Below are 275422 nucleotides of genomic sequence, written 5' to 3'. Positions count from 1 at the left end.
TCACCTCCACGAGAAAAACGCACCCAGCACCAGCCCCCGGGCAGGGATTTCCTTGGGCCAGCACTAACACGGCTCGCTTTGCTACCGAGGCACCAGCTGTGCGGTGACGTGTCCGTGCCAGTCCCTGGGTGGATAACGAGTCGGCCAGCTGCAGGGAATGTCTCCTCGTTATACCAGGGGTACCGGGCAGGGGAAACCGACAGCAGGAAGCTAAAAGTCACAAAGATCAGGCTGGAGGAGGCCATGGGAACATGCCAACACCTCTCCCCCGCGGGGGAGTCCGTGTAGACACGTTCGGTGGGGGCCAGCTACATGTCACAGCAGAGGGGGCACTGGGGTTGGGGGTCACCGTGACCATGGACGGCCGCCACAGAGCACGTGGGGTTACCTGCTCGATGTTCGGCTTCTCAAAGGGCGGGCTGCCGAGGGACCCCTCTACCACGGGACGGCTCATCTGCAGGATGCATTTCCTCAGCAGCTGGGGAGGCAAGGGGACTGTCACGCACCAGAGGCTGCAGGGTGGTGAAATTGACGGCAGCCACAGAAAGGGGCAATGCAGGCCAGGAGCAGCCGGCCAGACCCCCCGCTGGCATACGTGGTGCCATGCTGGTACCTTTAACCGGCTGCATGAGTTACACCACCTAGCGAATGACCTACTCCTTCCCTTGACACGTATTCCCCGGGGGGGGGTCAGTTTGGGACAGTGCGGAAGGAACATCTGGTTTCCAGCAGGATGTGAGTGTGCAGCCGTTTAAATGACTCATGCCGATCGGTTACCCAAACAGTTACATGTGCCTCCCGGTCCGGTTCCCTGGGAGGGGGACAGCAAGAGGGAGCCTCCTGCCGCCCCATGCTGCTGCCTCTGTATCAGAGGCAGCAGCACAGGGCAGCAGCTGGCTCCCTGGGAGCAGGGTGGCAGGCAGGAGCTGGTACGTTCCAGCTCTCAGAGAGCTGGCTGCTGCCCCATATGTAACCGTTGAAATTTTCAGCAGTTCACAGTTATCCAATTACAAGCATTTTAACATCCCTCATTTCTAGCAAAACTCTTCTTCTAAGCCAGTCTTGCAGCTGGGCTGCCCGAGGCGGGTTGCCAGACGTTCAACAGCTCTGAACCTTTCCTGACTACTGTCCCTCTTTCAGGTGGCTGATGTGTCTTGCCTACCCCCAGTGGCTTACAAAATCAGACACCAAAATACAAGTGTCCCAGTACCTAGTACAGAACCAGCGCTTATACCGTCTCGTTTTACCATATAAACCAATTGGGATGTAAACCCTGTACTTAGATGTCTGTGTAGATTACGTGGAGTAGGGATGTTAGATAGCATGTAATTGAATAGTTGTGTATCCGCATCAAATCTTACTGGTTACACAACTATTGGATAGTCCAGTTAGCTCCACATGCGTATCAGTTCCAGCCTGCCCCCTTCACCCTCCACACTGCTACCTCTCTCTCAGAGGCAGCATTGTGTGGGGGGGGGGGGGGGGGGAAGAGGGGAAGCAGGCAGGTCTTGTGCTCATGGCGAGCCACCTTTTAAGCTAGCTCACAGGCACCGGATCCCACTCAAGACTAACCAATAAGCCCAGGCTTATCGATGAATCGTGTAGTGTCTACACACTGATGTTCCTAACAGAGCAGTACAAGCAGATCGCGGTGTGTGAAATTCTAGTTTGTATTGACTTTGCTAGTGCTTTGTTCGTAGCCGGTTATACAATTAGGCTTCGGGTTGGCAGACCCTGAAGATGTGTGTGTACCTCCGGGGTACATAGCCCTGGTTCAGAACCAATGTAAAAAATCAGCAACTCCACTGGGCTGAGATTCCTACACAGACTGGTTACTCCCAGGCCTAAGAGAGACCCCCCCACACACAGACTCTCCCCGCACTGGTCATGTAATCTGTCAGCTGCTCTTCCTAGCTCCATCACAGGCCCGGTGAACAGGGATTGGATTGGTCCTGCCTTGGGCAGGGGGCTGGACTGGACCACCTCCTGGGCTCTCTTCCAGCTCTATGGTTCTATAATCATTTACAGCACAAATAAAGCAGAAGGGGTCAGTTATTACTTCAACAATTGAAGGCCAGATGCGGGCTAGGAGAGGTATTTTGTTCCCTGCTTGTAGGACGACAAACGACCATCAAGATGGACACCGGGAGCTTGAGCTCACCAGGATACAGAATCAAAAAGGCGTCAGGAATTCAGAGTTCCAGCCTTTGCCAGGCGGGATACACACAAATGGGATAATTTACGCCAGGTCCTACACAAATTAGACACAGTCAGAGGGTAACACGTGCTGCTACACACGTGCAGACTGTTCCCCTCACGGGGAAACAAATTCTCCAGCTATGCCGCTCTCTTTTATCGAAGCTGGAATAACGAAGGTCCCCTCCAGAAAGGGGCAGCCCGGAGGTGGAGAGGAAGGCCGCCTTGAACACGGCCTGGCAATGCTGTCGCTGAGATGGACTGCGAAGGCGTCTGGGCAAGGGAGAGTAAGGAAGGGGGCGCCCATGGAGTGTGCCCACTGGGCAAACAGGAAGCCCTGCCGCAGAGCTGACTTCAACTGAGCCTGCCCTGGAACGCGCCCGCATGGCCAGAGGCAGGAAGAGAAACGCCAGATTTGAGGCTGGAAACTAGAAGCCTTTGCTGTTTGTCGACTACACGGGGGTCAAACCACTGTCATGTGGGCAGGAACAGCCTGCTCCCCCTGCTCAGCAAGGAACGGTCAGAACTGCTGTCCTAGGCCCCCCCAATGCCACTGGCCAGGACGTTAAGGCATCGGCTCAGCTTGCACCAGTGTCCCCTCTCAGCTGAGCACTCAGGTGGTGGCTCAGATGATTAGCGGAGGGCCCAAAGACAGCAGCATGTTTCTACTGGTGGTGCACATCCACACATGCCTTGGTGCATGGAACAAAATTTATCCTGCACGTGGATAGGACACATTAGAGAGACGGGACACTGGCTGACACCTTGTCCTAGATGCCCGGCTAGCAGCTCCAAGGCAAAGCTAAGCCGCTGCTTCCCCACCTCACCTTGAACAGGTAGAAGTACACTTGCTTGGTGTCCGTGTCTTCCTCTTTGTGGACCGACATAAAGAGATTTTCCACATCCACCACCATCCCCAGCAGCCGGTTGATCTCTTCTTCCGAGACGTTCTCCAGGTGGGACACGTGGTCAGCTGGACGGGGAGCAGCAAAGGCGATGGAGAGGCTTAGGGGGAGAGGGCACCATGCCGCTGGGACATCCCCAGCGAGCCTCAAAGCATGCACAGCACCGAACGCAGCCCCGCCAGGGTCTGACAGGCCCCCGGGCAGCCCCGCCAGTGCAGCGCCCTCCGCTCTCCAGCCCTGCACCCCCGCGTGGGTCCCCGCGCAAGGTGGTACCTAGGGCGTGTCCGCAGCTCCGGCACAGCTCGCTCAGGTTGGTCACAGGCTGCTGCAGGTCCATGCGGGGGGCAGTGGGCGGGTTGGGATTCTTCCAGCCGTTGCACTTGCAGGCATCGTTGGCCTAGGGTAGGGACAGCGCGGGGATCAGTGCAGAGTCCTGGGCCTCACCCCAACGGCTGGCGCTGCCCCTCCCGATTCAGCGTGACCGCGGGGGGTGGGAACAGCCAGGAAAGGCGCCACCCAGGGCGTGGGGGCCACATGGACCTGGGCAGGCTGCTGGCCCAAGGGGATGAGCTGGGATTGCTCAGCTCTGAAGGCCCAGAGACGGCTGCTGCCCAAAGGCCCCAGCTAGGACGAGACGGACGATGTGGCTGCCCAAGGCGGAAAAAGCAGCATCCAGCTCCCCCCCACCCCCTGCCCCAACCCGCTTCCCCAGCTCTGCCCCAGCACCAGGCCAGTGGAGAGCTCCCCCGCTCCGCTCCCCAGCGCTCCTAAACACAGCTGGCCCCGCAAACAGCTCCCCCATGCCCAGGCATCCCTCTCTCCTCCCCCCCCCCGGCACCTTGCAGGCGGAGAACGCTGCTCCCCCCACCCCACCGGCACCTTGCACGCGCAGAAGGCTCCACCCCCCCCCCCAAAACTTGCAGGCGGAGAACACTACCCCCCTCACACACTGCAGGCGGAGAACGCACCCTCCCTGGCTCCTTGCAGATGGAGAACTCTGATCCCTGCCCCTGGCACCTTCCAGGCAGAGAACGCTGCTCTCCCCCCCCCCCCCCACCTTGCAGGCGGAGAAAACCCCCACCCGGCACCTTGCAGGCGAAGAACACTCCCCCCCGCACCTTGCACGTGGAGAACACTCCCCCCCCCCGCACCTGGCACACGGAGACCACTCCCCCCCCGCTCCCCCGGCACCTTTCAGGCAGAGAACGCTGCTCCCCCTCCCCCGGCACCTTGCAGGTGGAGAACACTCCCCTCACCCCGGAACCTGGCATGCGGCGAACTCTGCTCCCCACCGCACCTTGCAGGCGGAGAACACTGCTCCCCCCACCGGCATCTTGCAGGTGGCGAGCTTCCCCCCCCCCCCCCCAGCACCTCGCAGGAGGAGAACGCCCCTCGCCTCCCAGCACCTTGCAGACGGAGAACACTCCCCCCCCCGACACCTTGCAGGCGGAGAACGCTCCCCCCCCGACACCTTGCAGGCGGAGAACACTGCTCCCCCCCCCGGCACCAGGCAGGCGGAGAATGCTGTTCCCCCCCGCACCTTGCAGGCGGAGAACACTCCCCCCCGACCTTGAAGGTGGCGAACGCTGCTCCCCCATCCCCGGCACATTGCAGGCGGAGAACGCTGCTCCCCCCTCCCCCGGCACCCTGCAGGCGGAGAACACTCCCCTCACCCCGGAACCTGGCATGCGGCGAACTCTGCTCCCCACCGCACCTTGCAGGCGGAGAAAACTCCCCCCCCCGGCACCTCGCAGGAAGAGAACGCTCCTCGCCTCCCAGCACCATGCAGACGGAGAACACTCCCCCCCGCACCTTGCAGGCGGAGAACGCTGCTCCCTCCCCCCCCGGCACCAGGCAGGCGGAGAACACCCCCCCCCCCCGCACCTTACAGGTGGAGAAGGCTCTCCCCACGGCACCTTGCAGGTGGAGAACACTGCTCCCCCCCTCCCCGGCACATTGCAGGCAGGGAACGCTGCTCCCCCCCCAGGACCTTCCAGGCGAAGAACACTACCCCCCACCGGCACCTTGCAGGCGGAGAACGCTACTCGCTCTCCCAGGCACCTTGCAGGCGGAGAACGCTGCCCCCCCCCCCAGCACCTTGCAGGCGGAGAACAGCCTCCCCCCTCCGGCCCCTCGCAGGAGGAGAACGCTCCCCACCTCCCAGCACCTTGCAGGCGGAGAACACTTCCCCGCACACCACTTTGCAGGCAGCGAACACTCCTCCCCCCCCCCCGACACCTAGCAGGCGTAGAATGCTCCTCCCCCCCCCGGCACCAGGCAGGCGGAGAACGCTCCTCCCCCCCCGGCACCAGGCAGGTGGAGAACGCTGCTCCCCCCCCGCACCTTGCAGGCGGAGAACACTGCTCCCCCCTCCCCGGCACATTGCAGGCAGAGAACGCTGCTCCCCCCGAGCACCTTCCAGGCAGAGAACGCTGCTCCCCCCGAGCACCTTCCAGGCAGAGAACACTACCCCCACCGGCACTTTGCAGGCAGAGAACACTACCCCCCACCGGCACCTTGCAGGCAGAGAACACTACCCCCCCCCGCACCATGGAGGCGGCGAACTCTCCCCCCCTCACAAATTGCAGGCGGAGAACACTCCCCCCCCCGCACCTTGCACGTGGAGAACGCTTCCCCCCCCCCGCACCTGGCACACGGAGACCACTCCCCCCCCCCGAACCTTGCAGGTGGAGAACGCTGCTCCCCGTCCCCCGGCACCTTGCAGGCAGAGAACGCTGCTAACCCCCCCCCCCGGAACCATGTAGGCGGAGAACGCTGCTGCCCCCCCACGACACCTTGCAGGAGGAGAACGCTACTCCCTCTCCCCGGCACCTTGCAGGTGGAGCACGCTGCTCTCCCCCCCCTTCCAGCACCTTGCAGGCAGAGACCGCTGCTCCCCCTCCCTCAGTACCTTGCAGGCGGAGAACACTACCCCCCCCCCCGCACCATGGAGGCGGCGAACTCTCCCCCCCTCACAAATTGCAGGCGGAGAACGCTGCTCCCCCCCCCAGGCACTTTGAAGGCGGAGAAAGCTCCCCCCCCGGAACCTTGCAGGAAGAGAGCACTACTCTCCCCCCCCGGGACCTTGCAGGCGGAGAACGCTGCTCCCCCCCACATCTTGCAGGCGGAGAAACCCGCCCCCCCGGCACCCTGCAGACGGAGAACGCTGATCCCCGCCCCTGGCACCTTCTAGGCGGAGAACGCTGCTACCCCCCCCAGCACTTTGCAGGCGGAGAACCCTGCTCCAGCTCCCCCGGAACCTTGCAGGCAGAGCGCGCTTCTACCCACACCCGGAACCATGTAGGCGGAGAAACCCCCCACCCCGGCACCTTGCAGACGGAGAACCCTGTTCCCCCTCCCCGGCACCTTGCAGGTGGAGAACGCTCCCCCCCCCCCGCACCTTGCACGTGGAGAACACTTCCCCCCCCGCACCAGGCACACGGAGACCACTCCCCCCCCTTCCCGAACCTTGCAGGTGGAGAACGCTGCTCCCTCTCCCCCAGAACCATGTAGGCGGAGAACGCTGCTGCCCCCCCCACGACACCTTGCAGGAGGAGAACGCTGCTCTCCCCCCCTCCCAGCACCTTGCAGGCAGAGACCGCTGCTCCCCCTCCCCCGGCACCCTGCAGGCGGAGAACACTCCCCTCACCCCGGAACCTGGCATGCGGCGAACTCTGCTCCTCCCCGGCATCTTGCAGGCGGCGAACACTCCCCCCCCCGCACCTTCCAGGCGGAGAACACCCCCCCCCCCCGCACCTTGCAGGTGGAGAACACTCCCCCCCCCCCCGCACCTTGCAGGCGGAGAACACTCCCCCCCCCGGCACCTTGCAGGCGGAGAACACTGCCCACCCCCGCACATTGCAGGCGGAGAACACTCCCCACCCCCGCACCTTGCAGGCAGAGAACAATCCCCCCCCCCCGCACCTTGCAGGCGGAGAACACTCCCCCCCCCGCACCTTGCAGGCGGAGAACGCTGCTCCCCCCCCGGCACCTTGCAGGCGGAGAACGCTTCCCCCGCCCCCGGAACCTTGCAGGCAGAGAGCACTACTCTCCCCCACCGGCACCTTGCAGGCAGAGAACGCTGCTCCCCCCCACATCTTGCAGGCGGAGAAACACCCCCCCCCCCCCGGCACCCTGCAGACGGAGAACGCTGATCCCCGCCCCTGGCACCTTCTAGGCGGAGAACGCTGCTACCCCCCCCAGCACTTTGCAGGCGGAGAACCCTGCTCCAGCTCCCCCGGAGCCTTGCAGGCAGACAGCGCTTCTGCCCCCCCGCCGGAACCATGTAGGCGGAGAAACCCCCCCCCCCCCCGGCACCTTGCAGACGGAGAACTCTCCCTCCTCCCCGGCACCTTGCAGGCGAAGAACCCTGGTTCCCCCCCCCCGCCACCTTGCAGGCGGAGAACACTCCCCCCCCCCCGCACCTTGCAGGCGGAGAACACTCCCCCCCCCCCCGCACCTTGCAGGCGGAGAACACTCCCCCCCCCTGCACCTTGCAGGCGGAGAACACTCCCCCCCCCGCACCTTGCAGGCGGAGAACACTCCCCCCCCTGCACCTTGCAGGCGGAGAACACTCCCCCCCCTGCACCTTGCAGGCGGAGAACACTCCCCCCCCCCCCCCGCACCTTGCAGGCGGAGAACACTCCCCCCCCCCCCCCGCACCTTGCAGGCGGAGAACACTCTGTCCCACCCCCGCACCTTGCAGGCCGAGAATACTCCCTCCCTCGCACCTTCCAGGCGGAGAACACTACCCCCCACCGGCACCTTGCAGGCAGAGAGCATAACTCTCCCCCCCCCCCCCGGCACCATGCAGGCGGACAACACTCCCCCACCCCCAACCTTGCAGGCGGAGAACGCTGCTCCCTCTCCCCGGAACCTTGCAGGCGGAGAACCCTGCTCCCCCCCCTCGGCACTTTGCAGGCGGAGAACGCTGCTGCCCCCCCCCCCCCCCGGACACCTTGCAAGAGGAGAACGCTACTCCCTCGCTCCGGAACCTTGCAGGGGGAGAACGCTGCTCCCCCTCTCCCCGGCACCCTGCATGCGGAGAATGCTGCGTCCCTCCCCCCCGGGCACCTTGCAGTCGGAGAACACTCCCCTCCCCCGGAACCTGGCAGGCGGAGAACACTCCCCCCCCACCTTTCAGGCAGCGAACACTCCCCCCCCGGAACCTTGCAGGCGTTGAACACTCCCCCCTCCCGCACCTTGCAGGCGGAGAACGCTGCTCCCCCCCCCCCGGCACCTTGCAGGCGGAGAACGCTGCTCCCCCCCCGGCACCTTGCAGGCGGAGAACACTCCCCCCCCCGCAACTTGCAGGCGGAGAACACTCCCCCCTCCCGCACCTTGCAGGCGGAGAACGCTGCTCCCCCCCCCGGCACCTTGCAGGCGGAGAACGCTGCTCCCCCCCCGGCACCTTGCAGGAGGAGAACACTCCCCCCCCCCGCACCTTGCAGGCGGAGAACACTCCCCCCTCCCGCACCTTGCAGGCGGAGAACGCTGCTCCCCCCCCGGCACCTTGCAGGCGGAGAACACTCCCCCCCCCCGGCACGTTGCAGGCGGAGAACACTCCCCACCCCCGCACCTTGCAGGCGGAGAACGCTGCTCCCCCCCCCGGCACCCTGCAGGCGGAGAACGCTGCTCCCCCCCCCGGCACCTTGCAGGAGGAGAACACTCCCCCCCCCGCACCTTGCAGTCGGAGAACACTCCCCCCTCCCGCACCTTGCAGGCGGAGAACGCTGCTCCCCCCCCGGCACCTTGCAGGCGGAGAACGCTGCTCCCCCCCCGGCACCTTGCAGGCGGAGAACACTCCCCCCCCCCGCACCTTGCAGGCGGAGAACACTCCCCCCCCCCGGCACGTTGCAGGCGGAGAACACTCCCCCACCCCCGCACCTTGCAGGCAGAGAACACTCCCCACCCCCCGCACCTTGCAGGCGGAGAACACTACCCCCCCCCCGCACCTTGCAGGCGGAGAACGCTGCTCCCCCCCCGGCACCTTGCAGGCGGAGAACGCTCCCCCCCCCCCGGAACCTTGCAGGCAGAGAGCACTACTCTCCCCCACCGGCACCTTGCAGGCGGAGAACGCTGCTCCTCCCCATATCTTGCAGGCGGAGAAACACCCCCCCCCCCCGGCACACTGCAGACGGAGAACGCTGATCCCCGCCCCGGCACCTTCTAGGCGGAGAACGCTGCTACCCCCCCAGCACTTTGCAGGCGGAGAACCCTGCTCCAGCTCCCCCGGAGCCTTGCAGGCAGACAGCGCTTCTGCCCCCCCCGCCGGAACCATGTAGGCGGAGAAACCCCCCCCCCCCGGCACCTTGCAGACGGAGAACTCTCCCTCCTCCCCGGCACCTTGCAGGCGAAGAACCATGGTTCCCCCCCCCCCGCCACCTTGCAGGCGGAGAACACTCCCCCTCCCCGCACCTTGCAGGCGGAGAACACTCCCCCACCCCGCACCTTGCAGGCGGAGAACACTCCCCCCCCCCCCGCACGTTGCAGGCGGAGAACACTCCCCCCCCCCCCCGCACCTTGCAGGCGGAGAACACTCTGTCCCACCCCCGCACCTTGCAGGCCGAGAATACTCCCTCCCTCGCACCTTCCAGGCGGAGAACACTACCCCCCACCGGCACCTTGCAGGCAGAGAGCATTACTCTCCCCCCCCCCCCCCGGCACCATGCAGGCGGACAACACTCCCCGCACCCCCAACCTTGCAGGCGGAGAACGCTGCTCCCTCTCCCCGGAACCTTGCAGGCGGAGAACCCTGCTCCCCCCCTCGGCACTTTGCAGGCGGAGAACGCTGCTGCCCCCCCCCCCCCCGGACACCTTGCAAGAGGAGAACGCTACTCCCTCGCTCCGGAACCTTGCAGGGGGAGAACGCTGCTCCCCCTCTCCCGGCACCCTGCATGCGGAAAATGCTGCGTCCCTCCCCCCCGGGCACCTTGCAGACGGAGAACACTCCCCTCCCCCGGAACCTGGCAGGCGGAGAACACTCCCCCCCCACCTTTCAGGCAGCGAACACTCCCCCCCGGAACCTTGCAGGCGTTGAACACTCCCCCCTCCCGCACCTTGCAGGCGGAGAACGCTGCTCCCCCCCCCGGCACCTTGCAGGCGGAGAAACACCCCCCCCCCGGCACCCTGCAGACGGAGAACGCTGATCCCCGCCCCGGCACCTTCTAGGCGGAGAATGCTGCTACCCCCCCCAGCACTTTGCAGGCGGAGAACCCTGCTCCAGCTCCCCCGGAGCCTTGCAGGCAGACAGCGCTTCTGCCCCCCCGCCGGAACCATGTAGGCGGAGAAACCCCACCCCCCGGCACCTTGCAGACGGAGAACTCTCCCCCTCCCCGGCACCTTGCAGGCGAAGAACCCTGGTTCCCCCCCCCACGGCACCTTGCAGGTGGAGAACACTCCCCCCCCCCGCACCTTGCAGGCGGAGAACACTCCCCCCGCCCCGCACCTTGCAGGCGGAGAACACTCCCCCCCCCCCCGCACCTTGCAGGCGGAGAACACTCCCCCCCCCCGCACCTTGCAGGCGGAGAATACTCCCTCCCTCGCACCTTCCAGGCGGAGAACACTCCCCGCCCCGCACCTTGCAGTTGGAAAAGGCTCTCCCCCTGGCACCTTGCAGGCGGAGAACACTCCCCCCCCAGCACCTTGCAGGCGGAGAACGCTGGTTCCCCCCCCGGCACCTTGCAGGCGGAGAAACACCCCCCCCCGGCACCCTGCAGACGGAGAACACGCCCCCCCCCCGGCACCTTGCAGGCGGAGAACCCTGGTTCCCCCCCCCCCCCGGCACCTTGCAGGCGGAGAACACGCCCCCCCCCGGCACCTTGCAGGCGGAGAACACTCCCCCCCCCCGCACCTTGCAGGCGGAGAACACTCCCCCCCCCCCGCACCTTGCAGGCGGAGAACACTCCCCCCCCCCCGCACCTTGCAGGCGGACAACACTCCCCCCCCCCGCACCTTGCAGGCGGAGAACACTCTGTCCCACCCCCGCACCTTGCAGACGGAGAACTCTCCCCCTCCCCGGCACCTTGCAGGCGAAGAACCCTGGTTCCCCCCCCCCCCCGGCACCTTGCAGGCGGAGAACACGCCCCCCCCCGGCACCTTGCAGGCGGAGAACGCTGCTTCCCCCCGCACCTTGCAGGCGGAGAACGCTGCTTCCCCCCAGCACCTTGCAGGCGGAGAACGCTGGTTCCCCCCCCGGAACCTTGCAGGCGGAGAAAGCTGCTCCCCCCCCCCCGCACCTTGCAGGCGGAGAACACTCCCCCCCCCCCCGCACCTTGCAGTTGGAAAAGGCTCTCCCCCTGCCACCTTGCAGGTGGAGAACGATGCTCCCCCGCCAAGGCACCTTGCAGGCGGAGAACACTCCCCCGCCTCCCGCACCTTGCAGGTGGAAAAGGCTCTCCCCCTGGTACCTTGCAGGCAGAGAACGATGCTCCCCCCCCCAAGGCACCTTGCAGGCGGAGAACGCTGCTCCCCCCCCCCGGCACCTTGCAGGCGGAGAACGCTGCTTCCCCCGCACCTTGCAGTAGGAGAACACTCCCCCCCCCGCACCTTGCAGGTGGAAAAGGCTCTCCCCCTGGCACCTTGCAGGCAGAGAACGATACTCCCCCCCCAAGGCACCTTGCAGGCGGAGAACGCTGCTCCCCCCCCCGCACCTTGCAGGCGGAGAACACTCCCCCCCCCCGCACCTTGCAGGCAGAGAACACTCCCCCCCCCGCACCTTGCAGGCAGAGAACACTCCCCCCCCGCACCTTGCAGGCAGAGAACACTCCACCCCCCCCCCAGCACCTTCCAGGCGGAGAACGCTGCTACCCCCCCCCCCCCCCCCGGCACCTTGCAGGTGGAGAACGCTGCTCCCCCACCCCGGCACCTTGCAGGCGGAAAACACTCCCCCGCCCCCCCGCACCTTACAGGTGGAAAAGGCTCTCCCCCCAGCACCTTCCAGGCGGAGAACGCTGCTACCCCCCCCCCCCCGGCACCTTGCAGGTGGAGAACGCTGCTCCCCCCCCCGGCACCTTGCAGGCGGAGAACGCTGCTCCCCCCCCCGGCACCTTGCAGGCGGAGAACGCTGCTTCCCCCCGCACCTTGCAGTAGGAGAACACTCCCCCGCCTCCCGCACCTTGCAGGTGGAAAAGGCTCTCCCCCTGGTACCTTGCAGGCAGAGAACGATGCTCCCCCCCCAAGGCACCTTGCAGGCGGAGAACGCTGCTCCCCCCCCCGGCACCTTGCAGGCGGAGAACGCTGCTTCCCCCCGCACCTTGCAGTAGGAGAACACTCCCCCCCCGCACCTTGCAGGTGGAAAAGGCTCTCCCCCTGGCACCTTGCAGGCAGAGAACGATACTCCCCCCCCAAGGCACCTTGCAGGCGGAGAACGCTGCTCCCCCCCCGCACCTTGCAGGCGGAGAACACTCCCCCCCCCGCACCTTGCAGGCAGAGAACACTCCCCCCCCCGCACCTTGCAGGCAGAGAACACTCCCCCCCCCGCACCTTGCAGGCAGAGAACACTCCACCCCCCCCCAGCACCTTCCAGGCGGAGAACGCTGCTACCCCCCCCCCCCCCCGGCACCTTGCAGGTGGAGAACGCTGCTCCCCCACCCCGGCACCTTGCAGGCGGAAAACACTCCCCCGCCCCCCCGCACCTTACAGGTGGAAAAGGCTCTCCCCCCAGCACCTTGCAGGCGGAGAACGCTGCTCCCCCCCCCGGCACCTTGCAGGCGGAGAACGCTGCTTCCCCCCGCACCTTGCAGTAGGAGAACACTCCCCCCCCGCACCTTGCAGGCGGAAAACACTCCCCCGCCCCCCCGCACCTTACAGGTGGAAAAGGCTCTCCCCCCAGCACCTTCCAGGCGGAGAACGCTGCTACCCCCCCCCCCCGGCACCTTGCAAGCGGAGAACGCTGCTCCCCCCCCCGGCACCTTGCAAGCGGAGAACACTCTGCCCCCCCCTCCCCCGCACTTTGCAGGCGGAGAACACTCTGTCCCACCCCCGCACCTTGCAGGCCGAGACCCCCCTCGCACCTTGCAGTCGGAGAACGCTGCTCCCCCCGAGCACCTTCCAGGCAGAGAACATTGCCCCCCCCCCCCGCACCTTGCAGGTGGAGAACACCCTCCCCCACGCACCTTGCAGGCGGAGAACACTCCCCACCGACCTTGAAGGCGGCGAACGCTGCTCCCCCCTCCCCGGCACATTGCAGGCAGAGAACGCTGCTCCCCCCCAGGACCTTCCAGGCAGAGAACACTACCCCCCACCGGCACCTTGCAAGCGGAGAACGCTGCTCGCCCCCAGCACTTTGCAGGCGGAGAACGCTGCTCCCCCCCACACCTTGTAGGCGGAGAACGCTGCTACCCCCCCCCCCGCACCTTGCAGGCGGAGAACGCTGCTACCCCCCACCCGGAACCATGTAGACGGAGAACGCTACTCCCCCCCCCCCGGCACCTTGCAGGCGGAGAACGCTGCTACCTCCCCCCGGCACCTTCCAGGCGGAGAACGCTGCTGCCCCCCCCCCCCGACACCTTGCAGGCGGAGAACGCTGCTCCCCCTTCCCGCGGCACCCTGCAGGCGGAGAACGCTCCCCTCCCCCGGAACCTGGAAGGCGGAGAACACTCCCCCCGCGACCTTGCAGGCAGCGAACACTCCCCCCCCGGAACCTTGCAGGCGGAGAACCCAGGTCCCCCCCCCCGCACCTTGCACGCCGAGAACGCTCCCCCCCCCTGCACCTTGCACGCCGAGAACGCTCCCCCCCCTGCACCTTGCACGCGGAGAACACTCCCCCCCTGCACCTTGCACGCGGAGAACACTCCCCCCCCGCACCTTGCAGGCGGAGAACACTCCCCCCCCCGCACCTTGCAGGCAGAGAACACTCCCCCCCCGCACCTTGCAGGCAGAGAACACTCCCCCCCCTGCACCTTGCAGGCGGAGAACGCTGCTCCCCCCCCCCGGCACCTTGCAGTTGGAGAACGCTGCTCCCCCCCCCGGCACCTTGCAGGCGGAGAACACTCCCCCCCCGCACCTTGCAGGCAGAGAACACTCCACCCCCCCCCCCCCGCACCTTGCAGGCAGAGAACACTCCCCCCCCCGCACCATGCAGGCGGAGAACGCTGCTCCCCCCCGGGCACCTTGCAGTTGGAGAACGCTGCTCCCCCCCCCCCGGCACCTTGCACGCGGAGAACACTCCCCCCCTGCACCTTGCACGCGGAGAACACTCCCCCCCCCGCACCTTGCAGGCGGAGAACACTCCCCCCCCGCACCTTGCAGGCAGAGAACACTCCCCCCCCCGCACCTTGCAGGCAGAGAACACTCCCCCCCCCGCACCTTGCAGGCGGAGAACGCTGCTCCCCCCCCGGCACCTTGCAGGCAGAGAACACTCCCCCCCCCCGCACCTTGCAGGCAGAGAACACTCCCCCCCCCGCACCTTGCAGGCGGAGAACGCCGCACCTTGCAGGCGGAGAACGCTGCTCCCCCCACCCCGGCACCTTGCAGGCGGAGAACACTCCCCCCCCCCGCACCTTGCAGGCAGAGAACACTCCACCCCCCCCCCCGCACCTTACAGGTGGAAAAGGCTCTCCCCCCAGCACCTTGCAGGTGGAGAACGCTGCTCCCCCCCCGGCACCTTGCAAGCGGAGAACACTCTGCCCCACCCCCGCACTTTGCAGGCGGAGAACACTCTGTCCCACCCACGAGCACCTTCCCGGCCGAGAACACTCCCCCCCTCCCCGCAACTTGCAGGTGGAGAACACCCTCCCCCACACACCTTGCAGGCGGAGAACACTCCCCCCCCCCCCGGCACCTTGCAGGCGGAGAACACTCCCCCCCGACCTTGAAGGCGGCGAACGCTGCTCCCCGCTCCCCGGCACATTGCAGGCAGAGAACGCTGCTCCCCCCCAGGACCTTCCAGGCAGAGAACACTACCCCCCACCGGCACCTTGCAGGCGGAGAACGCTGCTCGCCCCCCAGCACCTTGCAGGCGGAGAACGCTGCTCCCCCCCGCACCTTGCAGGCGGAGAACGCTGCTACCCCCCACCCGGAACCATGTAGGCGGAGAACGCTGCTCCCCCCAACGGCACCTTGCAGGTGGAGAACGCTGCTACCTGCTCCCCGGCACCTTCCAGGCGGAGAACGCTGCTGCCCCCCCACCGACACCTTGCAGGCGGAGAACGCTGCTCCCCCTTCCCGCGGCACCCCTGCAGGCGGAGAACACTCCCCTCCCCCGGAACCTGGAAGGCGGAGAACACTCCCCCCCCCGACCTTGCAGGCAGCGAACACTCCCCCCCCGACCTTGCAGGCAGCGAACACTCCCCCCCCGGAACCTTGCAGGCGGAGAACCCAGGTCCCCCCCCCCGCACCCTGCACGCGGAGAACGCTCCCCCCCCCGCACCCGGAGAACGCTCCCCCCCCGGCACCTTGCACGCCGAGAACGCTTCCCCCCCCGCACCTTGCACGCCGAGAACGCTTCCCCCCCCCCGCACCTTGCACGCCGAGAACGCTCCCCCCCCGCACCTTGCACGCCGAGAACGCTCCCCCCCCCGCACCTTGCACGCCGAGAACGCTCCCCCCCCCGCACCTTGCACGCCGGGAACGCTCCCCCCCCCCGCACCTTGCACGCCGGGAACGCTCCCCCCCCCGCACCTTGCACGCCGGGAACACTCCCCCCCCCCCGCACCTTGCACGCCGGGAACACTCCCCCCCCCCCGCACCTTGCACGCCGGGAACACTCCCCCCCCCCGCACCTTGCACGCCGAGAACACTCCCCCCCCCCGCACCTTGCACGCGGAGAACACTCCCCCCCCCGGCACCTTGCACGCCGAGAACACTCCCCCCCCGCACCTTGCACGCCGAGAACACTCCCCCCCCCGCACCTTGCACGCCGAGAACACTCCCCCCCCCCGCACCTTGCACGCCGAGAACACTCCCCCCCCCGCACCTTGCACGCCGAGAACACTCCCCCCCCCGCACCTTGCACGCCGAGAACACTCCCCCCCCCGCACCTTGCACGCCGAGAACACTCCCCCCCCCCGCACCTTGCACGCCGAGAACGCTCCCCCCCCCCGCACCTTGCACGCCGAGAACGCTCCCCCCCCCCGCACCTTGCACGCCGAGAACGCTCCCCCCCCCCGCACCTTGCACGCCGAGAACGCTCCCCCCCCCCGCACCTTGCACGCCGAGAACGCTCCCCCCCCCGCACCTTGCACGCCGAGAACGCTCCCCCCCCCCCGCACCTTGCACGCCGAGAACGCTCCCCCCCCCGCACCTTGCACGCCGAGAACGCTCCCCCCCCCCGCACCTTGCACGCCGAGAACGCTCCCCCCCCGCACCTTGCACGCCGAGAACGCTCCCCCCCCGCACCTTGCACGCCGAGAACGCTCCCCCCCCGCACCTTGCACGCCGAGAACGCTCCCCCCCCCGCACCTTGCACGCCGAGAACGCTCCCCCCCCGCACCTTGCACGCCGAGAACGCTCCCCCCCCCCGCACCTTGCACGCCGAGAACGCTCCCCCCCCGCACCTTGCACGCCGAGAACGCTCCCCCCCCCGCACCTTGCACGCCGAGAACGCTCCCCCCCCCCGCACCTTGCACGCCGAGAACGCTCCCCCCCCCGCACCTTGCACGCCGAGAACGCTCCCCCCCCGCACCTTGCACGCCGAGAACGCTCCCCCCCCGCACCTTGCACGCCGAGAACGCTCCCCCCCCGCACCTTGCACGCCGAGAACGCTCCCCCCCCCGCACCTTGCACGCCGAGAACGCTCCCCCCCCCGCCTTGCACGCCGAGAACGCTCCCCCCCCCGCACCTTGCACGCCGAGAACTCTCCCCCCCCCGCACCTTGCACGCCGAGAACGCTCCCCCCCCGCACCTTGCACGCCGAGAACGCTCCCCCCCCCGCACCTTGCACGCCGAGAACGCTCCCCCCCCCGCACCTTGCACGCCGAGAACGCTCCCCCCCCCGCACCTTGCACGCCGAGAACGCTCCCCCCCCCCGCACCTTGCACGCCGAGAACGCTCCCCCCCCCGCACCTTGCACGCCGAGAACGCTCCCCCCCCGCACCTTGCACGCCGAGAACGCTCCCCCCCCGCACCTTGCACGCCGAGAACGCTCCCCCCCCGCACCTTGCACGCCGAGAACGCTCCCCCCCCGCACCTTGCACGCCGAGAACGCTCCCCCCCCGCACCTTGCACGCCGAGAACGCTCCCCCCCCCGCACCTTGCACGCCGAGAACGCTCCCCCCCCCGCACCTTGCACGCCGAGAACGCTCCGCCCCCCGCACCTTGCACGCCGAGAACGCTCCCCCCCCGCACCTTGCACGCCGAGAACGCTCCCCCCCCCGCACCTTGCACGCCGAGAACGCTCCCCCCCCCGCACCTTGCACGCCGAGAACGCTCCCCCCCCGCACCTTGCACGCCGAGAACGCTCCCCCCCCGCACCTTGCACGCCGAGAACGCTCCCCCCCCGCACCTTGCACGCCGAGAACGCTCCCCCCCCGCACCTTGCACGCCGAGAACGCTCCCCCCCCGCACCTTGCACGCCGAGAACGCTCCCCCCCCGCACCTTGCACGCCGAGAACGCTCCCCCCCCGCACCTTGCACGCCGAGAACGCTCCCCCCCCCGCACCTTGCACGCCGAGAACGCTCCCCCCCCGCACCTTGCACGCCGAGAACTCTCCCCCCCCGCACCTTGCACGCCGAGAACTCTCCCCCCCCGCACCTTGCACGCCGAGAACGCTCCCCCCCCGCACCTTGCACGCCGAGAACACTCCCCCCCCCCGCACCTTGCACGCCGAGAACACTCCCCCCCCGCACCTTGCACGCCGAGAACACCCCCCCCGCACCTTGCACGCCGAGAACACTCCCCCCCCGCACCTTGCACGCCGAGAACACTCCCCCCCCCCGCACCTTGCACGCCGAGAACACTCCCCCCCCCCCGCACCTTGCACGCCGAGAACGCTCCCCCCCCCGCACCTTGCACGCCGAGAACGCTCCCCCCCCCGCACCTTGCACGCCGAGAACGCTCCCCCCCCGCACCTTGCACGCCGAGAACGCTCCCCCCCCCGCACCTTGCACGCCGAGAACGCTCCCCCCCCCGCACCTTGCACGCCGAGAACGCTCCCCCCCCCGCACCTTGCACGCCGAGAACGCTCCCCCCCCGCACCTTGCACGCCGAGAACACTCCCCCCCCGCACCTTGCACGCCGAGAACACTCCCCCCCCGCACCTTGCACGCCGAGAACACTCCCCCCCCCGCACCTTGCACGCCGAGAACGCTCCCCCCCCCCGCACCTTGCACGCCGAGAACGCTCCCCCCCCGCACCTTGCACGCCGAGAACGCTCCCCCCCCGCACCTTGCACGCCGAGAACGCTCCCCCCCCGCACCTTGCACGCCGAGAACGCTCCCCCCCCGCACCTTGCACGCCGAGAACGCTCCCCCCCCCGCACCTTGCACGCCGAGAACGCTCCCCCCCCCGCACCTTGCACGCCGAGAACGCTCCCCCCCCCCGCACCTTGCACGCCGAGAACGCTCCCCCCCCCGCACCTTGCACGCCGAGAACGCTCCCCCCCCCCGCACCTTGCACGCCGAGAACACTCCCCCCCCGCACCTTGCACGCCGAGAACACTCCCCCCCCCGCACCTTGCACGCCGAGAACACTCCCCCCCCCCGCACCTTGCACGCCGAGAACACTCCCCCCCCCGCACCTTGCACGCCGAGAACGCTCCCCCCCCGCACCTTGCACGCCGAGAACGCTCCCCCCCCCGCACCTTGCACGCCGAGAACGCTCCCCCCCCGCACCTTGCACGCCGAGAACGCTCCCCCCCCCGCACCTTGCACGCCGAGAACGCTCCCCCCCCGCACCTTGCACGCCGAGAACGCTCCCCCCCCCGCACCTTGCACGCCGAGAACGCTCCCCCCCCCGCACCTTGCACGCCGAGAACGCTCCCCCCCCGCACCTTGCACGCCGAGAACGCTCCCCCCCCCGCACCTTGCACGCCGAGAACGCTCCCCCCCCCGCACCTTGCACGCCGAGAACGCTCCCCCCCCGCACCTTGCACGCCGAGAACGCTCCCCCCCCGCACCTTGCACGCCGAGAACGCTCCCCCCCCGCACCTTGCACGCCGAGAACGCTCCCCCCCCGCACCTTGCACGCCGAGAACGCTCCCCCCCCCGCACCTTGCACGCCGAGAACGCTCCCCCCCCCGCACCTTGCACGCCGAGAACGCTCCCCCCCCCGCACCTTGCACGCCGAGAACGCTCCCCCCCCCCGCACCTTGCACGCCGAGAACGCTCCCCCCCCCGCACCTTGCACGCCGAGAACGCTCCCCCCCCGCACCTTGCACGCCGAGAACTCTCCCCCCCCGCACCTTGCACGCCGAGAACACTCCCCCCCCCGCACCTTGCACGCCGAGAACACTCCCCCCCCCCGCACCTTGCACGCCGAGAACGCTCCCCCCCCCGCACCTTGCACGCCGAGAACGCTCCCCCCCCGCACCTTGCACGCCGAGAACACTCCCCCCCCCGCACCTTGCACGCCGAGAACACTCCCCCCCCCGCACCTTGCACGCCGAGAACACTCCCCCCCCCGCACCTTGCACGCCGAGAACACTCCCCCCCCGCACCTTGCACGCCGAGAACACTCCCCCCCCCGCACCTTGCACGCCGAGAACGCTCCCCCCCCCCGCACCTTGCACGCCGAGAACGCTCCCCCCCCCGCACCTTGCACGCCGAGAACGCTCCCCCCCCCGCACCTTGCACGCCGAGAACGCTCCCCCCCCCGCACCTTGCACGCCGAGAACACTCCCCCCCCCCCGCACCTTGCACGCCGAGAACACTCCCCCCCCGCACCTTGCACGCCGAGAACACTCCCCCCCCCGCACCTTGCACGCCGAGAACACTCCCCCCCCCGCACCTTGCACGCCGAGAACACTCCCCCCCCCGCACCTTGCACGCCGAGAACACTCCCCCCCCCGCACCTTGCACGCCGAGAACACTCCCCCCCCCGCACCTTGCACGCCGAGAACACTCCCCCCCCCGCACCTTGCACGCCGAGAACACTCCCCCCCCCGCACCTTGCACGCCGAGAACACTCCCAGCTTCTCCAGCTTCTTGGCGCGGGGAAGCCCCGCACTTGGGCCTTGCGCTGGCTCGCGCGCTGCTGCTGGCTCAGGCCGGGCCGCGCCGGGTCGCTGGAGCCCGCGGGGCCCCCTGTGGGGCCCGGCCCGGCCCCGGAGGCGGCCGGGGGGGGGCGGCGGCGGCGTCCGGCCGGGCTGCGAGGCCTCCGGCTCCGCCATGCCGGGACCGCGGCGTGCGCCAGGCCGCCACTGCGCCTGCGCGGCGCGGGGTCTGCTGGGAGACGTAGTCCCTTGGCCGGAGCTTCCCCTGCTCCGGGCGAGGCCGTAGCCCAGGCCGCCAGTGCGCCTGCGCCGCGCGGGGCTGCTGGGAGATGTAGTCCCCGACTAGTTTAGCCTGCCAGGTGTTAGTGAGGGCTAGCCCTCTTGGGGGACCCCAACAGAGCACCCCCTTGTGGGGTAAATCACCTCTTCCACAGAGTATACCCCCCACACTGCAGGGGCTTATACAGAGTAAACTCATTTTACCAACCCCCCCAACTGTGCGAACCCCCCAATAACGTGGGAAGAGGGAGGACTGGAGGTTCCCACCATGTGGGGTGCAGACCTCCCAGGAGGGTGCGGGGGGGAGCCCTAGCTTCCTGCTCTGACCCCATCAGGAAGTGTGTCACCATATGTCCTATGTGGTTTCCGGAATAACCCCATTCCGACCTCCACCCCCCCTAAAAAAAAAGTTGGAGTATTAGGATATAGCTATTCAGGCTGGTCTGTTACTAGGATTTAGGGTTGCCAAGTGTCTGGTTTTTTATTTTCTAAATGATGTAATGTAGATTGTGGTGTAGTATTTTTGTTTAAACCATCTGACAACCCAACTAGGGATGCCAGCTACTGTCAGAAAAATACTGAACATGGCAGGGGAAAAAAATGTGGTTGAGCAAAAACAAAAACAAAACAAAAAAAACCAGGAGACCAAAGTTGTTGAGCAATAAAACCCCCAAAAACAAAAAACGCACCAAAAAAAGAGGTGCTAGGGTTTTAAATTCCCTCGCTCGCCGCTCCCTCCGCCCCCGCCAGACGCAGCAGGGGAGGAATGTCCTAAGCAGCCTGCCATCTGAGAAAAACAGAAAATACCGGACATTTTACGTGTCTGATATTTTCTCCTTTTTTTACCAGACAGCGGCCGCAAATATGAGACTGTCCAGGCCTTGTTCTTAAGCTAAGGCTTTTGGCTAAGCAGCAGGAGAATCCATAAACTAGGAAATGTGCAGTCACATCTTGATCCACCCAAACAAATCACATTGAAATAAGGCAATTCTGTGCTGTTAGAAAGGCCGTCCAACGATCATCTCCAGATAAAGGAAAGTGCAAAGAAGATTTAAAGGAAACTTAGGTTGATAGCTTTCTGACCAGCAAGGATCCACTTATCAATAGTTGGGGTTGTGAAATCCCCCTCTCTCTATCATTTATCCGGATGGTCTCTGTCTGGTTGTTTGATTGCTTTTGTCTGCTGTATAATTAACTTTGCTGGGTATAAAACAATTACGGCGGTGAGATAATTGGTGAGAAAATCATGTTACAATAAGTTAAGATTGATTTGTTATCTATCAGTAGAATGATTGGGTAAAGTATACCTGAAAATATTATTATGTGCAGTGGGGACAAACAGGAAGTAAGAGGGAAAAAACAAAGGAAGAAGGGGGGAAAAGGAAAGGAAACTGGATTCGTGCTTGCTGGAAGCGAACCCCAATAAACATGAAATTGTTTGCATCTCCGGGCTTTGAGTATTGCTGTTCTCTGTTCACATGAGAAGGTTCAGGGAAGTGGAAGGGTGAAGGAATAACCCCTCTAATAGACAGTATGGCTGGAGCGCCCCCCATATGGGTGGCAGGTAGTGTAGGCAAGGAAAGGCATTGCCTTCCCAAAACTGTTTACAATGCCCAGCCACCTGGGAGGGACCAGGGCCGTGTAGTGCAGCAGCCCAGCTCGCCCGTGGCTGGGGAGAGCTGAGGCCATGCCACACAGTAGCTCTGGCTCTCAACTGGGGCGGAGTTTGGCTGGGTGGGAAGGTTGTTGACGGGGCATGGACTGGGAGCAAAAGGTGTGGCTTCGGGATGAAGGGGCGGGGCTTCGGCTGCCTTCCCCAGCTGGGCCTTCACCCATGCCCCCAGCCCCACATCCCAGAGTGAAGCCAAGTGCCGCAGCCCCCACCCAAAGGTGCACACACCAGTGGAGTCACTGGAAGCAGGGCAGGGCTTCACATGAGTCTCCATCCAGGACCGCTTTGGGGTGCAGCAGGGGTCCAGCTGGCCTTGGGAACACTAGGGGCTAGAGATACAATACTGCACTGAGCTTGCTGGCGTCACGCAGGCACTGGGCCTTTCAGGAAAACTCTGGGGTTGGGGCCTGTGACGTAGTGGGGGTACCTGGCTGGTTTCTACGCTGCTGGCTCTGGGGGAACCCCCATTGGCTGCAGTTGGTACCACGGCCCAGCAAAACAGGATGAGTCATTATGCAAAGGGTGTGTCAACCTGTCTGACCAGCCACCCCCCATGGAGAGGAACTAAGGAAGGTGGATGCTGCCCTGGCTGGGGGGCAAGGCTGGAGGAGAGTGAGTTAGTTTCTGGCTGGGAGCATGGAGGAGGCAGCCTCAGCAACAGGCTGGGGGGTTTAGAAGCCGAGACCCCCTCCCATATCAAGGGGGGGCTGAGGCATCCTAGGCCTGCCCTGTAACCTGATGACATCTGTGCTGTGCTGTATCCTGGAGAAGCAATAAACCACCTCTGTTCTACCGGCTGGTGGAGCCTGTTCGTGCCATTTCGGGGTGCAGGAGACGGGAGCCCCAACGCGTCGTCACAGGGCCACAGCTGGTAAGGTGAGGAGAGCTGACAACCCTGTGACTAACAGGCTGGCACCAAGGCTGTGGGAAAGGGTCTGTCTGCCAAGGACTCATTGTTAGGCTGGGGGCTGTACGAACCCTCTCTCTGCTCAGCCCTCCCAGCTACCTTACAAATCCACTGACCTGCAGAGCAGCTTTCTAGCCGTGTAGCCACGCCCACCCCCCCGACAGACTCCGAAAAGGTAGGCTGGCAAGGGTCTCATTGGTGACATCTGGCCCAGCCCCCCACGCCGAGGCAGGACCAAATAAATCCAGACCATCCCTGAGAAGTGTGGGGAGGTTTTCAAAAACAGATCAGACAGGTCTTAGAGCGGGAACCATCTTAGTCTGCCACTTTTAAAACAACTAGCCGTCCTGTGGCACCTTAGGGACTAACAACATGTCGTACCACGAGCTTTCGCGGGTAAAACCCACTTCCTCAGACGAGCCGGAGTGGAAATAACAGAACCAAGAGATTTATAACAAGGGCTAGGAGAAAGTACCTGTCAATTGTAGCGCCGGTGCTAATGAGGCTAATGAAGAGGGCTGGACGTGTCCCATTCTTAGTTTTTGATGTAAAAATGTTAGCGGCAGAGGAGACTGGCTTCCTACTGCAACATCCAGCTGGGAATTCTACCACCACCTCTGCTCAAAGATTAGGCATCAGGAAAATCTTTCTGACGCCTCTTTTTAATCCCTTCCTCCCTAGTTCCCCTTTGTTACACTGTTCCCACCACCTGCTCAACATTTCCCAGCCTGAAACTGCACAGGGCCCTGATGCTATTTCACTCCCATCCTCACCCAACCAAACACCCAGGACTGTTTTCCAGGGCCTCGCGATCCCTGCAGGTCTCCTGTTTTCTCTGAACTACACCAGCGTTTCTCAACCAGAGGTACGAGTACCCTTAGGGGTACTTGAGAGAAGCTGGGGGGTATGTCCACACAACTGAAATTTGGAGAAAACTGATTTGTTGTTGTAAGTTTTACAGCGCTTTCTTATTTTTGTACTTTTTACACCCAAAAATTTCATCACCCGCCTGGCTACGATTAAGTTGTTTAAACAAATGTGTTGCAATGATAGAAAAAAATAGTGTGTCTGAAAACCGTAGGTCCTGCGGGTACTTATAATACTTTTTTAAAAAGGGGTACTTTATAAAAAAAAGTTTGAGAAACACTGAACTAGAGCCTGCACTGAAGCAGAGTCACATCACCCACTGTAGAGTCTGTTAGAGCCCAAAAAAGGTTTCTAGAAAGTGCACTGCCAATGGACCTGGGGGAGAACAGGTTTATTCCAGGAGCAACACAAACCAGAGAGACGTAGAGAGAATCGTCACCCAGCAGCACAGCCCGGAGCCAACAGGGAGAGGGGGACACTTGTGTTGTCTGCTTAACGAAGCACACGAGATCTTTTATCGGGGACAAGGCAGTACGCCGCGTTTATTGAGAATACAACAGCTGCATATGCTTTTCAATCACTCACATACAAACATACACACAGTCTTGCCAGACGGTGTTATAGTTACCAGTCCCGATTCTGTATCAGTCTAGTGGCCAGCTAGATTGAACACAGAGGGAGAGCAGGGCCTTTGTTGGTCGATGGAGCCGATGCTCCTCTGGAGTTGGTGGCAAGACGAACCCAAAGTTCCATAGCAAAGCACCCGCCTTTTATCATCCTTTTCTCTGTTGAAATCCATGGATTCCGCTGTGTCAGCCCATGACCCGAGTGTTATCTTGTTGATGTCAATCATTCCCAAACATTTCTTGAAGGCTGATCCTGTAATCAGGGGCGGCTCGAGGAGACCTGCCGGCAACTGGCACCCTAGGAGGAATGCGCAATCGGCACCCCCGCCTCCATAGCCCTCAATGACGTGACGTCATCATTGGGCGCCACCTTAAACACAGCGCCCTAGGCAACTGCTGAGGTTGCCTACATCCACAAGCCACCCGTGCCGGTAATCAGTCGTCTTTTGGGGATAACAACGTCGCTTCAAGGTTCGTCAATCTGCCATTCTGCCAATAGTTCAATCGCTCCTTATTATGACGGTTTCTCTTCGCAGTCTGTCGTTTACAGTTTGTCTTCACCCCGCATTCTCCTCCTTTTCTCTTGACCATCTGGCTCTAACAATGATCTTCACACCGTATCTCATTCACACAAACAGTCTTTCACAAAATCCTCCAAAAGTAAACAATGCTATTTTATATTAAGCAAAAGCAAAATCAAAACAATTCACATTGAAGGCCCAGGCCTTCAATATTTCTAATCTCATTTACATAGACACAATAGGAGATCCTGTCTCATACTTCCTAAACTTTAGAACAAGGCAATATAGGAGATATACACTTAACTAAGGGATTTCACTTACTACAATTTAAATATGATTCTATATTACCTTACATTACTAAACCTAACATACAAATATAAAAAAGAATAAAACTTTCAATCCTAACACTTGCACATTCGATACAGGGACCACAATCCCACCGGGCCCCTCGGGCGGCTCCAACCCGCCCCAGAGACAGGGCAGTTCCCCGGGAAGAGGCGTCGGGCGCACGGCACCGTGCGAGAGCAGGGCCGGAGCGGGAGGCGCTGGCGGCCCGGCCGTGGCTGTGGCCTCCGGGTGCCGGCATCTCTGGCGGGGTCAGGATCCCCTCGGTCCCTCGCTCTCTCCCGCAGGGGCCTTGCCCTGCTCCTCGCTGCTTGGCGGCTCCGGCCCCGCGCCGCCGTCCTCCCACTGCTGGATGCTGATGGGAACGTCTCTGCCCCGCAGGGCCGGCGGGGCCCGGCGCGGCGCCTGGATGCAGAGCTGTCCGTCCCGGGACAGGGAGCAGGTCACGGCCTGGAGATCCACGTCCTCGGGCAGCAGGGCCTCTGTGCGCAGCTCCCTGTATTCCCGGCTGCCGCCTCCCTCTTCCCACGCACGTTGCTTTTCACGCTGCCCGGTCACCGTCAGTCTCCTCCCCGCTACCCGCACCCTCAGCTCCTCCGGGGAGAAGCTGGCCACGTCCACAGCGAGCTGGAACTTCTCCTCCTGCTGCCCCCGGGAGCCCGGCTCCTCCTCGGCATCCCCGGCCGGGGCCTGGCCGCTCTCCTCCAGCTCCCTCCGGCCCGCAGGCTCCCAGCAGAGGGCCGGCTGGGCCTGCAAGACAGCGCGGCTCATCCTGTCCATCTCCTCCAGGTGTCGGCGCGCGTCGCCCAGCACCTGCGCAAAGAGGCTCTGGGGGGCCGGCCCCAGGAGGCTGCTGCCCGGCTCGCTGCTGCAGACCCACATGGGGCCGAAGCTCCGCGACGGCCACTGTCTGAGCGGCAGCAGCCGCACCAGGTACCGGGAGCAGCTCGTCATGTTCCCGCCGCCTTCGCCTGCCTGCCTGGCTCGGCACTGGCTCTGGCAGCCGCAGGGCTGCCTTATATAGCTCCTCCCCCCCCCCCCCGCCGCCCTTCCAGGCCCTTCCTGAACCTTCCTCCTCCGCCCACGTAAGGGCTGAGCCGGCCTCCGCTGCCCACAGATGGTGCCGGGGGTGGGACGAGTCCGGCCTTCGGAATGACGTCACAGGGCAGCGGAGCCAGCAGCTTCTGGCAGGGCCTGGGCAGGGCCAGGCTGGGCAGGGCTCTGCAGTGGGAGCCAGGCTCCTGTGTCTGCAGGGAGGGGCGCAGGGGAACACCCCCCTCCCGAAGGTTCGCCTCCGGAGCAGAGGGCAGCAGGTCCCAGGCCCACCCTGCACCTGCTGAACTGCAATATCGCGAACATCGTGTCATGCAGCTGGGCAAGGACACGCCGAAGCTGCCGCAACCTGTGTGTGGGCCTGGGGATGGGGAAGGGGGTGTGGGTGATGCCCCACCCTAGCGCCCCCTCTGCCAGTCCTTACCCCACTGGCCCTGGGAACCACGGCAGAGCTCAGGGCACCCTGCAGACCCAGACACTGACGCCAGTGGGGGACCAGTGAGACTGGCCGGGGCAGGTCGGGGGGGACAACGATCCAGTAGAGGCGTGAGGCAGAGACACAGGAAAGCTGCTCCCAAGGGGGGGGTCCCTCAGACACACTACGCACACCCCCACACTGGGCTGGACCCCGTCCCAGCGACTCCCAGGCTCAGCTCCCCACAGAGAACGCCCAGGAGCCTTCCGAGGTTTCCAGCTACCAGCGGACCGGGGCCGAGAGCTGCCGTCAGGCACCCGTCAGGCAATGGGCATGACCCCGAGCCAGGCCCCTCCCGCCTCCCTCGGACACAAACAGGGACCAACTTCAGGGAGACCCCAGAAGACTCTGAGCTGGGCGTGGGCTGGCAGCCAGGGCTCAGCCACAGCACGGGGGCTGGAGCGAGTGAAGGCTTTTATCTGCGTAGGGCCCACATGGGCTCCGTGGGTCTGTGTGTGCCTGTGTGTGTGTGCCTGTGTGTCTGCCTGTCTGTGTGTGCCTGTGTGTGTGTGCCTGTGTGTCTGCCTGTCTGTGTGTGCCTGCCTGTCTGTGTGCCTGTCTGTGTGTGCCTGTGTGTGTGTCTGCCTGTCTGTGTGCCTGTCTGTGTGTGCCTGCCTGTCTGTGTGCCTGTCTGTGTGTGCCTGTGTGTCTCTGTCTATGTGTGTCTTTGTGTGTGTTTGTGTCTGTGTTTGTGTGTACCTGTGTGTTCAAAAGCAGCTGCCCTGGGCAGGCTAGGTCATGCACTAACATCAGCTGATGGTGGAGGGAAGTGGGCGGGGGGGGGGGTGGAGAGGAGAAGGGGGGACATCCCCTCCCTGCAGACACAGCGGGCGGGGTTCCCCCTTCAGAGCCTGCCTCTGAGCCCTGCCCAGCCTGGCCCTGCCCAGGCCCTGCCAGAAGCTGCTGGCTCCGCTGCCCTGTGACGTCATTCCAAAGGCCGGACTCGTCCCGCCCCCGGCACCATCTGTGGGCAGCGGAGGCCGGCTCAGCCCTTACGTGGGCGGAGGAGGAAGGTTCAGGAAGGGCCTGGAAGGGCGGCGGGGGGGGGGGGGGGAGGAGCTATATAAGGCAGCCCTGCGGCTGCCAGAGCCAGTGCCGAGCCAGGCAGGCAGGCGAAGGCGGCGGGAACATGACGAGCTGCTCCCGGTACCTGGTGCGGCTGCTGCCGCTCAGACAGTGGCCGTCGCGGAGCTTCGGCCCCATGTGGGTCTGCAGCAGCGAGCCGGGCAGCAGCCTCCTGGGGCCGGCCCCCCAGAGCCTCTTTGCGCAGGTGCTGGGCGACGCGCGCCGACACCTGGAGGAGATGGACAGGATGAGCCGCGCTGTCTTGCAGGCCCAGCCGGCCCTCTGCTGGGAGCCTGCGGGCCGGAGGGAGCTGGGGAAGAGCGACCAGGCCGAGGAGGAGCCGGGCTCCCGGGGGCAGCAGGAGGAGAAGTTCCAGCTCGCTGTGGACGTGGCCGGCTTCTCCCCGGAGGAGCTGAGGGTGCGGGTAGCGGGGAGGAGACTGACGGTGACCGGGCAGCGTGAAAAGCAACGTGCGTGGGAAGAGGGAGGCGGCAGCCGGGAATACAGGGAGCTGCGCACGGAGGCCCTGCTGCCCGAGGACGTGGATCTCCAGGCCGTGACCTGCTCCCTGTCCCGGGACGGACAGCTCTGCATCCAGGCGCCGCGCCGGGCCCCGCCGGCCCTGCGGGGCAGAGACGTTCCCATCAGCATCCAGCAGGGGGAGGACGGCGGCGCGGGGCCGGAGCCGCCAAGCAGCGAGGAGCAGGGCAAGGCCCCTGCGGGAGAGAGCGAGGGACCGAGGGGATCCTGACCCCGCCAGAGATGCCGGCACCGGAGGCCACAGCCACGGCCGGGCCGCCAGCGCCTCCCGCTCCGGCCCTGCTCTCGCACAGTGCCGTGCGCCCGACGCCTCTTCCCGGGGAACTGCCCTGTCTCTGGGGCGGGTTGGAGCCGCCCGAGGGGCCCGGCGGGATTGTGGCCCCCTCTCCCTGGGGCTGCCCTGCTGGGGGACGATTCTCCCTGCGTCTCTCTGGAATAAACCTGTTCTCCTCCACGCCTGTTGTCAGTGCACTTTGTAGACGTGGTTTTTACTCCCATTTCCCTCTCACCAGGGCAGGCTTAAGGGCCGGGGCTGAACTTGGGGTTCATCCCCCCGGGGGGCTGCCCCAGGTGCTGACTGGGCCGTGGGGGCCCTGCTTTCTGCTAGGGGGTTGTACATGGTCCTAGTTTAGGGCAGGCCTGGCTCGCAGCAGGGAGCCCCCTGGTTGCAGGGGGGCTGGGGAACTGGGCCCTAAGGAGTTAATGAAGGAGAGTTATTCCTGGGCACGCACCCTGGCGACACACAGCTGCCGGCGGGCACCAGAGGCGTGGCGAGGGCGTTATGCGCCATGGGGCAAAGGCCAAATTTGCCCCCTCCTCCCCCGCTGCTGCACCCCAAACCTGGTGCACGGCTGAGCCTGATCCTGGAGGTGGGGGAGCTTGTACCGTGACTTCCCCTGCCCCCTCCTGTTTGGGGCCAGGGCCCCGCATGCACTAACCTGCCGGCGGAGATGGAGGAGGGCTGGGCTGGGGCAGAGAAGCGGGCAGGAGGCTCCTGCCGGCAGCAGCGGGAGGAGGAGGAGCAGATGAGCTAAGGGATGACGGGGAAGCAAAGGGGGACTAAATTGATGCCCCCCTAACTTGGCGCCCGGGGACAACTGCCCTCCCCCGCCCCCTCTCGCTACACCACTGGCTGGCACCTCCCCTCCCTCCCCCGGGCACAGGCCTGGTTGTCACAGCAGTGATCTGGAGCTGAGACGAGCCACCCTGCAAATTTTCCACCCTTGCAGGAGCGTCTGGCTCCCTGGGCAGAGCCTGGCGCGCCTAGGAGGGCCTGCCTGAGTGCGGCTGGAGCCGAGGGGGGTAGCGCCACCGTTGCTCGCTGCCACGTGTCCCAGAGGCGGGGGGGGCAGCGCAGCCGGATTGTGCCCACGGAGTCCTGCCCTGGCACACGCGGCACGAGGCCTTTGTGCGCGTCGCCAAGGAGAGCACGGCCTCTGGTGGCACCGTCGCTACTGGCACGGCCGACTCGGTGCTGGACCAGCTCCCCTGGCAGGCAGCAGGCTGACGAGGCCGTGGCCGAGGGGGCTGGTGCCGACAGCAAACCCCCTGGGCTCCATGCAGGGGAGAGGTGGCCTCGTGGACGAGCAGGGCGCCCTCGGGAGCAGCGTCGGATGCACTGTGCTGTGGCAGTGGCAGGCCTCTGTGCCAGGGTCCCCACCACCCACTTCCCCTTTGTCGCTTGGGATGGCCCGGCAGGAAGCCTGCCTCAGTTTCCCTCCGAGGTTCCTGGAAATAATCCACCCACAGTCTTTAAAATAATGCCCCGCTCCGCCCAGGGTCTCATTCAGGAAACCCAGGGCAGCCCTGGCAGTGAGCCTCTTTCACCCAGAGCTAGGCTCTGGGGTTGCTCAGACCTCCTCTGCGGGGTTTGGTGCCGGGGGAGCTAACTCTCTGTTTGTGCCTTGCTCCCAGCCTGTGGGAGTGAGTGTCCACCCCATTTCAGAGTGTCCACCGGGGGCAGCCATACCACGAAGGGAGTGGCCAGCAGAGTTGCGGCTCCACCTTCTTGCCTACCAGAACACTGGTAAGTAGCCCCACTGGCCTAAACCCGCCCCCCGGTCTCACCACTGGAGTGGGGGGGATGCCCCTGGTGGCTGGAGGGTGCCTCGGAGAGAGAGAGGCTAGGAGACCCTGGGTTGGGAGAGGACAGGTCCCTGGCAGGCAGGGGGGAATTCCCCCACCCTGAGCCCCTCCTTGCCCCCCCCATCCTCACTCTCTTGCCCCCAGCCTCCTACACCCACGCCCACCTCCCCGAGGACCTGCCCTGAAGGATACAGTCGGTCTGTTCAAGAACTCCTAAATGCTAAGAGCTAGGAGCACTGAATTCAGTGTAGAGCATCCGCTTGTGATCATTAAAGCAAGGGCCGGGTTGGGCTGTGCCAGGGAAAGGGGATGGGCCTGGAATGGGATTCATCCTCATCAGCAACCTCCCTCACTATATCCTTCCATCTTTCCCTGTCCAGTGCAGAGTGGCTTAGTTTCTGTAGACTAGCTCCACACCCATCTACTTTATCATCTACCCATTGTCTGTGGGGTCTGCCTCTCCTATTCGGATCATCCATTACGCCAAATACCAGGGTCTTAACTTTTCTCTTCTTGTTCATTCTGCAGATATGCCCAAATAGCTGTAACTTCCGCTGTATAACCGTCTGCGGTAGGTTCTCTTTCGGCTGTATCGTCCTATACAATTCCTCGTTGGTGACTTTCTGCATCCATCCTAGTCTCAGGATCTTTCTATCACAACTCCTCTCGAACGCCAATATCCTTCTCTTCGAATCTTTCGTTATTACCCATGTCCAGGGCTCGACAATTAAGGTAACCTACTCGCCAAGGGCGAGTAGATTATAGCCTGGCACAGCGCCGCAGCGTGGTCTGCGCATGCGCAGCGTGCTGAACTGGGTGGCTGGCGAGCGGGGCTCACCGCGGCTCGGCGGGTCCTGCCTGTGTCTCATATCCGTACAACATGCTGCTAAATACACGCTTTCAAGACGCTCAGCTTCGTTCCTAAGCTAACTGGGACTGGCATGAAACCCCTAGAGCAGGGGTGTCCAAACTTTTTTCAAAGAGGGCCAGATTTGATGAAGTGAACATGCGTGAGGGCCGACCATTTTGCCTGACATTCTTTGAACCATTAAAATTAAATGCAAATTAACTATTTTATGCAAAGTTTATTGCAAACGGCATACTTTTCATTTCGTCACATGGATCACAAATCTAAACAGGTGTTAAATCACTCTGCCTTTCATATCTGAAGGCCAGATGAAAAAAAAAATCCAGGAAGCTGAAATATATGTCAGGAACATTGTAAAGTACATTACATATTATTGGTAATAAAGGTTGTCTGTCAACTTTTAAGTTAAAAAAATATGAACAGGAACATAACACCAAGTATACATGTTGTGTCCAAATATATTTATAACTGATTTAGACCAACTGACATTAACTGAGATTTTACAATGTATTCATCTCAACACATATGGATTCGTTGGGGGCCATAAAAGATAGATATTGCCAAATTACCTGTGGGGCCGTATTAAACCGGAACACGGGCCGCAATTGGCCCACGGGCCGGACTTTGGACATGCCTGCCCTAGAGGCTTCATGACGGAGTTTGGAATGGGCTCGCTTCTCAGAAAACCATAGAGAAAAAAGACAGAATCACCCTGCAGTTCAAAGGAGCTGGCTGGGAAGGAGGGAGGGAGGGAGGGGGGGTGACCCCCTCCAGGGCTGCCCCCACCCTCAGCCTCCCACCACAAGGTGACTTTTAAGGAGGGGGGGTGAAGCTCCCCCCGCTGATTCGTACAGGGACATTGCTGGCGGGATTGGTGTTCCCTTTCCCGAGGGAGTTGCAGCGTTTGCTGCATGCCTCACTCTGGCTGGGGAGGGCAGGGGGCAGATGAACCTGGACTTGCCCCAGCCGGGGGACATGCACCCCTCCCCCGGCTGTGCCCGCTGGAGCTGCAGTGACCATGGAGAGGCGCTTCTCGCCTGGCCCCAAGCTGCTGCGGTGAAAAAGGGGATGGAGGTGTCCTCTCTCCCCGGGTCAGCCGCACCCTGAGCCCCACGTCCCCTGCCCCACCTCAGAGCCCTGATTCAAATGAAGTCTGGGCGTTTTCATTTTATTTTCCAAAAAATACAAATTAATTGAGTGCAGGCCCCGAGGAACACCAGGCCCATGGGTTAGTTTCCTATACAAATAGGTTACATGCCATGAATGTGGCCTGCAGCCAGCCACAGCCAGGCCCCCATCTCAGTCCCTGAAGGCCCAGGCCACTGCCTCTGTCAAGTCTCTGCCCTGGTCTCTGGATTCTGCCCTCCCTTCTCTGCCAGGGTTGCTGCCATCAACTCAGCCGGTTACCCCCGGGCTCGGTTATTGGCCCTGTCCTCTGAGCCCGGCTCAGCCGAGGCCGCCGAGCTCCCCGCAGGGTTGACCCGGACGGGCACGTTCCTCTCGGGGGCGGCTGCTGGGGGCAGGCCCGGGGCTTCGATGCGCAGCTGCCCCTCCCCGGAGATGGAGCAGGCCAGGCGGTCGGTGTCCACGCCCTCGGGCACGTCCCACTCCCTCCTGAGCACCTCGTACTTGTAGGAGAAGGCGCCTTGGCCGTCCTCGCGCTGCGTCTCCTTCCTGCCCGTCAGCAGCAGCTTCCTGCCCACCAGCTTCAGCCTCAGCTCCTCGGGCGCAAAGCCCCGGACGTCCTGCCGCACGGCGAAGGGCTGGGGCGGCGCCTGGCCGGAGCTCTGGCTTGGCTCCCCAGCGAGGCTGCTGCTCCCTCCGCCGGCCACGAGCCGCCCCCTGCTGCTGGCAAACTCCCTGGGCATTTCCAACTCCCGCAGCAGCTCCTCCTCCAGCGCCGCCAAGAGGGTGCCCGGGGCTGGCCACAGGGTGCGCACGGGGCCCAGCCGGGCAGCCAGGGAGCCGTGAGGGCGTGGCAGGAGGGGCAGGCGCCACAGCATGGTCGCTTCTGGGGCTGCTTCTGGCTCCTTTCAGCGGGGACCAGGGGCTGATCTGCTTGGTGCCGGGGGCCGGCAGCTTTTATCCTGCCCCGCAGGGGGCCTGGCCCCTTCCCGAACCCTCTGGCCCTGCCGGACGCCATTGTCTATTTTTATGAGGCTGATGGCTCGGAATGACTCACGGCCCAAAATGCAGCAACTGCGTCCCCAGCCTGGATTCCTTCGCTGCAAATAGCGTAGCTGAGCTCTCAGACAGAAGCTCAGGTTACAGGCAAGTCCCCCCCTTCCCGGCAAGTTCCCCCCTTCCCAGCTGGGACCTGGCACAGGAGAAACAGTCCCTGCCTACCAGCATCATCTTGCTGTGGGGGAAAGCAGCAGTTCCCAAGCACCTGCCCCAAGGCTGGTCAGCTGTTCAGCACCATCCCTGCCACAGCAGACTGACAGGCTGGCCCCCCCGCTTTCTAGCTGTGGGGTACTGCTAAGAGGATCAAATCAGGGTGTGTTGCTCAGAGTCAGGACTAATGGAGAAACCCCCTTATCCTTCCTGAATTCCAGGGGTGCCAGCTCCTTCCCTTGGGAGGTAGCTACCCCCAGGGCAGGCAAGGCTTGGACCCTCAATCTTGGGCTCTAGAGGCAGATGCCTTAGCCAATGCACCACTAGAGGAGCCTCCCAACCTGCTTACAGTCTGGAGCCCCCTTATCCTTCCTACTTTCCAGTGGTGCCAGCTCCAGCCCTTGAGACGCTGGTGGCCCCAAGCCGGAGGGCCCTTCACTAGAAAGCACCACACCAGTCACACACAGAACTTCTGGTTGCCACTCTGGCCAGCAAGAAGTCTCACAAGCCATCCCCTGTGAAAACACTCCAGTTTTCCTGTGCCCCAACCAGCGCCCCTCCTTACACTGACGAGAGGTTATAAAAACCAATCCCACCAACTCCGAACAGGTTCTCCCGGTCCCAAGGGACCAGCCACACTCCCAGGTCAGAGATCCAGCCCCACAGAGCATGGTTGGACCAATCCTTTAGAATCGGAAAGTTTATTAATGAAAGAAAAGGTTGAGGGGAGAATCGTTAAAGGAATTAAAGTGCAGACAACAATGACAAAGCTCCTGCTGCAGGCTCTTAGCAGAGATGGAATAAACGGCTTGCCTCCTGTGTTAGGATGGGCCGTCAGTCCTCCGGGACCCTTTATCCATAGCCAAGATGCTTCTGAAGTGATGAGCTGGAGTGAAGACAATTGGAGGAATCCCCAGGGCCCTGTTTTATAATCTTGCCCGTGTGGAGGGAATCCGACTGTTCTCGCTGGGGGAAGGTGCCTCCTAAAATGGAGTTTGTCACATGAGCAAGTCACCTGTTCACAGCCTTTTTAGGGGAGCTGCCTTCTACCTGCTTGACCGCAGGTTGACAGCAGAATTCCTCGGGGCTATGTCTACACTCGCGGCTTCTTGCACAAATACAGCCGTTCTTGCGCAAGAATCTGCAGAGCGTCCACACTGCCTGCCTGCTCTTGCAGAAGGAAATTTACAGCGCGGCGTGGTAACAGAGGGCTTCTTGCGCCAGAGCTACGCTCTTTAACGGGGTAAGCCCTCTTGTGCAGGAGCTCTTGCGCAAGAGGGCAGTGCGACGCTCGGCTGGGATTTCTTGCGCAAGAGAGCCCTATGGCTAACATAGCGGTCGGAGCTTTCTTGTGCAAGAGAGCATCCACACGGCCATGGGAGCTCTTGTGCAAAAGCACAGCTCGCACATGGCAGTGTGGACGTTTCCTTGCACAAGACTTCTTGCACAAGAACCCTTGCGCAAGATGTTCTTGTGCAAGGAGCCGCCAGTGTAGACACAGCCCAGCTGTGTATGGTCAGCGCTTAAGGTTCCTGGTCGGTGAAGCGCTGCTGTGCACTGGAGTAGCCAGACGCCCTCCCTCAATCACTGGGGGACGCCTGTTGAGATCTCCCAGAAACAAACATTTGAAGGACAAGTACCGAGCCAACACTCGTAACTTTACAAACAAAAGGCATCCAGGCCCGGGGGCAGGACGAACAGAACCCACAACGCATCGGCTTTCACCAGACACCTCACTTGCCCCCTTTGCACAACTCTGGGGCACACGCAACAAGGTGCTGCCTGTTCACATCGAAAATCCAATCATGTCCCGCTAGCCCCCTGTAACATACCCCCAGCGGCAGGGAGCGTCCACACGACGGCTCTTCCAGGCCAGGCGGCGGGGTGGCACGCTCAGTGCACCGGTAGGGAAATCAGCATCCTTAGCCCATCCAGGGATGAGTTATCGCGCCCATTTCAGGAGCACCCTGAGTGGGGAGACTTCACGTGCTAGGCCTGGCACTCTCAGCGAGGAATCCCTCAGCTCCAGAGAAGCAAGGCGCAGGGAAGAGAAACTGAGGCATGGAGATGGGGAAGTGATGTGACAAAGGACACCAGCAGAGCCGGGAACAGATGCTGGGGCTCCCATTCCCAGCCTGCGGGCCTGCCCACTCCACCCCACTGTGTCTGACGACGGGCCTTCAGCCAAGCACAGTCACTCCCTGCTGCTCAACCTGGAGGGGATGAGCTAGAGCCAACGGGGAGAGACCAGGGCTGGACAGCTGGGGCTGGCAGGGCCTGTGCCAAGGAAGGAAGGTCACAGACCTCGGCAAGGGGGACTCCGAGCCGCCAGGAGTTTCTATTTAGAGGCAGAGACGCTGCTGCTAATTATAAGCACTGAGCCAGGAGTGCGACATGGGAGCTGCCTGTTCCGGGGCTGAGTAATGGGAAGGAATAGTCCCATTCAGTCAGAGGGACCTGGCGGGGGCGGCAGGCCCAGAGGGTTCGGGAAGGGGCCAGGCCCCCTTGCGGGACAGGATAAAAGCTGTCGGCCCCCAGCACGAAGCAGATCAGCCCCTGCTCCCTGCTGAAAGGGCTCGACCCTAAGCCAGGAGCAGCGATGCTCTGCCACCTGCCCCTCCCGCCATGCCCTCACGGCTCCCTGGCTGCTGAGCTGGGCTTCATGCGCATGCTGTGGCCAGCCCCGGGCACCCTCTTGGCGGAGCTGGAGCAGGAGCTGCTGCGGGAGTTGGAGACGACCAGGGAGTTTGCCAGCAGCAGAGGGCGGCTCGTGGCCGGCGGAGGGAGCAGCAGCCTCGCTGGGGAGCCAAGCCAGAGCTCCGGCCAGGCGCCGCCCCAGCCCTTCGCCGTGCGGCAGGACGTCCGGGGCTTTGCGCCCGAGGAGCTGAGGCTGAAGCTGGTGGGCAGGAAGCTGCTGCTGACGGGCAGGAAGGAGACGCAGCGCGAGGACGGCCAAGGCGCCTTCTCCTACAAGTACGAGGTGCTCAGGAGGGCGTGGGACATGCCCGAGGGCGTGGACACTGACCGCTTGGCCTGCTCCATCTCCGGGGAGGGGCAGCTGCGCATCGAAGCCCCGGGCCTGCCCCCAGCAGCTGCCCCCGAGAGGAACGTGCCCGTCCAGGTCAGCCCTGCAGGGAGCTCGGCGGCCTCGGCTGAGCCGGTGCCAATGGCAGAGCCCAGGGGTAACTGGCTGAGCTGATTTTTGAAGCAGACAAGAGGCTGCAGAGCCAGCACTGGGCTTGTGTCTACGGGCAGAGGGAAAGCAGCTTGTTAGTTTTTGTACTAAATAAATTCCTCGGGCTAGAAATCAGTCCCGGCTGGCTGAGCATCAGCGACCACAGTTCCTGGGCCACCTCCACTGCTAACGCAGGAAGCTTGGGCCCTGTGGTGGAAGGGGCGAGCAGCAGGAGAAGCTGCCCCCGGGTCCATCTGCCCTGCACCCTAACCTGGCTCTGCAGATGCAAGCCCCTCCAACCCCTCTGAATACAGCACAACTTGCAGAAGGCCGCCTGGGCCCCCCTTGCTGCCAGGGCAGCCCTGCCCTAGGGGAATGGGGGTGGGGTGCACACTGCTCTCAAGAGCTGGGATTTCTCCCAGAGCAGGGACCCTGACATGGTTGCAGGGACCTGGTGACTTTACAGGAGACCCAGCTCGTGTTCCTATTGCGGGGAGGGTGCTACGTACTGGGCCAAGAGGGCAGCTGGCAGCCAAGGATACCTGAGTTCAGAGCCCAGGCTCTTCCCCTCTTCAGTTGGGGACAATCAGAGCCTTGGCAAGGCCAGGCCGCTGGATACCACAGTGCCCGGCCCCACAGCCGGGGGCAAGTCCCCTCTCTCATGAGAAGGGTGGGAAGAGGCTGGCTCCTGAAGCTGTTGGGATCAGTGGGTAGACGCTGACCGGGGAGCGGTCCAGGCAATGCAGAGTGAGGTGCTTTGAGCTGCAGCAGAACGGCCCGAGAGCCCAGCACGAGCTGCCCTGTTCAGCACCCTGGCTTCAAACAGGCTCTGCCTGCAGCCGCAGCTGCCCCCTATCCCAGCAATGAGCTATTTAAGCTAGTGAGGGTCACGGTGGTGTCCCTCCATGTCAACGGGCCGTCAGATGGCTGCAACCAAGACCACCTCCCAGGGTGGGGCAGTTCTAACTGAGCTTGCGTGCCTAGAATTGGCCAGGGGGAGAAGGGGGGCACTGAACAGGGGCAGTGCTTTGATTGGAGGCAGGGGAGCACACAGCTTTCAGTCGGTCCCATTAGCACGTACCTCCCGTGCCCTCACTGTACACGTTGCCTTAGTCGTCCCTAGTACAAAAACTCCCAACATGGACAGAAACCTGCAGGATCTGGCAACCCTGGGTACGAGCAACCGTCAACAAAACGTCTTGTGGACCACAGAACCTGGATGGGCCTTAGGGGGCTCAATGCTGCCCTAGCCCCTTCTGGCACTAGGGAGCTCTGAGCAGGAGACTACGCAAGGAGGCGGGAACAGCTGCAATCCAGCAACTCTGTGGCACAGGCACTAGGGGGCAACATTTTATCACTTTACTGAAGTGACAACCTCAGCTGGGCTCTGCCCAAGCACCAGGAAGTTCACCAGGAGGGATCTAGCACAAGCAAGGGGAGCGCTTCGAAGCCTTTCCAGCAAGCAGCTTGCTGCAGCCGGGAAGAGGCTGGAGTTTGTGTAGGAGATGCAGGATGCCCCCACCCCCAACCTCTCTAGAGCCGCAGCCAGCTGGAAGAGGCGAGGCCGGGTTTGCCGGACAAAGCAACAAGCCAAGGGGCGGGGAGGACGGGGCCAGATGAATGCAATACGGAGCCCACGCACTGAGTCTGAGCAGGGAGAGGGGGTTGCACAGTAGGAATTATAGTAGCCTCCCCCGGAAAGGTGGGGGCAAAGGAACTACGAAGCAGACTGATCCTCTCACACGCCTCTCCAATGCTTTTACGGTCACAGTGCAGCTCGTCCGGCCTCACTGCTCGGTTCTACCACAGCACCAGGAGTGGGGGCTGCCCTCAGCGTTTGTGCTCCGCTCCCGCGCCCCAAGGAAGAGGCGGGTGGAAGGAAGTTCGGGACAGGCAGACGTTTCCCACCTGGCGAGCTCTGAAGCGGAGGCGTCTGCTCCGTGTTGCTAGCGCTCCATGTTGTGGGAGCCTGTTTGAGGCAGCCTGGGGCGGGGATGGGCACTTTGAGACCTTTCCCTCCAGGTTTGCATCTGAAGTCAGATGCCTCCTATGAAATGAGAATGGCCTTGTTCCCTGGGCACCCTGCCACGCTCCAGGCCTGGGTCAAGCTGGCACCGGTTCTGTGCCTTGCCGAGTGGCCCTGTGCTCAGGACAAGCCATTCAGCTTTTACACCCTGGGTACACTGGCATTGCCACGAGGGGCAGACTGCCACACCTAGCCCAGCCAGGGATCCAGACATGGCTACAGTTGTCTACAAGGAGTAGCAGGTAGAACAGCACGTGGGATTTAACACACCTGGGTTCCACTGATGATCTGACATTGGCCTGATGGAGGGCCTTGGCAAGTGCCTCAGTTTCCCCCATGCGGACTGGTGATAACACTGCCTTCAGCAGGGCTTTAAGATCTTTCCTGCTGTGGCACTAGCAGAACCAGTTCACAGTGAAGTGACACTGGTCAGTTTTGCTTTCAGCGAAGTACCTGACGCCCAGGGACACCACAACCTAACGTTTTCTTTAGCTGGATTTAATAAAACGTGAACATTCCAGGTCACATGAGGTTTATAAAAATTTTTTAATCACAACATAAGTTTGTGATGAAGACTAAGTTGACAGTTCCTCTTTAAATACCGATCTGTGAGCCGCGGCATGAGGCGCTAGGCAGCAGCCAACAAGTTAAGACTCCAGCAATCATCTCCCTCCCTCACCGCAGGTTCGTGGGGAACAGATGGTTTCCACAGGCAAGTTACTCAAAAGTCTCCCCCAGCCCCAACTCCGCACATCAGCAAAACCAGAGCCGTCTCCCCGCCAGGTTAACAACATTAGTGGCATCGCATACTGTCAAAAAGGACAATTGGTTTTTTTTATACAAGATTTTTTTGCAAAAAAACTGCAAGAGAATTATTAGTGCATTACACCAGAACTGAAGAGATAGAAAAGAGTTGGCATGCTCAAGTCCGACACCCAGATGAGGACAACAGAAGGCTACCTGGTATGTACTATACTGACAGGATACTGATTGGTTACATGAAGAAATGTACAATACAAAATACAGGAAAAAAGACCAGTTTGGCTCCCGGCTGCCCCCCCATCCCAAATACTCATCATTGTGATTTGGTCGAGACACCTGGCTCCGAAACCGGAGCTCAAGGTCACTATAATGCTATTGTTTAGTGGACTCCCCTTAGCTGGTTCACGTGGCGAACGCAAACGAGATACCACGGAATGGGCAAGTTACCCTTGTTTCCAAAAGTGAAGGAGAAGCTTGTGGTGCCCGGCCGGCTCTAGCCCTCGCCTAGCACGTATCCACCACCGGGAAGAGCAGAAGTTCATCTATTAAAAAAGGTGACGTTAAGACTTAAAATGGAATTAGTATTTGTACAGAAAGGTGCAAGTGGAACAGCTCCCTCCAGCCCCGGATCAGCAGGAACTGGAGAAATCACGGCAGCTGCAGGGGCCCAGCTGTTCTACCGTAAGTGCGATTGGTGCGCGTGGATTCCAGTCAGGTCATTGGAAGGGCTGCGGGCAGGTGGGGATGAAGGCTCAGTTGCTGCAGCACTGGCTTCTGCTGTGCTGGCTGTTGTCCTGCAGGTCCACGCCCCGATTCCTGCCCGGCACACCAGCAGCATTCTGGGTGTCGCTCTTCGGCAGCTTCTTGGCTGGAGGAAGAGGATGGGGGTCAGCTGCGGGGGCTGACAGCAGGGGGCTCAGCTTCCCCACAGAACTGAGCCGTGGTGCTGCTTAAGCTGGGTCTCTCTCTCCAGCTGGGTTTGGGATTGTCAAGTGGGTGCCAATTCCAGATGTGCCTAGGGCACCGGCAGCACTGAACAGTCATGGCCAGGCGGGCTCAGGTAAGAACGGCCAGACTGGGTCAGACCAAAGGTCCACCTAATTCGGTACCGTTTTCCAACAGTGGCCAATGCCAGATGCCCCAGAAGCAGCAAGCTGAACAGGGAATCAAGCGATCCTTCTCTGGTCATCCACTTCCAGCCTGACAAACAGGCCAGAGACACCATCCCTACCCATCTGGCTATGAGCCATCAATGGACTTAACCGCCATGAATTTCTCGTTCTTTTTTGAACCCTGGTCTTCACAACATCCTCTGGCAATAAGCTGACACTGTGCTACATGAAGAAATACCTCCCTGTTTGTTTTAACCTTGCTACCTATTCGTTTCATTTGGTGACTCTAGTTCTTATATTATGGTAAGAAGTCAATAACGTTTCCTTGTCCACATCGGTCATGATTGTCTAGACCTCGATCATTCCCCCCTTCATCTCCTCTTTTCTAAGCTGAAAAGTCAATCTCCCCTATACTGACCTGTTCCAAACCCCTAATCAGTTTTGTTGCCCTCTTCTGAACTTCCCAATGCCAAGGTCTCTTGTTTGAGATGCGGCGACCACATCTGCATGCAGTATTCCAGATGTGGGTGTACCAAGGATTTATACAGAGGCAATGAGATAGTCGGTCTTAGTCTCCAATTTTAATAATGCCCCAAGGTTGTTTGCTTTGATTGCCGCTGCAGATTGAGAACTACCCACAATAATTCCAAGGTCAAGTGGTTATAGTTAAAATAGTCCCAATCATTTTGGATGTATAGTTGGGATTCTCTTTGCATTTATCAGCATTAGTTTGCCATTTTGTTGGCCGATTTGGTTCTCTGGCTGCCCTGCGGCAAGTGGCAGCGTCGAGGGAGGCAAGAGCTGCTTCCAGGGCAGTGACCTGGCTTTGCTACTCGGAGGATTGCCGCTGTGCCAATGAGCAGCTGTGTAGGGGGCGCGTCTTGGCACAAGGCCAGTTTGTGATGGAGCACACAGACATCGCCAACTCCCCCCCTTCCGCCACTTACCTATCGCCATGAAGATTTCATTCACATTCATCGCTGTCTTCGCTGAGGTCTCCATGAACAGCAAGCTGTTGTCGTCTGCATACGTTTGGGCTTCCTGGAGGCAATCACATGGAGTGAGGCTGGCCCTATGCTCAAGCAAGTCCCAAAACTGCACCGCCCCACCACTGAGGGGTGCGCTGCAGGGCAGGTGAAGGACAGAGTTTCAGCTGCGGCCTCTATCACACTAGATTCTGCTGCTTCCCTTCCCATCCCCACTCTAGCACCGGAAGGGTTGAGCAGCCACAAGATACAGCCCGGCCTGGCCGGCGACCCACCTCCTCACCCAAGCCTCCCACCAGACAGACCTGCGCACGGTGCTGCTCACAAGGGTCGTGCGTGACACCTGCCAGGGCAGCTGCTGGCCAGGAGACACGCTCTAGAAGCCTGGCCCACAGCCAGCCAACCTGTGTCTCCGCACTGCAGCGTAGCAGAAAGCCTGCTGCTGACAGGAGGGAAAGCAGGGCAAATCCCGCATAACCCAGCGCACTCAGCCAGGTGGGAGCAGCAGCTGGCCGAAAGGCAGCACCACAGAGCATGGGCAACACACACCAGCCCTTACTCCCAGCCTAGAGGAGTAACTGTCTCCACCAGGCGCAGGCCCATCTCCAGGAGCGGGTATTGGAACAAGGGCTCCAACAGGAATGGATGGATGGATGCAGATAGGCTCCACTTCCCCTCAAGCAGGGTTGGGGGGTTATTGGGTTGTGGCTGCACAGAACCCAGCTTTCGAGGGCTTTAATGCACCTCTGGGTTAAGTTTCAGCCTGAAGTTAGCAATCAAGGGACCCCCCCCCCCCCCCGTTTTCCCAGCTCTAACTAGGGCAGTGTCCACATCGACTTCTGCTCACCTGGAAGTCCACAGCTCTCTTGCTGGCAAGGTCTGCCTTGTTGCCTGATAACGCAATCACAATATTGGGGCTGGCCTGCCTCTGCAGCTCCTTCACCCAGTTCTTGGCGCGCACAAATGTGTCCTAGAAAGAGGCAGGAGGCTGTAGTCAGGAAGGGAACCGTCTCCCCCTGCCCACCAGCCGCCTCTGATCTTCCCCTTCCATGTGCTAATTTTTTACCACCCATGTGCAGAATACATTGTGCAACAAGGCATGTGCAGATGTGCCCCACCTGTAGTAACATGCTGCCAGCTGTGAGCACTCTTAATGAGCTGGGCAGCATTTGAATTTCTCCTGAGTGGCCGCACAAGCGCCCAGCTTACAGGGAACACGAGGCAGGAGAGGCTGACGCTAAGCAGCCAGGATGGTCTCCAAGCTCTGTGGTCAAGGCTCAGTGGCTGGACTAGAGAGCTCAGTCCAGAACCAAGGGGCAGACGGGGAGAGTCAAAGCAGGGGTTAGACCCAAGATCTGCTAGTCCTGGTCCCGAGCGGACCCCCTCTCTGCAGCAGCCCAAGGAACACGGTCCCCAGCCACTTCCCTCTGGAGAAGCCTCAACCCTTCCGCAAGCCGGCCCGGGGCGCCGCACTCACCGTGTTGGTGATGTCATAGACGACAATGGCTGCCTGCGCGCCCCTGTAATACATGGGGGCCAAGCTGTGGTATCGCTCTTGTCCTGCCGTGTCCCAGATTTCAAACTTCACCGTCGTGTCGTCCAGACAGACCGTCTGCGTTAGGAAGGCAGCTGGGAGAGAAGCAACGGGTCAGTGCCAAGGGAGCTGGAGTGCCCTGGGTAGGCCAGGTGGCCTTTGAGAAGCTGGCTCTCTGCACGAGCTATGCCCAGTTAGACCATCCCTCCAAGGCACGCCAGAGACCCATCTGACAACTCCCTCTGCCACGTAGCACCCCACTGAATCGTGGGACACGGCGGCACGTCCCGGGAGGATTTTGCCATCTCACTGTTACAGGAACATGCCGTAGTTGAGGCAGTGCTCACCAACCTGCTTCTCGGACACAGGCAAAGGGCTACCGAGCCATGACCTGCCCCACGCCAGCAGGGGGCGCTGTCATTTACAATTCCTCTGAAGGCCAGTTTGGTGCCCACGTATGCAGCACAGCTGTCTATGCTCATGGCCCCACAAGGACTGTCTAATGAAGGGGATAGAATGGGGGGGCCTTAACCTCTTGACAGAGCGGGGACCAGAGGGCACAGGCCCATCACTTTGTACATGCCTTAAGGGCAAGGGAGGGGGGGCAGAGGCGTGAGCAGAGGAAGGGTCTCAGAGGGAGAACAGGGGTGGAGCCCTGGTTTGATGCCTGTGGGGTACCCCCTTCCCAGGCACTTCCAGCGCTCCTGCCTCTCCCCTACACTAAGGTCCCTTGGGTCTTTCAAGCACTGGGCTGAGGGTGTGGACTGGCTGGGACACCTGCCAGCCCCCGAGTGCCAAAAGCTATTGGCAAGAAATTTAGATCTCTCATCTTGTTAAAGTTGAGGCATTAGCTTGGGGTGCTCCCCTTTTGTAACCAATTCTGCCTTATGCTGGACCACTCCCAATCCCTGGGAACTGCTCTAGTTCAGCAACTAAACCCAATGTTTGGGAAGTGCCTGGCTTGGGATCGTCCCTGCTGCTGGAGTGACTCTACAAGCTCATCCGACGCAGGAGGGAGCCAGGGTGCTCATAGCTAGCCGAGACAGCATTTGTCCTCAGCTGGGTGCGATTTTGCATGCTGAAGACAGCAAGCCGGCTTGGGGTGGCTGCTCTGTACAAGGCACATGGGGCTAGAGAGCGGTTGGGTTGCAGCCTGGGGAATGGCACAGCTCTGACCTGGGGGAAGGCCCAGTTAGAGCTACATTACTCCAGGAGTCAGGGACACTGCAAGAGGCTGCACAGGGTAGAGCGAGCGTCTTTAGGAACCACAGCTCCCTGAGCTAGACAGAGGAACCAAACCACAGTCACAGCATCTGGAGAGCCGCTCCTCGCTGCATGGGTCTGCCCCACTGTGCAGCCGAGCACAGCATGGGAGGACCCCATCTGCAGACAGCTGGGCAGCCATGCCATCTTAGTGACTTTTCAGAGGGCGGCGAAAGAGCCAGGGTAATCTCAGCATGAACCCTCCAGTGCTCGTGTAGGCAAAGCGGGGGTGTTAGAGCGTTGCATTTGGGGAACACTGTGCCCTGAGATCTGAGCGCTTCCTTGCAAACAAGCCTCAAATCCCATCCAAGACAAGTGACGTGTGGCACGTGTACCAGGCCCACCGAGGCTAGCGCAGCAGCGCCGGGCGTGGAACCCAGCAGATCTGGCTCCGTAGTGCCGGACCATGAGGCAGGAGACCATGCCTCATTTTTGTACCCTTGCTTTGAATCCTGTTTCCAACCATGGTGCTGCCACAAGGGAGGCAGCTACAGCCTCAGACAGTAACCAGGACAACCGGCAAGTGCTACAAGCAGCGCTGGGGCCATTAGTCACAAGCGACACTGTCCAAGGTCCCAGCTGGGGGATACTCATTCCCACACAGCTGCCAGGAAGGCAAGTCGCTCCAGTCCACGTAGCTCCTGGCCCAGTGTCTCTAGGCCACGTGCGCCCCCATAGGACATGACTGTGGAATCTGCTCGGTGTAACGAGTTGTCAGAGGACAGAACCACCCGTCACCAATCCAACCATCGGCCCACCAGGGTGACCGGCCAAGGTGCTTGTGGTCATCCCTGAAGTGGCACTGAGAAGCACGTGGCAATTGCGTAGCCACCTCCTCATTTGGGGCCCCCCTATTGACTCATTGTGGCTGCAGCTTCTGACTTTCAGATCCTTGAGAAGCGCCTGCTTATGGCTGCCTAGCAGCTCTTCTCCTGGCTGGGCACGATGCTAGGAAACGGCTGGGCGCACTGCACATGAGAGGTCTGTCAGGGGGTCAAATCCAGACCGAGTCATTAGACAGCAGGGATTGTCCGACAGCTGATTGTCCGACTGTCCACACTGACCAGTTCCTTCCTCATTCCCAGAGGCCACATGTGCACATCCCAGCAATGCCTGTGGCCCGGTGCCAAGGGGTCGTGGGCTGGGGGAGGTGGGGACACCCCCCCCCGCGCAGGTGGGGGTCAGTTGCAGGCTAGTTGAGGCCTGCCGGCAGGGTGATGACAAGGAGCTAAGTCCTATGCAGGCCAGCGCAGGGTGTTGGGCAGCTAGGGAGGCTCCCATCCCCAGGCTGCCAACCCAGCCGAATTCACTAGAGCCATGCTGTAATCCCAAGGCACGTGGGCTGGGGATGCAGGTGTGGGCACCTGGAAGTGGATTTCTGGGCAGAGCAGCCCAGTCAAACTCCGTGTGGCTTCACCGCAGCAGTCAAGACCCTGAGATTTCACGAGCAAGCCCACCTCCCCTGGTCTGCATGACTAGCCCCCGCATGGCCCATCCAGATCTGACTGCAGCAAGGCACAGGCTGTCGCTCTTCCTGTTTTCTGTGAGAACTTGGGGGGAAAGCCCCCCCGCCCCCAAACTGAAAGTGAAAGGCGGCTCTGCACTTCCCATGGCAGGGCCCATCTCTCCATAGCTGCGTCATTCCCCTCACTGCAGATCTCCAGGCAAGGCCCAGAGCTGCTGTGCACCCTACTGCATTGTGGGGGTGGGGGACCTGGTATTTCTATGGCCCCTGCACACTGGGGCTGTAAAGGAGCCAGGCCCTAACACCAGTTAATGGTTTAGGCCCTGTAGCCAGAAGAGTCTTAGACCAACACTAAAACACTGTAAAGGAGATTATAGAAGCACAGAACTTACTATTTCACCCTGCCTCATGATCAGACAAGGTTTGTAACGCTAACAAGCAGCAAGACCTTCTGGCAAGTTAAGTTGGGCCTCTTGTCTCCATTACAAGCTTGGGAGAGATTGTGTCAATGCTTCAGTAACTGTATAATCAGTCCCTTCTAAAATGTAATCCTGTCTGAAACCACGTTGCTGAACAAGAAAGTCTGTCCACGGATGTGGGGCAAGTGGGGGATTGTGTGCATGGCTAAGGGCAAGTGTGAAAGCCATTACAATGCACAGATGGGCCAGACGAAGCGAGAACCTCGAAGACAGGCAGGAAGCAGCCACTGTGCTCAGTGCTAGAATTAATAGAATGACAAGCCTTGGAGATAGGCAGAGAGACTCGCCCGCCCCCCACGAAACAAGAGGTAATGGGAAGCTTGACAACAGCCAAAGGACACAAAGGCTGTAGGGATAACACATTAATGTATTGAAAATGATTCCCCCAAATGGAAGTGACTCCCCATAATTTGTTCCCCACAACTTATAGTGTGTAGATTTATTATTATTAGTGCCTCTTTAGAATATAACGTATTAGGTCATGTAACTTAGAACTGTTAAGAATATAATCCTATGTAGCCAGAAACAGCCCCCCCCTCTGTGCTCCAGGGCATGCTCAAGCTTGTGCAGGGGGGGGGGGGGGGGGCTGCTTGAAATTGACATTGCAGAGACACATTGTAACAATGCATTGTCAAGCCACTAACTCTGCTACAGGAGCCAAGCCCTGTAATTGACTAAGGGCATTGTTACATAATTGATACCTGTTCTTTTTAAAACATTGTAACTTTACTCAGCACTCAGAGAATGTTTTAAGCAATACCACCCAGAAACTTTTGTAACTACAACTTTTTTTATTATACAAAATACTGTATGGGAAACATTAATTAGGGAATGTACGTAAGAGAGAGTGCTTGGACGATGAATGAATGGTTCTGAGAGGTGCCAGCCTGAGAATACAGCAACAAAGGGCTGAAGAAGGCATCGGGTGCCAGTGCAACCAAAAGGTATCAAGTGGAGAAAACCAAGTTCTGGAGGTCCACCCGATGAGATCACTGATGAGCACCTGACAGCCACCCTGGAGACATCAGCATGATGCAGCAATTCCCATAGACTGGCATAGGAAGAAATTCCTATAAGAACTGGACTAAAAGACTATGGAGTCAGAGTCCAAGGTTCTGCTGCCAGCCTACCAGGAGCTTCAGATGCGCATCTGATCAGGACTTCGCTCCCCACTACCATCACTTGTGTACAGAATACCTGGCCAGTATTCTGTCACAAGCAACTTCCAGGCTGGTAACTATAACAAATACACAGAACCTGAATGAATGGATGAATGAATGTTTATATGTATATGGGTTAAGTAGTTAAACAACATTGTTTGCTTCTATCTTTTAATGTAAAAATAATAAAAAAAATAAAGAAATGTGGCTTTTTGCCTTATCCCCCTCATAAGATCCTGCTTGCTTTATTTGGTACAACAAGGCAACACAGAAACCTGTGGGAGCGACTTTAACCTGCCTGGGGAACTCATTAATGGATCTTCAAGTCAGTGGCGTTTCAGGCCAATTCCACAGGGAAGCATTGGAACTGAACTTCATTCACAAGTTTCATTCTCATGCAGATGGTTTAAATCAAGATATTGGATGGCCTGGACATTACCTACCAACCAACCAAGGTACCAATGGTTCTTGAGATCTGTATAGAATCGGTTTGCACTTGGAGAGGAAGAGAACTAACTTATGGTTCTTATCTACATGTTGTTAGTCTATAAAGTGCTACCAGACCATTTGGGGTTTACGTTTTTCCTGTTACAGACTCAGCTACCCCTCTAAAGCTAGATGGAAGTGTCCCCCACAGCGGGAGGGGCATTACTCCAATGCCAGCAGCCTATGAGGGGAGCTGAGGAGCAGGATTTTATGAACTGCATTCACCTGCTTCAGAAGGCAGCAGGCCAAGCAGACCTACCCCCCACCTCTCAGACAGGGAGCCAAGCCATCCTTGGCACAGAGAGCTCCTTTTACCCAAGGATTTCAGTGCTTTAATGCTCACTTAAGGCAGATCCTGAGCAAACAAGCCTGGTCTGCAATAGTGGCACAACTAGGGAGTTCCGGGTTCTAGCTGTAGCCTCCTGCATTCCCACCAGCCTGCTCCTGTGAAACCAACTCTCCAGCCAAGCCTCCGCTGCTTCCCCAGCACTGGCTCAAGCACTCACCTCCAATGGTGCTTTCCTGGTACTCATGGAACTGGCCCTTCACGAAGCGCAGGACAAGACTGGATTTCCCCACAGCCGACTCCCCCAAGAGGACAAGTTTAAACTGGCAAATTTTGTTTCCAGCAGCCGGTCCGTTCGGTCGAGCAGCTCCTCCCCGACCCGCCATGGTCCGTTCCAGTGCGGCGGCAGCGCCCAGAGCACAGGCTTCAGGGGCAAGGGGATTGCACCGCACTTGGGTTACCAACTGGAGGAGGAAAACAGATTGCGTTATTGGACCATGATACTGCTGCTAGTCAGGTATTCCAGAAGTGAGCTCATTTCCTGCCCCAGCAGGAAGGAATCCCCTCCCACCCAATCAGAAGCCTCCAAACCAAACAGCATGGATTAGAGGTACCCAATCCTTCCTCCAAGGAGGGCCTTGTTAGCCTTCAAGACTTGCCCTTGCCAGTGCTCTCATTGGACTATGTCTGAAAGGAACCTCAGTCTCCCAGCCTGCCACAAGGGACACTAGCCATGCTCCCTTTCCCCACGGTGCAGCCAGCCAGCGCTAGTGAAGAGCTGAAAAGGCCACACAATGCTTTGCCTCTTGCTAACACAGGTAGGGGAGAACCCCAGAGTAGGTCCTACCAAGTGTTCTTTGGATCCCCGTCTGCTGAAAGCTGGATAACCAACCAACTAGTTTTACAGGCCACAGAACAGCCCAATGGCATGTACCCGCTTGCCCTTGTGAAACCATTCTGTGACACTAGGGGATTTCGACAAGTCATGATCGTTACACAAGCAGTGAGCTTAACCCACCTGCGGGGCCTTAGCTTGCATAGGGCAACAATGAGCCAACTCTGTATCGAGCCACTTCTGTAAAGCGAGAACACAGGCCAAGCACCTGAATGCTTAGAACAAACGAGCTTAGCCGAAGGCCGACTGTTCAGCCACCAGGGGCTCCTGAGACACTTGCTGCTCCACAGAGCAAGAGGCAGGGAGTTCTAAGATGGGGTGTCAAAGGGCAGAGCAGCTTATAAAATGGTCTGTACGATGACTGAGTCAGTGCACGAGAACCACACCACTAAGGAAGTCGGCCGTGTATTCTGTCTGCATGGGAAGAGACAGTCGCACTGAAGAACAGGGCACCCCAGTGGTCTATAGCCCAGTACCTTCCGTCTTCCAACACTGGCCAGAGGGGGAAGCTTGCGGAAATGAGAAGACTGGACAGTCTATCATGTGATTGATCCCATCTTCCCTCCCCAGCTCCTGGCAGAGCATGGGGTTGCTTCCCAACCACCTCGGCTAAAGTTATTGAGGGACCCATCTTCCCTTCACAACCTATGGGTCACGACCCAAATATGGGTCACCATTACTCTTCAAAAAGGTCGCCAAGTGTCTCCCCAGGTGGCTCTGTCCTCCCTCCCCCTGTTTTTGAATTGCCTTGGGTCACCAAGTCTCAATTGTCAGAGTGGGTCCCCATCTGGAAAAGGTTGGGAACCGCTGCCTTAACTTCTTGGAGCCCATTCACACTTTTGGCTTTCACAAGATCCCCTGGCAACAAGTGCCCCAGATGGACTGTGCTGTGTGGGCAGCGCTGTGTGTTGGTTCTCAACTGGCTGCCTATCCGCTTCATTGGCTGGCCCTGGTTTGTTTCATCTGAAGGGGGCAGTCACTTCTGGGATACCGTTCAGGCTTCTAGAGGCCTGATATTCTCCACTCCCCCACCAAGCTCCAGTCGTCTTTGCTAAGCCAATCAGTCTTCAGATTTTTAATTTCTCCTCATACCAAAGCTGTTCCCTACTCATTCATTTTGATTGCCCTTCTCTGCACCTTTTCCAACTCACATCACCTGTTAGGAGATGGCATAATCAGAACAGCAAGCAGCATTCAAGGTGCAGGCAGTACCAGGGGTGTATAAATGGTATAGGATCGTTTTCTGTCTTTATCCCTTTCCTAATGGCCTCTAACATTGTGCAGTGGCAACGCTAACAGGGAGCAGGTATTTTCACAGAACCATTCACGGCTCCAAGATCTGACTGTAAAAGCCAACTGAGTGCCCATTGTTCTGTATGTATAGTTAGGATTAGGTTTTCCAGATGCATTTAACACTGAATTCCATCTGGCACTGTGTAACCCAATCCCTGATTTGTGAGATCCCTTTGTAACTCTTTGCAGCCAGCTTTGGGATTCAGCCATCTTGAGTATTTTATATCTACAGATTTTGCCACCTCATTGTAGCAGATGATGCACCAGAGGCTGTGAAGTGACCAGTCTCCTACACAGTAGCAATGGCTAGAAGTCAACTGAAGCTGTAACAGCTAGTATAGAGGGGGGAGGAAGCCATGACAAATTGGCCAGTTTACCTATTTGGCAGTGCCTGGGAAACAAGACTTAGCCATATAAAATTAGTGTGAGCACTTCAGGAATGGAGGCTGTTCGTTATTCAGAAGAGAAACCATTAGGACTCAAAGTTCTCAGCTGAATGGTGACTTAATACAGCTTTGAAACTATTATGCAGAAGAAAAACTGCTGCTTGTAACCATCTTAATTGACATGAGATAAGCAGAAAGTTTACCTCGTCAAGCCTTTATTCTAGTCGTTTGTTCAACAGTAACGTAACTAGCTTTTTGGGGGCATTGCTGTTGCCTGATTGCATGCTTCCAGTTCCAGATAAGGTGTGTGGGCAACCGGTCAGTTTGTAACTTTGGGGTTACACTGTAGGACGTCTTTCAATTCGTGTCCAGTCAGTCATTTGAGTCTCCACAGCAAGGCTGTCCATCACACATTCCAACTCCTATTCCCCCCCTCCCCTTCTTATTTAGGCTTATCTTAATGCACTGGTATATTCGTACTCATTTATCCTGGTTCCGTTCCTCTTACGTAGAAGTGCCTGCTAACCCAATGCTTTGATTTGCTGGGATTACACCCAAGGCAGGAAGAAGGAGACAGGCAGGTTGCTGTATCACAAAACAGACAAAGCCTACACAAGCCTCACAGCTGTGCCTCCTCCAGCCACCGAATGCTATTCACTGCGGGGGAAGGATAATCACCTTGCTTTGCAGTTGCTAAAGGGAAAAGGAGAAAGGGAGCCACGGTTTAATACACATTTATCACTTTGGCCCCAGTGAAGAAAGTTAGCATAGATCTAAAATGCTATTTTCTGATCAGCACTGGAGACGCACAAGAGAAGGTGTGTCCTGTTTGACAGGGCAGCCTAGGAGAAGCCCCGAAGAGCCAGGGTTGTAGTCTCAAGCATGCCCAGACTCTTTGGGGGTTTCCTGAATAGAAATTCTAGCCTGTGCCTTCTGAATCAGGCGGCTTCAGAGACCGCGGGTCACAACTCAGCAAACACAGCTCTCAGTGTCTAAGACCTACTTCAAGTCATTTCTCAGTCCACATCGACACTGGAGTGAGTCAGTACCATCTGCTCCGGATTGGCAGTTTGGTCCACATCACTGTACGTGCTGTAGGGAGCAGTCCTACCTGGGCTGCCAGACATGGCTGAGGGGCAGACAGCTTGCTTTGGAAGCTCTCTATTCAGGAAGGCACCTGAGTTAGAGAACAGAACCTTGAGCTTTGACCCTAGAGATTGTAGGGGCTGGCAAGGGGGTTTGGAGCAGACTTCAGAACTTCAAGTAGGACTAATCTTGCTTCCAAATTGAGCTAGCCAGGAGACAGCTTCCTGAAGGATAAATTTTTAGATTATAAATTCTTCAGCCAGAGCAGCCTCTGAGAGGCTATGCAGCCAAACACAATGGAACCCGGATTTTAGTGGGGGAGGAGAGAGAATCTTGGGGTGTCTACACTGCACCCTTAATCAAAATAAGATGCAGAATTTGCATAGCGTAAATTGCTCATTGAGAGAGTTCAAAATCGGCTTTCTACATAGTGCCAAATCTCAAAAAAACACACTATCCCTTGTGCAATGAGGTTTCAAAGATGCCAAAATAGTGAGTCCGCTATATTTCACCTCTGGTATCCCGAAATAGCATTGCAGTATCACACCACAGGCAATGTTGGAGCTACCTGTAAAGTGTCACTAGCACAAGTAAAGAACCCCTTACCAGTCATTACTGGCTTGTGAAGGCAGCTCTGACTGCCACTCTGCCTCCGGCTCCACACAGAGCATTCGAGAACAGGCATGCACAGAAACAGATACCTCTGGTCATAAATGCATGCAGACAGAATAGACACCTGTCATTTCTTACATGTATGTCAGGGCAACGACAGTTTGGGGGGTAGGAACTGAGCACTCTAGGGAGTCATGCTCATATGCAAAAGCAACAGCATAGTCCAAGCATCTTTTCAACAAGTTTCAGGTTACCAGCAAAGCCATCCTTCTAGAAACAGTCTGACTAGAACGATCCTCACAACACCACTCAAGTGTCTCATGCTGCTACTGATGACCGAGTCATTACAGGCAAACAATTGGATGCACGTTTCACTCCACCCAGGGATGGTATTTGACTGTGCTTTGTAACCAACTGTAACAAGCGACTAGAAAGCAAGGAAGATATTCCTGTGGCAGTTCTCTATACATGCAGAAAGCCACGATAAACAGGTCATTACGTCCTTCCAGAGGGCTGTCTTTCAACCAAAGTCCGTCTGCACAAGACTGCTAGGAAAGGTTTCTATGGATTTGCTTTTGCAAATGGTTTCATTATCCCGTTTGTCAGTTAAATGCCATAATGTTCTGCTATAAAGAGGATCATCTTACCCAATGAGGTTAAGCATCAGGCAGGGCGGGAGGGGAGTCCTGCTTCTGATACAATAGCAAGGACAGAGAATCCATCTAAAATGTGAGGACCTGTTCATGCCCACAGCTGGATAATGCAGTGAATTCAGGGCATCAAAGCACTACCCTTTGGTCTTGCTTGCTCGACAGTCCTACCAGAAGCTATGCCTGGGTACCATGGGCGTGTACCTGCCAGCCCATAGTGTCCTTCTCAATACACATGGGGGAAGGCCATTTCCCAGCATTCCTCAACCCCTTTCTGGAAAGGCTCTGTCGTAAAATAGTAAGGATCAGCCCCCATATGTCCTCAGAACGCCAGCACAGGTGAGCTGGGGTGGCCCTGGAGACATGGAAGTAACTCCACCTGAAGTTCTGCAGGACTGACCAGATGGATGTTTATTTCTAGCCACAGCGAACTTGGTTGACGTGAATGTCACTAATCTGGATGGCAAAGGCTCTGCTTCCGTACCAAGCCGAGGCACTTGGCCTCCTCCACCTCACGGATTTCTCCTCTGATCACATAGCTCTGTGGAGCAGCACAGGTTGTTTTTTAACCTTGTCCTGGTTCAGGAGGGCAGCGTCTATCAGCAACATGCAAACACTTGGCTGCAATTTCAGACTGGTCACATTGACCGCCATGTAAGTTGTGCCACAGCCAGATAAGCACCTCTGAAAGGAGCCTGGGAGACCCACAATGTGGGCAGCACAAGGAAACAGTGACCCAAATGCCTATCCCACTAGGCTCATAAGCAAGCATAGGCCCAGGATCAGGCAGTCAAGTCTATTGCATAAGCCAGCACAGAATCACCAGGAAATACAGCTTGTGACAGTTCTCAGCAGGCTCTGAGACTACATGGATCGGGGTTTGACATTTTACTCCTGGACTAGGCTACTACTGACCACAAATGGAGCCCATAGCCTCTGGTGGCTGCCTGGATGTAGATGTCAACGGGCTCAGTCCAGTTAACAGATCCCATTATGAGGCACTAACTCCCTCCCCCACGGGTTACGTCTACACTTGCATGTGATCAACAAAACTTGTTCACTTCCCTTCCTCACCCCAATGAACTGCCAAGTTTTGCCACACCATGTGATGAATGCTGCTTTGACGACAGGAGCATGCTCCTGTCCAAGTGAAAGCCTCTTGTAGGGGGAGGAAGCGGTTTGCCAGCAAAAGTGCTGACAAAAAACATCCACACAAGAGGACTTTGCAACAGGGCAGTGTCGACACAGCACAGTTGCTCAAAGCTGCACGGCCTGACATACCCACTGGTCACAGCCACACCAAGGACTGAGTGAGCCATAGAACTGGGTACCTCATGCCTCTAACAGCAACCCCTCCATGTGTTTGGGGGTGGTAGGGCAGAGAAACAGCCAGGAAGGATCTGGCTTTGCTTTGGTACATGTTCCATGGAGAACAAGACTATGAATGCAGCCCCTTTTACCAGCACAGGAGTTGGTTAAAGGATGATCTGCGTAGGCATTCTATTTGCTGCTTTAGAGGAATATTTGACTCAAGCTCAAATTGGGCACCAGGACCACACTTTGCTTATGCAGCACCTAGCAATCTAAAAATCACTCATTTACTTTCTATGCTACAGGCCCTTGACATAATTCACCAGTGCACTGCGCAGACAAATTCCGACTTCCTAATGCTAGCCGTAAGCAGTTTCTTGCAGCTGTAACTTGAACCTTTGTCCAGCCTGTCACCAGCTACAAGGTGGTCTTACAACCAGGAAAGCACTGTGTCTTATACCCAGGCTTCTGGATGCAGCTGAAATGTAATTATGACCATATTCTGCAGCAAGGGAGGTACAGTAAAGTAGCTGATGATTCTCATTTGGCTTTAAGTCTATTTGATGCCTTCTGGCCTACCACTAGGTATAAAAACATTGCAAGTGAAACTCAGTTAGCAAAGGCCGAAAGGAGTAGGAGCACCTAACTGATTCCAGACAGAAGGCTGTTTACATAATTGCCCACATTAAAAATAGGGTTCCATTTGTGCAGCATATGCCGAATGGGTGCAGTCCTGCTCTCAAGATGTGCTAGGATGCAGACCTTCCATCAGCAGCAACTGTCCGGATGCCCAGCAACGACTGTACATGCTATGCATTGGGGCGTCTCGGCTCCTGCCGGTCACAAACATTATGTTTACAAACCTTGTGTGCACATCTGAATGATCAGACAGCGGTGCTTGGGGCCAGTCCTTCCCAGCTGCCAGACTGATAACTTTGAAGTGTGCTGGGATGCAGGGGAAGGCCTGGCAGACTGGCTGCCAATTCCCGTCTCAGCTTTAAGGACACGGTCACACCATGTCTAGCAGGAGCAGCAATACTCCCAGCACACCACACGCTACCACAGCAGCAGATAAGAACTCCTGCTGGACCAGGTGAGTACGAGAGCTGATGGACCCATGCACGCCCTGTATGATTAGATTGGCACCCTCTGTCATTCTGAAGTCCCCCCCCCACCCACACCCCCCGCCATTTTTTTAAGATAAAGCAGCACCATGATGAGTTTGAACTAAGGCCTGCACATCAGTGCCTGGTTCTGACTAGAATCCAGTTTGTGTTCATAAGGCATCTGCAAAGGCTGGTCAAGAGGAGGAATCCCCACACTCGCTGTGCCCTCTATCCCCTGCCTCAAGTGACCACGTCCAGAGATGTGAGCTAGCTATTCAACTCAGGGCTTGTCAACACTGTGGAAGATCAACGCTGTCTAGTGAAGACCCACTAAATCAAACTGAGGGTGCCCCTTCCCCTCTGCCCCCCTCATCAGCACCGCTACTCCTGCCCCTCACGAAGGATGACAAGCTGCTTGCCTAGCAGCTTAGAAGACTTAAGCCCATCATTTGCGCTTCCATAGTGCTCCACCTCTGTTCACATTCCCCAACGTTGCCCCCCACAGCAACGTCACCCTGCATTCGAGTCGCTAGTAATAAGCAACATCAGATTGTCTGCCACTCACCCCGCCTTTGCAAAAGGAGCAATTCGAAGGGGCTTTGCAAACAGTTATTGCAGCACCAGTTTGTAGCTGGGATTTTAATTTAGAAGAGTGTCTTAGCTCGCTAGTCTAGCAAAGCCTTAAAGATACTTCAGGCAGCTCTCCCCTCCACCCTCAGCCTGTTGCCGGACAGTCCCAGTGTGGAAGATGGAAGTAGAACACTGAAAAGAAGTGTTCAGTGTCAGTGTTCAGGGATATGGTCAGTGAGGGGTAGCCAGGCTACACTTCTGCTGGCAGCTTCTGGACGGGACATTTGGCTGTAAGGTTCCTTTATTCTGCTCCATTTAGGGTATCATGCAATTGGGAGATCTCAGTTCAGAAAAATATGACTAACTTTCAGTGCAAGGCAGGCTAGACTCACATTAGTGATTTAATAGGTCACTCCCCCCCCCCCCCCAATATATTCTGGTACTGCTGACAATTGTTTAAAAGCACAGCCAGTAGCAGCAAGTTAAACCTTTTAGGAAAAAAACCACATGGAGGAATGAGCTTCCCTCATCAACTCCGGGCAGGGGTGGGAGTCCCATCTTGGGGGTACCTTGCAACATGCTCTGAAAGTCACAATGGGCCACTTCAGACCAGGGAAGCGGTTCCGAAGCCAACAACCCTTCGCAGAGAACACTGAGCCAGGTCCGCATCAGCCAGAGACTGCAGCTTGCCAAGATCCTGACCGTACTGGCTACAGTGATAATTGCCATTTTCCTTGCTATTCTTCAAGTCAGCCATTAACTACCCAGTAAAACACAAGTCTGCTAGCCAAGGTAGCTTCCTGCTTTATCCCCAGTTGGCAGAGCAGGCAGACGGGGGTGAGTCAGTCCATTATAAGGAGGGAGCTGAGGAAAGCATTGGGTACTTCATGTCTAGTACCAAGCTGAGCATGAGGAGTTAGCTCAGCGATTTGGCAAGGGATAAGGGACTTTATCAGCACTTGCTTAACTGAAGTAAAACAGGCCACAGGGCTTTAATCAGCAACAAGTGGTGATCAGGGAGCCTGGTCTGAGGATTCAGCCACCTACCATGCTGCGGTGGTGGCTCTGGGTGAACCTTTGTCGGGACAGTCTTCCAAGCCTGAAACAGTCTCATGGCAAGACTAGTTCTAGTCCCAGCTGTGCCAGTCACTATTGTTTTGATGGGTCTCTTCTGCAAAGCGGGAATAAATCCTGTCCTGAGGGACACTGCATGGCGTGTGACCCCCTTAGAGTGTCTGGAAAAGGACTCTGGAGAGGGAACAGGACTTCAGGGATGGAATCATTGTCTGACAGTAACACTAATAAGCAGAACCCAAATAATACCCAACATTACTGTAAGTGGCTTTTACCTTTGCTGGCCTCTGAGGCCCCAGCAACAGCCTTGCTACATACAAAGTGCTTCCTCCTCCCTCGCTAGATTAAAAATTCTGTACTTCACCAAAAAAGTCCAACTCAAATTTTTAACTGATTGCAGGACATGCCAAAATATGTCACCTGTGCTCTGAGCCAGCTGACATCTGGCAAGCACAGCATGTGGGGACCAGTTACATAACCTCCATACACATGGTGTGAAGCATTTTCCTCCCTAATCAATGTATTAACTAGGGATGTCAAATGCAGATTAATTGGCTAATCGAATAGCTGATTTGTATCAGCTAGTCGATAATGGCCCTTCTGCCTTTGAAATGTAGTAACCCCATGGCTGTTGCTGCACTTCAAAGGCAAAAGCCCTGCGGGGAGCATGGGGCTGGCAGGGGACTCAAAGCAGTCCCCTGCACCGGCCCTGCCCTGCACATGGTATTTCAAAGCAGACCACTGGTTCCCCACTTTGAAGCACCCCCTCCTCTCCTGACAGAGCTAGCAATGGGAAGGGGGAAGAAGAGACGAGACTAGTCATTCACATCCCTAGTATTCACTCCTGAGAAATGAAACCTGATCCAATGTTTTCAGGGGTGTTATTTCAGAGTGTTCAGACACACTTGTGCCTACCAGAAAGCAAACTAAAGAATAAAACTTGTTGCGAGGGGAGCCCAGGGGAGGGGTCCACTGATGCTACAAGGAATGTGACTTCACTACCCACATGTATTAACATCTTGTTTAGAAACCGGATTTAGAGTCAATGCTAAGAGTATTGACTAGGAAATAGGAAGCTTCACTTCAGCTTCAACTAGTCAAAGAAACTCAACTCCTATGGTGCATGGTTATTGCAACACAACCGGTCTTGGCAGTCTGGTATCTACTTGCAATGGTCAGTTTTCATGTGTGTCTCCTCCCAGATAAGTCTTAATGCACAGAAGGTGAAAAACCCAGATCCTCCATTATCCCTAACCTCACAAGTGGATACTTGTGAAGGTAGATATGCCACTACTGCAGGTGTAGCTATTCACCAGGAAAGCAGCACAGTGAGCAATTACCCTGGGAATCAATTGTGTGTCTAAGAGCCACTAAAATCAACCCCTCCAGTCACCCCCAGCCCCTGGGACAAGACGTGTAAGGGAAATCCAAGGGACAGTTTCTCCTCACAACAGAGGCCCCACAGCAACTTGCAGATACATCTACTCCAGCCACAGTACTCACCTAGCCGGAGCTGCGTACCTTATGGCAACATAGCCCTGGAACTTACCATCTACCCTATGACAGGGGAGATCACTGAATAGCCTCAGTTCAACTCAAACAGCCGCCATCTTCAACATGCCTACAGTACCTGGCATGCAAGTACCCACAATACAGCCACATTGCAACTATCATATCTTTGAGTCTCAGTGGGAGTTGGTGGGGGGAGGAGGGGAGTTAAGCTAGGATTCAAAATAGTGTTTTGAGGACAAGTTGTACCTCATGCCTGCATTGTAAGCCAAGCTGTGTCTTCTAGTAACTACTAATCTTGCCTGACACTCTGCACAATTGTGGTGTGAGTGGAGGATGTGTAAGTGTGAGCCATCACAGATGCCCAGGCAGTCAAGGAACCTTGAAGATAACCATGAAACATCCATTGTGTCGGAGGTTTAATTAAAGTAGCAGCACTGATGAACCCTGGAAACAGTACGACACACAAGAGTGAGACGAGACAACGGGAAACCTGACAACCATCAAAACATAACACTGGAAAATCCAGAGATTAAAACCACTGAAGGATGGATGATTGCAGCACAACACTACAATCCCTGGAGACTCCAATGGGAGCTTGTATACGAAGGGGAGCTCTGGCCATTAACGCTGGGTTCAGTCCTGCAAGCCAAGCCTCAGAGGAGTTGGCATATGCCAGCTGCTTTCCTACTGTATTCTCAAACAGTGTATTGACTCTTCCCCTGAAAGATCTTATAAGCATAACAATGGCTGTGAAGACAAGATCTTAAAAATGTGAACCAGCTATAACTAATGGTGTGTCTGTCCACACGGTCAGTTGGACAAACTGTTCCACTGGCTCCATATGGTGAAATTAGCCGAGATGGCTAGCTTCATCTCAGTCCTGACAATTCAGGCAAGATCGGGGGGAGGGGAGGGGGAAGTCCCTTCACTACAGTAAGGATGCTTGTCAAGCACCCACATAGTGGGTGTAATAAGGGAAGATTAGGTATGAAGCATTACAAGCAACTATTAAATTTGCTTCCTGAAAAATAAGAGGAAGGCGTACACACTCCAGGTGAGACACGCCTCTTCATGACGGCTACTGCTCCAGTGGGCACAGGCGGGGGAGAGGTGCATGGGTCCAGGTTGGTCTGCCCCTTGAGCTCCCCAGCCAGAGTGAGAAATACAGCAAACTGTGTACTTCCCCTTTGCCTCCCGAGGCAGGGGAACAGTCAGCAACGTCCCTGTGCAAATTGGGGGGCCTTCAGCTGTCCCTGAAGGGTAGAAGGCTCAGACAGACTTCGATGGGGCACCCCCAGCCAGTCCTTTCCACCAGCCTGGTGATGGTCTTTTCTATATTGTTTTAGGAGAAGCAAGCCCGTTCCAGGCACATTTTCCTGGTGCAACCAAAACCCTGACCATGGGTGGAAGAGAGTGGAAGTTGAATCCAAGTGAGGAAAATAGAAAGGAGCATAAACTGTCAAATTAAGTGCAAAATATATATAAATAAATAAAAAGAAACAGTTTGAAGAACAGCTAGCCAAAAACCCAAGTAGTAACAGCTAATTTGTTTTTAAAGTATATCAGAAGCAGGAAGCTGGCTAAATAACTGAGTGATGGGGGAGGGAGGTGCATCTGGACAGTTGAGATGCTAAAGGAGCACTCAAAGATAACGTCCTTGTGGGGGAAACTAAATGAATTCTTTGTTGCAGTCTTCACGGCTGAGAATGGTAGGAAGGTTCTCAAACCTGAGGCATTCTTTTTAGGTGAAAAATCCGAGGAACTGTCCCAGATTGATAAACTTAACAGTAACAAGTTACCGGGACCAGTTGGCATTCACCCAATCGTTCTGAAGATTCAAATGTGAAATTGCAGAGCTATTAATTGTGGTTTAACTTATTCTTTAAATCAGCTTCTGTACCTAATGACTGGAAGACAGCTAATGCGATGCCAATATTTAAAAAAGGCTCTAGAGGTGATCCTGGCAGTTACAGGCTGGTAAGTCCTAAGGATGTAATAGTGTAGTCAATTAACCGATGAGCAAAAGCTTACAGGTAAAGGCTATAGACGACATTTCTCCCCCCTGCCCCCCCCCCCAAATATTTTAATGGACTAGCCAGCAACCCTACTCAGCTCCACCTCTCACCAGGTCTGGGAGCTCAGCTTCCTCCTTCCCTGGACAGGGGTTTCTGCCTGTATCAGAGGTATCAGCACAGGGCAACAGGCAACCAGTCTGAGAGGGGAGTGGATTTTTAAACTGGTTCCCCTTGCAGAACAGCTCTCACTTGGTACCCCACACTGCTGCCTCTGTATCAGAGGCAGCAATGTGGCATGGCAGGGGGCTCCTCAGCAGTGAGGCTGGAGTGCACTGGCTGCTAGGCCCACCCCCGGGAATACAGAATAGTCAAGGAACCAATAAGAATTCACAAGGTTAAGTACTGGTTAATTGAATAGTCGATTAACATCCCTAGTAAGTAACATCAGTATTGGGCAAGTTAGTTGAAGCTATAGTTAATAAAAGGGACACAGATGAACATTGTTTGTTGGAGAAAGTCAACATGGATTCTGTAAGGGAAATCATGCCTTACTTGAGTTGAGAGATGGTCAGACATGTGGACATGGATCCAGTAGATACAGTGTACTTAGATTTCCAGAAGGCCTTTGACAAGATCCCTCAAAGGCTCTAAAGTAAGTTGTCATGGGATAAAGCAGGAAGGCCCTCTCATGGACTGATAACTGGTTAAAGGGCAGGAAACAAACAGTAAGTTTTCTGAGTGGAGAGAGGTAACTAGTGGAGTTCCTGAAGGGTCCATACTGGGACCAATCCTATTCAACCTACTGATAATGATCAAGAATGAGGTAAACAGTGGGATGGAAAAATTTGCAGATTATACTAAACTGGTCAAGACAGTTAGACCAAAGCTGACTTTGAAGAGCTTTAAAAAGATCTAACCAAACTAAGTGACTGGGCAACAAAATGGTAAATGAATGTTAATGTTGATAAATGCAAAGTAATGCACATTAGAAAAAGTAATCTCAACTAGACATACAAAGTGATGGGGACTAATTTAGCTACAACTATTTGAGCAAGATCTTGCAGTCACTGTGGAGAGTTCTCTGAAAACATCCACCCACTGTGTAGCAGCAGTCAAAAAAGCTAACAATACCAGGAATTATTAAAAGAGGGATAGAGGAGACAGAACATCTTATTGCCTCTATATAAAAGCCATGGTATGCCCACATCTTAAATACTGATTACAGATGTGGTTGCCTCATCTCAAAAAAGATATTGGCACCAGAAAAAGGGCAACATTTATAAGGAGTTCGGAACAGGTCCCATATGAAGACAGATTAAAAAGACTGGGACTTTTTGCTTAGAAAAGAGGAGATGGATAGAGGTCTATAAATCATGAACTGGTGTGGAAGACGCAAATAAGTTATTTACTTGTTCCCATAATGTAAGAACTAGGGGTCACCAAATGCAATAAATAAGTAGCAGGTTTAAAAACCAACAAAAGGAAATTTAACAGCGCACAGTCAACCTGTGGAACTCCTTGCCAGGGGAGGATGTGAAGACCAAGACTTTTACAGGGTTCAAGGAAGAGCTAGATAAAATTCATGGAGGTTAGGTCCATCAATGGCTATTAGCCAGGATGGGTAGGAGGATGTCCCAAGCCTGTTAGTCAGAGGCTGGAAATGGAGGACAGGAGAGGGCTCATGTGATGATTCCCTGTTGTGCTCACTCCCTCTGGGCCATCTGGTATTGGCCACTGTCAGAAGTCAGGATACGGAGCTAGATGGACCTTTGGTCTGACCCACTATCGTTCTTGTGTTATGTTCATGCTTTAAGTTATAAGAGGAAGCTGCATATCAAATTTGGTGGCCCTAGCTTACTGTTTAGGAGGAGTTCTTGAACATAGAATCCACGTGTGTTTAGTGTCCTCTGATTCGTGGAAAGGAAAAATTCTCATTAGCTAAGGCTGCAGGGTTTCATCTACCCCACATCAGAAGCAGAGACCAGACAAACTGAGGAGAATGAAGAGTTTAGGATGCTAGTATTACGTGCTATTGGATGTTTCACCTTCCTTATTCTGCTTCATTGGGGTACAGCTGTATCCACCCTACAGAAGTGACCAAGACAGGGTCATACCAGCTCGAAGATTCAGAGGCAGTTGCATGGTTGCTCTAGTTGGGGTTTTAATTTAGCTGAATGGTATGACTAATGCTTTAGAAACAGCTGTTTGTGCCCTATTAGATCACCATGGCTGAAGTGAGAAACATACAATTAGAGCAGGCTGAGGTATTGTGTTTGCACATGTTACTAGCACATAAGGAAGGTGACAAGGATAATATTAGAAGCGACAGTCTCACTAATGGCACCTAAGCACAGCATTCTTGTTTATGCTACTCCAGCAATGCAAAGCAGGTGGCCAGCTAGATCAAAATGAAGGAAGACAGCCACCAAAGCTGCTTTGTATTGCTTTGGCTAAGCCCTCTACTTGGGTCACTTTCACCCTCAGGGTGCGTGACTAACTCTGTACAAACCCACTTTTGCTAACATCCTCGTTAGTAAGATACCAAATTGCACTACTTTTCACTATAGTCTTCCAGCACTTAATGGGAATGTCACGGGCCAAAGAAAGTCTGTGCAGTGTTATCTGAGTAGCGGGTGGAACTCTTTAGAAAAGGCCCCATCTTTCTGAACATATATGGAGCATTTAGCACGAGAAACTCCGCTCTTGTCCAAGAATGTCATAGTATAAGTGTCTCAAAGCAGCAGCTGTCTAATATAATCCCCATCTCTAATTTTTGTTCACCCCACATTAGGGATGTTAACTTTAGTTTAATCAACTAGTTGACTAATGGATGGAAATTCCATCTACTAGTTGATAAAAAGGGGAGCTGCAGCAGGGTTAGCCCCCAGCCCCAGGAGCTAATCCTGCTGTGGCTCTGCCTTTTAAAGGTATTAACAGCTGGCAGGCTCTTAATACAGTTAAAATGCAGATGTGCAGCATCTGGGACTGGGTGTGAGCCAGGAATCAGCTGATTCCTAGCTTGCACCTGGCCCCTGCTACCTCTAAGGATGTTAAATTTCCATCGGCTAGTTGATAGGCACTTCCACTTTCCACCTTTGAAATGTATGCAGCCCAGGGCCAGCGGGAAGTCCTGCTGATGGAGCTCCAGGCACTTGAAAGTGTGCAAGAGCCCGGGGTTCTTGTGCATTTCAAAGCAGAAGTGCCCACGTGGAGCCTGGAATTAGCATGATGTCCCACTGGCCCCAGTCTGCACAGGCACACCAGCTTTGCAATGCCATGCGGAGCTGGGATCAGGTGATCCCAGGCTCCATGCAGCATTTCCGTAGAACCTGGGTTCGCTGGAAAAACCGCATAAAGCCCGGGCTCAGCCGGGGAGTGATCCTGGTCTCTGCTTGCCATTTCAAAGCGACAGCACTGCTCAGAGCCTAGGATCAGCTGGGGACTCCCCCGCTGACTCCAGGTTATGCAGAAATGCTGCAGGGAGCCTGGGGTTAGCTAGGGAGTCCCCAGCTGACTCTGGGCTCCACGTGGCACTGCTGCTTTGAAATGCCACAGCAGTGTTTCAAAGGAGCAGCAGCATACAGAGCCCTGGGTACAGGCTCCATGTGACACCCCCACTTTGCCTCAGAGGCAGGAAGTTGGGGGGGGGGGGGGAGAAAAATCAACTAGCTGACTTAACTATCCAATAAGCATTTGCTTATCTAACAGTCGACTAGTCCTTAACATCCTTACTCCTGAACCCTGTGGAGATGGTGCTGGGGGAACCGGCTCTTAAGCCTGTTTTCTCTGCCCCCTCCCACCTCAGAGAGGCAGCGGAGGGGAGGGAACAGCAGAAACAGTTATGCATATCAGATAGTCAACTAGTTGCTTACATCCCAACCCCATGTATACTGTGGCACGTCAGACATCTGAGATAGGGAAGCACCAATGCTTTCACCACAGAAGGGCCTTCCAGTTTGCTGCTCTCATTGCAAACAGGCACAGCCCTGTACAGGCAGAGTGGGGAGGAATAATGCTTTGCTCAGAGGGACCCCATCTGCTTATAAGAGGAACTCAGCTGCCCAAAAGGATCACTTTGCATGCCTCTGAGCTGGGAGAGGATGGAGGGTCACGTGAGCATTCTGGGCTACTAAGTATAACCCACATGTTAGCCTGTGTTGGGAAGACTCCCCAACACAACTCACTGCATGGAGCACTGCAATGTAAACCAAGCAAGGGATGCCAGTAAGATTCCTTTAGGGCTTCAGGCAGCTCACACCAACTGTCCCTTAGAAGAAAGGGCATGCATTTTAAGGTTTAAATTAAATCCTAGTGCTCCCAGAGACAGTAATACCCAAAGAAACTGCAACATACAATATGATGGGGGCTAATTTAGCTACAACTAATCTGGAAAGAGATCTTGGAGTCATCGTGGATAGTTCTCTGAAGACGTCCATGCAGTGTGCAGCAGCAGACAAAAGCAAACTGGATGTTAGGAATCATTAAAAAAGGGGATAGAGAATAAGATGGAGAATATCTTATTGCCCTTGTATAAATCCATGGTATGCCCGCATCTTGAATACTGCGTACAGATGTGGTCTCATCTCAAAAAAGATACTAGCATTAGAAAAGATTCAGAGAAGGGCAACTAAATCGATTAGGGGTTTGGAACGGGTCCCATATGAAGAGAGATTAAAGAGACTGGCACTTTTCAGCTTGGAAAAGAGGAGACTAAGGGGGGGCGTGGAGATATGATAGAGGTATATGAAGTCATGAGTGGTGTGGAGAAAGTGAACAAGGAAAAGTTATTTACTTGTTCCCATAATAGAAGAACTAGGGGCCACCAAATGAAACTAATGGGCAGTAGGTTTAAAACAAAAAGGAAGTTCTTCACACACAGTCAACCTGTGGAACTCCTTGCCTGAGGAGGCTGCGAAGGCCAGGACTATAACAAGGTTAAAAAAGAACTAGATAAATTCATGGAGGTTAAGTCCATTAATGGCTATTAGCCAGGATGGGTAAGGAATGGTGTCCCTAGCCTCTATTTGTCCGAGGGTGGAGATGGATGGCAGGAGAGATCGCTTGATCATTATCTGTTCAGTTCACTCCCTCTGGGGCACCTGGTATTGGCCACTGTTGGCAGACAGGACACTGGGCTGGATAGACCTTTTGTCTGACTCAGTCTGGCCATTTTTATGTTCTTAACTTTCCCAGCAACTGCTTGGGAGTTTATGGAGGTGCTCTGAAAGCCGGAAACAGGCCTTGCTTGTCCAACAGTGTCTAAACTTCATTGCTTCTGCATCACTGCCCTGATTTCCAACACTGACCAAGGGGACACCTCAATAATTCTTAGAGGTATGAGAAGTCATTTGTCTTAAAGGATTTTGTAAGCGTCTCTGCACCCAATGTTACAGAAACATTGCTAGTTTTACATACCTGAAAATACTGGGTAATTTTACTGTTCTCTTCTCCTCTAATTCGTTAGGTCACTATTTTTACCTGCCTGGGGCCTTTTGCACAGCAGCAGAGAAACAGGTAAGAGGCTGTAAGACAAAGATGATCTCAGGGACAGGCCCAGAACCTGAAGGCCATTTCAACTCTAACTAGAAGTAAAGTTGGAACAAGGACATACTGACTGAAGATAGTAGCTAAAGAGGGAAAAGATCTAAGGACTGCTTCAGCTGTAGTAATAGAACAGGTTTACTCCTCTGAGTTACTGTGAATTTCACTTTCACTTCCAGACAGCTTTGCTTCCCCTGCCCTCCCCTCCTTCCCCCCCAGTTATTAACTTAACTGTATACTGTTGGGGTCACATCAGTACAGGGAAAATTAGGAAGTTGCTCTCCCCACCCCCACCCTGCCACAAAAGTTACAAGGGACAGCCAACTTACTGTGGGCCTGTATTACTCTCAAATTTCCAAGTCCTCCTCGTGTGTCATTTGAAATCACTTAAGTTTCCCCTTGCCTGAAGGCCATTAAGAATGCCTAGAGAAACTGATAGGGTTGTATGAGGGAACACATTCATCTGGCTCCATTTCTGAAACACAGACAACAACTTGGAGCACCCTATAAAAATGTATAAGCTATTCACTCATTCTCTGGAAGGATAATGGTGTTAAACAAAGGACCAGCCTCCTGTCTTCCAACAGTGGTCAATGCCACGTGTCCTAGAGAGTGAACAGAACAGGGAATCAAGTGATCCCTCCCCTGCCACCCATTCCCAGCCCCTGACAAACAGAGGCTAGGGACACTATTCTTGCTCATCCTAGATAATAGCAACTGATGGACCTAATCTCTGAATTTCTTTTTTGAACCCTGTTCAAGTCCTGGTCTTCACAATATCCTCTGGCAGGGAGTTCCACAGGTTGACTGCACTGCATGAAGAAATACTTGTTTGTTGGTTTTAAACCTCCTACCTATTAAATCTAATTTGGTGACCCCTAGTTCTTGTGTTATGGAACTTATTCACTTTCTCCACCCCAGTCATGATTTTATAGACTTCTATCATATCCTCCTTAGTCACCTCTTTTCCAAGATGAGAAGTCCTCGTCTTATTAATCTTTCCTTATACAGCAGCCCCTCCAAACCCCTAACCATTTTCTGCCCTTTTCTAGACTTTCAAAATGCAAATACATCTTTAAATGAGACATCCATATCTGTCTGCAGCATTCAAGATATGGGGGCATACAGGCAGTCCCCGGGTTACATGGATCCGACTTACATCGGATCCCACTTACAAACAGGGTGAGGCAACCCTGCACTAGCTGCTTCCCCCCAGCAGACCAGGGAGACGTGAAGCTAGCGCCCCCCCCCCTACCCCCACCCAGCAGACCAGGGAGACACAGAGCAGCTTCTCAGCAGACACCTTAGCTTGAGAATAAAGGACTGAGGGAAGTGAGGTGTGGGAGAATAAAACTGAGCTCTGGAGAAATGTTTGGCTAGAGTTTCCCCTACAATATGTACCAGTTCCGACTTACATACAAATTCAACTTAAGAACAAGCCTACAGTCCCTATCTTGTATGTAACCCAGGGACTGCCTGTACCATGAACATCTAGATCCTTTAGACGTATGATTCAGGAAGATCACATTAGTTGAAGATGTAGGGCAAGATTCCAAACAGGATTACTTCAACCATTCGGAATGAAGCAAGCTACTCAGCGACCCATAAATGTCAAGTTATTTCTCAACACTGCCGTTCTGGGTCACTCAGTCACGGTGTGTAGCCGATCCCTGGTTCAGAGCTGCAGACTACATGCATTGTTCTCAGAATTCCACATTCATCATGGCTGCTTCTACTTCTGGCCACCCAGAGCACCAGTTACAAGCTCCAAGTATAAGAGCAACCCAGAGTGTGGTTAAGAGAAGCAGCCAAGGAGTTAATGGGCCTATGAACAGGAAGTTTCAAAGATATGAGCTAGAGTGGAGGACAAGGGCACAGGAACGGAAGCAGTCCCTGTTAGTCCATGAAGACTAACAGGCCCCTCAGCTCTTGGCCTTGGAGATTAAGAGTTTGGAGTTCAATTACCTCAAACAGGAAGAGGTCAGGAGTTGTCTCAGCTTGGCACCAAGGTTCTGATACATTGTCTCTTCTGCCAATTTGATCTAGTACAAGCAGGGCATTCAATTATTTTGAACTGTGTCAACAGAAAGCCAAGAATATACAAGCAGCATGTTTCACACGGAACAGCCTTAAAACATGATGTCCCAGCGTAATCTCTCTTCTTTCCTTTATACATTTTAACTTCAACCTTGATTTGTCTCAAATTGCCATTTACAAAAGCACAAGATGTTAGAGGTGAGCCAACATAATATCAATGCTGCCAGTAAGATCCCAAACCAGACAGTGTTGACTTTAACACCGCTGATTTCATTGAGAAGTTATAAAAAGGCTGGAAAACTTAGTTGCTGTTTCTCATACCAAGACACACCTTCAGTGTCCAGTTTCCTTAGTGAGGCAATATCACTAATGACCTGTCAGGACCACTGCTCCTTTACCCTTAAGTAAAAGTTACCTTTTAAGTGCAAGTAAAACCTAATTGTACTCCATTCTAGGCATTCTGAGCTGGTGCGAGCCAAAACAGAGATGGCTGCCTGCCCACCCAGCTCCTAATACACTTTAGATGTAGAACCATGGCAGGGGTAGGTCCTGGACCCATCACAAACCAGGACAGAGACAGGCTGCTGGCCAGTCTTTTTTTTTTTTTTTTTTAAAAGCAAACACTTACTGACAGGCAGGGAAATGCATGTAGTGGACAGCATTAGCCAATAAGCAAAAGCTTACAGGTTAATCAACTATGCTATTACATCCCTACTCCATTCAGCTTTGAATTTGTTACAGTTTAGCATATTTATGAGGTCTACATTTGATCCCACTGTCATGCAATTTAACTGCAGTATTACCTCTAAATGTGTTAAGTCCACCTTCAACTTGATACATATTCAATTTGTAAACACCAGCTCTGACCATTCCCCCCCCCTTTCTGAAATGAGAGACTGAAGTTGGGGTCTTAAGTCCACTAGAAGCTAGATACTTGAAACTCTTAAAATAGACACAAATATTGGATCCCTTTGGCAACTAACTTTGGGCTCCTGTTTCCTAAATCCCTGGGCAGTTTATTTCCACAAGATATTTTCTAAGAAATCCAAGCTCTTAAAAAAAAAAGCAGAAGTGCTCTAACCTTTGCTACAAGTCATAGAAGTTAGGAGAAATCAATTACTTTGTCTATACAAAACAGTACAATGGCACTTAAATAACCAGAACAGTTACAGCTGGCTATTGTGGCAGTCATTCAGAAAGCCTGACACAGCATGGTATTCCCCTACATATAAAGAAACTATTAACTAGTAACTCAGGCAGCCCTTATGAGTCAAACCTGAAGAGCCATATCCCCGTACTCCAACTGGGAAATTAAGTGAGCAGCTTCTAAGTATGCTGCTTTTAAAATCAGGAAGTAAACTAATTATAATAAGTAGTAAATATTATTGCTCTGATGTCCATAAGGATCATACATTTTGGTTGGATAGCACCTGCATTCTGTGCCTCTGAAAAATCTTGTACACTTCCACAGTAAGTGCACTACCATACAGGCCCTATCAAGAAGCGAGTGAGAAGGTTAGTTTTATAGAAGCATGCATATGACCTAAGTGAAATCTCTGTATGGGAAATTTGCACTTTTATTCAAGAGTCTAACCAGAGGAATCTATTTTAAGACACCATCTTTTCTTCAGTTAAACCCTTTATTCCTTGCACTTCCATTGTTTCACATTAGGCAACAAGCCCCCAGTCTTTGGAGCCAAATACCATGCCCATGTCAGAAGATAAGACACCCTCCTCCAAGGCTCACATTACAAGCTTATGTCCAAGTTGGGATTGGAAGTTGAAGTCTCCCCACCTCACACACCAGTGCTCAGCTCAGTCCAGACTAGGTGACTTCTCAAAGACCTAGTTTTGACAATTCTCTGCCTTAAACTTTCTGCTCAATAACACTAACTACCATAAAGCCATAATATTATGGTCAACTTGTACACCTACATTTGACAACAGAAAGCCTAACCCTTGGAAACACTATGCCACAGCCATTAGACCTGTCCAGTGCCCAGAAAGCTAGGGTGATTATGGCAACAAAAGCCACCATTACCCAGTCAACCAATCCAGTTATCCAGATCCTAATTGTGGGCAAGAGAGAGAGGTCTGTTTGCTGGGTCAAAGTGAATCATGAATTGTCATACATTTACCAAGTGACAATACAAGCCAGGGGAAGGGGAAGTTACTAGGAAATTGACTGTTCATAACCAGGGAAGCAATAGAATTAATGACCAGGGGCAGGGGGGGGGGGGGGGGGGGGAAAGATGAGTTTGCTTCTCTTTTCTACTCATGTAATAAGTGAGTTACCAGCAAATGCCATTCTTGGTATGCTTTATGTGCACGCATGGGGGGGGGGGGAAATGTGGGCAAGATTACAGAGTCTCATCCAAGACAGGACAATAGATTAATCCCACTTCTCACCAGCCACCTAAACTGGTCTCAGGTGTTCAGGGAAACAGGGAAGGTTACCCCTGTAAACAGCCCAGGATCTCAGCTGCTTCCAGGCCCATTTACACACACATGCCAAGTAACAAGGAACCCAGCCAAGTTACCAAGGGAATAACTACTCCATACCAACATTCCCTCTAATCCAGTCCATCCAGGTGTAGATTTTTTCCCCAACCACATACAGAATAAGTTTTGCGCACACTGAGATATGTGCAAAGGTGCACTACCAATAGAACACAGACAAAAATACTAGCTGCAGTAGCTCTGCTAGTCAGCTGGCTGGCCAGCACTTGACTCTGAGCAGCTACGCAAGTGCCCAGCATACAGGCAACACTGCCCAGTACTGTGTGGCCAGGGCTGATCTCTGCTGACCCCTGAAGAGTGGCTGGGCAAAGCTCCCTTAAAAAGACCCCCCCCCCCCCCGAACACAACCTTACGTATAGAGCAAAGAATAAAGAGGGGGAGCATGTGAGACAAGGACAGAGTCCCCCCAGCCCAGTGCCTCCTTGCCAGATCACCCCCTGGTCCCAGGAAGCAAGGCACCCCCCACCTCAGGGCCCCCCCCACCCACAAGGCACCCACCACAGGGCCCCCCCACCTCAGGGCCCCCCCCACCCACAAGGCACCCACCACAGGGCCCCCCCACCTCAGGGCCCCCCCCACCCACAAGGCACCCACCTCAGGGCGCCCCCCACCCACAGGGCCTCTCTGCCCCCCGGCTCCAAGGGGCAGGACACCCCCCTGAGCGGCCCCTCCCCGCCCGACTGCGCCCCCGCCCCGGCTCCAGGGAGCAGGACACGCAGCACCGAGCCCCCGCCCCAGGACGCCCCGCTCCGAACCGGCCCCACTCACCGCGCCGGGGTCGCCTCTCTCCCCCGCCCCAGCTGGCTCTCAGGCTGCGGCCTCCACTTCCGCCTTTCAGCTGCTCCGTTTCCGGGTCCGCCCACCCCTTCCGCTCCGGTCGGGCGGGGTCAGAGGCAGCGGCGTCCGCCAATCACCGAAGCCCTGCCCACTCCTCCCTCCCCGCCCCTCCCAGCCCGGCCCTTCTCCGCGCTGCCGGAAGTGGGGCGTAGCGCGGCGGGGCGGTCCACGTGACGCACTCGCGGGGGCCGATGGGAGTTGTAGGCCTCGAGGTGGGAGGGTGCCGCCTGGGGCGGTGGGCGCAGCTTGGTGCGCAGGGAAGAAACAGGGGGAGGAGCCTGGAAGGGGGCGGAGCTTGAAGTGGGTGGGGGAAGCGGAGGGAGAAGCCTGGGCGGTGGTAAGGGGAGGGGGAGGAGCCTGGGGCAGAGGGAGGAGCCTGGAACGGGGATGGGCAGGGGGAGGAGCCTGGGGGCGTGGGTGGAGCCTGGGGCGGGGGCTCGGTGCTCCCTGGAGGAGGAGCCAGGGACAGAGGGAGGAGCCTGTAGTGGGGGGGGCGAGGGGGGATGAGAACGGAGGGGGTGGAGCCTGGGGCAGAGGGAGGAGCCTGGGGCGGGGGAATGAGAACGGAGGGGGTGGAGCCTGGGGCAGAGGGAGGAGCCTGGGGGGGGGGGAATGAGAATGGAGGGGGTGGAGCCTGCGGGTGGGGTTGAGCCTGGGGCAGAGGGAGGAGCCTGGGGCGAGGTGGGGGGAGGGAGGAGGAGCCAGGGACAGAGGGAGGAGCCTGTAGCGGGGGGGGGGGGGCGAGGGGGGGATGAGAACGGAGGGGGTGGAGCCTGGGGCAGAGGGAGGAGCCTGGGGCGAGGTGGGGGGAGGGAGGAGGAGCCAGGGACAGAGGGAGGAGCCTGTAGCGGGGGGGGAGCGAGGGGGGGGATGAGAACGGAGGGGGTGGAGCCTGGGGCAGAGGGAGGAGCCTGGGGCGAGGTGGGGGGAGGGAGAGCAGGAGGAAGACTCTGTTGCCTGGGTGGGGGGCCAGCAGGACTTCCCCCTGGTGGCAGCAGGGAGCTCCCTGGGATAGCTGGGATCATCTGTGCCACCCCAGAGCTGGGTGTGATAGGGAGGGGTGCTGGGCCACCCAAGCCTGCTGGGGGGGGAGGGGGGGGCGCTTGGCCTGGAGGAGACAGAGGTGGAGGCATTGGCCCACGGGTCTGCTTTGGGACGCAGCCTGCCCTGCTGCACACGGTCAGTCCCGTGCCCACGGCTGGAGCTGGCCCTGAGGACAGCTGGACTGGTATAGTGGTTTTAGGCTGTTCTGCTGCCCCCATCCCCTCTTACCCAGGAGGCTGCAAACTGCCCAAGTCCAGCCACCAACATGACTAGTGTTGCCAGGTGTCCGGTATTGTACCGGACAGTCCGGTATTTGCTCGCTCTGTCCGGTAAAACAAATCAGACAATACTGGACACGTGCAATGTCCGGTATTGTCTGATTTTTCCGGCTGCGCACCAGACAGAAGCCTGGCAAGGGCGGGGGGAGCGGCTGGGCGTCCTAGTTGGGAAGCGGGGCCACCATTGCCGCCGAGAGCCCTCCGTTGGTTGAGTGGGGGAAGCCTCCTCCTTGCTCGTGCGTTGCCGGGAGCCTGCGCGGGACAGGCAGCGCCCCAGGATCTGCAAGTGCCCGGGTCAGTCCCGCTCCCGCCGGCCGATTTGCTCACCCCTCCCCTACCCGGCCGGCCGGTCCTCCCCCACTTCCCCTCCTGATCTTCCCCGGCCAGCCCCCCTGCACCGCCCCCCAGCTCTGCTTCCCACTGGCCTGTTCTTCTTCCTGCGCCGCTGCACCCCCGCCCCCGCCAACTCTGCTTCCCTCCCAGCCAGCCCCACGGCTCCCGACCCCTCCCCAGCTGTGCTTCCCACCTCCCTTCCTCCTGCCCCCCCTTCCTCCCGGCCAGCCTCGCAGCTCCCGCCCCCCCCTTCCTCCCGGTCAGTTCCCCTCCCCTGATATTCCGCGGCCAGCTCCGTACCGCCCAACCTCCCCCCCCACGACCAGCCCTGCTTCCCGTTGGCCCCCCCATCTTTCCCCAGCCAGCCCCGTTGCCCCCCCCCCGTTAGCTGTTTCCAGGCCCCCCCACCCTTCCCAGTCAGTACCGCTCCCCGCCTGGCCAGTCCTTCTCCCTCCCCTCCTCCTATGAAGCGTGTCCAGTTTTTTTGTTAATGACTACCTGGTAACCCCTAGCAGTGCCCCATCCCTGTGATCACCACAGAGATTTAAACTGAGAAGCAACTTGCCTCCCTCCTCAAGCCCCCCCTGGCTCCCAACACCCCAGCTCCCTGACCCCAGCCCCAGGTTCTGCAAGGCTGCTGGCACAAAATGGCCTTGGAGTCTTTTTTTTTTTTCTCAACCTCTTTGGCTCCCCCCCCCCTTTTTTTTTCCTTCAACAGAATTTTTTCTCAGTGTTTTTTTTTTTTTTGGCAGGGGGCGGCTTGTTCTGTATTTTTGTTTCAACCATCTGACAACCGTAGACCTGACCCATGCCAGCTACACAATTCAGCCTCGGCGCGCTGACAGGGCCCCTCCACAAACCCAGGCCGTGGCTCAGGGCTTAGGAGAGGGTTCTGCCTCCAACATCCCAGCGGGGCTGTAGCTCCCAGAGGCTGGCACTAGCAGGAGAGGGCTGTGCTGGGCAGCAGAAGATCCTGGGTTCAGGCCTGCCTCTGACACATACGCAACCACCCAGAGCTGGCTGCATTTCAGCGGCGGGTGTGCAGAGCAGCCAATGAGCATTGGAAAGAAAGGGGCTGAAGACGTGAACATCACCGTGGTGCAGTGGAGGGGAATTCCCCCGAGTAGGGGTGTCCTCACGGACAGCAGCCCCTGGCGTTTCTGCAGCAGTGCCTGATGGGCGGGAGAGCAGAGCGTAGTCCTGTGCCATGCCCTGGAGACGAGGGCTCTGGGGTTCAAAGGGCAGAAGTGGCAGCTGTAGCTACCCAGGGCCTGGCAGGTTGCCAGGACAGGGGCCTGGTAAGAGGAAATTTGGCAGGCAGAGCTATGGGCTGGCTCCGCCCTACTTGGCTGTAGGATCTTTACGGGTGTTCAGGCTGGGTCCTAGTCTGTTACATCGGGAGCTGCTGTGACTCAGCCCAATGCCGGCCCTGCTGCAGCTTGGAAAGCACATGGAGCAATGGGGACTGTGGGCTGGGTCGGAGGATGGGATCAGCGACCTGCCCTTGGTGTGGCCCAGCAGCCTGCAGTCACACGGCAGCCCCAGCTTAGGAGAGCAGGTGATGCAACCCACCCCGAGGGCTCGTTAGGGGAGGGAGCCGAGAGGCCGCCCTGTGTTGCCAGCAGCGATGTTTGTTGCTCGCAGAGACCTGGGAGCTCTGGCCCAAGGGAGATTTTTCACGGGCTAGCCTGTGTGGCTGGGGCAGAGCAGGGAGAGAAACCTCCCCCCCTCACAGGGTCCAAGCTGCCAGAGTCAAGGGGCGCAGTCAGTGAGCCGGGCTGGGTAAGCCCCCAGGAGCATGTAGAGAGCTGCAGAGCACAGGGCGGACAAGGCCACAGGAGGCGCTGCCTGTCAGCATAAACCCCACTGCCCCCCATGCCGGGCTGGAGAGCAGGCTGGGCCACTGAGCCAGTGGGGCAGGGGAAACGCACACTCCCCTCTAGGCCAGAAAACTGGGTTGGCCAATCTATCCATGGCTGAGCCCCAGCAGCCTAGGACAGGTGGGGACTGGTGCCCGTGAGTCAGGCTGGCTTGCCAGGAAAAGGCGCCACCAGTTAATTGCCCTGTTCCAGGGAGGGTAGCTGGCTGGCACAGCACCTCTGACAACACGGCTACGTCTAGACTGGCATGATTTTCCGCAAATGCTTTTAGCGGAAAAGTTTTTCCGTTAAAAGCATTTGCGGAAAAGAGCATCTAGATTGGCACGGGTGCTTTTGCGCAAAAGCACTTTAGACGCAGTTTTGTGCAAGAAAGCCCCGATCGCCATTTTCGCCATCGGGGCTTTTATCCGCACAACAATACCGCGTTGTCTACACTGGCCCTCTTGCGCAAAAGCATTTACACACGAGGGCTTTTGCCCGAACGGGAGCAGCGTAGTATTTCCGCACGAACACTGACAATCTTACAGTGTCTTACAGCAAGTGGCTGTGATGGCAAGTGGGTGGGGGAAGGGGCAAGGCCTGAACTGGTCCCCAGGATCCCAGAAAGCAGCAGCAAAGGGATCTGAGCAGATGGAGCCCCAGGTAGGGGGGGGCCTTTCAGCAAGGTGCTTTGGGGTGCCAGGTATTTTGGGAATCAGACTGAGTTGTCCCCCCCCCGTCTCTCCAACCCCTCCTATGCCAGCCATTGACCGTACCACGTACCAAGCAGCAGGGGCACAACATTGCCCCTCCCCAAAAGCAGCAGGAGGCAGTGGCTGTAAAAATAGAGCTTTTATTTCATGTTGTGTCTCTGCAGCACCATGGAGGGGGTGGCCGGGGAGGGGCTGGGCAGCGGTGGCACATGCTGGTGGCAGATGCGGGGAGGATTCATCTGTGGAAGGGACCAAATATAAAACGGAGCAAAACGCCGGAGAATCACTGAAGTTCCCAGCAGGGAGCAGAGCCCCAGAGCCAGGCGCCGCAGCAGACGGGGAGGGCAGTGACGGGCGACTGCTGGAGTCCGGGTGCCTCTGGGCTCAGGGAGAACAGTGGCTGGTAGCAGCCCAGCTCTGTCTGTCTGTCTGTCTCTCTGTGTGTGTGTGGTCCCAAGGAGGTGTCTGCTTGGCCGTGGTCCCCTTAACTCTGCCCGCCGTGGCTGGGTCCAGGCTCACCACCTTGTGGCCCAGCCCAGCCCCTGCAGGCCCAGCCCGAAGAGGCAGGCTGGCACGGCTCTCTCTCGGACCAGCTGCTAGAGCTCAGCACAGGGTCCCTGGACAGCGACCAACCCTTATAGGGCTTCCCCTGCATCCTAATCCTGAGCACAAAGGGGCTTCCCCACCCACCCAGCCCCCTCCCTCGCACTGAGGTCAGAAGAGACTGCCGGTTGTGGCGAGCACAGCCAAGGTCTCGTGGGGAGGAGGCAGGCTGGGATGTGCCACACAGGCACTTGTTGGGAACAGCCCAGAGGCGGCCAGGGCGGAGAATTCCCAGTCGCCGAGGCGGCCAGGCAGGGCTGTGCCGGAAAAGACGTAGGGTGACACAGGCCCAGCGCTGGGGGCGGCTGCGTGAGCTGGACAGGTGGGGAGCTAGGCTGAGCTGGGTCATTCACACACAAAGGGGGTGCTCCTGGAGCTGCACAGCTCCCAGAATGCACTGCTCCAGCTCCCCTCCAGCCAGAGGGTCTGGCCGGCCACCCCCAGGACTGAACCAGGGCCCTGGAGCTTGGGCTCCGTCCCTGGAGTTGCAGCAATCACCCCCCTCCGGGGAGGGCAGGGGCACCTGGCCCCCCCGCGCAGGGGGTTACACTTGCATATTGGGACACGTAGCCTTGGCACAGCACAGTCTGGACCCCCCGACTTGCAGCGCCTCGAAACTGAGCCCTACGGCGCCGGGAACAAAGCGGCCGACAGCCTGGGGGTGGGGATTCCCGGCCGGGCACCAGGCGCTACCGAGTCCAGCCCAGTCCACCACTGCCCCTGAGGCTTCCCTGGAGTCCGGGGCGGATCGGCGAGAAGCTGGACGGCCCTACCGGCCCCGGTTTCCAAGTGGCCCTAGGATCAGCCCAGCTGGTTTCCAGCATTGTGCGTTTCATGCAGCTTTTCCTCCCATCAATTACACCAGAGCCCTTCCAGCCCGACCCGCTCGGCCCCCAGCTCCAGCCCCACCGCCCGCCCCGTGTTGAATTCGTGCCAATTCGTACTGGAGATAGGAGCAGAAGACTGGGGAGACAGCTCCCACCAGGGGAGCAGAGAGGTACCTCGCTGGGGGGGGGGGGGGCGCTCCAGGCCTGTGGGGCGCCAGTGGGGCTGGGCTGGGGGGCAGCGGATGGCCTTGTGCTCACGGTTGTCCTGGGCGTTCTACGGCTCTCGGAACAAACTGCTCGTCGCAAACGTAAAAAGCGTCATTTTGTAGAAAAGGCCGCGGCTCTGCAGTCTGCGGGCAGTTGGGTTGACAGCTGGAGCGGAAAGTGTCCTGGAAGAGCCCAGGAGGGGGGGCTCTCCTTCACTCCTCCCCCCAATTCCTATCTCTTGTGATTCCTCCTGCAGAGGAAAGTTGCTGCTGGCAGAACGGGGGTGGCCTCCGTGCGCTCCATCCGTTTCGCTCGCCCCGGTGCCCAGCCGGAGCCAGGCGGGCGCCACACCCGGAGGGCGAGCCAGACAGGAGGCAGGGGTGCGGCTCTGGGCAGGGGTGAGCCGACGGTGGGGGTGTCAGCGGAAGCTTTCCGAGTCTGATCTGCAACGGAGGAGTGGCCCGGGATGGCTCTGAGCGGGGCAGTGGGGGAAGGCGGGGCTGGGGCCGGCGGGGGGCGAGGGGAGGGGACACAGGACCGGGGAGCCTGCGAGCGAGTAGGGGAGGCTGGGCGTCAGCCCGCAGTGCAGGGCGGCCTGTGTCGGCGAGAGGAGGGCTCCGTCCATGGCCGCCCAGGGCAGGTGGTAATGGCAAGCGGGGCTGGAGGGCGTGCAGGGGGAGTCTCTGTGAGCGCGGAGTCCTTCTGGCTCCCGGGGGCTGGCCCTGGCGGAGGTGGTGCCGGGACAAGCTCCGGCGTCCCCCGCCCGTGGCGGCAGCGGCCCTGCGATGGCGGCGGCAGCCGAAGGCAGAAGAGGCGGCCCTGCTGCCGGGGGCAGTCTGGGCGGCTGCTCGCTCCCGCTGCTGGGTTTCGGGGGCGGGGAGGAGAGCACGGGGAGGCCGTAGGGGCAGGCCAAGACCGGGGCGTGCAGCAGCTGGCTCCGGAGCAGGTGCATCGTCCGCTGCAGCTCCCGGCTGAGGTGGGAAACTTCCTGGTTGAGGTGAATGAGCTGGAAACAAACGAAGGCAACAAATTCTGAGGACAGCGCCCCAAGGACGCGGCACCCTGCCCTGCTCCCACCACGGCCCAGGGCTCAGCAGCTCCCCGCCCCGGCAGCCTTTGCTTCCCAAGAGTGGCCGTGCGCCCCTTCCTGCTGCCTGGCGCCTCGCTTCCACCGGAGAAGCAAAGGATTCTGGGAGCACGGGGCAGGGATACCCCCTTGGGATCCGGCTGCTCCTGGATCTGCAGCCAGAGGAGTGTGGATCAGGAGAGGGCTGGCGGTGGGTGACTGGGAGGGGGTGTCTCAAGATTATGACATGCACCCGGACACAGCAGCCTATGTAACACCTGCCTGCCCACTGGGGCTCTTTTACCACAGGCAGCCATTTAGTCACCCCCACCTTGGACAGCCCCGGGCTCGTGTCCCAACTTGCTCATTGTCTTTTGTTCACCAGCCTCATTGGCAACACCCCCCAGGAAAGGGGGGTTACTGGCTGCTGCGGAAAGGCATGAGAAGCAGAAGCAGGAGCAGACCTTTTGTTTTTATAGGGCCTATAAAAACCAGGTAGTGGCCACCGCTCTTCCTTCTCTGCAGGGATGGCAGGTTTAACCTCCTGCTGGATTCAGGATGCTAACAACTCCCCCGGCGAATCGCAGCAGCCCAGCATACCCGCCCTGGCTCTCCTGGGGGCCGCTGTTTACCACGAGCGCTGGCTACGGAGGAGAGGAAAACCCAGGGGGCCAAGACACAGCAGCAGGCAGGCTGACAGGCCAGGATCCAAGGCCGAGGGGACCCGGCCCCACTGGTTTTACTGGGCTAGTCTGTGAGGGTCCGCACAAGGCAAGCAAAGGCCTGGGCCGCAGGAGAGGTCATGCTGGGGCTGCCCATGGAGATGCAAAGCCCGAGATCGGGGCTGGTTAAGGGCGCTCGAGTCCCAACAGGACCCTGGGGCTGCTGTCGCTTACGGCAGGAAACCGGCTGGTCCCTGCAGCAGCTTCACGTCTCGCTGCTCACCCGGCCAAGCTGCCTTGCTCAATATCCAGAGAGCCCTGGCAGCCTGCCCCCAAGGGCAACGGACCCTACCCCCAGCACGCAGCCCGGGGGAGGCGGGCGCGGAGGCGGGGCTGTTCCCAGAGCTGCCTTTGTTGCTATGAAATTGTCACCCAGACAGAGTGGGCGAATTGTCAACCCGGATCGCCTGAGTCAGCGGGAGCCGCGGAGCAGCCAGGGCTGCCTGAGCCGGCGCGGGCTCCGCGCTGGGGGTGGGGCACATCCCCCCGCCCTGCAGAACGCCCCCGGCAGCCACGTGCCGGGAGCTCTTTGCAGGAGGGAGCAAACCGGGCCCGTGGGTGCTGCAGCGGTCTGAGCGCCTGCGAAGCCCGGGAGACCCAGCCCGGCAGCGCCCGCCTCTCCCGCCCCCTGGCCCCAGGCCCTACCTCTTGGTTCAGTCTCCTGACGTTCTGCTTGATCTCATCCGCTTCCGTGCCTAAGGCTGGGCTGGCCTGGTCAGTCCCTGCAAAGAACCCAGACCCGGCTCAGGGACTGTCGACCCCGACCCACAGGGACTCGGGGGCCCTGGCAGGACAACGGGCCGGGGGCAAAGCCTGAGTGAACCCCACATCGTCACCTGCCCCTCGCGGGACCAGCTGCCCCCTTTGGACGTAGCCCCTCCCTCGCCGGGCCTCATCCTGGGCCCATGCCCGGAACACTCAGACACGGGGGCTTCCAGCTGGGGGAGAGGGTGTCAGCTGCTCCCGCCCCTGCTGCGCAGCCTCCTCCCGGGGCCGCTCAGGCCAGGCTGGCAGGTGGTGGAGCTGAACGAGCCGCTGCTCATCCCGACGGGCACCATAACCACAAAGCGCCGGCACCCAGGAGGCTCCTGCAGGCAGGACTGAACGTCTCTCCGGAGGCCGGCCAGGAACATGCCCAAGGGCACACGGTGAGTCAGAACCAGGACCGGACCCAGGAGTCCGGCTGTAGGGGAGAGGAAACCAGGCAAACCCTGCGACTAACGCTCCCCCGGGCCCAGAGGAAACAGCTGCTCTCCCGGACGGAGCGCACCGCGTGGCCTGGACGGCGCCGGGTGGGGCAGCAGGCGGTTACCGGACGTCGGCGAGTCCACGACGGAGCTCGGCGGGGGCGGCTCCACGTTGAAATGGAACGTTTGCGTCTCCGACATCCCGCCATCGTCCTCGATCCCGTCAACGACCCTAAGGGAGGGGGGGTTATGGCCAGGGAAGGGTCCTCCCCATAGGACCGGCTGGGGCAGCACCATGGGCATCGCTAAGCGGCCCCTCTGCCTCTTAGGCATGGGGCAAATTCATGCCCTGGGCGACCGAGCTGGGCTCCAGACCCTCCCTCGCGCCCTGGGCGACCGAGCTGGGCTCCAGACCCTCCCTCGCGCCCTGGGCGACCGAGCTGGGCTCCAGACCCTCCCTCGCGCCCTGGGCGACCGAGCTGGGCTCCAGACCCTCCCTCGCGCCCTGGGCGACCGAGCTGGGCTCCAGACCCTCCCTCGTGCCCTGGGCGACCGAGCTGGGCTCCAGACCCTCCCTCGTGCCCTGGGCGACCGAGCTGAGCTCCAGACCCTCCCTCGCACCCTGGGCGACCGAGCTGGGCTCCAGACCCTCCCTCGCGCCCTGGGCGACCGAGCTGAGCTCCAGACCCTCCCTCGCGCCCTGGGCTCACTGGCTCCTATGGGGCAATGCCCAAGGATTGCAACGCAGCCAGCTGAGCAGAGGACGGCAGCTGCTGGTGAAAGTGAAACGAGCCAATGGGTCTCAGCCTTGATCCAGGCAGATGGCCCCATGGAGCCAGCCCCACCCCCACCCCGTGGCACTTACCGCCCATCCCCCAGGCTGGCAGCACCGGCAGGGCGGCCAGGGCTGGGTGGGCAGAGGCATAGGCGCCCGGCACGGACACGCTGGGGTGTGGGGTGCTTGCCTCACGTCTGCAGGCAGTAACTGGAGTATTTGGCTGTATCACGCCGGGATCTGCCGGCCCAAGCAGCTGGAATCCCCCAAAACCGCCTGCATCTCCCCAGTGTTGCATGGCAGGTGCCGCGTCCTGCAGGGGCAGGTGGGTGGGGCCTGCCGTTCGTCCCACCTGGGCCCAGCCCTGCGCTGACCAGCCCCCCCTCAAACCATCACCCTCCCTGCCCCCTCCTCCCCCCCACGGAACGCCAGTGATGTCGGCCATTCGGCAGCACCACAGCGACGGTCGGGAGCCCCCGGGGCAGCGACGCGCTGGGTGCAGGAGGTGGGACGCCCAGGGAATCCAGCAGGCTGGCTCCGGCAGAGCAGCAGCCCAGAGCACGTGCGTGTGTGCGTGTACGTTTTCAAACACCGGGGCCAAACTCTCACAGGCAACATGCCCCTGAACCTGCGGGGAGTTCGCTGCGGCCAGCCAGAGCTGCAGGTGACGGGCAATTACCGTGAGATGAACTGGGAAGAGAGGGGCAGGCGGGAATGTGTGTGCGAAAGAGGCAACACGCTCGGGCTGCTGTCTTTCTAACGTGTGCACACGTGCGTGAATGCATGAAACCCTGCCAGTGTGCGCACGTGCGAATGCATGCTACCCCCCAGCATACACACACACGTGCAAATGTGTTCACCCCGCCAATGTGCAAAGGCACAAATGCATGCAACCCCGCCAACGTGCGCACGTGCAAATGCATGCTACCCCCCAGCATACACACACACGTGCAAATGTGTTCACCCCGCCAATGTGCACAGGCACAAATGCATGCAACCCCGCCAACGTGCGCACGTGCGAATGCATGCTACCCCGCCAGCATGCACACACACGTGCAAATGTGTTCACCCCGCCAACGTGCACATGCGCGAATGCATGCAACCCCGGCAACGTGCACATGCGCGAATGCATGCAACCCCGGCAACGTGCACATGCGCGAATGCATGCAACCCCGGCAACGTGCACACGTGCGAATGTATGCAACCCCGCCGACGTGCGAATGCATTCACCCCGCCAACCTGCACAGGGGTGCGAGCAGGTGGCGAGGCACGCACGCAAACCCTCGCACGCTGGTTTGGGGGCTCGGCCCTCAGCCGTGGCGTTCCAAGATGGTGGGGCTGCCCGGCCTTACCTGGGGCTCAGATCTGGGGGGCCGTAGGCGTGCAGGGAGGGGATCAGGAGCTTGGTTGGCCTGTGGCCGTTGCTCTCGCCCTCTCTTGGACACTGCGGAGAGGGGCTCCTGCCCCGGCTGCAGCGGGCGGGGGAGCGGCAGGTGCGGCGCAGGGCCGAGAACTGGCGCAGCTCGTCACCCAGCAGGCTGCTGAGGGAGCCGCCCCGCACGGGGCTGTGCAGGGTGGGCAGCAGCAGCTTGCGGTGGGTCAGGCTGGTGGGCGAGGGGTGGAAGAAGTCGTCGGGAGCCTCGGCGTCCTCCAGGATGGAGGGGAGGGGCTTCTCGGGGCTGGCGCCGCTCTCCGGGTGAGGCTGCAGGCAGAGGGAGGGAGCTGGGGGCCAAAGGCAAGGGAGCTCCCGCACGTGGCGCTGGCTCAGGGGGCAGGACAACCCCCCCCCCCCCGACATCGCTCAGCCAGGCCAGCGGGGCAGGGGGAGGAAGGACGCAGGCTCCCTACTCCGAGGGTCCCCAGGGAGCCCAGCGACTGCAGGCAGAGCCGGGGGAGCTGCCGCGCCTCGGCCCCCTCCCCTGCCCAGCGCCGGGCCGTGAGGGCGGCTGGACACCCGCAGAGCCCGGCAGCCTCCTGTTCCCAAAGGCCCCGAGAGCCGGGGAGTCGCTGGGGCGAGCGGCCGCTGGCCCCGCACGTCGGGTGGGGGTGGGGGAGGGAGAGTGTTTCAAATGAGCCCCCGGCACAGAGTGAACTCGGGGGGGGGGGGGGGGGGGGGTCCAGGCAGTGGCCAGCCCAGCCCCCCAGCCTGGTCCAAGCCAACCTACCTGGGATAACCGAGGGGACCTGGGAAATCGCAGGAGCCCCTGGAAACCAAGCAGAGAAAGGCCGGTCAGCGTCGCTCCATTCCGACCCAGGCCCCGGGCTCCGGCCAGCCCCCAGGAGCAGCCCCCAGCTGGGGGAGCAGCGGAAGGTGCCGAGCGAACACACGCGGGGGGTCATGCTGCGTGGACAGGAGCCGGTCCCCAGCGGGAACAGGCAGGAGCGGGTTGCCCACAGGTGCCGGGGGATCGCCCAGAGCTCTATGTCAGTGCCCGGCCGCCTGTGCCCAGGATCCGACTGCTCCGTGCCTGCCCTGACCGAACACCGCCCCCTGCCGCCCCGCCCGGCCTCTCGAAAGGACAGTCCCCGAGGGTCTGCAAGGCACAACAGCAACCGCGGCACGGGGCCGGCTCCCGGGCACAGCCCGCGCCCGGGGAAGAGGAGGCCCAACAGCCTGTGATACGGGGAGCTCCGTGGTTCTAGCCCATGCGGCTCTTCACATCTGAAAGTGCGGCTCGTGAAGCCTCCTCCCCACCCCCGTGGCTTGCGAAGCTGCCCCATGCACCCCTAGAAATGGCGTCCTCAAGATGGTGGCGGCCGACAGGCGTCCGACGTGGCCTAAAACCTGCCAGTGGTTTTTAAAGGGGCAGCGTCCTCTTTTTCTTTTTTTGCTCAACAATTCTGGGGCGGCTCTTTGCATTTTTTCCGCCGCCGTTTCGGCTCTCTTCGTTTAATGGGTTGGCCACCCTTGTTCTAGCCGGACAGGGGGACCAGTGAACATCGGATTCTTGGCCTTGGGCCGGCGCTGGGGCGAGTGGGGAAAGTTCTCCTCTTGCACTCCACGGCTCCAGCTCTCCTGGCCCTCAGGGGCTGCCAAGGGGAGGCCTCTCGGAAGTGGGGCCGGGGTAACATGCCATCTCCAGCCAGCCCGTTGGGTGTCCAGAAAGACTCTTCCACTCTGGCCTGGGCTTCCGGTTGCTTGGCTCCCATCTCAGAGAGCAGCGGCCCAGTTCCCTGCGTCTTCGCCCCAGAGCGGGGGGCTCGGAGGCTATTCTGCAAAGCTGTGGGGGGAGGGTTTGGTCCAGCGTTTGAACCAAACCAGCATCTGCAGAGGGCGCAGTGGCACCCAAGAGACACCCCTCCTGGCTGGAGCTCGGCCGGATGCTGGAGCAGGGCAGAGGAGACAGCTGTGCCCGAGCCGAGCTGGCTTGTGAATTTCACCACTGGGTAAGTTGAACCAGCTCCATGAGGCCACATGCCCCACGGCCATGCACGGTGCTGGAAGGCTGATGGGGGAAAGGGGGCGAAATAAAAGCCACTGGGGCAGCGACACCTCACAGCCAGCGTTCCCTGTAAGCTGAGCACTTGGGCAGCCACCCAGGAGAGATTCAAATGCCACCCTGCTGGTGAGCAGAGCGCCCAGAGCCGGCAGCGTGTGTTTCTAGGGTGGTGCACCTCCCCCACATGCCCCAGCACACATAACATTTATTCTGCACACGGAAGGAAAAAATTAGAAGGAACACTGCTCCGAGCCTGCACTTGAGAGCGGAAATAGGACACATGGGGGCGGGGGAAGGAAGCGGCCTGGTGCACAGGGTCTGGCACGAGGGGGCACCGCCTACCCCTCTCTCCAATTCCACGAGGCCTGTTACCGCTCCAGCCCCACCTCAGCCCAAAGCAGTGCCTAGCCCCACTGCTGGTTTCGTGCCAGGAGGAACGATACCTGGCAGCAGGTGCCTTTGCTGCTGTGGGTTTCTGGCCCTGCCCCCAAACTCGGGCTCTCCCCCTTGCCCCACCAGCCCTATGGGGCCCACTGGGCATCCAGCCAGTGGTGAGGCCGGATCGCAGGCAGCATCTACCATCCTGTGCCCAGAGGGTCGCTCCGAGAGGACTGTGGAAACAGAGATTTTTGGGTGCTTCACGACTAAACCTACAGGGGCTGAGCAGGGAGCAGGGGCTGGCAAGGGAGGCTGGGAATCCGTCACACGCCAAGGACCACTCCGGCGGGGTGGGTGGAGGGACAGCTTGGGGGGGTCGGGAATGGGTCACACAGCCCTTCACCTCGAGGTCACTGCTTGGAATGCAGCCTGGGTCGGTAGCGACCGAAGCACGTTACCATCCGCCGGCTGTTCAGCGGCCTATGCGAAATGAGCGGCTGGTCTCGCTCCAGGTCCTAGTGGACAAAAACCACCCGTCACAATTGGCACCGAGCCGCGGCCGGCAGAGCAGACAGCCTGGGCCGGGCTGGCCCAGAGACGCAGGGCCTCGGCAGGGAGCAGCGGGAGGAAGCTGGTACCGAGTTTCAGCCAATCAGCGAAGCTGTTCCTACGCTTGGTACCTGCCACCAGCTGGCTTGGAAGATGCTCCCAGGGGAGGAGGGGGGTTGGCACATCTACCTTCTTGCTGATGTCATAATCCAGAGCAAGTGACATCACAAGGCATTGCCATGGAGGTGACGGTGATGTCAGAAGTGCCAGATGCGGCCCCACCAAATGGAAGGAGCCTCGGGGGGATGGGCCCCGCATGGCATTTGTCTGTCAATCTCAACCGGGTTTTACTTCCTGAAAACCCAGTTACCCCCTTCGTTCCATTGTTCTCCCTATTTTCATTATGGGCCAGACGCCGAGCCGCAAATCGCAGTGCTGCAGGGTCAGGCCACAGCAGGAAGGACGCTACTGTCTGGCCTTGGTGACCTGAAACCTCACGGAAACATCTGATCCTGCAAGCCAGCTCAGGCCGAACCCGCAGAGCAGCCGAACCCGGAGCAAACCCAACTGGTCTGCAGGCAAAACCTGTCTCCCCCCGCCAGACTTCATGAGACCCGACGGCGCTGGGCCCGTCGGCTGCACGTTCACTTCTTTGTGCCACCGTTACGGAGGGAGGGGCTGCCCAGCTGTGAAGCTGCACTTTGCAGGCTAACCAGCAGAGGGCGCAGCTGGCACTTAGTTTTGGTGGGTCCTACGCAAACAGGGGGCTTGGTGTTTTACAAGTATCTCTGCTTACCGATGACTCGGAGATGGATTTTTTTAAAGGTTTTTAGGGCCCAGAGGGGAATTTCCCACCGAGTTCTATTCCATTCCAGGCCTGGGGGGATGCGCCGGGAACATACGCAGAGCTGGACGGGCGCGCCGGGGACCTACACAGAGCCAGACGGGCAAAACACCCCGAGCTCTCCCCAACGCCGGCTCACAGCAAGTCTCTATTCCGGGCGGCTGAGCAACGAGCGGTTCCTTCTGAAGCGGAAGGGTCCCGCCTGACCGAGGGAGTCAGCGGAACGACGAACCCTCCGGCCCCAGGGGGCCCCTGGACGGCACTGGCTAAATTCCAGGCTCGGCTCTCAGAGTCGGGCACCAGCAAATGCCTGCCCCTCCCCCCCAACTGTGCGGACTCGTTAATGTTCCGTTTGCCGGGCAGGATTCATCCTGACACGAAGCTCTGGCCCTGGGACTCTCGGCGACTCCACAAGACAAGACAGTGCCCACTGCCAGGGCCGGATTAAGGGGGGGCTAGCCGGGCAGCTGCCCAGGGGGGCCAACCTATGGGGGGTGCCTGATGGCAGTTGTAAGGGGTGCCATGCGCCTGGGGGCTACACGGCACCCCTTACAGCTGCCACGCGTAACAGCCGGGTGAGATCCGAGCATGGGGCTCAGCCAATCCCGGGCCGGTGCCGCTTCCTAACAGGCTGTGGGTTACGTCTGACGTTACGCGGTGCAGTGTAACCACCACCAAGGTGGATTTGAACCTGAGACCTCAGGAGCTGCCTATAGGCGCCTCTACCCTCTGAGCTAAAAGCCAGCTGGCTCGCAGCCCGTGCTGTAGAGGTCTCTTGATCTTAACCGTTGCTGTGATTTGGTGCCACTTGCAGTACTCAGTAACCACACTAGGGCGCTGTCTACACGCGCAGCTTCTTGCGCAAGTAATATGCAAATGAGGCTAAGCATGGAATATCGCCGAGCCTCATTTGCATACCTAATGAGCCACCATTTTTTTCAGAAGAGGCTCTTGCGCAAGAAGGAGTGTCTACACTGCCCCTTCTTGTGCAAGAAAACCCTCTTGTGCAAGGCCGTTCTTCCTGGAAAGTACTAGGTGTAACGGCCTTGCGTAAGAGGGGTTTTCGTGCGCGAGAAGGGGCAGTGTAGACGTTCCTTCTTGCGCAAGAGCCTCTTCTGAAAAAAGGGTTGCTCATTAGGTATGCAAATGAGGCTCAGCGACATTCCACGCTTAGCCTCATTTGCATATTACTCGCACAAGAAGCCGCGAGTGTAGACATAGCCCAGGTGTGTGGGTTACAGTAGCACACCCGCTGGGCTGCCACTGACCCCTGGCAAGGCCCGGGCAGGCGGCCCCCGGGCGGGTGAGTGGGCCCACCACACCCTGTGGTTTCCCAGCCCTCACCGGCACGGATGGGGCAACGGAGCCTGCTAGGGACGCGACACACTCGGCCGACGCGCCGCCCTTCTCCGGCCGGCAGGAATGGGGAGTCCAAACTGCCTTTGAGCAGTGTGGCAGGGAGGGTGTGACGGGGTGTCCCCTCGCACGAGGCCCCTGGTGTTAGCACTCGTGCACAGCAGTCACTACAGTCCCCTCCCCGCCCAGCCACCGATCCTGCCCGCAGCAGGGCCAAACGGCCGGGGTCAGGGCGCCGAGTGCTCCCGGCTGCAGGAGCGACTCGGAGCCGCTGTCTCACCTCACCAGCCCAGCCCTTGGGGCTGAGGGGACCCGAACGCCCTCTGCAAGCCCTGTGCATCCCCCGGGGCCGGGGCGTGGGCAGGGGGCGGCTCCGGGACCGGCGCGCACCCACCTCGATGTCGCTGCCCTCCCGCAGGTTGAAGGTGAGGTCCTGGTGGATATCGGCCAGGAACTTGCTGGAGTACTCGGGGTACAGCTCCAGCACCTCAAAGAGGCCGCGCAGGCTGAGGTACTGCAGGTCGCAGTAGGTCAGCGCCTTGACGTCCGCGTTGGTTTTGATCACCTGGTCCTTGCCGGGCAGGTCGGCCCCAATCAGGTCCCCTTTGCCTGCGGGCGTCAGGAGAGGGGGATAAGCCGGACGAGGGGCTCCCTGGCCAGGCCTCAGAGGGTTCACTGCCCAGAGGGGAACCTGAGGCACAGAGCCTGGCCCTCTTCCAGCCGGGAATGGAATCCAGGCTCCAGTGCCCTTTCTTAGACCCAGCTGGGAGTGGGGCAGCCGGGCGTCTTGCTCCCCAGGGAGAGCCCTTTGGGGGAGATGACAAGCTGGACTGCCCCCCAAGACAGGCCTGCGTCCGTGCGGGGGGCCGCCCCCAGCCCAGCAGTGGCTTGGACCAGCCGCGGGGCCCCCTCAGGACGTATCGGAGACCCTGAACCCAAGGGTGGGGCTTTGCCAGCTCCCGTCACGGTGCGAGGCGCAGTCTGGAGGGCCCGTCTCCGCAGCCGCTGTCTGAGCTGGGTGCAGGGGATGGGCACCGGGGAGCAACCGCCGCCCGCTGCCCGGCGAGGCCCCCGCGCCTCAGGCACTCGCTGCCCGGGAGCCGGCCCGGGGCACGGCCTTACCCAGGATGGCCAGCACCATGTTGTCCTTGAGGACCTCGAGGGAGCCGGAGCAGACGAAGTAGTTGGCCTGCAGGGCGTCGCCCTGGCGCAGCAGGTACTCGCCGGGGGCGCAGAAGGAGGTCTTGATGTGCAGGGAGAGGGCGCGCAGGCAGCCCCGGCTGGCCCTCTCGAAGAGCGGCAGCTGCAGGATGTCCTTGTTGAGGTGCATGGCGATGTCGGCCCGCAGCTCGTCGGGGAAGTCGCGCAGCAGCTGGGGGGGGAGCGGCGGGAGGGAGTCAGCATCGCCACGGCAGACAGAGCCGCGCCGTCCCAGCGCCGTGCGGAGCGTCACCGCCCTGCCCAGCAACACCGGCCTGGCCAGGCTGGCGGGGACGTTACCGGATGAACACGATGTCCCTTGTGACACAGTGGGGGGCTGCCTGCTCTGTAACCCGGGGTCCCCCTGCGCTGTGAGGTGCGATTCCCACTGACTCACCCACGTGTGGATTGGCCCAGACAGCTAGGCGCAGCCTGACCACATAACAAGGCTCTTCCCGGGGGAGAGACAAAGGGAGGGAGGCCGAGATGAACCAGGTCTCGGGGGAAGGGTCAGTTGCTGGCGGGGAAACATGAAGGAAAGAGCCTAAGCTGAGGGGGGGATGGACCCCCTAACCCAAGGGGTCTGAGGCATCCTGGCCCTGACTCCTGTAACCAAGCGAGCAGTCTGCGTATTCCCCCTGGCCCACACGGGGGGAGTTATTTCGAAATAACCCTCCTCGGTTCAAAATAATAAGCAGCGCGTCCTCCCTACCCAGCCTGTTATTTCGAAATCCGTCCTACTGCTTTCCTCAGGGAATCACGCTGATTTCAAAATAGCGGGCGTGTGGATGCGCCGCGGCAGCTATTTCGAAATAACTACCCCGCAGAGTCATTCGAAGTATTTGCTCCCCGGCGCTTCCTGGGGCTCGGAGTCGAGGGAGCGCGTCCACACTCATTCAATTCTTCAGCAGGCCCCTTATCCCGCCTTCCTAAAGCAGGAGCCAACTCCATCCCTGGGGCTGCCTGTGTTGGCTGTCCGGCCGGTCCCAGGGTGGACGGAGGGACTCGAACCCACCACCCCGCGCTCCCCAGGCGAATGCTATTGTTATTTCGGGAGTTATTTCTAATTTCGTTTTTTTGAAATAATTCCCCGGTGTAGACATGCACTACAGCTCATGGTTTGCTGGTTACGGTTACACTGTTGGGGGACACGCACCATGGGCGCATGTAGAGCTCTGAGGACTGGCTCTGTTAGCTCCGGGAGTCGTGCCGGCAGAACAGCTAGCCACCACGGCTGGGAACGGCTAGTCAAGCGGATTGGCCCACCAAGACGTACTTGGCTGACAATGGGCTTGGGGAGGTGCCAAGCCACATCTGAGGCGCTGTTCCAGGAATGGTCAGACCCGCCTGGAAGAACTGAGCCCCCCGGGGACAACAGGAGCCCCTCCACGTGGCCCAGGACTTATAAAGGGCCCTGGAAACCCTCCCTTTTGTCTTCAACCCTGCTTCTCTGGAGGATCTTTGCTCTGAACTAAAGATCTACACAAGGACTGAAGGCCCCAGCCTAACAGGGCACGCGGTCCAGAGACCTGATGCAAGACTGCGGTTTATTCCCTCTCTGCGACAAGCCTGCACCAAGAACTGTGCAACTGGGGTACATATTGGATGTACCAATTCCTTCCTGCCTTCCCTCGGTTTTAGGTTCTAAAGGACTAGCACCGTGTAATTTCTGGATAAGATCAGTGTTCCCTGCAAGCCGTGCGCTTGTGCAGCTGCTCAGGAGAGATTCACGTGCCTGCAGCAGATTAGCAGAGCACCCACAACTAGGATTGTGTTTCTCTTGGTGGTGCACATTTGTGCAGGCCTTGGCGCACATAACAAAATTCATTCCACACATGGAAGGAAAAGATGAGCAGGAACATCAGGTAAGCGTCTCAGTTGGCTGGTCCACGGGGATCAGAACCACCTTTTATTCAATGAGACTGGTTTTCATAACCTCCCATCTGCACACGGAGTGACATGGGTGGTAGGTGACACAGGAGATCTGGGGAGCTTGGAGGGGTGGGGAGCTGCTTGTAGGGCTTCTTGCTAGCCCATGTGGTGACCAGAAGGGCTCTTGGTGTGTTTGGTGCCTTATAGGGGACGAGCCCCGATCATGGGCTGTAAGTAGCTTTGCTCTGAGCTGACCCTCTTAGCAGGGCCCCTAGAACCTGTTATTACACTGAGCCGCACACGTGGGGCGCTCAGCTCCCTGCCCCATGGCACCACTCTCTGATCCTATTCCGCCAGGGCAAGCGCACGCATCAGCTAGTGCCACAACCCCCCGGAGAGCCGGCCCCGTGGGCAGCCCCGCTGGCGGAGGCCCGGCCCGGCGGCACCGCCTACCTCGTTGGCGTCGATGCCGTTGTTGACGGACCAGGTGGTCTGGAAGTACTCCAGCATCCTCTGCTTGAGCTGCTGCGGGAGGCGGTGCACGCGGATGAAGTCCTTGAGGTCCTTCATGCGGGTGTGGTAGAGGGAGCGGCGGGAGTACATGCGCTGGATGATGGCCGTCACGTTGCCGAACACCACGGCGTGCATGAGGGCTGCCGGGAGAGGCCGGTGCCGGCTCAGTGCCACGCTGGCAGGCACCCCGGGCTGAACCAGCCCAAGGCAGAGTCCCTGCACCACGGCGGCTGCCAGCCCGCCACGCTGGGGGAACCCGCCCGCGAGGAGTCTTTCCTGCCCCCCAGCACTGGGCGCACGTCCCCCTGCCTGGCCCCGCCCGGCTCCCCCCCCAGCACAAACTGCCTAGGCCTCCCCCAGCTTCCCTCTAGCACAGGGCGCCCGTCCCCCTGCCTGGCCCCGCCCAGCTCCCCCCCCAGCACAAAGTGCTTAGCCCCCCCCCCCGGCTTCCCCCCAGCACAGGGTGCATGTCCCCCTGTCCGGCCCCACCTGGCTCCCCCCCAGCACAGGGCGCATGTCCCCCTGCCCGGCCCCGCCCGGCTCCCCCCCAGCACAAAGTGCCTAGGCCCCCCCGGTTCCCCCCCAGCACAGGGCACCCGTCCCCCTGCCGGGCCCCCCGGCTCACCCCCGATCAGCATGGTGCAGATGGAGAAGATCTTCTCGGCGTCAGTGTTGGCGCAGACGTTGCCGAAGCCGACGCTGGTGAGGCTGCTGAGGGTGAAGTAGAGGGAGGCGATGTAGGCGCTGCGCACGGACGGGCCGCCCAGCGAGTTGTTGATGTAGGGCGCCTCTAGCCGCTTGCCCAGCTCGTGCAGCCAGCCTGCCAAGCACAGCCAGGGTTAGTCACTGGGGATGGGGGGTCAGGCTGGTCGAGCAGCCCTGGCAGCCAGCCCGCCGGGCCCCCGCAGCACCTCCTCTGCTGCTGGGCATCATCACGGTGCAGGCCTGGTGCCGGGCTGGGTCCCACGCGCTGCTGCGGTGCCTCGCCCCACGGCTGGGTCACTCCCGTCCCACGAGGGCCGGGGCCCACTCCATGGCACCGGGCTTCGGCCGGAGCGGTGCCGCGACCCCCCCGCCGCACCACGGGGCTGGACACTCGGGCGTGCTAGGTGCTCAGGGCTCAACTCGCTGGTGGCACCAAGTGGGGGAGATTTGGGGGGTTTCCGGGGCCGTAGGTGGGGGGGGGGGCACTCAGTGTCCCTGGGTGTTACGGGTGTAACGAGGGGAGGGGGAGTTTGTTGTGACAGGCAACGGCGCAGAACTGGAGCCCCCAGCGATCGGCGACCGGGAGACCCAGCTGGAGGGCCCAGCCGGCGCTGGCCAGAGGGAGGCCAATGGGCTGCAGAGAGAGGCCCCAGGGGGTCCCGGCTGGGGAGAACCAAGGAGGGACGAGAGGAGCCCAGGTGCCCTGTTTAGCCTGGGCAGGCGAGGGGCGGCTGGAGGGGACACTGGGGGCTCAGCTGGAAGAAGGGGGCTTCTGACCTGCGCAATGAGAGAGCAGGCAGGCCCCCTGGCGGCAGGGAGACCCACATGGGCTGGGCTGGGTTGTGCAGGGAGAGGGGGGAAGCGGGGTGTGGGGGGAGCAGGCCGACAGGCCTGAGGGATCCTTTGCTGGTTCAAAGCTCAATAAACCCTCCTGTGTGATGCCTGCTGGGCGCTGCTCCGGGCTGGGCTGTTCCCTCTGGGAGTGCAGGCCCCGGGGGGCCAGAGAGAGTGGACCCCCCCCACGACAGAGCCAGGCTGGGGGCTCAGGGAGGCGCCGTCCCAGGAGGCAGGGGGCGGACCCTCGGGAGAGAGTGGCCCCCCGAGAGGGGCTGTCGCACTGGAGGGGTGTCCGCCCGGGGACCCTACGGACTGAGCCCCTGGCACCCAGTCAATGCAGGGGCCCGCGCACCCGGCGCCAGGGCGAGGAGACGTGTTTTCATCGGCCCCCTGCAGCCAGCGCCTCCTCACCGCTCTGCCAGGCCAGGGAGCTCACAGGCAACGGCTCCCTGGCAAGAGACATTCAAACCCTGCTCAGCCAGCCAACACCCCCCCCCCCCCGCAATGCATCCAGAGGCCCACGGCTGCCCGGCCACCCCCCAGCTTGCAGAGCTCCCCCTGCACCTTCCTTTCCTGCACGCAGCGGGGGGCCCCGCCTCACTCCAGTGGCTGCAGGCAGCTGGACTCCCCCCGCGGAAGGGACAGGCCGCCCTGGCCCAGCCAGACTGTCCTCTGGCCACCCTACCGCCTTCCCAGGACTGCTCAGGCTTCCACGCCCCCCCGGAGGGCACAGCCCGGCCCAGTGTCTGGCCCTCACCAGACCCTGCATCCGCCTCCCTTGAGGGCTGCAGCGGGTCCCTGGCACCGCTCACTGAGAGCGTCCCGCCTGCCAACGCCCTCCGCAACCACTCCTGGACCCCGGGACGTGGGGCAGCCTCCGTACCCACCTTGCGCGAGTGGGGAAACCGAGGCAGCGACTTGCCTCGAGCACACTGGCAGCCCATGGGAAAGCTAGGCTAGAACCAGGCGTCCAGACTCCCAGCCTCCACCCCTCCCCCCCCGGCTCTAACCACTAGATCCCACTCCCCTCCCAGAGCTAGCTGCAGAACCTAGGAGCCCTGGGCTGGCCCACTGGGGCTCAGGCCCCGCGGGACTCACCGATGTCCCAGGTCAGAGGGTCGTTACTTTCCATCTCCTTGCGGCCGATGACGTACCAGATGCAGGCCAGCCAGTGGGCGAGCAGGGCGAACATGGACATGAGGAGGGTGAGCACCATGGCGCTGTACTGCGAGTAGCGGTCCAGCTTCTGCAGCAGGCGCAGCAGCCTCAGGAGACGCACCGTCTTGAGCAGGTGCACCAGCGAGGTCTGGGGCGGCGAGCGGGGAGAGAAGCAGAAGCAGCCGTCACGCACCGCGGGCGCCTGGGCAGCTGGACGGGAAACAGCTTAAAGAACGAGCGCAGGGCTGGGCTGGATCGGGCCCCCGCAGCACATCGATCCGGCCACGGCACCTGGCTGCTTTCTATGGACAGCCTGCGGCCCGTGGCACCGATCCAGGCAGCAGGATCCTATTGAAATGCCTCACGGTGGCGGCGCTACCCCGGCAGGGGCTGGAGTCGGGAGCCCTTTGCTGAGTTTTTAATTCAAAGCCTCCGGCCCCAAGGGGAGACTAGCCCCAGCCCCGCCCCGTCTGTCCCAAGCCCCGCCCCCTCTGTCCCAAGCCCCGCCCCTTCTGTCCCCAGCCCCGCCCCTTCCAGGGAGTGGAGCCAGCCTGTGACCACCTACCAACGTTCATTAAGTGGCCCCCTTCTAGAATCACAGGGGGGAGAAACAGCCCTGGGCAGAGCCCAGCATGGGACTGGCTCCCACCCAGCGCCCCCCAGGCCTCGGCCCCACTGCCCTGCCCCCAGCTGGCCGGTGTCCTGCTGCAGCCCCAGTTCTCACGCCGGGCAGCAGCTCAACATGGGGGCGTGGCCGGAGGGTTAGAGCCCCCTGCCCCGAGGTTCCCCTTCCAGCGGGCGGCTTTGGTTCAGCGCCTGCAAGGAGAGGCTCGGCTGCGGGTGGCCCATGCACGGGGATCCATTCCCACGGCGCGTGGGCTGGGCCGCCAAAGCCCGCTCCTCTTCCTGGTGCCTGGGGTGGATATGGCACCCCGAATGCATCCGTGGGGCCAACCCAGGGCCTCTGTGGCGGGATGGGGGCCCGGACCCTCCCCAGCTCACCCCAGCCGCTGTGCGGACTCAGCCCCATTGGAACAGGGTGGGCGCAGCAGCGTGTGTCCGCGTGGAACCTGCGTGGGCAGGTGTCTGGGCACGTGGGTGCGTCTCGGAGCCCAGGCAGCCTCATTGTGTCCCAATGCCCAGGCACGGAGGCGCCTGCAGGCGCAGCCATGGGTCCTTGGCAGGCGTGGGGGCAGCCGGCGAGCCCTGCGCCCGGGTGGATCCGGGGGAGCCGCGACAGAGACCCCGCAGCCCGGCCGTCTCTGGGACGCCCCGGGTTCGCACTCACCACGGTCACGTTGAATGCGTACAGGAGGTCAAAGGGCAAGGCGGCGATCAGGTCCACGAAGAACCAGGTGGCCACGTAGTGGAGGCAGATGGAGCGGGTGTCGTAGACCACCTGCCCCGACTGGCTGACGTAGGTGGTGCGGAAGTTCAGGACGATGTCTGGAGAGGAGCACCGAGCCGGTCACTGCCGGAGCCCTGCCTGGGCGCGCCCTGCTGCCTGGGGCGGATGCCAGCCTGGAAACGGGGGGCTCTGACCCGGCCCATTCGGGGACTGGGGCGGTGGGGCGCAGCAGCAAGCCCTCCGAGCTGGCCTGGGGGCTACCGGAGGGAACGCGCCCTGGCACAGAGCTCAGCTGGGAGAGCAGGCGCCCTGTCCCCAGCCGGGAAGGGCCCGGTGGGCCCCAGCCCCACACCGAGTGCCCTCCCCGGGTGCCACACAGCGGCGCCCGGCCCGGCGCCAGCCCTACCCAGGATGAAGAGCATCTCCACGACAATGTCGCTGACGATGGTGCTGCGGGCGGCCGCCAGGCTGTCCTCGGTGCCGGTGAAGCAGACGTTGTAGGGGACGGTGACGGCCACGTAGAAGGTGGCCAGCAGGATGAGCCAGTCCCACAGGGCCTTGAAGATGCTGTAGTGCAGCAAGATGAAGCGGGATTTCTGCACCGAGGCCACTTTGTACTCGGGAACGGAGGGCTTGCTCTCGAAGACGTCCTGGGGAAGGGAGGCCTCTGCTGAGACGCAGGTGCCCGGGGAGGGGGAGCGCCCCCATGGCTATCCGCACCAGGCCGGAGACCGGGGTGAGGGGCTTGCAGCCGGGATCGCTGAGGGGAGGAGCACCAGGCCCCTGCCCCAGGGAGCTCCTGTGACATAGGACAGGAGTCCCCATGCAGGGCACAGAGACCCCGACACCCACTGCCCCCCGGCCCATTCCGAGCCCAAAACAACCAGCCGGTAAGCGCCCCCTGCTGCACCCCTCTGCCCAGCCCTCGGGGGGCTGCTGCAGGCAAGGCCTGACTAGGGCCTGGGGTTGCCTCATCCCCAGCAGGACGGGGAAAAGCCCAGCCACTAGGCGCTTGGGACCTGCGCTTCTAACGCTCCCTAGTCCAGCCTCCAACCAGACCCTGCGCTGCCCCCGCCCCCCAACCCTACAGCAGCCGGCCCCTGCGCTGCCCCCGCCCCCCAACCCTACAGCAGCCGGCCCCTGCGCTGCCCCCGCCCCCCCACCCTACAGCAGCCGGCCCCTGCCCTCCCCCCCGCCCCCCACCCTACAGCAGCCGGCCCCTGCGCTGCCCCCGCCCCCCCACCCTACAGCAGCCGGCCCCTGCCCTCCCCCCCGCCCCCCACCCTACAGCAGCCGGCCCCTGCGCTGCCCCCGCCCCCCAACCCTACAGCAGCCGGCCCCCGCGCTGCCACCCGCCCCCCCCCAACCCTACAGCAGCCGGCCCCCGCGCTGCCACCTGCCCCCCACCAACCCTACAGCAGCCGGCCCCTGCGCTGCCACCCGCCTTCTTTCCAAGCAATCCTACAGCACCAATCTGGGCCGCCCCGAGCAGGCAGCCCACTCCCGGGGCAGAGGACGCCCGAGCTGTCCAGGGCTGAGAGCCGGGGCTGCTGACCCCCAACAGTGAGAGGAGGAAGGGGGCCGGGAAGGGAGATCGCAGCCCAGCAGGGCTTCCCGCCGGGCCCCCTTCGCGGGACACAGGCCACATCTACCAGCTGAGGCTCCAAAGGGAGCAGCCCCCGGCGCGCAGGCTGCTCTAAGGTCACCCCGGCAGCGGCTTGATGATGTGCCAGGGGCAGGACGCCCGAGCGCAGCCTCTAGATTCATTTCCCGCTAATGCTATTAACCGTAATCCCCGGGGGCCGCCCGCCCTGGCCCCAAACAGTTCCAGGTGCAAACGCTCGTGGCTTCGGCAGCCAAGGGCACAGCGAGTGCCCATCTCCACTTCCGGGACGCCTGCCTCACAGCTCCACCACGGGGCCGCTAATCCGTGCCCCAGATGCGCAGTCCGGAGGAACAGGGCTGCAGTCTCCCACCTCCCTGTCCCGGGGCAAAGCACAAAGCACTGGGGACTAGCGCCGGGAAACACCTCCCTCCGGCCCCGCTCGCCCAGAGTAAACACTCCTCCGGGATGCAGCCACCTCTGGGGTGGAGGACAGAAGCCAGCAGGTGGAAGGAGGGAGGGAAATGCCAGTTGAGGGCAAGGAGATAAACACCGCCCCTTCCAACCAGGGCCAGCAGGCCCCCCCACGTGACTGGTTAGTTGTTGCCCACGGGTGGATTTAGGGACCATCTGGAGTGATCGGTGCACAGCACCTCGCCGGCAGTTCCTGCCTCTCGCCTGCCCAGCTGGAGCGCAGCGTTCACAAAGTGTACGTCTAGACTACACGGCTCCGTCGATGGAGCCATGTAGATTTGTTTGGTCGGCAAAGGGACATGAAGCGGCGATTTAAATAATCGCGGCTTCATTTAAATTTACATGGCTGCCCTGCTCTGCCGATCAGCTGTTTGTCAGCAGATCGGGGCAGTCTGGACGCTCCTCTGCCGACATAACAGCCCTTTATCGACCTCCCCAGTAAACCTCATCCTACGAGGCATAACGGGGAGGTCGATAAAGGGCTTTCAGGTCGGCACGGGAGCGTCCAGACTAGCACGCTGAGCCGACAAACAGCTGATCAGCTGTTTGTCGGCTCAGCATGGCAGCCATTTAAATTTAAATTGAGCCACGATTATTTAAATCCATTGACAGAGCCATGTAGTTTAGACACACCCAAAGAGACGTCCCGGCTGGATTTCAACGTTCCCAGAGACAAAGACTCCGGCTCAGTTACCCTCCTGGCTAGAAACGGGCAGCGGGTTTCTAGCACGCCCTGGTCTGGCTTCAGCTCCCGGCCACGGGCTCTGCTCTGCCAGAGGCGAGAGCCCACTGCAGGGCGACAGAAACCTTCCAGAGGCACCCGGAGCCCCAGCTCACGCTCCTCTTGCCCTGCTCTTGGCTAAGCAACAGACAGAGCTGCTGCGGTCTCCCCTCCAGAGGCAGGTGTGGCGGCACGCTGGGGTTCCCCCGACTCCTGCACCCCCGTAATGGCACGGACAGACTCCGCCAGCCAGTAGAACAGAGGGAGTTTATTGCTGCTCCAGGATACAGCACAGCACGGATGTAATCTGGTTCCAGGGCAGGCCTAGGATGCCTCAGCCCCCCCTTGAGATGGGGGAGACTGGGCCCCTAAATCCCAGCCCCTTGCTTAGGCTGCTTCCTGCATGATACCAGCCAGAAACTACCAACCTCTCTTCCAGCCCTGCCCCCTAGCCAGGTGCTGGTCTCCACCCTCCTTCCTTTGTCTCTCCCTGGGAGGCTGAGCCTGGGTTAATCCACATTTGAGAGAGTCAGCGAGAATCTCCCATCCCAGTGCAAGGGGACCCGGTCACAGAGCAGACAGCCCCTCCCACTGCGCCACAGCAGGGTTTCAGGGACCTCCCTCCAGCTTGTCAGGGGTCCGTCCACACTAGGGATGTCACAGAGTCGTCGACGAACAGATTAACCGATACGCAAAAGCGTGGAGGTTAACGCGGGAGACGACACGCATTCCCCCCACCTCCCAACCAGCTACAGTTTTTAGCAGGCTGGCCAGCAGCCCGGCTCAGTCCTGGCTCACGCCGGGTCCGGGACCGACCCCTGCTGCGGTTCTGCATTTCAAGCATCTTAGGAGCCGGGCGGCCAGGCTGGTCGCCGTGCTTGGGCTGTGGGTGACCCCCACTGGCCTGTGTCTATAAGTGGGGGTCACCCAGACTCGAGAGAAGTCTGGGGGGTTACGTCCACACAACTGAAATTTGGAGAAAACTGAATTTTTGTTTGAAGTTTGACAGCGCTTTCTTATTTTTTTACTCTTTACACCCCAAAATTTCACCGCCGGCCTGGGCTTCTCACCTGAGCAAAGGAAGGGGTGTGGTTACCTGGGGGGTCGTGTGTTCTGTGGTTTTGGGAGAGGCTGTCTTGGCGGGGAAAACATGGAGAGAAGAGGCTAAGCTGAGTACTGACGGTTCGGGGGCCTGTGGACCCCACCCCAAGGGGTCTAGAGCTGCCAGCCCCCGACTCCTTATGTCCACACCACACCTATGCTGGGTTGAATCCTGGAGAAGCAACAAACCCTCTCTGTTCTACCGGCTGTGGAGTCTCGTCTTGCTGCAGACGGGGGTGCAGGATTGGGGGGTACTGAATAGGAGCTTACTGTCTGCGGATCCTATGTACACTAGTCATATGATTGTATAATGTCTGTGTGTGTAGTTAGGAATCTGTGTAGATGCTGAATACTTCTCTGCATGTAGTAGAGCATTGGGCAGAGCCCGGCCTATGGACATGCTAATCAGCGAGGCCCTGTGGGACAATGGCACTCAATGGGCCAAGGACACACCTAAAGAATGAGTGGTGACTCATACCTAAAAGCTACCAGCAGGGGACACAGGAATAAGCCGTGGGCCAGGTGACCTGCTGTAGCCAAGAAGAGACCAGGAAGGAGGGATACATAGGCCATGTGGTGGTCTCCATCTTGTTCTCAGCTCAGCACTTCATCCCAGAGGCAGCAATGCAGGGATAGAAGAGCCAGAAAGACCTGTGAACCCATCCTGATCCTAGGATGTGCAACAAGAACTTTTAAACCAGCAGCTGTAACATCTCTGCTAGAGCCTGCATCGAGGACTGGGGGATTCGGTGCATGTAACGTACTATTCTTTAACAACCTTACTCTCATGCTTTTCTTTCTTGTGATAATAAACCTTTAGTTTTAGATTCTAAAGGATTGGCCCAGCATGATTTGTGGGTAAGGTCCAAAGGGTAAATTGACCAGGGATCTGTGGCTGGTTTCTTGGAACCGGACAGAACTTGTTCGGGGTAGGTGGGATTGGGTGCTAGGACCCCCCCACCTGTGTATGAGGCCCGGGGCCATCTGGGGCACGGATATTGCTGGGGTGTCGGAGGGGTTTTGCTCAGGAGGCTTCAGGCAGGCAGCTGACGCGCTCTGTGGGACTGGTCTGTGGCCTGTTTGGAGAGGTCACCAGTCTGGGGGCTGTAAGGAGCCCCGGATTTGAGCAATTCTCCCTGAGCGGACGCCCTCAGCTGTGCCCAGACACGGCCCAGTCCATCACAGACCCCACCTCTGTGTTCATGCCGGTGTCTGCACTGGGCTACCCCAGAGGAGAAACCTTGGTCTGAGCAGAGTAACTGGGTTTCCTTGACAGCAGGCGAGAGGCACCGAATACCTGCCCCCGGCCGGCCGCTCTCCACACACTCCAGCCCATCACGCTACGCCCCCGCCTCCTTCCCCTCTGGCTGCGCGGAGTCAGTTCACAGCTCAGACCGAGGCTCACACAGCAGGCCCGGGACCGCACCGACGGGCCTCAGCTGCCCGCTGCTCCGCTCTGGGGCGAGAGGGGAGCCCGATGCCCTGGGAAGAGAGAGCTGGTCCCCGGCAGAGAATCAACAGGCAGGCCCAGGCAAGGCTGCCTGCCAGGGGAGGGCTGGAATTCAGGGCAGCTGGAAAAGCCGTCGGGGGCTGGGAGAACGGGCAGGGGCTGGGGGGAGGGCGCCGGGAACACCCCAGGTTAGGAGGAGCAGAGGGGGCGCAGGAATAAGGGACCACGTGGCCGGACTCCGGCAGGGGGAGCGGGATGCAGGACCTGGCTCGCTGAAGGCAGGTGGGTGCCAAGGAGCCCAGCACAGAGGCAGGGGAGGGGCGAAAGGCACAGGGAACAGGCCAGGGGGAACAGGCCAGGGGGCACAGGAGGGGGGAGAGCAGGAGGGAAGCCCCGGGAGCAGGGGCCGGGTCCTTACGCTGTTGATCTTCATCTCGGCCCGCTCCTTCCCGGCGAACTGGCGGGTGAGCTGGTGCAGCACCGTGCGGCCCTGCCTGCGCGCCGCCCGTAGGCGGGAGCTGCCTGCCTTCTTGGTCCGGTGCTTCTCTGAAACACAGAGGGAGCGGCTCAGAACCGGGGCCGGCGCCGCGTCACTGGGGCCGGCCCCTCTCCCAGTGCAGGCCCCGGGTGCGGACGCAGCGGCCATCCCACGAGGGCCTCCTCCTCCTTCCCATTCCCTCCCCCCCACACGGGGTTATGGGGAGCAGAAGGGGGCGCAGGAATAAGGGACCACGGGGCTGGACGTTTGCCCCAAGCAGATGCCACCAGGATCACGCTGGCCTGTCCCCGCCATGCCAGGCCCCCACCCCAGACACACGCCGCCCAGCCCCACTGCCCGCCCCCTGGCCAGGGCGCACCATCTCTCCTGTCGCTCGGGTGGCCCTTGCCCCGGCTCTCCGAGAGGTCCTTGAAGGAGACGAGGAAGAGCACCACCTCCCCTTTCTCGTTCTTGATGGGCACGATGTCCAGCAGGCACCAGAAGGCAACTCCTGCGGGGAGAAGGGGAACAAGGTGAGCCAGGCATGCCACATCGCAGCCAGACACCCACAGGGCGGGCCCACCTCCCCCGGGCAGGGCTAGTCAGCAGCAGCCCCATTCCAAGACCACGCTGTGCCCGCCACCCCCTTAGCCAGCAGGGACCCAACTCTCCCCACATTCTCTAAGAAGGGAGCTGCGGGAGTAACTCCAGGAGCTGGCAGCAGTAGTAGGCTGTTAACCCCACATCAGCCGGCCACTCGAGGGGTCCACAGGATGGCCTGGGGCTCTGGGAGAAGCTTCTGGGCTAGGGTTCCCTCCGGCATGCTGTTACGCTGAGGGGCAGGAGCCGGTTCCTCTGAGGCTGGTCCCCATGGGTGCTGCGGATCCCGACCTCGCGGCCTGCCCCACGCCGCCGCCCCCACTCACCGCCCTTCTTGTAGAAGCCGACCTCAGTCTGGAATTCCTGCCTCCCGTCCAGCGCCTTCTCGATGCTCTGCAGGGCAGACTCGCTGGTCTCCGCCCCGTACAGGAAGCGGCAGCTGCAGTTCTTCTGCATGACCTCGGAGCGGGCGAAGCCAGTGAGGTCGCAGAAGCCGTCAGAGCAGTAGACGATAGGGAAGCCGCGGTGAACCTGAGCGTTGGCCAGGATGAAGTTGCTGTCTGGAGAGAAACAGATGGACCACACCCTCAGTGGCGCAGTTATCGCCTTTGCAAGGTCACAGGAAGCTTCCCCATTGCGACCCTGCCTCCCAGCCCCCTGCTCTGACCACTAGACCCCACTCCCTTCCCAGAGCCAGGGAGAGTGTCCTGGATCCCAGCCCCCTGATCTGACCACTAGACCCCACTCCCTTCCCAGAGCCAGGGAGAGAGTCCTGGATCCCAGCCCCCTGATCTGACCACTAGACCCCACTCCCTTCCCAGACCCAGTCAGCGTAACAGTTTCCGGCATGGCCTAGGGGATAGGGCATTCACCTGGGGAGGGCAGGGTGGCGGGTTCGGGTCACCCAGCCCAGGGTCGGATGGGATAAAGGGCATCTTGAGAGCAAGGCGAGAGAGTCCTGGCTCCCAGGACCCCTGCTCTGACCCACTAGGCTACACTCCCTTCCCAGAACTTGGGCTAGAACGCAGGTACATTAGCTTCCTGCTCCAGCAACTGAACAACCCCAACACTTGCTGAGCCAGAAAGCAAAGGAGTTTTTTAAGCATATTAGGAGCAACAAGACATTAGCACTGATCCACTACTACTAAATGGAAAGGGCAGAATTATTAATAATAATACACCAAAGGCAGACATGTTGTAGCCAGACACAAACCCCATCTTGTTTTTCCACGAACCCCATCTTGTCCCCCCCCCCCCCCCCAGAGAGCAAGAGAAAGGCAGTCAGCCTTTGATGCCCTGGGAACGCAGGTGTGCTGCCTGTCCCTGACTCTACCATAAACAGAAACCAGACAGTAAATGGGCTAGCTGACGACCCGGGACCTCCCGTCGCCCTGATGGCTAGTACCAGTAATTGACACGCCTGCACTGTCCCAGAGAGGAATCTTCGCCCATCACATACCAGAGGTGCCCGATGTCTGCATTTTCCCAGGTGTAAATTATGCTTTGCACCCTTCGTGGGAAACTTGGCATTCAAAGCCATTTTTCCTAATTGGCCACTTAAAACCAGGAAGAAGCCTACATGACCCAAGGGGTATAAAAAGAGGTTCCGCAGCTCACCCCATTTGAGCTCCAATCATCTATACCTGCTGGCAGGTATTGATTGTCTCCCGAGGTCTGTGGGACGCCCAACCTCGCCCTACTTCTTCCCGAGGGATTGAGAGAAAGACGCTGGCCACGCCAAGTCTGGAACGCAGGGGTGAGAATATATACCTGCTATGTGTCTATTTTGCATGCATTTAATAAGAGCTCAGAGAACCAAAAGGGTTTCATGGTACCTGTAAGTGACTTATTAGTGTAATTTCTGTCCTGTCCTTTGTAGTGTCTGTGTTATCTGTAACACAGCAGTAGCATTTAACAGCTAAGTTTACCCTGTAACAATAAAATAGTAACTGTTTAAGCTTTAACCTGACTCCTTCAGTTGCTGTAACAGAACCAAGCACAATTTAAAAGAACTTCAGCCAGTCATAAGGGACTCACTGCCCTGACCGTCGGCTGACACGTGTTCAATCCATATTTGTGTTCTGTACTTCTGTAGCTATATCAGAAGGCAATACTCCTTCCATTCCACTAGCCTCTCAGGAGGATGTTACACAGCAGCTACTAAAGCCAAACATTTTAAAATCAGCAGGTGCGGATAACTCGGATCCAAGAGTTTCAAAAGAGCTGGCTGACGAGCTTACTGGTCCATTCATGTCGATTTTCACCAAGTCTTACAACACTGGGGACATTTCCAAGGATTGGAAGGAAGCTACGGTTGTCTCAATATTTAAAAGGGGTAAACAGGACGACATGGAGGATTATAGGCTTGTTGGTTTGACATTGATCCTGGGCAAGATGATATGAGACTCGATTAACAAAGAATGAAAGGAGGGGAATATAATTAATTCCGTGGGCTTATGGGGAAAATAGTCCTGTCCTACTTGATTTTTTTTTTAAAACATGAGATTACAAGTTTGCTTGTGAGTGCTGATGTAAAAGCCCAAATATCTGTGCCGTGTTTGACTCGGTACCAGGGATATTAATGGGTAACATCTGCTGGAACCCTGCGTCCACTTCTGGTGCTGACAAGCCAAGATGGTACCTGCCTGTGGAACACACATTTAACACTGGGTTTTCCAGGCTTGCAGAGTCTCTAATACATCAAAAAGGGGGCGTGATGCTGAAAACTTTGGGAACCACTAGACTAGTATTGGGTCCTGCCGGGAGGGCAGGGGACTGGACTCGATGACCTCTCAAGGTCCCTTCCAGTTCTAGTGTTCTAGGATTCGTCAAAAGACTAATCGCCGAAACATTTTGGATGATCTACATACAGGAAGACATGTACCCTGCATTACTGAAATGTGCCCCAAAAGTGCTGACTTGCTTTGGGTCCACATAGGTATGTGCAAGTTCATTCTTCTCCGTGGGAATCATCAAGCCAAAACTGCGCACCCCTCTTACTGATAGACATCTGACTGACTGTCTCTGTGGTGCTACAACGGGATACAAGCGAGATGTGAAACAGCTAGTTAAAAGTTTGCAGACATAAGAACGGCCACAGAATGGTCCATCTAGCCCAGTATCCTGTCTGCCGACAGTGACTGATACCAGATGGACCAAAGCGAGGGAACACAACAGGTAATCCTCACGTGATCCCTCTCCTATCACCCACCTCCAGAGAAACAGAGACTAAGGCCACCATTCCTACCCATCCTGGCTAATAGCCATTGATGGACCTAACCTCCATGAATCTATCTAGCTCTATTTTGAACCCTGTTAAAGTTCTAGCCTTCACCACATCCTCTGGCAAGGAGTTCCACAGGTTGACTGTGTGCCGAGTGAAGACAAACTTCCTTTTGTTTGTTTTAAACCTGCTGCCCATTAATTTCATTTGGTGACCCCTAGTTCGTATATTGTGGGAACAAGTAAATAACTTTTCCTTATTCACTTTTCCCACACTAGTCATAATTTTATATACTTCTATCATATCTCCCCTTAGTCTCCTCTTTTCTAAGCTGAAAAGTCCTAATCTTTTTAATCTTTCTTCATATGGGACCCGTTCCAAACCCCTAATCATTTTTGTTGCCCTGTTCTGAACCTTTTGCAATGCCAAGAGATCTTTTTTGAGATGAGGTGACCCCATGTGTACGCAATATTCAAGATGTGGGCATCCCATGGTTTTATATAGAGGCAATAAGATGTTCTCTGTCTTATTCTCTATCCCTTTTTTAATGATTCCTAACATTCTGTTTGCTTTTTTGACTGCTGCTACACACTGAGTGGGCACAATTTTCACATTGATTGTACTTATGCTCCAGTAAATTCCAGTACAGTATTAGCAATTTTTGTTTGATTTAAAATTGTGAAGCCAAAACAAAAGAGTAGTCAATATAATGGTCTTCTGTTGATACGCATTTTAGTTGTTAAATTCCTGGACTGTCATTGCTCATTAAAAGTGCTGTCATATAGGTGGAAATCAGTTAAATACTGCATTTTATTAATATCATCAGAACTGACGTAAATGGGGCCTGCGTGTTGTGTAGTCTTGTCTTAATTTTTCTATTCATGCCCATCAGTGTGAGATAAGCTATTTGCATATATATTTGAATGTATATGCAACCACACTTAAGTTGCGGCCCTCGGCATGTGCTGTGAGTATCATTGTGGCCCTCGGGGCTTCCAAAGTTGAGTAGTAGGGTTACCAGGTGTCTGGTTTTCGCCCAGACTGTCTGTTATTCGGGTCCCCCGTCCGGTAAAAAAACCAGAAAATACCGGACATATGAAATGGCCAGTATTTCCTGTTTCTCTTGGATGGAAGCCCGGCAGGGACAATTTTCCCTTGCTGCAGCTGGCAGGGGAGTGAGGAGTGCAGGGCCATTTAAAGCCATAGCGCCCCCCCCCCCCCCCCCATTTTTTTTTTTTTTTTTTTGCTTAGCAACTTTGGTCTCCCCCTTTTTTATTCCCAACAACATTTTTTCCATGGTTTTTTTGGGGGGGAGGGAGGGGGAAGGGTTCAGTATTTTTTGTTAAACCATCTGACAACCCTATTGAGTAGCCATGGTCTAACATGATCTAGGGCCTTGAAGTGAAAGCTAGACAAATTTGGACTGGAAAGAACGGGTAAACTTTTAACAGTGAGAGTAATAATTACCCATTAAGAACAGCCAGACTGGGTCAGACCAAAGGTCCATCTAGCCCAGTATCCTGTCTTCCGACTGTAGCCAACTCCAGATGTCCCAAAAGGGAATGAACCAGACAGGCAATCAAGTGATCCATCCCGTCACCCATTCCCAGCTTCTGGCAAACAGGGGCTATGGACAGTATCCCTGCCCAGCCTGGCGAATGGCCATTGATGGACCCATTCTCCATCTTTTTTGAACCCTACTGAAGTGCTGGCCTTCGCAACATCCTCTGGCAAGGAGTTCCACAATATGGAACAATTCACCAGGTGTCGTGTCGGATTCCCTCTCACTAACCCTGTAAAAGTCAGGGATGTTTTTTTCCTAGACGCTCAGCTTAGAAAAGATAGGAAGTCTGGCAAGAGACCACCCTGGCATCAGACTTTGAATGATCTAAAAATCAAAAAGGCATCCTATAAAAAGTGGAAACCAAGTCCACGTGCAAAGGATGAAGATAAACAGATAACACAAAGATGCAGGGGCAAAATTGCAAAGGCACAAAATGCGCTCAGTCTGACTAGAGACATAAAGGGTAACAAGAAAACATTCTGCAAATATATTAGAAGCAAGAGGAAGACCAAGGATAAGGCAGGCCCATTGCTCAATGAAGAGGAAGAAACAATAACAAAAAATGTGGAAATGGCAGAGCAGTCTAATGACTTCTTTGTGTTGGTTTTCACCAAGAAGGTTGGTGGCAATTGGAAGCCTAACATAGCGAATGCCAGTGAAGATCGGGTAGGTTCGGAAGTTAAAATAGGAAAAGAACAAGTTAAAAATTAGCTAGAAGTTAGACATCTTCAAGTCACCAGGACCTGATGAAATCCAATCTAGAATACTCAAGGAGCTGAGAGGAAGAGGTATATGAACCATTAGCTACCATCTTTGGAAGTTGGGAGAGATTCCAGAAGACTGGAAAAGGGCAAACCTAGTGTCCGTTTATAAAAAGGGAAATAAGGACAATCCAAGGAACTCCAGACCAGTCAGCTTAACTTCTGTGCCAGGAAAAATAACGGAGCAAATAATGAAGGAATCCATCAGCAAACATCTGGAAGATAATAAGGTGATAAGTAACAGCCAGCATGGATTTGTAAAGAACAAACTGTGTCACACCAACCTGGTTTCTTTCTTTGGTAGGATAACAAGTCTTGTGGATAAGGGGGACGTGGTCGAAACGGTATAGCTAGACTTTAGTAAAGCATTTGATATGATCTTGCATGACCTTCTCATCAATAAACTAGGGAAATACAAACTAAATGGGGCTACTATAAGGTGGTTGCATAACTGGTTGGAAAACCATTTTCAGAGACTATTTATTAACGTCCACAGTCATGCTGAAAGGGCATAACAACTGGGGTTCCGCAGGGATCAGTTTTGGGACCAGTTCTGTTCAATATCTTCATCAACGATTTAGATGATGACATAGAGAGGACGATTATTTTGCAGATGATCCCAAGCTGGGAAGGGTTGTAAGTGCTTTGGAGGATTGGGTGACAATAGAAAATGATCTGGACAAGGTGGAGAAATGGTTTGAGGTTAATAGGATGAAGTTCAATAAGGACAAATGCAAAGTGCTCCACTTAGGGAGGAACAATCAGTTTCACACACACAGAATGGGAAGTGGCTGTCTAGGAAGGAGTACTGCAGAAAGGGATTTGGGGGTCATAGTGGACCACAAGCTAAATATGAGCCAACAGTGTGACGCTGTTGCAAAAAAAGCAAACATCCTTCTGGCATGTATTAACAGGAGTGTTGTGAGCAAGACACGAGAAGTCATTCTTCTGCCCTCCTCGGCACTGATTAGGCCTCAGCTGGAGTATTGTGTCCAGTTCTGGGCACCACATTTCAGGAAAGATGTGGAGAAATTGGAGAAGGTTCAGAGAAGAGCAACAAAAATGATAAAAGGTCTAGAGAACATGATCTTTGAGGGAAGATTGAAAGAACTGGGTTTGTTTAGTTTGGAAAAGAGAAGGCTGAGAAGAGACATGAGAGCAGCTCTCAAGTACCTAAAAGGGTGTTACAAGGAGGAGGGAGAAAAATTATTCACCTTAACCTCTGAGGATAGGACAAGAAGCAATGGGCTTAAATTGCAGCAAGGGAGGTTTAGGTTGGACATTAGGAAAAGCTTCCTAATGACCAGGGTAGTTAAACACTGGAATAAATTGTCAGGGGGGGGGGGAGGGGCTGTGGAATCTCCATCACTGGAGATATTTAAGAGCACATAGATACACATCTGTCGGGGATGACCTAGATGATGCCTAGTCCTGCCACGACCTCTCGAGGTCTCTTCCAGTTCTAGGATTCTAGTGGGACAGGTCCTGGGCCGTACAGGTCAAACCAGCATGACAACAGTCCCTTCTGGCCTTGGAATCAAAGAACCCAGGATGCAGAAGGGAAGACAGGTGAGGACTAAGGCTGCCAACCTTTGGGGGTGCCAGCACTGGCCCTGCACCCCCGCAGCATCCAGACATCCCCATGCCAAGCAGAGCTACATCCCCAACTCCAGGGTGATGCCAAGGAAAGGCCCCAAGCGTCACCACCTGCGCAGCCCTTCCTGTTGCTATTTGTGCAGGGACTCCTTGCTTTGCCCGCCCCCCGCCAAGGCCTTGACTGAGGCTGCAGTCCTTCCTCCAGGCTGGGGAGCTGGCTATGCCCAGCCCCGCGCCATTCAGTGGGAAGGCGAGCACAGGAGCCCCGATATAGTTCCTGGTTTCCATCTTCGCAGAGACACGGTGCCAAGCAAACCGCGCCTCCCCCTCGCCAGCTGGTGCTTCCCCCCCCCTCCCCATGCAGGGCTAAGGCAGCTTAATAGCAACAACAACAAACCCAGCAGGGGGTCTGCCAGGACTCCCCACAGGCCCGGCAGCCAAGCGCTCGCCGTGGGCACAGGGAAAGCTGCGGAGAGAGGAGCTCCAGTCCGTGCACAGCAGGGTACGCACAAGGAGGCACCACGCAGGGTGCAGGACGGCAGTGGGCCCTGCACGGTCCCAGAGGATGCTGGAGAGCACGGGTGGGAAACCTATGGCCCGGGAGCTGGATGTGGCCCCCAGCTAGCCTGGGTCTGGTCCCTGAGGCTTGGGGCAACCCCCCAGCATTGGGGACCCCACGCTGGTGCCCCACAAAATCTACTAGCCTGGGCCCCCCGAGGCTCTGGTGAGCGAGGGGAATGTCACTGAAGGCTTTATTGTTTTGTTTGGGGGGGGGGGTTCTTCTCACTTGTGTGCGGCCCCTGACGGATTTTTCTGTGGGTCAGCGGCCCCCCCCAACCCAAAAAAGGTTCCCCGCCCCCGCTACAGGGCAGCAAGGTCGGACTGCAGGCGTCAGGAACGGCCCCTTGCTGGCAGACTCCGGGCCAGCGCAGACACGGAGAAGCTGGTGGGGTGCCCGGTCGCCCACCCTGGCAAGGGCAGAGTGGTGGCCCAGAGCACCCCGCACAGCAGCCTGCGGAGGGAGGAGGGGCGTGGCTGCAGCAGTGCATGTCCTGTGGCAACCCAGCCACGTTCCCGCCCCCCCCCCCCCCGCCAACCATGTCACAGCACCACACTTGTTTCCATGACAACAGACAGAGGTGGTACCAGGGTCAGCACCCCGTGGGTAGGAGCACGGACAGATGAGGCCACAGCAGGAAAGCCCCAGGCTCAGAGCCCGGCGAATTGCTCGGCTCCTAGAGACGGGGTCATTGGCTTGGCCGGGGTGTGGAATTCGCAGAGTCTCCGCTCTTGGCAACATCCACAGACACGGCCGGCACCTGCCCCGTGCTCTTCTGCCCCACCCTGTGGCACCCAGGCACCAAAGGGGGGCATCACGCACCAGGGCTGCTGTGGGGGCGAGCCGGGTTCATTTAGCACCAGGCATCTCTGGAAGGAACCCCCTTTCCAGCTTCGTTAAGCCCCTCATGGATATACTGAGGCCGAAAGTCTTTCAAAGAGCCTGAGCAATCGCCTTGGAAACGCACACGCAGCATCCCAGGCAGCCCTCCCCCCACAGGCCCGGAGGGTGGGGGGTGATGTGCCACCCATCTGGCCGGGACACTAGCCAGGGCGGGAATGAAACCGCTCAGCGCTTCCCACCAGCCCTGGCAGCCCTTAAAGACAAATCTGCTCCTTGCCCAGAGAGGGCGAACCCTTTCCGGGACCCGACTCCACGCCATCACTTCAGGGAAACTGAGGCAGGGACGGGACTGGCCCAAGGTTGCCCAGAGAATCAGTGGCAGGGCTGGGGATTCCAGCCCCCTCCAGAGCCAGGGACAGAGCCCTGGAGCCCTTCCTCCTTTCCCGGCACAGAGCGCTGCTGGGAGCGCAGGTCGTTATGCAAACATCTGGTGCGTGTGGCTGTGGTAGGGGAACAAAGCCCTGTGATGCAGCGTGCTGGGAGCCAAGCGGGGGATGGGCTTTGAAAAGATAATTACGGGGGGGGGGGGGGGCGGGAGCTGTGTCATTGTCTGAAACATCTGGGCTGCCGGGACTGGCGGCTGCAGGAGAGCCCGGGCGCCCAGCCGGGCAGTCATTGCCATTGCCTTTGTCTGTGTTGTCGCCGCACACTGGGCACAGCTGTGGCAACCGCTCGCTCTCGGCCGCCGGGCCAGCCAGCTCCCTGCGGGCACCCCTCGGCCTGGCACAGCCGGCCCAGCTCTCCTGCCTGCGCCTGGCGCTGGGTAGGCCGAGGGAGCAGCCGTCTGCTATGGCCACACTCATCCCGGCAGCTCGCAGGCTGGGGTCGGGCTGCCCCGTCCTCCGCCAGAATCACAGACTTAGGGCAGGGGTCTCCAGCCTTTTTAGCCCGAGATCACTTTTTGAATGTAAGTGCAATCGGAGAGCTACCTCACCCCCAAATACCTTGGCCCCGCCTACCTTCCCGCCCCTCCTCTGAGGCCCCACCCCTGCTCATTCTGTCCTCCCTCCCTCCCCCATCCTCCCTCCCTGTCACCAGGCTGGGGCTGAGGGGTGGGGTGCAGGCTCTGGTCTTGGATAAAGGGATCTGGAGTGCGAGAGGGGCTCTGATCTTAGGGCAGGTAGTTGGGGTGCTGGAGGGGGTTCTAGGTACAGGCTTTGGATGCAGGGTACTTGGGGCTAGGGCAAGGGCTTGGAGGGCAGGAGGGGCAGGGTTTCAGGATGTGGGTACCAGCTGGGCCCTGCTGACCTCCGGTGGCTCCTGGGTGGTGGTGCAGCGGGGCTAAGGCAGGCTCACCCCTGCCCTGGCCCTGCACCACTCCCAAAGGCAGCCAGCAAACTCCCTCCATCCCAAGCCCTGTTGTGCCTCCTCTCTGCTCTGTGGAGATGGGATACAGAGTGGGCGGGGGGGCACCTTGACATCTGCACCTTCCTCTCTCCCCGCTGAAAGGACAGCTCCAAGGCAAAGGGCAGGAGATGTACAGGAGTGTGGGGAGGGGCAGCTGAAGCGCTGGCACTTGACAGCCTCTTGGCCAAACCCCTCAGGATGACCTGCCAGAGGCTCCAAGATCTACCAGTCGATCCCGATCGACTGGTTGGTGACTGCTGCCTTAGGAGGTCAGGTCCCAGCCATCCTCGGGGAGAGGATCAGCCCTGGCAGACTCCCACGGCTCCATGCAGGCCAAATTTTAAGCATCTGTCCCTCCCTTGTGAGATCCACTGGGCTGCAGAAGATTCCTTCCCCCCCCCCATCTCAAATGGGCACTTAAGAACATACCATGGGGGGCAGGGATCTCCCGGGGGCTGCATAGGAGATCCTCTCCCTACCCCTGGGCTGGAGATGATCTCTTGGGTGCCAGGTGTCCCCCTCGCCCCAGCTGTCCACTGGGACCCAGCCTCCTCCCTGTGTCCAAAGGGCTCGGATCTGCCACGGCTCGAGGCCTGTCGCGGGTTATGAGCTGCGGCTCCACCCAATGACGGCTCCATCCCAAAGGCGCATCACTTCCCTCCATGAGCAACAGGTTTCCCAGGTGCTGGGAGCAGTCGTGTGGGGCTCCTTCAGGGGGGCCTGGCCCATGGATTCGGCTGCTGGAGTTCGGATGAGAGGGAGGACCCAGCCTAGCAGAGCCAGCAGAAAAGTCCCCCCATGACCGTCTCTTCAGCAGAAAAGGGATCTTTGACCACACAGGAATGCTCACCACAAAAATCCACTTCAATAAAAAAAAAAAAAAAAACCATGGGTGGGGGGGGAGTTGGGAAAAAAATGAACCCCTGCGCCTTGTGAAAGGCCCAGCCAAAGAGAAAACTTCCAAGGGGTCTTCTGACAAATCCCCCAACATTTCCACAAAAAGGACCAAAAAAAGTTTCCGGCTCAATTTTCTGCTGGGGAAAATTCAGCAGTTTGCAAGCAGCTGAATCGGGGGGGTGGGGGTGGGGGACCCACCTTGCCAGGGGAGCACCTGTGACCCACAGAGGCTGACACCCACAAGGGGTGCACTCTGCCCATGCTCCTTTCGCCCCCTCCCGACTGCTCCCACCTTGGTACCTTCCTCTCCCTGTGGCTGGCACGGGACGGGCTAGCACAGGCCCTGCCACTGTTTCTCTGGGCAACCGTGGGCCAGGCCCGTCCCTGCCTCAGTTTCCCTGACGTGGACGTTAATAAATAGTCTCTGAAACATCTGGGCTGCCGGGACTGGCGGCTGCAGGGGAGGTGGCTGAGCGTAGCCAAGCAGGGCCAGTGCGTGCTGACCATGAGCCACTATAGGAGCTGCAGAGAGCTGGGGCGCGGGGCATGTGTCTGTACTGGGGGCTGGGGCGGCTCCTTTTTGGAGGCTCCCCCTCCGTAGCCTGGGGCGATGTCCCCATCCAGCAGCCGGCTGCTCCCTGGGTTTCCCGTCCTCTGAGACTTCACGCTGCCCATGGCCCGGCGGGGCTGTGTTGCTATGCAACGCAGCAACAGGCAGGCCGTGCCCGCGCTCACCACGGGATGTAGCTACATGCAGCAGAGAAAGGCCCTGGGGAGGCAGTGGGCACAGGGGTGTAACATGGCAAGCCCATGTATGGACCCTGCCCAGGGTGGGGGGGGGTTCAGGGGCGTAGCATACTCCGCCCTGCACACCGGAGCCGCGCCTGCCTCGCCATCCACACCGCTAGCTAGACAGGAGCCAGCTGAGCGTCCGGCAGGGGCGGGGAGCCTTTTTTGGGTTGGGGGGCCGCCGACCCACAGAAAAATCACTTGGGGGCTGCGCACAAGGGAGAAGCAAGAAAAATAAAGACAAATAAAAATACCCTCACTGACGTGGCCCCTGGCTGAGAAGGAAAAAGACATTCCCCTGGCACACCAGAGCCTTGCGGGGCTCAGGCTAGTAGATTGTGTGTGCTCCAGCCCCACGGACGGACGACGGAGGGGGGGGGGGCTGGAGCACCAACACAGTCTCCCCAAAGCTGGGGGGGAGCCCCGAGGCTTGGGGGCCGGATCCAGGGAAGCTAGGAGCTGCCACCGGGCCTCACGTTCCCCATCCCTGGCGTACGGGGACAGTACTCTACTCACACAGCCCTACCCTACGGCGCGGGCCCAGGGTGAGCTGGGGGTGGCCTGGGAGGAAATGCAGGCTCGGGGTGGGCTTGGTTTTGTTCTAGATGGATCCTTGACAAAGCCCCATTCCCTGCCCTGCGGGGGCACCCCTATCACCTGTGCCAAGCTCGCACTTGATAACTGTCCCTGGTGCTGAGTCTGGGGCAACCCAGTGCCCTCTGGCAATGCAGAAACGCCCCCTCCCTGCCAGTCCACCAAGGCCACAAAAGGCTGAACTGGCTCTGATACAAGACGCTCCGGCTGGACTCAAATCCGGGGCCAGGCTCCTCTCTGGCCTGACAAACAATATTCACTTTAATCCATTCTTATATAATTCTGGATGCAGCCATGGCTCTGGAGTAGGGGGCTGGGTGGGGGGGCCCTCAGGGCTCCAAGCCTCCCTTGTTACCTCCTCAGTGACTCAGCCCCCTCCCCACGGCAGCCTTTCAGGGAGAAGCTGGGGGCTCGCTCCCTGTGCCCGGAAAAGGGGCTACGGGCCGTCTCATTTGGAAGGGCTGTCAGGGAGCCCCCGGAAATGCTAAATTAGTTTTCATTGATCTTTCTGGAAGCATTTAAACCACAATCCTCTTAGGGGGAAAATCCCAGCGACTGCAATATGGCATTTTATTTACAAAAAGCCATGCTTACTACACCTTCCCCTGGGGATGGGGGCAGCACAGACCAGCTCCCGGGCTGTATCGGGAATTCCAGCAGGGGAGGGCGTTAATCCAAGCCAAAGACGCCGAAGAGGCCAAAGACTCAGGGCAGGAGCAGCCATGGTCTGCGGAAGGTTTTTTGACACTTTCTACCATGTCAGTAGGAGGATGGAGAGAAGCATCTTCCCCTCCTCCAGGCCGCTCAGACTGTGCACGTTGCGGGTACAGGTGAGCGCTTGGAGAGAGACCCAGGCCCCGCCCTCGCCGGGAGTCGGTGATTCTATGAGACCTCCTTAGCCACCCACGAATGCCAGTATTTCAGCCCTGGGTGTGGGGCTCAGGCGTCAGCCCTGGCGACGGAGTTTGGGTTTTGGCCTCAGGAAACCTGTGATGTTTTGTCTAGTGGCTGCGTCCCGTCTGCACCTTGCAATAAAAAATACCCGTGCCAAAATCAAAGCCTCGCAACCCGCCCTGCCCAGGGAGAACCATTGGCCACCATCACTGCTGCCTTGGGGCACCATGGGGTGACACAAAATAGCCACAGTACGGGCCAGATACACCAAGCCTTCTCTCACACCTAGGTGCAGCCCGTCCATCCTTCACGGGGGCAGCAGCGTTATTAGGAGAGAATCAGTCATCTTTGCAGGGAGGAGCAGGGCAAGGGGCTTGGCTAGGCTGGGAATCCCTGAGCAGTCTCCCAGAAGCAGCAGGAAGGGGATGTGCCCAGCAGCCACCCCCACCACAACGCCACCGGGTGTGCGGGGACCCAACACAGGGGCGCAAGGGTCCCTTCTTGCCAGGGCAGAGCAACAAGGAATCACGGTACTTGTCCCGATAGTAGAAGGCTAAACCCTGCCCCTGGGGTTGGGCAGCAGGGTGGGGGCGGGGGCGCTCTGTGGTTTAGGATCCCTGCTACTGCCGTCCCACCCCCTCCGCTGCAGAAGTGGGTCCGGCAGGGCAGCTGGCCTGGGGCTAAGGTCGTGGATCCCTGGTATGGACAATGCCCCCCCCCCCCCTGCAGTTCTGCTACCCCCAGAGCTTGGAGGGGGGGTGGCGGGGAGCCGGCAGCTTCCACCAGAGGGAACCTGGCCCCCCAGGGGGAGGGATCCCCTCTAAGCCCAGCCCCGAAAGTCCAGCCCTATTGTCCACTAGAACCACAGGCCAGCCCGAAGGTGCAGGATCCCCCTCAGCCCTGCCCAGCCCCAAGGTGCAGGGTCCCCCCAGCCCCAAGATGCAGGGTTCCCCCAAGGCGTAGGGTCCTCCAAGCCCTGAGGCACAGGATTCCCCTCGCCCTACCAAGCCCCGAGGCGCACAGTCCCCCCCGGCCCTGCCCAGCCCCGAAGCGCAGGGTCCCCCCCGGCCCTACCAAGCCCCGAGGCGCACGGTCCCTCCCGGCCCTGCCCAGCCCCGAGGCGCAGGGTCCCCCCCGGCCCTGCCCAGCCCCGAGGCGCAGGGTCCCCCCCGGCCCTGCCCAGCCCCGAGGCGCAGGGACCCCCCGGCCCTGCCCAGCCCCGAGGCGCAGGGTCCCCCCCGGCCCTGCCCAGCCCCGAGGCGCAGGGTCCCCCCCGGCCCTGCCCAGCCCCGAGGCGCAGGGTCCCCCCCGGCCCTGCCCAGTCCCGAGGCGCAGGGTCCCCCCCGGCCCTGCCCAGCCCCGAGGCGCAGGGTCCCCCCCGGCCCTACCCAGTCCCGAGGCGCAGGGTCCCCCCCGGCCCTGCCCAGCCCCGAGGCGCAGGGTCCCCCCCGGCCCTGCCCAGCCCCGAGGCGCAGGGTCCCCCCCGGCCCTGCCCAGTCCCGAGGCGCAGGGTCCCCCCCGGCCCTGCCCAGCCCCGAGGCGCAGGGTCCCCCCCGGCCCTGCCCAGCCCCGAGGCGCAGGGACCCCCCGGCCCTGCCCAGCCCCGAGGCGCAGGGTCCCCCCCGGCCCTGCCCAGTCCCGAGGCGCAGGGTCCCCCCCGGCCCTGCCCAGCCCCGAGGCGCAGGGTCCCCCCCGGCCCTGCCCAGCCCCGAGGCGCAGGGTCCCCCCCCGGCCCTGCCCAGCCCCGAGGCGCAGGGTCCCCCCCGGCCCTGCCCAGCCCCGAGGCGCAGGGTCCCCCCCGGCCCTGCCCAGTCCCGAGGCGCAGGGTCCCCCCCGGCCCTGCCCAGCCCCGAGGCGCAGGGTCCCCCCCGGCCCTGCCCAGCCCCGAGGCGCAGGGTCCCCCCCGGCCCTGCCCAGCCCCGAGGCGCAGGGTCCCCCCCGGCCCTGCCCAGCCCCGAAGCGCAGGGTCCCCCCCCGGCCCTGCCCAGCCCCGAGGCGCAGGGTCCCCCCCGGCCCTGCCCAGCCCCGAGGCGCAGGGTCCCCCCCGGCCCTGCCCAGCCCCGAGGCGCAGGGTCCCCCCCGGCCCTGCCCAGCCCCGAGGCGCAGGGTCCCCCCCGGCCCTGCCCAGCCCCGAGGCGCAGGGTCCCCCCCGGCCCTGCCCAGCCCCGAGGCGCAGGGTCCCCCCCGGCCCTGCCCAGCCCCGAGGCGCAGGGTCCCCCCCGGCCCTACCCAGTCCCGAGGCGCAGGGTCCCCCCCGGCCCTGCCCAGTCCCGAGGCGCAGGGTCCCCCCCGGCCCTGCCCAGCCCCGAGGCGCAGGGTCCCCCCCGGCCCTGCCCAGCCCCGAGGCGCAGGGTCCCCCCCGGCCCTGCCCAGCCCCGAGGCGCAGGGTCCCCCCCGGCCCTGCCCAGCCCCGAGGCGCAGGGTCCCCCCCGGCCCTGCCCAGCCCCGAGGCGCAGGGTCCCCCCCGGCCCTGCCCAGCCCCGAGGCGCAGGGTCCCCCCCGGCCCTGCCCAGTCCCGAGGCGCAGGGTCCCCCCCGGCCCTGCCCAGCCCCGAGGCGCAGGGTCCCCCCCGGCCCTACCCAGCCCCGAGGCGCAGGGTCCCCCCCGGCCCTGCCCAGTCCCGAGGCGCAGGGTCCCCCCCGGCCCTGCCCAGCCCCGAGGCGCACGGTCCCCCCCGGCCCTGCCCAGTCCCGAGGCGCAGGGTCCCCCCCGGCCCTACCCAGCCCCGAGGCGCAGGGTCCCCCCCGGCCCTACCCAGTCCCGAGGCGCAGGGTCCCCCCCGGCCCTGCCCAGCCCCGAGGCGCACGGTCCCCCCCGGCCCTGCCCAGCCCCGAGGCGCAGGGTCCCCCCCGGCCCTGCCCAGCCCCGGGCTGCGCGCGGCGGACTCACGGGTGCCATCGAAGCGCGTGGCGATGGTGTCCAGGAAGGTGTTCTGCGGAGCCAGCAACCCCTTCATCACCGGCATGGCCCCGCCGCCGCCGCCGCTCCCCGGCCCGGCCCGCCCGCGGGCTGCCAGCGGCAGGTGCAGCCAGTGCGCCGCCCCGCTCCGCCCTCCCGCTAATCCCGGCCGGGCTGCTCCGCGCGGCCCCGCCCCGGGGGACCCTGCGGGCAGCAGCCGTGCGGGCATTGAGCCCGGGGGGGCACCTTGCACCCGGGGCTTGTGGTGGGGGAGGGGGGACCCTGCGCTCAGGGGAGACCTGGCTCCCAGGGGCTGTGGGGGAGGGGACCTGGCACACAGGGTACTGCTAGGAAAGGGGCGACCCTGCACCCAGTGACTGGGGGGGGGGGGACCTTGCACCCGGGGCCTGTGGTGGGGGAGGGGGGACCCTGCACTCAGTGGCTGGGGGGCAAGGGGGGACCTGGCTGCCAGGGGCTGTGGGGGAGGGGGCCCTGCACTCAGGGAACTGCCGGAAGAGGGGCGACCCTGCACCCAGTGACCAGGGGACCCTGCACCCAAGGCCTGTGGGGGATTAGAGGCGGGCTGGCTTCCAGGGGCTGTGGTGGGAGGGGGCCCTGCCCACAGGGAGCTGCCAGGGAAGGGGGGACCTTGCACCCAGTGTCCGGGGGAGGGTGTCCAGCTCCCAGAGACTGTGCGTGTGGGACCCTGACCGAGCGGGGTGACAGAGGAACAGCTCTAGGCCAAGGGACAGCAGGGAACGCCAGACCCCCAGGCCCCTTGCGAGTGTGTGGGGGTGGGGCTGGTCGTGGGGCCTTGGCTGAGCTCACATCAGTTTGGAGCCACTTGGGGCCTGTCTGCGCTGGACCCGAGAGGGGCCGAGCGCTCTGCCCGCAAAGCCGATGCCAAGGGGCGCCGACATCTCAGCTCTGTGCCCCGGCTCCCTGCCAGCGCTGGGGGACGAAGGCTCATGCTGCCAGAAACGGGATCCAGCGGCGCTTTGACTGGCAGCCTCCCTGTGCTCCCAGGTCAAGTAGGGGGAGCACGTGGCCGTGTGTCCAGCCTGGCCTGCAGAGAGCCCCTCAGCCTCCCGCCCTGGCCTGGGCATCTCCCCAGGGGGGCTCGGGGAAGGAACAAGGTGCCCCAGGGCAGACCCCTCCCTTTGCACGCCCCTGTCTCCCTTCCCTGCACGAAGCTCCCTGCTGCATGGGGTAACCCTCCCAAGCAGCATGGGCCCTCCTGAGGAATTTGCCCTGTGCCCCGGAGTTGGAGGTGGCCGAGGAGGGGACGGGGGGGGAGGGGGGAGGTTTCCCATCAGACCTTGATCCCAGCCAGGCCAAGGAAGCGGCTGCAGCAGAAGGTGCCGGGGTGGGGGTGGGTTCAAAGGCTGGCTCTGAAGTGGCTGGCCTGAGAGATCGGGGGCCAGTCATGGCACAGCCCTCGTCCTCATTCCCCAGCTGTGCACGGGCGCCCTCGTCCCGCTGGGGGGAGAGCCAGCAGGGCTAGGGCTGGCCCAGCACCACTGCAAAGAGAGGGGCTGGGAATCCAGGGCCTTGCTAATTGGAAGAGGGGGTTTGCTTCTCTGGCTCCATAGCAGGGGGCTGTTCTTGCCCCCCCTCCGGCAGGCCTAGGGTGACCCTTAGCTAGGAGTCCGTTGGCTGCAGCAACCACTACCCCAGTGCAGTGATGCCCATTTATTTTCCAACACTGCCATCTGGCTGCCAGCGCTGCCTGGCCCCCGGGCTGCGACCTCGATGATCCCGAGATCGGGGCGTCTGCTACATCAGAGGGGGGTGCCTATTTTTGATGGGGGGGGCATTCACATTTTAGAAAGTGGTCAAGGGCTGCACTTTTCTATGGAGGGGGATGGAGGAGGGAATTGGGGTGCAGGAGACGCTGTGGAGTCTGAGAGGGAGTTTGAGTGAAAGGGGGGGGCACGCACAAATTTCCTCCCCCACTCCGGAACAGAGAGGCAGATAGAGCCGGCAACTGATCTGAGCCCTGCGGCTGCTCTCTGCCTGTGGGTCCAATGGTACAGGCCGTGGGCCAGACTGGAAGGCTCCGTGGGCCAGCTCAGCCCAGGGGCCCACCTAGCTTAGCCTCTGGGCTCTGAGAGCCCCAGCAAGACATCCTGCGGTGCCAACCCCATCAGGTAGAGGTTGGCTGGTGCCAAAGACCAGCCCGTGGGGGGCCCCAACAAGGTCCCCCAAACCACTCCCCCCACACCTCACAGGCCTAGCCCCTCCCTCTTGCCCACTCTGTGCTACGTCAATAAAGTGCCACGAACCACGGGCCACCCGCCTGGGCATCTCTCCCTCAGCCACAGGCCTGCTAGTGGCAGATCAGCCGCCCGGGTGCTGGGTGTCCGCAGTGCATACACAGGGTGCTGGGGGCTCAGAGCCAAGCCGTCCCAGCCAGCTCTGCCCGCTCCCATCCCAGCCCAGCCTCGAGTGGCCTGTAAGTCAAGGAGGGCAGAGCCCCCTGGGTGCACAGCTCATTGCAAACCTGCCTCTTTGGTCTTTCTCGAGAGGCCACCCCCCCCCCCCCTTCGTCATGGCGCAGCAGACACCCCCGCCAGGAGCATGGGTGAGGGCAGGAGAGCTGCCACGTTCTGAACTCGCTCTGCTCAGGGTGGCACCATCGCCTCAGGTTGGCAGCTGGCTGCAGGGGACTCCGGCCAGGCCCCCGGGTATGCCCACCCCATTGCAGTCCCGTGAGACAACACGCCAGGCAGACAGCCCTGAGCCTCAGGCAGGGGTTTATTTGTAAATGGCCCGTGGTCATTAAAAGAGTCCCTGTGGGTCCTCCCTGCCCTCGGGCTGCTGCTCCCCCCACCTCTGGCCACTTCAGGAAAAGCTCTTTGCAGCCACCCCGCTCTGGCCCTGGTCAAGCGGGGCCAGGCACTCCCTGGTGCTGGCAGGGTCAGTGTTGGCAGCACACGGGGCTAGAGGCAGCAGGCCGGTGGGGTAGGGGGAGGCGTCCCGGCAGGCCGAGGCTGGCTGCTCTGGGGCCAGGTCCTCCCGCTTGCCCATGGTGAGGATGCCGGCAGCGTGGTTGCCGGAGCCGTGCAGCAGGCGGTAGAGCTGGCTCTGGAAGGCTTGCGAGCTGCTCCTCCTCTTGCCCAGTGTGAGGATGCCGGCAGCATGGTTCCCCAGGCCGTGCAGCACGTCATAGACCCGGCATGGGCAGGTCTTCTGGCGGCAGCACACGGGCATGCTCTGCCCGGCCGCAGCCAGGGAGCAGAGCAGGGCCAGGAGCAGGAGGCAGGAGGCCTTGTGGATCTGTGAGCACAAGAGGCAAGTGTGAGCGCAGGGCCAGGCGGGTGTCAACGGGGATAAACCCAGCGACACCCCAGCTCAGCCCAGGGGCCCATCTAGCTTTGCATCTGGGCTCTGAGAGCCCCGGCAAGACGCCCTGCGGTGCCGACCCCACCAAGGAGAGATTGGCTGGTACCAAAGACCAGCCCGTGGAGGGCCCCAACAAGGTCCCCCAAACCGCTCCCCCCAACCTCACAGGCCTAGCCCCTCCCTCTCCCAGAAAACCCACGCGGGCGCCACCTCACTACCCTGCCCCACTGTGAACTCTCCGCAAACACTGCCCCCAAAATACCCAGCATGCCCCACTCTCCCAGGGCCACCTCCAGGGCTTGGGTTGCGCAACATTCTTGTGGGCCTCCTGCCCCCTAACCACTAGCCCATACTGCCCTCCCGCAGCTGGGACTAGACCCTTATTTTAAGAGGGCTAAGGGATCTTTCGGAAAAGGCTTTATTTTCCGAAAGATCCGCGTCTAGACTGGCGCTTTTCTCCGGCAAAGCTCCGTGCCGAAAAAGAGCGGCAGCCATTTTTATGCTAATGAAGCGGGGGAGATTTAAATCCCCGCTTCATTCGCAATTGCGATACGTCTAATTTGCATCCTTTTTACGAAAAATCGAGACGTAGCCCAGGAGCGCTAGCTGCCACACACCCTGTGCACAGGCCCTAGTGACCTGCTGCAAAGCGCCAAAGGGGCCAGACTCACTCACTGTTCTCTGCCCCTCGCCCCATGGCAACGCTGTAGAAAGCCCCCCCCCCCCCCCCCCCATTTCCATAAGGGAGAAGCAGCCACAGTGGCAATTAGCACTAATTGGCCCCCTGGCTGGCGGAGGGTGCGTCATGGAGACAAAGCTGCCCCCAGGGAGCCTGCTGGGGCAAGGCAGGGACTGGTGCTGGTGAGCAGCTCAGCCTGTTATGTGCGTGGCTGGCAGGGGTCGTGCCCCAGCTGCCGCAGGCCCCTGGCGGGGTCAGGGAGGCGTTACATGTTGTAGCTGCCCAGTCTCCCTTTCACTCTGACTGCGGGCTCGGTTGTGCACTGCCCGGCGCCCAGCGAGGTCAGGGTTGCCAGATGCTTTCACAAAAACCCCCGAACATGGCAGGAAAAAAATTGATGGAGGAAAAAAAAAAGGGGGGGGGGGGAGCCAAAGTTCTTGAGAAAGAGAAAAAAAAAACCCAAACCAACATACCAGATGTCTGGGCGAAAACCGGACACCTGGCAACCCTAAGTGAGGGCTGCGCTTCCCCGTGCGACGCACCACAGCTCTGAGCAGGGAGCAATTGACACCGTAGCCTCACGGCCAAGGTGGCTCAGGCCACAGGTGCCAGGTCGGCGATCAGGAGACACCAGGAAGAGTCAAAGCAGACGCCACTTGCTCCCTGGCCTGCATCCCCCCAGGGCCTGATGTGCTGGGCTCCTCCCCAGAACTGCCCGCGGGCGCGGGGCTGGGACACATTGCGACACACCAGCCTTTGGTGCCGTGGCTGGCAGGGTTTCCCTCGGGAACGCAGCAGGGGAACCTTGCTGGGGAGGAAAGCCACCCTCATGCCACAGCACTCACCCTTTGGGGTCTGCTCCCCCGCATGCCCTGGCCCGTACCTTGGCATTGGGCGCTGCCATCGCTCTGAGAAGTCTTCAAGGGACGGCGCGAAGCTATGGCATGACCCGGTGAGGTGCCTCAACACCCTGAGCCGAGCTCCCGGGCAGCCAGGGCTTATATAGGGCTGGGCCACCCTGAAACTCATTCCCTGCCCCCACACAACAGTGCTGCCAAAAATAGCCCCGGCAGCCGTGGGGCCGGGGCTGCAGGAAGGGCCTGTCTCTGGGCGACACGCGCCCATTGTTCCCCGTTGCTTGGAGACGGGCCAGGCCCGTTCCCTCATTTGTGACTCCCCATTATGCCCCGGCCGCCTGGTGGCCGTGCTGGCTGGAGACAGGCCGCGTACCCTGGCGCTAATGAGCCTGTAATTTCCTAAGGAATCCGCCAGCCTGCGCGGCACAAAGCAGCCGGAAGGTCGGCGGTTGGGAAGGGAGGGGAGACAATAGCAGCCCCCAGGCAGGGAGGGGGGAGACTGGGCCCCATTAGGCTAATTACCGCGTCCCGACAAAGGGTGACCAACAGCCAAGCTGCACCCGTCAGAGGCGCTGGCGTGGCCCTGTGCGCTCGTGGCACGGTGCGCCTCCGGATCCCCAGGCCCTGCCTGCGGGAGAATTCCCCCACTAGAGGGGCTGGAACAGTTTTTATAGTGGGGGCACCGGTGAGGGCAAGAAAGCAGGGAGTTGGGTTATTACTCCTCCAGCCAGGGCCTCCAGGGCTCCCTGCTGAGCCCCGGGGCCCCGTCGGACTCTCTGAGCTGCTGCTGCCCCAGGGTGGATCTGGGCCAGGGATGGGCAGCCGTAGGAACTGCCCCACTGCCGCCCCCAGGCTAGCATCTGTCCCCAGCCATACGCACGGCTCTGCAAGCTGGATCGCCCCCGGGAGCAGCATGGGGGTGGCCCCCGGGACAGGCCGTCGGTCCCACGGCACAGGGCAAACTCCGCAGCCCCCTTTGCAGCAGGGCCACGGCAGGCTGGCGAGGGCTCCCTGCAGCTCCTGCCTCAGCCAGGAGGGGTCAGTAGCGTGACACAAGGTGCCTTCTGCCCCTGGGGCTTACACGGCTCCCCCAACCCTGCCCAGCCATAGGCCACTGCTCAGAGGTGGCAGAAGCACCCCCAGCCCGTGGCCATGCCAGAACGGCCCCGTGGCCACAGCCCAGGGGTGAAACGTGCCGTTCTCATGGCCTGCCAGGCCTGGGGGTGCGTGTGACTTCAGTCTGGCTGGGCCTATCAGCAGCATCCCAGGCAGCCTGGGCCCATGGCAGCCACCCAGTGCTCTCATGGGGACCAAGACCCCCCCCCTCCCGGAAGCCAGGACTCTCCCCAGCACCTCTAAGGGCAGGAACAGCAGCGTGGCACATAGCTGACTACTTCCGCTAGCCCTAAGCTGCCCCCTACATCCCACAGCACTACAGGCAGCACGGGCTGGAGACCTCCAGCTGACATGGGGCTGATGGGGGTGGGGGCTGACTCTCCATACAGCACCCAGGCTACCAGGAGCAGGGGCTGGCATTGTGAGAAATGAGCCCAGATGCACCGAGCCCTGAAGGGGACTGAGCAGGGGGCAGAGCCATGCCCTGTGGGTCAGTGACGCAGAGCCACCCCAGCAACCCAGCCCCCCGGGGGGAGAGGCTGTCAGTGCCGTCACTGTGGGGGCAGCCCTGGCTGAAAACCCCCAGATACAGGCCAAGGCCCCATGGCTGCGTGTGGGGAGCTGACGTGGGCCCGGCCTGGACTGCACACAGGTGGGGTGGGGGGGATAAAGCACACAGCTGACACGGGCCCGAGGTCCGTAGGGAGCCCTGCTCCCGGGGAGGGGGCCGCGTTTCTGGGCCTCCCCCTCCCGGGCCGGGATCCGGGGTGCAGCAGCAGCCCGGCAAAGCTAGGCCAGGAGGCGTTTTCCTCAACTCTAGGGTGTGAGAGCTTCACCAGCCCCATCCGCCCCGCTGCCAGGGGAGCTTTCCCCATGGGCCCAGAGGGAGGACAGGATCTCCATCCCAGAAAGCCAAGGGCACGTGGCTATGGGCCAGTCACCACGGCAACGGGCCAGGGTCGGGGGACAGTAATGTGGCCAAAGCGGCAGGCGTCCTGGCCAGGAATGGCGCAAGAGTAGGGCACGTTACCGCTGCCTCCCCTGCAGGCTGGGAGCCCAGGCCAGCCCAGCGTCACAGCAGCAAAAGTCTGCACACCCCCCACCCCCATCCCGCTCCTTCCCTGGGCCTGGTGTCCCTGGGCCCATGCAGTCACCATGGGAGCAGCACAGTGCCCCCCACCCAGGAACCCTCGCAGGTTAAGGCCACTGCAGTCTGGGATGTGGGGGCGCTGTGGGCTGCCTGCACCCCAGGGCTGCCCCATGCCAGGCCCAGCACGGCTCCTGGCTGCTAAGGGCCAGCTTGCCCATAGGATCCCCCAGACCCACACGTGACCTCCCAGGCCCTGCCGCCCAGGGCACCTGCCCGTCTCCGGAGTGCAGCCAGCCCCCACCCCATCTCAGAGACAGGCACACCAGCGTGAGGGGGGAGGCTCTTTATAACATGCCACTGCTTTCATTCAGCTCTGAACACACAGGGCGCGGGGGGTGGACACCCCGGCCAATGTTGGGCTTCCAGGCTCTGCGACTCCACCCCTCCCCACCCAAGGAACCACAGGGATGGTGCGTGGCTTCCTGAGCCACACACCTCCCTGCTCTGGGCCTCCCCCCACTCTCAGCCCTATATGGGACTTGGGGGGGAGGGCAGCCCATGAACTCTGAGCCTATCCGGGAACATTCTCTAGAGCAGATGGGCCAGAGGGCAGCCCCGGAAAAGGGGGAACCATCCTGTCTGGCCCCTCCCAGCCCTGGGGTAGCTCAGGTTGGAAGCTGCAGGGCTGAGCCCGGCGCAGGCAAATGCCCCAGCCCTGAGCTGGGAACCAGTGTGGCAAGCGGGTGGCGAGAGGGGCCAGGTGTGGTCCGCTCGGTGCCCCTCCCACCCCGTCTGCTCGCTGGGCGCCCGCGGGTGCCCCTAGAGCTGCCAGATACTGCCGTGGCCCTGCCGTGCGGAGGGGGGAGGGGTCCGTCTCTGGGCAAACACCAACCCCCCGCACCACAGGACCAGCCGCTGCACCTGCACGGGGAGGGGGGAAGAGTTTTCACAGCCGACTTAACCCAATGCTCCCCCACAGCCACCTGCCGCAGGCAGAGCTGCTGCTACAGAAAGCGCAGTCAGAGCGGGGAGGGGGGGGCATGGAGGGAGGATCAGGGGTCTGGGGGCTCTGGGTACCAGTTTGATTGTGAAATGCAGGCTGGAGCCAGCCCGGCTCCCTCTCCCACTCCCAGCACCTTGCCCCAGAGCTGCTGCAGGAGCCACAAGTTCCGGAGCCACGTCCCTGCCTGACACTCACCCCCCAGCCCAGCCAGGGGCCAGGCAGAGCGCCAGCCCCGCCCCCACCCGAACCCCCTGTCTAGATGGCCCTGGGATAGGCAGTTCAGTCCCCACCCGCCGGCAGCCAGCGCTGCACGGGGCTCGTGTCTTTCACACGCGTGGTTCAGAGCCTAGGAGTTGCGGGCCCCTCGGGCGGGGCCAACGCCTGTACAATCCTGGGTCCATGGCAGGAGCGCTGGGGGCCACGGGCGACGGAGACGCTGCAGGGTGCCCCCTCCGCCAGGGACGCTGGCTCAGTCCTGGCCCCCATGCCCTGCCCCATGGTCAGCAGGACCCTGTGTCGCTGCCCCCTTCTGTCTCAGAGATGGGCTCCAGCGGGACCCGGCCCCGGCCGAGGTCGGGGGAGGCGGAGCCGTTCCTGCCGATGCCACATGACTGGCCCGCGTTGTGGATCTGCCACAGGTTGTCCAGCGCCTCGGCTTTGGCGTGCTTCAGGAGGTCGGCCTGGCCCTGCAGCGGGGGGAGGCCAAAGGTCAGGGGGGGTGCACATGAGGGGGGCCCCCACACTCCCTCCCCAGGCAGAGTCATTGCTCAGCGGCTGCCCCTAAAGCACAGCCTCTGCTCCATGAGACACACAGTGTCCCCGCCCCTCCGCCCCAGCCAGCTCGGCACAGCCCTGCCCGGCACAGCCCTGCCCGGGGCCTCGGAGCTCAGAGACCAAGGGCAGAAGCGAGCAAGGTGATCACGCCGCCTGGCCTGCCTCACACAGACCCCCGGACCCACCACACCTGCAGGAGACCCCTCGCCGCTGACAGCATCCCCGCTCTTCAGAATCCCGGGAGACACCGGCTCTAGAGACTCCCTGGTGACACCCGCTTAAGAACAGCCCCAGGCTGCAAGTTGCTCCTCAGGCTGGAATACCAGCCACGGCCTCTGGGACGGGGGTCCAGCTCACATGTGGCTGGAATCGCTGAGACTCCCTCTCCCCTCTAGGTCCAAGCTGAGGTGTGTTTACATGGTCCGTGGGGGGACCCTTTGCTAGCACAGCCTGGGGCTGGGGTTCTCCTGCCCAGTCCTGCGCACAGGGCACCCGCCTGGCTGCAGCGGTGCGGGAGCCACGCCCGGCCCCCTTTACGGCTCACGAGCCGCTTTGGTGCCTGTCTCTGGGGCCACCCGGAGTCCAGGCTGGGTACTGCAGCTCTGTGCCTGCCCGGTGCAAGCCGGCAGGGGGTGTTGTGCGGGGAGAAGTAGGGATGTCATAGTGTAGTCGACTAACCAATTCATCGAGAAGCAGAAGCTTATCAGTTAACGCTGTAGACTACACACATTCCTCCTTCCCCCGCTAGTAAATTTGATAGCAGCCTGGCTCCTGGGACCTACCCTGCACTCTGCATTTCAAGTGTATTAGGAGCCAGGTGGGCAGGCAACCCGGCTCAGTTCTGGCTCACGCTGGGTCCAGGAGCTCAGACCCCCACTGTATAGGGGCTGCTGCCACCCTGCGCTGCTGCCTCTGTATCAGAGGCAGCAGCGCAGGGTGGCACCATGGCAGGCAGTCACTCTGCGAGGGGAGCTGGTTTTTAAACTGGCTCCCCTCGTGGACCAGCTCCCGCCTGGCACCCTGCACTGCTGCCCACCCCGAGGATGGCAGGGGGCTCCTCGGGACTGGGGCCACATTGCACTGGCTGCCGGCCTCACCCCCCGGGACGACAGACGAATCGAGTAACCGATAAGAATTCATGAGGTTAATCGACTATTTAATTAACCGATATTTACCACCTCTAGGGAGTAGGGAACGTGGGTCCACGCTGCCGCAGCGGCACCAGCACAGCCTGGCGTGCTGCAGACCCCACCGCGCCCAGCTGGGAGCAGCAAGAACCTGCCAGAACGCATCCCTCTGTGGGCAGGGGGTGTGGGAACAGGGAGGGGAGCTGAGAGCCACTGAACCGAACTGTGACCCCTGGACGTGATGGAAACCACTTGCAGCCGGGGGTGCAGCCGCCCCATGTGCCGCTGGCCCCAACCTCCCCAGGGCAGCACCGTAAAGCCCCCTTAGCCATGGCCCAGCCAGGAAGGGTGCTTGCTCAGGGAGGTGGCCTGAGCCCCACACGGCCCCTAGGTGGCAGCACAGGATCATCGTAGGGCAGGCACGGTGCCTTACCCAACCTGTCTCTGACTGGGCCCATGCAAGCAAGATTGGGGTCTCCCCACATCCCACCCCATGCCCACAACAGTGGGGCCCCGGTCCAGGCTCAGGCAGGGCACAGCCGAGTCCAAGGGCCTAGAGCTGCCCTCATCTGCACGTGCCCCATGGCCCAGCAGGGACCACGTGACCCAAACTATGGCAGCCAGGTGTGGTGGGTAGGGGGAGGCCAGGATACTGGGGCCCCCCCAAGAACAGCTGATGGGAGCTGGGCTGGATGGTCCCTTGGCAGGGTAGTCCAGGAGCTCAGCGTTCCCACACAGGCAGAGCGAGCACAGGGGGGTGCCCAGTACAAGCCCAGATCACAGGGTGCTGGTCCCTCCTCAGAGCCACCAGCTCCCCTGAGCCCCGAGGCACGTCCCGGCATCACGGCCCAGCACGCCAAGTGGCGGAGGAAACACCACTGTGCTGAGTAGGGATGGTAAATATCGGTTAATTGAAGAGTCGATTAACCTCATGAGTTCTTATCCGTTACTCGACTATTCGATAGTCCCCAGGGGTGGGCCCAGCAGCCAGTGCGCTCCAGCCCCACTCCTGAGGAGCCCCCTGCCACTCCGCGCTGCTGCCTCTGTATCAGAGGCAGCAGTGCAGGGAGCCAGGTGGGAGCTGGTCTGCAAGGGGATCCAGTTTAAAAACCAGCTCCCCCTCGTGGACCGGCTGCCTGTCACCTTGTGCTGCTGCCTCTGATACAGAGGCAGCAGCCCCTTTCCAGGGGAGGTCTGAGCTCCCAGACCCGGTGCGAGCCGGAACTGAGCCGGGCTGCCTGCCTGGCTGGCTCCTAATATATTAGAAATGCAGAGTTGCAGCGGGGGTAGGTCCTGGACCCGGCACAAGCCAGGACTGAGCTGGGCTGCTGGCCAGCCTGCTAAAAAATGTACTGGAGAGGGGTGGACAGGGAGGGGGAAGGGGGGATGCGTGTAGTCTCTAGCATTAACCTATAAGCTTTTGCTTCTACACTACTACATCCCTAGTGCTTGGCTCTCACTGCCTGCAGGAGCAGGGCCTGGGGCTTCTCCAGGTCAGGTCAGCCTCAGCCCTCGCCCTGTCCCAGGAATAGGTGGGGAAATGGACCCAGGGAAGGGACAGACTCAAGGGAGTCTGGTGGCAGAGCTGGGACCAGGGATGCTAACATGAAGGGGAAAGGAGTCCAGGACAGCTGGCAGTATTTTAAAGAAGCCTTATTGAAGGCACAGGAAGAAACCATCCCGATGCGAAGCAAGAAAAGCAAATGAGGTAGGTGCCCAGATTGGCTTACCGGGGACATCCTGGGTGAGCAGGATGGAAGCTGACAAGAAGTGGAAACTTGGACAGATGACTAGGGAGGAGTATCAATATATAGCTCGAGAATGCAGGGGAGTTATCAGGAAGGCAAAAGCGCAATTGGAATTGCAGCTAGCAAGGGATGTGAAGGGGAACAAGAAAGGTTTCTACAGGCATGTTAGCAATAAGAGGGTGATCAGAGAGGGTGTGAGGTCCCTACTGGATGAGGGAGGTAACCTAGGGGTGTGTCTAGACTACATGCCTCCGTCGACGGAGGCATGTAGATTAGCCAGATCGGCAGAGGGAAATGAAGCCGCGATTAAAATAATCGCGGCTTCATTTAAATTTAAATGGCTGCCCCGCTCTGCCGATCAGCTGTTTGTCGGCAGATCGGGGCAGTCTGGACGCGACGCGCCGACAAAGAAGCCTTTCTTTATCGGCACAGGTAAACCTGGTTTCACGAGGCATACCTGTGCCGATCAAGAAAGGCTTCTTTGTCGGCGCAGCGCGTCCAGACTGCCCCGATCTGCCGACAAACAGCTGATCGGCAGAGCAGGGCAGCCATTTAAATTTAAATGAAGCCGCGATTATTTTAATTGCGGCTTCATTTCCCTCTGCCGATCTGGCTAATCTACATGCCTCCGTCGACGGAGGCATGTAGTCTAGACACACCCCTAGTGACAGATGATGTGGGAAAAGCTGAAGTACTCAATGCTTTCTTTGCCCCGATCTTCACAGACAGGGTGAGCTCTCAGACAAATGCACTAGGCAACGCAGTAGGGGAAGGAGGTGGACAGCCCTTAGCGGGGAAAGAAGAAGTGAGGAACTATTCAGAAAAGCTAGACAAATCCATGGGTCCAGATTTAATGCATCCGAGGGTACTGAGGGAGCTGGCAAGTGTCATTGCGGAGCCTTTGGCCATTATCTTTGAAAACTCGTGGAGATCGGGAGAAATCCCACATGACTGGAAAAAGGCAAATGTAGCGCCCATCTTTAAAAAAAGGAAGGAGGACAATCCAGGGAACTACAGACCAATCAGCCTTACTTCAGTCCCTGGAAAAATCATGGAGGGGATCCTCAAGGAATCCATTTTGAGGCACTTGGAAGAGGGGAAAGTGATCAGCATCGGTGAGCCCTGGTGATCAGGACTAGTCAGCATGGATTCACAAAGGGCAAGTCGTGCCTGACCAATCTGATTAGCTTCTATGATGAGGTAACTGGCTCAGTGGACATGGAAAAGTCAGTGGATGTGATATACCTTGACTTTGGCAAGGCTTTTGATACGGTCTCCCACAATATTCTTGCCAGCAAGTTAAGGGAGTATGGATTGGTAAATGGACTGTAAGATGGATAGAAAGCTGGCTAGACTGTTGGGCCCAATGGGTAGTGATCAACGGCTCAATGTCAGGTTGGCAGTTTGTTTCTAGCAGAGTGCCTCAAGGTTCGGTTCTAGAGCCAGCTTTGTTCAACATCTTTATTAATAACCTGGCTGAGGGGATGGATTGCACCCTCAGCAAGTTTGCAGATGACACTAAGCTAGGGGGAGAGGTAGATACCCTGGAGGGCAGGGATAGAGTCCAGAGTGACCTAGACAGATTAGAGGATTGGGCCAAAAGAAATCTGATGAGGACAAGTGTAGAGTCCTGCCCTTGGGATGGAAGAATCCCAAGCATTGTTACAGGCTGGGGACCAATTGTCTAAGTAGCAGTTCTGCAGAAAAGGACCTGGGGGTTCCAGTGGATGAGAAGCTGGATATGAGTCAACAGTGTGCCCTTGTAGCCAAGAAGGCTAATGGCATATTAGGGTGCATTAGGAGGAGCATTGCCAGCAGATCTAGAGAAGTGATAGAGAAGTGATTATTCCCCTTTATTCGGCTCTGGTGAGGCCACACCTGGAGTATTGTGTCCAGTTCTGGACCCCCCACTATAGAAAGGATGTGGACGCATTGGAGAGGGTCCAGCGGAGGACAACCAAAATGATTAGGGGGTGGAGCACATGACCTATGAGGAGAGACTGACGGATTTGGGTTTGTTTAGTCTGCGGAAGAGAAGAGTGAGGGCGGTTTTGAGAGCAGCCTTCAACTCCCTGAAGGGAGGTTCCAAAGAGGCTGGAGAGAGGCTGTTCTCAGTGGTGACGGATGGCAGAACGAGGAGCAATGGGCTCAAGTTACAGTGGGGGAGGTCTAGGTTGGATATTAGGAAAAACTATTTCCCTAGGAGGGTGGTGAAGCACTGGAATGGGTTCCCTAGGGAGGTGGTGGAATCCAACCCCGGCTCTTGGTCTCTCTGGTGCTCAGGATCTAGTCTGTAGGGCTCCTCTAACCTGAGGGAAACCGAGTCACGAGGAAACTGCTGCAGCTGAACATCTAGAGGGAATCTCTCCCCAGCCCCAGCCCAACAGCAGCCAGCAACCCAGGCCAGGCCCCGGCGTTACCTTCAGCACCGTGATGTTCCAGGCAAAACTCTCCAGGGCCTTCTGCAGCTTCCTGCCCTTCAGCCCTTCCTGGGCTTCCAGGTGGTGCAGCTCCTTGTGGAAATCCATCCCTGGGGAGCAGAGCAAGAAGGTGCTTGTCATGCCAAGCCAGTGCCCAGAGCCACGGGGCAGAGACCTGGGGGCCAGGCTGCCATGCCCACAGCAAAGCCGGCTGCAGGGTGGGTGCCCAGAGCTGGCTCCATACGGTGGCTGCACAAGCAGAAACAGCCGGGGACAGCCGGCACCAAGCCAGGCAGCTGAGCTGGCACAGGCGGCTGAGGCCAGGAGAGATCCAGCGTTGCTCCCTGCACCCCACCTAGGCAGCTCTAAGGAGCTGGAAACAAGGGAAATCCCCTGGCACAAAGGGGAGTCCCAGACACACAAGCCCTGGCCTGCCCTGGGCGGACAGAGCAGTCCCAGAGGCCAGGGGGCCTGCGGGCACCCGGCTCAGCCAGGTCCGAAGGCCGGAAGAGGCGCGATTCCAGCCAGTGGCGGTGGCAGCTGTCACCACCCCTCCAGGCACCCGGTGAGGCCAGCGTGCCCAGCATGCGGGCAGGGGCGGGGTGTGCATGGGATACCCGGGCTCCCATAGCAGAGGTGGGGATGGCCGGGCCGTGGTTGGGGGCCTGTGCTCCTCAGAGGGGTCAGGGGGGCTCGAGGGCTGACCCCCGAGGCCAGGCGTTGCCCCAGGGGGTGGCATCATGACTGGACTGAACCTTGGCTGGGAAGACGCTGGGGAGTGGGCTGCCTCTCCCATGGACCCTCTGGCCACCCACGCTCAAGCCAGCAGCTGCCGGGTGTGTCCTGGTGCCCTTCATGCTGGGCACAAGGGAACAGCCTCCAGAGCCGGCGGGTGAGGGCGCAGCCAAGGTCGCCCCTCCCAGCAAACCTCTGTGGAGCGAGGAGCCTGGGGGTTGCCCAAAGACCACGCCTCCCCCTTCCCCCCCAGCATGGGGCCTCCCCCAGCATCCCACCCGGGCTCGGGCACAGCCACAAAGCAGCCTATGGGGGCGGGAGATCCCATGGTGAGGGGCAGGAGCCTGGGGCCATGCGGCACCTCTCCCTCTCCGCCTGCCCAGCTGCTTAGTGCTGGAACAGAAAGAACCCAGGGTGCTAAACAGCCCACCCATTCCTCACACGGGACCCTTCAATGACAGTACACCCCCCCCCCCGACAACCCACCACCACAGCTCCCCACACCCAAATGAAGATGGGCAGCCCCTCTGTCCCTGCAGTAGCAAATGGGGCCCCTGCTGCCCTTCCAGATCCCCCCAGGGGGCACCATGCTGAGCCCACCCTGCTGGACTCTCCGGCCAGGGACAGGTCGTGGGGGCGGGGTTCAGCACACGAGGGGTTAAGCCAGCCCGCTGCACAGCACCCTGAGCGCGAGCTATATTTACCCTCCCTGACGCAGTGCCAGCTCCGGGCCCACGCAAGGTCGCCCACACGCTGCCGCTCACCCACCTGCCATCAATCAGCCCCCCCTCCCGGAGACGCACCAGGCAGCTACCCAGCCCCTCGCCCGGGGTACAGCCCAGTCGGGACCCACGGCAGGGCAGGGAGCAGAGCCGGAGAATCACTGGGGGTGCAGGTAACAGAGCCGGGGGCCTGGGTGTCTCCCTGCCACAAGCTTGGGCAGCGCATGGGGCGCTTGGGCAACACCCGACCCGCTAGGAACTGGGCTTAGGCCCAACAAACTCATCTCACCTCCTGCCAGCAAACACCGGGTCAGCCGGCTTCGACTGCACAGCCCTGGCATCTCCCCAAGCCAGCCTGGCCTTCTCAAGCACCCGCGGGGGGCCATAAGCTGTCCCCTGTTCCCCAGAGCCACCACCAGGAGCTTCTGCAGCCACACCCAGGGCACCGGCATCAGGGCCACAGGCTCAGCCCTGACCCCTCTCCTTAGGTCACCCGCCAGCCCTGCCTGCTGCCCGCCAGATCCTAGAAGTGGAAGGGACCTTGAGAGGTCACCGAGTCCAGTCCCCTGCCCTCACGGCAGGGCCAAGCACCATCCCGACCAGTGTTTCCCAACCAGTGGTACGAGTACCCTTAGGGGTACTCTAGATAAGTCCGGGGGGTTCATCAACACAACTGAAATTTGGAGAAAACTGAATTTTTGTTTTAAGTTTCACAGCGCTGTCTTATTTTTGTACTTTTTACACCCAAAAATTTCATCGCCCGCCCGGCTGCAATTAAGTTGTTTAAACAAATGTGTTGTAATGACAGAAGAAAAATGTGTGTCTGAAAACTGTAGCTACTGGGGGTACTTATAATTATTTTTTTGGAAAAAGGGGTACTTTATTAAAAAGGTTGAGAAACACTGATGTAGACCATCCCTGATAGATGTGCATCCAACCTGCTCTTCAATAACTCCACGGATGGAGATTCCACAACCCCCCCAGGCAATTTATCCCAATGCTTAACCACCCTGATAATTCGGAACTTTTTCCTAATGTCCAACCTAAACCTCCCTTGCTGCGGTTTAAGCCCATTGCTGCTTGTCCTATCCTCAGAGGCCAAGGAGAACAATGTTTCTCCCTCCTCCTTGTAACACTCTTTTAGGTACACGTTGAATTTCTCTAATCCGGAATCCTCAGGACCTGACCAGTTCCAAACGAGAGAATTTTCTGGACCACGGAAGGTCAATATTTTTTAGCAACATTACCAACACTCCCACTGATTACTGGGCCGTTAGAGGACGTTTTAGGGGTAAATTAGAGCGAAATAACAGCACAGGAGAGAGAGCCAGGACTGGTGTCTGTAAACAAACTTTTTGGGTCCGCAGGAAACTTGGCCAGACCTGTGAAAAGTGGACATGCGGCTCACTAAAATCATGCCGGACAATGGATGTTTCTGGACGAGAGAGCTCTGGATTAGAGAGCTGCCATCATATCCCCTCTCAGTCTTCTCTTTTCTAAACTAAACAAATCCCAGTTCTTTCAGCCTTCCCTCACAGGCGATGTTCTCTAGACCTTTAAGCATTTTTGTTGCTTTTTTCTGGACCTTCTCCAATTTCTCCACATCTTTTCTGAAATGTGGTGCCCAGAACTGGACACAGGACTCCCGCTGAAGCCTAACCAGCGCAGAGTAGAGGGGAAGAACGACTTCTCCTGTCTTGCTCCCCACACTCCTGTTCATGCAGCCCGGAAGGATGTTTGCTGTTTTTGCAACAGCACCACACTGTTGGCTCCTATTTAGCTTTGTGGCCCACGACCCCAGATCCCTCTCTGCAGTGCTCCCTCCTAGATAGTCACGTCAGGGGGGCTTCAGGGCTCCTGGCAGCTCCCCGGGCACTGGACTAGGGGAGCAGTGCAGCAGGGCACAGGCTGGCACAGGCCTCCCTGTGACATGAGCAAAGGGGCCTCTAGACCTTCCAGTGCCTAGCAGTTACCCCTGCTGCCCTCCCCAGGCAACATGTGACTCTGGCAGGAAGGGGATGGGGAGCTGCCTCTCCCTGGAGGGATGAGAGGAGGCTCCTATCCCCACATGGGGTGAAGCAGACCTGCAGGGCAGCAACACTGGGGGATGCAGGCAGGGTCCACACTGGGGGAGGCAGGGCAGGTTGCGGGGCACTGGGCCCAGAAAGGCAGGAACTGGCCAGCCCTCTGGGATTCACAATCTGTTCCACCCGCATTAATCCCGGGCTATTCATAACACTCCATGCTCCCCGAGGATCCAATCAGCCGGGGCACAGCCACTGACCCCCGGCCCCGGCATGCCTGGGTGTAATTATCCATGCCCTGCCACTGAGGAGCAGAGCTTTGAGCGTGGGAAGGGAACAGGGCTGCAGGTCGGGAGTGAGGGGCACTGGCAGAGTAGGGGGAGCCCAGGGCTGGGCTAGCAGGGGGCTGTGGGTCAGGAGTGAGGGGCACCGGCAGAGTAGGGGGAGCCCAGGGCTGGGCTAGCAGGGGGCTGTGGGTCAGGAGTGAGGGGCACCGGCAGAGTAGGGGGGAGCCCAGGGCTGGGCTAGCAGGGGGCTGTGGGTCAGGAGTGAGGGGCACCGGAAGAGTAGGGGGAGCCCAGGGCTTGGCTAGCAGGGGGCTGTGGGTCAGGAGTGAGGGGCACTGGCAGAGCTGGGGGAGCCCAGGGCTGGGCTAGCAGGGGGCTGTGGGTCGGGAGTGAGGGGCGCCGGCAGAGCTGGGGGGAGCCCGGAGTGGGTGAGCAGGTGTGGGGGGGCACAAGGAAGGTGCCTTGGCACAGCCCGACAGCCGCACCTGCCTGTGTGGGTTCAGCCACATGTCTTCGATGCCATAACACTCCGCTGCCGCTTACGCCGTCAGCCCCAGTCTGTTATTTCTGATGCTAATTATATTTCAGCGTTTGGCAGTTAACAATTCCTCTCTGCTTCCTTGTCAGCCTCCCCCGTGTCGCTCCGCTCCGCTCCCCCACCCCGCTCGCCCCTTTGGGGCCCGGTGGCCCCCTTCTCAGCACTGATGCCCCCTGGCAAGCTTCCCCTGGTGGAGGGTGGGCTCCCGTGGGGTTCGAGCCCGCACGGCAGGAGGGAGCTATTCCCGAGGGCTGGGCGCTCGCTCTTCGGCTCCGCTGTCCCAGCTGGGAGCAGCCAGGAGAGGGGACAGAGAGCCGCTGTCCTCCCCAAGCACCCCACGCTGCTCTGCCCAGCACAGAGTACCTACCCACAGCTGCTCTACCCACATCCCATCCCCTGGGGCTGCCCGACCACCAGTCTCAGCGCAGGAGCAGCATGCCAGAGTCCCCGAAGGCACTGCACGGCAGATTTCTGGAAGAGCTAGAGGCACCCCTCACACAGGCCTGTCTCCAACATCCGCCACCCCTCGTTTCCTGCCCGCTGCCACAGGAAGACACGTCCCGGCCAGCAGACTCCCGCGGGGCCGGGTGCAGAGAGCTGGGCCGCACCAGGAGGCGCCTGTCAGACTGTCGCAGGCAGCTCAGCCGTCCCCACCCCAGCATGGGCTAGGAGGGGCTGATCGGGCCGTGGGGTCTTTCCTCCCGGGGGACGCAAGTTCAGCCCTGGGAGGGGGCCCCCCGAGTCCCATTAGCACCACGCCTCCTCCCGCCAGCAGGTGTCACTGTGGTCAGCAAAAACGCCGCCCCCTGGGGCCCCACGTGCCCATCGCCCCCCAGCACCCAAGTTCCCTCCGAGCTGCCGGTCACGCCGCTGCCTTTTAAGCCCCGCACAGGGGGCCAGGGCTGCGGAAGGGAGAGATGCCTCTTCCAGTACAGACCTGCCACAGCGGGGGACAGGCACTCCTCCCCTGGCCCCACTCTGCCTAGTGCGGCCGTGAAGAGGTGCCTGTCTGCTGTTCCCGGGCTGCTGCGGTGAGAGAGGGTTGGGGTCATCCTCTGTCCCCAGGCTCCCCGAATTGCTCCCCCCCAGCCCCACCCCAGAGCCTGCACCCCACACTCCAACCCCCTGCTCCAGCCCCGAGCCACCTCCTGCACCCCAACCCCCTACCCCAGCCATGAGTCCTCTCCCACACTCCAAACCCCTTACCCCCCCCCCCCACACCTACCATGTGCGGAATGAATTTTATTATGTGCACCAGCTGGACGTGATGTGTCACACGTCACCTCCCTACGGGTGCACATAAAATTCACCCCACCCGTGGACGAACCATTAGAGGGAAGGGGGCCAGCACGCTGGGGGCTGTGGAATAGGGGGCCCAAACCCACCCCACTCTGCATCCACCAGCCGCCGCCGCCGCGGCACATACCGGCTTGCTGGACTTGCATCAGCTTGCTGTGCACGCCATCGGCCGATTCGATCAGGGTCCGGCTGGTCTGGATGGTCTGTGGGAGCAGAGAGGAGGGACTGAGGGAGCGAGATGAGGGATGGCCAAGCCCCCAGGGGACTCCCTTCCTCATGGGCTGTGCTCCAGGCTTGGAGGGGTGAGGGGAAGGGAGGAGACGCTCCCCCCCACCCCCCACAATGCCTGGGCCAAGTGCCAGCCGCTGGCCAGAGCCGGGAGCTCCTGGGAACATGAAGGAAGGAAGCGGTTCCAGCTCTTTCTAATCAGGGGATTCCTGCCGCCCACTGAGATCACGTCCCGCAGGGCATCTGGTGACCCGATGCCCGACCCCTGCGAGGCCTGAGGAGTCCCGGGGGGGCGGTGCCAGGGAACGGACCCCCAGGCGGCTGCAGGAGCAACTTGCGTCTGGTAGCTGCCACGGGAGGCCCTTGCTCTGCCACCCCAGGGAGGGGCTGGGATTTCCCAGCCGACCCGGCCTGACCCCCCCATGCCCCTGAGCAAGGGGGCACCCGGCGCCCGTGGGGCCAGCCCCAGCGTGCTGGGACCAAGCCAGGCGTTGTCTGCCTGAGACAGCCGGAAGGGCTGCGGGGCGAGGGGCAGGGAGGTGCTTACGGTCTCATAGGCGGTGAGCACTTTGCGGAGCAGCTCCGGGACGGGCCCCTGGGCCTCCATGGGGGGGTACTGCTGGCCCAGGTTCAGCGTGACGCTGGGGGCGCTTTCGCTGCGCAGCAGCCAGGCGGCCACGGTCAGGATGCACTGCTTCATGGTGGCCGCCGGCGTCAGGCCGCACAGCTCCTTGAAGGAGACCAGGGCGTTCTGGAGACGGAGACGCGGGTGAGCCAGAAACCCCACTGATACTGCGGGGGGAGGGCAGGAGTCCTCAATCCCAGCCCCCCTCCACTGCTGCCACCCACCCCCACAACCCAGGAGTCCTGACCCCCACCCCTCCCCCAGACACGCTAACCCACTAGACCCCCCTCCCCTCCCAGAAGGAGAGAGAACCCAGGTATCCTATCCCCCAGCCCCTCCCCCCAGATATACTCGACCCCCCCCCCCCCCACAGAGGGGGAGAGAACCCAGGTATCCTATCCCCCAGCCCCTCCCCCCAGATATACTCGACCCCCCTCCCCCACAGAGGGGGAGAGGACCCAGATGTCCTGTCTCTCCTGCCCCGGCACTGCCGGCCAGGCCCGCACCTGGACGTTCTCCCGCAGGTCGGTGGCCTCGCGCAGCGGCTGGCCGGCCGCGCGGAAGACCTCGTCGATGGCCTTGATGCCCGTGGCCTTGGTGGAGGTGTATTCCCGCAGCCGCCGGCCCTTGCGCCCGGGACGCCCCCGCCGGTGCCCCTTGCCCCCGCCGGGCCGGTCGGCGACGGCCACGTGCACGAAGAGGGTGGCGTGGGGCAGCAGGTCCCCGGCCAGGGACTGCAGGGGCAGGTGGCGGTAGCCGCTCTGCAGGCACTCGAAGGGGATGGTGTACTGGGCGATGAATTCGTCCCCGATGTAGTCGTCGTCCAGCACCACCAGGCGCAGCACGGCCAGCTCGGGCAGGTTCACCTGGAACTCCAGGCTCTCCTCGAAGACCGGGTTGTCCCCGCTCTGCAGCGCCGTCTTGGTGCGCCGCTCGGCGCAGTCGGCCGGGATGCCGTGGATCTCGGCACAGACGTAGGGCTCCACCACGTCGCCCTTGGCGCCCGAGCCCCGGGGCTTGGGCAGGTTCTGCCCGCTGATCACCTTGAGGTGGAGCAGCTGGGCCGGCACGCCGGGCAGCGAGTCCTTGGCATTGGCGCTGAAGTAGGACACCTCCTCCCGCATGACGGCGGGGCGCAGCACGTACCCGCAGGCCCCGTTCTGCCGGAACCAGCCCGTGTTCAGGTCCATCATGAGCCCCGGCGTCTGGAAGTTCATGGCCACCATCTGGCAGCCGCACTTCCAGAAGTCCTGCGGGTTCATGTTGCTGGCGTCGATGCGCAGAGGGCTGGGGTAGACCCGCGACAGGAACCGCTTGTTGTAGCTCACCAGCTCCGCGGGGGACTCGCTGGCGAAGCGCCCAGCCTCCACCTCGCTGAAGGAGCAGAGCTCCCAGTACCGCTGCCCGCGCCGCGAGGCCTCGAAATCCCGGAAGGGCACTGCCTGGCACAGGCCCACCAGGTCCGACAGCTCCCTGCTCAGCCGCAGCCTGCGTGGCCCGCCCCCCCCGGGAGGCTGCCCGTCGGCCTCGCCCGGCCGCTGCCACGGCTCCGGGCCCTCCTCCTCGTCCGTCACCTCCCCCTCGCTCTCGTGGCAATTGGGCGGCAGCTTCCTGCCCTTGATGAGGATCTTGCCCTTGAGTGTCTCCGGGGAGGGCAGGAAGGCCTCCTCGGGGGCGGGGGTGTCCAGGTACAGCTTGGCGCCCAGGGTTTTCCTCAGGCACTGGGCCATCAGCCTCTGCTGGGCCGGGGAGCAGCGCACGGCCAGGCACAGGATGAGGGGGTAGTCGGAGACCTCGAAGGCGTACCGGTCGATCACGCCCACCGCGCTGCGGAAGGCCACGCGGGAGGCGGCCGAGCGGCCCCCAGAGACCAGGGGCTCGCCCTCCGGGCCGTCCCACACCACCAGCTCCAGGCTGCGGCAGCCCATGCGCAGGGCGGCGACGTAGCCGCCGAGCCCGGCGCTGCCCCAGGAGCTGTCCTCCCGCAGGCAGGCGCCGTGGGCCGAGCTGATGTAGTAGTGGGACAGGGGCTGCGTCATGTCCTGGCACACCCGGCGGTGCTGCGGGTCGAAGATGGAGCAGTCGGGGGAGAGCAGGTAGCGGGTGAAGCCGTCCACAGCCAGGTAGCCCTTCTCCCGGCCCTCGCTGGAGGGCTCGTATTTGCCAATGATCTCCAGGCACATCTCCTCCGTCACCCCCTCCATGCCCTGCTCCACCTCCAGGAAGGTGAGCAGGTCCTTCAGGCTCAGCGACTCCTTGTTGCTGGAGAACTGGACCAGGAGGAAGAAGATCTCGGGCCGGGTGCAGAGATCGCAGTAGGCCTCCACGAAAAGGTCGCAGGCGACGTCGCTCCCCGACCGCTCCCCGGCCTTCTGCATCTCCTTGAACTTCTGCTCGATGGTGGAGGCCTTCATGCCCGGGTTCAGGGCCTTGATGAGCTGCACGGCCCGGGCCACGGGGATCCGCCCCGCCTTCTCCAGGTCGGCGACGTCGAAGACCGAGGAGATCCAGGCGGTCCGGAGGCTGGGATGGCCCGCCTCTGGCGCCTCCGGCGTGTGCTTCCCGTAGGACACCAAGTACCTCAGCCCCATCACCCAGGCATTCACCACGTCGGCCGAGCTAGCCACCAGGTCCAGGGACTCGTACTTCTCGCCGTAGATGATGGAGAAGGCGCACTCATCCGGGAACTGGTCGGAGAGGCCGTTGCTGCGCAGCACGGGGGTTTTCTTCCCCACCCGCACCTCCTTGACCGACTTGATCTCGATCTTGGCCTTCTCCGAGTCTTTCTTGGACGGCTCCCAGCGCAGACAGCGCATGTCGGGCTCCAGCAGGAAGAAGCGGCTGTACATGCGCGAGTTGGAGCGCACCTTCTTCATCTCGCAGCCCTCCAGCATGAAGGAGATGCAGGCGGCCGTGCTGTTGATCTTCCGGTCGTTGGGCATGGTGCTGAAGGACACCGTCTTCTTCTTCTGCACCGGCCTCTGGCGAGAGCCATCCTGCAGAGAGAGGAGAACACCGTGGTCAGGCGTGGCGGGGGAACACCAACAGGCGGCGCCGTGGGTCGGGCTGCGCACTGGCTGGCCGGAGGGAGGAGGGGCGATGCCTCGCATACGGGCGAGCGCCATCCCCTCGCAAGACGCGCTCTGCCAAGACCCAGCTGAGAGCAGAGCCCGGCACTGGGCTCCTGCCCCTGCGGGCGCAGATATGGAGGACAGCCAGGCCTGACTGCTGGGGACAGCCTGGTGGCGGGCCGGCTCCTTTGAAGCAGAGCAGAGATGGGAAGGAGGGTGCCATTCGGGCCCAAGACAGGAACCTGGGAGGTCCGGGAGGGAGGCCCTGCTCTGACACAGCCCTGCCGGGTGCCCCTGGCACATCCTTGTTGTCCCTGTGCCTCCCGGCCACAGAAGTCCCACCGCTAACAGGCTGGGGGGCAAAGGCAGAGCTCCCGACGCCCCATCCGAGAGCCCGTCCCGCCGTGCAGGGGCAGCGCAGCCTTCACGGGGGACGAATTCGCAGCTGCTGCTTCCCTGCGTTCCTGCCACGGGTGGTTTTCCTCTGCAGGGAAAACTCCGGTAGCAGCAGCAGGTCCCTTCGCTGCAAGGTGGCCAGATCAGCCCGGCCCCTCAGTGCAGGGCCCCAGCGACCCCTCAGCCGGCTGCCCGACGGGGGCGTGACAGCAGCAGCCGACAGGTCTCGGTCCTTCCGTCCCGGCGAGGTGCAAGGGCCTGATAAGCCAGAGCCAGCGCAGTTTCTTGGAGCTAAATATAGGGCACATCCTCCCTGGGGCAGCTACACAGGGACTCCCATCGCCCCCCCTCCCCCCCCCCGGCCGGCCGGTGAGCTCTTCCTGCTGGGTCTGGGGCCAGGAGGTGCCTTCCCGCCTCCCCACAGCCGGTCTGTGCGCCTGATGCCCTGGGACCCCCATCCAACCGGATTTGCTTCTCCTTTGAGCTGCAGTCCCCACGCTCCCACCCCTGGGTTCCCCACCCGCCACAGCCCTCTAGTGCCCCACCCTCCCCACCCACAGCCCCCATGCCCCACAGCCCCCACGCCCCACAGCACCCCGCCCTCCCCACCCACAGCCCCCACGCCCCACAGCACCCCGCCCTCCCCACCCACAGCCCCCACCCACAGCCCCCACGCCCCACAGCACCCCGCCCTCCCCACCCACAGCCCCCACGCCCCACAGCACCCCGCCCTCCCTACCCACAGCCCCCACCCACAGCCCCCACGCCCCACAGCACCCCGCCCTCCCCACCCACAGCCCCCACGCCCCACAGCACCCCGCCCTCCCTACCCACAGCCCCCACCCACAGCCCCCATGCCCCACAGCACCCCGCCCTCCCCACCCACAGCCCCTACGCCCCACAGCACCCCGCCCTCCCCACCCACAGCCCCCACTATCCCACCCCAGGGCTCCCCCACAGCACCCCTCCCTCCCTACCCACTATCCTACCCCAGGGCTCCCCCACTCTCCCTACCCACAGCCCCCACTATCCTACCCCAGGGCTCCCCCACTCTCCCTAACCACAGCCCCCACTATCCCACCCCAGGGCTCCCCCCCCCCCCACAGCACTCCTCCCTCCCCACCCACAGCCCAAAACAAATGCCCAAGCAGGCAGCAGGGCCCAGATTCCAGTGAATGGGCACCGAAGGTGAAGGAACCGTCAGCCCGTGGGCAGCCGGGGGGGTGGGGGGGATCCTGGCTCCAGCTCCCCTCCGCCACCCAGCCCTGTCTCAAGGTGAGCTTGGGCCCTGAAGAAACACAATAGCCCCGTGGCCCTGAAATGCTCCCATCCGAGCTCAGGAGACCCCAGCGTCCACGGGAGAGCCAGCCTCCTGCCACTCCCTGCCCCCCACTGTGCCGGGCACCCCCCAGGCTCCTTCCCTGCCCCCCGGAGTGGGATGCTCCCCCAGCCCAAAGGGCTGTAAAACCGAAGGCCCCGCCCTGGCCCCATGCACAGCCGCTTCCTTGCTGCTGGGCCCCAGCCAACGTGGCAGGGGTGGGTGAGATTCTGTGGCCTGCACTGTGCAGGGGGTCAGACTAGATGATCATAATGGTCCCTTCTGACCTTAAAGTCTATGAGGTCGTGTCCCCCCCCCCCCCCACCAGCCCATTAACCAGACCCAGGCCACGTCTGTGCGGGGAGGGGGGCAAGGGGCATAGAGGGGGTGCAGCCACCAGCCCCCTCCCCCCCACCAGCAGGTGCCATCCAGCAGTGGGGCCTGGGTGGGTCACGAGCCGTGGGGCGGGGGTGGATTTCAAGGATTTCCAGCCAAACCGAGGGGCGTTTTCCGTGAGGCTCAGGGACGTGTGTGTGTGGGGGGGGGGGGTTGAGGGAACCACTCGGAGGCTGGGAGCTGGGCAGGCCCCTGGGGGGCAGAGCGCAGCGGGGCAAGGCTGGGGTGGGGCCTGGATAAGCAGCCCTTGCCTGGGGCTACTTCAAAGGGAAGCTCTGAGAGCTGCTGCTAGGAGATAAGGGGGGCGCAGCCCCACCAGCAGGGGGAGGGGAGAGGTGCCCCTGCTTGGGAGGGGGGAGGGAGTGAGGCCCATCAAGGCCCAGGTTCAGGGCCTGCTGCCCATAAATGGTGAACGACGGGGGCGGGGGGGGCGATGGGAGCCCAAGGATGCAGCAGCATGGGGCCAGGGACAGGAACCGCGTCCCGCCAGGAGGGGGACCAGCTGCAAGAGCAGCTCCCAGCTCCAGGGGCTGGGTCCCGCTAACGAGCAGCGTGGGGGGGGGCATGCTAAGAAACACAGGAGCGGCAGCGCTCCTCACTCCCAACCCGCACCCCCCTGCAGCCCCAGCCCTGGGCCTCCCCCTTCACCCCCGAGCCCGCCTCTCCCTCACCGGCTCCGCTGCTGAGCCCCCCTCCCTGCAGCCCCAGCCCTGGGCCTCCCCCTTCACCCCCGAGCCCGCCTCTCCCCCACCGGCTCCGCTGCTGAGCCCCCCTCCCTGCAGCCCCAGCCCTGGGCCTCCCCCTTCACCCCCGAGCCCGCCTCCCCCCCACCGGCTCCGCTGCTGAGCCCCCCTCCCCGCAGCCCCAGCCCTGGGCCTCCCCCTTCACCCCCGAGCCCGCCTCTCCCCCACCGGCTCCGCTGCTGAGCCCCCCTCCCTGCAGCCCCAGCCCTGGGCCTCCCCCTTCACCCCCGAGCCCGCCTCTCCCCCACCAGCTCCGCTGCTGAGCCCCCCTCCCCGCAGCCCCAGCCCTGGGCCTCCCCCTTCACCCCCGAGCCCGCCTCTCCCCCACCAGCTCCGCTGCTGAGCCCCCCTCCCTGCAGCCCCAGCCCTGGGCCTCCCCCTTCACCCCTGAGCCCGCCTCTCCCCCACCGGCTCTGCTGCTGAGCCCCCCTCCCCGCAGCCCCAGCCCTGGGCCTCCCCCTTCACCCCCGAGCCCGCCTCTCCCCCACCGGCTCCGCTGCTGAGCCCCCCTCCCTGCAGCCCCAGCCCTGGGCCTCCCCCTTCACCCCCGAGCCCGCCTCCCCCCCACCGGCTCCGCTGCTGAGCCCCCCTCCCCGCAGCCCCAGCCCTGGGCCTCCCCCTTCACCCCCGAGCCCGCCTCCCCCCCACCGGCTCCGCTGCTGAGCCCCCCTCCCTGCAGCCGGACTTGCTGCCCTTTTAATCCAGCGGATTTTCCAATCAAGAGGAGCTGGCAGAGCCCGATCCCCTGGATCCGAGGCTCCTGCTCGGCACAACCGAACTCCCTGCCGCTGCCAGGTCGCGGCCAGGGCAAGGGACCCCCGTGCATACACCCCCTTTGCAGCTGAGCAACCAGGAGCCAGGACGCTCTGCCCAGACAGGGTCCCCTCGGCCCCTCAAACAGCCACGGTCCACCAGGGTCAGGACTCCCTGGGGATCCCCCAGTGCTTCTAGCCCCCTCTCTGGCCCAATGGGGAGAGGCTCCTGCCCCACCAAACCAGATGGTTTTAGCTCCGTTTTCCTTCCTTCCTTCCTCTCCAGGCTGGGATCCTGCCAGCTGCACACCCTCCCGTGGCAGCCTGGCCTCTCCGGGCTTCCTCCCTAGGTCAGCCTGGCCCAGCCCCCAGCCCGCCATGGCTGCCCCTCATGACACGGGGCTTTCGGGCAACTCACCCCCACACGCCCAAATGCCCGCTCTGACACGGGCTCCTGCTGGGCTGCCCCAGGAGTTCCTCCCAGTGTGTCCCCAGCCCCCCCATCTGTCCCAGCCTCCGGACTCAGCCCCGTCAGGCTCTTCCTGACAGACACCCCAGTACTGCCAGCTCCCTCGCCCCCCAGCGCGAGCCTGCCCCTCCCCTTCAGGGCTGGATGTGTCCTCAGTTCCCTTACTCGGACGTTACCGAATTCTGATGTGAACGTACAAAACACTGTTCTGTGTTTGCACCAAACCCTGGGCCAAGGGGGCCAAGGGAGACGTCTATAGAAAGCGTCTGCGTGGCTGGTTCGGTTTCGACAGCTCTGATGCCTGTGCCACTTTTGTATCTGAAGTTACGAGCATTGGCTCCGAACTTGCATTTCACACGCTTGCTTGCGAGAGGTCTCGGCAGAAGGCTTGGCCAGCCTCCTGAAAGGGCGGCTAGTCAAGTGAACAGCAGCCATGAGCCGAAACAGGGGCCAATCCACACCTGAGGGACTTTGCAGGGAACGGTCACACCCACATGTGAGCCGTGGCTGCTGCCGAAAAAGGATTGAGTCGTGCCTGGATCGGTGACTAGCTCACGTGACCAATAGGGATGTGAAAGTGTAACTGTGTACATAGCTAACGGTAAATGTAGGCTCCTCATAGGTAAGGGGAGCCGGTTTAAAAGCCGGCTCCCAGCATGCACTGGGACGCACACCGACCCCCCCCTGCTGTATCAGAGACAGCAGGGTGGGTGGCAGGCGGGAGACGGTAGATGCGGGGAGCTGGCTCCCCGTGCACATCAGCTCCTGGGGAGCCGCCTGCCAGCCCACGTGGAACCATTGAAAATTTCAGCGGTTACATGGTTACTTAATTACACACATTTTCACATCTCTAGCGATAAACTGCATCTTGGGATATACTCTCGCACGGGGAGAACAATGGGATCCCCTCTACATGGGCAAGGGCATAAAGGGGGATCCGGGGGTTCCTCCGCGTTTGCCTTCATTCCAGCTTAGCACTTGGCTATGAATTGAGCCCGAAAGGACCGAGGGCCCAATCCTAACAGAGGATGTATTCCAGAGACTTATAAAACAGCAGCTGAATCCGTCTCTGCTCCAAGCCTGCACCAGGAAGGTTGTAAGCGGTGCGCGTCACTTGGTTCCTTTAACAATTTCACTCTCAACCTCGTCTTTCCTTCTTTTTTAGTAATAAACCTTTAGATTTCAGATTTGAAAGGCCTGGTGCAGGGTGCTCTTTTGGATAAGATCCGAGGTGTAAATTGGCCTGGGCGCGTGACCGGTCCTTTGGGACCGGGAGAACCTGTTCGGAGTTGGCGAGATTGGTTTTTATAACCTCTCCTCAGCGTAAGGAAGGGCGCTGGTTGTGGCACAGGTAAAGCTGGCGTGTCTGAGGGAGACTTTTTGCCGGCCAGAGTAGCAGCTGAAGTGTTCTTTGTGGCCGGTTGGGCGCCTTGTAGAGGGAGGCCCCCAGACTTGGGCTGAAAGTAGCCCTGGTTCTGAGCAATTCCGCCTGATTTGACTCCCTCAGAGGTGCCCCCCGACCCTTGTTCTATTACACCCAGAAATCTTTTATTTTACAGGTTCCATTTCAGTCCTGCCCAGCGGCAACATCCCTCCGCACGGTTCAATGCCGGATCCCGAGGTACCCTGCACCCAACAGGCGCCTGCAAAGGGAAAGGGGAACTGCAGACACGCCCCATGTGTCACCCAGAGAAACCGCCCCCACACAGGGTCCTTTCACCGCAGTATCCCCAAAGCCAACCCTGGGGCTTATCACACGCTGCACAGGCACCCCCCCAGATGCCGTGGTTGGCTTCAGAATCCGTTGGCATCCCTTGGTCTCTCCCCCCCCCCCCCCTCCAACCTTCTGGCCAGGCTGCTCTGGAGAGCCGGCACAGTGCCAGAGACGGCAGCCTCCACCCACCCGGCTGCTGCTAGCCAGACTGGGCCTGTGGCACCAGGCAAGGTGGCACCGGAACGGGGGAGCCCAGCGCCAGTGCTGGGTCCTGTGGGGCTGCAGGTGGGGATGAGGCGAGGGAGCTGGTCAGGGCTGCTCCCTGAAATGGGTGCAGCCCTGCTGGGAAGCCAGCCAAACCAGGAGGGGGCCCCCAACCACCCACAGGAGGGGTCACGGCCAGCCTGTACCACACTCAGCCACAGACGGCACAAGCAGCCTGGAGCAGGCTCCACTGGTGACCGACTGTGACGTAGTGGGGGTACTTGCTGGGCTGTGGTGACCCCTGCTGTCTGGAGCAAGACCCAGCAGGGAAAGCCTCACTAGGCAGAGGTAATGCCAAACTTGTTGAACCAGTGGCCAGACACCACCCATGGAGAGGAACAAAGGAAGGTGGAATGCTGCCCTGGCTGGGGGGCAGGGCTTGGAGAGGGTTAGTGAGTTCCTATCTGGAGAGCATGGAGGAGAGCCTAGGGGAAGGGGCTGGAGTTTAGGGGCCCAGTCTCCCCCATCTCAAGGGGGCCTGAGGCATCCTAGCCCAGTTCCTGTAACCAGATTACATCTGTGCTGTGCTGTGCTGGAGGAGCAATAAACCACCCTCAATTCCACTGGCTGGTGGAGTCTGTTTGTGCCATTTCAGGGTGCAGGAGACGGGGAACCCCAACGCGCCGTCACACCGACAGGCAGAGGAGTCCCCCCCCAGCACCAACCCCTCCCCTCCAGCAGCCCTTCACGGTGCAGGGGAGGGAACGAGGCGCCGGAGCAGGGGGTGAGCCTGGAGGGACATCGCTATGGCTTCTACACCCAGGGCAACGCATCTGCTGGCGTCACTCACCAGCTCCCAGCCCAGAGCCAGGTGTGGCCACGGGATGCCAAGACAAATCTTGGCCCCAGGGGAAAGCGGGGCCGGGTTCTGACTCCCTCCGCAGCTCAGCGATGGGCCAGGCAGCCTTTGGGGGGGAGGGTTCCCCTGCTTTCATCCCAGCCCCACTTTGGGTGGCACCAGCTGGCAGTTAGAGGGCGTTTCCCCTTCTCCCTGAACAGCCCCCACGGCCGGTCCCACTGCCCAGGCTGCTCCCTGCAGATGCTGAGGCTTCTCCGGAGCCTATTGCTGGAGAATGACGCCCTCTGCTCCTGCACCCAGGGGAGCCCCATGCGTGGGCGGGGGGCGGGGAGAGGCCCCATGGAGACCAGACCAGGCATCACTGCACCCCAAGCAACCTGGAAAGGGGGCTCAGCACCTGAGCCTCTGGCTCTGATCACAGGCATGTAGCTCTCTGCTCCTCCCTCGCCCCCTACCCCATCCCTCTGCCCTGGAGCAGGCAGCTCTGCCGCCAGCAGGGTCAGATGCACACGCAGGGTCACGGCCCAGCCTCCACCCGGTCCCAGCGGCACCGCCCTCCTCATCCCACAGCCCGTACCGCCCTGCCCCGGCCCCGAACAGAAAACAGGAAATCTACCCGGAAAGGAAGGGCCGGGTGAGGAGCTGCTTTGGTCGAACAGCTGCCAGATGTGACTTCACAAGGCACCATGTCCAGCCTGGCCTGCTGCAGAGAAACAGCCCCACCGGCCGCACGACTGGACAGAGATCTGGCCGCGGGGGGATCGTGTCAGCGGGGGCCCCTGAGCTAGCTGGGGCACAACATGCAGAAGGGGCGATGGGTTTCACTGTGGGGGCAAGTCGAGGACACACCCATCCCGCCCGCGCCGGGAGCCTGGTCCCCGTGCACCGAGGGCCGGCAGCGGCTGAGTGCTCGGCACTGGGTGCACGGGAAAGGCAGCCCATGGGCTCCTGCTGCAGCGCACACTCCGTCTTCTCTGGGGCCCTTCTGCGCTGCCTGCGGAGCGTGACTGCTGCAGGCGGAGACGCCCCAGGGGCTGATCTAGCAAGCTCAGGCCTCCACAGCTGGGAGGCTTCCCCAACACTGCACCTGGCTGGTCCGTGCTGCCAGAGCAACCCTGCGCCTGGGACCCAGACGAACGCCTGCCCGTGCCGAGCAGCCTCGGCACACGCACTAGCCCAGGGATCGCCAAGCGCTCTGCAGGCGGGGCTGCCTCGCTTCCCGGTACAGGATAGAGCTAACCGCACGCCGCCTGTCTCCGGCCCAGCGAGGCGCTGACAGTTACACGAGGCACGAAGAGGAAGTTCAGCTCCGAGGCAGCCGGTACCTGAGCGCCGCCGCCCATGGAAGCTCTGAGGCGGCGCAGGGAGTCGGGGGCTCCTGGTGATGCGTGAGGGGCCAGGGCTGCATGCTACAGCTGTCGATGCCGGGGAGGAAAAGTACCCCCGGCGGCCGGCTGTAGTATGGCGTGTGTGGCCCCATGCCCACAGGGTGGCTCTCACCATGTGGGACAGAACACCCGGCAGGCACCACAGGGCGGGTGCCTTGCTGGGCCAGGCACAAGACAGATGCTTTCACCGTTCCTGAAGGCGACATCACTCACCCAGGGAACTGAGCTTAACCAATCCCCACGGGACGTCGCCTCTGGGTCAGCCCCGAGCACTACACGCTGTGCCCAGCACGTTCCCCGGCACACAGGGCTTTCTCTGGGCTCTGACACCGGGCCTGCACGGTGCTGTGACCAGCCACCTCCCATGCACAGGGCCCCGGCTGGGGTCGCTGGTTTAGCCTCGGAGTCCCTGCCGGCTAATTTAGCACCAAGCTCCGTGTAATTTACCTTGTGGAATATTTCCTTAAACAGCTGATCTGGCTGCTCCCCCTCCCCCCACGACTGGTCACACCCGGTTGGGTTTGGCTGCTGGTGACCAAGAGACAGAGGAACCGAAAGCCGTGGAGGTTCAGCAGTCGGAGGCTGGGGGCAAGTCTGGATCGGCAGCAGGGGCTCAGCCCACCGGCAGGGCGGCTAGCCACACGCACACATAGCAGAAAGGCTCCCTCACCTCCACCTGGGCCTCTGGATCATGGCAAGAGGTGCCCCCCCCCCCCCCGATACCTCACAGAGCAGGACGGTGTGTGTGACACACCCACACACGCCCAGCGGTGGCGGTAACTTTCTAACACTAACAGCCACAGCAGAGCCGGAGACAAGAAACCAAGTATCCAGACGCCGTTCTGCCCCCGCCCGCTGCCCTGGCCCCTGGATGCCGGAGAGACACCAAGGTCCATGCCGAGTTCTGCTCCAGGGCGGTAGAGGCCACAGGAGAGGGGTGGGGGTGGGAAGAAGGAGGCAACATCACATTACTAAAAGGCCTTTCAGCATCTTCCCCCTGCCATGGGAAGCCCAGACAGGCAGCAGCTGGGCTCAGCCAGAGCTTTTCTAGAGGAGCTTGTTCCCCGCTGAGAAAAGAGACAGTGACACACGGTCCCCAGCAGGGCCAGCTGGAGGAGATGGCATGAGCCCAGCCTGTGAGGTACCCCAGGAAGGGGGCAGGTCTAGGGGGTTCCTGCCCCATGCCAGGCCCCACGTAAGGCACTCGAGCACTGCCGACATCGACTGCTGCCCCGCAAGCCCTGCACTGGGTGCTGGCCCAGGCAAACCTGATGGGACCAGCCACCCAGCCCTTCCGAGAGCCACCCTGCGCTCCCCGCCTCCCACACGCCAGCGACATCCCCAGTTGGACACCAGGGTTCAATGGAGCCCCTGACCCCCCGCACCAGCTCCCTGGAGCTACACTCCCCTCGGTAACCGTCGCCCTTGGTACCATGGTAACCGTCACCCTCCAGCCCCCTGGTAACTGCTGCCCCTGGAGCTCCATTCATCTCAGCAACTGTCACCCTGTTACCGCAGCAACCATCACCCTCTGCCCTGGTAACTGCCTCCCTAGTAACCACTGCCCCAGAGTTGCTCTTGCCTCAATAACCGTCGCCCTGGTACCTCGGAAACCACCATGACCAGAGCGACACATCTCAGTAATTGCAGCTCCCAGGCCACCAGTAACTGCTGCCCCAAAGGGCTACACACAGCAGCCCCCCCCCTCCCCCGACACCCACCCCATGCAGCAGCTCCCCTCCTCCCCCCCGCCAGCTGCATCCAGGGTAGAATAGATCCCTATAATCCTGGCGTACCGGGCAGGTCACCGGGCTCAAATCCGTCCACCTGGCTGTTCTGCTCACGTGGCACGGAGCAGATTTACCAGCGGCAGGACGGGAGGTGCCCACGTTTACCTGCACCGGGGCCGGGGGGGCTCCCAAGCCCACCCAGGGAAGAGGAGAGACCTGCTGCCCAGGTGCTGCCGGGCGCTCCCCGCGCCACGTGACAAACGCTGCCTCTCACAGGCTAGTTTCCCTGCTGCCCCAGCCGGCCCGTCAGGCCTCGGACAAAGGCGATGAGGAGGGAGGAAGGGGCTGGCTGCCAGCAGAGGCGAGATTAGCCAGCTGCGTGCAGGGAAACCCGGGAGGCAGGCGCCGGGATCCAATAAGAAGCGAAGGACGTTGGCTCTCGAGCCATCTCGGCATCATCTAAGTGACGTGGCTGCAGGCTGCTTTGCTGTCCTACCCATAATTCCCTCCTAGCCAAAGGCCTTTTCTGCAGCCCGACCCCCAGCCACAGAGGCCTAGACCAGCTTTGGGGCAGGGGGCATGGGATGCTGGCATCCTTCACGCCAAGCCCTGGGCTGCAGGGGTTGTTGGCAGGAGGGCAAGGAATTCTGGGAAGCTGGGCACAGCAGCTGCCTCTAAATGGGCACCAGCAGGAAAAACACGAGCCAGTCAGGGGCGGGCGGTTGCCTGGGGCACTTGCATTGAGCACAGGTTCTGCCCCAATCCCCGAACTAACCAACCTGTGGAACTCCTAGCTGCAGGAGACCCTCAAGGCAAGGAGTCCGGGGGTGCCCAACCACTCTATGGAACTCAGAGAAAGGATTAGATTCAAAGACACCAACGTTTTAAAGCCAGAGGGGACAATTCATCCTCTACATGACCTTCCTGCCCCTTGTCCACAGGACCCTCCCGAAGATGAGGCCTGTTTCTGCAGCACAGCTGCACAGTTTCTGCATGCCCAGCTATGCCACATTGATATGTCCCCAGGGCCTCTCTGAGAGAGATTCCTGGGCCACCAGTAACACACTGTGAGCATTTGTGCTCTCCAAAGTCTTTGGCTGCAGGCGAACAGGGGCGCAGGTCACAGGCAGGTTTAAACTGGCGTAAATGGTGGAGTCTCTGCAGCTCCGCCAGCGATGAGGGGTCCTATTGCAGGAGTAGGAGGGCGTGGAGATGTGATGAAGTGGGGATTGCACTCGCTTTGCTACGTTGCATGTGGGTTCTACTGTCCTGTAGCAACCCCATGTGTGTGCCTCGGTTTCCCTGGGCACTGCACTAAGACTTAGATGAGGGAAACTACCCTAGCCGCAGCACGTACATAATGGGGTACAGCCAGGGTGACACCTTTTGCCCAGGAAGGAGAACAAAAGGCAGAGGAGAGGCTTTGGGCCCAGGCTAATGGGCGGGGCTGAGTCAGTCTGGATTGGCTTGGGGTGCTGGGAGGGGGTGTGAGGCCTTGGCTCTGAGCCCCCTCTCCCCAAGATGGATGGTACTGACTGCTGGTGACTGTGCTGACAAGCCTAATCAACCTTCTGTTCGCTGAGTCACATCTGGCTGCGGCTGCAGGGCCCGGTGACACCCGATGATCCCTGCACATCTCCGAGACGGATCCCGGGTCATTCGAGGTGCAGCGGAGCCCTGCTCCAACTCCCGGACACGGGGACCTGAGCTCAGCCCCTTCCAGAGCAGAAAAGGAGGGTAGAGCTGCCGAGGGTTACAGCTGCGCTCGTGCTGCGGGCGCTGCTGGGGAGCCTCCGCCGGCACGGCATCCGGGGAGGCGGGAGCCCCTCCTGGCGCATTGCACGCGCTCTGCCTTTCCACCCGCAAGCGCGCTCCCCGCCGAAGGCCCCGGGACCACAACGAGGCTGCACAGGCGCCGGGAGAGCAAGGAACAACCCCCCTGCAATTGCCCTGTGCGCACGCTGTGAAGCTGGCTCACGCCCCCTTTGCCAAGACAACGCGGCGCTTGACAAAGGAGGGGCGGGAAGGGGACAGCGGCACGGGAGGCAGCCCACACACCCGGTATTAATAGCACAGCAGCAATTTCACCTTAAAATAGGCTGTGTGAAGAGGGGAGGCGGGCTCTGGACACAGGCGGCCTATTGCACGGCCCGGCAGCGGTGACGCGGGCACCGCTGGGGGACAGACTTAGAAATACACACGCGACTCTCCGGCTCCAGTGCAGCCCCGGGACCCTCCTCGCCAGAGGCACCTTCAGACCCTCCCTTGACCTTCCAGCAAGAGACTTCCCCTGCCTGCGAGCGCCCCAGCGCCAGGCAGGGAGCCCCTCCATAGTTCCTCCTTCCCCAGGGATGCACCAGCCCACCAAGAAAAAGGGGGTGAAGCCTCCAGCACTCAGAAGCAACATCCGCTCCCCGTGTGTGGTTCCCCCACTTTGCTCTGAACACAGCCGGCCCCTAGTGCCTGGGGACGCCAAGGCGATTCGGGGCTGCTGGGGGCCTGCACGTGGCAAGACGGAGGGGCGGCCCGGAGACAGGCCCAGCCCCAACACAGCAGCCAAACCCGCCGAGTTCGGACCCCAGAGTGTCACGAACCACCCCATGGCCTGATCCCCTCAGGATCGGGCCCTACCAGGCCCCACGGGCCCCACCAACATGGGCCACTGCCAGCCCAAGCAGGCTCGGAGGCAAACCCATCTGTCTGCTACCTTGAGCGTCAGAGCTGCTCCTCCTCCCCCCCCCCCCGGGTCAAACAAGAGAAACACAAGCTTCCAGGGGCATGCAGGGCAGGGGCTGCAGGGAGCCGGCCCCACAGAGGCACCAGAGACCTGGCTGAGCACCCAGAGAGCAAGGTGGATTCCGTCCCCGAGCAGCAACGCAAGCAGACAGGCAGAGGTCACGGATACACGAGGTCATCCAGAGCCACGCCACCCTGATCGCCCACGAGGCCCAGCACCCTTTGTGCACAGACAGCTCGGGAGCACCAGCCCCGCCCCCGCCGCCCACAGCGCCCTGCAAGAAGTTAGGCCGTCAGAACACGGGGCCCCCACCCCCGCCCTTTCTGGGAACCCCAGGTCTGCCTGGCTGGGAAATCCCCCCCAGCTGCAAGCCCGGAGCCCGTCCACCAAGCCTGGTGCCGGCTCCCAGCCAGGGGGCGTGGTGCAGCAAACAAAGCCCCTCGTGGGTGGGGATGAATGAACAGAGAGGCCACCCTACACCCCACAGAGCCAGGTCACCCACTGCGGCCCCCCCCAGGTGCACGGGGGTGCACACCAGCCAGCTCCCCTCCTCGCTTGCTGCCCCAGACACTCCGACAGTAGAGCCCTTTATGCAGGGGTGAACTGGGGCAGGATTCCCCAGTTTGGCCAGGAGGGGTGGGGGATCTGGACAGTATGAGCTTGGGGAAAGAGGGCTGGGGGTAGCCCTAGGGAAGGCGGCGAGGGGGAGGATGCAGCAGGAATCCCCAGATGGAAACAGGAGGTATGGCAGGGGACAATCCCAGCCACTGGCTCTGGATGGAGGGAGGGGGGAGGAATCTCCAGAAGAGGGGGGGGGGGTTCCCAGAGGATCCCATCCAGATAGGGAGAGCAGGACAGGCAGGCTGCAGACAGCAGTGCCAGGTCAGCAGGGAAGATGTGGGGGGACATGATGAGGGTCCAGTCGGGGGAGGGAGTCCTGGCCAGGCAAAGTGGGGAGAGGTGCTGCAGGCCCCAATGTGCCAGTCAGGTGGGATGAAGTGGGTACCAGCCAGGCAGGGGGGAATGAGGGAGACGCTGGGTACCCCAGGGGATATGTAGGTCCTGGGTGGGAGACAGGACAGGGGGGATGCAGGTCCTGGTTGTAGGGAGAGAGATTGGCAGGGGCAGCTAATGTAGGACCCAACCCGGTGTGCGGGAGGATGCAGGTCAGGTAGGGATGCAGGGCATGGGGGGGGGGGGGGTGCAAGGGATGCAGTCTGCGGTCAGGGAGGATGAGGAGGTGATGGGCTCCAGGGTCCAGGCCAGCAGGGCTGATGGGGGACGGGTGGAGGGGATTGCAGGTGGAGTGCTGATGTGGGTCCCAGCTGGGTGGTGCAAGAGGCCAGAGCTGTGGGGGGCAGGGCTACAGGATGCAGGGAAGCAGGAGTATAGGAGGGCCTGGGAAGCAGGGATGCCGGGGAGTGCAGGGGGCATGGGGGCCAGGCTGCAGGTTGTTGGGGGGGGTGTCTAGAGACAGGGCTGCAGCAATGCTAGGGTGCAATGGGGCCGGGAGCACGGCAGGACCGGGGGGGGGGGTAGGGCTGTGAGGAGTGCAGGGGGGCCTGGGGGCACGGTTGCAAAAGATCTGGAGGTGCAAAGGGGGCCTGGGGGCAGGGCTGCAGGGGAAGATCGGAAGCAGGGCTACAAAGGGCAGAGAGGCCGGGGCACCGGCAGGATGCTGGGGGGGGGGGGGGGGTGCAAGGGAGCCTGGGGGCAGGGCTGCGAGGAGGACCTGGAGGGAAACAAGGGGGGCTGGGGGCAGGGCTGCGGAAGGCCCGGGGAGGTAACGGGGCTCAGGGGAGGGCCCGGGGGTGCAGGGGGGGCCGGGGGCGGGGCTGCGGGGGGCCGGGGAAGGGGGGGCTGGGGGTGCAGGGGGGCCGGGGAAAGGGGGGGCCGGGGGTGCAGGGGGGCCGGGGAAAGGGGGGGCCGGGGGTGCAGGGAGCCGCCGTCCCGGTCTCACCTTCATGATGCTGGCGCGGGGCGCGGCGGGCACCGGGCTCCGCTCCGCCGAGTTCTCGCGGCTGCTGCCGGAGCCGGAGCCCGGGCTCCCGCCGCCCCGGGGCCCGTCCGCCATCCCCGGCTCGGGGCACCGCGGCGGGGCCGCTCCCCAGGCTCCGCCGCCCCGCGCGCCCCGCAGCCCCGCGCGGCTCTGCCTGGAGGGGGGCGGAGCGGGGCGGGGGAGGGGCTGGGGGCGGGGGCGGGCACGGGGCGGCCCCCAGCCGAGCCCGGCTCCGAGCTGCGAGCCTGGCCCCTGCAGCGCTGGGGCGAGGGGCCCGAGCCCAGCCTGAGCCGGGGGTCCCGCTCCCTGCACCCCCAACGTCCCCCGGTGCCACAAACACCCCGTGCTCCCCGAAACGCCGCGCCCCTGCCTCCAACTACCCCCACCCGCCCCTCAAATCCTACCCCGGCTCCCCACCCCCTGCACCCCGAAACCCCGCACCCCGCCTCCAGCTCCCCACCCCCTGCACCCCGAAACCCCGCACCCCTGCCTCCAGCTCCCCACCCCCTGCACCCCGAAACCCCGCACCCCGCCTCCAGCTCCCCACCCCCTGCACCTCGAAACCCCGCACCCCGCCTCCAGCTCCCCACCCCCTGCACCTCGAAACCCCGCACCCCGCCTCCAGCTCCCCACCCCCTGCACCTCGAAACCCCGCACCCCTGCCTCCAGCTCCCCACCCCCTGCACCTCGAAACCCCGCACCCCGCCTCCAGCTCCCCACCCCCTGCACCCCGAAACCCCGCACCCCTGCCTCCAGCTCCCCACCCCCTGCACCCCGAAACCCCGCACCCCTGCCTCCAGCTCCCCACCCCCTGCACCCCGAAACCCCGCACCCCTGCCTCCAGCTCCCCACCCCCTGCACCTCGAAACCCCGCACCCCTGCCTCCAGCTCCCCACCCCCTGCACCTCGAAACCCCGCACCCCTGCCTCCAGCTCCCCACCCCCTGCACCCCGAAACCCCGCACCCCTGCCTCCAACTACCCCCACCCGCCCCTCAAATCCTACCCCGGCTCCCCACCCCCTGCACCTCGAAACCCCGCACCCCGCCTCCAGCTCCCCACCCCCTGCACCCCGAAACCCCGCACCCCTGCCTCCAGCTCCCCACCCCCTGCACCCCGAAACCCCGCACCCCTGCCTCCAGCTCCCCACCCCCTGCACCCCGAAACCCCGCACCCCTGCCTCCAGCTCCCCATCCCCTGCACCCCAAAACCTCACACCCCGCACCTCTGCATCCACCTACCCACCCCCTGCACCCCAAAACCCCGCACCCTGGCTCCATCTCCCCACCCCCTGCACCCCGAAACCTCACACCCCTGCCTCCAGCTCCCCACCCCCTGCACCTCGAAACCCCGCACCCCGCCTCCAGCTCCCCACCCCCTGCACCCCGAAACCCCGCACCCTGCCTCCAGCTCCCCATCCCCTGCACCCCAAAACCCCGCACCCTGGCTCCATCTCCCCATCCCCTGCACCTCGAAACCCCGCACCCCTGCCTCCAGCTCCCCACCCCCTGCACCTCGAAACCCCGCACCCCGCCTCCAGCTCCCCACCCCCTGCACCCCAAAACCTCACACCCTGCCTCCAGCTCCCCACCCCCTGCACCCCGAAACCTTGCACCCCGCCTCCAACTACCCCCCGTTCTCCGAAACCCCACACCTCTGCATCCAGCTACCCACCCCCTGCACCCCAAAACCTCACACCCTGCCTCCAGCTCCCCACCCCCTGCACCCCGAAACCTTGCACCCCGCCTCCAACTACCCCCCGTTCTCCGAAACCCCACACCTCTGCATCCAGCTACCCACCCCTGCACCCCGAAACCTTGCACCCCTACCTCCAACTACCCCCCGTTCTCCGAAACCCCGCACCTCTGCATCCACCTACCCACCCCCTGCACCCCGAAACCTTGCACCCCTACCTCCAACTACCCCCGTTCTCCGAAACCCCGCACCTCTGCATCCACCTACCCACCCCCTGCACCCCAAAACCTCGCACCCCTACCTCCAACTACCTCCGTTCTCCGAAACCCCGCACCTCTGCATCCACCTACCCACCCCCTGCACCCCAAAACCTCGCACCCCTACCTCCAACTACCCCCGTTCTCCGAAACCCCGCACCTCTGCATCCACCTACCCACCCCCTGCACCCCAAAACCTTGCACCCCTACCTCCAACTACCCCCCGTTCTCCGAAACCCCGCACCTCTGCCTCCATCTCCCCATCCCCTGCACCCCAAAACCTCACACCCTGCACCTCTGCATCCACCTACCCACCCCCTGCACCCCAAAACCTTGCACCCCTACCTCCAACTACCCCCCATTCTCCGAAACCCCGCACCTCTGCATCCACCTACCCACCCCCTGCACCCCGAAACCTTGCACCCCGCCTCCAACTACCCCCCGTTCTCCGAAACCCCGCACCTCTGCATCCAGCTACCCACCCCCTGCACCCCGAAACCTTGCACCCCGCCTCCAACTACCCCCCGTTCTCCGAAACCCCGCACCTCTGCATCCACCTACCCACCCCCTGCACCCCGAAACCTTGCACCCCGCCTCCAACTACCCCCCGTTCTCCGAAACCCCGCACCTCTGCATCCACCTACCCACCCCCTGCACCCTGAAACCTTGCACCCCTGCCTCCAACTACCCCCCGTTCTCCGAAACCCCGCACCTCTGCCTCCATCTCCCCATCCCCTGCACCCCAAAACCTCACACCCTGCCTCCAACTACCCCCCGTTCTCCGAAACCCCGCACCCCTGCCTCCATCTCCCCATCCCCTGCACCCCAAAACCTCACACCCTGCCTCCAACTACCCCCGTTCTCCGAAACCCCGCACCTCTGCATCCACCTACCCACCCCCTGCACCCCGAAACCTTGCACCCCGCCTCCAACTACCCCCCGTTCTCCGAAACCCCACACCTCTGCATCCAGCTACCCACCCCTGCACCCCAAAACCCACACCCTGCCTCCAACTACCTACTCCCTGCACCTCAAAACCCCACACTCCTGCCTCCAGCTACCCATTCCTGCACTCGGAAACCCCAGACCCTTGCCTCCAACTACCCAGACCCTACACCTTGAAAGCCCACACCCCTACCACAACTAACCACCCCCCAAAATGCTGCTCCCTACCCCATCTGCACATCTCTGCTACACATAGCCCAATACAGCCCCCCCTGCAAAACCCTGCCCTCCCTGCCCCACTCTGGACACCCACCAAGCCACCCCCCCTACGCACAGCACTCACCCTACCTCTCCATCTACCTCCAGCAGGGCCCTTGGCTTCTCACTTCATCTGCCCCCTAAGCCTCCCACCCCACCCTCTGGCCCTCTCCAGCTCCCTCCCAATACCTCCCCCCCCCCAATTCCACCCCACACATGGGCAGCCTGGGGGCTGGGGATGGGCAGCACATAACCTCCCTCTAAATAGGGGTGAGGGATCCTGCTGCCCCTGCCCCGTCTAATTCCTAACCCTTGATGTGGTCTGTTGTGCACAGCTTGTGAGCTCTTCCTGGGCGGGGAGCATGTGCCGCTGTGCCACACCCAGCCACCGGGCCCTGGTCTCCACCAGCTGTGGGCGGCACCTGCCCTACGTGCTGAAGAACGGCCAGGCTGGGTCAGACCAACGGTCCATCTAGCCCAGGCGCCTGTCTGCCCACAGCAGCCACGCCAGGTGCCCCAGAGGGGATGGACAGAACAGGCAGCCATCCGGTGAGGACAGAGACAGAGGGACACCATCCCTGCCCAGCCTGGCTCACGGCCATTGCAGGACCCAGCCTCCATGCCTTTATCTAGCTCTTCCATCTCAGGTTGGGTGGTGCCTGGCACAACAGGGGCCCCCCATCCTGGTGGGGGCTGGGCGGCGCCTGGCACAAGGGAGGGGGGCTGATTCCACTGGAGGCCGGGCAGTGCCTGGCCCAACACGGCCTGGATCTCAGCTGGGATCCGCAGGCATCACCGTAACACAAAGAACCCGTCATTCCCCTTTGCAAAGCCACCACGCGGCATGAGGGGTCCCTAGCAGCAGCAGCTGATCCCCCCCGCCCCTGCCCCCACCTGCGAGTGCTCCAAGCTGCCCCCGCATTGGGCCGGCTGCAATCCCTGATTCTCCGCTGATTACGCAGCCGTAGGGTCCAGGGAGGGAGGCCTGAGATAAGTTCCTTGGAAAGCCCCACCCCGTGCACGGCCGCCCAGCTCTGGGAGCCGGCGAGGCAGAGCCGAGCGAACAGGCTGGACGCCGCAGCACACAGCGGAGGAAATTAATTCAGGCCTCAGGGAGGGCCCTTGTAAGGGACACCCGCCCTCCCCAGCCGTGTGGGATGAGAAGGGCTCCCTGCAGAGCAAACGAGGAGGCACCGCACGGCCAGGTCCCAAGTGTGCAGTGCCCGGGGCCGCCCCGTTTCCCGTCGACGGCAGGTGGGGAGCCGGAATCCTGGGCCCTGCTGGTTTCCCCCAGGGCACCTGAGCAGATGGCAGCCAGGAAAGGAAGGAAAGCAAGGAGCGGGCAGGGCAGACTCCAGCCGAGGGAACACAGGGCAGTGTGGGTTTTGCCGCATGGACAGGACGGGGGAATGGTTGGACACGGGCCTTTTACCCAGGCACTGTCTGGGGCGGATCAGCCCTCTCAGCAACGTGCAGGGGGCTGCCTTTTGTGTCTTCCTACAGCAGGAGCTCCGGCCAGGGACTTTGCTTTCCCCACCCCAGGCCCAGCTGTCTGCGCAGCAGGTCTCTGGAGCCTCACAGCTCAGTTGCCTCACAAGAAAACCTTCACAAACTGTCGGGAGGAGCCGGCTCCCCTGCCTGCTGCCCTCGGATCTCAAAGGCGCCGCAGCGAGCCGGTCCCAGGGGGCCCCGGACAGATGCCGAGTTGGTGAAATATTCATAGGGCCGCCCCCCCGCATACAAGACCCACGGCCAGGGGAACTCTGTCATCAAGCCGAGGTGGCCTCCCAGCTAGAAATCTCTTAATGGGGATTAAAGGCCAAAGCACAACGCAGGGCCTGGCGGTTACGCTCACAGATAATCCGTCTTTATTTTGCTTTTGGAAACATTAAAAGCAGCCCCCCCCCTCCCCCCACCGCCGCCTCCCGCTCGTTGTTTCACAAACCGGAGGGCACGTGCTACAACGCAGCTTACGGGCTGCCAGCGAGCCCCAACCCCTGCCTGGCGAAGGTGGGCAGGGCTGCACCAGCAAGCAGAGCCAACCCCTTCGGGGCCCAGACCCCTGGCACAATGTCGGAGGGGCCAGGTTACGAAGCACCGGGCATGGCATCCATACCAGCCCTGCAGCTGCCAGCCAGCTCAGCTCCCCGGAACAGAGTGACGGGGGTTCCCCAGCCTGCCAAACCAAGCACCTGAATGGCAGGGATTGCTCTGTATCTTTGGCGGAAATGTGCCCCCCCCCCTTCTGCAGCTGCCACCTTCCACCCCAGAGGTGGCTGCATTTCAGGGGCGCTGCAGAGGCAGAGGTGAGGGCAAAAGGCACAAGCGGAACATCTGGTGACGATCCCAGCAACGAGGGCAGCTCCCTCTCCAGCCAGCCGTGGCCCCGGCACTACCAAGGCCCTGGTGGAGCAGAGGCAGCAGACAGAGGAAGTTGAGGGAGGGGGGTACAAGGGTTGGAGCATTAGCCAGGCCTTGATTGGTGGCTGTCCCCAGTGCCCTGGGCCTCCCAGAGCAGCAGCCCCCAGCTGTGCAGTGGGGCAGATAAAGGCCCCCACCAGGTGCTGCCCTTCAGCAATCAGCTGCCTCATCCCCCGCCCTTGGCAAGCCTCCTTCCCCCACTGGGGGCACCAGGGACCCCCCCCCCCGGCTTCCCTCCGCAACAGGGGCAGGGACCCCAGGGAGACAGGGGTCTCTCCTGCCCCTCTCCCAACACACTGCACCGGGGAGCTGAGCTTGATGTCAGCGCCACCTGGTGGGCAAGCTGCCCTCTGCAGGGCCGCCCCTGGAGCAGCATCACCCCAGCAGGCGGGGCCCCCGGGGAGCTGGCAGACCCCCTCGGGCAAAGCCTGCCTCAGGGGCAAGATCAGGAAACTTCGCCCAGCTGCCCGGAGCCCTTGGGTGGCAGAGGGGGGCCACTGCTCCCCTGAACCCGCTTGGTGACCACGGCAGGTGCACCCCCAGCTGAGGCTGAGACCCCCCAGCCCAGCTCCGAGTGCAGCCTCGACCAGAGAGCAGCCCTCCATCTCTCCCCCCCGCCCCGCACCCCCTGCTTCCCTTCCCCCAGGGCCTCCCCCTGCGAGCAGCAGCACAGAGCCCAGGCCAGGCCTCAGGAGATGACCCTGCTCTGGATGAAGTGCAACGGGCGCCGTTCCCTCAGCACTCTGGCCATGGGGCCCGGGGGGCTCGCTGTGTCCCGCAGCTCCCTGAAGGCCCCAGCCGCCACCAGGTGCAGCCGCACCGGCCCAATGCTGCCCTTGAAGCGGAAGGTTCTGTAGACAGGAAAGTCTTCCTGGAGGCACTGATCCAGCTGCAGGGAGAGGGAGGGGATGGAGCCTAAACACGGGCGCTCGGATCGCCGAGACCAGGACTCGTCCCGGGCCACAGGCAGGCTGAGTTCAGGCTCTGGGAGCTGAGTTTTGGGTTGGACCTTCCATTGTGCACCAAAGCTCCTTCCAGCCCCACCGGTCTCCAGCCTGGACGGGCCCAGGCGCCCCTCCTCACAGCAGCCAGTCCCAGCTGTGGCAGGGGAAGGTGCCACATGTCCTGGAGCACCAGGACCACTTGCCCCGAGCGCTGTTAGCAAGGGGGGGGGGGGGGACTCTTCCTCCCACCGTATTTTGGCCTCTCGCATGCATCTGGAGGAGCTCATTACCCAAAAGGGTAACAGCAATGTCCTGGCCCCTTTGGGATCCTGCTCTGCTCCAGCCTTGGTCAGACCTCGCGGCGAGGAGTTCCACCGGTTAAGTGCCTCACGGTGCTTCTCTTGGCCCCAGGCGTGGCTGGGTGCCTCCCTCCACCTGTGCAGATCCCCCCCACCCCAGGAGGCAGGGCGCCTGCAGGGCACAGCACACCAGGAGCAGAGGTCCCATCCCCCGGTTCAGCAGTGCCAAAGCTGAGCCCCTCCATGCCCTTGTGGCAAGCTGGGCACCTGACCAGTGAGAGCTGCCACCTGGTGGCCAAACTCAGCCATGGCAGCACAGGCCACGTGAGGGAAAACCCCTGGACAGGTGGGGGGCACCTGTGTAGCTCTGGTGAGGCTGGAGCCCAGTGCTGGGAGTGACCCCAAGCACACAGGATGCTCCCTTCTGCAGGCTGGGGGGTGGGGGGGAAGGTTCCCACGACCCCCAGGCCCCCTAGGCTGGGGCAAGGAGACACCCCCTGCCCCTGCCCAGCCCCGCCCCGTGCGGCTACCCTCCCACGCCGCTCACCTTATAGCGCTGCGCCTCTGACAGATCCCGCACGCCCCGCAGCTCCACGAACACCTGGTAATGGGGGGCGCAGGCCCCGGAGGAGGCACCTGTGGGGAGCACGGACCCACGTCAACCCACCCCACTGGAAGGGCAGGAGAGAGCATCCCTGCAGCGAGGGGCTCAGGCCGGTTGGGGGAGCCTCCCTACACGGGGAGGGGCAGGAATTTGGACGGCCCCAGCTCTGGGCGGCACCTCGCTCCGACGGGCGCAGAGCCACTCCCAGGCGGTGCCATCCGGCCATCAGCACCGCGGAGCCGGAGCGCGGGCAGGGGGTCCCCACCGACCACGGCGTCAGCTGGCACCAGCCATAGTGACCCCAGACACTCAGCCCCCTCCTGTCCACCCAGCTGGGCCCAGGCTGGGGGCATGGCCAGTAGGGCCAGGGCACAGACAGGGTCGGGCAGCTCCAGGGTGCCAATAGGAGTCGCAGCCCTGGAGGCAGAGCGGTGCCCGGCTGTCTGGAGCCAGCAGTGGCACTTACCCAGAAGGCCGCTCTCTGCGCAGACGTAATCGACCAGCCGGGCTCCCGGCCACATGGCCACGGCGCGGCGCAGGCTGCGGTAGAAGCGTTCCTCCGGGACGCCTTCCCCACGGACGCTCAGCGTCTGGCTCAGCCTGCGGAGCCGAGGGCAGGGGGCAAATCAGGGAGACTGCCCCTCCGCCAGCAGGGGGCAGCGCCACAGCCTCACTGGCCTGGGGAGAACAGCCCCCCCCGCCCCAAAACCACAGGGGAGGGAAGCCCCCAGCCCACACCCCACTTCAGCCTCCATCAGGCCCCAGCGTTCTCCAGGCTCCGGATGGGGTGGGAGCCCGGTGCTGGGGGTGGCCCCAAGCACACAAGATCGCCCCCTTCTGCAGGCTGGAAGGGAAAGGTCTCCACCCCCCCAGACCCTCTGGGTTGGGGCAAGCAGGGGCAGGGAGATACCCCCTGCCCGTGCCATGGGCATGGCCCTAGGCACCTGCAGCCTCTGCCCAGCCCTGCAGGGTGTGTGTGGTGGGGGGGGGGGCGACTCTCCCCACCTGCGCACGGGCCCCACCATGGGGCAGTGGTTGTGGAATCCAGCCACCTTCAGCACCTCCCCGACGCGGCACCTAATGGAGAAAGGGGGGGACGTGAGCCCTGACCGCACCCCCACAACCAGCCCCATTCCGTCCCCGGGCAGCAGGGAGCAGCCGCACGGGGCGTACAGACGCGGGGGGCGCGGGAAATAGGGCAGGGAAGGGGACACCTGAGCGGCCCAGCCTTGGCGGTCAGCACCAGCTCGTATTCCTGGCCCTCACGCAGCTCTGCCAGCAGCACGGCCTCCGGGGGCCCCTCGGCGCCCGGCCCCACGGGCAGGAACTCGCAGAAAGCCCAGCCCGGGCACAGCAGGTAGCGCGAGTCGGGCTGCTCCGGCCACAGGTTCATCCCAAGCAGAGCTGGGGGAGGGGGGGCACTGCGGGTCAGCAGCAGGGAGAGCACGTAGCTCCTCCCCCCCGCCCCCCCCCCACCGTCCCGGACAGACCCACAGCTGCTGGAAACACCCGCACGGCAACCTCATAGGGCTGGGGAGGGGGGAGGGGGGTGGAGCAGCCTGCAGGGCAGTGACCTGAGCAGGCAGCCTGCCCCCGCTCCCTCAGCAGCTGCCAGCGCCCCTCAAGCTGGCAAACCATGGGGGCCCCAACTGCGCTTGTGCAAAGAGCAGCACAGTGGGGGGGCACTGCCACATGGGCCGGGGGTCGCCACACCCCCCACTGCTACCCAGGTGTCACCACGCCCTCCCCACTGCCACACGGGCCGGGGGTCGCCACGCCCCCCACTGCTACCCAGGTGTCACCACGCCCTCCCCACTGCCACACGGGCCGGGGGTCGCCACGCCCCCCACTGCTACCCAGGTGTCACCACGCCCCCCCACTGCCACATGGGCCGGGGGTCGCCACGCCCCCCACTGCTACCCAGGTGTCACCACGCCCCCCCACTGCCACATGGGCCGGGGGTCGCCACGCCCCCCACTGCTAGCCAGGTGTCACCACGCCCTCCCCACTGCCACACGGGCCGGGGGTCGCCACGCCCCCCACTGCTACCCAGGTGTCACCACGCCCCCCCACTGCCACACGGGCCGGGGGTCGCCACGCCCCCCACTGCTAGCCAGGTGTCACCACGCCCCCCCACTGCCACACGGGCCGGGGGTCGCCACGCCCCCCACTGCTACCCAGGTGTCACCACGCCCCCCCACTGCCACACGGGGCGGGAGTCACCGCCCCCCCCCAATCGCCTGGGCGCTGCTCACTGCCCAGTGCTGGTCCCATGCCCCTCACCTCCTGCTGCGCCATAGAAGGGGCAGTAGAAGGGCAGGCCCTGGCACACTGACGCTCGCAGGGCCTCCCCATAGAGCTGCTCGCCGCTGGGCTCTGCCGCCACCACCACCTGGAGCCGCGGCCACAGGCGCCGGGCGATGCCGTCCCAGCCCCGGGCGCACTCTGCCCTCAGCTCCGCCGCCCGCGCCGTATCGGGCACCAGCAGCCCCTCCAGCTGGTGCCGGGTCCCTTCAGGCAGCTCCAGCTGGGCACTCAGCCGCCCCCTAGCCAGGTCCTGCGCCAGGCCCTCCCAGCTGGCACGCAGGATGTCCAGGGCATCGTACAGCTCCGACGCCAGCCCGGCCTCCAGCGCCCGCAGCGCCCGCTCCCGCAGGGCGAACAGCAGCTGCAGGTACAGAGCCACAGCTCGCGAGGGCACCGTGCCCGCCCCCTCCGGAGTGCAGTACAGGGTCGGCAGCGGCCAGGCCGCGGCAGGCAGGGCGCAGCTCCGGGCCCAGGAGAAGCGAGCAGTACCCCGTGGGCTCAGGGCCTCTGGGTAGGCTCTGCCGAGGACATCCAGGTACAGCACGGGCCCCTGGGCGGGGGAGAGATGGGAACGCTGAGCCGGCACGGCCAGCCGCCCCTCCCCAGTACCAACCTGACGCACCTCTTCCCCAGGTACCAGCCTGAAACTCCCTCCCAGGGTACCAGCCAACGACACCGCACCCAGCCACTCCGGGTAACCTCCTGAAACACCCCACCCACCCCCCTAGGTACCAGCCTGAGACACCTCCCTTTTCCCCCTGGGATAGGGGCCTGCCTCCCCCAGGTACCAGCCTGTGACACCCCCTTCCCCACTTACCCCAGGGTACCAACCTGCAACACCCTCTCATCCTCCCCCTCCGCCACAGGGTGCTGGCATGCGACATCCTCCTTCCCCCATAACATGTCAGCCTAACACACTCCCTACCGCCCAGCTGGCTCCCACCTCTGCTCTCACGGCCCCACCAGGCAGGGCCCTGCGACAGCGCCAAGCCACATTGCTCTCCCCCGCCTCCCAGCCTGGAGGAGCTGTCCCCTCGCTACCTGCAGCAGGGAGCCCGCGGCGAAGCAGCTCCAGAGCAGGGCCCAGGACCCCGGCCGTGGTGCTGGGCTGGCGGGGGGCTCCGCCCCGTCAGAGCCGGGCTGTGCCAGGGGGTAATGCTTCCGGAAGGTGGCTAAGTCTGTGGGGCAAATGAGCTGGGGTCAGCCTGGGCCCTCCGGTTCCTGGCCTGCCCACGAGGGACCACGCCCAGGCACAGTGGGATGGGCCCCTCTGCCCCAGGTACCTGGTGCTGCAGCTCCAGCTCCCTCCAGCAGCTCCAGCAGGAGGCGCTCTTGGCTCTGCTGCCCATCTTTGGACACCTGCTCCAGGTGCTGGCGCTGCAGGTCCACAGCCAGGCCCAACACCCACAGCACCAGCCGGTGCCAGAGAACGAGCCCCCAGGGCTGCCTGGGCCCCGCTTTGGCCGTCCAGGAGCCTGCACTCCCCAGGCAGCAGCGCCAGGCCCAGAGCAGCAGGGCCAGCCCTACAACCAGCCCCACAGCCAGGAGCATGGCAGCAGCACTGTGGGGAGAAGGGGGGGAGGGGAGGGTCACTGACACAGGCCCCCAAAGCCCCACCCTGGTGTCCCCAGCCCCCTAATATCTCAATGGCCCCAGTGCCCCCAATGCCCCAACTCAGTGCCCCCAGGCTCCCCAATATCCCAGGGGCTCCTAGTGCCCCCCCAAGTACCACAGTGCCCCCAGGCCCCCACTATCTCAGTGACTTCATCACCCCCAATAGCCCTGCCCCCAGGGTCCCTAGTGCTCCCCAAAGCCTCCCACCCGGATCCCAGGCCCCCCAAAATCTCAACGGCCCCGCCCCCAGTGCCCTCGGGCCCCCCAGTAGCTCAGGGGCCACTAGCGCCCCCAATGGCCCCGCCCAGCCCTGCTGGGTCCCCTGGCGCCCCCACGGCCCCATAGCCCCGCCCCCACGGCCCCCGGGGCTCGCAAAATCCCCGGGGCCCCCCCGCGCCGAACGCAGCGTCGCGTTTCCTACCGACCCCCCCGCGCCCAGCTGACGTGACGGAGAATTAAAGGGCCGGAGCAGCTGCGGCTCTTAAAGGGCCAGTTGCCCATTTAGCGCCCCCCGGCCAGGACTGGGACCCGGGCGCCAGGTCGGGAGTGGGGGGCACCGGCCGAGCTGGGGGGGGGGGCAGGGCTACAGATCGGGAGTGGGGGGCACCGGCCGAGCTGGGGGGGAGCCCAGGGTCACAGATCGGGAGTGGGGGGCACCGGCCGAGTTGGGGGGGAGCCCAGGGCTCCAGGTCGGGAGTGGGGGGCACTGGCCAAGCTGGGGGGGAGCCCAGGGTCACAGATCGGGAGTGGGGGGCACTGGCCAAGCTGGGGGGAGCCCAGGGTCACAGATCGGGAGTGGGGGGCACCAGCCGAGCTGGGGGGGAGCCCAGGGCTACAGGTCGGGAGTGGGGGGCACCAGCCGAGCTGGGGGGAGCCCAGGGTCACAGGTCGGGAGGGGGGGCACCAGCAGAACTGGGGGGCAGGGTATGGCTCAGGAGTGAAGGGCTCCAGTATCTTGGGGCCAGGGCTCCAGGCACCACCCCCTGGGAGCTGGGCGAGGCCAAAGGCAGGAGACGCCACCAGCCCTTCCCCCAGATCTGGCCTTTCTGCCCCGGTGAGCAATTCACCTCCCCCTCGCAGCCCCAGCCCAGACACAGCAGAGCCCAGGAGCCAGCAGGGGCCTTGGCCGTTCCCCATTTGAAGGGGCCCAGACTCCGTGGTGATGCTATGGAACCCGGCACAGCTGGCACAGGGCAGCAACAGGGGCACTGCCTGCCTGGCACAGCCCAGGGCTCCCATCCCTCCGCTCCTGGCCCCAACCTGAGCCAGGCCCAGCTAGTTTAGGGGAAGGTGCAAGAAACCTTCCTGCTCCTCTCTCTGCTCCGCTCTTCAGAGCAGGAACAGTTTCCCCGGCCAGTCGCTCAAAAGAAACCCAACCCCCACCCAGCTGATAAGCAGAGTGCCCACTGCTAGGCGTGGTGCACATCCGCACAGGCCTTGGCGCGCATCACATTTATTCCACACAAGGATGGGGGAAAAAAAAATCTGCAAGCAGATGGGAAAGATGAGAAGGGAGCATTGAGCGGGGGGAGGGGCTGACTCCCCTGCCGCCCCATCACAGTCACATCCCGTCTTCCCGTTATCCCTATAAACACCCAGTTCTTTTCCCGCCGCTTGTGACAGGGGCCCCCATGCCGGTTGTGCACTGTGTGTGGAGTCTAGGAAATAGCCCACAAGGAGTTCCCGTCTCTGGTGGTGGGGGCAGCACACGAGAAGTGGTGATGAGACGCTGGACACGGGGGAGGCGCACAGGGCCCGTGGGGCCTGTATCGGAAACACAAAAACACAATTTTGCAGCCCCCGGAAGAGTCGACAATAGTTTATTAGTGCCATAGGCTAGTCAGGAGCAGACTCCAACACTAAGAATAGGCAGTTGAAATAATTCAGTTTCCACATACAAGGTTTTCTGGTTTTTTTTTTTTTTGGTTAAAGAAAAATCATCCGAAAGTTTTGCCATGGCTGTTTTCCAAATGGTATTTCCCCCCTTGCTACAAAAGACGTGATCGAAAGCCTGCGGGTCCCACCTCCCCTCAAGGCTTTCCCCGCGTCTCTTGAAATGCACGTGCGTTGCCAAAAGACGAGAACGGGCCCCCATGGGCCGGGGCTTTGGCAAGAGAATTTTTCTTTTTTCTTTTCTTTTTTTTAAAAAAGGAATCTTGTTGGTTGTCAGGAACGACTCGGCAGGAGCCGGCTGGCTGGGCAAGGCTAAGCGAGGCCAGCGCAGAGCTCTCGGAGCCGGGGCTCTCCCCCAGGCCTTCCCCCGCGGGCGTGCAGCCTGGCGAAGCAGGTGGCGGCGGAGTTACTCACAGGGAAGGCCGCGTGCAGGGCTAGCAGCAGTGCTGAGCGAAGCACACACTCCCACGCTAGCCGCCTCTGCCGAGTGCAGCACGGAAAGAGGGTGACGACTCCCCTGCCTGCGCCCAGGGCACTGAGGTTTCAGCGGCTGGTGCAAGGCGCGGGAACAGACACGCTTTGCACGGGGGGAGCTTGTCCCGGGAGCAGCCGGACAGACAGCACTGGTGTGAACGGTGGCCGTGCTGGGACCCAGCAGGGGCTCACGCTGCCACAGCCCAAGGGGAGCGCACTGCGCAAAGCTGGAAGGGCCGGCCATCTCCCTGCCAAGGGACAAGTGCGGCGCCTCCAGGTCTGGGCTTGTGGGGCGCTGGCCATCGGCCCGGCTCAGGGGCTCAGCGCGGCTCCCCTCCTGCGGCTAAGGGCACAAGGGACACGTGGACGTGGCGGAGGGCGAGACGACCCGGCTGGAGACCTACAAGCCTGTAACCAGGCTCAGCACCTCCTGCCTCCAGCCAGTAGATTGGGGGCTGCGGCAAGTCCCCTAGAGAGCAGAGCGAGGAACATCACAACTTCCCCGCCCTCCCGCCACACTCCCTGGTTGCCCCACAGCGTGTGACCGTTTTCCCCACGGCGGCTCCTCCCCAGGCCGTCCACACAGTGCACGGCTCAGTCCTGGGCTCCCACACCCGCGGAGCCCAGAGCCAGCCCCCTCCCGCACCAGGGGATCTGTCTGACCCTTCCCTTGGACCTCAGCGAGCTGCTGGGCCCAGACCTGGCCCTCCCACAGAGACACGCGAAATCCAGAGATTTGTGTTAAAAAAATATTCTGTGCTTTATTTACTCAGCCGTAGAAAAATAACGTTGAACGGGAGGGAGGGCGCCCAGGGCGGGGCCGGCAGCGCCTCCCCCCATCCTGAGCCACGCCCTGCCCTGACCCCAGCGGGGAGCCCCTTTCGTCCTGCACACAGAGCAGCCGTGTCCGTCTGGAGCCCCCTCCGTCCTCTCACCACTTATCAAACCTCCCAGTGCTGGGCCAGGCAGCATCCCACCAGCTGAGCAGAGAACGGGCCAGACAGGAGCCAAGAGGAAAAGGCCCCAGGGCCCTGGGGGGGGACGCCTTCCCAGAAAGCCACTCCCAAGGCGCAGATGCTGCCGCCTGGGCTGAGAAAAGAGGCTCTTGGCCCCCCAGGCAGTGGAATCCCCCGGTCTCTGTGCACACAAACAGGACCCGACGCGCACACGTGCCCCCCGGGACGGGGAGCGGGTAACAAAAGCGTTTCAACACACAAGTCCCAGAGGGGACGATTACTGCAAACTAAGTACCAGGCCTGCCCCCCGCCGCCCCCCAGGAGTGGCTCCGGGCCGCGAGGGCAGGGCTCCGCGTCTGGGGGGGGGACACGGGGCGGGCGCCAGGGATCTGCTGCGCGCGAAGGAGCAGCGCTGCAGAAGCAGAAAGCGAAAGGCGGGCTTCTTAAAGGGACAGACAGGAAACCATATGACAAGCCCACTGCCTTTAGTACAAGGGGTAACACCGACGAGCCAAGCGCAGCCGGACACAGCTGCTGGCACGGAGCAAAGCCCCCGGACGAGCACCGCGCTCCCCGCACACAGACACTAACACGGGCTGCTCTCCGCAGGGCACACGCCCGGCTCGTCTCCGAGGGACACGGCGGCCGGGCCGGGCCCGTCCCACAGCGCGGGGTCACGACTGGCTGTGGGGGATCCACTGACTGTCCATGGGCCGCCGGAGAAGCTCCTCCACGTGCCGGGCCACGTCCATCGTGTCGTCCAGGTCGAACTCCCCGTCGGGATCCAGCACGGAGTCGGGGCTGAGGGAGAGACAGGGAGAGCCTGGGGGGGGCATCCCTTGACAGCCCCGCGGGGGCTGGAGGCGGCGTGCTCCCCCGCAGCGCCCCCTCCCAGCACAGGGAGGCCCAGGGCCGGGAACGCGCGGCACCTACTTCTGCGTGTAGACGTTGAAACTGGGCTGGGAGCACACGGCGGGCGACGGCGCCTGATCCATGTAGGTGACCGTTCCGCCAGCGGGATCCCCGGAGGCGCTGGCGAACCTGGAACGGACGAGGGGCCGGCGCGTCAGCCGGGGGTGGGCGGACGGGAGTGCGGGGGCGAGCTTGGCAGCTTGTGCCGGCCCCGGCCCCCCAGCTCAGCACAGGGCGGGGGAAGGGAGTTCTCATGGGTCGCTCGGCTCTCCCGGGGCAGGATGAAGCTGTGCCCACGGCGGTGCCAATGGTGCTTTACACCCTCCCACGCAGTCCAGGGGAAGCTGTGCTGGCGGGGGCGGGTTACAGCCACACTCAGACCCTGCTCAGCTCCTCCCAAGTGCCCAGCAAACACTCTGGGGCCTGCTGGGTTCTCAGGTGGGGGGTTGAACCCTCCCAGCCCCAGGCCCAGGCTGCAGCCATCCGTGGCTGCCAGCCTGGAGCGCTCCTGCCCTGGCCATCGGCTCTGCCCCTGTGTGAGCCATGGGACGGGCGTGTCCCCAGGACCCTGGCCAGACCCTGCGGGGGGGCCCTGCGGAGCGAGGACGCTGGTTCAGGGGTGTGAGCAGAGGGGCCGGGGAGACGGGCTGAGGACAGCGCACAGACGGGCGTACTTACTCCGGCACCACTTGTTTGATCTGTGGCTTCACGTACCCATCCACGGCTTTAGCTACAGACGGGGAGAGAGAGAGAGAGAGAGAGAGAGAGATCAGCGCTTTGGCACGGCGAGCCCAGGGGATGCTGAACCGACAGCGTCACCGGCGCTAGCAGCCAGTCGGCTCGGGGCACTGCCGAGCCAGACAGCCTGTCGGGTTGGCGTCTCTGCGCCATGAGGTCAGGCGCCACCGAGAGGAACCCATGGCTGCAAAGCGGCCAGGCCCTTGGGGGCGTGAGCTGGTGGCAGCCTCCTCCACGGCGGAGCCCGAGTGTGCTGGAGGAGGAGGGGGGCGCGCCCCAGACTCACAGAGCACCGGCGTGTAGTACTTGGAGAAGACCTCGTCCTTGGGCCGGTCAGGGAAGACGTAGATGAGGTAATTGAGGTCGCCCAGGCGGTCGGCCAGCGAGCGGATGGAGAAGTCTCGGGTCGTGAAAGGCATGAGGTTCCAAAACATCCGCTCAGCTAGAAACACAACAGCAGAGAGGCGCCTGTGAAACGTGGCATCCGGGGCCACGGGGTGCCATGGAGGGGCCTCAGAGGCACGCTGTGCCCGTCAGGCCCTTGTGTGGCACAGCCGGCCCCAGGAGTTCACTCAGGCCTCAAGGAATCCAGCTTCAAAAATCATGAAAACTCTAAGAATCGACGCCGAGTTTGTCGGCGCTTCCTTAGAATCACAGAACCATAGAGCTGGAAGAGACCTCAGGAGTCATCAAGTCCAGTCCCCTGCCCTAGGCAGGACCAATCCCAACTAAATCAACCCGGCCAGGGCTTTGTCAAGCCGGGACTTAAACACCTCTAGGGATGGAGACTCCACTACTTCCCTAGGGAACCCATCCAGTGCTTCACCACCCTCCTAGGGAAATAGTTTTTCCTAATATCCAACCTGGACCTTTCCCACCACAACCTGAGCCCATTGCTCCTTGTTCTGCCATCTGTCACCACTGAGAACAGCCTCTCTCCAGCCTCTCTGGAACCCCCTTCAGGAAGTTGCAGGCTGCTCTCAAATCCCCCCTCACTCTTCTCTTCTGCAGACTGAACAGACCCAACTCCCTCAGCCTCTCCTCATGAGTCATATGCTCCAGCCCCCTCATCATTTTGGTCGCCCTCCATTGGATCCTCTCCAACGTGTCCACACCCTTTCTGTAGCGGGGGGCCCAGAACTGGACACCATACTCCAGCTGTGGCCTCCTTCTGGCTGTGCACCTTTAGGGGTTCCCTCCCTGCACCCTCGGGGCTGGAAACGTCCTGTCCGCACACCGGCACGGTGAGAGTATCATGCAATCGCCTGATTCTGGGAGCTGGGGGCTTCGAAACCCCCCTCCCCATATCATCAGCTTTGCAATTCAAGTCCCTGGGCTTCCCCAGGCGCCAGGGCTGCTGCTGCATTCAGGGCATAGGGACCCTTCCTCCCCCCCCTCCCCTTTGACCCAGGGCATCTGCAACAGACTGGGGAGAGCCCGAAAGTGAACCTAAGGAGAAACAAAAGCAGAGGAAGGAGGAAGGCTGCTGGGCCATGGGCGTCGCTGGGCTGAGAGCCGGGGCAGAGCCGAGCCGGCACGTTCTTGCAGGTATCACAAGGGAGGCTCTGCCCTGGCTGCATTTGCACGCGAGTCTCTCTCAACACAGGGCTCTGGACCACACCCGCTGGCGTGGACTGGGCAGCCCAGCCCGGCCGCACAGGACGGCCCTGGCTTTCCCCAGTGGGAGGAGGATCCTCGCGGCAGCCGGCAGCCCAGTGGGACGCATGTTCTGGGCGAAAAGGAGAAAAGCCAAAGCTCTCCAGAGCCGCCGGCTGCCAGCAGGGGCCCAGCGGGGTCGGTGTGGTTCACCGTGCAGACACCCGGGGATGGCCGAGCCTGGATGGCGGGGTGGGCTCCCGCCGGCACAGCCTGGGCCTGCCCGGGAAGGGGGCCTGAGGCACCTTTACTCCGGTCTCACAGGTCAGCGAAGCGCCGCCTCTCGCAGCGCAGCCGGGCTCCGGCGGGACGTGTGGGGTTTGCGCCGCACCAGGGGCCCCGCAGGCCGGAGAGCCGGCCCCGTCCCAGCCCCGGCCCCGCACTCACGCGAGTCGAACTTCCAGGCGATGGTGATGCCCCCGATCTCGGAGTCGCTGAAGCGCAGCAGGAAGGTCCCGTCTGGCTTGTTGATCAGCAGGTCGTGCGCTTGCTGCTTGTTGACAAAGCCCAGGATGGCCCTAAGCACAGAGAAGGGGTGAGGGTGGGGGCAGGCGTGGGGGGCCCTAAGCACAGAGAAGGGGTGAGGGGTGGGGGCAGGCGTGGGGGGCCCTAAGCACAGAGAAGGGGGTGAGGGGTGGGGGCAGGCGTGAGGGGCCCTAAGCACAGAGAAGGGGTGAGGGGTGGGGGCAGGCGTGAGGGGCCCTAAGCACAGAGAAGGGGTGAGGGGTGGGGGCAGGCGTGGGGGGCCCTAAGCACAGAGAAGGGGGTGAGGGGTGGGGGCAGGCGTGGGGGGCCGTAAGCACAGAGAAGGGGGTGAGGGGTGGGGGCAGGCGTGGGGGGCCCTAAGCACAGAGAAGGGGGTGAGGGGTGGGGGCAGGCGTGGGGGGCCCTAAGCACAGAGAAGGGGTGAGAGGTGGGGGCGGGCGTGGGGGGCCCTAAGCACAGAGAAGGGGGTGAGGGGAGGGGGCAGGCGTGGGGGGCCCTAAGCACAGAGAAGGGGGTGAGGGGTGGGGGCAGGCGTGGGGGGCCCTAAGCACAGAGAAGGGGGTGAGGGGTGGGGGCAGGCGTGGGGGGCCCTAAGCACAGAGAAGGGGTGAGAGGTGGGGGCGGGCGTGGGGGGCCGTAAGCACAGAGAAGGGGGTGAGGGGTGGGGGCAGGCGTGGGGGGCCCTAAGCACAGAGAAGGGGGTGAGGGGAGGGGGCAGGCGTGGGGGGCCGTAAGCACAGAGAAGGGGGTGAGGGGAGGGGGCAGGCGTGGGGGGCCGTAAGCACAGAGAAGGGGGTGAGGGGTGGGGGCAGGCGTGGGGGGCCCTAAGCACAGAGAAGGGGGTGAGGGGTGGGGGCAGGCGTGGGGGGCCCTAAGCACAGAGAAGGGGGTGAGGGGAGGGGGCAGGCGTGGGGGGCCCTAAGCACAGAGAAGGGGGTGAGGGGAGGGGGCAGGCGTGGGGGGCCCTAAGCACAGAGAAGGGGGTGAGAGGTGGGGGCAGGCGTGGGGGGCCCTAAGCACAGAGAAGGGGTGAGAGGTGGGGGCAGGCGTGGGGGGCCCTAAGCACAGAGAAGGGGTGAGGGGTGGGGGCAGGCGTGGGGGGCCCTAAGCACAGAGAAGGGGTGAGGGTGGGGGCAGGCGTGGGGGGCCCTAAGCACAGAGAAGGGGGTGAGGGGTGGGGGCAGACGTGGGGGGCCCTAAGCACAGAGAAGGGGTGAGGGTGGGGGCAGGCGTGAGGGGCCCTAAGCACAGAGAAGGGGTGAGGGTGGGGGCAGGCGTGGGGGGCCCTAAGCACAGAGAAGGGGTGAGGGTGGGGGCAGGCGTGGGGGGGGCCCTAAGCACAGAGAAGGGGTGAGGGGAGGGGGCAGGCGTGGGGGGCCCTAAGCACAGAGAAGGGGGTGAGGGGTGGGGGCAGGCGTGGGGGGCCCTAAGCACAGAGAAGGGGGTGAGGGGTGGGGGCAGACGTGGGGGGCCCTAAGCACAGAGAAGGGGTGAGGGTGGGGGCAGGCATGAGGGGCCCTAAGCACAGAGAAGGGGGTGAGGGGCAGGCGTGGGGGGCCCTTAGCACAGAGAAGGGGTGAGGGGTGGGGGCAGGCGTGGGGGGCCCTAAGCACAGAGAAGGGGTGAGGGGCAGGCGTGGGGGGCCCTAAGCACAGAGAAGGGGTGAGGGGTGGGGGCAGGCGTGGGGGGCCCTAAGCACAGAGAAGGGGGTGAGGGGTGGGGGCAGAGGTGGGGGGCCCTAAGCACAGAGAAGGGGTGAGGGTGGGGGCAGGCGTGGGGGGCCCTTAGCACAGAGAAGGGGGTGAGGGGCAGGCGTGGGGGGCGGGGCCATTCCAGGGAGGAGGGTCTCACCCGTCGTTCCAGTGCGGCTTCAGGTGCTTCTTCAGCACCTCCATGACGCCGTCGAACCACTGCCAGAAGGTGTAATTCCGCCCTGGCAAGTTTTCCTGGGTGAAGACAAAAGGCCCCGCGTGTGTCTGAGCCCGGCGTGTCCTCCAGCAGCCCCACTGCCGCTGTGGGAACGGGCCTGGCACCAGCCCCCCTCTCTGCGCAGGACGGGCCCTGGTCCCGGGGTCTCTGCGGGCCCCGCCCTGCCAGGGCAGACAAGCCTGGCACCTCTCCTGCGCGAGCCCGAGGGAGGGAGCCAGGCGTCCCGCCTGCTCCTTTGGGGAGGCTGGCCCCAGGGTCAGCGGGAGCGGAGCTGGGCGGGCCCAGGCCCCCTCCCTCGCAGTCCTTGCGCCTTCCCACGTGGCGCGCGGTTCTGCACAGGGACCCCAGGCCGGCTGCCCCCCGGGCCGGCGAACCCCGGGGCCAGGCTGTCTGCGGCGATTCGCCCCACGTGACGCCGCTCGGTGCCTACGGGCTCCCTTCCTCCACCCCGGCCCCGCCGGGCGCCCCTACTGCCCAGCCCGGCGGGCAGGCTCACCCGGTTGAACTGGGACCAGGAGACGGCCATGGCGCTGAACTCCTCCAGCTGGGGGCTGTTGCTGCTGAAGAGCTTCTGGGCCAGGAAGAGCAAGTTCTCCTTGGTCAGCCCCCGGCTGCTCTGCACCTCCGCCTTGAACTTCATGTTGAGGGCCTCGCACAGCTGGGGCCACAGCACCTTGTCGGGCACGGCGAACGGCACCCGGCCCTGCCGGAGGGGACGCGGGGCCAGGGTCAGGCGGCTCCAGTGCGCCAGGCAGGGAACCCAGCAGCCCTGCCCCACCCCAGTACCCCCCGGAGCCCCACGCCCCTTCCCCCAGAGCTCTCCTCCTCCCCCCTCTGTGCCCCATACCCCAGGGCTCCCAACTTACTCCACCGCCCCATCCCCTCTCCCCCAGCATCCCCTCGCCCGGCCTTTACCCCCCCCAGCATCCCCTCCCCTGTCTTCACCACCCCCTCCCCCTCTCTCCCAGCATCCCCTCCCCCAGCCTTCACCCCCCCCCCCCCAGCATCCCCTCCCCTGGTCTTCACCACCCCCTCCCCCTCTCTCCCAGCATCCCCTCCCCAGCCTTCACCCCCCCCCCCCCAGCATCCCCCTCCCCTGGTCTTCACCACCCCCTCCCCCTCTCTCCCAGCATCCCCTCCCCCAGCCTTCACCCCCCCCCAGCATCCCCTCCCCTGGTCTTCACCACCCCTCCCCCTCTCTCCAGCATCCCCTCCCCCAGCCTTCACCCCCCCCCCTCCCAGCATCCCCTCCCCTGGTCTTCACCACCCCCTCCCCCTCTCTCCCAGCATCCCCTCCCCAGCCTTCACCCCCCCCCCCAGCATCCCCTCCCCTGGTCTTCACCACCCCCTCCCCCTCTCTCCCAGCATCCCCTCCCCAGCCTTCACCCCCCCCCCCAGCATCCCCTCCCCTGGTCTTCACCACCCCCTCCCCCTCTCTCCCAGCATCCCCTCCCCCAGCCTTCACACCCCCCAGCATCCCCTCCCCTGGTCTTCGCCATCCCCTCCCCCTCTCCGCCAGCCTTCGCCCCCCCCAAGCATCCCCTCCCCCGGCCTTTACCCCACCCAGCATCCCCTCCCCTGGTCTTCGCCACCCCTCTCCCTCTCTCCCAGCATCCCCTCACCCGGCCTTCACCGCCCCCTCACCCTCTGTCCCACCATTCCCTCCCCTGGTCTTTGCCGCCCCATCCCCCTCTGCCCCAGTATCCCCTCCCCAGACCTTTGCCTCCCCCATCCTCCTCTCCCCCCCAGTATCCGCTCTCCCGGCCTTCACACACCAACTCCTCTGCCCCAGTGTGCCCCGCACAGGGCCCAGAGCACGGGGTCCCAAGTGACGGGGGCGGGGGAGGCCCCCGGCGGTGCTGGCTGCTCACCGGCTCGGCGAAGGCGTTATCCCAGAGCACGGTGGCCGTGGCGTTATTGTCCTGGCTCCCGTGCACGATCACCACCACGGGCAGGGACAGCGTCTGCGGGAACCAGCAGGGCCGGGCTGAGTGCGGGGCGGGGCGGGGCTGCCGGTCCCCACCTGCTGCTGGGCGGTTCTGAGCCAGGCGGACCCCTCGCGTGTTCCTCCCCCCTCCTCCCCACAGAGCCCCCAGGGCTGCCCAGCTAGTGACTGAGGCTCAGATTTCCTGTGTCCCTCCCTCCGCCCAGAGACGCCAGCCCAGCGACGGGGGACAGGAACCGCCGGTGCCCAGGTCAGTGTCCCCGCCGGACGCCAGCCCCAGAAGGGCTCCTACTGCCCCCAGGGCCGGGCAGAGGTCCAGGGCGGCAATGGCAGCGTAGGGCCCAGGGCAGCGGCGGCACCAGCTTAAGGCTAAGGGCCGGGCAGGGCCTAGGGCAGCAGCAGCGCCAGCGTAGGGCTCAGGGCCGGGCAGGACTCGGGGCGGCGGCGATGGTGCCAGTGTAGGGCTCAGGGCCAGGTAGGGCCCGGGGCGGCGGCGGCACCAGCGTAGGGCTCAGGGCCAGGCAGGACTCGGGGCGGCGGCAGCGGTGGCGCCAGCGTAGGGCTCAGGGCCAGGCAGGGTCCAGGGCGGTGGCGGCAGTGGCGCCAGCGTAGGGCTTAGGGCCGGGTAGGGTCCGGGGGTGGCGGCAGCGGTGGCGCCAGCGTAGGGCTCAGGGCCAGGCGACGCAGGGTCTGGGGTAGCGGCGGCGGCGGCAGCATAGGGCTTAGGGCCGGTTAGGGGCCGGGGTGGCGGCAGCACCAGCGTAGGGCTCAGGGCCAGGCAGGGTACAGGGCGGCGGCGGCAGTGGCGCCAGCGTAGGGCTCAGGGCCGGGCAGGGTACAGGGCGGCGGCGGCGGCAGCGCCAGCATAGGGCTCAGGGCCGGGCAGGGTACAGGGGCGGCGGCGGCAGTGGCGCCAGCGTAGGGCTCAGGGCCGGGCAGGGTACAGGGCGGCGGCGGCAGTGGCGCCAGCGTAGGGCTCAGGGCCGGGCAGGGTACAGGGCGGCGGCGGCAGTGGCGCCAGCGTAGGGCTCAGGGCCGGGCAGGGTACAGGGCGGCGGCGGCGGCGCCAGCATAGGGCTCAGGGTCGGGCAGGGGCCGGGCGGCGGTGCCAGCTCTACCTTGACCTGGAAGACCAGCTCGTTGCCGCCGACACTGAACTGCGACTCGAAGAGGATGGTGAACTTCTCCTCGGTCACCGACTCGGCGCCGCGCCGATCCGAGCGCTTGATGCGCTTCAGGGACTGCGGAGGCAGGAGAGGGCGTGAGAGACGGGCCGGGGCGGGAGGAGGGGGCGGGGCCTGCGGCCCGGCTCTCACCATGTTCCTGAAGTGGGCGCTCAGGGTGCCCGTGGCCTGGTGGTACTCCATCACGCAGCAGTTGTTCAGGATCTCCCCGCTGCTCTCGCTGCAACGGGAAAGGCAGGTCAGGGGCCGGGCGCTGGGCCAGCTCCGCCAGGACACCAGCTGTGGCGCCAACCGTCTCCAAGGGGGGGCCACGCCCTCTGGGCCCAGGGATCCCACGCGGGGGGCTGGAAGCTGGCTGTGTGCACAGTGGCCTGTCGCCGGAGGGGGGCCTGCCTGCGGGTTGGTTCTTTGGGGTATTCCAGCCGGCTGACAGGTTCCTAGGGAAGGCCGGGACCTCCAGACACACCCTGCATGCTGAGCTAAGGCCCAGCAGCCGCCCCACGCCGGGGGCCTCTTGCCCAGAGACAGCGATGGATTGAGGGCCAGACACGGCGTGACCTTCGGCGGACAGACAGCCTGTGTGGCAGCCGGCTGGCGCTTTCCCACCTTCCTCCCCTGAACCCTCCCCACTCGCCCCCAGGAAAGGAGCTACTGCCCTTCCCCGTGCGTGTCTGTGCCGAGCCGCACACGGCCCAGCCAGACCCTCGGTGGGGAGGAGGGCGAGTTTCCACCGAGGAGGGGGCTAGAAGAGAGTGACCCCCCCCCGCACCCAGGACACGTCCCAGCTGCTGTGCCAGAGCTTGTTCTCCAAGCGTCTGCGGCTCTCAGCCGGGGAGTTTTCATGCTCAGGTTTCAGCCCGCCGGGCGGGTCGGACTCTACGCCGGCTTCCCCGGAGCTGAGCTCTGGCGCCTCGTAAGCGCTGCCCCTGCCCTTGGCTCTCCCACGCCCCGAACGCCCCAGCAGGCCGGTCCCTGGCCTCTTACCGCCGGGCTGGAAGGGCGGAGTGCGAGAGCCCCCGGCAAAGCGCCCACTGCCGAAGGGACCAGTAACACCCGAGCTCGGCCCCTGTAACTCGGGTCGCCGGAGCAGGCGGTCACGGTCCCGCTAGCTCTAGGGAAGGCGCTAGGCGCCATTTGTCTCCGTGCGAGTGTCCTGTCCTGCCCCCTTGGCGTGGGGGCAGGGCGAGCTTGTCTGCGCCCCTCTCCGCTCAGAGGGACCCCGCCGGGCACACGCTGGGCCGGGCACTGAGGGGGCCCTGGCTCTGTGAGCAGAGGGGCAGAGAGAACACGGAACCAAGCTCCCAGGGCCCTGCCAGGCGGCGCGGCGGGGCCAGCTCGGGGGTCTCCCCGGCGGAGGGGGGGCCTACTTGCGGGTGCTCTCGTTCTTCAGCAGGGCCTTGGCTTGCTGCTCGCTGATGATGGTGGCCTTCACCTGGGGCGGGTTCATGTGCACGTTCAGCTTCCCCCCCACCAGCAGCCGCACGGTGGCCGCGACTTGGTCTGTGTCTTCAGCACCTGGGGGGGCTGCTTCTCGATGATGAAGGTGCTGGGGGAGGAGCCAGCGTCACGGGGCCTGCAGCTGCAAGAGGGGCCGGAGCCACAGCCCCCTCCCGCAGCCCGGGGGGGGCACCGGCACATTCCCCCTCCCCGGCTTACTGCACCCGCCCCAAGAGCCCCCTCCCGCCCAGAGCACTTGCCACACAAGCCCCTTTCTCTCGCCCCCACCCCCCGCTGGCCCCTCGCAGCCCGCTCCTGCCTGGCTGGCTCAGAGCGAGGCCATTGCTGGGCCTGACCCTGTCTCCACCCACGCTCTGAGCTCAGCCTTGGCCCCTCCAGCCCATGGCAAGCAGATGGCCCGGAGCCCATCAGGGCCCAGCCCGGCCCGGCCCTCCCAGCCCTTGTGGGGCGGACAACCCAGGCCATGTGGGGCAGACGTCACAGCCCGGCCCTGCCCTCCCAGCCCTTGTGGGGTGGACAGCCCAGGCCATGTGGGGCAGACGTCACAGCCCGGCCCTGCCCTCCCAGCCCTTGTGGGGCGGACGTCCCAGCTCCCTAGCCCATGTAGGGCAGATGTCCCAAGCTGGCCATGCCCTCCCAGCCCATGTGGGACGGCCGGCCCGGCCTGGCCCTGCCCCCACGTTACCTGGTCACCAGGGCGGAGATGATGTCTGTGATGGTGCTGTTGAGCTCGGCCAGCATCTCCTCCACGGGCCCCGGGATGGGCAGCTGCTGGCACAGGTGCTCGGCCCGACGGATCTGCTGCCGGTTCTGCCAGATGATCTCGGCCAGCTTCTCACACCTGGGGCGACGGGGCCCGCCGGGTCAGTGCCCTGGCAAGGCCCAGGGACCTCCTGGAGCCCCAACCCAGCTGTCTGTGTCAGAGGGTCACAGAACTCCCCGTCTGCACCCCCAGGCTGGCACGGCCTGGCCTTACCAAGCGCGTGGGGCACTCGGCCGCCCCAGGGATCCAGTCCCATGTCCCCGGCAATGGGGGCAGGTGACGCCTGGACTAACACCCCTGCCAGGGTCTCCCCTGGGTCCACCTCTTGGCTCCCCGATTCCCCGCTGGCGGCGGCACCGTTCAGTGGCTTCCAGCCAACCGCCCAGGGCCAGCCGGCAGCTCTGGGTGCCCAGCCCCCCTTTCCCAAGGGGCCCCGTCCCCGGGGCACTGACGCACCAGGACTGCAGCACGTCGAGGGTGCCCTCGGGGGGCCCCCCGTTCCCCGCCAGCTGCTGCCGCCGCTTCCACTGGATCAGCTCGTCGTCCAAGATGGTCGTTTGCTGCTTGCGCAGCAGCTGCAGGGTTTCTGGTGCTTCTCCGCCAGCTCTGTGAGGGGCGGGGCGTCAGCGAGGGGCGGGGCAGGGGGCGGGGCTATGGCAAGCGTAGCTGCCCCTCGCTGGCACCGGGGGGGAGGGAGTGGGGGCCCCCAGGCCTGGCACTCACCACTCGGTACTGCTGTAGTGTCTGGGCCTCCCGGTGCAGCCAGGCCTCCAGCGACGCCTTCTTCTGCTGCAGCGTCGTCTCGCGGGACATGCGCTCCTGGGGGCCCAGCTGGGAGAGCTGGGAGAACTGGGCTGGGGGGGGGGAGGCCAAGAGCCTTAGGCCTGAGCCCTGCCTGCCCCGGTGCTCCCCGATTCCCAGAACCCCTGTGCCAGGCCTGCCCCGGGGGCAAGGACTCACTCCCCAGGCCTCACGGAGCCCGTGGGAGGGGCTGAGCTGGGGCTATGGAGGGGTGGAGGTGAGGGGAGGGTCTGCGAGCATGTAGACACCCACAAGGGTGCGGAGGGTGGGTGAGATGTCGCACCCCCAATACTATGGCAGGGTCTCCCCTGCGCTAGGTGGGGAGCTGATCTTCCCACAGACACCCCTGGTCCCAGGGTTGAGCAGCCAGCACGGTCCAATGGGGTGGGGGCTGAGGCGCAGAGGGCCCAGTGGGGGGGAGACGAGGCGCGGGGGGCCCAGTGGGGTTGGGATGATGTGCGGAGGGCCTAGTGGGGGGAGTACTAGGCACAGGGGGGCCAGCAGAGGGGCAGCAGGTGCAGAGAGGAACGAAGGGGCCAGCTGGGGGAGCACGAGGCGCAGAGGGGCCAGGAGGAGGGGTGCAAGGAACAAAGGGGCAAGCTGGGGGGCATGAGGCACAGAGGGGTCAGCGGGGGGCACCAGGTGCAGAGGGGACAGGAGGAGGGGTGCAAGGAACAAAGGGGAAAGCTGGGGGGCACGGGACGCAGAGGGGCCAGTGGGGGGGGGCGTGAGGAACGAAGGGGCCAGCTGGGGGGGGCGCGAGGAACAAAGGGGCCAGCTGGGGGGGGCGCAAGGAAACGAAGGGGACAGCTGGGGGGGGCGCGAGGAACGAAGGGGACAGCTGGGGGGGGCGCGAGGAACGAAGGGGACAGCTGGGGGGGGCGCGAGGAACGAAGGGGACAGCTGGGGGGGGGCGCAAGGAACGAAGGGGCCAGCTGGGGGGGCGCAAGGAACGAAGGGGCCAGCTGGGGGGGGCGCGAGGAACGAAGGGGTCAGCTGGGGGGGGGGCGCGAGGAACGAAGGGGACAGCTGGGGGGGCGCGAGGAACGAAGGGGACAGCTGGGGGGGGCGCGAGGAACGAAGGGGACAGCTGAGGCGCAGAACCACATAAGCAGCATTCCCTGCCAGCTGCAGCCCTGCCAAACCCAGCCGCACCCAGGGCCTGGTGCCCCCTCAGCAGCTGGGACAGGGGACAGTCCCTCAGGACAGGGGTCTCCCTCAGGACGGGCTCTCCGGGCCAAGCTGCCTCTGCCCTGCAGGCCCTGCCCCCGTCAGCCCATCCCACGGCCCCTCCCTGCCCCCATGGCTGGCGCCCCCACCTTGGAGACGCAGGTTCTCCTGGTACTGGATGATGAAATACTCCTGCGTCTGCTGCAGCTTCTTCAGCTCGCTCTCCGTGTCCTGGGTGACCAGCCGCAGCTCCTCGAAGGTCTGGTTAATCTGCAGGTGCTTCTGGGACAGGGCGTCCGCCAGGCTGCTGGCCGGGGCGGGGGCTCTGCACAGAGGGGCGCCAGCTCAGGGCCATGCTCCTGTGCCCGGAGCAGGGAAAGGGTGGGCTGCGGGGGGGGGGGGGGGGGGGGGGGGGGGCGACAGCCCCAGAAGGCGGAGGCCGAGGCTCGCGCCAGGGGGCAGTGGCTGGAGCGAGACACTGACGTGGTGGGATTGTTTTTGTTCTGTTTGCTTGTTACGGTGTATGTGATTCCTACTGCCGTGTGTGTGTGTGTGTGTGTGTGTGTGTGTGTGTGTGTGTGTGTGTGTGTGTGTGTGTGTGTGTGTGTGTGTGTGTGTGTGTGTGTGTGTGTGTGTGTGTGTGTGTGTGTGTGTGTGTGTGTGTGTGTGTGTGTGTGTGTGTCGCGCGCGCCTCAGTTTCCCTGGGCACTGCACTGATGCCTGGCTGGGATGGGTGTTTTGGGTGTGACTCTCACTGAAGGGAGGTTGCCCCCGCCTGCCCAGCCCAGCACGGACACAACGTCCCAGGCTCTCCTGTCACCTGAGCCTCGGTGGGAGATGCAATCAGGTGACACCTTTTGCCAGGGGAAGCTGGACAGAGGAGGAGGAGGCTGCCTGCAGGGCTGGGGGCCTGTTGCTGAGTGTGTGAGTTGGTCTCAGCTGGCTTAGGATGCAGGGAGTCCAGCTGGGGGGGGGGGGGGCAGGCAGGGAGCCCAGAGTCCTGGTGCTGGGCCCCCCAATCCCCAAGATGGATGGTGCTGACTGTAAAAAGTCTGTGTCCCTGTGAACCCATCACCCTTCCGTTCTACCTGCCGCCTGAGAGTCCCGTCTGGCTGGACGGGGGTGCAGGGCCCGGTGGATCCCCACACTCTGTGACAGACACGGGGTGGGGTGACGGGCTCCAGGAGGTCCCAGCAGTCAGTGCCCTGGCCTGGGGGCCCCCAAGAGACAGGGAGCGAGACAAGGGCCCCCTGCCTGGCTACTCACGTTAGTGGCCTCCCGGACCAGCCGCTGCTCGTGGTACAGGATGTGGCGGATGCAGCGCACCAGCTCCATGGGGCACCGATCGTACGTGTTCTGCAGGAGGGACAGCAACGCCCTGAGCTGGGCTTGTCGGGGGGGCTCTCTGCCCCAGCTGGGGGAAGGGGGTTGCCCTGTGTGCCTGTGTGAACGGCCGCGGCCCAGCCCAAACCCACCCTGCCTGCCTCCCCGCTCCCAGGCACGTGGGGTGGGGATGGGGTCACCACAGCCAGACAAGGAGCCTGAGGGAGACAGAAGTGCTGGGGGGGGGGGGACTGCCACATGGCCCCAGGGCTTGCAGCAGTGGTCCCATGGGGAGGGTGGGGGCAGCAGTGGTGGGGGCTCAGGGACGTGCTGGCCTCATGCAGTGAGGAGAAGGGAGCAACAGGTACCAGGCACCTTCTGCCATGACCCTTGCCCCGCCCTCCCCTGCTGTGCCAGGCCCCGGCGGGGAGGCAAGTGGGCGGCCCTGGCAGGACACAGGGGGACAGGGCGGCTCCGGGGACCGACCTGCAGCTGTGTGGCATAGTGTCCCAGCTTGATCTTCAGCAAGAAGCCGTCCTCGCCCACTTGGTGATCTGCCTTCTTCTGCAGCTCCTGGATCAGCCCCTCCAGCAGCTGGGCGGCTTTCATGTTCTCCTGGGGGCTATCGAGGTCGATGGAGTCCCTGGCACAGACACAGACGGGGGAGAGCTCAGCTGGGGCCCGGGACCGCAGCTGCCGGGGGACCCCCCATGCGTCCGTCCCTCAGCAAACCGCAGCCAGCCCGAGCGAATGGGCGCAAAGCCCCGCCCCCTGGTTCTGCCCCCCTGGACCTTGCACCTGCCCCCAAAGCTTGTGCCTGGCCTGAGCCTGCCCCCCGCACAGAGCCAAACCCTCCTCATACCCGTGTCCCCTGGACTGGAGGCGGGGACCTGCCTTTAGCTAGGGTAAGGGGAAAGTGAGGCACGAAGGGCAGCGGCGACTGGCCAAAGCTCCCCAGAGAAGAGGGGACAGGACAGAGAAGAGGCCGGATCCAGACGTTCCCAGGCTCAGCTCTAGCCTAGGCCATGGTCTGCTCAGCCGTGAGGTTGTCAGATCCACGGACGCCCAACAGCACAGGGGGCCATGAGACGCCTTCACTGCCCGCCCCCTCCCAGCTCTGCCCGGGATCCTAGGGCTTCCTTGCCCCCAGGCTGCCCGCCCTGGCCCTCCCCCGCAGCCCCATTTAGAACCCCAGGCAGGCCTGTGGGGCGGGCTCACCTACCATGCCTGGCTCTCGATCCACTGGGACAGGTAATGCCGCACCTCGATGGGGAAGTGCTGGCCGTAGAGCGCCTGCATCTGGCGCAGGGCCTCTCCCTGCAGCTGCTGGGCCTGGATCCACACGGCCATCGTTCAGAACCTGCCGGGCAAGGACACGCCGTCAGGGCGAGGGCCCCCCGCGCCCCAGAGTCGCCGGCCCCACGGCTGCCCGGGGCAGGCTACATGAATGCGGGAGGGGGACTCCTGGCTCTGGCACAGCTGGGATCCGACTCTCCCTCCCAGGAGGAGCCCTGGAAAAGCCAGCAATGGACGGCCCCGTGGGATCGCATGCAACGCGGTCACCGTCCCCGTCGCATGCGCCCGACAGCTCGGCCTCGGGCCGGCCAAGCGGAGCCGAGCATGGGAGGCAGCTCAGGGAGCTGCCCAGCGCAAATACGAAACCTTTGCCCCACCCAACACCAGGCTGCCTTCCCCAGCCCTCCAGATGCCTTCCCTCCCCTCACCGGGGCACCTGGCCACGCTCCCCAGCCTCCTGGCCCCCTTCCCCAGCCCGCTGGCTGCTTTCACCAATGCCCCCGGCACCCAGCTGCCTGCCCCAGCCCCTCAGTGTCTGGCCCCCTTCCCTGAGCAGCTGATGGGAGGAGCTGGCCAAGGGCATGACAGAACAGGCTGGAATCTCCCACATGCCAACGCTCTGGGGCTTTGCCCCACGTGGCCTAGGCAGTCCAGTTCCTCAGGGGGCAGAGAGACCCAGCCCTGCTACAAAAGAGGCGCCCAGGACAGTCCCTCTGCAGCCAGCCCAGGTCCGGGGTCTTACGTGCCTCCCACTGGGTCCTTGCCGCACGCAGCCCGGGGGCACTGGGTTTGAGAGCACGCCCAGCGCCCGCCCGCTGTCGACTGTACACAAACACCTGGGAGCAAACACCCGGGCGAGGCCCCCGTCCCTGCTGAAATTGGATTCCTCGCGCTATTTCAGGCTCCTCCGCCTCTCCAAACACTAGGGGAGAGGAGCCAGCTTCTATTCTGGGCCCAGGCCGGGCTGCACGGCCACGCTCATACTTTGGACTTTAATCTGGGCCTGGAGGCATTTCAACTGGCCGGCGGGGAGAGCGCACACGGCACCAAGCGCAGTGCCGGGAGGCAAATATAGCACAGGCCGACAGAGCCAGCGCCTATAAAAAGCAGGAGCTTCCCCTGCCGAGCCGGCCGGATCTTGGAAAAACAACCTCGGCGGTCGGAGAGTTTTTACAGGTGATGCAATGAGGCGCGTGGGCCGGGGGTGGGGGTATAAATACGACAGATACAAACCGCGCTGAGGAACGTGACTCGGGTTTCAAGTCAAGCACTGAAAAGTTAAGAAACGCCACAATTCACACTTGGAAAACCTTCCTGTGGCCTCTCCAGGGGCTGAGGGTCGGGCTTTGCCACGCTCAGGTTTCTTTAACCCAGTTTTCTCTGGGCAGTCGCCGAGGTTTTTTGGCAAGGGAATTAACGGGGGAAGAACTCCCAGATGTGGGCTCCTTCCTGTGGAACGTCACTGGCCTCTGTGGGCTCGCAGTAGGGTTAGCCACCCAGGCCCACCTCACCGGTCTCGGCTGCTTGAGCTAACCGTTAACCAGCAGCAGCAGCAGGTTGTTGTACTGTTCGTGGACCAAAACTAGAGGGGGCGAACCACTTTGCCGGTGGCGTCACCTCGCCCGTTCCCCCCTCTTTCGCCCTATCCCCTCCAAGTAGTCCTGTCCCAGGCCTGGCTATTCCCCCCCCCCCCCCCCCCCGGCTCCCCTGTCCCCTCCCGCTCCCCCCCATTAGTCCCTGGCTCCATGGGTTCTCATCAGCCCCCATCTCCCTCCCACTCCTAGTCCAATCTGCTTCCCCCCCTCCCCTGGCCTCCCCCATGTTCCCCGGTTCCAGCCCCCCTCCCTGATCGTCATGTCCAATCTCAGTGCCTCTCTAGCTCCTAGTCCCAGCCAGTCCCAGTCCTCCCCGCCCCCCCAGGCACCGGCTCCTTAGAAGATCTGTCTCCCTCACCTCCTTCCTCCTGCCCCCTGCCCCACGGTTCCCAGACCAGATTCCTCCCCACCCCAGGTGCAGGTAGGCCGTACATACAGGAGGGGATCTACCCGGGGGTGCAGGGGCTCCAGAACCCACCGGAGGATCAGGGTGGCTAAGGAGCTGACTGGGAGTAGAGCGGCTGTGACCCTATACTGCAGAACTAGGGAATCTCAGGCAGGGGCAGATGGTTATTTGACCTCCCGGTGCTCAGCGTGGGGGCCCCAATTCAGGGAGTGGTGACCCTGCGAGGGCCCAGGGAAGGGTTGGAAACCTGCTTTGCGGGGGGCGCTCCAGCTATGGAGCTTAACACCGAGAGGCTCGGGGTGACGTGGATGGGTCTGTGAGGACCGACACGGGGACCCAACGTGCAGCCGCGGCCCCGTCGGCCTAGCCGAGGGAGATCGGACGCAGTCCCAGGGCTGGAAGCGGACGCTGGACAAACTCAGCCTGGGAAGGCGACGTGCGTTTTGAACAGCAGGGCTAGGAACCACTGAGCCCCAGCTGAACCCTGAACAGCCTGAGCTGTTCCCAGGGCCACAGGGCCTAGCGGCCCCACCTCCCTCAGGCCCAGCGAAGAAGCTCGAAGCCTCACAGCACATAGGGTGACCCCAGAGCTCCTGCTAAGCAGCAGGGGCTGTGCGGGGGGTGGGGAGTGCATGGAGGGGGGCTGTGAGCAGGAGAGGGTGCATGGACGGGGGTGTATGGAGGGGGGCTGTGAACAGGAGAAGGTGCATAGACGGGAGTGCACAGAGGGGGGCTGTGAGCGGGAGGAGGGTGCATGGAGAGGGGCTGTGAGCAGGAGTGGGGTGTATGGAGGGGGGCTGTAAGCAGGAGGGGAGTGTATGGAGGGGGGCTGTGAGCAGGAGAGGGTGCATGGATGGGGGTTCATGGAGGGGGGTTGTGAGCAGGAGGGGGTGTATGGACGGGGGTTCACGGAGGGAGGACATGGAGGGGGACTGTGAGCGAGAAGGGGGTTCACAGAGGGGGGCTGTGAGCGGGAGGAGGGTACATGGAGGGGGGCTGTGAGCAGGAGAGGGTGCATGGATGGGGGTTCACGGAGGGGGGCTGTGAGCGGGAGGGGGGTTCACGGAGGGGGGCTGTGAGCGGGAGGGGGTTCACGGAAGGGGGCTGTGAGCGGGAGGGGGGTTCACGGAGGGGGGCTGTGAGCGGGAGGGGGTACATGGAGGGGGACTGTGAGCGGGAGGGGGGTACATGGAGGGGGGCTGTGAGCGGGAGGGGGGTTCACGGAGGGGGGCTGTGAGTGGGAGGGGGGTTCACGGAAGGGGGCTGTGAGCGGGAGGGGGGCTCACGAGGGGGGCTGTGAGTGGGAGGGGGGTACATGGAGGGGGGCTGTGAGTGGGAGGGGGTACATGGAGGGGGGCTGTGAGCGGGAGGGGGGCTCACGGAGGGAGGCTGTGAGGGGAGGGGGGACAGGAAAGGTTCTGTGCAGAGGTGAGTGTCATACAAACCCAGAACCCTCCAGTGCTGGCATGTTGCCAATGCCCCAGGAAGCTTCCGGCGGAGCGCCCGGGGGCCGGCAGCAAACCCCTCATTGGGGCCCTGCGCGGTGGCCCTGGCGCCGGGTCAGAAGCTCTTGGTCCCTTCCCCGCGTGCAGGGGATACTCACGGCAGGAACAGGTGTTCTCCTCGCTCTGCCCTGCCCCATGCACCGTCCCGGCAGCCCCTTGCCAGCCCCCTGGGCACCGCGACCCTGGGCACCGAGGGGAGTCCTGCCGCTTGGCTAAAGGTTCGTGCCCCGCAGGGACAGCCCAGCTCCCGGCGTGGCAGCCCAGTGCCGCCGCTCCACGGGCTGCCCGGCTACAGGAAGGAGCAAACAGCAGCAATTTCCTTCCAAAATGTCAGCTGCCTCTCGCAGACCAAACAGCGAGCGCTGGGCTCCTGGCAGCTTCCTCCCTGCGCCGCAGCGAGCGCGCGACCGTGCGCAGATCCCAGCCACGCTCGCCGGGAGCGCCGGCGCCAGGCCGCGTGGGGCCGGCAGCGAAGCAAGCGTCTTGCTCAGCTGAGGACAGGTCCTAAAACCAGCAGGGCAGGTGCCCAGCCGCTGGCCAGCGTTGGCACGTGGGCGTTTCCACGCCAGCCTGCGCCTGCTCTACCACAGGACACAGCACCAAGGGGAGGAGGCTGATCGCAGGCCCGTCCTCAGGGGGCATGTAACAAGCTGTCGCCCCCGCCCCCCCGGCGGCCCAGCACTCACCGCTGCATGGGTTTATGGGGCCCAAAGTGCCCAGTGCCTGGAGACCTGCCCAAGGAGCTGAAACCCCAGGGCCCAAAGTCTGCTGGGCAGGGGAGCAGAGGACAAGGGGGGGCATTTATCGAAAGGCGCAGAGCACAGAGCACCCGTGGCTCCCCCCAGGACGCGGGTCCTGGGGTGACTCCAAGGAGGGGGCGGGGCAGGTCATGTGCCCACCCTGGAAGCTGGCTCCCTGCTATCTGGCCATGCAGGGCCAAGCTGTGCCTCCCGGTGCTCCACTGCCCACGCCCGGCCTAGCCCGGCCCGCCAGGCCTCCCCCGCTTCTCCGGGACCCTTCCACAGCCCGTGCTGGGGCCTGTGCTCCCTCCCCCCGAACCCTGTTCTTCCCAATACAACACAGGGACGACAGTGGGGGACACGGAAGCAGCCCCAGACCATACCCAGCTGCCCAGCAGTGAGCAGGCTGAGCCAGCGAGTGGCATCGGCTAGGGTTACCAGATGGCTTTCAAAAAAATACCAGACGCACATGATCTCAGAACAGGATGGGGGGGGAGGACTGGCCGGGAGGGGAGTGGGGCTGATTGGGAGCTGGGGGGGACTGGCCGGAGGGAAGCAGGGCTGGCCAGGAGGAGCGGGGCTGGCTGAGGGAGATCGGGCGAAGGAACCAGCCGGCAGGAAGCAGGGCCAGTCAGGAGAGGGTTGGGGGGAGCGGAGCTGGCAGGGGGGGAGGGATCAGGGGGAATGGAGCTGACTGGGGGAAAATAGGGGGGAGGGGAGGACCGGCCGGGGGAAAGCAGGGCTGGCCGGGAGGGGGTTGGAGGGAGCGGGGCTGACTGGAGGAGATTGTGGCGGGGAGGGGAACTGGCCGGGAGTGGGTCGGGGGGAGCGGGGCTGACCGGCGCAGATTGCAGGGAAGAACCGGCCGGCGGGGAGCGGGGCTGACCAGCGCAGACTGCAGGGTGGAACCGGCCGGCGGGGAGCGGGGCTGACCAGCGCAGACTGCAGGGTGGAACCGGACGGCGCGGAGCGGGGCTGACCGGCGCAGATTGCAGGGTGGAACCGGCCGGCGGGGAGCGGGGCTGACCGGCGCAGATTGCAGGGTGGAACCGGCCGGCGGGGAGCGGGGCTGACCTGGGCGCACGCCGATCCCAGAGTGCCACCCATCCCACGCATGGTCCTGGCGGTTCATCTGGGTGGAGCCACCACCACCACCGTGGCCCCTTTAAAAACTGCGTGCTGAGGCCTTTTGGCCCTAACAAGCTGCCAGCGGCTGCCGCCATCTTGACTCCCTGCACCGAGCCGGACAGCTCCCCAGTAAGCGCTAGGGTTGCCAGGCTGCCTCCATATGGAACCAAATCAGAAAGTACCCGACATTTTAGGTATTTTCTGAATTTTTTTACCGGACAGGAGGCAAACATGATGGACTGTCTGGTTCAATACTGGACACCTGGCAGCCCTAGGCTACAAACTCTCTTTCCCTTCAAACAGATTCCCACACAATCTCGGGATTCCAGTCGCTTTAAGCTCCCCAGAAGAGCGAACGAACCCGGCCAGAGCCATCGCAGGCAGGGGAGACAGGGATGTAAACTCCTCGCTGCCTGCCAGCCCGCCTCTTTGGAACCGGCTGTGCGGCTGGGTCGCTTCATGTCGGCCTGTGGTTTCCAGCGTGTTTGCTACAAGCGGAGCTGGCACCAGCTGTGCGGGAGACACAGGCCACTTCTGAAGGTTCGGCAGGCTGACAGGTTTTGTTCCGCTCCTGCAGAAGAGCGTGGCTTTCGCCCTGCTGCAGCTGGGGACAAAGAACCCGCCGGTGGCACCCTGACAGCCCTCGCTGGAACATGGGTGCCAGGCGAGAGGGAACGGGAACTTCGAGGCCTGCTCTGCACTCGCAGAAGAGAGACAGTGTCAGTTGTGGAAAGAAAATATTTCCTCTTAAGAGTAAAGGCGAAGGGCCCAGCTACAGGCCAACCCTTTGAACCTCGACTGTCAGGATTCAGCACTTCTGCTCGCGTCCTCAAGGACTTGAGGCTCGGGCGAGGTCACCAGAGAGCCCCAAGAGAAACAAACCATCCAGCAGGGGGTGCTCTCCTCTCAGTCACTCGCAAAGCAAAGGTGGCCCCCGGAGAAGGAGAGGCAGCAGACACGCAGGAGCCGAGAGGCGCGCCTTCCGAGGACTTTTCACAAGAACCGGGGCGCTGTCAGCTCTGGTGCAGCTACCAAGCTGCCGCGCTCTGCCCCAGAGATGGCTGCATTTCAGAGGAGGGCAGTCCCTCGGTACCCTCGGCGATGTGCTTAGGTATCTTTCAGGATGAACAATGCCACGGAAACTCCATCATTCAGGCTCCAAATCTAGTCGCACAGTCGTTGCATTTGCGATATGTAACCCCATGTCCCCCGCTGACACCCACCGCTCAGGGACCAAGCACTGGAATAAAGACTGTCTGCCTCTCACAACTCACACTCCTCCCTAATTGCATATCAGCCAAAAGCTACACAGGAGCAGAGGGGATTGGCTCCCTGCCTGAAATTTTTGAAGAGCCACGTAGGAATTGAAAGTTCACAGGCGAGACCCTGAACCAGCCTGGGGTCTGGTAGGTAAGGTCACATGGGAAGCAAGTGGAAGAGGAAAAACAACTGAAGACAGCTGGCAGTTTTTCAAAGAGACATTATTAAAAGCACAAGAGCAAATACTTCTTATCTTTCCGAGGCAATGGAATAATGGCAAGAGACCACCCGGGATTAACCAGGAGATCTTGAATGATCTAAAAATCAAAACGGAATCCCACAAAAAGTGGAAACGAAGTCAGGTAACAAAGGATGAATGCAAACAACCCACACAAGTGTGTAGGGGCAAAATTAGAAAGGCCGAGGCACAAAATGAGCTCAAACTAGCAAGCGACATAAAGGGTAACAAGAAAGCATTCTACTAATATATTAAAAGCAAAAGGAAGACCCAGGGCAGGACTGTTACTAAATGAAGAGGGAAAAACAATAAACAGAAAATGTGGAAATAGCCGAGGTGCTTAATGACTTCCTTGTTTCGGTTTTCATTGAGAAGGTTGGTGGGCAGCAACCAAACGCCTAGCAGAGTGAAAGCCAGAGAAAATGGGATAGGATCAGAAGCTAAAATAGAGCAAGAACAAGTTAAAAATTACAAGTCAGATGTCTTCAAGTCACCAGGGCATGATGAAACGCATCCTAGAATACTTAAGAAGCTGACTGAGGAAATAGCTGAGCCATTTGCTATTATGTTTGAAAAGCCATGAAAGTCAGGAGAGATTCCAGAAGACTGGAAAAGGGCAAATATAGTGCCCATCTAATAAAATGGGATATAAGGGCAACCCAGGAAATTACAGACCACTCATCTTAACTTCTGTATCAGGACAGATAATAGAGCAAATAATTAAGGAATCCATTTCCAAACATCTGGAAGATAATAAGGTGATAAGCAAGAGTCAGTCTGGATTTGTCAAGAACAAATCTGGTAGCTTTCTTTGATAGGATAACAAGCCTTGTGCATAAGGGGAACGTGGTAGTTGTGGTATAGCTAGATTTTAATACGGCATTTGACAGTCTCGCATGACCTTCTTGTTAATAAACCAGGGAAATACAACCAAGATAGAGCTACTATAAGGTGGGTGCATAACTGGTTGGATAACTTTCCAGAGAGTAGTTATCAATAGATCACAGCCATACTGGAAGGGCATAATAAGTAGGGTTCTGCAGGAATCAGTTTTGGTACCAGTTCTGTTCAATATCTTCATCATTGAGTTAGATAATGGAATAGAGCAGGGAAACTTTTTTTGGGTTGGGGGTAAAAATCAGTTGGGATTTTTACCACACCCAAGTGAGAAGCAAAAACAAACAAACAAACAAAAGCCCCAAACCCAGAAAACCCTAAATCCCTCTCCGACGTGGCCCCTGACTGAGAAGAAAGACCCTCCCCGCATTCCCCTCACGCACCAGAGCCTTGGAGGGGCTCAGGCTAGTAGATTTTGTATTCTCCAGTCCCACAGGGGGATGGCAGGAGGGAAGGGGGGCTCTCCAATGCAGGGAGGGAGCTTTGAGCCTCAGGGGCCTGATCCAGGCAAGCTAGGGGCTGCATCTGGCCCCCAGGCCTTAGGCTTCCCACCCCGACATAGAGAGTGCCCTTGTAAAGTTTGCAGATGACACCACGCTGGGAGGGGTTGCAAGTGCTGTGGAGGATAGGGTTATAGAGCAAAATAATCTAGACAAACCAGAGAAATGATCGGAGGTAAACAGGATGAAATGCATTAAAGACAAAGGCAAAGTGCTCCGCTTAGGCCACGTCTACACTGTCAGATGTAAACTGCGGGTAGTTACAGCACTGCTCACAGAGCCCTGCAGGGAAACAGCTGTTCTGTGTCCACTCTGCTGCTTGTGACGGTAGAGCATGTCCACATTAGCAGCTTCTGCAATGCCACGGAGAGCAGTGCATTGTGGGAACTGTCCCACTGGGCAATAGGCCACAGGGTGCTTTGGGAAGGATCTGCAATGCAGCATGGGGCAGGCAGCGTCACATGATGCAGGTTTCCCAATCTCACTGTTCCATGGTCATCCTGCTACATTAACAGCTGCTTTTCAACTGAAATCGGGAGGAGAGTGTGACAGGGAGTGTGTGTGTGTGTGTGTGTGTGTGTGTGTGTGTGTGTGTGTGTGTGTGTGTGTGAAGGGTGCGGGGAGAGACAGTGTGTTTTGGGGGATGTCAGCATGATGTCTTATAAGTTCAGACAGTGGCAAGAAAGTGCCCCTTCTGAGGCGGGGGAGGAAGAAACCCGCAACATCTCAGCCTCCTTTCCCAGCTCTTTGCCCAGCAATCTCTCTCTACACACGCACACAGACACACCTGCCTCTGTGCTCAACAGCACAAACATTCCATCCGGCTGCTTTGTTCTGTGCCCCAGAGAAAATCAGCCCCGTCTGCAGGCTGGGCCAAACAAAGCTCTCAAAGGGAATCTGCACAAGCCTGCAGGGTAGACCGAGGGAGAGGACTTGAGGGATTATGGGCCATCTCTGGAGGCCAGTCACAATGTAACAAACAAGTCAAGTGTCCACGTTGGCCCCCCAGCGCTGTATCTAGAGCACAGAAAGCTCTACACTTCTCATTGAGGTGGTTTACCTAGGGTGCAGTGTGACGCAGTGGGAGCCTGTCTGCTTTGTAACCCGGTGTCCCCACCTGGCTGTGCGGTGCTGTGTGAGTCCCACTGATACACCACACGTGTATTGGCCCAGACACCTAGCCCCAGACTGAGCAGTTAAGAAGGCTCTCCCCAGAGGGAGGGACAGAGGAAGGGAGGAGACGACGCAACCTGGCTGGGGGGCAGGACCTGGGCGCTGGGCAGTCTTGGCTGGGCAAACATGAAGAGAACAGACTAAGCCGAGTGGTGGGGGGTTCAGGGGCCTGTGGACCCCTGCCCCAAGGGGCTGCCTGCCCCTGACTCCTATGTCCACATTGCGCCTATGCTGTGCTGTATCTCTGAGAAGCAATAAACGCTCCATATTCTACAGGCTGGCGGAGACACATCTGGCTGTGGACGGGGTGCAGGGTCGGGGGGGTCCCCGACACACCGTCACACACAGCAACTGCAGAGATAGTTCGCACTAAGTGCCTTGCCAGTGTGGACACCTCGGGAGTGACAGCGCTGGGAGCTGATTCACTGCGCAGTATTTGCCAGTGTAGACTTGGCCTTAGGAAGGAACAATCAGTTGCACGTATACAAAATGGGAAATGGCCGCCTAGGAAGGAGTACTGAGGACTGGAATCTAGGGAGTCATAGTGGACAACAAGCTAAATATGAGTCAACTATGTGACGCTGCTGCAAAAAAACCAAACGTCCTTCTAGGATGTATTAGCAGGAGTGTTGTGAGCAAGACACGAGCAGTCATTCTTCCGCTCTACTCTGTGCTGATTAGACTTCAGCTGGAATATTGTGTCCAGTTCTGAGCACCACAAGTCAGAAAAGATATGGAGAAATCGGAGACGGCCCAGAGAAGAGCGATAAAAACAAATAAAGGTCTAGAAAACATGAGGGACGACTGAAAGAAGTGGGATTGCTTAGTCTACAGAAAAGAAGACTGAGAGGGGACATCACAGCTTTCAAGTACCTAAAAGGGTGTTATAAGGAGGAGGGAGAAAAATTATTCTCCTTAACCTCTGATGACAGAACAAGAAGCAATGGATTTAAACTGCAGCAAGGGAGGCTTAGGTTGGACATTAGGAAGAAACATCCTAACTCTCCAGGTGGTGAAGCACCGGAATAAATTGTCTAGGGAGGTTGTAGAATCTCCATCACTGGAGATATTTAAGAACCGGTTAGTCACACATCTGCCACGGATGGTCTAGATCAGGGCTACTCAACACGCAGCCCATTTGTTTGTGGCCCGCGGTGCGATTTGGGTTGATATGTGTTTTAATAGTCAAATTCCTGGACTGTTGTGAAGCCAAAACAAAAAAGTAGTCAATAGAATGGTCTTCGGTTGCGATGCGTTTCAGTAATTCAATTGCTGGACTGTCATTGCTCATTAAACGTGCTGTCCTATGGGTGGAAATTGGATACATACTGCATTTTATGAATATCAGCAGAAGTGACTTAAACGGGGCCTGTGTGTTGTGTAGTCTTGCCCTAATCTTTGTATTCATGCCCGTCAGTGTGAAAGAAACTATTTGCATATATTTGCATGTATATGCAACCATACTAAAGTTGTGGCCCCCAGCATGTGCTGTGAGTATCACTGTGGCCCCCGGGGCTTACACAGTTCAGGAGCCGTGGTCTAGATGGCACTTGGTCCTGCCATGAATGCAGAGGACTGGACTTGACTTCTCAAGGTTCCTGCCATTTCTTTTATTTTCATTCTTTGGCAGCATAAAACAACACTGCCCAAATCTCACCAATATCTCACCGAGGGCTGGTCTGCATATGAAAGTCAATCTGGAGCCAGGCACGGTGTGACTTAAAAGGGCTCAATCGTTCCTGATTAGCTCTTTGTGTGTTTGCTTTTATTCCAGATCACCTTAATCTGCTTCCAAAGTGGAGTTAATACTAGCTCTTAGGGAATAACACCCCTTAGGGAATAACATCTCATGTAGGCTGACTGTGGAGAGAATCCAAATGGCAGGAGAAAGAAGAGGAGAATAAGCTGTGAATCCTCGCAAAGAGCTTCTGATGGGGGTGATGCAGGACTAGTCTGATGCTATGATTATAAAAAGATGTAGGAGCCATTTCTTGGCCTGGAAATCCAACTGCCCAGCAATGGTCACCCCAAAGCAAGGGATTAACCCATTACCTCCCCGAGCAACCCCCAAACAGCACTGCACACGCACATACACACTGATGGGAGAGGGCTAAGTTTTCTCAACCCTGCCTCTGTGCAGGGGGCAGCTAGAGGACCCCTTGAGGTCTCTTCTATGACTGCAAATCTAGGTTTGCCTCACATAGGAGTGGAAACCTCTCCTTCTTCCAGAGCGGCTCGTGAGCACCAGGCACGTAATCACATTCACCAATGTCAAGCAGGTGGAAAGCAGGAGCCAGGCCAAAATACAAGATTAGCTGCAAAAAGCGTGCACAGTAATGTTGGGGTTCTTTGCTCTGCTTTGCCGTTGGGTTACGCTGGAGGATTTTCAGGCTTCTCTTTGCAACCCCAAGGAGGAGTCAGATAAAACAGCAGCCACAGACGACGGTAAGCAGAGATTCTTACGGACTCACATAAGAGAGATGGGTCTTTGAGAAACACTCCAAGTACTGCAAGGCATGCCATACAATCGCAGGAGCCGGCCACCCTCCGCAGCCTCCTCACAAACAAACCGGAAGCCAAACAGAAACAGTCATTCCCTGAACGAGAGAGCTTGGCCACTGTGTTTCCCAGGTGGCACCTGGGTACTTGGCAATCTCATCTGCACCGGCACGTTCCTCCAAACTGCCTGTCCTGGCAGCTCCGCAGTGCAGTGACGGAGGGAGGGGTAGATCACAGCGGCTTAACTACCAGGCTGCTTAAACTACTTGACCTAGGAAAACGAGGCCCAAGGAGAGAGGGACCGAGACTTGTCCTAGGGCACATGGTGAGCTTGGTAGTAGAGCCAAGAGGAGAGCCCCGGCTCCCAGCCTGGAGCTCAGTTTTACAGCACGAGACAAAGGGCGCGTTCATCCCAGGGCAGGGCTCAAACATGCTCCTCAGAGGCCCAGGGCATCTTCTTGACAAAGCAGCAGGAACCTGCTGCCACGCCCAGCGGGCTGCCCCCACCCGATGGCACTTAGGCTCTCCCAGGGAGAAGACCAGCCAGTGTTTCAGTGTGAACGCTGAGGAGCCCAACCCAGGGAGTGCCCGGGATCTTCCCAACCCTCGGCGTCCACTCTCTCGACCCAAGGAGCCCCGGCATGCCAGCTCCACAGGGACAACCTGCAGGAACCAGCCACACCCGCTCCCCTACCCCGAAGCTGGACAGGTGAAACGGGTGGCGTGGGGGCCTATGGCTGCCCCACTGCAGAGAGGGGCCTGGTGAGGGCCGTCCGCCCCCTTTGCAGGTGGGAGCCGGGAGCTGTTCCCGTCACCTCCCCGGGCATTGCACATGGCTGGGACGCTCGTGCCAAGCAGCCACTGTCTGCGCCGCAGGGGTCGGGTCGCTTTCGCTGCTGCTTTGGGAGGCACAGGGTGGGAGGAGTCCACAGAACAGCAGAGCCCCAGGCCCCCCGCCGGCGCCTTGCTCGGCCCATGCCCTGCCCTGGTGCAGAGGAACTGGCTGGCGTGTGGGCACTGGGTTCATTCCTTTGGAGGGGCACTGAGCAGCGCCCTGGGGGCTGCCCTGAGCCCCTGGCAGGGGCATCTCAGAGCAGCTGTTCGGGGGACGGGGGCGGTGGGGAAGGCTGGGCTGTTGGCTGTGCTCTCGGCAGGCCTAGCATCCTTCCCAGCTATTGCCCAGAACTCCAGCCCAGCAGCCTTACACAGGAGGGGCCAGCCCGGGCCCCCGCCCAGCTGCTGCCTGGCCGCAGGAGGCACTGCAGGAAACTGTCCTATGAGCACAATGAACTAACTGCACTGGGCTCTGAAGGCCCCACAGGCTGGGACCAAGGGGCAGTCACACACCGCACCGGCTCCCCCTCCCCTGGCCGCCAAGAGCCCTGCAGTGGCAGCAGGCAGCTCCCCTGGGCACTGGCCGCCAGGGCCCAAAGAAGGGCCCCCCAGGTGTGATGCTGCCCCTCACCCCAGCACCAGGCCTCTCCGGAAGGAATGCAGCGCAGCCTCTCACTCCTGCCAACGCCCTCGCAGCCCTCCCCAGGGAGCAGAGCCGGGGGCTTGGCCGGGGGCTATCGCGGCCGTGCCCAGAGCCCCGGGGCAGGAGCAGCTCTCAGTAATCCAGCCGGGAGGACGGGGACGGACGGCTTAGCAAGCCCTGGGGAGCCTAATCTCTGCTACTAACGCCAGCGCCCCCGCGGGGGATAAACCCAGACGCAGATTAGACAGGCCTTGGCAGCGCTTTAATAACGGCCTCGCGGCCCAATTACCCTTGCTGCGGGGGAGGAGGGTTGGGGGGGGGGGCGACGGATTTGACCCAGCTGGAGCCCACGAAGCAGGGACTCAGCTGCCTGCAGGCTCTGCCACAGCCCAGGGGATGCTCACAGCTGGCAGGAAGCCGCTCTGGCGGGGACAGGAACTCCTCGCCTCTGCCAGCTCCTCCCGTCCAGTCACTTCCCTTCTCACGAAGGGCCCAACAGACCATGCGCCCCAGGGCCCTCCCTGCAGCCAGGGAAGGGCTGAGGCCCCCCCCCCTTCCTGCAGCTAGCAGGGCCGCTCTTCTCTGCCCCGTCCCAACACACTGAATCCAACGAGGAGCCAGGTCACCGGGATCTTTATCTGGGGCAGAGGCCTGGCCTCAATCTCCACAAGGCAGTCACCTGGGAGAAAGCCTCTTGCTGAGCAAAACCCTCCCAGGTACAGAGCAAGGCTCGGCACCGGCGTGGTACAAAACTCACTGCCTGCCACTCCCCCCGGACACTCCACACAGCTGCTCTGGGGACTACAGCCTGCCTGCTGCCACCATAAACCCTGCCAGGCCCCACAGAGTGCTGACCCCTCCAAAGGGACCCCCAAACTCGCGCATGACCCTAATGCCAGGCCTGGACGGTGGAGGAAAACATTCAGGGCTCCCGTTGCTCTAGTCGATCCCCAAAAGGGGTCCGGACTCTCCCCTGGACAGGCACAGCCAGGGGAGGGAATCCAGCCTACCCGGAGCTCGGCTGAGCATCCTCGCTCCAAGGGGACCCCACTTTGGCTCTGCCTTTGCTAGTGCTGAGCAAGGCCCTGCCTCGACCAGCTGCCAGCGCGTCAACATCCACAGCCGCCTCCGGCAGCCCAGCCCTGAGCTGATGCCGGGACAGGGCTGCCATCGGTCCCAGGGTTCAGTGCCTTCGGGTGGGGAATAGCCCGGCTTTGGCCTGGAGACACGCTTCTGTTTCATCTGTTACGCTCCGGCACGCGCATACAAAGCGACCAACCACATCGCTGCCAAGCTAGACCTAGTCGGCCCGAGGGGGCCCCAGTGGATTCAGCATCCCAGACCACTTTCTGTGCCCCCGTGAGGGGCTCTGGTCCCATGTGGCCAGTGCCAATGGCTCAGGCAGGTCAGGTCAGGAGTTCGACCCACGGGCCAGCCTGGAGCCTGGTTGAGGCTGGCTAGAACCAAGTGGGAAAAAGCTGGTGCTGTTTTCCGGCCCAGGCCTGCAAGTCAGCCATTTCCAGGGGCAGCGGAAGAAGCTTGCACCTTGTCCATCCACCCTCGCCTTGAGCAGGACCCCAGGGGCACTGCCCCGCTTGCCAGTGGCCTGCTGGTGCCCACCCTGGTGCGGCGCAGGGGGCTTGGCTGCCATGCTCAGCTGCTGCCGTCCATACCCACCAGGCGGGGCAGGCTGCATCCTGACAGTCACAAATGCCTTCCATGCAACACCGTCCGATGGCTCCTCCCCCCGCCCGACCTGGCTCCTCCCTCTTGTACACTCCCCGCACACCTTGCCCCTCCCTCCACACACCACCACTCTTGCAGCTGCTGGTGCAGGCTGGCTGACAGGCCACGAGCCCAGCCGCTTCCCACAAGGAGGTGGCACGAACAGGGTCAGGCTCCCCAAATCCTCGCCCTTCTCGCAACCCACACTGAGGACTCTGACTCTGGGCAGGTGCCAAGTGCCCTCGAGGCCCCTGGGAGCCAGCGGGAGCCGCAGAACTCTCAGCATCCGGCTGGGCTGAGTGGTACTGGAGAGCCAGAGCCTGGAGAGTAACCGCAGGACACAGCAAAGGGGCCGGGGAGACTGATGACAAACCCCCAGCTCATCTCGCCAGCAGCAGCATGAGCCCCCTGCTCGGCTGCGGGGCTGCGCAAGGCCAGGGAGCTCACAAGGGCTGCCTTAAGCAGCCCACACCTCTGCCACGGGACGTGGGGTGAGCCGCCAGGCCTCTGCATTCACGCAGCTCGGCGGGTGGCCAGGCCACACGGCAATTGCTCTCCCCCCTCTGGCGACCTGGCCTGAGGGGCACACGGGGGCTCACCGGGGAGCAGGAAAGCTCAGTCTACGTCATTTCAGGAAGTTGGTTCACATCCAGGGGCGGGCACAACTCAGGCCTGGACCACCCGGGGGGAGGGTGGGCCGAATGGGACTCAGGCTAGAACAGCAGGGGGACTGCAAGTCAGGAGGAAGAGACAGGCAGGGTCAGAGCGCTGGGGGGGTCGTGGGTATGGGGTGAAGGGCACCAGCAGGCGTGTGGGGAGCTGGGTTCCCACCTTCATGACACCTGGCACCAGACAGTGTCTGCAAAACATCACACACACACACACACACACACACACACACACACACACACACACACACACACACACACACACACACACACACACACACACACACAGAGAGAGAGAGAGAAAGCAGGGCCTGCTGGACAGACGGACACACCCAGCTCAGGTAGCAATCAGTCCACGACAGACACAGAAGAGCGCTTACTTTAAAAGGCCTGTTGTGCGCACCACCCGGGGGTGAAAGTAACCTCCGTGTCTTACAGGTACTGTCAGATCGCAAGCCCCGCACAAGGAGAAAAATGGAAAACTGAAGGGGAGCCTTTCGCTTCCAGGGCACGTCAAACGGCCAGAGTTAAAGCGAGCCATGCGAGTCTCTGTTCTTCAGCTTCAGTTCCTTTGGGGGTTTGAAAAAGCGATCTTGTGGTGCAGCAAACAAAGCCCTGTGATGCACAAGCTCAGGGCAGGAGGGTGGGGGGGGGGGGGCGGCTCAGAGCAGGAGGTGGGGAGGTATGGGGGAGCGCGGGGAGTCAGGGCTAGGGAACATGGGGGGGATTCAGGGCAGGAGGTTGGGAGGCATGGGAGAGAGTGTAGGAGTCAGGGCGGGGGGGGGACACAGGACTCAGAGGCGGGGGACACAGGACTCAGGTGAGGGGGGAAGGAGGCACAGGAGTCAGGGCGGGGGGGGACACAGGACTCAGAGGCGGGGGGGGACACAGGACTCAGAGGCGGGGGACACAGGACTCAGGTCAGGGGGGAAGGAGGCACAGGAGTCAGGGGAGGGGGGCACAGGAGTCAGGGGAGGAGGAGCGTGGGGGAGTCAGGGCAGGAGGTTGGGGAGTGCGGGGAGGGGGCAGTCCCTGTCGCTCGCGGTTGGTGACCCTGCCCATGCTGCTCCAGTCCCCGGCCTAATGGGAGCTGTGGGGGTGGAACCCCCCTGCCGCTCCCTTCCCCCACCTAGGGGCTGCCCACCGCAGGGAGGTGCCTGCTGCTTCAGGTGCAACGTGGGGCCCGCAGGACAGGGGGGAGCCCCACACTGCCAGCAGGAGCCCAGCTGGGAGCCCGCACGCACCTCCACCTGCAGCACTAGGGCCAGTCAAGCACTGGGGCAGCCGGCCTGGCTTCCAGCCCCTGCCCAGGGAGCACTGCCGCCAGCTCCCCATCCTGGGACCACTGGCCTAGAGAAGCAGCAGCCCCGGCCACTTCCACCTCCCCTGCAGCAGCAGGAGCCCAGCTTCTAGCTCCCAGAGCCCAGCATGGGCAGTACTTGGGGAACCGCTACCTGGCAGCCAGAGCCCGGCCCCCAGCTGGCCCCTCTTACCAGTTCGGCGTCACACCTGCCTGCTTTCACCTTTGCCCAACCCCTTGGGAAGGGCCAGCCCCCACAGCAGGGTTGTGCAGCCCCCCAGGCAGCCACCGGACGCTCCCAAGCTGCAGGTCAGACGCAGCAAGGCCGAGGGACGCGAGATCCTTAGCAATATCAGCCCCAGTAAAAGCAACCAGCTCTCCGTCTCGGGAGGGGTTTCCATCTAAGAAGGATGCTCCAGCCTCTGGCAGAGAACAAACTGTGTTTTATCCTCACCCTCCACCAAACACAATTCGCACAGACACGTCTAAAAGCCCAGTTTCTACTCCTGACGGGAAAAAGCCGAAACCCTTGTCAATGTTGCACGATTCACTGAATCGGTGTGGAAACTGGTGCCAGCAACCCTCTTCTGGGGACGTTGATTTTAGTGCACTTGACACCCAGTTAGCTTACACGGTTGCTCTCTTAAGCCAAATTAAGTGTGTCAGAGCCAGAAAATTAACAGCCAGATGTGGGTGTTGTGCCCGTATCACTACGCTAGATTGTAATCCAGTTCAGCCAAATCAGTGCAAGCCGGGTGTCTCTATGCGGCCTGAATGACTCGCCAAAGGAAATCTGCCCCGGAAGCCCGGGCTACAACATCTCCCGGACACTGCAGCTCAGCTCCATCGGGCACATTATGACGTTAGAAATTGAGTATTTTTACGGAAGAGCAGAGAAGTGAAGTCAGCTACACCACCCCGTGCGCATCTGACACACAGTGGTGAGATCACAGCAAAGCCAGTCTGTCGGCCCAGATCCCGGCGCCCACATTTCTCCAGGTCACACCACCATGCTTTGCGCCTCACAGAGGGGCTAGCGAGTCCACCGATGGGGTCCCTGTGGCACAGAGACCTCCCCAGCACCACACAACGGGCCGGCGGCAGGGCCAGCAATCAACCCAGCCCTGCTGACTCCCAGGCCGGCTCAGGCACGCCAGCCCTACGACAGGACACGGCTGCAGAGCCCAGCCTCGCGCAGGGTTCCCTTTGTCCGAAGGGAGTGACCACGCAGCCGGGGTCGCAGCCATGCTGGCATTCAAAAAGCAAGAGCTCTGTGCTGCAGGTCCACTTCCCAGGGACATGAGACGGGCAAAGCCACGCTGAGCTCCGGCACCAGCGCCCAAGTTTGCCAGTTAATATTTTTTTGCACCAGCCACTGAGCAGGGGCAGGGAAGCCTCCTCCCTCACTCGGAAGGGGAAATATCCCACGTTCCATGCTCTCCATAGAGCAACAGCTTGCTTAGGTGCCGATCAGCCAGCCAGGGGAACGATCCAGCCCACAAGCGGCTTTCTGAATCTTCCCGGGACCCAAACCAGGGCTTTTCGTCTCTCCTCTGCTGGCAGGGCCTTGACAGCAGCATGGGATAGCTGGTTCTGGCCAGACTCTGGCATGCAAACACCCAGCTTGTCAGACGCTACAGAGCAGCCCAGTGAAAGGAATCCAGGGACAGGAATCAGGGGAAAGGCCTCACACAAACAGACAGAGCCCAGCTGAGATTTCTGTATGTTCTCTGCTCTTCTGGGCCCTGAATTTACTGCAGAGGATTTTGGCCTTACCCCCTAGGATCCCCCCAACTCTGCCTGGGGAGAGAAACTACCCGGAAATCCAGCAAAGGGGTGGTTAGATCAGGAAGAGGAGGAAAGGACGGACTCTCCTCAAAGTGGAGGTGGGCGAGGAATTGTGGATTTTACTAGCACTGCAATTTTTATTCCAGAAGATATTCTGACATTTTGGGAGGGAAAACATTCAGGATTGAAAAGAAAAGGGGAAATCACAAACTTTTCTGCAAAACGAAATGTAATAATTGTTTTGATTTGGAACTATGGAAATGTTTTGTTTTCAGTTCGCCATTTTTACTTTCAGCGCGTATTACAATATTAAATACAGTGTAATAGATTCCTAGTAGGAAGTATTATATACACATCCGATTAACATTGCTACTTTAATATAAAAATCACAATGTTTCATTTGGATGTTTTTATTTCAATTGAAACATTCCCACAAAACGTTTTGGTTTCGACAAAACTGCATTTTCCAATGGAGAACGGGCGCGTACAAAATGGCCCCCCGCTTTAGATTTTACTTTATGGAGAGGCCGCCGCCCCACCCCCCAAAAAATAATGAAATAAAAACCCATTGGCTGTTTGAGTCTCGTAAGCAGCCAATCCACCCCCACCCCAACCTCCACCCATGGACCAGCCTCTCAGAGCAAGAGCAAAACGGGAGCTGGTCTTAGAGCAAGAACATTATTTGGTCCTACAATGTCACTGACCAAATCCCGGGGAGGAGTCTCAGTCTATCAGCAACTACCCCTAATGCAGCTCCACACCCTTGCCAGGACTTGGGCCTTTCAGGGCTGCTCTGCACATATGGCAGATGTGAACCGCAGCAAACACAGGAAGCTGCTCCAAGCAGAGACCAAAAGGGGAAGTGGGGAAGGATCCTTGCCTGACCCAGGAAGGAACAACGGGAGATGGGGAAGGGACCTTCTCTGACCTGGGGAGTAGCCAGGTTTCCGCCAAGCCCAGTGCATTGCAAAGCCACCCCAAGCGTGGAGCTAACTTCCCTATGTCTTAACCCAACCCGGCCTCATCTGCAAGGAGTTTAAACCCTTCACAGAGCAAGAGCAGGTCAATGCATGGAATGGATCAGCAGCCAATGTGCCCTGTAAACTGGGCGCTTGGACGGCCACCCAAGAGAGATTCAAATGCCGTCCCGCAGATGCTAGGTTTCCTGTTTCTACTGGCGGTGCACATTCGCACGTGCCTCGGTGCACACCAAAATTATTCCATGCACGGAAGGAATAGGTTAGAGCAGTGTTTCTTATACATTTTAATATCAAGGAACACCAAACAATACTTTGTTTTTTTTATGAGGAACACCAAAGATTTTTTGTTGCAAGAGGAGAGAGAGAAAAAAAGGTCACCTGCCCCTTTAAGGGCGGCCATTTTGAACTCTGTTCTCCGTGGCACACCGATGTGCCATGGAACACAGTTTAAGAAACACTGGGTTAGAGGTTAGTGCTCAAGCCGCTCCAGACTACTGACCAGTAGGTCTGCTTCTTGCTTGAACCTCCGCACATCACAGCCTGCTGACACGTCTTTGCCAATAAACCCCAGAGACCTGCTCTGCCTGCAGGCGCTCAGCCACCATGGGTCAAAGGAGGCGCAATTGACTCCTTCGTTGCCCACACCAGTTCCACCCACACCCCCGCTATTGGCTGTACACCACGCCACCTTTGGCATGTACCTGAGGCCCTGCCAGGGCTGGGAACCGGCTCCTTGGACGGCCTGGGAGCTCTGAAGGCGTCCTTGTGTGCACAACGTCTGGGATTTGGCACCACGCTCACAGGCCTGCCCTGTTGACGCTTTCTCTCGCCTGATCAAAAATGTGAAGTCTTCATTTTTGCATGTCCCCCAGGTCCCCCCGCTCCAGCCTCTCGTGCTCGCAACAGCAACCGCACAACAGAAATCCACTGGGGCCAATGTTCAGCAAGCAGACCGGCCAGCAAGAATAGTCTGAATTCACCAGGACACCCTAAAGCAGGGCTACTCAAAATGCGGCCCGCGGTGCGGTTTCGGATTACATGGGGCTTACCACGCGGCCCGTGGATGGAATCCTTTGAACATGGCCTCCACTGGGAACATGCTCCACAACAGCGAGTCAATATAACAGTCTTCTGTTGAGATGCGGTTTAGTAGTTCAATTTCTGGACTGTCATTGCTCAGTAACAGTGCTGTTGTATGGGTGGAAATGGGGTACATGTTGCATTTTATAAATATCAGCAGAACTAACTTAAATGGGGCCTGCATATTAGGTAGTCTGGCCTTAATCTTTGTATTCATGCCCGTCAGCGTGAAATAAACTATTTGCATATATATTTGCATGAATACGCAGCCACGCTTAAGTGGCAGCCCTCAGCATGTGCGGTGAGTATCATTGTGGCCCTCAGGGCTTCCAAAGTTGAGTCGCCCTGCTCTAAAGCTACAGCCTCCACCCCCAAATATCCCTGGCTTTCCGAATCACTCCAGAAACCGATGCCCTACTCTCTGTCGGGGTTTCTCCACCAGCGAGCTGTGACCACTAACGCAAAGAAAACCTCCCCGCCCCTGCACTCCACAACCTTTCAGGGGCAAGGTTTCTCTGTTACTTCCCGAAGCCCACGCCCAGACCCGGTCACTGCGCTGAGCGTTGTTAGCACGGGTCCGTTTTCACTCTTTTAGCCTCCAAGGAGGGGAGTTGTGAAAAACATTGGAATAAGGAGTCGCCAGCCTGACATGACTGAGAAACTCTGGTCCATGCGATAGCCAAGCTATGTCCAGCTCTGAGCCCTGGGCAAACCAGCTGCCTTATCAACAGAAAGACACACACCAGATGCCAAAGACGAAGCTTCACCCAGGTCTCACTGTGATTCATCTCGTTTCTGAAGCTATGCAACCAGACAGGGAATTTGGCTGTGAAACTGGGGAACTTGCAACATCCCTACAGCTCTGACGAGGGCTGGGGAAGATATGACTCTCCACGGACTAGCCGGACCGCAGCCAGGCTGAGCAACATGCCAAGAGCCAGGGTTGCACCAAGCGTCTGACCCAGCCACACGGCAAACTAAATCGAGAGAGCTGATTCAAGGCCCATCAAACGGGGGAAGAAGAGCGGGTTAGTGTGACCCAAGCAGGCTCGGTGGAAGTGGAAAAACCGACAGCTCCTTGGAAGCCTGATGGGAAACGAACTGAGACGGCGCAGCCGTGCCCAACTCCGGCTGCCGACCGGGGTAAAGGCAGACAAGCCCCTGGAGAGCAGATCTGGGCTTTTAAAAATGGAGACTAAACTTAGAAATGGGCTGAGCAGAGCAGCTCGGGAAAACGCGATGCCCTAAGCCAGCACTGGTGTGATGAGCTGGGTGGCCTGCGAAGGCCTGGGGGTGGGGACTCATGCCAGGCTCCGTACAGAGGGGAGCTGGAGAGACTGAGGCGGAGCGGCACTGGGACCACACCATCCTAGGGGAGACAGCCACAGCACAGGCCCTGGAGAAGGGGGGCTGGTTCCCAATATGGTGACAGCCCTAAAAAGCTGGGGGAATTCTGGCATTAGACTGACGCCCTCTCGCGCCTCCCCCCGGCCACTTGAGTTACCAGAAACGTGGGCTGCTTCTGCCCTCAGGACTCCCGTGAAAGGGGCTGGTGCCACAAGTCTGGCAACCGGACCCTGGGGGAGCAGGCACCCCCATTCTGCACGGCCGGAAGGCCCAAGGGACTAACGGGCTCCTCACCACTGCAGGAGAGAAGCCCACCGAACTGCTGAAGCCGTGCCCAGCCCTGGCTGCATTTCAGGAAAACCCCCACCACCAGGAGAGACTCAAGAGCCATGGACACCCATTTTCAGCCTGGGAGGGGTCTGGAACACACCCCAGGCAGGAATCTGCTCCCAACCCCGCAAAGCTGACGTGCACGCGTTTGTGCCCAGGAGGGGACAGACAGGAGAGTGCACACGGCACCCGGTTTTCACATCAGTCACGGAGCAGGGAACCCCACAGAGGCCTCGTGAGACCAGCAATCCCCCCCACACACACCTGATCACAGACACAGCCATGTCGCAAACCACAGGGGCCCTGTCACAACAGCAAGGAGGTAAGAAGCCGGAGCGAAAGCAACAATTGCAAAACTTACCACCCGGCTGTTTAAATAAAGAACCAGCTGTGACCATGTTACAGCTGGACTAGGACATTCCAGAGCAAGGAGCTGCTACAATCCAGCCTGCTGTGAAAAGGGAAAACCTGGAGTCCGGACCGTCAGCGTCTGCAGCAGGGGAACCAACGACCATATTTTGTTTTGCAAGCAACAGGCGCTCCCGTCCCCTCTCTGGCGCAGCGAGATGGGCGGATTCGGCTTTATCAGCAGCTCAGCTCGCCCCTATCGGCCAGGAAGCTGTGTTCACATACGTGCCTCCCCCTGACGTTTCCCAACGCTGCAGGGAGAAGCAGCTGAAGACAGGTTCTGTCAACAGGCGGAGGTTATATGGCTAAAGGCATCCCTGCACCCAGCATGTCAGTTTCAGGCTGCCGACCAAAGCCCCTGGGGTTGGGAAACTTTCTCTAGCCACCAAGAGCCCCACTTGGCTGCACAAAATTGCAGCTAACTCCTCAGGCTCAGGAGCAACATGCAGCAGAGGGAACGGAGGGGAGCAGGGACGTGCTGAGCCAGGCATCAGGAAAGCCCCCTGGGGAGAGAGGCAGGAGAGGGCCAGGCGTACCCACCTCAGCCTCTGGGCAGTGACGGCCCCTCTCTGGCCGCACCCGGGAGGAGTTTTGCTCCTAGTGCTTAGTCGTTCCCGGAAGGAACAGAACCCTCCCGAGGGGACAGGAGCTGCTGGGCTTCCCTGGAGTCTGGCTCACTGAGCGGCCGGCATGCTTCTCTTCCCGGAGCGAAGGCCTGAGCCGCCGGGACAGGGGAAGGGGGTTCAGGTCTCTGGGGTCCCTTCCAGTGACTCTCCTCCATTCCAGGAACCGCCCCGATGTGCTCAAGCTGTTTTCCCGATCCCCGGATGACGCTCGACCTCAGCAAGGACCCCAGCAAGGGCATGGCCGGGGCACGGCAGGCAGCTCTGGCTCAGCAGGGTGGGAGCAGGCACAGCATCCAGCTGGGACAGTGTTGCTCTTTGGAGGCCAGGAGCCGTGTGCCCCAAGGGCCCCACGTACTCTGCTTGGCTACAGACCCAGCCCCAGCCCATCTCTTGAGCCTGCTGCCCCAGAGTGCTGGGAAGAGGCTGGCTCCCGGGGGCACCAAGAGGTCAAAAGCAGCAGAAACCGGTCAAGGACAGGGGCTGGGCAGGACTGAGCCGTGCCTGAACTTCCTGCTCTTGCCCATCTGAACAGATCCTGCCCCCGCCAGGGTGCCTGGGGCTGCCAGCCAAACCCATCCAGAAAAGAGCTTTCTGAACCAGCTGAGTGGATTTCCCCACGTGTCTGCCTCACATTTCCTACATCTCATGGCCCTGCCACAGGGAGCACCACCCGGGTCTTTCTAGAGACCGGAGGGTAACCCGCTGCACTTCCACAACCACCTCTTCACCTTGAGACCCTACAGCCCCAAAGCTCCCTCCTGTGGGGTTCTCAGAAGCTAGAGGGCCACACAAAATGCTGGGAGGTGCGTGTACCCCAAGGCATCACACCGGTGCTTTCAAAACAAACACAGACATACAGTCACACCAAGCCGAGCGCGCCTGTAAAACTGAAGGCCCTAAAGAATTCAATGAGAATGAAACCAACGTGGGTCCTATAGACAAGTGCTTCTCAACCAGAGGTACAAGTACCCTTCGGGGTACTCGAGAGATGTCTGGGGGGTACGTCCACACAACTGAAATTTGGAGAAACTGAATTTTTGTTTTAAGTTTTACCGTGCTTTGATATTTTTGTACTTTTCACACCCAAAAATTTCATCACGCAGCTACGATTAAGTTGTTTAAACAAATGTGTTGCAACGGTAGAAAGAATGTTGTGTGTCTGAAAACTGTAGGTACTGGGGGTACTTATAATTTTTTAAAGGGGTACTTTATGAAAAAAGGCTGAGAAACACTGCTCTAGAAATCACCCTACACCCTTACAGAATTTAGGGGAATGAGCTCATTTCTATCAGGTTCTCTCAAGCAGGGATGCTAGATATCGACGAATGTAATCATCACGTAACCACATCACATCTTAGAGGTTAAACAATTATTTGGTAGTCTCCGGGGGCAGGGCCGGCAGCCAGTGCGCTCCTGGCCCCACTCCCGGGGAGCCCCCTGCCACTCCGCACTGCTGCCTCTGTATCGGAGGCAGCAGTGTGAGGTAGCAGATGGGAGCCAGTCCACGGGGGGAGCTAGTTTAAAAACCGGCTCCCCGTGCAGGGCAGCCACAGGTCTCTTCCACGGGGGGCCTGAGCTCCCCATGGACAGAGGCTGCGCTGGCACCCCACAGAGCAGCCTCCCCCTTGCGCTGCTGCCCCTTGAACCTGGAGCAGCCCCTGCCTGCAATGTGCCTGAGCTCCCCACAGACAGGCTATTCCTGATGCCAGAGCAGCCTCTGTCCATAACAGGACCCCTATGGGGCTGGAGCAGCCTCCTGCCCATGACAGGTGGGAGCTGTTCCAGCCTCAACCAGTTACTGGTTAACCGGAACCAATAAGCATCACCCGTTCAGCGTAATGCTCACCAGTTAACCTTTCACATCCCTACTTACAACCCAATCCAAAACACTGCCCTCAGTAAAAATGGAAATGTACCGATAGTTGAGAAGTTACTATATTGATCGTCGTTAAACGATTGTCTCTCACTCCCAAAATTTCCTGCAACTGTGAAAATTTCAAAATTGAGAAAAAAAAATAAAAAATGCTTTAAAATAAGCATCTGTATTTCCTGCTGAAAGCATAAGAAAAATCAGAATCCAGTTCCACCAATCCTAGCTGTAAAGCTCTAGAAGAGTGTTTCTCAATCTTTTTTTTATAAAGTAGCCCTTTTTCAAAAAAAAATTATACATACCCCCAGTATCTAGTTTCCAGACACACAAGATGTTTTCTACCACTGCAACACATTTGTTTAAACAACTTAATCGTAGCCGGGAAGGTGATGAAATGTTTGGGTGTAAAAATGTACAAAAATAACAAAACGCTGTAAAACTTAAAACAAAAATTCAGTTTTCTCCAAATTTCAGTTGTGTTGACGTACTCCCCGACTTCCCTTAGGGGTACTCATACCACGGGTTGAGAAACACTGCTCTGGAACGTCAGAGCGAGTTCTCCAGCAGGGTCCCATGTATCTGGGGAAACCTGGCTGCCGGCTGAATTCTGCAGGGACAATCCCCCGCCTGGATCGCTTCTGAAGCACATGCAAGTGCGAGACAATCAAACCCGGTAATTTCTGCCCAGCTCGAAAGCCATTTCCAACTCAAACCTGCTTCTCCGCGGTACTCTTCCGCGCATAGCCACCAACTGCTGCCTCACACCTACACAGTGGTGAGTGTAGGGATTTTGCATACACTAGACAGTCGGGAAATCCCACGAGCAGAGACTTCACCGCTTATCTGGGGTCAAAGCTTCCCCGGCTCTTGGCAAGGCAGCTCTGTTGAGATATGGAAGCGAATCAAGTGCTGAGAACTACTGGTCTCCATCTCCAGGCTGGCAGAGCAAACATCCCTCACCGTGCCCCAGGCACTGCTACCATGTCCTTCCTGCCATGCCGCCCGCTCCTGGGAGACTGTCACTTGCATTGGAAGGTGAGAGACTTTCCAATCGCTCTTCATGACCAAACTGTGGGCATCCACTTTCCTGCAGGCGCTAAGCTGCTCCCGAAGCGAAAAACGGGGTAACCCCCAGCTGATGCTACAGGGCTCCTGCTGCATTCTGACGCTGGTGTCAGAGAGGTATGGATTCTGGGGCCATGGCTGGAGGTCTGATGCCAAAGGCAGGGGGCTTTAAGGAGGGTTGGAGGAGAGGGCTTGTCACAGTACAAGCACTGGATGGAGATAGTCTTGTTGGGCATTGTGGCACCACCAGCTCCATTAGCGCCCCTTACACCTGGCCTCTGACTGACTGCAGCCCCTGCTGTTCCCACGGCTATCGTGCGAGTCTGATCCCACTGCACAATTCCTCCAGCCTGCAGGCCACATCCCAAACCCACCCTGGAAATGGCCTAGAATGCTGCTGGCCTGGCGGCAGGACAAATTAGCCTCTAATCTTGTCCGTGTGGGGAATATTATTTGTTTATATGCACCGAGGCATGTGAGAATGTGCACCACTACCAGAAATACACACCTCGCTGTGGGCACTAATCAGCTGGGTGGCTCTGGAATCTTTCCTGCACGGCCACCCGGCTTACAGGGAACGCTGCCTGGGCCATCAACCGCACGGCACCATAGGGACACGGAGTTTCCAAAGGGATGCGGCTTGTTGCTACCGGGCGAACACAGGCCAGCCAAGAGGCGTGAGCTATCCCATTGCAGCTTCTATGCAGAGACAAGCCCCAGGATGTTCTCCCTCCGCCAAACAGCACTCGAGGAGCGTATATGAACCCCAGGTCCCATAGCTCCCCAGCAGCAAACAGCCTTGGAGGGAAGAAAGATCTGGGGCTGGCTCCATCCTTCTCCATCCACACACACAGCCAGGTTGGCTCCCTCGCGGGCGATGCCAAGTGACATCTGAAACAGGGCCTGACACCCAGACATGCAAGGCGGAGCAAGGAATCCGCCCTGTTCTCAATAGCACCATGAAAAGGGAAACGAAACCACACCAGGCAAATACCCGGCAGCCGAGTTCCAGTAGGGACTGAATCGGAATAAGCCACCCAGCCAATCACTCACCGCAGCCAGGCCTTGCTGGGAGATCCTCTCAGGAGCAAGCCCACAGACAGGAAGCAAGGCTAGGCTATGGGGAGGCTGCTTTGCCCAGCAGCTCAGCTCACACAGCCTGAGGCTGAGCCAGGGTGCTGAGCGTCCATGCTGCGCATCAGCCCTGTGCTTCGACAGCCGCTCCAAATGCCCTGAAAGCCGAGATTCCTCGCGCTCCTCTGGGGGCGCTGGCCAGATTCCTCCACAAGCTGAACAGCCCCAAGGGAAGGGAGTGAAGAAAAGCCGCGCTTTGAAAGCGAATGTTAGACTCTCCCGTGCTCCCACCCAGCCAGGCTGTCTGCTCCTCACACAGGAGTGCCCAGACAGGCCAAGCGCTCGCTGTCCTAGGGCTGAGTTTGAAGGGTTTGTATGTCAGGCTTTAGCAAAGAAAAAACCCCAAAGTCTCTGAACATCAGACTGGGTCAGACCAAAGGCCCCTCTAGCCCAGTGTCCTGTCTGCCGACAATGGCGAGTGCCAGGTGCCCCAGAGGGAATGAACAGAACAGGTAACCATCACATGATCCCTCCCCTGTTGACATTCCTAGCTTCTGACAGAGGATAGGGACACCCACCCTGCCCATCCTGGCTAATAGCCATTGATTGACCTATCTTCTGTGAATTTCTCTAATTCTTTTCTCTTTTTTTTAACCCTGTTAAAGTCCTGACCTTCACAACATCCTCTGGCAAGGAGTTCCACAGGTTGACTGTGTGTTGCATGAAGAAATACTTCCTTTTGTTTGTTTTAAACCTGCTACCTATTAATTTCATTTGATGATCCTAGTTCTTGTTAAAACAAAAGGAAAAAAGGGAAAAAAATATGTAGCACTTTAGAGACTAACAAGATAGTTTATTAGGTGATGAACTTTCGTGGGCCAGACCCACTTCTTGGATCTGGCCCATGAAAGCTCGTCACCTAATAAACTATCTTGTTAGTCTCTAAAGTGCTATATATTTTTTTCCTTTTGTTTTACCAAGGTCAGACTAAAACGGCTACCTCTCTAGTCCTAGTTCTTGTGTTATGGAAACAAGTAAATAACTTTTCCTTATTCAGTTTCTCCACACCAGTCATGATTTTATAGACCTCTGTCATATCCCCCCTTAGTCTCCTCTTTTCTAAGATTAGAAGTCCCAGTCTTTTTAATCTCTCCTCATATGGCAGCCATTCCTAATCATTTTAGTTTCCCTTTTCTGAACTTTGTCCGGTGCTAACATATCTTTTTTGAGATGAAGCAACCACATCTGTATATAGTATTCAAGATGTGATTGGAGGGTATACTATGGATTTATACAGAGACAATAAGACGTTCTCTATCTTATTCTCCATCCCCTTTTTTAATGATTCCTAACACTTTGTTTGCTTTTTTTTTGACTGCCACTGCACAGAGTGGATGTTGTCAAGAGAACTTTCCACAATGGTGCCAAGATTTCCCTCTTGAATCGTAATAGTTAATTTAGTCCCCATCATTTTATACCATAGTATAGCTGGGATTATGTTTTCCAATGTGCGTTACTTTGCATTTATCAACATTAGAATTCATTTGCCATTCTGTTGCCCAGTCTCCTAGTTTTGTGAGATCCTTTGGAAGCACTTCACAGTCAGCTTTGGTCTTAACTCTCTTGGGAAGTTTTGTATCATCTGCAAATGTTGCCACCTCACTACTTACCCCTTTTCCCACACACTTTGCTTCTAAGCAAAACAGCAACGTCTTTGTGCCAAGGTGCTCTGCTAAAGCAGACAGCTTTGTCACCAGAATCTCCCAGGCCTTCCTGTGCCATCACCAAGGGTGTGTCTAGACTACATGCCTCAGTCGACGGAGGCATGTAGATTAGCCAGATCGGCAGAGGGAAATGAAGCCGCGATTAAAATAATCGCGGCTTCATTTAAATTTAAATGGCTGCCCCGCTCTGCCGATCAGCTGTTTGTCGGCAGATCGGGGCAGTCTGGACGCGACGCGCCGACAAAGAAGCCTTTCTTGATCGGCACAGGTATGCCTCGTGAAACCAGGTTTACCTGTGCCGATCAAGAAAGGCTTCTTTGTCGGCGTGGTGCGTCCAGACTGCCCCGATCTGCCGACAAACAGCTGATCGGCAGAGCGGGGCAGCCATTTAAATTTAAATGAAGCCGCGATTATTTTAATCGCGGCTTCATTTCCCTCTGCCGATCTGGCTAATCTACATGCCTCCGTCGACGGAGGCATGTAGTTTAGACGTACCCCAAGTGCCCCCCTCCGCCAGACAATTCTGACCCTGAGCTCCTCTGCAGGGCCTCAGCCTATCCACGTTTCAGTCCCTGTTAAAGACACCGCTGCCCTGCTGCAATAATGACTCTCCTTGGTCTGTATGGGAGCTGCACGTAAACGGCCTGTCTGTGCCCCATGTCCACTGACCTTCGACATTCAGCTCTCAGTCCCTTGGAGTAGGTGCAGTCTTACATAGTTGGAAAGGTGCTGGCATGCAAGTGTTACTGCAAAGAAGGAACAGCCTACCTGTGGGGCCTTCCACTGGACTTTGTAACTGGCCAGAACCTGAGTTTATCTCCCAAGACGCCACACCCCCCGCGAGCCAAGAGAGCTCTTAATACAGTCAGGGCAGCACAGCCTGGCCAGTAAGCTCGGACGCAAACAGCCCACCAGGCTGAAGCGGACGTGTAGGGCTACCCACAAGCCCTGGCGCAGCTCCCAGCTCTGCTCCCAGAGCAGGGCGGCAAATGAAATAAGACCCCGCAGATTCCAGCCTGCTCTAACCACGTTACACAAAATGCAACATTGGACAGAGCCCTGGAACGAGCAGCCAGCTCAGTGCACTCCCCCCAGTTTGGTACAGCCCTGGCACTGGTACTAAGCGAGACCCTGGCCTTGAAAGGGGCCAGAGTCTAGATTCAGCCCACACTGTCCTGAGGACTACCAGGCTAGGAACCAACCTGCAGACTAGACCTAGGATCCACCCTGCTATTCACGCCCCTTGGGCTCCAAACAGTACATCTAGTGTTATGGACAGAAACTCAGCATCCATGAATTCCCAAATTCTACCCCTAGTCTGCCAATAATTCCCCGGGCAAGATCTCTTCTTCCTCACAAGTAACACAAGGATAGTCATGGGGCTTGTGATACTCTGCCTTTGTCTACCCTGGGATATCCACCACTGGGGGATTTGCACCATGGCCAAGTCAACGTGCAACTTGCTGCATTAGTCTGAAACTGGAGTGAGGTGCCCTGGTGCAAATCACATGACACCAGTGGAAATCAAGTCTGCAAATACCAGGCAGGGGGCTGCTCTGCTACAGCTGCAAAAGGGAGTGCATACGAGCCCCCCTCCCCGCCCACATTGGGAGGGTAGAAAGCGCTGCATGCGGATCACATCTGCCTTCCACAGTCAGAAGCCGTTTACAAACAGTCCCTGTCCCTAAGCCCTGCAGGTTTTTCTGCAGTGTCACTCTATCCACCATTACTGAATCTGAAACAAAACGTTAATGTTAAAAACCGAATAGAGAAGAAGGCAAAAGTCCCTTTGCCTCATTTAAAAAAAAAGTGAAAATTGCTTTGCCTGCAGTTGTTTGAGTGTCAGCTTTTCAACTGTCCTCAGCCCAGCTCTCAGGGTGACACACAAAGTTAGGAACCCAAACACCAGCATACGAAGAGACACATATGGGGGGGGGGAGTACCAAGGAGTATTGTGCTCCCTCCATATTTGTCCAGCACAGTGGACTCTGGGGCGCTATGATAATGCAAATAAATAGCAAAGCTCATGATAAACACCGTGGCAGCAGGTACTGGAGGGCTGAGCTGTGGAGTGAAAAATCTACTTTCTCGCATCATACAACACGGAATGTCGAAGGAGGCAGCTGGTTGGATTCTCACTTCCATCTTCATGTTCTCCTCCAGGACAAGGACTCTGCCATGCCAACCAAGCCTACCTGGCCTATCATTCCCAGGCCAACACACCCTGCCTGCACTGAAGCAGGTTGGGGGAAGGAGACAGGCCAATATTTCAGACTAATGCCCTGCTACCCTGCCCCCCCCCCGCCCAAGCATGGTCTGGAGGTGATGGCCACAGGAGACCTGTCTTTCCACCCCACAGGGCTTAGCTAGGATAAGAGCAGAGATTATAATGCTTGCCTTTTGGGACAGGACGTGCCTTTCAGTGCGAAACAGAGCTTGAGAACTGAATTAAGAAGTCTGTCTCTGTTCACACCATGCAGGCACATTGCCGGCAGCAAGGTCCTGATACTGACACTGCAAAAAACTACCTACAGCCTGCACCCAGGTTTGGGGGGTTTTACATGAGGTTTAGTGACACTGAGTTTCACAATGACCAAAATATTTACAAAAACGTTACTTCTCTTGGTTGATTTTTAACACTTCCTCCCCACCCCATCCTGGCTCATATAAGGCAGGTATATGAAGAAATTCCGTCTTCAAAGGGCAGGTACAAAACAACTATGCAACCAAGCTGCTGGTTTCACTTTGGTTTCTGGGCAATGTAACCCAGAGGCTGTTCATTTCAGAAGTGCACAATTCAGTCCTATAACTGATCCCACAACTAGGCCTGAGCAGACGGATCCTTGCACCCATGCATAGTTTTGGTGAAGTCTATGGGGCTCCGCGTAGGTCCGATCACAGGATCAGGACTTTGACAACACAAAATAATAGTTTCGGCCTGCTTAAAGCAAAATTATGCCACATGGTAGTAAAAAGGCTTGTGCTTTGCCTGCTCCAGAGCTAACCCTGACCAGACCCCCTTGTGCAACACTGCAGTCACATGTACACATCTCTCTTACATCGGACCAAATGCAGATTTTGTACCAGGATACACATTGTGGGCTAGGGGGTAGTGGTGAGTCATTACCGACACAGTTATCCCAGTACAATCCCTGGCTGCAATTATAACAGGAGAAAAGTACCAGTTGTACCAACATAGCATATGACTGTTCCCATAGGGTAATAAGCTGAGAGGGGTAAACACGCCATCATCCTGGCAAAACCTCATCCACATGGAGGGGGCGTGCACTGCTTTAGATGCATCATGGTAGTTAAAGTACTGTGCATGGTCTTCATGGATGCAAGGCCTTACCCTAGCCCCATCATCACCTCCCATCCCTGGAGCCACCAAGAGTGGAAGCTGGTTTGTTCCCAAACTGCTCAGTTAGACATGGCTGGTGGGTGTGGCTTTCCTGCACCAGACACCCCTGACTCTAACCAAATCACAATCTACCCTGCGCACAACCACTAGGACCAGCACTTTGAATGACATCAAGAGACAAAAAGCAGCTGAGGCCAAGGTCTGCAGCAACTCTATGGAGCGACACAGAGGCGTACCCTAGAACCAGGCTGCCAGGCTGATACCAGGACAGTGCCAGTAAGAGTGGGGGCACCCCAAGAGACAAGAAGGATTCTGTGCTAACCCTGGCTCCAGGGACACACCATTGTCTTCAAGGTGTTAAGCAGGGAGAGGGCAGCACGCCCTCTGTGTGGGAGGTAAATGTCCCACTCCCCAAGCCCGGTTCACAACCCAGCCCCAAGAACTGGGGAGCCAAAGCAAAACACCTGCATTCACAGCCCAAGGTGCAGGCGGGAAAGAGGCAGCCACAGGTGAAAAAGGAATGGGGGTTTTCCACCCCTTGACACAGCACCCCCAGTGTCACCGGCACGGACCTGTGCCCCTCCTGACTCTCCTTTCCCCCAGCCAGACTGGGCTTGTCTCACCCAGCAGCCTCTCAGTGTTGTCCATGGCAGTCTGTGTGTGTCTGTTAATGGCAATCTGTCAGCATCTGTGTGTGTCAATGGCAGGCTGTATCTGGGTCTGTCAATGGCAGTCTGTCTGTATCTGTGTGTGCATCTGTCAATGGCAGTCAGTCTGTATCTGTGGGTGCATGTCTGTCAATGGCAGTCTGTGTGTGCATGTCTGTCAATGGTAATCTGTGTGTGCGTATGTGCGTCTGTCAATGGTAATCTCTGTGCATGTCTGTCTGTCAATGGCAGTCTGTGTGTGTGTGTGTCCGTCTGTCAGTCAAGGTATGTGTCAGTGTCTGTCAATGGCAGTCTGTGTGTGTCTTTCAGTGTCCGTCTGTGTGTGTGAATGGCAGTCCATGTCTCTCAATGTCGGTCTGTGTGTCCGTCTGTGTGTGTGTGAATGGTGGTCCGTGTGTGTGTCTGTCAAAGGTCGTCTGTGTATGTGTCTGTGTCTGTCTGACAATGGCCATCTGTCTGTGTGTGTCTTTTGGTATGTGTCTGTTGGTATCTGTCAATGGCGGTCTGTGTCTCTCTTTCTGTTGGTGTCTGTCAATGGCAGGCTGTATGTATCTGTCAGTGTCCATCAATGTCCACCTGTCTGTGTGCATGTCTGTCAATGGCAATCTGTGTGTGGGGATGCGTCTGTCTGTGTGTCAGTGTCTGTCAATGGCAGTCTGTGTGTGAGTGTGTCTGTGTGTTAGTGTTTGTCAATGGCCTTCTATGTGTGTCTGTCGGTGTCTGTCAATGGCCTCTGACTGTGTGTGTGTGTTTGTCAATGGCCGTCTGTGTGTGTGTGTGCCTGTGTCAGTGTCTGTCCATGGCCGTCTGCGTGTGTCTGTTGGTGTCTGTCAATGGCCTCTGTTTGTCAATGGCCGTCTGTGCATGTGTGTGTGTCTGCGCATCAGTGTCTGTCAATGGCCTTCTGTGTGTGTGTCTCAGTGTCCGTCTGCGTGTCTATCAATGGCCGTCTGTGTGTCTGTCAATGGCTGTCTGTGTGTGTCTGTCAATGGCCTCTGACTGTGTGCGTGTGTTTGTCAATGAACATCTGTGTGTCAGTGTCTGTCAATGGCTGTCTGTGTGTGTTTCTCAGTGTCCGTGTGTGTGTCTGTCAATGGCTGTCTGTGTGTGTCTGTCGGTGTCTGTCAATGGCCTCTGACTGTGTGCGTGTGTTTGTCAATGGCCGTCTGTGTGTCTGTGTGTGTCTCTCAGTGTCCGTGTGTGTGTTTGTCAATGGCCTCTGACTGTGTGTGTGTGTGTGTCAGTGTCTGTCAATGGCTGTCTGTGTGTGTGTCGGTCTGTGTCAATCAGGGCCCGTCTGTCTGTCCGTGTCCCAGCCGGCCCGGCCAGGCCGCGCGCTCCCGCCCGCCTTTGTTTACGGCCCGCAGGCCCCGCTCCTACCTCGGCCGCGCCGGGCGGCTCCGGCTGGGCTGCGCCGCGGCTGCTCCCGACTCGTCCCCGGGCCGGCTCTGCCCTCGGCCCCGCCACCGCGCAGCGCCGCCCCCCCCGCCCCCCGACCAGCGCCGCCTCCGCCCCCCGGACCCTGCCCCGCCCCTCTGACCCCCCCACCCCCTCGGCCCCCGCCCCTCCGACCCCCCCCGCCACCGCCCCCCGAACCCGGCCCCGCCCCTCCGAACCCCCCACCCCCTCGGCCCCCGCCCCTCCGAACCCCCCCCGCCACCGCCCCCCGGGGCACCGGCCCCGCCCACCGGCCAGCGTCGCCTCCGCCACCCCGCCCCCCGAACCCGGCCCCGCCCCTCTGACCCCCCCACCCCCTCGGCCCCGCCACCCCGCCCCTCCGACCCCCCCGCCACCGCCCCCCGACCAGCGCCGCCCCCGGCCCCCCCCCCGCCACCCCGGCCCCGCCCCTCCGAACCCCCCCCGCCACCGCCCCCCGGGGCATCGGCCCCGCCCCTCTGACCCCCCCACCCCCTCGGCCCCTGCCCGGCCCCGCCCCTCCGAACCCCCCCCCCCGCCACCGCCCCCCGGGGCATCGGCCCCGCCCCTCTGACCCCCCCCACCCCCTCGGCCCCTGCCCGGCCCCGCCCCCGCCGCCGCTCGGGGCACCGGCCCCGCCCACCGGCCAGCGCCGCCACCCCGGCCCCGCCCCTCTGACCCCCTCGGCCCCTGCCTGGCCCCGCCCACCCGAATTCTCCCCCCCCCACACACACACACACTGGCCCCTGCCCGGCACCGCCCCTCCGAACCCCGCCCCCGCCACCTCGGACCCTGCCCAGAGCCGTCCCTCCCGAACCCCCTCCTGCCAGCTCGGACCCTGCCCGGCCCGGCACCACTCCCTCCACAGAACCCCTCCACCTCAGATCCAGCCCGGCCCGGTGCCAACCCCCCCCCGAACCCTCTCCTGCCACATCGGACCGGACTCAGCCCAGCGCCACCCCCTGAACCACACAGCCCCCCACCACCTCAGACCCAGACCCAGCTCCTCACTGGTTCCTGCTACTCCCTCTGCAGCTCCCTCCGCACCTGACCCCTGCTACTGCTCCATTCCCCTTCCCAGCATCCCGGTACTGTCCCCAGCTTGGACCCTCAGACCCGACCCTTACTACCCCCCACACCACCTCCCAGCCCCCAGTACTGCCCCCCCGACCCAGAGCCCATTATCAACCCCCCAACACTCTGTCCGGACCCGGTGCTGGATACCACTCCTCTAACTCCTGCATGGGCCCAGCACCCTGGTACCCACCCCCTAGCCCCTGCATAGCCCCAGCACTTCAGTACTGCCCCCCCTCCAGACCCTGCATGAGCCCAGCACCCTGGTACCCACCCCCTAGCCCCTGCATAGCCCCAGCACTTCAGTACTGCCCCCCCTCCAGACCCTGCATAGGCCCAGCACCCTGGTACAGCCCCCCCAGCCACCCCATGAGCCCAACACCCAGTACTGCTTCTCTGGCCCCACAATGGTGCATTGCCAGGTACCACCCACCCAGAGATCTCTGTCACTGCCCTCTCAACCCAGCCCCTGGTACCACCCTCCCCCCTGACACAGCCCCACACCCAGCACTTGGTTCTTCCCCAACGGATACCTCTTCCTGGGCCAATACCACACCTGGTACCACATATCCTGGACACTCTGCCCTGGCCCAGCCCAAGTGCAGAGCCACCCCCAAAATTCCCCACCCAGAACCAGCACCTGGTACCACTCCCTCTGGCTTCCCCAGGCCCCTTTACCTAGTAACACCTCCCCTCCCGCATGGACCCAGCACTAGCCGCCTTGATAACTCCCATGGTTCTGTTTCCAGGCTCCCACTATCTCTCCCCCCACAGCCCTCTCCCTCCTGTACCCCTCTGACCCATTGTTCCCTAGGTCCCTGTCCTCCCGTCAGCTCACTTTTCTTTCTTTCCTGCAAGCTGCTGCAGCCTCCTCCCACAGGCGCCTTTCCCTGCCCTATCTGAATTCCCCTGATTACCTGCCCCTATAGCCCCATTCACCCTCCTATTCCCAGTGCAATCTCACATTCCTCCCTCCCTCCTCTGCCCCACTTGCCGGCAGAGCAACAGAGGCGACTTGCAGGGTGAATAGCAATGGGGCTTGTGCTTGATTTTGCCCCTCTGTGGGGCAGGGCAGGGCTCAACATCCCTCAAAAATTCAGCAGCTGCCTTTCCCTCTGGAGCTGGGTGCCAGCTCTTGTCTGCTTGGCTTGGCTTCCCCACTGAGGGCGGCAGGAGAAGTTGGCTTGTGTGGCACCAGCGAGACTGAGGGGCCCGCGCCGCCCTAGGAGTCCTGTGTGGGCATCGTGGCAGCAGCAGGATCCTTGCACTAGCTAGCAGAGCCAAGCCCCCTGGCTGGCTCCTCCAGGGAGCTAGGGAAAAGCGGCTGACAAGGAACCATGTAAAATCTAGGCTCCTAGGCCTTCTCCGTACAGCACAGACAGCCGTAGGAGGCCCCCAGCCTTCCTGTTCAGTTCCCGTGCAAGTTTCACTTTCTCTTGGTGCTCAGCAAGAGCCCGGTTGTGATTCCTTGTGAGACCTGAGCAGCACATGGGCTTTGCGCTGCCCAGAGTGAGCAGGGAGCCCTGTTACCCAAGGGCTGCACCATCGTCGTCCCCCTTCCTTCTCCCCCGGAGAAGCTGCCAGTGGCAGAGCCACAGCTAGACACACACAGACTCACAGTCCCTTCTCCTGCCTCTGCAGCCTTTGACAAAGGCAACCTTGCCCATCCGGATCCGGTTAGAACGCTCTGGCAGAGATCCTCGACCCTCAAAGCTAGCTAGCTATTCGTCTTCGACCCCCTGCTCAACACGCTCCATTTCTGGGACACGGACAACCACGGTCCCATGGGTGCAGCAGCAGGAGGTGTGCAAACACTACCACTGCCCATAGGGCTGGGTATTCCCCCCCCCCCCCCCGCTCCCCTTGCTCTGGCTCTCGTCTATGCGCTCCTTGGACTACGTTTTGGTTCTGTCTGTCCAGTGCCTGGCAGCGTGCAGTCTGGGCCCCAGACTAGGGCTCCGAATCACTGCGGGAAGCCAGAACGATGACTAACCGGGTTTGGAACAATCGCCTGCATGACAGGGTGCTCCCGCCAGCCAAACACGAGAGAAACGTGCTTCCCGGAGGGAGCGCGGCGTCTTTGGGACGCAGCACTAGTTGTGCCGAGGACTGACGCGTAATGGGGAAGGGGAGGGGGAAGGGAACTTACTGCTAAGCCAATGCAGTAGCAATGAGATCATCACCCCAAATCCTGGTGGTTTTCTGGCTTCCTTAGATCAGCGACAGGCCTTAATGTGCCAGCATCCTTTGTTGCGGGGGAGGGTTCCAAAAGATCAGCTGGATCTTTCCTGTTCAGAGATCATGGCTCACTCTCTCACCAGCATGGGCGGTGAGTATTGGAGGCAGGGGAAGGCGTTGCCTTTGCAAACTGCCAGGTGTGGGCTCGCCCACACTCCGCCTCCACAATGCCCCCGGCTTTAGCATGGCCTCCGGGCTTCAGCCACGCTGAGGCTGTGGACACTGGGGCAGGCGCCCTGCCTGTGCTCCTGGGCAGGAGACTGGGGATGCCCACCAGTCACGTGCTGCATGCCCTCCACATGCTCTGGGGCCAGAGAGGCTCGTGCAGGAGGCGGGAGCCCTGCCCCTACAGTGAGGGCTTGCACGGGGGAGGGTGGAGGCATGCTCTGTCAGGGGCTTTGCTCCGGTGGGAAGTGGGGCAGCGGGCAGATGGGGCAGGGCTGGGGGCGGGGCATCGGGCAGATGGGGCAGGGCTGGGGGCGGGGCATCAGGCAGATGGGGCAGGGCTGGGGTTCCCTGTAAGCCAGTGAGTGGCCTCCTTCATCTCAGTGGGCCGCAAGGTTGTCGTAACCAAGACGGTCTGCTGGGATAGGGTAGTTTTGCTCAGTGCGCTTGTGTACCTAGATGTCGCTGGGTGTGCCATAGCGGCGCTTTGACTGGATGCAGAGGGAGCACACGGCTCTCACCATGTTGTGTGCAATCTGCATGACCCTCACATCCCCTGCCCTGGCTTTACGTGCGTGTCCCTTTTGTAATATCGGCTGGAAAAAAACGATGCAGACAAAACCCAGTGGAATCTGGCAACCCTGCACGTGGGCAACAGTCACAAAATGTCTCATGAGCTACACAGGGAACCTCACTGGCCTGCCTGCGGCCTTCGGGCTACAGGTTGCTCACTACTGCTGTAAGCTGTGCACCTGAGCAGCTACTCAAGAGAGATTCAAATGCCACCTGGCTGATTAGCAGAGCGCCTGCAGCTAGGTCTTGTATTTCCACCAGTGGTGCGCGTTCACTCATGCCTTGGTGCACATCAATGCATTTATTCCGCACATGGACAGAAACAATCAGCTCATGGATGGAAAAGATTATAGGGACATTGCTCAGCACCCAGGCAGGCTGTGGAAGGAGTACCTTGGAGACTGAATTACATGGGAACCACCCTCCAGCACCCTCCAAAGGCAAAATCTTACACTTCCTGCAGCTCCCTGCTGCAGATTCCAATAGATTAGACGCACATAAATAGAGCATCCCCAAATGCAGTAGTGAGGATATCGATTAGGAATGGCGACATTACCAAACTGGGTCAGACCAAAGGCCTGTCTGGTCTAGGGATGAGAAATCCCAGTTAAATGGTTAACAGGTTAAGTGTAATGTTTAACCAGGAAACATGTTAAAGAAGGGGCAGCCGGCAGGGCATTCCAGCCCAGGAGCGGCCCCCTTCTGCCCGCTGTGCCCAGACCAGAGCGGCAGCCCTGCTGCTGACATGGGCTGCTCCGGCCAGGTTGGACTGTTTCCCGCTTGCAGCATGGAGCAGGCGTCTGCCTGCAGGGAATAGGGAGCTGCTCCAGCCCCTGTTGATTAACCAGACCCAGTAAGCCTTGCCCGTTAAAAGCAGGCTAACGGATTAACCATTCACATCCCCAGTCTGGTGCATTCCCTCCGCCCCGCAGCACACAATCCCAAGAGAGGTGAACGAACTCCCTGGCAAGCCGTCGTAGGATAATTTACCCCGTGTAGTCTCCCTTTGGTCTCTGGTACTTAGAGACAGGTGTGAGCTCCGCAACCAGGGCCGGCTCGAGCCATTCCTGCGCCCCGGGCAGCGGGCGCGCGACGCATGCGTGGCTCCGCCCCTGGCCGCACGGCGCATGTGCGGCCCTGCCCCCCGGCACGCTGCGCACCTTACAGCTGCAATCATGGCACCTGATGGCAACTCTAAGGGGCGCGGCGCAGCCGGGCACGCAGCACCCCTTACATCTGCCATCAGGCGTCCTCCATAGGTTGGCACCCCGGGCAGCTGCCCGGCTAGTCCCCCCTTAATCCGGCCCTGCCCTCAACACAAGCTTTCATACCCCTGTAATGATCCCTCGTCCTTACCATGCAGGGCATGACTGCTTGGAGGAGACCCAAGGCAAAGCGGAGCCCGGGGGATGTCACTAAGTACACACGCGGCTGGATGCTGACCCAGCGAGGTCGGTGGTTTCATGCCTTGATGCAGAGTTGTGATAATACAGCCTGGATGCCCCGAAGGCAGGTCACTGGAACTCCAGTAAGTCTGAGTCACCATCAGTGGTTTGGTTTCCCTGCAGTGGGGTCAGAACTTCCTGCTGCGTGAAGTGGGCCCTGGTGTTACGGGAGGAGGGGAGGGGCAGGCAAGGGGCTTTGTCGGAAGGGAAAGAGAAGCCAGCAATCGTTCTGGCTGTTGTGGGCCCCCTGGGCTTCCCAATCCTGGGCCTCTGAGCCACAACGTGCATGGGGGGGGGGCATTGCTGTGCTGCCCACCACCCCGGTAAGCATGGTGCATCTCCACAGCATGGACCCCACACAGCTGGGGACAGGGGATGGAGAGCCACTACTAACCCAAGGCCACAAGCTCCACTGAGAAACCAAACGTGGCTGCCTCGGTGGGACAACCGGAGGGGGGCTTGCCTTCCCGTGTCTGTCACCCAGGGAGACAGGAGGATAATGGCCCGGAGCACAGACGGCGGGGACCGTAGGCAGGGGAAGGCATGGCCTTCCCAAACTGCCTCACCTGACCCCGTCCTGCTCCACTGGAGCCCCCAGACCCACTTCCCGAGTCTGTCGCTGTGATGCCAGGGGCTGGGGCAGGCAAGCTGGTGGCTATGACCACTCTGGCCATGTAGCACTGAGGCTGGTGGCATGGCTGTGCGGGGGAGGGAGGCCTTGCTGGCCAGGGGTGCATGCCTGGGCTATGTCTGTTGGCCAGACCTTCAGAACTGGGGCAGGGGCAAGCAGTGGCTGCGCTGCCCGGCAGCTCTCCAGAGCGCCCAGGCTGGGGGAGGCTGCAGCCTTGTCGCTTGCCGGCTCTCCAGGGCCACGGGAGACTCCCACTGGTTCTCCGGGGCTGGGGCAGGCTGTGGCCATGTGGCCCCCCAGCTTCTCAGGCCTCCAGGGCCAGGAGTGGCTGGGGACACTACCATGGGGCAAGGAGGGTGCCAGGACCTGCAGCCACATGGGGGAGGGAAGGCTGGGCAGGGGCCCACAGTGGCCAAAGTGTGTGTGTGGGGGGGGGGGGAAGCTCGGGCTCTGGTGGGCAAGGTGGGGGGGGGCGCATGCCTCTCCAAGCCATGGGGTCACCTACAGCCTGTGGTGCAGAGGAGGCAGCATTTGCTGAGCAGTTTCTGGATTCCTGTGGCCAGTGCCTTCCGCGACAGGAAGCAATACTCAGTGTGTTTGCTTCTGCTTCAGCGCGCTTGCTGGCCACATGGGATTAGCTGGGCTTTCACTTTCGTTACCAGCCAGGGCTGCACCAGCCTGAGAACTCTGCTCAAGTGAGCTTCCAAGACCCATCCACGGAGACCCACACTCCCGGGACCAGACCTTTGCCTCACACACAGCCCCACTGGCGCCTGCCAGGAAATCCACTGGAGGGAAGGGAGGGAAGATGCTGTGCATGATAAGTATGGTGACCATATTTTCTGAACCAAAATTAGGGACACGATAGCCACGCCCCCTGATCCCCGTTAGCCACACCCACTTGCCACAAGAAGTCCCACCCCTGGAGGTAGAATTCCCAGGGTCAAGATGGACATATGACCTGAATTAAAGGGTGTCATGTGACTCCCTCTAAGAACTCCTCCCACTGTCTTCTACCTATAGGTATGGGTTTGGGCCCCACAGAACCCCCTCATGCAACTGTGCTGCAATTGCATTAACCCAACTTGCATTGCATTAACTGGGGGGGAGAGGCCGGGGGTGCCTCTATTTCAGTGGTTCGCAAACTTTTTGGCCTGTGAACCACCTTCCTGGGCCCCTATAATGTAAACCATTGCTAATGGAAACTCACCGTTAATTACATAATTACACCCGAGCCATTTTGCTAGTGCTGCAGCTAAGGGAGAATGGTTTAAATTATTAAACAAATTAAGCATTTTAACTTTCTCATGTTAGTTTATCAAACTTCATTTTAAATAAACTAAAATATTAAATGTATGTCCAACACAAAAGGTTTCAATGTGTCCTTTGTTTATGACAGGGGTGGGGAGCCTTTTGGGGTTGGGGGGCCATTGACCCACAGAAAAATCAGTTGGGGACCACACAAGTGAGAAGCAAAAAAACTCCAAAACCCCCCCGACTCTCACTGATGTGACCCCTAAAACTGACACCTCACTCCTCTGGAGCTCCAGTCCCACGGAGTGAGGGGAAGAGACGGAGAACTGAGGTTCAGGGCTTCCTATAGGCCAGATTTACTTTTCTGGGGTTCCAGAGTTAGTGGATTTTATGGACCCCCTTAGGTTCTAGCGTGGGGACAAAAATGAAGGGTTCGGTGTGAAGGGCAGGGCTGCCAGTGTGTGGGATCTGGGCGGAAGATGGGGTGCAGAAGGGGGAGAGGTTGCGAGTTCTGGGTGGGAGGCAGGGTGCAGAAGCAGGCTGCGGGTAGGGTGTGTGGCCAGGAGGTAGGGTGCAGAAGGGGGCTGGAGGAGGGTGTCTGGCCAGGAGGGAAGGTGCAGGACCAAGGGAGGGTGTTGGAGCAAGCGGGGTCTTGGCAAGGGGAGGGAAATGAGTGAGGGGGATTGGAGTATGGGGGTCTGGGCATCGGGGGGGATGCTTTGCGCCCTGTTGCAGAAGGGAAAGCCTTTGCACAGCATGCTACTGCTCCCCCAGAAGGGTGGGAAGGGAGCTCGCCCCCCCCCCCACCACGCAGCAGGGATTAGCACCAGCTCCCTGCTCGGAGGGCACAGAGTGGCGAAGAAACCCCGACCTTCCCCGCCAGACCAGGCTCATTGCACCTGCCAAGCCTGAGCACATCCCGCCCTGCAGCGCCTCAGCCAGGCTCCACGCAGCCCCTGCCAGGTCTGAGGCAGCAGCTCCAAGGTGCAGAGGTCCAGCAGCGGCTCTGCTGGGTTTTGCCTTGGACCTGCCCGTCCCCCCCCCCTCCAGCCCCTTGGCAGTGGCGGCCACTGTCACAAAGACCAAGCGGTCCAGAGGAGGAGGCAGCATCGGCATGGCCAGCCCAGGGGCCCCATGAGGCAGTGGGGGGAGAGAGCCGCACGGTGGTGGGGCAGTGTGTAGCATGGTGGCTGGAAACCACACGCCACCAGAAGTCGACCCGGCTGCCCGCTGGCAAAGCTCCAATGGAGCTTCCTAGGCTTGCTGGGCGGGGGGAGGAGGCTGTTGCCCCTTGGTTGCTTCTTCCTTGCAAGCTGGTGATTCCATCAAGGAGTGAAATCTCCAGCAGGGCTTTCTGGGACATTTCACTACTTGATGGGGCACCGGGACAGAGGATTTAAATTCAGGACAGTCCCGGAAAATTCAAGACGTGTGGCCAGCGTAACGCAAGCCATCGGGCCCCTGCTAGCCTAGCCCTGCTGGGGAACAGCTAACGAAAGCCCACGTCTATCCTCAGCATGCCTGGACCCAGGGATCAGCTGAGTTAGTCCACAAGATCACGATGGGACCCCCCTCCAAAGAAGCAGCATGGCCTCTGGGCTTTGGCACCTTATGACTGTGGCACCTGGAGGAAGACATTTGGATACAAAACATCCGGGGAGAAGGGACCCTAACGGAGACAAAACGAGGCTGGTGTTTGCTTCACAGCCATGAAATGAAATAGACATTGGGAGGGCAAACGACCAGCTGCCCAGTTATTGCCAGCACTAGGGAAAAGCTGCCACATCTCCTTGCCAATGGTTGGAAGGCTTTCCGAGTGTCAGCAAAGGCCAGGTCGGAGGGGTTCCCCAATCCCTTAGCTGGTTTCCCCGGCATAGACACAAGCGCTCAGATCAGGTGCATTAGAGGCTTAATCTGTATTAAACAACATGTGATTTTAAACAGACAACACCGGCTGGTTCCCTGAACAGCAACACGTTGCACCAATAAACTTACAAGACCAGACACAGCCCATGGAATGAGCACAGAATGGGACGCCTGTTCTAGACCCCTGCGCTGGCCGCCTTATAACATGGAACAGCCCATGGGGGTGTCATCTAGGTTGGATATTAGGAAGAGCTATTTCCCTAGGAGGGGGGTGAAGCACTGGGATGGGCTCCCTGGGGAGGGGGTGGAATCTCCATCCCTAGAGGTTTTTAAGTCCCGGCTTGACAAAGCCCTGGCTGGGATGATTGAGTTGGACTTGGTCCTGCTTTGGGCAGGGGGTTGGACGCGGCGACCTCCTGAGGTCTCTTCCAACCTTAGGAGTCTATGATCTGCCAATGCCCAAGAAGCAAGAAACCTTGGAGGTGGGGGGATCTCAGCAGCTGACAGACTGGGTCCCCCATTTCCAATGTGCCACTGTCCACATGGAGGAGAGCAACCTAACAGGCTTCAGCATTTGCTTCAGGCTGCCACGTGAAGGGACACCCGTTTTGGGAGCTCTTGCTCTGCCTCTGTGGAAGGCCCAAGCCATTTAGGGAGGGATAGTTCATGGCAAAAGCAGAAACGGGGAGACAGGCTGAGCACAAAGCCCAAGAGATCTTCAGGGCCAGTTACAATGCCAAGCTCATCTCATGCCTTCCTTCCCTCCCCCGCCGCCGGTATCTGCAGGGAATTGGTTACGGTGGGAGTGCCATCTTGCCTTTGCTATCCCCTGCTGAGTTATCTAGACAGGGCCTAATCCAGCCTGCAGTCCCACGCACCAAGGTGAAGGTAGCCAAGCTACAGAACAGCCACGCCGTGGCACTGGTGGCAGGGACGTGGAAGAGAGCAAGTGGGTTCTGGGGTTCCATAAGAACGGTCAGACTGGGTCGGACCAAAGGTCCATCTCGCCCAGGGTCCTGTCTACCTACTGTGGCCAATACCAGATGCTCCCGAGGGAGTGACCAGAACAGGAATCATCAAGCGATCCCTCTCCTGTCCCCCATTCCCATCCTATGACAAGCCGAGGCTACGGACACCATTCTCACCCATGCTGGCTAATAGCCATTGATGGACCCACACTCGAATGGGTCAACATCCTGAAATAAATCTTTCCTGAGCCCTTTCTTCTGGCCTTCAAACCACCCCCACTTCACCACACTCACCACCTGCAGCAAGCTGCCCCCAGAGCAGGACGCACCAACGCAAAGCAGCATCCGACCCTCCCAGAGCAAGAAATGCAAGTCCTCCAGACGTATTTCCACTGCTCCGATGCTCAACACCCCCCACAACACACGTCTCCAGATCCTTGGGTCCTATACCTGCCCGTCACAACATGTGGGCTACGTCTAGACTGGCATGATTTTCCGCAAATGCTTTTAACGGAAAAGTGTTTCCGTTAAAAGCATTTGCGGAAAAGAGCGTCTAGATTGGCACAGACGCTTTTCCGCAAAAGCACTTTTTGCAGAAAAGCGTCCGTGCCAATCTAGACACGGTTTTGCGCAAGAAAGCCCCGATCGCCATTTTCGCCATCAGGGCTTTTTTGCACAAAACAATACTGCATTGTCTACACTGGCCCCTTTGCGCAAATGATTTGCGCAAGAGGGCTTTTGCCCAAACGGGAGCAGCATAATATTTCCACAAGAACACTGACAATCTTACATGAGATCGTCAGTGGTCTTGCGGAAATTCAAGCGGCTAGTGTAGACAGCTGGCAAGTTTTTCCGCAAAAGCAGCCGTGGTGTTCCCCACTCAGTGAAAGGTCTGCGTAGGTGAAGCCAAACAATTACTATACTCATGAATGAACTCCCAGAGAAATGATACAAGAAAAAACTCCCCCTCACCTGTAGCTAAACACACCTCACAAAGCGATCACTCCTGAAGCAATCCATCAGTCCTCATCTTCAGAGGAAAACCACGCAACACCTTCAAAAGATGAGCCCAAGGACTCAAATTCATAACTCTGCTAGACGCTAAAATGGCTGGTTTTACAGCTCATTATAACAACTAGTAACTAACCTACTCTCCTTTGACCCAGGAGTGCAGAACTATTAATTGTCCACTTCACAGGAAGTGGTTTCTTGCAACATGTAACCCCTTATGTTTAACGATCTGTCCCATCGTTAACAGCTGGGACACACAAAGAAGTGCCGGGAATTCGAAAGCTTGTTTTTGTTTCACCAACAGAAGTGGAGCCAGTAAAAGAAATGACCAGACCCAGCCAGCTCTCCCCCATCCTGTCGCTCCTCGGCTTGTTTCCTCTGTTAGGAAAGGGGTTCAGACTTCACCAACAGCAACTGTAACAGCTGCTGCTCATCGCTGCTGTCTTTGTTTCCCCCCAAAAGGACAGTTCTTACCCTCGAAAAGACAGCAGGCCTGGCAGCCAGCGAGTTCTCATCTTTTGGCCGAGCCCTCCCCAGCCCCTTTGGTGAAATATCGGGAAGGGGGCGGTGGCAGGAGAGATAGGCCTGTCGGGGTGTGTCTAGGCAAGTCCCCGAGGACACGCTTGTAGCTGTGTGCTCTCCTCGCTTGCCAACATCAGGCGCCTGGGGCTGGGGATGTGAATGGGTAACCGGGCAGCCCCCTGCTCACGGCCTGCTGCGGGTGGAGGGCTGCTCCAGTCCCACCGGCCCCCACGTGGGGCTACTGGGTCTCAGCCCAAGTGGAACGGGAGCCACAGCCGTAGGGTGGAGCAGCCCCTCCCCCGCCCATCCTCCAGCCCCCCTTCACCCCCCCGCCACCCATCCTCCCCTTTAACCGATTATCCAGTTAAACAGGATTTTACATCCCTACTTGGATCACACATGGCAGCCCAGACAGCACCCATCCCCCATCCCCGTGTCTGGCATGCCTCAGGCCTATTAACCACGACCTGACCGTCTGCAAACATCTCTTCCCACACTGCAGGGCCCAGCCCAGCCCACCGGCTTGAGGAATGTCTCAGAAAGGTGCCGCGGGCTCCCTGTCTGACCTTCTGCCCCGTAGCCGCTCAACGGGCAGGGCCAGCCTGCACCTGGGCCCCCGCAGAGAGAATGAGTACCAGGTGGGCCAAGGGGAACTTCCCCTTCAGCCACCCTCCGTCTACCTCCAAACTCTGGGAACACAAGGTGGGGCTGCAGCCGGCCCCTTCTCAGCCACCCCAGCACCACTTTTGTCCTTTCCAGGGGCACAAGCAGTAGCCACCCTGCCTCTGGGCATTGGACTTCATAAGAACGGCCGTACTGGGTCAGACCAAAGGTCCATCTAGCCCAGTAGCCTGTCTGCCGACAGTGGCCAGCACCAGGTGCCCCAGGGAGGGTGGACCGAAGACAATGATCAAGCGATTTGTCTCCTGCCATCCCTCTCCAGCCTCTGACAAACAGAGGCCAAGGACACCATTTTATCCCCTGGCTAATAGCCTTTTATGGACCTAACCTCCATGAAATTATCTAGCTTCTCTTTAAACTCTGTTCTAGTCCTAGCCTTCACAGCCTCCTCTGGCAAGGAGTTCCACAGGTTGACTACACGCTGTGTGAAGAAGAACTTTCTTTTATTAGTTTTAAACCTGCTACCCATTAATTTCATTTGGTGTCCTCTAGTTCTTCTATTTAGGGGACTAATAAATAACTTTTCTTTATCAGCCCTCTCCACACCACTCATGATTTTATAGACCTCTATCATATCCCCCCTCAGTCTCCTCTTTTCTAAACTGAAAAGTCCCTGTCGCTTTAGCCTCTCCTCATATGGGACCCTTTCCAAACGCCTAATCATTTTAGTTGCCCTTTTCTGAACCCTTTCCAAGGCCAAAATATCTTTTTTGAGGTGAGGAGACCACGTCTGTACACAGTATTCAAGAGGATAACCCAAGCCAGGGTGCTCCCAGATCAGCCACCGGGCTCCCTGCCTGCTCAGTGCTGACACTCAATTGGCAGAGTCATTGGCCTTTAGCAGGCAACGTGCCCAGAGCCAGGCTGGCTCCCCACCCTCACACAGCCCCTACCCCCTTTCCGAAGGAGAATGGAGCTAAGTCCCTAGCCCCAAGAAGGCTGGTTTCTAGGACCATGGTGCCCCCAGGACTCCCATGCACAAAGAACCAGACTGGCAGCTCCAGTCTGACACACCAAACTCGACTGATTTTCAGTGGGTTCAAAGCAGCGCCGGTTCAAAGCAGAGGGCTGCATGTCACACGGCCGGCGCCCTCGAGAACGCCGCTCCCTGTGCAGCACACCAGCTGCAGGGGGCTGCCGCAAGCCACTGCTTTGCCTCTCACCCCTTGTGCCCACCCAGCGTGGGCGACATCTGCAGAGCAGCCTGCAGAGAACTAACGCCAAGGGCTGGTGAACTCGTGCCGCCTGCTTTTCCGGCTCCCAGCTAGCACCAGAAGCCATTTGGCACCGAGGAGTATGTCTACACTGCAGAATCAGACATCTTCCTAACTGGAGTTAGCTAACCGGGGTTAAAACAGTAGTGGACCCAGCAGCCCTGCAGGGCACCTGGGTAGAACTGGTACGTCTAAAGCGAGTTAATATGAGGTGCCATGCTCCCCACCCCCTGCTAATTAGCCAGGGTTTGCTCCCCGTTAAGAACACAGCTGCTTTGGCAGCATAAACGTAAACATGGGTCAGAGCCTTGTCCACGTTCCTCTCCAATGCCGGCCACACTGGCAGGTCAAATGGAGCTGGTGCTGGGGGCAGATCTGGCTTTGATGGCCCATCAGGGAAGAGCTTCTTTTTGTAACCCAGCCAGGAACACAGTGGTGCTGGTGGGTCTGGGTTGAGAGCTCTGCCCAGACTTCATTGGAAGCCGGCTCTGCCCGGTAACTCCCCCTGTGCCCCTCATTGTGGAGTCTAGGCACCGTGGGCAGGTTAAGACATGGGTTTAGGGGCGAGCTGAGTCCTGCTTGGGGTACATAGATGAACAGCAGCCAAAACATGCACCCGGCCTTCCCTGTGACAACACCTCGACCTGCATGTTAGTGACCCCGTTAACATCAACATCTTTCTATTGACTCTCCGCACCCTAAACAAGATGTCCATGGGCAGCCAGTAATAAGGGGAGAGCAGAAGCAGCCTCACCCCAGGGTCGGCCAGTTCCAGCAAGAGCCTGCTGACTGGCCAAAGGAATCTGCCCAGCTCTCCTGCTGGTCCAATTTCCATCCCCTCCTGCAGCAGCTCTGGGCAACGTCCCAAACATTCTCTCCCTCTTTGGACGGGTGCTTGTTCTGATTTATTTTCCTTTTCCAAGAAAGAAACAGCAGCAGGGTGGGTGGCTGAGCATCACAAGGCAGGTGGCCCTGAGGACACCCAGAGCTCCCCTGAACTCCCACAGAAAAGCCCGGCCCAACCTTGAGAAATGAGGATTTTGTTCACATGCTGGAGTTCCCAAGGAGTCTCGGGCAGGCATGGCAGAGCTGACAGCTGTCGATTCGTTGGGCCCTTCCGCCTCTTCTTCCCTGATTCTGGGGTTATTCTCAGCTCACGGGAATGGCTGGAAACGCCGATTCCATCCGTTTCCACCAGAGAAGTCAACAGAAAACTCAACTCAACTCTGTCTCCAGAGGTAGGAAGGAAACTCACACGCCAGCATGTCACACCAAGCAACCAACCCTTCTTCCCAATACAAAACCCACATGACCTCCCAGCAGTGCCACTTGGTCAGTGACTAAGCTAGCTGAGAAAGCCAAGGTCATTGTAACATCTACACGTCAGGGACAACACGTCCGGTTGAGAAGTCCTTTGGCCAACCGCTCTCTTATAACAGCCAGCACCGCCCAAACTCCGGGGGAAGTTGGGAAATAATCCGTCGGGGTGAAAAGTGAGTTTTCCCCACTTTCACTCACTTTTCCATCTCTGGTTCCAGGGGGAAATGAGGGGAACGTAAAAAGGAGAAAGAAAACCCCCAAGCCAGAAAACTGGCCACAAAGCATGAACATGTCGTGGAGGGTGGAAGTGTTGGGGTGGACGGAGATGAACCAGAGAGGACGGCAACTCTTTGCGATCATGCCCCGTGGGCCAGACCCTCATCGGGCATAATTGGCACAGCCCTCTTGAAGTCAGCGAAGCTGTACTGATTAACCCCAGCTCAGGGTCTAAAGGTCTTGCCTGCTGCAGTGGGAGGCAGCTGCGTGTGAGGCTGGCGTTTGGTCGGGGGATATTCCTTGGAGCAGAGATAACGGCCAGGGCCACAGGATGTATGGCTGGGCTTTCCCCCTTTGTTATTTGAGCTGAGCAAACTGTGTAACCACAGACAGACACACATACACTCACTGACTCTTTGCACCTGCAAGCTTCTCTCAATATTTTCCCAAGCTGGAGCCTGAAAGTCACCGGCCTTCGATTGCCGGCTGCCACAGTAGAATTCTTCCCAGCTTCTCTGGAGAAGACTCCTCTTACTCGTGTCTAGATCAGAGGTCCCCAAACTTTTTTGGCCTCAGCCCGCTCTGCTCCCCACCCCCTGTACCTGGAACTTCAGAGGCTGGTGGTGGGGCTGTGGTTGGAGCCAGGAGTTATGGTTGGGAGCAGCTGGAGCCAGGAGCTGTGGGCTGTGGCTGGGAATAGGCCCATGGTTGGTGCCAGAAGCTGGGAGCCACATCCCGGAGCCGAGCCATAGCCGGGAGCAGAGCTGGGCAGCAGTGGCCGAGGCCAGGGTTGGACCTGTGGCCAGAGCAGAGTGGGGATGGGTGGTGCTCTCTCCCCAACCCCCCAAAGTTCCTCTGCACCCTCTGATGGGGGTGCGCCCCCCAGTTTGGGGACCACTGATCTAGTACATTGTGTCCTGGCTCATCCCAGGACACGCCCCCTCCCGGTACAAGGTGCAGCACACACAGCATGATTTCCTCGGGGGAGCTGCTGCAATAACACCACCAGGACATCTGGATCGGGGCCATATGGGTGTGAGCGGTGTGCCGCAGGTTGCTGTGCCAAAGGAGCAGCCTGCCTTGCCATGTTGAGTTAAGGAAGCGCCATCGTCTTGCTTGCGTTGGCAACATCCTGTGGCTTGCCCCGCGGAGCTCCAGCCCAGCTGCAGATGGGGGAGGTGCTGGGGTAATATGCCAAAGAAGTCTGTGGATTTCCTGACCTCCCGCTGGCTCACCCCTCTGCCTGCGAGTCCCTGTAATGCCCCTTCGCCGTGGTTGGAATGACTGCACTGTACTAGCCTGTCACGCTAACGAGAGTTTTTCATTACACTTTGCAGTCGCAGCTTTTAATGGAACGCAGATTTGTCCTGGCAACAGCAGGGCACTCGAGTTCTGGGGGCCACAGAGGCAGTTGTTGGGTAACAGGTTGGCAGGAAAAGGGAATTGTTAAACCGCAAAGGGCAGCTTTGAAAAGGTGGATATCTCCAAGCAACCTTTGCAGAACCCGGCCTAGAACTGCCAAGTGACCGGCACCTTCTACAGCCGTTACAGGGGAGCTTCGCTTTTGCAGGATTCTTTGGCAATACTCAACAAGCGCCCGGCAGGGTACCCGGTGGCCCTCTGGAGCCGTGTCCAGACCTGGGCCTGCGCGCTGTGGGCTGTGCTGAGCTCCCTAGGACATGAGGCGGTGCGGCGTGTCTGGGCCGGGGAGGATGCGTGGGCTTTGTAATTGATTTCCTAGAAAATTGTCTCTCTGGCTCCTGCATTTGGAGTGTGAGCTTGAGGCTTTCATGCCCACCTTCCCCCTCTAATTACATGGTATTTGAGGAGTCTTAATTACCCTCCAGGGCTGGAGGCACCTATTTCGCCAGGAGATGAGAGACAGATGTTTCAGAGGAAACAAGGCGGGGTGATGCGGCTCCTTCTCGCTTATCTCCCTTCCCCCCTTGCCTGCAGCCTGTCATATCTCCACAGGGATCCTTACACCATGCAGGGCTCTTCTCTGCCCCAAGCTCCCTTGGCTCTGGCCGCGGGACCCAGCACGGCCAGCTGGTGTTGTCACCGCACCGTCTCCAGAGCCGTTTGGGTTTCAGGAGGAGATGGAGGTTCTGCTCGGACCCCTGCCAGCCCAGGCCCAGCTCTCTGCTTTTGGCTAACTTGAGCCAGAAGAAACCAGGGTTCTCTGACCGCCCCCTGCAGAACACAGGCCAGAAATCTTGTGGGAATTCAGCAGTTCCCAACCAGGGGGCTGGGACCATGCTGGGAGGCCATGGGCAGGTTTCAGAAAGCCAAAGCTCTGCCCACACGGGAACCAAATCCAGAGCCGCTTAGCTTTGCAGGGCCCCTGTGTGGCGTGAGGTCCCAGCCAATTGCCCTGCTTGATATCTGCAACGCCGGGCCTGGCTGCAGGCAGCTGTTGTGGCACAACTGGGCCAGGGAGTTTTTCTGGCCTGGTGGAGGGGGTGCTCTGGAGGGGGTGAGCCTACGGTTGCCAGGTGTCCAGTTTTCTACCGGACAGGTCGATATTTACGCCTTCTGTCCGGTAGAAAAATTCAGAAAATACCGGACACGTGCAATGTGCAATGTCCGGTATTTTGTGAATTCCTGGCTGGGCGCCAGATGGAAGCCTGGCGGGGGCGGGAGAGCGACTGGGAGGCGGGGCCGCGATTGGCGCTGGGAGCCCTGTGGTCGTGTGCAAAAGCCGGGTGGGGCGGGGCAGGGCAGGGCGAGGGCAGGGGCTGGACCTCCCAGCCACTCCCCCCGCCCGGCTTCTGCACACGACCAGAGGCTCCCAGCGCCAAACGCCGCCCCACCTCCCAGCTGGGATCCTCTGGTTGGTGCAGAAGCCAGGTGGGGAGAGCGGCTCCCAGCCACTCCCCCGCCTCCGCCCGGCTTCTACTAGCAACTAGAGGGAGTGCCTGCCGGGGGCGCGGCCTGTTGGACTCCGGCTGCGGCCAGTAGCTGCACTCACCCCTACCAGCTCTGCTTCCCGCCCAGCCCCCCCGGCCCCCAATCCCTCCCAGCTCTGCTTCCCACCCCCCTTCCTCCTGGACAGCCCCGCGGCCCCCAACCCCCCCCTGCCAGCCCCACCTCCCGCCCCCCTTCCTCCCGGCCAGCCCCACGGCCCCCAAACCCCCCGCCAGCCCCGCCTCCCACCTCCCTTCCTCCCGGCCAGCCCCACGGCCCCCAAACCCCCCGCCAGTCCCGCCTCCCACCCCCCTTCCTCCCGGCCAGCCCCGCGGCCTTCTCCTTCGCCCCTGCCAGCTCTGCCTCCCGCCCCCCTTCCTCCTGGCCAGCCCCGCAGCCCCCTCTCTCGCCCCCGCCAGTCCCGTCTCCCACCCCCCTTCCTCCCGGCCAGCCCTGCGGCCCCCAACCGCCCCTGCCAACCCCGCCTCCCGCCCCCCTTCCTTCCAGCCAGCCCTGCAGCCCCCTTCCTCCTGGCCAGCCCCATGGCCCCCTCCCTCGCCCCCGCAAGCCCCGTCTCCCGCCCTCCATCCTCCCGACCCCCCCCCCCCCACCAGCCCCGCCTCCCACCCCCTTCCTCCTGGCCAGCCCCGCCCCTTTCCCAGCTGGTCCTTCTCCCCCCCCCCCCCCCGCCCATGATCAAGTGTGTCCGGTATTTTGGGGAGGTCTACCTGGTAACCCTATGTGAGCCCCATTGCTGAGGGAGGACAAAATGCTTCCCAGGGGGCGCAGGGCTGTGAGACCCTTGGCTACCACCTGCCCTTAGTGTGAGGGAGCCTGGTCTGTGCCCACCAGGGGCCGGTTCCATGGCACGCCCAGCCACACCCTCCCCTCCCTGCCCACACGGGCACTGCTATCCCTCATGCCAGTCCTCCCAGCACCCCCTCGGTGTCCACCCCTCGTCTGCTGGATGCTCACACAACGGCCAGGCCCTCTGCTCCCGAAGGAACCGTTACCCCATAGCTTGCTAGTGCCACCTAGACCTCAGCTCCGCTGGGCTTGCAGCACGTAGCTTTGTTTCTAGAGAAAGCAGGGTTAAGATCATTGCACAGAGGACAGAGACTCGAAAGCTGGAAACCAAGGGTCACAGGTAAATCTAAATCACAGCGTGTGTCCTTGAGCCCCATCTTAACTAGCCCCCGCAGGCCCTGCTCACCCACAGGCCTTCGCAGTGTCTTTCAGCCAGGCCAATGGGCCGGACACGCTCCTTTCGCAAACCCCCATGTCATTTGGGGGGTTCATTTGCATCCCAGGAGGTCCCCGGCTCAGCCAGTTGTTTGTGTTTTTTCCTGCAATGTATTGATTACTAGGAGACTTACCCGGTATGAGCTGGGGCTAGCCCAAGGCGGGGCGGGGGTGGGGGGAGCATTGCAGGCCTCCCGCCAGCTTCTCCCTGAGGCCAGCCTGGGACAGGGGTGCTCAGCCGGGGACACGGAGGGCTGGCCTCAGGCAGGGAAGGCAGCGCAGCCCGTGGGGGTGTGCAGCTCACCTGCCAGCTTCACCCCAAGGCTGACCCAGGGTGGCTGTCAGGGCTGGCCTGGAGCAGTCAGCCAGCCAGCAGCTGTTCCCCAGGGCTAGGGTGCTTTTTGCCCCCCTGTGGTTATTCCTGAATATAACTGTCTCCACTATCACACCCCTCCCTTTCCCGTTTGATGTGAAACAGTCCTATTCTAGGCACATCCCATTGTCCCGGCACAACCGAACCCCGACTTTGCTTTAAGTTATGATAAGACGAAGCCGCACACTCGCGCTCTTTCATTTAGGAGGAGTTCTTGAACAAACGGACCCGTGGATGGACAAATGGGGATACACACTCACACACACCGATGCACAAACTCTCTAAACTATATCGTAGAGAGCGTGGCCAGTTTCCCAGTTTTCGACTGGACTTTCCAGGCAAAAAAGAAACCTGACAGCGCCTGGTCAGATCTACTGACTGGACACCCAAAGTCTGGTGGCAGGAGGCACCAGGACATTACCCATGCCTGCCTCTACTCAGCCAAGGCCACCTCCAGCCTGAGCTCCCCGCTCTGGCTCCACAAGCAAGTCTTTCCTGAGCAGGGAGGTACGAGGGGGAGGAGAGACGTGGACAGGGGCAGGGAAGATCCCGGCACTCCTGCCGGAGTGTCCAGTTTTGCAGCAAATTGGCCACCCTGATTCATGAGCATTTTGCTCAGACTGTAAAGGGCTGCCCACCATGAACCAGCCAACACTCCACCTGCACATGAGCAGCCAGAGTGAGTGAAGCATTCTGCTCCCTGCCCAAGGGTGCTGGAACAATTGGCAGAGAGGGGGTGCTAAGAACCATTGACCAAGCAGGACACTGTATGGTGGAAACCCTTCAAGCCAGCCCCGGCCTGACCTGAGCAAAGGGATCACCTTTTGGGGACATGCCTTAATGCACAGCCCCAGAGCACACCCTTGTTACTATACATCCAGAACTCCTCATGGATTTTCATGCATGCCTCTCGCAGCAATTCTGATGACTGGGACAACACAGGCTCTCATCAGAGACCTTCCATGACACTCTTGGGTAAACTAGTACGTGGATCCTACACCCAGGGGAGAGCACCCCTGGAGACCCGATGTACCCTGGGCCCTCTGCCAGGCAGCACAAACTATAACTGGGCTCATAAAAGCATGAGGTAAGGTCATGGCATATCCAATAGCTATTTCCCAAGATACTCAGGGACACAATCCATGCTCTGGGTGTCCCTGGGACCGGATGATAGGGGATGGATCACTCAATAAATTGCCCTTTTCTATTCGTTCCAGCTGAACCACCTGGTACTCACCACTGCTGGAGGACAAGCCACTGGTCTAGATGGCCACTAGTCTGACCCAGTGCAGCTGTGGCCACACCCTTGTAGGCTTTTGGACTAAGATAAAATCACCCTTTCATTAAATCTGATCTTACTTCCTAGAGTAAGATAGCAGCAGTGCTCACACCACTGCCAAATACAGAGGAATTGAAGCTCCCAGCTTCTGGCTCGATAGACCCTTCTTCATACAAGGGTTGCATGCGGGGGCAGATCCAAATCCAAAGGCGTCTATTTTCCAGTTTCGGTCCAGATATGAATAGAGTCTGGCAACAGACACACTAGTGGAAACCCAGCGACTGATCTTACAAAATGCCCACTCGTCCAAATAGGCTGCCGTCGTGGGAAAACGTCTCGGAAATTGTCGGCACCGGCAAATCCGAACACGGGCCCCAACCACCAAATCCCGACCCAGGTCTCACCTTAGCTTCCTGCAACTCTCACCTTCCAGAGATGCTTGTCCTGCAGTGTGACAGGACCGCTCCAATCTGTTTCAGACAATCGTAGACTGAGAGGGGCAGAATCAGCCAACTTTCCAGCCCAGCTATGGTCCAGCTGCCAGTGCAACTTGCTTTCTGAGTAGGGATGGAAAATCCTGTTTAATTAGTTAACCACAAACAGAGGCTGCTCCCTGCCCCTCCCCGCCTCCCCCGGGTTGGAGCAGTCCCTTGCTTGTGGCAGGTAGGGGCTGTTCCAGCCCCCACCGGTTAACCATTCACGTCCTGTTTCTGAGATGGTTTCACGTATGGCCAGGTCCCTCCAGAGCTGCAGACAAACCGGCTGCACAGCATAGACCTGCCTCTGCTGTTTGGAATCCTGGAACGGGCCCTTCGCAGTAAACTGCATGGTGGCTTTCATGTGGGCACTCCCATGCTCCTCTCCCATACTCCCCTGCCCCAATATTCTCCAGAACTCGGAGACCATCTCAGGGGCTGTACTCCCTGTGCCCTGGCCCGGCAGAGCTTCCCGCCAGTTTGCAAAGTCTGTGTGTCGCTTCCACAGGGCAGATCTCAAGCCTGCTCTCTTGTCTCTCGGGCCTACACAGCTGGAACCTCATGGGAAAAGGCCATTTCCTGCAGCATCTGCCTCTCATTAAACACGTCACCAACTGTTTCTGTAGTCACTCACGCACCGCCTCGTCCGGAACCCCAGGAAAGAACTTTGTGAGTTAGGATCCAAAGTGCTATGGGCAGCGACCGAGGGTCACCCTCAGCAGTTGTGGTGCTGTGCTTGTGAGGTGGCCGATTCAGCTGGGACCCTCAAGCTCACGTCACGCAGGCCCTCGGGCTACTCTCAGCCCTGCTGCGGGCTGGCTTTGGAGCAGCTGTGCCAAAGTGAATGCAGCTGTTTCCTGGGCCATTGCCATCCCACAGATCAGCTGAGACTGGAACAGATTCTGCACCTTGCTGTGTTCTTCCCTTTTAACAACCTTCACAAAGACCTAACGCAGATCCTGCCTCGTAGCGCACAGGGAGGATGCGGTGTGCAGTATCGGGGACTCCCATGCACGCTGCGGGCAAGCACAGGAGCGTAACAAACACGCGCAGGTTCATTGCACAAAGTGCACTGGCACAGCTGTGGAGCATGCACCACCAGCTTGTTGTGTGCACAAGGACAGAGGGCTGCACCGTGCACCATGGGAGACCATGGGAGTGTGCTTGGAGTGCTAGGGAATATGCAGGCTCTCTGCGTGCACCAGAGGGGTGTCTGCGTGCCTGGCTCTTACCAGGCACTCCAAAGAAAGGAGATGCCCAGGCGTGTGGGGGGAAGAACATGCCAGATCAGGTTGGGGAGCTGTAAGCTGGTGCTTCCAGATTCCATGTATTTGGCGGCAGAAGATTCCTTCAGGGGAAACTGAAATCGGCTTGGTTGTTCCGAAAGCTACATTGAAAGCTGGAGGTACCAAGGCCATGGGCAACTGGTGAATACAGAAACCAGACTGATAGCTGGGGGGAGAAAGGGGCTCGTGGGGTACCCTGGGAGCTGAGACATGGTGAATTACAACTGGAAATAGGCCCTTGTGTTATTAGAGCGTGGTGGGGGGGATGATCAGAAAGAAGGTTCATCTGAAGGTGGAACCAAACTGGTCCTACCAGCCTCGCATCCATGGGAGGGAAGGGGCTGAGTGCAGGGGGAGGGGGGAGACAGTCAGACCTGCCCTGCTGCATTGCTGGCGCTCCAACCAGTCTAATCCTTTGCTCTACATGCCACGTCTTCGCTCCGCAAAGCACCGGGTCGCTCGGCTGCAGGAGGGGGAGATAAACCTCACGCTGATCTGAGCCGAACCAACCAGGAGGAAGCTGCGGCTGAGAACCTGCCGGTGCCAGTTTGGGTTCAGAGCTGTGCCCCCACTCTGATCGTGGGACACACACCTGCCCGTGTGTTACGGCTCCTGCCAGGGATTGTTAGTGGTAGCAGCTCATGCTGGAGGTGCCGGGTTCAACCCCAGTGTGGCAGCAGCAGCAAGATCCATGGTTATATTCCGGCAGGAGAACCGCAAAGAGCCATTTACAAACTAGATAGAATGTGGGTTCGGAAATGAGGGGACTCCCGGGGTCCATGAGAGAAGCTGCCTGGTCCCAGACCACTCCTGCTTGCAGTGCAATAGCCTCCTGCTATGTATGAACCAAACAGCAAACTCCCAAGAGGGTTGCACACTGAGTAGCATGGTGTTCACACCCTTTGTGAGATGCCTGCCCCCTTGCTGGGCACACCACTGGCCCCAGGAGACCACGGGGCCTGTGGGTGCACAGCATGTCTACACCCCGGGACAAGGAAGAAATAAACGAGTGACGTATCCAACAGCCCGACTGGCTTCCTTCACAGCCTGAAAACAAGGAGTAAAAGAACTTCAGACAGAACAAAAGCTGATGTCTGTTGAGGGATCACACGCCCAGGCCTGGAACTCCTGCCCATCCCCTGTCCCTGCATTGTGTTCAGAGCCTTGTGCACAGGGAGGGCCAGAGCACGTAAGAAATTAACTTGTCTGGCTGTCTTCATCGCCTTCCAAAGTCATTTCATCAAGAGTAGGTGCCCCCACATCCTGTCACACTGTGCGTTCTTCACCCCACCATGGACTCAATGCTCCTCCAAGCCCTACGTGCAGTCTCAGGACCAGACCCCAGAGCAGACCACGGCAGGTGCAGCTGAATGGGAGATGGGCGGCGGTGCCGGGGCACAGCCTGGCCAGGGTGAGAAAGAGCTGGCCCACACACCGAGGTGAGGAATAGAGCTGGCCAGAAAACATGCCGATGGAAAAGGGGCTAATTTGTTGAAAAAGGAATTTCCACCGGCAATGTCGGTTTTCAACACATGGGGATGGGAGGGGAGTTGCTGCAAAACGAGAACATTTTCAGTGTTCAGCAATCGATAAACCAGAGGGATTTCAGAGGGTTGGGCAACAGGTTTGACTGAAACTGCTCATCTGATCAGCTGAAAATGTTTTAGATTTTGGCTGCTGAACATGAAGACAAAAATGGGGAGGGGGTATCGATGTGGCCATGTAAACCTGAAAAAAAGGTGGGTGAAGAGGAAAACGTTTCGGCATTTTTGTCAGATACAAATCCACAAACCCAATGAAACGTTTCCGCTTTGGTTCCAGGAAGAAGCCACCAAGAGAGGAGGAGACGGAGACTCCCTCACGCAGCTGCAGAACGGGGACCATGGCAGGTAGTAACCAGCACCAGCTGATGCATAAAGGAAACCCACCGAGAACCGAAAGACGGGCCCGAAACACTGGCCTGATTTCTAGTCCCATCAAATCAAGGGGCGCTTGCAGGTGCTTCTGGGGCTTAAATTTGGCTTGCAGGCCCCTGGGTTTGTAACAGTCCCCCGTCGCAGGAGGGATACGTACTGCGCTCCTGTGCCCCAGGTTGGGACGCTCTGTGCCCCGGGCAGGGAACGCGCAAGGCTGGCTGTTGTCGTGAATTAACACGTTTGATGTATTTGTTCCCTCTTTGACGGGAGCCAGCGGTTACCACGGTAACCCCCCGGCTGCCGCTTTCCCCTCAGAGGCCGGCTCTTGCGCAAGCCGGGCTGGTAAACACGGCAGAAGAGGGGTCAGCCTGGTTCATTGGCACGGGCTGGAGCGGCCGCCCGCCCACCTGTGCGGGGCTGGTTCAGGCGCTGGGGGCCTGCGGTGGAACAGGAAGCTCCCCCCGGGCTCATCTTGGGTTAAGCCCCTGCCTTTCCCTGGCTGGTCGAGGGGGCTGCAAGAGTCCAGGGGCAAGGCTCTGTGCCATGCTCTATTCAGTGTCCTTTTCCCTGGGGGACATTAAGAGAGAGAGCCAGGCAGCTTCGACAGCACCCCAGAAATCCCAGTGTGAACTGCTCAGTCTACCCCCAGCCTCACCTGCCCTGAGGGACCCCAGGACACAGGCCTACAAATCTTGAAATAGTTAAGCAATCATCCAGGGGAATTTCTCTGTCTTTGTTCTCTGGTGTCTCAGCCTTTCTGCTCATGTTTGCGTCGTGGCCAGCAGCCTTCCCTCTGCAGCCACGAGGGTGAGAAATACAGCTAGGGCAGCACTGGGGGGTTGTGATTCTCCGCCCACGCTGCCCGTGTCAGTCACTGAAATCAGAAGAACATCAGGGAAGGTGGACAGGGGACAGACAAACCAGAGAATGGACCATCCCAGGTCAGGAGGAACCAGGGGAGTTGCTGTCGGGGTGTAAGTGCATAAGTGTTATAATGCCAACAGGCGGAATTGAACCTGGAACCCTTGGAGCTTAGTGTACAAGTGTTTACCGGAGGAGCTAAAAGCCAGCTGGCGCTTAGCAAAGGCTGTAGCACAATACTTTCCAGAGTTGTTGACGCAAGTCTCACGACTTGAACTCGAGTCCAACTTAAGTCGCTGAGGTGACTCTACCTGAGATTCGACTCGGGTTCATTGTTTGTGACTTGAGACTTGCTAATTTTGTTAAATCGACTTGGTGAAAAAATTGTCCGAAAAAGCCGATATTGATGGCTTGTACATACGTGACTTGACATTTTTAAAATTAAGATTTGAGACTCGACTTGGGACTTCACTCGAAAGTGACTTTAGGGACTCGAGACTTGACTTGAGATGTGAACTGTAGTGACGTGAGACTCCACTTGGACTTGACAATGACGACTTGAAGACAACACTGATACTTTCCTCTGAAATATTTGGTGATGACCATTGTCAGAGACAGAATGCTGGACTCGATGGGCCTGGCAGTTCCGATGTTCCATGCTTTCTTGGGTATCCCTGCATGCACACAGGTGGCAGACTGAGCCCCAGGGGTGATGTGCTGCAGTGGAGAAGGCAGGTAGTAAGCCAGCAGTTGTTTGCTACTGGTAAGAGAAGAAGGAAAGAAAAGGCTGAGGATCAAAACTAAGTAGAAATAAAAATAAAAGACAGATATCTGTAAGTGGCGTTCCTCGAGATGTGTAGCTCATGTCCACTCAACATAAGCGTGTGTGTGCTCGCCACATAGAATCATAGACTCCTGGGCTGTCTACACTGGTGGGTTCTTGCGCAAGATTGGCCATTCTTCCGCAGAGCACACCCACTTTTGCACGAGAAGATTTACAGTAAAGTGTGGTAAGAGAGGGATTCTTGCGCAAGAGCTATGCTCTTTTCTAACAAGTGTAAGCCCTCTTGAGCAACAGCTCTCGCGCACGAAGGCAGTGTGGACACGTGGCAGGGGTTTCTTACGTAAGAAAGCCCTACAGCTAAAATGGCCCTCAGAGTTTTCTTGCGCAAGAGAGCGTCCACACTGCCATGGATGCTCTTGCGCAAAAGCACATGACCGTGTGGACGTGTTCTTGCACAAGAACCCTTGTGCAAGATGTTCTTGTGCAAGACCCGCCAGTGTAGACATAGCCCTAGGGTTGGAAGAGACCTCTGGAGTCATCAGCTCCAACCCCCTGCTATAAGCAGGACTGACCCCAACTCAATCATCCCATCCAGGGCTTTGTCAAGCTGGGACTTAAACCTCCAGGGATGGAGATTCCACCCCCTCCCTAGGGAACCCATCCCAGGGCTTCCCCACCCCAGGATGTATAGGTTTAGGGTTAGGGTTAGGGTTGCTCCCACTTAGGCTATGTCTAGACTGCAGGCAGGAGCGGCTTGAGGCCGGCTGCGGCAGCTGATGCCCCAGGCGGAAGGCGCGGTTGGCTCCCTCACCTGCATGGCCGTCAATGGCCATGATGTAATCATCAGGCACCTGGGCACCTCGTGACATCATCTCTGGGTGCCACGGGCACCCCGTTGAAGGCAGCGCCCTAGGCGACCGCCGAATCTGCCTATGCTCACGGGATGCCCCTGTCTGCAGGCGTCTTTCAAAAGAAGCTTTTCTGGACTCTTCCAAAGAAACTTCTTCCGAACGAGAGCATCCACACTGCCGAAGCGCATCGAAAAATCGATCTGCTTTTTCGAAAGATAGCGTCCACACTGAACAGACGCTATCTCGCATTTAAGCTGGGATTACTATGGACAGAGTGGTCACCAGGGCACCTGTGCTTTTTCCTCGTTCCTCTTCTTTCGAAAGAACTCCCTCTTCCCCATCACACACGCCTTTTCGCAAAAGAGCTCTTTCACAAAAAGGCTTCTTCCTCATAGAAAGAGGTTTACCAATGCCGGGGAAAAAAACCACTCTGCTCTTTCGATTTTTTTTTTCAAAAGAATGCGATTGCAGCATGGACGTAAGTGAAGGTTTTTTTCGGAAACACAGCTGTTTTTCTGAAAAAAACTTTGTAATGTAGACATAGCCTTATTGTGTGTCCATCACACTTAATTGCAAGCTCCTTGGGGCACACGCTCTGTCTGTATTTTGTGTCCTGGACACAGGTGAAAGTAAGCAGGTGTGCCCTCGTGTGTAGCTCTGGAAAGAGCTGTGGCAAAGCCAGCAGGGAGCTATTTAAAGAGCTGGCAGAGACCCGGATTGCAATAGGACAGGACCAGTAAGAAATGTTAAGTTACTTTCACCACTGCCCGTACAACACTAAGCTTGGTGACGGGTTGATTACAACTTAAAAATGTTGGGCAGATACCAGCTGATGGGGGCAAATGGCCCCTGTATCAAGAAGCTGTTGCAGGCTGTAACAGGGAGATCTCCTTGGGATGCTATTGTACCTGCCACCAGGGCAGATGGATTTGAACCTGGGACCTCTAAAGCCGTGGTCACCAACCAGTAGATCGTGGAGGCTCTAAGAGTAGCTCTTGAGCCCTCTCTGAATTGCGCGCCTGCGCAGTACATTTACATTAGATTTCCTCATTTGAGGAGCAGCTACTCACCGAGCAACAGCACAGGTGAGTAGCTGCGAGAAATGGTGGGAATTTTTTTTTTAAAGTAGCAGTGTAAGGATTGGGGATAGCAAGTGATGGAGAGGAGAAGAATAGAGAGGGCAGGGCTTCAAGGAAGGAGCGGGGCGGTAGATCTTGGCTTGGTCTGTCATTTAAAAAGTGATCTTGGGTATAAAAAGGTTGGAGACCACTGTCTAAAGCTTAGTATAGGAGCCTCTACCCTTTGAGCTAAAAGCCAGCTGGCTCTCAGCTCATGTTGAGGAGGTCTCTTGGTTTTATCTGTTGCTGTGGGCTAGGTGCCACTGCATGGGACAGTGAACCACACTAGGGCTATGTCTACATTCGCAGCTTCTTGCACAAGTACAGCCTTTCTTGCGCAAGAATCTGCAGAGCGTCCACACTGCCGGCCTGCTCTTGCGCAAGGAAATTTACAGTACGGCGTGGTAAGAGAGGGCTTCTTGCGCAAGCGCTACGCTCTTTTTTATCAGGTGTAAGCCCTCTTGCGCAGGAGCTCTTGAGCAAGAGGGCAGTGCGGATGCTCAGCAGGGATTTCTTGCGCAAGGAAGCCCTATAGCTAAAATGGCCCTCAGAGCTTTCTTGTGCAAGAGAGCATCCACACGGCCATGGGCGCTCTTGCGCAAAAGCACAGCTCGCACATGGCAGTGTGGACGTTTTCTTGTGCAAGACTTCTTGCACAAGAACCCTTGCGCAAGATATTCTTGCGCAAGAAGCCGCCAGTGTAGACATACCCTAGGGCTGTGTCTACACTGGCATGAATTTCCGGAAATGCTTAAAACAGAATAGTTTTCGTTATAAATATTTCCGGAAAAAGAGCGTCTACATTGGCAGGCTGCTTTTCTGGAAAAGCCCTTTTTCCGGAAAAGCATCTGTAGCCAATGTAGACGCGCTTTTCCGGAAAAGAGCCCCGATCGTCATTTTCGCGATCGGGGCTTTTTTCTGGAAAAGACTACTGGGCTGTATACACTGGCCCTTTTCCGGAACAGTGTTCCGGAATAAGGACTTATGCCCGAGCGGGAGCAGCGTAGCTTTTCTGGAATAGCGGCTGATTTTGTACAGTAGAGCGTTGTTGCTTTTCCGGAAATTCAAGGGCCAGTGTAGACAGCTCGCAGCTTATTCCGGAAAAGCGGCTGATTTTCCGGAATAAGTGGCCCAGTGTAGAGACAGCCTAGGTGTGTGGGTTACGCTATGTCCCCCCCAGAGAAGAGCAGTCTGAGACAGACCAGGTCTGTCTGTAAACACTCAGGGGCTTCTGTTTATTGCGGGGCAGTAGGGTGGTTTTGTGCAGGGCCACGGCAGGTGGACCGAGCAGGCCTCGCTCTGAGCCTCTCCCTTCTCCAAGCCAGCGGTAGGGCTGCAGGGCGCTGCTTTGCTAGCGTACTAACGGCGGGGTGTGATGCAGTAGCTGAATGTTGCTTTATGAGCTTTCACACTTTGGGAACAGGGGTGACGCAGTGGTGAGGGTAGCGATCGCTTGCACTCTCCAGCTCTGCACAAAGCCTCTATTTTGTGTACCCCCGGGGGGGCGGGGAAGGAGATTGGAGCAGTTTGCTCTAAACGAGTTCAGGCAGCCTCCTGTAACATTGGTCACAGGACCAAGGAGGGCTTGTCCTCTGTGGCTCGGAGCTTAGAAAACAAACAGAGCGGGAAATGGCAAAGCTACCGTTCCCTGTAAGTAGAAGAGGCACGGATGAATATTTCGTACGGAAAAGCCCACATGCACAGGAGCTGGAGGTGTTGGGAGCGAGGTCGTGGCCAGGAGGTAGGCTGTCGCAGGGAGCTCTTATTTGTGACTGAGCGCAGCAGCAAAGTTTTCCTACATCAGTTTTGTAGGGGCATGTGTTAGGGCAGAAAAGGGAAGCACATCGGGCTGCCATGCCTGTTCCAGGGACAGAGAGAAGGCTCTGGCACGGCCTTTAACAGCCCTGGTTCTTTTGAGGTTTGGCTGGTGCGGCTGAGTTTTCCACCAGGCTCTTGGTAAAGCCTCTCTCATTAGGCTCAGGCGGTGAAATGCTCCACTGTGGTGTTGGCCTGGCCGTGTGATGTGTGGGGTAGCCCTGGCAACAAGCGAGTGCACGGTGTGTGTAGCTGGGAGACGTCACGCTGTAATGGAGACGCTACATTCAGATTGCCATGGGCACAGTGTCGATTATTCCCCCCCACACACACACACACCACACCACACCACACCACACCACACCACACCAGTGGTTTATCAGGTAATAAGTCCTGCCTCTGTGCTGACCCCTAGGGCAGCCGTGAATATCTCATCCCAGGGAGGAGGGGGTGAATCAACCCCTGAGGGCCTGGCCCACAAGCAGCTGCCAGGGGGTGGGTTTTTGAAGGCAAGGCATCATAAGTTCATAGCTTCTCAGGCGAGAAGGCCCCCACCTGCATCACACAGCCCAGCGACTGCCCCAGAATAGTTCCGAGAAAAATGCTGGCTGGCAAGGGATGTTGCTGTTGCAGGGGAAGGCTGCCTGCACAAAAAGGCACCAGGGAGCAGGGCCACAGCTGGAACTCAAGCCTGCGATACCTGCCGTGCCAGGGTGAAATGGGCGCTGAGCAGCGCGGAGGCCAAGGGCCTCTCTCAGAGAAGAGCTTTCTCCTCACCATGCCACACTTCTGGGTGGCCAGGCTGGGCGTCATTGAGGCTGGGCGGGAATCCCCTGCCACACACCGCTGCTCGGGGGAACTCCAGCCTGACTCAGACAAGGCAGCCGGGTGAGTTGTGTCTCTGCTAGGCGCTCCTGTAACTCCCATTGGGACGCCATGTGCTAGGCCCTGTATGCGCAAGGCTAAGCTGCTGCCCTGACCTCTCCTCTCTTCATCCCTCAACTCCCTTCTTCACTTCTTGCTGCACGGTGCCCAGCGTGCCCAGGGGAGATCCAATTTCACAGACCGGGTGGCCCAGGCCCACTCCAAGACTCTTGGCTGTTTCAATCCCCACCTTTAGTGGGCTCAGCTGGTGCCCTGGCACAGGACTTTGGCACCCCAGCTGCACCGTCCCTGCTCTGCGGATTCCTCTGAGCTGCTGGGCTGCCTTGGCCAATGCAGATTCGATAGGATGATCCCTTCACAACAGGGCACTTGCAAAGTAATATCAAGGCACCCCTGAAATGCAGCCACCTCTGGGGAGGGGACAGCAGACAGCAGACTGCTGAACGACACGAGGAGAAAGGCACTTTGGTCCAGGACAGCTGTGCCTGACCCCTTCCCTTTCCCGAGGAGGGCCCTGGCATCCAGTGCCTATTTGGGGAAGGAAACGGTATTTGGTTTTTAACGTCTCAGCTGGAGAGATGGCGAGTTCCAGGAACCAGGCCTCCTAGAGAGGTGAGGGGCTGAGCCCGTCCGATTGCATTTCAGACCTCTCATTGGAAAGGTAGAGAACTGAGGTGCCAGTCCAGGAATTTCCAACTTAGCTCTCAACCCCTTCTTCTGGGAGATGCGTCGTTTCGCTCAGCTATGCGCTGTGCTACTGTGAGCAGCACGCGGCCCTTTTTCATGACTCAGATAATTGTGCAGTGCTGCCAGCCAGCCAAACAGCAGTGCCAGGCCTTGGGAAATTAACTGCCAGCCCCGAGCGGACGCATTCTGCAGTAATTACAATCACCAAACACCAAAGCAGCAGGGGCACCTCGGTGTGCCTGTCTCCCAAGGGTGGTTTGACGCTTTCGTTGGAGCATTCCCCGTGACCTGATCCATCCTCCCTACGTCGGTGCAGCCCAGATGTCACAGGTGACGTGCCGTCTACGAGGCCTCATTATCTGTGCACTCCCCGATGGGAGCGGCCAGAAATCGCAGCTTGTAAAGTAAACAGCCGGCTGCATCCAAGCTGATGTTCGCAGAGCGTGGGAAGAATCTCGAGAAGGAATTTTCATCCCTTGTCCCAAACCAAGATTCCTTTGTGCGTCCAGGATCTCACACCCAGAATCTTACCCTCCTGCCACGTTCCAGGGCACGGTGAGATGAGCAACGGCGTTCCCTATCAGCTGGGTGCTTATGTGGCCACTCAGGAGGTATTCCAGGTAGGGTTCCACTGCAAGCAGGGGGGCACTCCAGCCCAAACGGAGCAGCCTTGGTAGGGGACAAGTCCAGCCTGGAGCACGGTGGGTAGGGCGGACCGCTCCAGCCCAGCCCCACTCACCCAATTTAATTGATTAACTGGCTAAACATAACATTTAACTGGTTAGCCAATGAAACAGGATTTTACATCCCTAATTCCAATGCCACCCCGCTAATAACAGAGCACCAATAGCCACGTTTTTGTTTCTACTGGTGGTGCACATTCACACGTGCCTCAGTGCACATAACAAAACTTATTCCACACATGGGTGGAAAAGAATAGTGGGAGCATTGATGAGCAGCCCTGGCTAAGGCAGATGCAGTCTACAGCAGGGACAGCCCAAGCTGAGTGCGAAGTCGTGGCAGGCTGTGGCTCGGTGGGGGACTTGTTCCTGGTTCCAGTTGACAGGAAAGGCCACCAGCAGGGTGCTGCTCATTACCTGTGTGTCCAATGCCAAGGCAGAGGAGTGGGAGCAGAGGAGTGCCTGGGGTCTCTGCTCCAGCACTGGCTGACGCGCCAGAGAACCCAGATCTCTCGCCCCATGAGGAGACACTCAAGGCCATTGTGGGAAGAGAGGTGACTGAACAGCAGGGAGCTGACTGAATTGAGGAAGTGCCTGGCTCTGAGCTCCATCCCTGGGGAATCCCACCAAAGCAGGGAAAGCCCCAGGGCTGTGGCAGAGCCTGCAGGCAGCTGGGTCCCTGCTTTGTGCCTCACTGGCTGCTACTAGGTCAAGTCTCCTCCTCCCCCCACACGAGAGTAATTGGGCCGCGTGGCCCCAGGGGCCGTGAGGCCGTTATTAAAGCGCTGCCAAGGCCTGTCTAATCTGCGTCTGGGTTTATCCTCCGCCGCATTAGTAGCAGAGATTAGGCTCCCCAGGGCTTGCTAAACCGTCTGTCCCGTCCTCCCGGCTGGATTACTGAGAGTTGCTCCTGCCCCGGGGCTGTAAGCATGGCCGTGATGACCCCCCCTTGCCGAGCCCTCGGCGGCTCTGCTCCCTTGGAGAAATCTGTGTACCCTCGTCCCACAGCTCCTGGCCACGGAGAAAGGGGAACGCACTGGAGCATCCTCCTCCTGCAAGGCCGAGGCGCTCGCCGAGAGGGGCTCAGATCAGGGCTGCGTGGAGCGAGAGGCTAACATCCTGCCCACCCTTTCCCTTCTCTTAGGCTGTGTCTAGACTGGCAAGTTTTTCTGCAAAATCATCTGATTTTGCGGAAAAACTTGCCAGCTGTCTACACTGGCTGCTTGAATTTCCGGAAAAGCACTGACGATCTCATGTAAGATTGTCAGTGCTTTTGCGGAAATGCCATGCTGCTCCCGTTCGGGCAAAAGTCTTTTTCCGAAAGACTTTTGCGCAAAAGGGCCGGTGTAGACAGCACAGTACTGTTTTCTGTAAAAAAGCCCCAATGGCGAAAAGGGCGATCGGGGCTTTTTTGCAGAAAACCGCATCTAGATTGGCCACGGACACTTTTCTGCCAAAAGTGCTTTTGCGGAAAAGCATCCTGCCAATGTAGACGTGCTTTTCTGAAAATGCTTTTAACGGAAAACTTTTCCGTTAAAAGCATTTTCGGAAAATCATGCCAGTGTAGACGTAGCTCTAGGGTCTGTCTACACGGCCAGCCGAGCGACAAAACTTTTCTTGTTCACTTTCTTCTTAACTCTCCCAGACAAAAGCTTTGCCACTGCCAGTGGTGGCAGAAGAAATGACTCTCTGTTAGCAGGAACGGGCTCCTGTTCGCTGGTAAGCAGGGGCAATAAACAGCGATTACGCTGCCCGACTTTTAGCAACAGGGCTGTGTCTGGTGGTGGGGCCGAAAGTCGCGGCGCGTAGACAAAGCCTGAGTAAGAGGCCAGAAGCCAGCCTGAAGCAGCATTCGTCTAGAGCAGCACAGATTGCATAGCACAGGGCTTGGCGCGAACCTGAAGCAGTGTTACCGGGGGTGCTGGCTTCCCAGCTTAGGAAGTTGGCCCTGATTCTGTATTTGTGGCTCCGCGGGGTGGCAACGCTTTCCAGCTTCCTCACATGCAACAGCTGCACGCCCGGGAACCTTCTGTCCTTGGAAGGGAAGATCATTGAACGGTGCCGAGAAGCCAAGCTTGTGCCTTTCCCAGAGCAGAGTGCGGTAGCGCAGGCTGTGGGAGGAAAAGAGGGTTTCTGGGATTTCTTCCTGAGCCTTTTAGAGCCTTCTGTGGTCGTCAAGGGTGGATGGAGAGTGGGGCTGGGCCTGGGTGCGTCCCGCAGGGGTGCACAGGCCCAGGGCACAAATGCAGTTACTTCCCCTTTTGTATCTGTGAGCTCCCCCCCGTGCTTCACGAGGTTTGGCTCAGGACTATAAATACGTGTCGCTCGAAGATGCTTTCCCTGAAATCCCTCACGTAACCGGACAATCTCAATGGCACCATCGGCCGGGTTTTCCTTAGAGATATTAACCAAAGCGGGCAGGGGGCTGCTCCTGTCCAGCCAGGCCACCAGTGACCATCCAGCTGTCCCGACTCCCAGCCTCTTTTCCGTCCTCCGAAGGCAGCCCCGACGTGTACTGACCTAGCCCTCCGCGGCTGGCTGCGGCACAGCCCCTCGGCCAGTGGACTCCCCGAACTTTCAAAGGAGTTCGTCATTGAACTCAACAGATGCTGAGGCTGCCCCTGCCTGGTTGGCCTGCTCCCCTCCCTCTGCCCAGAGCGCTGCGTTGCTTTCCTTGGGAGGGGCAGCTGTTGGGGAGGCGTGGGCAGAGGCAGTTGCTGAGACAGCTGTTTCAAACGGCCTGTGTGTAACGTGAAGCCTGGCGGTGCAGCGGCTTCATCTCTTTGCCCTGGCATATTTCTGGGCAGCATCAGGCGGCCAGGTGCATCGCTTCCTTTGATCTTGGGGCTTTTCCTTTCGTCCCCAGAGGCTGCTCTGCCAGGGGGCTTCCCTCTAGCTCACAGGAAGGTCTGAGCAATTTAATCCCTAATCCACCTGGTGGGGTGGGGGGTCAATTCCTGCTTTCTGACCAGTCCTTTCTAGGCTGGGCAGCTGGTGCTGTGGCTCTCCTGTGGCCTGCTGCAGAGGGGGGGCCACCGGGCAGCTCCCGCCCCTCGGGAAGGAGGCAGCCTGCTCTGGTGACCTACTTTTGTAGCTGCAGCAAACTGCTGCACAGCCCACGGCTGCCTGCTCCTGGCATTGGGCTGGCTCCCTGGCGCTGCTCTGCAGGAGAGCGTGGCCGGGTGGGTGAGGGGAGGTATCCCTGAACTTCCTCCTTCGACAGGCCCCTGCCTGGGCGGGTACGTTAGTGATCAAGCTGCTCTGAAAGGTGGGAAGAACCCCCCCCCCGGGTGGGGCAGTGCCAGTGAGACAGGGAGCTGCTGGGGCCAGAAGGGACATACAGTTGCTGCCTCCCCTCTCTCCATGGGGGCTGTGGCTTGGTACTCCAGCCCCAGGAGCTCCCAAGCCCTAGCTACTCCCTACACTCCCCCTATAGCTCCCCATTGCCTTCCATCACCGCTCGCGGCCCTTGTTTCCTGTTTTCCCTACATTCCCATCTAGCCCCATGGGCAGCGGCAGGCACCTGCCACCTGCCTCCCGCCTCCATGCACACGCTGGCTGAAGCGGGGATTTCCAGCTCTGGCGGCCGTACCCCCACTAGCCAGCTAGCCTTAACGGGATGGGCTCGCCCCCCACCACCCGAGTGCAATCCCATCGGAGACCCTGCGCTCCTCCGAGGGGTGGCTAGTGTGCAGTCTAGCGTGCTAGTTCTGATCACGTATGTCTCCCCGAGCTGGACGTCTCCCCTGCAGGGTCCATGTACCCATCATATGCAAAGGGCTCCGACACAGATCTGTTTCATGGCCTTGGGCCAGTCACTTAGCACCTGCCTCCATCTCCCCAGCTGTCCAGCTGGCAGGGGGACTGCAGTTACTCAGCCTGGAGTTGTGAGGCAGTGGCTGACCGAGAGGACACAGGGGTCTCTTTGCCACACACGGCTGAGCCCATGTAATGCCGGCTTTGCCGAACGTGCCAGTTTCCTTTTGTTCCAGCCTCTCCGATAGGAACACTAGAAATACCTCTTGGGCAGGGACCCCTGCTGCCACAGGAGCCTCTGACACTTGTGCTGCTGCCAGCCCCACACCTTTTTGGAAGGAAATCGCTGCTGTTTGCTCCTTCCTGTAGCCGGGCAGCCCGTGGAGCCAAGCGGCAGGACTCCCCTCGGTGCCCAGGGGGTTGGCAAGGGGCTGCCGGGACGGTGCATGGGGCAGGGCAGAGCGAGGAGAACACCTGTTCCGGCCGTGAGTATCCCCTGCACGCGGGGAAGGGCCCAAGAGCTTCTGACCCGGCGCCAGGGCCACCGCGCAGGGCCCGAATGAGGGAGTTAGAACGGCTAAAAGCCTCCCAGGCCTTGGGGAGATACCAGCACTGGTTGGGTTATGAGTGACAGTCTGAGCAGAATCCCCGCCTCCACTGGGCACAGGATGTGGAGCCCAGCCTCTTCGGGGTTGGCTGGTCAGTGTCCTGCTGCCCAGCTGGTAGAACACAAGGGGACACAGCTGGGGCTGTGAGGCACGTATGGGAGGAGCGGTGATCTCACCACATCCCCTTAATGCCTGGTAAGTGAAGGTGGCAGCTCCCTGGGCAGGAGAGTGGGAGCCATTGTGGTTGTGCAGGGGGAGGGGCCCAGCCTTAACACCGTTCCCTGGGTCTCTGCCTTTAGCCCTATCCGTGCCGGGAGCCGGCCATGAACCACGTGGCCAGCAGGTGTTGGTCTGGACTTGCCGTAACGCCGGGGAACGTGCCTGCCGGGTAACGGGCAGGCGGCACCGCAGGCGAGGCAGAGCTGGGCAGCAGGCGCCGACAGGGCAGGGATGAAAAGGACACAGGCCCGGGAGATGCAGCCACGCGTGGGTGTGTTTATACAGCGCCGGGGAAAGGGACGAAACCACCAGTCCAGGGGACGTTCTGCGTCCACAGGAGATGCCTGCAGCCAGACGTAGCTCCTTCTCAGCAGGGCCCATCAAGGCCGGATGCCAGGGAGGGCAAGTCCCATGAACTGCACATTAGGAAGCGGCATCTGCTAAAGGAACCGGAGTGGGCCACCCCAGACACCGCGCTACAGTCACACGCGTCCCCTGAAAATCTGGCTCGGCTCCTGACCTGCGGCAGCATCGTGGGGCACGCTGGCCGCAGGCACCGGGGCAAGCTGCTCGGGTGTCTCTCGCGCTGGGACTTTGAACCCACTTCGAAGAGCTGGCGCAACCCCCGTGTGGACACTTGTTCTGGTTTCATTTACACCTCGTCTAGCAGACCCAGGAGGAACCCAGACAAAGCTGGAAATGGGCCTCCACGGAGTTCCACACGGGCGTCCCGAATCCGCACCAAGCCCCACCGTGGGTGGAATGGCGCGAGTCTCCAATGCTGGCGAGGTTCAGTCGGGCAATCGCTTGGCAACCACAGGGCAAGAGTGAGCTTGCTCGTTGCTGCTCCAGCTGCAGCAGCGGCGACCGCAGGCCAGCCCCGTGGGCAGGCTGCCAAAGGAGGTGCTGTGAAGCCAGCGGGGCATGTGGCTGAGGGGCAGCTCACGAGGCCTCCCTTTACACCAAGGCAAGTCACACGCTGGCCCAGAAACAGGCGGCTCACTTTCCTTGCTGGATTGCGCCACTTGCAACACCTGGGCGCAGCCACGCCAGGGAGCCCAGGTACAGCCAGGCCCTGGGGGTAGCACACAATGTTTGCAGTGGAGAGGCTTAAACTGGAGCAGCTGGTCCCTTGCAGGAGTAAGGCTGTACACCCCTCAGGACGGCTGGCTCCTCACGGCTGCAGCATCCCCACACCCCCAAAATCCAAGCCACAAAAGTGCATGAAGCACCCATAAGAACGGCCGTACTGGGTCAGACCAAAGGTCCATCTAGCCCAGTATCCTGTCTGCCGACAGTGGCCAGCACCAGGTGCCCCAGAGAGGGTGGACCGAAGACAATGATCAAACGATTTGTCTCCTGCCATCTCTCTCCAGCCTCTGACAAACAGAGGCCAAGGACACCATTTTATCCCCTGGCTAGTAGCCTTTTATGGACCTAACCTCCATGAAATTATCTAGCTTCTCTTTAAAATCTATTATAGTCCTAGCCTTCACAGCCTCCTCTGGCAAGGAGTTCCACAGGTTGACTACACGCTGTGGGAAGAAGAACTTTCTTTTATTAGTTTTAAACCTCCTACCCATTAAATAAAACTGCCAGCAGAAATAAAACTCCCCAAATGCTCCTTCAGCCTCCCAGCCCCATTCCTGGTGCGCTTCAGTCCCACACCCACCCTTGATATAGGGAGGGGCTTCCCCTGTCTGGGACCCCTAAACAAGCATCCATGGCAGCCCCTTTCTCACCACAGGCCTGTCTCTGTGTCTCTTGGCCTCCACACAATCCTATTCCACTAGCCTAGGGTTTCCCCACCTATGGGTCAGGACCCAAATATGGGTCACCATTACATTTCAAAAAGGTCATCAAGTGTCTCCCCAGATGGCTCTGCTCCCCATTTTTTAATTGCCTTGAGTCACCAAGTCTTCCTGAATTGTCAAAATAGGTCCCCATCTGGAAAAGATTGGACACTGCTGCCTTTAGCCTCTTCCTCACTGCCTCTTTGCAGCCTTACAGCTATGCTGCAAACAAGTGCTTCTGCCCCCTTATATTCCCTGGAAAGTCCTCCCAGCATGCCTTGCATGAGCCTACAACTCCCATGACCCCTAGGAACTACATTTCCCAGAATCCCCTGACCTTAGCTTGAGCTGGGCTGAGGCCATGCCTGCCTGTGAAAAGAACAGGTCCCTCGGTGCTCCAAGGAGGTGGGGGGGGCAGGTGTTCCCCTCACCATGGGGCAAGGCTCTAGCTACCTGAAGCTCCCTAGGACACTGAGAAACTCCCTCCGCACAAGGGCACAGCGAAAGGCAGACAGTGGCTATGCGCTTTAGGCTAGGGCTCAGCCCATGGCCTCCGGGTGGCCGGCTTCCGTGCATAAAGTCAAACCTGCGGGGTTAGGGCTGCAGGTGCCTGGTTGGAAAGGGACTCTGGCAGCTCAGGTGGCTGTTAAAAGTCCAGTCTGTATCGCAGCAGGGGTCTTGGGCCAAGGAAGGCTCCCTACCTGCCCTGGCGCTTCATGGCACCTGGAAGAGGCCACCGGGTCCCTGTGGCCCCTAGGCGCGGGGAGGCTCTGGCCGTATGCCATCCACAGCCACGGGTGTTGCCCTCATGGATCCAACTGGTCAGAGTCCCCAGCCAGTGGGAGCTGCAGAGCAGGCACTTGGGTGGGGGCAGCCCTGACCCCCTCCTGCACCCCAATCCCCTGTTCCAGCACAGTGAGAGTGAGGGAGGGTGGGGAAGAGCGAGAGATTGTGTGGGGGGGGGGGGGGAGCAGTGCAGCAGGAGGGCATAGCCTCAGAGAAGGGACGGGCATGCGTGACCAGTTTTGTGCCTAAGAACGTTGGCAAACCTAGCATGGCTGCGTGCTGGGATCGGGGTGCTCCATACTGCCGGCCACCAGGTCCCAAGCCCAGCCAAGCCAGAGCACTCCCGCTTCAGGGACCTGAGCGGCAGGTCCATGTCCCGCGCCAGAGGCGGGACCCAGTGACGTCGCGGGGCCGGAGTCCAACGGGCTGAAGCCCCTGGCAGGCACTCCCACTAGGTGCTAGCAGAAACCAGGTGGGGGCCAGGGGAGTGGCTGGCTCCCAGCCACTCCCCCCGCCCCCACCCCGCTTTTGCAGGCGATCACAGGCTCCCAGCGCCAATCGTGGCCCCACCTCCCAGTTGCTCCCCAGTCCCCACCAGGCTTCCGACTGGTGCCCAGCCGGGAATTCAGAAAATACCGGACATTACACATTGCACATTTCCGGTATTTTCTAATTTTTTTTACCGGACAGAAAGCACAAAAACCGGACTGTCCAGTAGAAAACCAGACACCTGGCAACTCTACCCGACCCGCCTGTCTGCCGGGAGCTGCCCTGGCTGCGGCGAGGGCTGGGAGCCGCTGCATTTTATGAGGGAGGGTCGTGGAGAGCGGCAGCCCCTCCGCTCCCAGGATGGAAGGGGGCAGGGGGAGGATACTGGGACAGGCCTCTGCTCTCTGCACAAACATTCGGAGCCCACAGGGGCTGATAAGCATCAGAGCCCTCAGGAAATGGCCCCTTTCCAGCAGGGCGCTGCCAGGCCGGGGGATGCCTTTGTTCTTGCGGATGGTGGTGACTCAGAGGGAAGGAAGTGGCTGGAGTTCCTGCGGCTCAGGGGCTGGGGAGATGAGGGGCAGGGGCAGGTGTGGAGAGAGTGAGTCCGTCTTCCCGAGGTCTGTGGGCTCGCTCTGGGCTCTCAGGAACCCCCCAGGACGGTGGGGGGAGGGGGAGGTTCTTCTACCCTTGCTAATGATGGTGGCAAGGCCGATGTCCCTGCGCCAGAGCGTGGCCCGGCAGGGATTCCTAGTGCACGGCTCTCTGCCCCACACAGCCCCGGGACCCAGCCCTATGGACCCGCCAGCCCCTCCTGCAAGCTGCAGGCCTGTGCTTTGCACCCAGTGGTTCCAAACGCCAGCACCCAGTGCGGGAAGCACGCACGGCTGCATCGGCAGGAGCTGGGAGGGGGCTTGGGGCAGATGCCCTCATTTCCCTCAGAGTGAGAGTTTTCTGGGGCTGGAGACACCCTGCGTCTGCCCTAGGCGATAGCTGGCGGGAAGCCAGCGCCCCTGAATCAGCCACCTCTCCGGGCGGGAGAGGAATGGTCTGAACCCAGGGGCGTTTTTGTCAGACCTGCTAGGAGACTGGGAGGTTTAGGAGCCGGTGGCTGTTCCGTGAGGCCCTGGGCCAAAGCATCAAACATCTGGATTAGCGAGAGAGGCCTGGGTCTTGCCACCTCTTCTGCTCATTAGCTTGGGGCTCGCCCGGTCTCCAGGGTCACAGGCAGCACACAGGGCCTTCGCTGTCCCCGAACACGGCTTGTTGCTGGGAGAATCCAGCCCCTGAGCCCTCCTGGAGCCCGAGGAAGGCAGGCAGGCGCTATTATTCACTGCCGACGTTTTCCAAGTGACCGTCGGCCTGGCAACCGACATCCTGACTCCACGAGAACCCCACTCGGTCCCTGAGCGGGGGGCAGAACCCAGGAGCTCTGGCCCCAAATCATCCCCTCTCGGCATTAACCCGACACACAGAACCGGTTTCAAAACACACCCGTGAAACTGAGACTTTCCTGGGTCTCCGCACTGCCAGGCTCATGAAAAATGAAAGTTGAGCCATCTCCACCTACTGCTACCCAGTGCCCAGGGCGGGGCTCTCTCAGGCTACGTCTACACTACAGAGTTTTTGCGCAAAACCCTGCAGAACGTCCACACCTCAAGCACTTTTTTGCGCAAGAAAATGTTCAGTGAATCAACAGAACAGAGGGGTTTGTGTGGCATAGGCATTCCTCTTTCGACGAGGAATAACTCCTTCTTGTGCAAGAGCGCTTGTGCAAAAAGGTATGTGTGGACGGGGAACAGGGTTTTTTTGTGCAAAAACAGCCTATTGGAAGAAGTACTGGTGCCCTGGTAGCCATTCTCTGAAAGGCAATCAGAGCTTTCCTGCGAGAGAGCATCCATGTAGTCTGGATGCTCTCCTGCACAAAAGTGCATCACGTTTCCCATGCGCTTTTGCAATGTGGATGCGCTCTCGTGCAAGACGTTTTTGCGGAAGATCTCTACAGCCAATGGCCATAGCTGGAGACCTTCGGGCCACGCCCCTGGAAAGCACTCCCTTTAGTGACCAGCAAAAGCTGGGTGGGGCCAGGGGCAGGGCTGGCAGGGCTGGCAGTCACTCCCCCCGCCCGGCTCCCCGCTGGGGGGCGGGGCCGCGATTGGCGCTGGGAGCCTCTGGTCGCGTGCAGAAGCCGGGCGGGGGGGTGTCTGGGAGTCTCAGCCCCTGCCCCGCCCCACCCGGCTTTTGCAGGCGACTGCAGGGCTCCCAGCGCCAATCGTGGCCCCATCTCCCAGTCGCTCCCCCACCCCCGCGAGGCTTCCGTCCGCCGCCCAGCCGGGAATTCAGAAAATACCGGACACTGCACATTGCCCATTACCCATGTCCGATATTTTCTGAATTTTTCTACCAGACAGAGGGCGCAAATACCGGACTGTCCGGGAGAAAACCGGACACCTGGCAACCATACTGAGCCCCCTGGCCTGACGCCTGCACTCCCACCCCCTGCCGTGAGCCCCTCCACCCCTGCCATGACTCCTGCACCCCCACACCTCCAGGCCCCTGACCTAAGCTCCCCACATGCCCAAGTCCCTGCCCTGAGTAGCCAGGTAGGGGCCCAGTCTCGCTCCCCGTCTCTCGGGGGACCCCAGGAAAACAGCCCTGGCCCAGCTGTTTGTAGCCAGCCCCCTAGGCCCAGCTGGTCAGCACCACCCCTCCCTGTGCCGGCGACTGGCCCCAGCCCCAGACAGCCGGGCGAGGCATGGCTCTGGTGCATGAGCTGGAGGGGCAGGGCTGGGATCCCCCTTGTACTGTTGAGCCCAGAAGGACTGACCCCCTGGGGATGCAGGGAGGCTGTGGCCCACTCTGCAGCCCACTAGCTGCTTTGCCTTTATTCTGCCATGGGAAGGCATCTGCCAGCACTGTGCCCTCTAATTGTTCCCGCCTGTGTGGGGAATAAATTTTATTACATGCATTGAGGCATGAGGGAATGTGCACCATCCTTTCTACTGTGCTGCTGGTGGCACCCAGCTAGGCCCCTACCCTGCTCTGCCAATGGCCTGCAGGCGCTGGAGAAAGGAGGAACTCACTAGACCCTAAGCTTCAGGCCAAGCTCTAGGGCAGAATTCCTCCCCCCCCTCTACCCCCAACTAGCTGGGCCTGGCTGCAGCTCTCCAGCTCCCCACAAGGTGGCAGCACAACACAGCACTAGGGCCCAGCCCCTGCCCCAGCCCTGCTGGCAGGCTCCCAGGGGTGCAACAGGGACCCTCCCTGGGCTGGAGCAGCTGCCCTAGGCAGACCAGGCTGCCTGAGCCTGACTCCAAGCTGTGGCTGCGCTGGGCCGACAGCTGCCGGCCAGCAAAGGGGCGTTCGGGAGCTAGGGCCTGGGACTCTTTTGCAAAGGGCCCACGAACCAGCCCCTCCTGCAATAGCTGCTCAGACCACCCTCCCCCCGCCCCCATCAAACATCTTGGAGCACAGGCACGGCCCCCCCCACGTGCCCCGCTCCTGGCCTGCCACTAACAAGCTGCTGGGCTCTGGCCGGTCTGTCTCTCACAGCACCTGCCCCCCTCTTATCCATGGGGGCGCAGAGGAAGAGGGGCCTTCCTTCCCCCTCCCTCCCAGCCAGCCCAAGGGCTTCCCACCCCCACTCGGTGCTTTGGTGGGAAAGAACCAGCCCTGAGCCCCAACCCTGCTGCAGCCAGAGGGAACCCCGGCTATAGCCTGTAATACCTCACCGGAGCAGCAGGTGGTGCTGTGGAGCTGCTCTGGCCACAGCTCGGGCGCCCGCTCCCTGATCATGGCAAGGCCCCAGCAAGGCGCCTGCTGGGCTCAAGCCTCTTTCCCAGGCCAGAAGTCTCAAAGCCAAACTCTTCCCGGCCCAGCAATGTGCCCTCTACTCTGTTCCATCCAGGTGTGGAATAAATGTTGTTATGTGCGCCCCGGCCTGGGGGAATGTGCACCCCCAATAGACACACACACCTAGCTGTGGGCACAGCCTCTGCTCCTCAGCCGGGCAGCACTGGAATTTCTCAGCGCCCGGCTTAGAGGGAACACACGCTGGGGGTGAACTTCCAGGCCCAGTGGTGCCCACTGCGGCAATTTAATAGCCTTGCCCAGCCGCGTGCTTTGTGGCCTGTAGGGGATAGTCAAGGAGTGGCTGGGTCCTGGCCAGCCTGGGGCACTAACTGCCGTGTTCAGTGCAAGAGGGCAGAGCTGGGGTCCCAGGGCTGGCAGAACCCCCTGTCTGCTGACAATGGCACAGCCAGGAACCGCGGCTTTGGCTGTGGGGCCATAAGAACGGCCACACTGGGTCAGACCAAAAGTCCATCTAGCCCAGTGTCCTGTCTCCCAACAGTGGCCAGTGCCAGGTGACCCTGAGGGAATGAACAGAACAGGGAATCATCAAGCGATCCCTCTCCTGTTGCCCATTCCCAGCTTCTGACAAACAGAGGCTAGGGACACCATTCCTACCCATCCTGGCTAATAGCCACTGATGGAGCTAACCTCCATGAATCTATCTAGCTCTTTTCTGAACCCTTTTAAAGTCCTTATCTTCACAACCTCCTCTGGCGAGGAGTTCCACAGGTTGACCATGCACTGCATGAAGAAAAACTTCCTTTTGTTTGTTTTAAACCTGCTACCTATTAATTTTATTTGGTGACCCCTAGTTCTTATGTTATGGGAACAAGTAAATAACTTTTCCTTCACTTTTTCTATACCAGTCATGATTTATAGACCTCTATCATATCCCCCCTTCGTCTCCTCTTTTCTAAGGTGAAAAATCCCAGTTTTTTTCATCTCTCTTCATATGGGACCTGTTCCAAACCCCTAATCATTTTTGTTGCCCTTTTCTGAACCTTTTCCAATGCCTATATATTTTTTTTTAGATGAGGTGACCACATCTGTATACAGTATTCAAGATGTGGGCATCTCACGGTTTTATACAGAGACAATAAGATGTTCTCTGTCTTATTCTCTATGCCTTTTTTAATGATCCCGAACATTCTGTTTGCTTTTTTGACTGCCACTGCAGAGAACTAGCCACTGTGATGCCAAGATCTCTCTCTTGAGTAGTTGTAGCTAAATTTGTCCCCGTCATATTGAAAAAAATTATCCCCACTCTACATACAATGTGCGTTGCTTTGCATTTATCAGCATTACATTTCGTTTGCCATTTTGTTGCCCAGTCACTTAGTCTGGTGAGATCTTTTTGAAGCTCTTCACAGGCTGTTTCGGTCTTAACTATCTTAAGCAGTTTAGCATTCTCTGCAAATTTTGCCACCTCACTGTTTACCCCAGGGGTCGGCAACCTTTCTGAAGTGGCGTGTCGAGGTTTAACGTAGTCACGTTTATTTACGGGCCAGCATGCCACTGACCATTTTTAAAGTCAATAATAGTCCTATTTACAGTTTAGCAGCTTCATTCATAAATAAAGATGCAGATCTTACCGTTTAGTGTGATCCTCGGCCTTGCTTTCCCTTGCTGAGTTCTCCCACCTCGGGCTCCTAGTTTGACACTTTAAGCAGCACACAAGCCTCCGTCTCCAGCACTGCTCCACCAGCGATGATGGCAGAAGAACCACCACAGCAGCAGCAGCTCCTTTGCACTCCTGTGCCACACTGCAGCCTCCAGTCCAGCCCCAGCAGCTGCTACGATCGGCTCTAACCCAGCTCCAGCCCTTCCCTAGGTCTGAAGCTGGGGCCACGGCCATGTGGTGACTTCCTGGCTGTCCTATGTGGCGGCCCCAGCTGCCTGAGGAGCCACTGCTGTGGCCTCATGGTCCTGGTCCAGCCCTGGCCGCTGGAGGAGCTGCTGCTGCAGCCACATAGTCCTGGGCCAGCCCTGATGGCGATGCTGCCACTGTCACGCAGTCCGAGGCCAGCCCTGGAGGCCAGAGGTGCCGCTGCCACGGCCATGCAATCCCGGGCTGGCCCTGGAGGTGCCGCTGCCGTGGCCATGCGGTCCCGGCCCGGTCCTGGAGGTGCCTCCACACGGTCCCGGCCCTGTCCTGGAGGTGCCGCTGCCGTGGCCACGCCGTCCTGGCCCGGTCCTGGAGGCGCCTCCACACGGTCCCGGCCCTGTCCTGGAGGCGTCGCTGCCATGGCCATGCGGTCCCGGCCCGGTCCTGGAGGCACCGCTGCCATGGCCACATGGTCCCGGCCGGGTCCTGGAGGCGCCGCTGCCATGGCCACATGGTCCCGGCCGGGTCCTGGAGGCGCCGCTGCCATGGCCACACGGCCCCGGCTCTGTCCTGGAGGCGTCACTGCCATGGCCATGCGGTCCCGGCCCGGTCCTGCAGGCGCCGCTGCCATGGCCACATTGTCCCGGCCGGGTCCTGGAGGCGCCGCTGCCATGGCCACGTTGTCTCAGCCCGGCCCTGGAGGCCGGAGGTGCCGCTGCCTCAGCCCCCAGCTGCCTCAGCCCCAACGCTGCCTCCTCCCACCGCTGCCTGGGCGGTGCAGCTTAACCTGCTGCCAGGGGAGGGGGAGCGCTCCAGCAGCAGCATGGCGGGCTCCCTGCTGTGTGGGGGAAGAGGGTGAGGCTGAGCTCTGCAGGTGCTGCTCAAAATCGGCTTGCATGCCACTTATGCATGTTGCCGACTCCTGGTTTACCCCTTTCTCCAGATCATTTGTAAATAGGACTGGTCCCAGTACGGACCCTTGGGAGACACCACTAGTGACCTCTCTCCATTCTGAAAACTGACCATTTATTCCTATCCTTTGTTTCCTGTCTTTTAACCACCCGCTTAGACCATCGCAACTTATGAGCCTTTGGTGTGGGACCTTGTCAAAGGCTTTCTGGAAATCTAAGTACACAATATCCATTGGCTCCCCCTTCTCCACATGTTTGTTGACCCCCTCAAAGAACATGAAGCAGGAGTTCCCTTTTCAGAGTTCCCTTTACAGAAACCATGTTGACTTTTCCCCCAACAAATTATGTTCATCCATGTGTCTGACAATTTTATTCTTTACTATAGTTTCAACTAATATGCCTGGTACTGACAGACTTACCAGTCTGTAATTGCCAAGATCAACTCTAGAGCCCTTTCTAAATATTGGCATCACACTAGCTATCTTCCAGTCATTAGGTACAGAAGCTGATTTAAAGGAGAGATTACAAACCACAGTTAATAGTTTTGCAATTTCAGAACTATTGGGTGTGTGCCATCTGGCCTCGGTGACTTGTTACTGTTCAGTTTATCAATTTGTTCCAAAACTTCCCCAAATGAAAACCTCAGTCTGGGACAGTTCCTCCGATTTGTCACCTAAAAGGAATGGCTCAGGTTTGGGAATCTCCCTAACATCTTCAGCCGTGAAGACCAAAGCAAAGAATTCATTTAGTTTCTCCACAATGACCTTATCGTCTCTGAGTGCTCCTTTAGCATCTTGATCATCCAGAGGCACCATCGGTTATTTAGCTGGCTTCCTGCTTCTGATGTACTTAAAAAAACATTTTGCTATTACTTCTTGAGTTATTGGCTAGCTGCTCTTCAAACTCCTTTTTTACTTTTCTTATTATACTAGCCAATTAGCCCATCATAAAACGGGATTTTCAGGTCTCTCCTCCATGTCCTATTCCCTTTCTATCTCAGTCTTTTCTCCTGAGCCTCCAGGTCTCTTGCTCTTGCTCGGTCTCTCTCTCTCTCTCTCCCCTCCTCCTACTGCCTCCCCTCTCTCACTCTCAGCTCTCCTCCATCTCCTGCCTCTCTCTCCATCTCTTTCTCTTCTCCCCCTCCTGCCTCTCATTCTCTCTTCTCCTCCTCCTCCTGCCTCTCACTCTCTCTTTCTCTTCTCCTCCTCCTCCTGCATGGGGAGCGCGGAGCCCAAATGGCTGAGCGGCTGCCTATGAGCTCCAGCTGCCCCCCTGCACCATTTCCCTTCACCCCAGCACTGATCCTGCAGCCTGCCAGTTGACCTCCACCTCCCCCTTCCCCCCCACCTTCCCCTCAGCCAAGGTCTGTTCATGGCCAGGGGGTGGGGCCTGGAGCCGCTGTCATTCCGCACGTCACTGCCCTATCCCCCTTTGCCTCCTGCCATGGCACTTGGCTGACTTCTGCACCACACAGCTGGGCCGCCGCAGAGGAGCAAGCAGCTGTTTGGGCTCCCCCGCAGCAGCCCGGATGAGTGGTGCAGAAGTCAGCCGAGCGCCACAGCGGGAGGCGAAGGGGGGCAGAGCAGTGACGTCACGGCCAGGGGGTGGGGCCTGGAGCCACTGTCGTGCCGCATGTCACCGCCCTGCCCCCCTTCACCTCCTGCCACGGCACTTGGCTGACTTCTGCGCCACTCAGCTAGGCCGCCGCGCGGGAGCAAGCAGCCGTTTGGGCCCCGCGCTCCCCATGAAGCACAGGGATGCTGCATGGGGAGTGCAGACCCCAAACGGCCGCTTGCGCCCGTATGGCAGTCTGGCTGAGTGGTGCAGAAGTCAGCCGAGTGCCACAGCGGGAGGCAACAGCACCACCCAGAGGGAACAGCCAGCGTTTCAGTATTACAGAGTCTCAGACATTGGGCTACTATATATATATGATTTTTACACTTAGTTTGACAAAGTTTATATTCCTTTCTATTTTCCTCACTAGGATTTCACTTCTACTTTTAAAACAATGCCTTTTTGTTTCTCGTTGTTTCTTTTACTTGGTTGTTAAGCCATGGGGGCACTTTTTTGGTTCTCTTAAATGTATATCTCAAATTAAAAAACACAGTAAGTTGGGCCTCTATTATAGTGTCTTTGAAAAGTTTCCTTGCATCTTGCAGGGATTTTACTTTTGTCACTGTACCTTTTAATTTCTGTTTAACTAGCCTCCTCATTTTTGTGTAGTTCCCCTTTCTGAAATTAAATGCCACAGAGTTGGGCTGCTGAGGTGTTTGTCCCACTACAGGGATGTTAAATTTTATTACATTATAATTGGGCCGCTTGGAAACAGTGACCATATTTACCTCTTGGACTAGATCCTGCGCTCCACTTAGGACTAAATCAAGAATTGCCTTTCCCCTTGTGGGTTCCAGAACCAGCTGCTCCAAGAAGCAGTCATTTAAGGTATCAAGAAGTTTTATCTCTGCCTCCCGTCCTGAGGTGATGTGTACTCACTCGATAGTGGGAATTTCAAGTATGCCCATATTACTGAGTTTTTTATTTTGATAGCCTCTCTAATCTCTCTTAGCATTTCACAGTCACTATCCCTATCTTGGTGAGGTGGTTGGGAATATCCCTACTGCTATATTCTTATTACAGCATGGAATTACTACCCAGAGAGATGCTGTGGAACATTTTGTCCCAGCTCTGCTTCTGTGCTTGGCCTATTTCTATATGCAGAGAAGCAGCCCGGGGAGATGTGGGGGAGAGGATAGAGGTTTCATTTGTCTTGTTGTTTCCCATGCAGCTCACCTGCCTTGCAGAGCTGATCTCAGCCCCGTGCTGTGGGGGACGCAGGGTGCAGGGCCCCCAAAGCGTGCAAAGGCCTTTGCTCCATGGCACCAGGGGAGACAGTCGTGTGCAAGGCCCAGTGAAAAGCACGCATGGGCCACCTCCTGCTCTGTGCTCCCAGCCCAGCATGCCCATAAGAGCCCAAGGAAGGCAGGCGCTGGGGACTCCATTGCAAACCAGAAACCAGCAATCAGGGTCGCGGTGCAGCTTGGCCTCGCAAGCAGCATGAAACCAGGGCTGCTGTCACGCCCAGCGCATGGAACCGGGCCAGGTGGGGAGAGTAGCCGCTGAGTCAGGAAAGCCACATGAGGCTTTTAAGCAAAGTAAACTGTCATGGGCTAACAGGGAAGGGCTGATAGACCAGTGACTGGACACAACAGGAACCAAAGAGGAGCAATATATGGTCTGTTTTCACCACGGAGAGGGGTAAATAGTGATGCTCCCAGGGCCCAGCGCTGTTCAAGGCGGCAAAGTTTGCAGAGGACACAAAATGACTCAGACTAGCAAAGTCCAAAGCAGGCTGCAAAGAGCAACCAGGGAATTTCCCAACACAGGTGAGCGGGCAACCCCCGGCAGACGGAACTGAACGCTGTGAAGTGCAAAGTAACACACATGGGACAAGCAATCCTAACTCTACAGACAAAACAGCGTCGTCTAAATTACCTGGTACTCCAGAGGGATCTTGGGGTTGTGGCGAATTCTCTGACAACGGCCCCTCCGTGTACAACAGCAGCCCAAAACACTGTGATCAGCAATCCTTTGGACAGGGCTAGACAGACGGTATCGTCATGCTGTATATAAAGCTGCTGTACACGCCCACAGCTTGACCACGGTGAGCAGGTCTAGGCACCCCACTCTCAGAGAAACAACAGAAATTGAAAAGTGCCCAGAAGGGAAACCAAAATGACAGAGTTTGGAGCAGCTTCTGTGTGCAAAGAGGTTGGATAGATGCTGTAACAACATGGTTTTTCTGTACAGGACCACAACATTTTGGCACCTGAGGCAGGGAGCTCAAAGGACACCCCTGTGTCCCCTCGCTTGGGTCAAACCTGTGAAAGGTCTCCATTCTGCCTCCTTCCTGTTCTTTGTGTCCTCCTGCCTCCAGCACAGCACTCCACCATCTCTGTGCATCTAGAGCAGAGCGAATACATCTGCACCAGCAGCAGACACAATTTTCTACATTCTGGGTCTTAGGGGCATCCCTCCCCAGTCTGGCACCTCAGTTCGCCGCATGGTAAGGCCAGCCCTGTTTCTGTAGCTATATTAGAAGGCCTGTCGCCATACTGGAAGGCCTAAAGCCTTCCTCTGTAGCCAGACTGAAGAGCAGCAGCCATCAGCTGTAAAGCCTGGAGTCACATCCTCACACTTTAGCTACATTGCATTAAAATAGAGTCACACCACGCTGAGAGAAGGATCCTGTCCTAATGGTCCCCATTGTCACCAGATAAAGAAACAGATCTCAGGATAGGTAAAGAAAACTTAGCTTAACAGCATTTTGTCTGGCAAGCATTTATCCATAGTTGAGGTGAAATCCTCATTCTATGATTACTGGCCACACTTTCCTGTTGTTTAGTAATAGAGAGGTAGCCGTGTTAGTCTGATCTTGCTAAAACAAAAGGAAAAACTATGTAGCACTTTAAAGACTAACAAGATGGTTTAATAGAAAGCTCATCACCTATTAAACCATCTTGTTAGTCTTTAAAGTGCCACGTAGTTTTTCCTTTTGTTTTTCCTGTTTGTGATATCTCGGTCTGGTTTGCAACTGGTTCTATTTGCTGGATAATTCATGTTGCTAGGTGTAAATCAACTAAGCTGGTGGGGTACAATTGGTTAGGTAATTCTGTTACCGTATGTTAGGATTGGTTAGTAAAATTATACTAAAATAAATTGGTTAAAGTCTAGCTATGCGGGACTCACATTTCACTATATAAACAGGGGTCCAAGGAGACCAGTGGGAAAGGGGAAAGGAAGAAAGGAACAGCAAGAAAGAGGGAAGGCCTGGAAGAAGAATTCACCTCCGAGACACCGCTTAAGACAGGGATGGGCAAGAGGCTGCCAGTGGGCCAGATCTGGCCCACGGCTTCCTCGCTGGGACCCTTGAGTACAGCACAGCAGCAGTGGTAAGCACCTCCCAGCCAGAACCTGCCTCTGGCACCTACAACCCCAAACTACTTGCCCCAGGTCACCACCCAAACTCTGTACCTTTTCCCCCCGGTCACAACTCCCTCCCAGATCCTGCACCCCCTCCTAGAGCCCCTCCCTCAGGCTAGAATCCTCTTCTGCACCCATACCCCCTCCTGGACTCTGCACCCCAAGCCTCTGCCCCAGATCATAACCTCCTCCCTTCACCCAAACTCCCTTTCAGACTCCACCCCCCCACTCCCCTGCACCCCAATCTCCTACCCCAAGCTCCCTTCTGCACCCAACCTCTGTCCCAGACCTCAAATCCCCTCAGTAGAAATGCAGTCCTTGAACACTCCTCAAAATCTTGGCATGGCCTTCCATTAAAAATTATTGCCCACCCCGGCCTAAGACCAGAGCGGCCAGAAGTCCTCAGCACAACCGGGACGTGCAGCAGCTAAGATCCAGGGAAGATCGGGCTCTCTGGCCACCAAGGGATGTCTGGCTGCCTTCATCAGGATCGGTGAGCATGACATTGTGTGCTTAGGAAGTATATTCCGCTTGCTTGGGAATTGTCAATAAATAGAGAATAGGAATGTTACCGTGTAAGGCTCTTTCAGTGGCAAAAGATCCTGCAGACCCGCAGAAAGTTACACTCTGAGCCCTAGCAATTGGGTAAGGATGGGTGTCCCTGAAGAGTGGAAGGGATAGAGAAATTTGTGTGGGTAATAATGGGGGTTATACAGCTTGGGAAAGAAATAAGGGGGATTTGACAGAGGTCTCTGGTGAGGAGAAAGGGTTGTTTACCCTTATTTATTAATCAGATGAGGGCCTGAAACAAAAGTCCATGTAGCACAGGCCTGGTTTGAGGCCCAGCTAACAATGGACACAACTTGGCTAATATAAAGCAGAGCTAAGCTGGGAGCCAGAGGCAGGCCCCTGCTCCCAGAACTTGGCTGAGCGAGCAAAACAGTAATTGGCAATAGGCCCAGGTATAGAACAGTAATTGGTACTGGGCAGAAGCTGAAAGCACTTTCCCAAAGGAGGGTGCCAGCAGCTCGTTAAAGAGACCTGGGTGCCCACGGATACCGAGCCAGGTTCAGGAAAGGGTCTCAACTGACAGCGTGATGGATAGAGACGTTCTAATCGAACCACGAGGTGCAGGGTGAAAGTGGTATTGAAGCAACGCCAGAGGGTGGCAACCTGACAAGGTCACAAGTGAGGTGTAACTTGGTTGTACCTCTATATAAAGTGGTATCTCTAAGGGGCTTTGTCCAAACCTCGGGGGCAGTGATGGATTCCAGTATCACCCAGTCAGTCCGCTGTCAGGGACATATGCATAGTGGTTCGGTAGAGTCCACTGACAGGTCCGACTGTGCTTCGTTTCACAATAAACCTGGCTGGGCACTGTTGATCCTTATCTGATTCTGTGGTGTCTCGGAGTCTGCTGTGTTTACGACTTGCACAAGCCCATGCGAGTAAGCACAAATGCACACAGCCGCCTGGTTATCTTCACTGACCACTTCCAGGAGACTGGCCAGGCCACCATGCCGGCACATCCTGACTACTACACACACCACAAGAAGCTGGGGTCAGGCAGGGACATTAATAGCAGCAGGTTTTCAACAGAGGAATGGGTCCTAGGGGTTTGGAACAGGGCCTGTATGAGGAGAGATTAAAGAGACTAGGACTTTTCAGCTTGGAAAAGGGGAGGGAAAGGAGAGGAGAGATATGATAGAGGTCTATAAAATCATGAGTGATGTGGACACAATGAATAAAGAAAAGTTATTTACTTGTTCCCATAATATAAGAACTGGGGGTCATAATGAAATTAATGGGCAGCAGCTTTAAAACAAATAAAAGGAAGTTCTTCTTCACACAGCGCATAGTCAGTCAACCTGTGGAACTCCTTGCCTGAGGAGGTTTTGAAGGCTAGGACTATAACAAAAGAGAACCTCCATGAATTTATCTAGTTAAGTCCATCAATGGCTATTAGGCAGGATGGGTAAGGAATGGTGTCCCTAGCCTGTTTGTCAGAGAGTGGAGATGGATGGA

The 275422-nt window shown here is 60.0% G+C and overlaps 12 protein-coding genes and 1 long non-coding RNA gene across 21 annotated transcripts in view; 3 read left to right on the top strand and 10 right to left on the bottom strand.

Annotated features, from left to right (window-relative positions):
* The window catches only part of KAT2A (lysine acetyltransferase 2A), a 30779-nt gene extending 10377 nt beyond the window's left edge, over positions 1–20402 (bottom strand). For 2 of the 4 annotated variants that reach the window (XM_075911677.1, XM_075911678.1), the window contains exons 1-4: positions 20147–20402; positions 3375–3498; positions 3024–3169; positions 389–478 (exon numbers count right to left, since the gene is read on the bottom strand). In XM_075911677.1, the coding sequence (XP_075767792.1) occupies positions 389–478; positions 3024–3169; positions 3375–3498; positions 20147–20368 (582 nt within the window). In that variant the 5' untranslated portion in view covers positions 20369–20402. Of the gene's footprint in view, positions 1–388; positions 479–3023; positions 3170–3374; positions 3499–20146 lie in introns of those variants that run through there. The other 2 variants (XM_075911680.1, XM_075911681.1) reach the window with 2 other exon arrangements.
* Positions 20403–24428: 4026 nt separating this feature from the next.
* LOC142820982 (heat shock protein Hsp-16.1/Hsp-16.11-like) lies at positions 24429–26430 on the bottom strand. Its single transcript, XM_075911355.1, has one exon. The coding sequence runs from the start codon at positions 26360–26362 to the stop codon at positions 25661–25663; it is 702 nt and encodes a 233-aa protein (XP_075767470.1). The 5' UTR covers positions 26363–26430; the 3' UTR covers positions 24429–25660.
* Positions 26431–28008: 1578 nt separating this feature from the next.
* Positions 28009–28995, top strand: LOC142820988 (heat shock protein Hsp-16.1/Hsp-16.11-like). The gene has a single exon (XM_075911379.1). The coding sequence runs from the start codon at positions 28066–28068 to the stop codon at positions 28750–28752; it is 687 nt and encodes a 228-aa protein (XP_075767494.1). The 5' UTR covers positions 28009–28065; the 3' UTR covers positions 28753–28995.
* Positions 28996–30832: 1837 nt separating this feature from the next.
* On the bottom strand, positions 30833–36224 carry LOC106733103 (heat shock protein beta-11-like). Its single transcript, XM_075911725.1, has one exon. It carries the CDS (start codon positions 33495–33497, stop codon positions 32898–32900), a length of 600 nt encoding a protein of 199 aa, XP_075767840.1. The 5' UTR covers positions 33498–36224; the 3' UTR covers positions 30833–32897.
* Positions 36225–36286: 62 nt separating this feature from the next.
* On the top strand, positions 36287–39415 carry LOC106733104 (heat shock protein beta-11-like). Its single transcript, XM_075911726.1, has one exon. The coding sequence runs from the start codon at positions 36428–36430 to the stop codon at positions 37025–37027; it is 600 nt and encodes a 199-aa protein (XP_075767841.1). The 5' UTR covers positions 36287–36427; the 3' UTR covers positions 37028–39415.
* Positions 39416–39556: 141 nt separating this feature from the next.
* On the bottom strand, positions 39557–72096 carry RAB5C (RAB5C, member RAS oncogene family). 2 transcript variants are annotated; one of them, XM_075911723.1, is made up of 6 exons: positions 71939–72096; positions 48783–49026; positions 43367–43518; positions 42737–42859; positions 41851–41944; positions 39557–40659 (listed from the first exon to the last, which is right to left on the bottom strand). In XM_075911723.1, exons 2-6 carry the CDS (start codon positions 48946–48948, stop codon positions 40544–40546), a joined length of 651 nt encoding a protein of 216 aa, XP_075767838.1. In that variant the 5' UTR covers positions 48949–49026; positions 71939–72096; the 3' UTR covers positions 39557–40543. The 2 variants fall into 2 exon arrangements, with proteins under 2 accessions (XP_075767838.1, XP_075767839.1); XM_075911724.1 differs by lacking the exon at positions 71939–72096 and adding an exon at positions 68579–68645.
* A 4251-nt stretch (positions 72097–76347) lies between these two features.
* On the bottom strand, positions 76348–118438 carry LOC106733105 (voltage-gated delayed rectifier potassium channel KCNH4). 3 transcript variants are annotated; one of them, XM_075911330.1, is made up of 16 exons: positions 118265–118438; positions 102575–102808; positions 102028–102159; positions 101589–101716; positions 96228–96471; positions 95762–95919; positions 94414–94621; positions 92399–92593; positions 91714–91913; positions 89311–89560; positions 88583–88797; positions 83787–83825; positions 82974–83323; positions 80930–81078; positions 80305–80381; positions 76348–78877 (listed from the first exon to the last, which is right to left on the bottom strand). In XM_075911330.1, the coding sequence occupies exons 1-16, from the start codon at positions 118338–118340 to the stop codon at positions 78290–78292; spliced, it is 3243 nt and encodes a 1080-aa protein (XP_075767445.1). In that variant the 5' UTR covers positions 118341–118438; the 3' UTR covers positions 76348–78289. The 3 variants fall into 3 exon arrangements, with proteins under 3 accessions (XP_075767445.1, XP_075767447.1, XP_075767446.1); XM_075911331.1 differs by having other exon boundaries at positions 76350–78877; positions 80972–81078; positions 118265–118437; XM_075911332.1 differs by lacking the exons at positions 88583–88797; positions 89311–89560 and having other exon boundaries at positions 118265–118437.
* Positions 83845–87655, bottom strand: LOC112544125 (uncharacterized). 2 transcript variants are annotated; one of them, XR_012898023.1, is made up of 3 exons: positions 86078–87655; positions 85843–85954; positions 83845–84842 (listed from the first exon to the last, which is right to left on the bottom strand). It is a non-coding gene; the product is annotated as an uncharacterized LOC112544125 (long non-coding RNA). The 2 variants fall into 2 exon arrangements; XR_003087448.2 differs by lacking the exon at positions 83845–84842 and adding an exon at positions 84851–85067.
* A 2574-nt stretch (positions 118439–121012) lies between the features above and the next one.
* On the bottom strand, positions 121013–125556 carry HCRT (hypocretin neuropeptide precursor). Of its 2 annotated transcripts, none has more exons than XM_025179735.2 (2): positions 123143–125556; positions 121013–121552 (listed from the first exon to the last, which is right to left on the bottom strand). In XM_025179735.2, exons 1-2 carry the CDS (start codon positions 123164–123166, stop codon positions 121118–121120), a joined length of 459 nt encoding a protein of 152 aa, XP_025035520.1. In that variant the 5' UTR covers positions 123167–125556; the 3' UTR covers positions 121013–121117. The 2 variants fall into 2 exon arrangements, with proteins under 2 accessions (XP_025035520.1, XP_006113180.1); XM_006113118.4 differs by having other exon boundaries at positions 123181–125375.
* Positions 125557–125688: 132 nt separating this feature from the next.
* LOC102462232 (inactive phospholipase C-like protein 2) lies at positions 125689–156821 on the bottom strand. Its single transcript, XM_075911248.1, has 6 exons — positions 156628–156821; positions 139397–141886; positions 138813–139016; positions 138165–138240; positions 132433–132542; positions 125689–127049 (listed from the first exon to the last, which is right to left on the bottom strand). The coding sequence occupies exons 1-6, from the start codon at positions 156739–156741 to the stop codon at positions 126864–126866; spliced, it is 3180 nt and encodes a 1059-aa protein (XP_075767363.1). The 5' UTR covers positions 156742–156821; the 3' UTR covers positions 125689–126863.
* Positions 156822–161660: 4839 nt separating this feature from the next.
* GHDC (GH3 domain containing) lies at positions 161661–168524 on the bottom strand. The gene is made up of 9 exons (XM_075911296.1): positions 168430–168524; positions 167678–167955; positions 167436–167572; positions 166371–166944; positions 165302–165491; positions 165093–165164; positions 164554–164687; positions 164031–164119; positions 161661–163129 (listed from the first exon to the last, which is right to left on the bottom strand). The coding sequence occupies exons 1-9, from the start codon at positions 168507–168509 to the stop codon at positions 162929–162931; spliced, it is 1755 nt and encodes a 584-aa protein (XP_075767411.1). The 5' UTR covers positions 168510–168524; the 3' UTR covers positions 161661–162928.
* A 1288-nt stretch (positions 168525–169812) lies between these two features.
* LOC102462477 (signal transducer and activator of transcription 5B) lies at positions 169813–221962 on the bottom strand. The gene is given in 20 exon segments (XM_075911549.1): positions 169813–172132; positions 172265–172372; positions 172922–172973; positions 173268–173423; positions 175025–175155; positions 176975–177069; positions 177549–177755; positions 178924–179016; positions 180116–180238; positions 180314–180401; positions 181549–181675; positions 181678–181727; positions 182325–182480; positions 182859–183006; positions 183122–183256; positions 184523–184696; positions 185636–185729; positions 186183–186339; positions 186919–187056; positions 221805–221962. Coding segments are annotated over 19 exon segments (2349 nt in total). The 5' UTR covers positions 187047–187056; positions 221805–221962; the 3' UTR covers positions 169813–172005.
* Positions 188007–194155, top strand: LOC142821023 (uncharacterized). The gene is made up of 2 exons (XM_075911548.1): positions 188007–188168; positions 192670–194155. Exon 2 carries the CDS (start codon positions 192826–192828, stop codon positions 193732–193734), a length of 909 nt encoding a protein of 302 aa, XP_075767663.1. The 5' UTR covers positions 188007–188168; positions 192670–192825; the 3' UTR covers positions 193735–194155.
* Positions 221963–275422: the final 53460 nt, after the last annotated feature.

Source organism: Pelodiscus sinensis, chromosome 29 (genome assembly GCF_049634645.1).
Source record: "Pelodiscus sinensis isolate JC-2024 chromosome 29, ASM4963464v1, whole genome shotgun sequence".
NCBI lineage: Eukaryota > Metazoa > Chordata > Testudines > Trionychidae > Pelodiscus > Pelodiscus sinensis.
The sequence above is the reverse complement of the archived record's forward strand: the minus strand, read 5'-3'. Positions and strand labels throughout refer to the sequence as shown.

What these genes read in the sequence shown, in the direction of transcription:
- LOC106733105 (XM_075911330.1), bottom strand. Translation starts at nt 118,340, where the DNA reads ATGCCGGTGATGAAGGGGTTGCTGGCTCCGCAGAACACCTTCCTGGAC. An exon ending in CCCTCTGACCTGGGACATCG is followed by an intron (nt 92,594 to 94,413) that starts GTGAGTCCCGCG and finishes TGTGCTTGGCAG; the next exon opens with GCTGGCTGCACGAGCTGGGC. An exon ending in GGTCCCCTCGGTTATCCCAG is followed by an intron (nt 83,324 to 83,786) that starts GTAGGTTGGCTT and finishes CTCTGCCTGCAG; the next exon opens with CCTCACCCGGAGAGCGGCGC.
- LOC106733104 (XM_075911726.1), top strand. Translation starts at nt 36,428, where the DNA reads ATGCTCTGCCACCTGCCCCTCCCGCCATGCCCTCACGGCTCCCTGGCT.
- LOC142820988 (XM_075911379.1), top strand. Translation starts at nt 28,066, where the DNA reads ATGACGAGCTGCTCCCGGTACCTGGTGCGGCTGCTGCCGCTCAGACAG.
- LOC142820982 (XM_075911355.1), bottom strand. Translation starts at nt 26,362, where the DNA reads ATGACGAGCTGCTCCCGGTACCTGGTGCGGCTGCTGCCGCTCAGACAG.
- LOC102462232 (XM_075911248.1), bottom strand. Translation starts at nt 156,741, where the DNA reads ATGGCGGACGGGCCCCGGGGCGGCGGGAGCCCGGGCTCCGGCTCCGGC. An exon ending in CCCGCGCCAGCATCATGAAG is followed by an intron (nt 141,887 to 156,627) that starts GTGAGACCGGGA and finishes CTCTCTCTGCAG; the next exon opens with GATGGCTCTCGCCAGAGGCC. An exon ending in GGAACATCACGGTGCTGAAG is followed by an intron (nt 127,050 to 132,432) that starts GTAACGCCGGGG and finishes CCCCCGCTGCAG; the next exon opens with GGCCAGGCCGACCTCCTGAA.
- LOC142821023 (XM_075911548.1), top strand. Translation starts at nt 192,826, where the DNA reads ATGTCGGCCTGTGGTTTCCAGCGTGTTTGCTACAAGCGGAGCTGGCAC.
- HCRT (XM_025179735.2), bottom strand. Translation starts at nt 123,166, where the DNA reads ATGCGGGGGAGCAGACCCCAAAGG. An exon ending in GGGGGAGCAGACCCCAAAGG is followed by an intron (nt 121,553 to 123,142) that starts GTGAGTGCTGTG and finishes TTGTGCTCACAG; the next exon opens with ATCCACAAGGCCTCCTGCCT.
- LOC106733103 (XM_075911725.1), bottom strand. Translation starts at nt 33,497, where the DNA reads ATGCTGTGGCGCCTGCCCCTCCTGCCACGCCCTCACGGCTCCCTGGCT.
- GHDC (XM_075911296.1), bottom strand. Translation starts at nt 168,509, where the DNA reads ATGGGCAACTGGCCCTTTAAGAGCCGCAGCTGCTCCGGCCCTTTAATT. An exon ending in AGCTGGAGCTGCAGCACCAG is followed by an intron (nt 167,573 to 167,677) that starts GTACCTGGGGCA and finishes TTTGCCCCACAG; the next exon opens with ACTTAGCCACCTTCCGGAAG. An exon ending in CTTCTATGGCGCAGCAGGAG is followed by an intron (nt 165,492 to 166,370) that starts GTGAGGGGCATG and finishes CCCCTCCCCCAG; the next exon opens with CTCTGCTTGGGATGAACCTG.
- RAB5C (XM_075911723.1), bottom strand. Translation starts at nt 48,948, where the DNA reads ATGGCGGGTCGGGGAGGAGCTGCTCGACCGAACGGACCGGCTGCTGGA. An exon ending in CCAGGAAAGCACCATTGGAG is followed by an intron (nt 43,519 to 48,782) that starts GTGAGTGCTTGA and finishes CTTCTCTCCCAG; the next exon opens with CTGCCTTCCTAACGCAGACG. An exon ending in TCTATGACATCACCAACACG is followed by an intron (nt 42,860 to 43,366) that starts GTGAGTGCGGCG and finishes GCCTCTTTCTAG; the next exon opens with GACACATTTGTGCGCGCCAA.